The 288,358-nt window shown below is 43.1% G+C and overlaps 5 protein-coding genes across 9 annotated transcripts in view; 4 read left to right on the top strand and 1 right to left on the bottom strand.

The window, feature by feature from the left end:
• Positions 1 to 40,063, top strand: part of zgc:63587 (uncharacterized protein LOC393431 homolog) — a 192,341-nt gene extending 152,278 nt beyond the window's left edge. The window contains exons 13-14 of the mRNA XM_068055332.1: positions 31,281 to 31,391; positions 37,363 to 40,063. Coding sequence (XP_067911433.1) covers positions 31,281 to 31,361 — 81 coding nt within the window. The 3' untranslated portion in view covers positions 31,362 to 31,391; positions 37,363 to 40,063. The remainder of the gene's footprint in view (positions 1 to 31,280; positions 31,392 to 37,362) is intronic.
• Positions 40,064 to 76,593: 36,530 nt separating this feature from the next.
• On the top strand, positions 76,594 to 197,165 carry septin5a (septin 5a). Of its 2 annotated transcripts, XM_068055330.1 has the most exons (13): positions 76,594 to 76,723; positions 76,933 to 76,943; positions 98,431 to 98,520; positions 149,555 to 149,651; positions 155,568 to 155,654; positions 158,513 to 158,636; positions 166,671 to 166,805; positions 173,813 to 173,930; positions 179,957 to 180,058; positions 188,762 to 188,858; positions 193,502 to 193,637; positions 195,622 to 195,724; positions 196,762 to 197,165. In XM_068055330.1, the coding sequence occupies exons 1-13, from the start codon at positions 76,681 to 76,683 to the stop codon at positions 196,816 to 196,818; spliced, it is 1,200 nt and encodes a 399-aa protein (XP_067911431.1). In that variant the 5' UTR covers positions 76,594 to 76,680; the 3' UTR covers positions 196,819 to 197,165. The 2 variants fall into 2 exon arrangements, with proteins under 2 accessions (XP_067911431.1, XP_067911432.1); XM_068055331.1 differs by lacking the exons at positions 76,594 to 76,723; positions 76,933 to 76,943; positions 98,431 to 98,520 and adding an exon at positions 142,748 to 142,863.
• Positions 197,166 to 208,809: 11,644 nt separating this feature from the next.
• On the top strand, positions 208,810 to 220,733 carry gp1bb (glycoprotein Ib platelet subunit beta). 4 transcript variants are annotated; one of them, XM_068055325.1, is made up of 3 exons: positions 208,810 to 209,023; positions 216,842 to 216,987; positions 219,228 to 220,733. In XM_068055325.1, the coding sequence occupies exon 3, from the start codon at positions 219,254 to 219,256 to the stop codon at positions 219,839 to 219,841; it is 588 nt and encodes a 195-aa protein (XP_067911426.1). In that variant the 5' UTR covers positions 208,810 to 209,023; positions 216,842 to 216,987; positions 219,228 to 219,253; the 3' UTR covers positions 219,842 to 220,733. The 4 variants fall into 4 exon arrangements, with proteins under 4 accessions (XP_067911426.1, XP_067911427.1, XP_067911428.1 ...); XM_068055326.1 differs by lacking the exon at positions 208,810 to 209,023 and adding an exon at positions 212,514 to 212,683; XM_068055327.1 differs by lacking the exon at positions 208,810 to 209,023 and adding an exon at positions 215,912 to 216,764.
• A 34,961-nt stretch (positions 220,734 to 255,694) lies between these two features.
• LOC137382833 (immunoglobulin lambda-1 light chain-like) lies at positions 255,695 to 260,073 on the bottom strand. The gene is made up of 3 exons (XM_068055324.1): positions 259,954 to 260,073; positions 259,475 to 259,804; positions 255,695 to 256,245 (listed from the first exon to the last, which is right to left on the bottom strand). The coding sequence occupies exons 1-3, from the start codon at positions 260,000 to 260,002 to the stop codon at positions 255,923 to 255,925; spliced, it is 702 nt and encodes a 233-aa protein (XP_067911425.1). The 5' UTR covers positions 260,003 to 260,073; the 3' UTR covers positions 255,695 to 255,922.
• A 25,187-nt stretch (positions 260,074 to 285,260) lies between these two features.
• Positions 285,261 to 288,358, top strand: part of LOC137383014 (immunoglobulin lambda-1 light chain-like) — a 4,875-nt gene continuing 1,777 nt past the window's right edge. The window contains exons 1-2 of the mRNA XM_068055603.1: positions 285,261 to 285,366; positions 285,510 to 285,860. Of these exons, the coding sequence (XP_067911704.1) occupies positions 285,318 to 285,366; positions 285,510 to 285,860 (400 nt within the window). The 5' untranslated portion in view covers positions 285,261 to 285,317. The remainder of the gene's footprint in view (positions 285,367 to 285,509; positions 285,861 to 288,358) is intronic.

Genomic DNA, 288,358 nt, shown 5'->3' with positions numbered 1-288,358 from the left:
GAGCGCTGTCGTGCTGGAGAGGTAATGCGAGCGAGCGCTGTCGTACCAGCGAGAAAATGAGCAGGCGCTGTCTTACCGACGAGAGAGAGTGCTGTCTCTCTCCGGCACGACTGCAGTCGTGCTGGAGCGAGAGACAGCGCGAGTGCACGGTCGTGCTGGATGGAGAGAGAGGGAGCACCAGTGGCGCGGTCATGCTGGCGAGACAGTTGTCATACCAGAGAGAGCGAGGGTGAGAGTGCTGTCATAAGAAGAAAGACTTTCATTTACATGGTGCTTTTCATGACCACCGGGCCTCTCGACACTTTACAGCCTATTAAGTACTTATATAATGTAGTCACTGTTACATTGCAGGAAACACGGCAACCAGTTTGCATACAGTAAGCTCCCACAAACAGCAATGTGGTTATGACCAGATATTCTGTAATTCTTGTGATGTTGATTGAGGGATAAATATTGTACAAGATACAGAAGGTAATCCCCTGCTCCTCTTCAAAATAGTGCCATTGGATTTTTTACGTCCACCTGAGACGGCCGATGGGGCCTCGGTCTCATCCAAAAGACAATATGTCCGGCAGTGCCGCGCTGGAGTGTCAGCGTAGATTTTTGTGTTAAAGTCCTGGACTGGGATTTGAACCCAAAACTTTGTAACTCTGGCGAGAATGCTATCAACTGAGCCACAGCTGGCGCACAATACTGGAGAGAGAGTGAGCAGACTGTAATGTTGGAGAGAGCAGGCGTGTTGCTTAAGATTGTTGCAAATATCATTTAATCAGGATCATCGGTTTTCCTAACCAAGGAGGAAAAATGCCCACTGGTTGATTACTGCCATCCAGCCAGACAGCTAAACTTGGAGTGAATCCATTGTTTTGTGCATGCATCCATTCTAATCTAATTACTCTCTGCCCTGGGATGTGCTTATTGCTCGCATGACTTGGCATGTTGCCACATGATAGTTAGGCTTTAGCTGCAAGGCGATTGTGTGTGTGTGGCTGTGAGGAGCACTCAAATTAATCTAGTTGCATATATACAAGCTGCTGACTTCCTTAGGGAGCAGGAGCATGACATAGTTGCAGGGGTGCGGTTGATGTGCGTATCTTGATGTGGAGTTAACTCCCTCCGAACCATCCTAAGCCTGGTTTTTAGAACCCCAGTGAAATGGTTTAGACTATGATGTTCATTCAGTTGGAGAACCACAATGAGCTGTTTTTGTGGTTGTTAATTTTTGTAACCATCAATGTTGGGAAATGTGCAGGAAGTATGAATGAGGTTGCTACTGTCCTTTCAGCTCAGAAACTTGGATTCCAATCTAGTTCAGACTGAGAGACAGAATGTTTTTTCTGTGTTGGCTGTAAAGGCCTGAAGTTTAGACTTTAATGACATTTCAAAACGTTTTCTGGTGGGTCCACCAATTTAAGATTGTCAGTAGGGCTCGCAGTGGAGTATACTGGAAGCTACATCTATTAATACACAGGGCCCTGTTCTTTGCAGACAGAAAGAATATGTACAAACATTGCGTCTGTCTCAGCTAAACAAAATAAGTGACAGCCATTTGCTGGTTCATTCCTCAGGGCAATGCCTTAACCAATCAGAGTCAAGCTGCCCGGTTTAAATTTCCAACAAAACTTGGCAGTTAACTGTTCGTCACCGTAAACTGATGCATTCTCCATGGCAACACCTCTACCAGAGTTCATTTGCCAACCAATCAGCACACTCTCTTCTCATGCAGTAAAAGTTGTTTTCCCTTACATTGGTTATTCTTGCGTATTGTGCTGATGAGTGCAAGATGAAAAGTTTCAACAACATGTCTCTATTTTCAGCAATACTCAAGTGGAATGTGTTAAATTTACTGGCCTTCAGTTAGGCAGACCCAACCACCCCCCCTCCAAAACAGACCCAGCTCTCCCTCCATCCCCCCCCAATGTATGCATGCACGCACCCATTAGATATGGTATGATCATAGCTTCTGCCTTTTCCCTATTTTCGTATAAATTCCACACTATTTTGACTGGAAAAAAAAAGCTGATTGGAGCAATCAATTATGTTGAAATTTTTATTTTTACAACAACATTGTTAGCAGGCGACTAAATATTTTTCATTGAAGGGAGAGGATATTGGCGACGCCATAAAGATGGTATCTTTTTTTATTCTCCCATATTGGAACTCAGTTTATCATAAACTGCCACCCCAGTCTCACCCAAAAGAAAGAAAATAGCTGCGTTTATATAACGCATTGCCACTTTGCCTAACCGTCTTTAATTGCTCAAACTGTAAGGGCTTCTGAGTTGCATCTTTCAGCTGTTGTGGAATGTATCAGCAGTGCACTTTCTAGATGGGTTGGGAGGAAATCAGCTGACAGTCTGTGGCTTCTGGGAATTTGTTTTTTAAAAAAAAAACAAACACTTGCTTCCTTTCCTGAGCAGTTTCTGGGTCTCTGTAATAAATGTCCTGTCATGATGTGCCAGCAGCAAAGATGACTACCATCCAGCACAATTTGGACTACTTCTTACCTAATTACTCTGATGCAGTTTGCAGCTTCAGATTCTGTGAGGTAGATTTTCAACTTATGACTGGTTTCTATAACAGGCTGCTCATCTGAAACGCCAGCTTTACTCTCAGGTGGCAAGTTGAAGATCTACCCCTTTGTAGTTTTCTTCTCTGACCAACAGCTGCAATATAACACAAGCAAGTAAAAAGATTTGGCATGGGCACAGTTTATGCAGCCGTTGCTTATCACTCAGTGCCGTATGTGGCATGTACAGTGCACAGCATTTGGCACCAAAGGTGGGAATTAGCACACCAAGATCACGACACTGAGATGAAATTAGAAAAGGCGATAAGATTTATAAAACTCTCATTAAGCCATAAGTAGAATATTACGTCCAGTTCTGGTCAGTACTCTTTAGGAAGAATGTGAGGGTCCTTGAGAGGGTGCAGAGGAGATTTACCAGAATGGTTCCAGGTTTGAGGGATTTTAGCTGAGCTGGGGTTGTTCTGGTTGGAGCAAAGGAGATTGAAGGGCGATTGGATAGAGGTGTACAAGATTATGATAGGTTTAGATAAGGTAGACGAAGAAAAGCTGTTCCCATTAGCTGATGGTACAAGGACTAGGGGATGCAGATTTAAGGTTTTAGGCAAGAGATGAAGCGGGAAGTGAGGAAGAACTTTTTTACGCTGCGAATGGTAATGACCTGGAACTCGCTGCTTACGAGGGTGGTGGAAGTGGAGACAATGAATGATTTCAAAAGGAAATTGGATGGGCACTTGGAAATAAACTTGCAGGGCTATGGCGATAGAGCGGGGGAATGAGACTGATTGGATTGCTCTACAGAGAGCTGGCATGGACTCGATGGGCCGGATGGCCTCTATCTGTGCCGTAATGACTCATCACTATGACTAAGAGGCTGATGATTTTTCATTTGAGTACATTTTGGATTTCCGCTGTTGACCATACTTGATTTGTCTGAGAATTTCACTATGTATGTTAAACCTGGCGCACTTCTCCAGTAATGATCAAACGGGGCTTTTGTCACAGGTTGTGATGCAGACGCTTACTGCAACCATCTCTACAATAGAAGCATAGACTTTTACAGCACAGAAAGCCCATCGTGCCTGTGGCAACTCATTAAAAGAGCTATCCAATGTAGTCCCATACCATAGCTTTTTCTCCAGAACCCTAAAAATTAATCCTCTTCAAGCATATGTCCAGTTGCCTTTTGAAAGTTACTATGGAATCTGATTCCACCACGTTTTCAGTTGTGTTTCAGATCTTAGCCCTCTAAATGAAAAAAAATCTCCTAATTTTCCTTCTAGTTCTTTTGCCAATTACTTTAAATTCATTACCATCCCAGCTGCCAGGGGAAATGGTTTCTTTCTACTTGCTCTATCAAAATTTACAAGGATGCAACCAGAAAAGCAAGAGTATACCTATCAGGAAAAGGTGAACAAGCTTGTGTCTCTTTACTCTTGAAAAGAGGAGGCTGAGGGGTGACCTAATAGCCGTCTTTGAAATTATGAAAGGTTTTGATAGAGTAGACACAAATGAGTGTTTCCACTTCTGGGGAAGAGCAAAACTAGAAGCCATCACTGTACCCAGTGGGTGATGAGAATGTGGATCTCAGTATCACAGGGAGTGGTTAAGGTAAATAGTATAGATGCATTTAAGGGAAGGCTAGATAAGCATATCAGGGAGAAGGGAATAGAGCGTTATGCTGATAGAGGAAAAAAGACGGGAGGAGGCTCAAATGGAGCACTAGTTAAGGACTGGTTAGGCCGAATGGCCTGTTTCTGTGCTGTATATCCTTTGTAATTCTGTGTAAAGCCCCATTAAAATTTTGTCTATTTGGTCTGTAACCGTCTCTCCTTTTCCAATCTCACCACATAGCTGAACTCCCTCATCTCTGGTATCATCTTGGTAAAGCACCTCTGTACTCTTTCCACGTGCATCCTTCCTAAAGTGTGGTGCCCAGAATTGTGCACAATACTCCAGCTGAGGCTGAACCAGAGATTTGTGAAGTTTCAGCATGACTTCCTTGTTTTTGTAAACAATGCCCCTATTTACAAAGCCAGGTATCCCATATGTTTTCTTAACTGCCTTCTCAACTTGGCCTGCCACCTTCAATGATATGTGAATATGCACTCTCAGGTCCCTCTGTTATTGCAAATAAAGGCTTGCTCAGGTCTGCAAATGAAACCCGACCCGGCCCAAGTCCTTTCATTTTTTCCTGACCCGACCTCCGGAGTATAATCAACTTTATTGGGTGGCGCAGTGGTTAGCACCGCAGCCTCACAACTGCTGCGACCTGGGTTTGGTTTTGGGTACTGCCTGTGCGGAGTTTGCAAGTTCTCCCTGTGGCCGCGTGGGTTTCTGCCGGGTGCTCCGGTTTCCTCCCACCGCCAAAGACTTGCAGGTTGATAGGTAAATTGGCCATTGTAAATTGTCCCTAGTGTAGGTAGGTGGTAGAATGGTAGGGAATATGGGATTAATGTAGGAGGGGATGTGGTAGGGAATATGGGATTAATGTAGGATTAGTATAAATGGGTGGTTGATGATCGGCACAGACTCGGTGGGCCGAAGGGCCTGTTTCAGTGCTGTATCTCTCTATGACTCTAGGTTGTGCTTTACCTTAGATGGAATCGCTCACCACAGACTAGTGCGGAGTGTTAAAAACATAGAAAATAGGAGCAGGAGTAGGCCATTCGGCCCTTCGAGTCTGCTCCGCCATTCATTATGATCAGGGCTGATCGTCCAACTCAGTAACCTGTTCCTGCTTTCGCCCCATATCCTTTGATCCCTTTAAACCCAAGAGCTATATCTAACTCCTTCTTGAAAACATATAATGTTTTGGCCTCAACTGCTTTCTGTGGTAGCGAATTCCACAGGCTCTCCACTCTCTGGGTGAAGAAATTTCTCCTCATCTCAGTCCTGAATAGTTTACCCCGTATCCTTAGACTATGACCCCTGGTTCTGGACTCCCCCACCATCAGGAACATCCTTCCTGCATCTACCCTGTCAAGTCCTGTTAGAATTTTATACGTTTCTATGAGATCCCTCCTCACTCTTCTGACCTCCAGCGAATATAATCCTAACCGACTCAATCTCTCCTCATATGACAGTCCCGCCATCCCAGGAATCAGTCTGGTAAACCTTCGCTGCACTCCCGCGATAGCAAGAACATCCTTCTTAAGATAAGACCAAAACTGCACACAATGTTCCAGGTGTGCCTCACCAAGGCCCTGTATAATTGCAGCAAGACATCCCTGCTCCTTTACTCGAATCCTCTCACTATGAAGGCCAACATACCATTTGCCTTTTTTACTGCCTGTTGCACCTGCATGCTTACCTTCAGCGACTGGTGTACGAGAACACCCATGTCTCGTTGCATATTCCCCTCTCTGTTTATAGCTGTTCAGATAATCTGCCTTCCTGTTTTTACTACCAAAGTGGATAACCTCACATTTATTCATATTATACTGCATGTGCCATGCATTTTCCCACTCACTCAACCTGTCCAAATCACCCTGAAGCCTCTCTGCATCCTCCTCCCAGCGCACCCTCCCACCCAGTTTTGTGTCATCTGCAAATTTGGAGATATTACATTTAGTTCCCTCATCTAAATCATTAATATATTTTGTGAATAGCTGGAGTCCTAGCACCGATCCCTGCAGTACCCCACTAGTCACTGCCTGCCATTCGGGAAAAGACCCATTTATCCCTACTCTTTGTTTCCTGTCTGCCAACCAATTTTCCCGCCTTGACGTCCTGGCCGTCACCATGTCCAACCCGACCCGAGCCTGAATGCCAGACCTAGAAGAGCGACCCCACCCGTCGTCGGGTTCGAGTCAGGTAGCCATGCTCTAATTGCAAACTCTTCCACCCAACCCCCACCACCCCTTCAGAATATTATCATTAATATCAAACTGCCTCTCCATGTTGTTTCTCCCATGGCGCATCACTTCACACTTATCCGTATTTGTCACATGTTTGCCCATTTCACTAATCACTAAAACAGCAGTCCTGGGACCAGGACGACTTGCATTGAGAAGAGTCAGCACTAAGGATAGTGAGAATACTTCTAACCATGCCAATAGGCATCTGCACAAGTTGAGTTTGAGTACCCTGTGCGGCTTTTCACTGCACTGATTAGAATTGGAATTCTTGTGGAATGGCAAAGCAAGAATATGGCAATGATTATTTTACTGTGTGGATTCTTTATACTGTATTAGCAAGTCCATTTGAAAATACTTAAAAACAGCCTCACCTTTGTCTAGCTCAGTTGCTTCCTGCAGTGTGTGAAGCTATCCAGTGCCCACAATTGAGGTGGAGGGGAGCTTTTTGAACTAAAAGTTTTGCTGTCATTAATTTGTTTAATTATCTCAAAAATTGGAGTTAAAACTGGAACCAGATACTTCCCAACAGAAGGCATAAAGTAACAAACTTGGGTCAGTCTGCTTGTCGTCTGGCGAGGCCCAGTTCATTTTCCTGCTTTTGCACAACAACTTGTAATCATGTAGCACCTTTAAAATAATAAAATGTCCTGAGACATGTCACATGAGCATCTATCAAACAAAATTTGACACCGAACTACATGAGATGTTAGGACAGGTGACCAAAAGCACGGTCAAAGAGGTAGGTTTAAAGAAATTCTTAAAGGAGGAGAGACAGCCAGGGAGGGAATTCCAGAACTTAGGGCCTAGGAGCTGAAGGCACGACTGCATATGGTGGAAATCAGGGATGCACTAAAGGCCAGAATTAGAGGAGCACAGTGATTATCGAATAGTTACAGCACAGAAGGAGGCCATTTGGCCCGTCGTGGTCATGCGATATTGGAAGGTTGGAGGATGTTAGAGAGATGGCGGGGGGTGGGGTAAGGCCACAGAGGCATTTGAAAACAAGGATAATAATTTTAAAATTGCTAGGAACCAATGTAGGTCAGTGAGCACAGGGGTGATGGGTGAACTGAACTTGATGTGAGTTAACATATGGGCAGCAAAGTTTATGTAAGGTGGAGGTTGGGAGGTTGCCCAGGAGAGCATTGAAATAGTCAAGTCTAGAGGTAACAAAGGCATGGATGAGGGTTTCAGCAGCAGGTGAGCTGAGGCAGGGGCAGAATCGTTTGATATTTTGGAGGTGGTCATGGTTATGAAGCATTATATGTGGACAGAAGCTCATTTTGGGGTCAAAGACAACAAGTTTCCAAAAGGACTTGTTCAGCCTCACAGTTTCCAGGGAGAGGGATGGAGTCAGTGACTTATATTACTATTAACCAATATTAACTTAGAAAATTTCAGTTTATCCAGCACTGGGTACTGGACAAATAGTGTGTCAAATCAGAGACAGTGGAGGGAGTCAAAAGAGGTTGTGGTGAGGCAGAGCTGGTGGCCAAGAAAGGTTTGCAACTGGAAAGACTTAATTCTGCATGGAAGATCAGTTGTATTCCATGTGCTGGATTCACCAGCAACTAGCAAAGAAAATAAATTGATTCTGGTGAACAATACTGAGCAAATTGTTGGAGTTGCAGGCTGACAAGTCCCCGGGTCCTGATAGACTTCATCCTAGGATCTTAAAAGAAGTGGCTAGTGAGCTGGTTGATGCATTGGTTTTAATTTTCCAAAATTCCCAGGTTCGGGCAAGGTTCCATGAGATTGAAAAATAGCCAGTATAACTCCTTTATTCAAAAAGGGAGGGAGACAGAAAGCAGGAAACTACAGGCCAGTTAACTTAACATCTGTCATAGGGAAAATGTTAGAAGCTATTATTAAAGACGTTATAGCAGGGCGCTTAGAAAAATTGAAGGTAATCAGGCAAGAGTCAACATGGGTTTGTGAAAGGGAAATCTTGTCTAACCAATTTATTGGAGTTCTTTAAAGAAGTAACATGTGCTGTGGATAAAGGGGAACTGGTGGATGTATAGTACTTAGATTTCCAGAAGGCATTTGATAAGGTGCCACATCAAAGGTTATTGCAGAAAATAAAAGCTCATGGTGTGGGAGGGGGGGGTGGTGCGGTAACATATTGGCATGGATAGAAGATTGGCTAGCTAATTGGAAATAGTAGGGTCATTTTCTGGTTGGCAAGATGTAATGAGTGGTGTGCCACAGGGATCTGTGCTGGGGCCTCAACCTTTTACAATTTATATTGTTACGAACAGGTGAGAAGGGGTCTAGGGTTCCCTTTCAGCCTTTGCCTGGTTCAAACGTAACCGTTTAATTTTAGAAATACTGTGTTTTTAGCTCCCCCTTAGTGAATCCTGGTTCACTGCTCCACTTCTAAGGCAAATAAATCAAACCGGTTTCCTTAGATTTAAATAAGAAAGATAGAAGTTTATTAATCTTAAACTCTAAGCTGGTTAATGACTACAAAAATGCATCGCGATAAACACACGCAGACAGAAAAGGTAGAAGGAATAAAGGGGAAAAGTTTGAGACAATATCTGATAGTTACAGTCCTTTAAGTTAAATATAGAGTCTTTGTTGCCGGTAAGTCCTGCAATTCGTTGGGGCCCAGTTCACGCTTCAACTTTTTCTGATGTAGGAGCCTTTTCTCTCTTGAGGTTTATGTGTCTTCCATGGTTCCGGTGGCTTGGGATAAAGTGAGAGACATGGACAGCCAGACGACAGACTTGCTTGTTTCAGCGTCAGTTTCAAACTGCCTTCTGAATTCAAACTGGCCTGAGGCTAGTTCAAAAAACCTGGACCAGCCAGTTGGTCATGTGACCAGCTGGTTTAACCAATCCTGGCTCTGTGGATTGTATCATCTTAGCAGGGCCTGGAATGCGCTTCCTTGCCTTCAATATCTGGTGAGCAGAATTCATTTGGGTTAATTGGAGCAGGGAATAGTCTCCACAAGCAACCTCTCTTAGTAAATGGTCTTCCAGCCCAGTGTCTGGTGATCTTCAAGCAAGTCATTTCTTCATTCCAGCAACAGTTAAAAAATCAGTGTTCATATGATTAAATTAATATGCCTCGTTCTTGACAGGTGGGGTTCTGCATGACACCTCCATACTAAAGGCCTGATCGGCTCTGCAAATGAAACCCGACCCGAGCCCGACAGAACCACATCAAACCTGGCCCGAGTCCTTTGACTTTTTCCCGCACCCGCCCTGACCTGACCCAACCACCGGAATATAATCAACTTTATTGAAGAGGTTGTGCTCTACCTTGGATGGAATCGCTCACTGCAGACCAGTGCAGAGTCCAAATGCACGTTTCCCGCCTTGATGTCACTGTGCCCCGTTCCATTCTAACCTGTTGCCAGCCTTGTACCTGCCTGTCCCTTTTGTTCTTGGCAGGGATCCCATACAGTTTATCAGCCCTCTGCTGAAGGATCCTCCAAACACCGATACAGGACTTAGGGGTGCAGATTTCACTGTAGGTTGGGGTTTCCTCTCAACCTGGCAAACATGACAACTCCTACAGTACTCCACCATATCTTTGTGGAGTTTTGGCCAGTCAAACTGCTATCTTATGTGGGCTTTGGTTTTTTTGTATACTGACGTATACAGCAACTGTAGTCTCATTGGCCATTCTTACTATTTCTCTTTGGTACCTCTGCGGCACCACGAACTGGTGAACCACTGTCCGTTCCTTGCTCGCAGGTCTGTGAGGAGAACTCCACTTCCTCATCAGTACCTCATTCTTTAAATAGTAGCAATCAGGGACTCCCTCTGCTTCAATTTCAGATTGGGCAGCTTGTGCTAACTCTCTCAGTACTGGGTCAACTCGTTGAGCCTCAGCTAGGGAAGATCCATTTAATTCATTCCCTGGGTCTTCTAACTTTCCAAAGAAAGTCTCAGATAGACAGACCTCATGGGTATCTGCCTGCAGTGCCAATTCAGTCTCATCTGGGAGAGCTGGTTTTATCATGACCTCACTCATTACACATTCAAGGAAACTGCAGGGGACTATCTCCTGCCACTGCCCTGTCCCTCTGACTTCCTGCAGTCTCTCTTTCACTACTGGGGTAGCTACCACCTTCATCCCCGCCAGATCATTACCTAGGAACAGGTCAACCCAGTCCACAGGCAAACTAGGGACAATCCCTACGGGAGACCGGTCCCAAAACTAGGTCACACTCCAAGTGCACCTGGTGTCAAGGTACAGGTATATGCTGCCCTCCAATACCATTCACCACCATTCTGGACTTTACTGCACTCTCTGGGGGGAAAAGGTCAGGCTTTTCCCAGTAAAAGGGATCTAGTGGCCCCTGTGTCCCTGAGGATTGCTATGGGCTTGCTTGCCCCACTCGAGGGGCATGGGGTTACTCTCCTTTCAGACACAAAACCCTGATGACCTTCAGGAATCCTATTAAATTTTTCTGCACTTGCAGCCGTAAGCTTCCTAGGTGTCTCTCTTACTGCAGTTAAAGCCACAGCTCGTTATGCTGTTCTTTCCATCAGGGTCCCTGCTTCACTGAGTGGGTGTGCCCTGATTAACCCTACAGGTTTTCCCTTTAGTTTCCAGCAGTCAGCTCTTAAATGCCCTGCTTTATTACAATGGAAGCACACAGATCTCTGGGTCCCACTCCTACTTTTAGCACCTTCCTTTTTGGCTGGAAGAGGGCCCCCTGTGTCTCCTGCTTTTCCTTCCCTCCCAGGACTGCTTGGTCTTCGATCACCTTCCCACCATCTATCCTTTTCGTATTTGTGGGGGTGATCAGTAAAGGATTTCCCCTGGGAAACTGACTTGTAAATGAGAGCAAACTCATCGGCCAGGACTGCTGCCTGCCGAGCTTTGAGCCTTTTCTCTTCTACATGTGTCTCCATGGACAGTGGGAGAGAGTTTTTAAATTCCTCTAGCAAAATTACTTCTGAGATTTTCATAGCTGAGCTGTACTTTAAGAGCCCTCAGCCACTGGTCAAGAGCCGGCTGCTTATTTCTCTCAAACTCCAGGTAAGTTTGATCTGCTTGCTTCTTGAGGGTTCTAAACTTTTGGCGATAGGCTTCCGATACTAACTCATATGCCCCGAGGATGGCATTTTTTGTCAGTTCATAATTTGATAAAAACTCATCTAGCAACATGGAAAAAACCTCATGGGCTTTTCCTACTAATTTACTCTGTAAGAGCAGAGTCCAAGCCTCAGCTGGCCACTTTAACTGCCTTGCCAGTTTTTCAAAAGACACAAAAAAACACTTGGGAAAGTTTTAACAATTCTGTACCCAGCCCTGAATTACACTCCTCCATATTGGCCATGCTTTCACTGGGGTTACTCTGTTGCCTCCTTGTTAACTCAAGCCGCCTTAGTGCTCTTTCTTCACATTCTTTCTCTCTCTCTCTCTCTCTCTCTTCACGTTCCCTCTGGAAGGCTCTTTCTTTCTCCTCTAATTCAAGTTTCCTCTGTTCCAATTGTAGCTTTGCTAGCAATACCCTGTCAGGGTCTCCTTCTCATCCTGCTTCTGCTTCTTCAAATTCAAGGGAAAAATGGTTGGCCACTCGTCTTAGGATTTCAGACTTCCTAGCCTTGCCACGTACAGTGATCCCACACTGCTCAGCCATTTCCTTCAATTCCTCCATAGACAGTGCTTTTAACTTATCCCAAGTTACTTCACCCTGGCTTGGGGAACTACTAGCTTCAGTTCCAGACATGTTAGTATTCTAGCACACACAACCAAGAAAACCTGTATTGAATCTTTTCTCTTTTGTTTGGGAACAATTTGGCTTCCCACTTCCAATTTGTCGTTTATGGGTAAAATCCTGGACGAACCCCCAAATTTCTGTTACGACCAGGTGAGAAGGAGTCTAGGGTTCCCTCTCAGCCTTTGTCTGGTTTATTCGGAACAAGGTTTAATTTTAGAAACACCGTGTTTTTAGCTCTCCCTTAGTGAATCCTGGTTCGCTGCTCCAATTGTAAGACAAGGAAATCAAACAGCTTTCCTTAGATTTAAACAAGAAAGGTAGAAGTTTATTAATCTTAAACTCTAAGCCAGTTAACGACTACAAATATGCGACTGCCTGTCCAACCTTTCCTCATAAGACAACCCGCCCATTCCAGGTATTAGTCTAATAAACCATCTCTGAACTGCTTTCAACGCATTTACGTCTTTCCTTAAATAAGGAGACCAATACTGCACGCATTGGTCCAGATGTGGTCTCACCAATGCCTTGTATAACTGCAGCATAACCACCCTGTATGATAAACACACACACAGATAGAGACAGAAAAAGTAGACTGAATAAAGGGGAAACGTTTGAGGCAATATCTGATAGTTACAGTCCTTTAAGTTCAATGTAGAGTCTTTGGTTGCCGGTAAGTCTTGCAGTTTGTTGGGGCCCAGTTCACGCTTCAACTTGTTCCGATGTAGGAGCCTCTCTCTTGAGGTTTACGTGTCTTCCGCAGGAGCAGTGGCTTGGGAGAAAGAGAGCGAGAGAGAGAGAGAGACAGCCAGGCGAGAGACTTGCTTGTTTCAGCTTCAGTTTCAAACTGCCTTCTGAATTCGAACTGTCCTGTGGCTAGTCCAAAAAACATGGACCAACCAGTTAGTAATGTGACCAGCTGGTTTAACCAGTCCTGGCTCTGTGGATTGTATCATCTTAGCAGGACCTGGAATGCACTTCCTTGCCTTCAATGTCTGGTGAGCAGAATTCATTCGGGTTAATTGGAGCAGGGAATAGTCCTTTGTCTCCACAAGCAGCTTCTCTTAATATGCAAATGTCCTTCCAGCCCAGTGTCTGGTGATCTTCAAACAAGTCATTTCTTCACTCCAGCAACAGTTTAAAATCAATGTTCATATGACAAAATTAATATGCCTCATTCTTGGCAGGTGGGGATCTGCATGACGATATAAATGACTTGGATGAAGGGACCGAAGGTGCAGTTGCTAAATTTGCTGATGACACAAAGATAGATAGGAAAGTAAGTTGTGAAGAGGACATAAGGAGGCTACAAAGGGATATAGAGAGGTTAAGTGTGTGGGCTAAGATCTGGCAAATGGAGTATAACGTGGGAAAATGTGAAATTGTCCATTTTGCCAGGAAGAATGTAAAGGCATATTATCTAAATGGTGAGAGATTGCAGAGCTCTGAGATGCAGAGGGATCTGGGTGTTGTACTGCATGAATCTCACAAGGTTAGTATGCAGGTACAGTAAGTAATTAGGAAAGCTAATGGAATGTTATCATTTATTGCAAGGCAAATTGAATACCAAAGTAGGGAGGTTATGTTACAGTTATATAGGGCATTGGCGAGAGAACATCTCGAGCACTGAGTATTGGTCTGCTTATTTAAGGAAGGACATAAATGCATTGCAAGCAGTTCAGAGAAGGTTTACTAGACTAATACCTGGAATGGGCGAGTTGTCTTATGAGGAAAGGTTGGACATGCTAGGCTTGTATCCGATGGAGTTTAGAAGAGTAAGAGGCAACTTGATTGAAACAAATAGATCCTGAGGGGTCTTGACAGGGTGGATGTGGAAAGGATATTTCCACTTGTGGGAGAATCTAAAACTCAAGGTCACTGTTTAAAAATAAGGGGTCGCCCATTTAAGACAGATGAGAAACTTTTTCTTAGAGGGTGGTGAGTCTTTGGAACTCTCTTCCTCAAAAGGCAGTGGAAGCAGAGTCTTTGAATATCTTTAAGGCCGAGGTAGATAGATTCTTGATAAGGAGCAGGTGAAAAGGCTATTGGGGGAATGTGGAGTTGAGGTTAGAATCAGATCAGCCATGATCTTGTTGAATGGTGGAGTAGGCTCAAGGGGCTGAGTGGCCTACTCCTGCTCCGAATTTGTACTTTCGTATGTTAGTATTTTATAGGCGCATAGGAACAGAACCATTCAGCTGCTCATGCTTGCTGCACCATTTAACTAGATCCTGGCTGATCTGTACCTCAGTTCCATTTACCCACCTTAGTTCCATATCCCTTGATACCATTACTGAACCAAAATGTAAAGTAACAGATTACTCGCCTGAAGTATAGAATATGACAAAAGCCCTGTTACAAAGCATATGCTCTGATGAAAAGAGTAAGGGAAACAGAAAAGATAGAAAAAGTACCAGATACTTCCTTACTGGGGTGTAGCATGAACAAAAGAGACATAAATGGTGTCTCCATTTGCCGCTTTTAACTGAAAGGAAATGTACATTCCCGCCAACTGGTCAAAGTCACCAAAGTACAATTTCTTGTCATCTCCTCAACTACTCTGGTCTTTGGTCAAATGCTCTATCCTCGTCACTGCTGCTACTCTTCTATGCTACCTATATATCCCAGTGTAGCCAGCAGTCCAACCTCTCAAATTCTGTGACATCATTACATCCCAGTGTAGCCAGCAGTCAACAACTCCATCCTCTCCATTGCTTCTCTACTTCTGGTAGAACTTTGGTAAGGCCACAGCTGGAGTACTGTGTGCAATTCTGGTCGCCACATTATAGGAAGGATGTGATTGCACTGGAGGGGGTGCAGAGGTGATTCACCAGGATGTTGGCTGGGATGGAACATTTAAGCTATGAAGAGAGGTTGGATAGGCTTGGGTTGTTTTCGCTGGAGCAGAGAAGACTGAGGGGTGCCCTGATCGAGGTGTACAAGATTATGAGAGGCATGGACAGTGTGGATAGGGAGCAACTGTTCCCCTTAGTTGAAGGGTCAGTTACAAGGGGTCACAAGTTTAAGGTAAGGGGCAGGAGGTTTAAGGGGGATTTGAGGAAGAACTTTTTTACCCAGAGGGTGGTGACGGTCTGGAATGCACTGCCTGGGAGGGTGGTAGAGGCAGGTTGCCTCACATCCTTTAAGAAGTACCTGGATGAGCACTTGGCACATCATAACATTCAAGGCTATGGGCCAAGTGCTGGCAAATGGGATTAGGTAGACAGGTCAGGTGTCTTTAATGCATCGGTGCAGACTCGAGGGGCCAAAGGGCCTCTTCTGCACTGTATTATTCTCTGTGATTCTGTGGCATCTATACATTCCAGTGTAGCCAGCATGTCTACAAAATCTCCTCATCCCATACCTGCACAATCGTATGTCGTGTGCCCTAGGATCATAGGAAATAGGAGCAGGAGTAGGCCATTCAACCCATCAAGCCTGCTTCGCGCTTCAAATAGTTTAGTTTAGTTTAGAGATACAGCACTGAAACAGGCCCTTCGGCCCACCGAGTCTGTGCCGACCATCAACCACCCATTTATACTAATCCTACACTAATTCCATGTTCCTACCACATCCCCACCTGTCCCTATATTTCCCTACCACCTACCTACACTAGGGGCAATGTATAATGGCCAATTTACCTATCAATCTGCAAGTCTTTGGCGTGTGGGAGGAAACCAGAGCACCCGGAGAAAACCCACGCAGACACAGGGAGAACTTGCAAACTCCACACAGGCAGCACCTGTGAGGTGGAGCTGTGAGGCTGCGGTGCTAACCACTGTGCCGCCCCTAATAGATCATGGCTGATCATCTACCTCTACGCTATTTTTCCCCACTATCCCCGTATCCCTTGATGTCATTAGTATCCAGAAATCTATCGATTTCTGTCTTGAACATGCTCAATGGTTGAGCTTCCAGACCTCTGGGATAGAGAATTCCACAGATTCACCACCTCTGAGTAAAGAAATTCCTCCTCATCTCAGTCTTAAATGGCCGACCCCTTGTTCTGAGACTGTCCCCTGGTTCTAGACTCACCAGTTAGAGAAAACATCCTATCCCTGTCATGCCCTGTAAGGATTTTGTAAGTTTCAATGAGATCACCTCTCATTCTTCAAAACTCTAGAAAATACAGGCCCAGTTTCTGCAATCACTCCTCATAAGACAATCCCGCCATCCCAGGGATTAGTCTGGTGAACCTCCTTTGCACTCCCTCTATGGCATGTATATCCTTCCTTCGATAAGGAGGCCAAAACTGGACACAATACTCCAGGTGCAGTCTCATCAAGGCTTTATACAATTGCAGCAAGACATCTTTACTCCTGTACACTCATCCCCTTGCAATGAAGGCCAACATACCATTTGCCTTCCTAATTGCTTGCTGCACCTGCATACTAGCTGTTATTGACTCATGCACAAGGACACCCAGGTCACTTTGGACATCAAGACTTCCCAACCTCTCACCATTTAAGAAATATTCTGCCTTTCTGTTTTTTCTACCGAAGTGGATCACTTCATACTTATTCACATTATATTCCATCTGCCATGTTCTTGTCCATTCACTTAGTCTGTCCAAATCCCTTTGAAGTCTCCTTGCATCCTCCTCACAACTTGCATTCCCACCTAGTTTTGTGTCATCAGCAAATTTGGAAATATTACAGTTGGTCCCCACATCCAAATCATTTATGTATATTGTGAACAACTGTGGCCCAAGCACTGATCTTTGCGGTACCCCATTAATAACAGCCTGCCATCCTGAGAATTACCCATTTATTCCTACTCTCTACTTTCTGTCTGTTAACCAATTCTCAATCCATTGCATTATATTACCCCCAAGCCCATGTGCTCTCATTTTGTTTACTAATCTCCTATGTGGGACCTTATCAAAAGCCTTCTGAAAATCCAAATACACCACATCCACTGGTTCTCCTTTATCGATGCTACAAGTAATATCCTCAAAAAACTCCCAACAGGTTTAGAGTCATCCATGTTGATTCAACCCGATCATATCATTATTTTCCAAGTGTCCAGTTATCTCATCCTTTATAACCGATTCAATTTTTAGTACTCTCCTGTTGCTTATTAATATATTATTTGTCATCGTTGTCAAGTTATGAGTCAGGTTCCCTACATATACTTGCAATATCTATTTTTATCTCCTTGCTGCTGCTCGCAACTCTACAGCTTTCATCGTGCTATTCTCTGTGCGCCGTCATCAAGATGGAGCTCGTTTTGGGTCCTGCTCCCTTAAAATCTTTGCCCTTTAGCCTGTAACTCCATCCACTTTCCAGGCTGTTTGCTCAGACTTAACCCAATAATGCACAATCTCATCAGTATTTTCTGTCTTTTCCCCTACCTTATTCCACTGCCGCCAAAACTCTAATCCATGTCTTTGTCATTTCCCAGGTTTAGTTTCTATTAACTCTTTTCTTAATAGCATCCTTGGTCAGTGCTGTGCACAAACTCCAAGTTGCCCAGCATCATAAGCTTGTATTCTGTCCTGGCTTAATTCCATTTCACTTACCATACCTGTGTAGGAATACTGTGCTTTTTGTAAGCTTTTCTAACCTTCTGTGCTCCATCAGTGTCAGAAGAGCAGGTTTTTGTATTCACTGCTAGGACACAACCAGTAAAATATGACGAATGATTAATATCAACCCTCCCTGCTTGAGGTCACTGGTCTGCAGTGTTCCATACCTGTTTAAAGCTAGTTAGCTGAGGTCCTGTTTCAATTGTGTGAAATAAGCATTTCCAGTAAAGTCCCTCACATGCCTAGAGTTCAAATGTTTGAAAAACATAGCCTGGAACTAGTTTTAAAAATAAGCTTGAACAAAAAACAACTCCCCACAGGGTAGCTGGCTTCTGAAACAGGGCCACCATCTTCCCAGAATTTTTGAGGTGGGGACATGGAAATGTGGCCTCCATCTCAAAGCCCACTCCTCCTTTAAGTATTCCTCATTGTTTACATGATGTTTAATCTCTTGCACTTTTGTCAGGAGATGCAACATCCTAGGGGGGGTTACCATTGACCAGAAACTGAACTGGAGCAGTCATATAAATACTGTAGCTACAAGAGCAGGTCAGAGGCTGGGAATTCTGCAGTGACTAACCCATCTCCTGACTCCTCAAAGCCTGTACACCATCTACAAGGCACAAGTCAAGAGTGTGATAGAATACTCTTCACTTGCCTAGACGAGTGTGGCTCCAACAACACTTGGGAAACTCAACACCATCCAGGACAAAGCAGCCTGCTCGATCGGCACCCCATCCATAACCTTAAACATTCAGTCCTTCCGCCACCGACACACATTGGCAGCAGTGTGTACCATCTACAACATGCACTGCAGTAACTCGCCACGCCTCCTTCAGCAGCACCTTCCAAACTAGTGACCTCTTCCACCTAGAAGGATGAGGGCAGCAGACGCGTGGGAACACCACCATCTGTAAGATCCCCTCCAAGCCCCACACCTTTCTGACTTGGAAATATATCGCTATTCCTTCACTGTCGTTGGATCAAAATCCTGGAACCCCCTCCCTAACAGCACTGTGGGTGTACCTACACCAGATGGACTGCAGCTGTTCAAGAAAGCAGCTCACCACTAGCTTCTCAAGGGCAATTAGGGATGCACAACAAATGCTGGCGTTGCCAGTGACACTCACATCCCATGAAACAAATTTTTAAAAGAAGTAAAATAGTTCTAGACTCAATACTTGAGATCACTCCACTGTAGTAGTCTCCCAAAAGTTATCCATGTTTCCATGTTATCCATGTTTCAATTAATGTAGAAAGCTGATGCCTCACCTGGAGTTTTTCATGACATTGAATGCATTATTCACTTGGAGGAGAGGGGGGAAGGGAGGGAATCATAATTGCGCAGTCTTTCTCTTTGGTGATTAATGTTTCCCAATCACCTTCTGTACAGAGGTCAATATCATCTCTGCAGGAAGAGTGACTCCTGGGGACACTTGCAGAAAACACCCTGAAATGGAAAGCTTGTTTAGGATTTGCTCACAGGTGGCCCAAGGGATGGACTCACTCTCATATGTGCATTGAAATAGGAAATCCATCAAACACAGATAAATACACTGAGCTACAATTGGACATTTTTTATCAATGGACATTATTCCTTCCTTGGCTATTTATGAATTTGGAGAAATGAACACACGTCCCAAGACTGCAAAGTTACTTTAATTTCTCTGAGTTAGATTGGCTCCAGCAGCTCCCCTGAACCATTGCACTATGTCTCTCAAGACCTGGGAACAATGCAGTTCATCATATTTCTGTTTAATTTTCTTGTAAAAACGCAGCATTTTTGGACTGCAGACATTTGCATGATATTAGTCAAATCATTTTAGCGGGCTATATGTCCTACAGATGGATATTGACCATCATGCAAGTAACTTGGAAACTTTTAATAATTTGGGGCTGACTTCCTCTGGTTAGATGCCAGTTTTAGAAATGCACACTCCATTCCCTATGCACTTGTGCACCCTGATTTACCACCTCAGGAACTTGGAAATGACAACTCCCCTTATTAGGGATGCGCATTTGTTCTGAGTTTTGGCAACTCGAGGTTTTTATAATTTTTCCATAGGTAGAGCAGCTAGGCCCCTATGTGCTGAACAACTTCTTCCAAAAACAGTGGAGCAGATGTGAAGATGACATAAAATAAGGGATCCCCTTGGAGATCTTTGTGAAATGATTTGGGACTTTATTCTACATTAAAAGCACTATATTAGTGCAAGTTGTTATATATATATATATATATATATATATATATATACATAGAAAAAATAAAGATTTGCATTGATGTGACCTCGGCACTTTACAACCAATGAAGTACTTTTGAAGCGCAAGTGCTATTGTGGGAAACGCAGCAGCCAGTTTGCACCCAGCAAGCCCTAACAAGCAACAATGAGACATGACCAGAGCATCTGTTCTTTTAGATGTTTGTTGAGGGAGAGTAGCTAAAGTGGATGTTGGTCCCTTGGAGGATGAGACTGGGGAGTTAATAGAGGGAAGCACACAAATGCGGAGACACTAAATCAGTATTTTGCCTCAGTTTTCAAGGTGGAGGACACTAGTACCGTCCCAATAGTAACAGGTAATGCAGAGGTTATAGAAAGAGAGGAACTTAGAACAATCATCACCACTAGGGAAAAAGTACTGAGCAAACTGTTGGGATTGAAGGCAGACAAGTCCGCAGGACCTGAAGGCCTACATCCCAGGGTCTTCAAGGAAGTGGCAGCGGAGATGGTGGATCCATTGGTTATAATATTCCAAAATTCCCTGGATGCGGGAAAGGTCCCATTGGATTGGAAAAAAGCTAATATAACGCCCTTATTCAAAAAGGGAGGGAGGCAGAAAGTAGGAAACTATAGACCAGTTAGTTTAACATCTGTCATTGGGAAATTGTTAGAATCCAGTATTAAGGAAGTAATAACAGGACATTTAGAAAGTCAAAACACAATCCTTCAGAGTCAGCATAGTTCTATGAAGGATAAATCGTGTTTGACTAATTTGCTAGGGTTCCTCGAAGCTGTGACAAGCAAAGTGGATAATGGGGATCCTGTAGATGTAGTATATCTGGACTTCCAGAAGGCATTTGATAAGGTGCTGCACAAAAGGTTAATGCACAAGATAAGATCACATGGGGTTAGGGGCAATTTATTAGCTTAGATAGAGGATTGGCTAACCAACAGAAAACGGAGAGTCGGGATAAATGGGTCTTTTTCTGGTTGGCAAGATTTAACTAGTGGGGTACCACGGGGTTCGGTCCTTGAGCCCAACTATTTACAGTCTATATGAATGACTTGGATGCAGGGATAGAAGGTACTATAGCCAAATTTGCAGATGACACTAAAATAACTGGGACAGTAAGTTGCAACAAGGAAATAAGAAATTTACAAATGGATTTGGATAGGTTAGGTGAATGGGCCAAAATTTGGCAGATGGAGTTTAATGGGGATAAGTGTGAGGTTATCCATTTTGGTCGGAAGAATAGAAAGGCAAATTATTATCTAAATGGAGAGAAACTTCAGAGTGCTTCGGTGCAGAGGGATCTGGGTGTCCTCGTGCATGAATCGCAGAAAGCTAGTATGCAGGTACAGCAGGGAATAAGGAAGGAAAATGGCATTTATTGCTAAAGGAATAGAATATAAAAGTAGGGAAGTATTGCAACTGTAAAAGGCATTAGTGAGGCTGCACGTGGAGTATTGCGTACAGTTTTGGTCCCCTTACTTGAGGAAGGATGTAGTTGCATTGGAGGCAGTTCAGACGAGGTTCACCAGATGGATTCCAGGGATGAGGGGTTTGTCTTCTGAAGAGATTGAGCAGTTTAGGCCCTTACTCTCTAGAGTTTAGAAGAATGAGAGGAGATCTAATTGAGGTATACAAGATGATTAAGGGGATTGACAAAGTAGACGTAGGGAGGATGTTTCCTCTTGTGGGGCAATCTAGAACGAGAGTCATGGTTTTAGGATAAGGGGTAGCAGATTCAAAACCGAGATGAGGAGAAATTACTTCTCTCGAAGGGTAGTGAGTCAGTGGAATTCACTACCCAGAGTGCGGTGGATGCCGGGACATTGAGTAAATGTAAGGAGGCAATAGACAGATTTTTAATTAGTACTGGGTTGAAAGGTTATGGAGAACGGGCAGGAAAGTAGAGTTGAGGCTGAGATGAGATCAGCCATGATCGTATTGAATGGCGGGGCAGGCTCGAGGGGCTGAATTGCCGACTCCTGCTCCTAGTTCTTATGTTCTTATGTTATGTTCTTCTTTGAATAGTGTTTTGGGATTTTTTACATGCACTTGAAAGACGGCATTTCTAACAGGGCAGCACTCCCTCGCTACTGCGCTGGAGTGTCAGCCTAGATTTTGTGCTCCAGTCTCTGAAGTGGGACATGAACTGGGGTGAAACTGGTTTATGGACTTCTTCCTCATTCCCCACCCCCCTTTCCCCCTTCCCCACCCCCCTTTCCCCCTTCCAAACAAATTACTGGTCATTACTTTAACTTGAGTTGTGACAAGTTGCAGTTGTTAGTATTTTCTGATTCTTGTAAACCTTGGGTCTGCTCATATATGGGCAATCACAGCAATTACACTGTTTCTAAGGTTTTGTGTGTGAGAATTGAATTTTTATGCTCTGTTTTACATGAATTTATAAAATGTACTGCAGCATGAACATTGATGTGGCAGCTAAGTGCACTAAAATACTGACTCACAAGTGTAGAGCATGAAATGAATGGTTTAATTATTAACAAAATCAAAACCAACAGTTGTCTTGCATCTCATATGCACACACATTTCCCTTATGTAACCAGGCTTGTTTTTAGAGCGGGGATCCTTTTCGCTTAGTGTGGTTTTCTCGGCGAACGCACTAAATTTCACCTGTTCAAAACATTATCCGTTAATGAAAACCTTTAGATTCATGCCAAGAAGCTAGCAATGTATTGGGGAAATGACGATTTTTAAGAGCTGCTGGGATGCAGTCATACAGACCTGAAATGTTAACTTTGCTTCTCTCTGCACAGATGCTGCCTGACTTGCTGAGTATTTTCAGCACACTCTGTTTTTATTTCAGATTTCCAGCATCTGTAGTATTTTGCTTTTATTTTGTTGTGCCTGTTGTGTCGTTTGTAATTTAGAAATTGGATTGGTCGTTGCAGGAGGCTGACATTGTGCTATCTATCCCTTTTGAGTTTCAAGTCAGTTGTGTCCTAAATGCCACGGTGAATGAAAAATCGTGAAACAATGACCTGGTCATCACTGAGCAAACCATCAGCACCTGGTCCTTGGGGACAGTAAGTAGTGAGGTGAGTTAGAGGGGATGCTCCAACAGAAGATGATAGAAAAGGAATGATGCTTTTCTTGCTGCATGTGAGGATTCAATTCTCATCACTTTATGCTTTTATTAAAGCCTTATTCTTGCACACTGTGCGATCAATTATTTATGCTTTTACTCTTCGAAATCCTTTCTCTACAGAAAAACAGTCTCTGGTCTTTAACATATTTGAAATTATTCTATACAGGGTATTAAACTGTCAAACTACTTCCCTAGCTGCTTTTTGAGCCCAGTGATGCGCAGTTTTGGCTTCAGCCTGAATTGATCTTTCTACTTCGCATCTCCTTCCATTGCCAAAGGGCCCATTTTGCAATCGGACTGTGGCTGATTATACCTCTCCACTGGTGCAGCCTTCACCTGTATCTTCACCTCAAGGATTGACTTCTCAAATGCTTTTTGCAAAGGACTCCCCCACCGACTCTCAAAGTTCAGCAAACCCAGAAATCTGCAGCCAGATTTCTCTCCCTCTGCGAATCCCAAACTTCTGTCTCCTTTTGTCCTTGCTCAGCACCTCCAGCTACCTATCCTCTGACTTGACGACAAGGACCTCATTTTTAAATCATTGCAATACTTTCCAGCCTATTTGTGAAATCATCTGCAGCCATATATCCTAACCCAAATCCTCTATTCCTTGTTGTTGGAATACTTCCACTAACAAAAGATGATGGACACGCAACAAACAATCAAATTAGGTGGGGTGTCTTCTCTTGGTGCACCTTTGTCGATGGCTGTGAAGACAAATCTGAGAGGCAGGTTCTGCCACAAGTACTGCACGTGAAGCTGCCAAGTGATGCTGTGAGTTGTTGTTTTTGACGTCATCTGTTGCCAAGCTGCTGTAGCAACTGGTCATCATGGTAGTGCACACCAGTCCATAGGATGTGCCGCCATTTCCCTCTTTCACCAGCTAGTGACTCCCAAGCCCGATAGTCGACATATAGGGCCTTCATGTTACGCTTGCAAGCATCCTTGAAGCGGAGCTTTGGGCACCCCACTGGTCGTCTGACCCTGGCTGCCTCAACATACAGAAGGTCTTTGGGTACGCAACCATCTTCCATCCTGCGGACGTGTCCAATACACCAAAGCCGCCACTATTTGATTAGTGCCAACACACTTTGGAGCTCTGCCTTTGAGAGGACTGCCAGATTTGTGATTTTGTCCTGTCAGGATGTACCCATAATGTGCTGCAGACAGCGAAGATGGAAATTATTGAGCTGTTTTCCAGGTAGCTGTAAGTCGCCTATATTTCACAGCCATATAGCAAGGTGCTGAGAACACAGGCCTTCTTAACCATGAGCTTTGTCCTAATAGTCAGCTTGGTGTTATCCCATGCGTGTTTCACAAGTTGGCCAAAGGTAGAAGCTGCTTTCCCTGTGTGTGTATCGAGCTCTGCATTAAGGGGCAGATTGTCTGTCACCGTGGATCCAAGGTAGCAGAATTTGCTAACACTTTCAGTGCAGTGTTATTTAGTGTGATCAGGCGGAGATCCAACACCTTGTCCCATGACCACAGTTTTCTTGATGTTTATAGTTAAGGAGCACAAGTTACAGGCACAGAAGAGACAGTCCATGAATCTTTGTAGCTGAGTTTCTGTATGAGCGACCAGCGCAGCATCATCAGTGTAGATGAGTTCTCTCATCAGGACGTGATGTGTTTTTGTCTTCGCTTACAGCCTTGATAGATTTTAGAGTATGGGTCTGACCTAGTGTGCAAGTAGACTCCTTCCATATCTGCAGGGAAGGCGAAGCTCAGGAGCATGGAGAAGAAGATACCAAACAGAGTGGGAGCTAGGACACAACCCTGTTTCACTCCATTCTTCACTACGAAACTGTTGGAAGTGGAGACATCAAACTGTACAGTGCAGTGGATGTTGTGGGAGGAGCTACAGTGGACAACCAATTTTTTCCAAAATCTTGTAGAACCCTGCTCTGCTGATGGTGTCGAATGCCTTAATGAGATCTACAAAAGTAAGGTAAAGGGGTGTACTCTGTTCTGTACACTTCTCTTGTAGCTGGTGTGTGGAGAATATCCACAGTAGATCTGCTGGCACGGAAACTTTCCATGCTTGGGCAGTTCGTTTGGGATTTCATCCCTGCCTGGTACCCCTCTGTTCGCTAGGCAGTCTATGGCTGTCTCGAGCTCCAGTGGTGAGGGTTCTTCATCTAACTCATCCATAACAGGAAGTTGCGAGAGAGCATCGAGCGCAGACTGGGAGATGTTCAACTCTCAGGAGTACAGCTCACAGTAGTGTTCAACCCAGCGGGACATCTGTTTACTTCTGTTTGTGAGTACTTCACCATCTGCCGACTTCAGGGAAGTAACTTTGGTGATGGCAGGGCCATATATCCTAACTCAAATCCTCTACTCAATAGACTTGCAATTACTACTGTTCCCCCAATCCTATGATGCTGAATTGGCCTCATTTATGCTGTCGCAAATATTGCAGTAAATGCATGATTCCTGATGGGGTAAGGTTTACATAGGCCAGCATTGTGGAAAATACATTGTTGGTCAATCTGGGATGCTGAGAGGTCGCAGTCGAATAGAAAGTCGTGGACCTGACCTAATAATGGTTAATGGGTGTCCTGTAGATTTACAATCATTGGGACTTTCTGTCAAAGGCATTGTGCAAATCCCCTGCTTGAGAGGGGTTTCTGCACCTCCAGTAGCAAGTGAGTTGCCTATTGTTGCTTATGGTGCTCAGCCATAATGTAAAAGGGGAAAAAGTAATTTAAGCCTCTCATTGCTTCAAGGGCGCTGGCCAGTATATATGTATGTATAAGTGTGTGGAGTTCCACTTGTTCTATTGGTTAAGGGTTGATTACTGTGCATATTGAATTCAGTGGGTTTTTTATGATGCAGCTTTTCCTAGCAAATACCAATGATTGGAGCTCACATCATGCACTGCCAGAATCTGTCTGAGTTCTATACTGTAACATACAGTTACATCTTTTAATGCAGGCTTTCTGTAATATATTGCACAGAAATTGACATTGTCTTTATATTACGACAGTTGCTTCAAGTAGAAGCAGGAAATGTACATGCTGACCACTGGTGCTGAGGGCTGTTTATATTGCTGGAGGATTGCACAGTATAGATGGCGACAGATGAGCAATGGCATCGGAACAATTCTGCACTTTCGCATTTTTTTAAAGTTGTGATTGGAACTTTTCTTCCCCAGAGGATGGAGGAGCTTTGTACAGGCCAGCAGCATTAATGTCAAAATCCTGTCCTGTGCTGGCAATGTGTGCTGAGCCTGCAGAGGAAACCAAAAGCACTTTAAGTTTCTTGCCTCCTGCTGTTCTTTATACTAGCAGCAGCAATGTTTCTTCATCTAAATTTCAGCATTGCAGCTATTATCTGGGCTGTAAGGTAACTGTACCATTCGATCTCCTGGTGTACAGGCAGGCTCCTGCTGACTACAGGTGCAGTCTACATGTCTGGAAATGGTCCCGTTAACTCCTGTGGTATTTTTTGAAAGGTTTCTTCCACATATGCTCTGCAGGTGTATGTCTCTGTTTTACTTTCCAACCACAAGCGCTCTTTACTCTACCAGCCTCAAAGCACTGGCATTTATCGATGAAAACATAAACAAAATTCAAAATTAAATCTTGAACCCTCCCTGTGTGCAGCAATGCCCTTGATCTGTTGCAAGTTTCCACTGAACTCTATTTAATTTGCATAGAATAACTGCAGGCTTTGATCTACTCCAGTAACCCCAATACCAATGTGGACTCCAAATGTACTGTTAACTGCATCTGAACTGTTGCAAAATGGGGGTAATATTCTGTTATTTTAAGATATTTTGTCCCTGTGTAGCAAAATGTTACAAAAGTTTGTTTATAGTAAATGCTTATTCAATCATTTATTCTGGAACCCAGTCTACTGGAAAATGACAGTGTTCAGCACTAATTGTACTGTTAACTTGGGAAGCTGATCCTCCACTATCTGTACTCCTGCCTTCCTGTTAACAGTGCTGTTAAGTAGATAGTTCCAGGATTTTGACCCAGTGACGATGCAGCAACAATGATTATATGTCGAAGTCGGGATATTCTAGACTGCTATTGCACACCTTGTGGTGGCTTCACATTTACTTTCCAGAGGCCTGTGAAGTTTTGTACAATGAACAGGAATGGCCCAGGATCTAGTCTATTTGAATTCTGTATTCGGTGCAGAATTGTGCATGGATCAGATATCCATTGATTTAGAAGTAGCTTGCAATGTGTTTTTAAATCTATTATTTGGGCGGCGCAGTGGTTAGCACCGCAGCCTCACAGCTCCAGGGACCTGGGTTCAAATCTGGGTACTGCCTGTGCGGAGTTTGCAAGTTCTCCCTGTGACCGCGTGGGTTTTCGCCAGGTGCTCTGGTTTCCTCCCACAGCCAAAGACTTGCAGGTGATAGATAAATTGGCCATTGTAAATTGCCCCTAGTGTAGGTAGGTGGTAGGGAATATGGGATTACTGTAGGATTAGTATAAATGGGTGGTTGTTGGTCGGCACAGACTCGGTGGGCCGAAGGGCCTGTTTCAGTGCTGTATCTCTAAATAAAAATAAAATTTAGAAGTGGCTGGTACAGTGGGCTAAAACATTGTCCTTTTATTTCTGGGACATAAATTTGAATCCACAGAGGCAGCTGGTAGGTGAGCTGCCAACCTGGTGCAAAAGTTTTTGTTTAAGGTACCTTGAGGGTATTGTAGATTGTGCTTTATTCTAATTTTAACCCATGCTCTTCCTGACCTGAGAATAACTTTTCCACCAGATTGTTTTTAAATTGCATAAAATGAATGCAGTCTGTGATCTGCTCCAGTAACTTCAATACCAATGTGGGCTCTGAATGTACTGTTACCTGCATTTGAGCTGTTACAAAGTGAAAGTAATATTCCGTTGCACTCTATTCCAAAAATAATTTCAAGCAAGGGAAGAGAATACTTTAACTTCAGTTTAGTCAGTGTGACCCAGTGTCGGAGCAGTGCAGCTGATACAACTGTAATTGACCAATTATAGATAGGGGCTCTGAATTCAGTAGAATTTTTTTTTACCAATGTCTAAGCAGTTTCTCCTTATGCATCGTGGAGCCCCATGAGAATACAATTTGTTTATTTAAAGCAACAGTACTGTTCCCTCATTTGAGGGGCATTCTCAACCTTTCAGTGAGAACAGTTGTTTCAAAACCAACAGATCCATAAAATTTAAAACGGACAAAATTAGTGGGTAAGAAATCTAACAGTGCAAGACTGAAGTAGAAAAAATGCAAATACAAAATAAAAAGTCACTAAGGCTTTGTGCACTAGATGGTCAGACTCATGGGCTGCAAATGACTGATGGGGCATAACTTGAAGACCCAGATTCTATCGGATATTTGAATTGTAGGGTGCCAATAGCTCTTAACATTTCAACATTTCTCAGTCTAGCCATTCAAAGGGATTCCTTACAGCAACAAATCATTGAACCTCATGGAAGAAACCCTATTGAGCACTTGTGTCTCTTATACAAGCATTGCTTCTTCTTCAGATTTGATTGTAAATCAAACACCTCTTCACTGTCGTCCAGCTGGGTAGGACTGCTCTCACCTGGTTCCATTCTGATCTATCTAACTGTAGCCAGAGAATCACTTGCAATGGCTTCTCTTCCTGATCCCCTGTTACATCTGGTGTCCATCAAGAATCTATCCTTGGCCCCCTCCTATTTCACGTCTACATACTACCCCTCGGCAACAGCATCTGAAAGCACGCTGTTAGTTTTCACGTGTATGCTGACAACACTCGGCTCTATCTCACCACCACTTCTCGACGACTCCACTGTTGCTAAATTATCAGACTGCTTATCCATACTGGATGAGCAGAAATTTCCTCCAGTTAAATATTGGGAATACTGAAGCCATTGTCTTTGTTCCCCATTCCAAACTCCATTCCCTAGCTACCGACTCCATTCCTCACCCTGGCAACAGTTTGAGACTATGCCAGTCTGTTCGCAACCTTGGTGTCACACTTGACCCCAAGATGAGCTTCCGACTCATTCATGCCATCACTAAGACCATCATTTCCACCTGTGTAACATCACCCAACTTCACTCCGTCTCAGTTCATCTGCTGCTGAAGCCCTCATTCATGACTTCGTTACCTCTAGACTTGACTCTTCCAATGCACTCCTGGCTGGTCTCCCACATTCTACTCTCTGTAATTTTGAGGTTATCCAAAACTCTGTTGCCCATGTCTTAACTCATACCGAGTCCAGAGTCCTGTTCCACTATCATCCCTGTGCTCGCTGACCTATGTTGGCTTCTGGTTAAGCAACATCTTGATTTAAAAATTCTCATCCTTGTTTTCAAATCCCTTCATGGCCTCACCACTCCTGATCTCTGTAATCTCCTCCAGCTCCACAATCCTCTAATTCTGGCTTCTTTGTGCATCCCTGATAGTAATTGCTGCACCGTTGGTGGTCATGCCTTCAATTGCCTAGACCCCAAGCTCTGGAATACCCTCCCTATACCTCTCCACCTCGCTTTCCTCCTTTTAAGACACTCCTTAAACCCTACCTCTTAAGCCAAGCTTTTGGTCATATGACTTAATATCTCCTTTTGTGGCTTGGTTTGTTTCTGAATTCTCCAGTAAAGCAGCTTGTGACGTTTTATTATGTCAAAGGTGTTATATAAATATAAGTTGTTAATGTTTCTTTACACGAATGTTGCACTCCCTATGTGGTGCCAGCTCTTGCTGGTGCGTGAACACTTACTGTCTCTCTAGTAGCTGTGCTGTAATTCTGTCAATCATTCTGACTTTCCTTTTATTTGATCATTCTGTACCAATCTAATCTGCCATTCCATCTGCAACAAAATGGATCTAATCTGGCTATGTGTCTAATATCAGGCCAGATGAGCCCATGCATTCCATTATGTCTTTGTTCTGGTCTGTGCAACATGTAATTACTCAAAGCTTTTCCTGAGAATTCTGCATTTTTTTTTAACTTTTCACCGGCTGTACAGACTTGCCTGCTGAGGACAGAATTAAATATTCTCAGTCAGTGGTCTGGAATTTAATTTAATTGTGAGTGTTCAACAACTCTGCAGGAAGGGGGAGGGAGGGAGGGAACAAGTAGTTCAAGTGATTGGTAGTGCTTGCCACTGGATGGCACAGTACTGTCAGTATGAATGCTAAGGAAAGCTAGTCAGTGCATCCTTAATGATATCCAGTTACATGTGTAACGGTAGTTACCTACTCCAGCATGTTGAAATGAACTCTCAGCTTCCATTTCATCTGAATATGACTGAATGATACAGTGCTCGAGACTGCATTCTCCCACAAGCTCAGAGACACCAGTTCTATCAGCGCATTGTAATGGCCAAGGGTGCATCTCCACGCGAGCTCAATTTCACTTAGTAACAGCAATTGCATCTCCACATGGTTCCAGCTACAGCTCAATCCAACTGGGACCATGCAGGTATAATGGGCAGTTGTTTGGGTTTTAACATAAATTATTTTAAGCAGAAATTGTGACATGTTCAGAATCTCCACAGTATTTTTTAAATGTATAAGATGTTGGAATTTGTGCCCCAGAATAAGCAGTCACTGATTCACTCATCCATAAGAGGGATCAGTAATGGGCAAAAACTGAAAGCTGAACATGATGTTATAGAGAATGTCATATGAACTGTTTGAGGGGTGCCTGAAGTGGTTCTGGAAGTAAATGTTTTAACAGCATACGAGCCTCCCCTGTTAAATGGCTGAAATGCACAGGGGTCTGAGGCTGGCTGTACTGGCATTCTGTGATTGCAACCTCTGCTTGAGTCTACAGAAGCTGCTTATCCAAATCCATTAGAACTGCTAATCTCCACAGAACTATTTTGAGCCCTCTAAAAGCGTACTCTGTGTGCTGTTTACTGCACAGGATGCATCATGCACAGTTTCAGTGTAAAAGGATATTTCTCAGACCCTACACTTCCCCCCCCCCCCAACCCCCCCAACCACCATCCTTGTTATAACATGGCCTTTTCAAGCTTATCATTTTGCTTGTTTATACAGGGTATGTGCAGCAGTGAATAGCCATCAGATGGAACATAACATGTATTGTGAAAAAGTCAGGAGATACTGTTCTATTCTCACCGGAGCCATATATTGAGGATCATTTTTATCAGAGGTGGTGTTTATAACTGAGACAGACTGAAATGTACCACATTCATAGTTAATTTATTAATGTAATAACTGCCTGGTTAATGTACAACGTGTCTGTACACGGAATACAGGGCATTGCCTCATATTTTGCTGTTGGAATTTTTTTTACATGAGTAGGGTGTTTTGTATTGATACACAAGTGTTTGCATTGAGCTGCACAGTAATAATATCTTGATCTAAATAACTAATTACTTTCTCCTCACAGTTGCGTCGAATGCAGGAAATGATCGCTCAGATGCAGGCACAGATGCGAATGAAGCCTGCAGATAATGGAGACGGACACTGAGTGATGAACTAGCTCTGCTTATATTTACTGGTAAGAGTCGTTCGAGATCTCAGCTCTTCCCTATCTCTGGGATTGAAAGGGTATTGGAATTATGAAATTAAAGGCTAGCTATCAAGATTTAACAAATGGAATTGCACTTGAGTGTGACCTCTCACACACTTGAACTCAGCTTCTAGCTGTGCACACACCTAAAGAATCTCTTATATGAAGCCAGCTCCTGGATATCGACACAGCTGAACCCATCTCAGTATTTCATATGTGCAGAAACATTATTCATGATCACTCTAGCAGGAGTCCATATCCCTAAGCATCCTTAACATTTATTTCTTGGTATAAAAACAAAGGCCTGGAAAGTCCACTGGGATTCTCCTGGTCTGCCATTGTAACTTCAATACGAAATGACTAGAACCCCTAGAGAAAGGTGTAAATGGCCATCTTTAGCCATTGAAGCCAGTTCTCTGGGTTGGAGGAGGGCCGCAGCACAGAGGGTCAAGGGACTGGGGAGAAAGCATGTGAAATTTCAGAGCCTTAGTGAGACCGTTCTTGCCATTAAGGACCATCCTAATTGCCACATTATGAAAAGGCTGCTTAACAACAAAGGGTTAATGTGGGAGCTTTCTCAACCAGATCAAAAAGCACAGCTAGGTCTTCACTATGGAACATTTTGTCCTATTGGTTGAATGAAGTCCGACTGCAAAGCGCAATCAAAGAAGCAACAGCTGGATGACTGCTGCGAAAAATGATTTATTTTTTCATAAATGTTTAGGATTGTGCAGTTCTACCGCAGTGTTTCTAATTTGGGACAGGAATGTATGTGAAAATATGAGACTTTGGAGAAAATGGGGAAACTCTGTCGGCTGTATTTTAAACAATGCCCCGAAGAATCCTCCCACTGCTTCTGTTTAATTGCTTCCACCTCAGCATGTTTTTCAAGCTGTCCAATCAGGCTGTTGTGTGGTTCTGTGGAATTCGAACTGTGGGGCTGGCCAGAGGTCAAATGGACCCGCAGAAATGTCTGATTTTTTTTTTCCTTAAATTTTTTTTGTGGGGAGGAGGGGAATGTTTACATTTCAGAATGTACTAAAATTACAAACTCTTGATGGTTATATCTCTGAACAGCTTCCTTTTAGTGTGGGTGGTTTAGGTTATTTTATCTGCAGATAATGACGATGCAAGTTCGACTGACAGGACTGGCTGTCAGCTTAGTTAGTGTTACACAATTCTACTGACACTGTTGTTGTATTACTTCAGATACAAACTGCAGCAGCATTCCCATTATTCCAAGCTGTAGAATTGATATTCCCATAACTTTAGTCTTTCTTGGAAATCATTGATTCATATGGCACAAAAGGAGGCCATTCAGCTCATCATGCCCATGCTGGCTCTTTGAAAGAGCTATTTGATTAGTGCCATCCCTGCACTTTCACCACAACCCTGCCAATCTTTCCTTTTCAGATATATATCCAGTTCTCTTTTGAAAGAAATCCTGTTTCCACCATGCTTTCAGGTAGTACACTCCAGATGGCAACCACTCGCTGTGTAAAAATAAATCCTCATTTTCCCCTGGTTCTTTTGCCAATTAGCTTAAATTTGTGTCCTCTGGTTACCGACCCTCTTACCAATGGAAACAGTTTTGCCCTGCCTTCTCTAGCAGTAGCCCTCAGGATTTTGAACACCTCTATTAAATCTCCCTTTAACATTCTCTGCCTTAATGAGAACAATCCTAGTCTCTCCACTTAACTGAAGTTCCTCATCCCAGGTATGATTCTGGTAAATCTCCCCGCACCCTCTCCAAGACCTTCACAGGGTGTAGTTTTCACCTTCACTATTTGTTTGAACTAATGAAGTGGATCACATGACTGTTACAGACCCACTGGGCTGTATAATAAGCAGCCATCCACTTTCACTGGGCTGTATAATAAGCAGCCATCCACTTTGCTGACCAAGTGATAAAGACAACATTTATCCAAGCAGTTACTTTTGTGCATCATTCTCCAATTTACTGTTCGGAATAAGTTGGAGTGAGTTGAAAGGAGGTCATCATGGGAAAAGGAAAACCCTTTAAATGGAGATTTTTATGTTTTATTTAAACTTTATATTTAAGGAATTTTTTTTATTGAACTCAATATAATTCTCTTGTGTCTCACTTCATAGAAACAAAACAGCACAGAAGGCGGCCTATTGGCCCATCGTAGCTATGCCAGTTCTTTGAAAGAGCTATTCAATTGCTCCCACTCCCCTGCTCATGGCCCATATATATTTAATTCTGTTTTGAAAGTTCCTATTGAATCTGCTTACACCGCCCTTTCAAGCAACGCATCCCCGATCATAACAACTTGCTGTATTTTTTTAAAAAAAACACTCTCCCCTCTTTTTTTTTGCAAAAGATTGGGGCTCATCCAGGCTTTGCACCCTGTCCTCAGACATTTTAACCAACAACCCTAAAGTGAGAGTCATTATGTCTAACCTAACAAACCTGCTGGTTGCTGGGGTCTGGGAGTCTTGGCAGAAGGCAATGTGAAACTGAAACATCAGTGGTTCAGTCCTCACTCTGCGCTGGATTTGCAGATCTCAGCCGGGGTTGGGGAGATAATTCTTTCATGTAGCTGTCGTGTCTCTAGGGGGAAAGATAAGAAAACCAGGTGAATCTGCCTGAGGCATTCTTATGTACCATCTAGCTACCGAAATTTATTGCATCCCTGGAAGCAGGTTCCATTCCTGTTTCCTCATGGATATCCTAGAAACAAGTGAAAGTGGACAAGAATGGAGCTTCATTAAAATAGTAATCATTGAGTTCTCCCCAAGGCTCAATTGCTGAATGCACTTTTCAGTGGAGAACTGAAATATAGACATGGGAAGTTTGAGCCTCTGTTGATGTTTCAAGTTAGTCAGAGTAATGGTAGGGACACAAATATCTGGCAAAGAAGAAACAGACCAGCATGGGACCTTATAATTGATGAGTAGTGCATGGATAAAAGGTGATGATGGGATCGTACTTAATTATGATCCCCATGGATGAATAATAATGGCATTCCTTATATAGACTGAGAAAAAGAATGGCCAGAGAGAGCAGATGGAACTTATAGAACTATAGCTCAGGATGCCATACCACCTTCAGGAGAGGAAAGCAGAAATGAAATTTCTTTTTAAAATAAAATGTAGAATGGTTGCTTAGAAATGAGAATTGGATGCATCAAAACGTAAGTTGGGCATGCATATTCTGCGGGGGTGTCCCCATTTGACCCATGACAGAAAATTTAATGGTTGGGTGTGTGTGTGTGTCATGTGTGTTCAAGATTCTGCACTGTCCAATTCATAGAATCATTGAATGATACAGCACTAAAGGAGGCCATTCGGCCCATTATGTCTGTGCTGACTCTTTGAAAGTCCAATTAGTTCCACTCCCCTGTCCTTTCCCTAATGTTATGTAATTTTTTTTCCTTCAAGTATTTATCTAGTTCCTTTTTGAATGAATCCTCTTTTGCCTGTCATCTTAAATCTGTGCCCTTTGGTTACCAATCCTTCTGCTGCTATTTAAAAAGGAAAAGAGTAAGTAAAGTGAGTGTTGGTCCTCTCCCGAGTGAGTCTGGGGAGTTAACGGAAAATAAGGAAATGGCGGAGGAATTAAACAGATTTTTTGCATCTGTCTTCACTGTAGATGATGCAAATAATATCCCAGAAATAATTGTGAATCAAGAGTTGAAAGTGAGGGAGGAACTTGGTTCACTGGGAAAGGGTACTGAGAAAATTATTAGAACTAAAAGCTGACAAGTCCCAGGTCCCGATGGACTTCACCCTAGGGTCTTAAAAGAAGTGGCTGCTGAGATAGTGAATGCATTAGTTTTAATTTTCTAAACTTGCACAGATTCTGGAAAGATCCGATCAAATTGGAAGGTAGCAAATGTAACTCCGCTATTCAAGAAAGGAAGAAGACAAAAAGCAGGAAACTACAGGCCAGTTAGCTTAACATCTGTCATAGGGAAAATGCTGGAATCTATTATTTAGGAGGTTATAGCAGGTCATTTGGAAAATCTCAATGCAATCAGGCAGAGTCAACATGGTTTGGTGAAAGGAAAATCGTGTTTAACTAATTTATTAGAGTTCTTTGAGGAAGTAACCAGCAAAGTGGATAAAAGAGAACCTGTGGATGTGATGTACTTGGATTTCCAGAATAAGAGCCCATGGTATAAAGAGCAACATATTAGCATCGATACAGGATTGGTTAGCTAACAGGAAACAGAGAGTAGGCATAAATGGGTTGTTTTCAGGTTGGCAAGCTGTAACTAGTGGAATGCCATAGAGATCAGTGCTGGGGCCTCAAATATTTAAAATCTATATCAATGACTTGGATGAAGGGACAGAATGTATGGTTGCTAAATTTGCTGATGACACAAAGATAGGTAGGAGAGTAAGGTGTGAAGAGGACATAGTCTGCAAAAGGATATAGATAGGTTAAGTGAGTGGGCAAAGATTTGGCAGATGGAGTATAATGTGGGAAAGTTTGAGCTTGTTCACTTTGACTGGAAAAATAGCAAAGCAACGTATTATTTAAATAGAGAGAGATTATTGAACTCTGAGATGCAGAGGGATCTGAGTGCCTAGTACATGAAACACAAAAAGTTAGTATGCAGGTACAGCAAGTGATTAAGAAGACAAATGCAATGTTGTTGTTTATTGCAAGGGGAATGTAATACAAAAGTAGAGCTGTTTTGCTACCGTTGTACGGGGCATTGGTGAGACCACCTAGAGTATTGTGTACAGTTTTGGACTCCTTACTTAAGAAAGGATATAATTGCATTGGAAGTAGTTCAGAGGAGGTTCACTCAACTGAATCCTGGCATGAGAGGGTTATCTTATGAGGAAAGATTGAACAGGTTGGGTCTGTATTCACTAGAGTTGAGAAGGATGAGAGGTGATCTTATTGAAACATATAAGATCCTGAGGGGACTTGACAGGGTGGATGTGGAAAGGATGTTTCCCCTTGTGGGAGAGACTAAAACTAGGGAGCACTGTTTAAAAATAAGGGAGAGATGAGGAGAAATTTTTTTCTGTCATGGTCGTGAGTCTGTCTCTTCCCCGGAGAGCGGTGGAGGCCATTGAATGTGATTAAGGCAGAGGAAGACAGATTCTTGACAAACAAGAGAGTCAAAGGGTATCGGGCAGGCAGGAGAGTGGAGTTGGGTCCACAAACAGATCAGCCATGATCTTGTAGAATGATGGAGCAGGCTTGAGGGGCCAAATAGCCTGCTCCTGCTCTTAGTTCATATGTTCGTGTGTACTGGAAACAGTTTCTCCTTATTTACTTGATCAAAACCCCTCGTGATTTTGAACACTGCTATCAAATTTCCTCTTAACTTTCTCTGCTCTAAGGAGAATAATTTGAGCTCCTCCAGTCACTCCACATAACTTAAGCTCCTCATCCATGGTACTATTCCAGCATATTTCTTCTGCGCCTTCTCTAAGACCTTGATATCCTTTCTAAAGTGTGGTGTCCAGAACCAGTATGGTGAACACAAGGTTGTGGGGACTTTTGTCGATACTTTTCTCTGAACCCCATAACTTTGCTGAAAGCTTTTGTGACTTTTGTCCCTCTAGGTATTCATACTGTAATTAATTTTTCAGTAACATTTGGTCATAATATTAAAGCTAGTGACATCATAATGAACTTTCCAGCACTTACTTGCAATGGTTTAGATAATGAATAATTGCTTTTAAATGGATGTATTTTTTTAACGCATCGGTTTTCTGTAGAAAATTGTGACACATGTTAATATGGGAGTCTAGGATATAAAATGTATGGTAGCTGAGTATATCCTGAATATATAGTGAGATCTGTAGGTTGTACTAATTATAGGTCGAGAGGAGAAACTTCATCATCCACTTCCAGGGTTATCTAGTCTTTCTCAGTTATGGGATAAGTGCAATGCACAATTGTTTTCCCTGTGTAAACTCCTTTAAAGGCTTCTGTCAGTTGGTAATACCATTATGTTTTTCTCTGAAGGGATAGAGTGTGGTTCAAGTCTCGTGGTCGTGAACACTCTTGATATCTCGGATTCAATGCTGACTGTATGAGTTTATTGCAAAACAGAAGAGGAAACGATCTTCACAAACCTTGCATGGAATTTCTATATCACTCTATTGTAATCACGGATATTTTTTCTACCTTGCCTATTTGTACTGATACTTGATTACAATGGGAATCTTTTTACGGTTTTTATATAGTTTGTAAACCTTCATTTATTACTGCTGCACGTGCTCAAGCTTTTCCAGGCATGTAATCACTTTCCTCCAAAGTGGCAGATTTTGGTGGGTTTAACAAAGTCTCTGTCAACATCACAGAAGTGGCCATCAATGAGGCGAAGGTATAGCCAATAGTGCTGCCCAATGGAATAATCTATAAGCATCGAGTTAAATGCAGCAAAAACAAAGCTAGTACACCAACCTTATCTTTAATTTGCCAACTGAGCAAAAAATACTGCTGACAAAGACCCAAAATGCCAACTGAATTAAACACCATGATCATTATCCAATCCAGCTAATTGGCACAGTTGCTTTGTGTCACAAGTGGTATCCCTGCTGACAAGTTCACTGATATGTGAGCACAGTTATAGTGGTGGTAATTTGTTTCCCCATCATTTTTTTAAACCTTGATGAATGGCCAAAGTAAACTAATAGTTACCCATTTACTTGCCAATTTGCAACAGATGCAACTGAAATACATACTCCTGATCTGTGGCTGACTCGGACTATCGTCGAGTTATATTTTATCAGGTTGAAAGCCTCAAAAGTTTAGTGCCAGCAAGTGTGCTTTTTACAAAATTCTGTAGGCTGCAATGTGAAAGACTGCAGCTAAACCTCGTATTTCAGTGCATTGAAAGAATGAGATTCAGACATCCCACAGATTCCCTTAAACACATGGTGCACTGTTTCATCCAGAAGGCTAGCTCTGCCATGAGGTTATTAGCGTTTCATACATTTATTATGTGTGCACCTTTGGTCATTTACTTTGACATTTTCAATATTTTAAGCCTTGTCTTTGCCCTAAGGTTGTGAAAGGTGTATGTTCTTCTTAGTTCAGTTGATGGTAATCTTGCACAGAAGTCAGGAGGTTGTGGGTTCAAATCACATTCCAGGACGTGAGCCTGTAATCTATTGCTGATATACAAGTGCAGTACTGAGGGAAGACTGCATTGTTGGAACTGCCATTGCATGGATTACATTTTGATCTTTGGTGGCTCTGGTGAACAATCAGGAACTCTTGCCCCTTTCCAAAAGCAAGGTGTTCTCCCAGTGTCCTGGCCAATGCTATTCCCTCAATTAACATTATCAATATAAATAACCTGTTCATTTACTTCACCGCTGTTTGTACCATCTTGCAGTGTGTAAAGTGGCAGCCATGTTTCTTTACTGAGCAGGTACTGCACTTCAAACTAATTGTCTGGGAAGCACTTTGAGAGATTTGAGTGTTCCAGGTATTACATAAATGTAAATATGACTTTGTTTATATCCTAAGCCAGGCCACTGATTTGCTTTATTATAATTGGTACAGAGTATTCCAGAATTTCTTTATCTGTTTTTGAGAATCACGTCACAACCACAATTCAGTGGCTTTGATTTATTGAATTTGTTATTGAATCTACGAAATCATATAGATTATTAGTAAAGTTTGCTTTAAATGAAGCATTTGGGTGCATTCTTTGAATCTGAAACTTCATTGTTTGTACAAAGATCCCTGATAAAAAGGATAATGTAAAAATTGAAGTGTTCCAAATCTTCTGGATTTTCAGAGAAACTATAGGATATACAAGTATTACATTCTGTATTTCCACCGCCACATTAGTTTCTATTGAAACAGTTAGACCAAGTTTATTAGTGCTCTAAAGCTCCTCCAAGATGTAGCTTTATCAGTTCATAGGCTTCAGCTAGCAAGACTGTTCAACTAGTATGATAAGACTGCAGATAGCGTAACAATAATATCAGAGAAAAGTCATTCACTTGATTTGTACCTCATGCATTTTGCAACTTCTAATGCAATTATTATTTGGTTGAAGCACAGCTATAATGTGCAATTCTTTTAAATGGCTGACTTTATCATTACAAGATCTTTTCAATAGTTGAGCAGCAGTCTATAGATGGGAACTGGTGGTTTCATGCCGACCTGCCAAGCCATCTAATATGTGTCTCAGTTTTGAAAATGAAGATGCTTCAAAAACACTAAATGACTGGTATGATCTTCAAGGACCAATTGACTAAAGGGCATCACTGCCTCAGGAGTTGCCCATTTGCAGAGAACTGACCATCTGAGTATGGTCAAGATACTTTATAGCACCAACGTTTCTGACGGTGAATGTGACCACGGGTTTTACATGTATGTGTGTTCCTTGTGTCCAAGTTGTGCATACTACAGATCGAGTTGCATCCATTGGTGCTAGGGGGGAGAACCCTAGATGTTTAGTTCAGTGTTTGTCATGTCATTTTAATAACCAGGCACAGTTATGTTCACCAATTGCCTTATGATTGACAGTTACTTTACATTTTTTGCTGGGGGAAAATGGGATTGGTTTTGTTTGGTCAGATGCCAATAATCTGCCTCTAGGAGCTTTTGTTAGTAATTTCAGACATAATCATAAAAATGCTTTTATCTTTATACACTACATTTGTTTTTGTATCAAGTAGTCAATAATAAACTGTACAGGACTGAACTAACTGACTTTGATCATTTCATTACATTTAACCTGTATTTCCCTCAAAGCCTCCAGTCATCCAAGAGAAGAGGACAGTGCTGGTCACTGGCTACTGTATGACCATGCAAAAGATGGCAGGTTAGTAGAAAGAGCAAAACTGCATATGGATGTTTTTGTGAAGGAGAGCACTTAATGATAGCCATAAGCTGAAGAAACTTCTTAATGTCTGCCATTAAGGTTATCTGTTGTGAAAAAATGTGCAAAGACCACAGATCTCTCAGCTGACAAATGAAAAGTAATGAAGGATGTCTCCATTTATAAGCTTTTTGCTTGCTAACTACTAAAGCTTGGTTGCCAGAAGTACTCATTAAGATGTGTTGATATTAACTGAGTGAGTGAGATGTATGTTACAGTGTGACATGAGACTGTATAATGGCTTGAATTATGGTTTCTTGTTTGTGGACTCTGCCCATATAGTTACTCAATGATTTATTAAAGGAAGTTGTGTTGATATTTCCTCAATGGTCTTCGGGAGCTTAGCCAAAGCGAAGCTGAGGAAATAGCTTCCACTTGGTCCTCAGAAGCAGTTGGTTGGCTATGTAGTGGATGTGTAAACAATCATCCAGTAACAAGAGAATTTTAAACTGGTGGACAACAGCAGTTTCTCGCTAGTATAGCAGCTTGTCTGAACATACTTTAAGGAAGTGGGAAATTTTATCTGGTCCAATTATATGGTTTTAATTATTTTATTTTTCTGGGAATGTTCAAACAGCGACTTAGTTTTGAGGACTGTTGAGAACTATTTTAATACATCTCATTGCATCTCAATCAGCAAAGGACGTCTGATCTTTTATGCTTCATTAAAATGACTTAAAATTGCACAGTGCTGAGGGATAGTCACAAAGCAAATGCCACTTATGTACCCAGTGGGAGAGAGTAAAAAGATTGGAGGATAAGTTGCTCAGAGCATCTGTTACACACCTGATGAGGCCATTTGCAAAGTGAGATTGAGTAAGCCCTGGGAGCAGGTTGCCAGTCAGGGAGGAAGGGAAAGAAGCAGAAAATGAGGGAAAACTAACATTTTAAATGAAAAGTGTGGAGAGCTAACAAGAAAAAAAATTGGAAATAGTACTGAAAATCTTTACATGCACATATACTTTGTGTGTGTCTAGTGCAACTTTCTGTGTCAAACTCGCAAACAAGCAAAGGTGATCATTTCGAACTGCACAAACTTTTCCACCAGTAGTATGTTCTGGAGCCACGTCTGCAGCCTCTGAACTCACCTCATGTTTATTTAAATATCAGTTAGGCTTTGTAGAGGAACATACATAGACACAGGCACACACTTGAACAGAAAATAAAGTCATTTACAGCATAGAAGGAGACCATTCGGTCCATCACGTCCATGCAGCTCCATGGAACAATCCAGTCAGTCCCATTCCTCTGCTCTATCTCTGGAGCCCTGCAAGTTTATTTCCTTCAAGTGCCTATCCAATTTCCTTTTGAAATCATTGATTGTCTTCACTTCCACCACCCTCATGGGCAGCAATTTCCAGGTATTACCACTTGTTGCATTTAAAAAAAGTTCTTCCTCACATTCCCCTGCATCTCTTGCCCAAAACCTTAAATCTGTGAGCCCTAGTCCTTGCACCAACAGTTAATGAGAACAGATTTTGCTTGTCTGAACTTAGCTAAGCCTGCTGTAATCTTGTACACCTCTATCAAATCTCCCCTCAATGTCCTTTGCTTCAGGGAGAACAACCCCAGCTTTTCCAACCTAATCTTGTAACTAAAATTCCCCATCCCTGGAAGCATTCTGCTAAATCTCCTCTGTGCCCTCTCAAGGACCCTCACATCTTTCCTAAAGTGTGATGACCAGAACTGGATGCAATACCTAGGGCCTAACCAGACCTTTGTAAAGGTTCTGCATAACTCCCCTGCTTTTGTACTCTTTCCTCTATTTCGGAAGCCCAAGATCCATATGTTTTGCTGACCACTCTCTCGCCATGTTCTGCCACCTCCAAAGATCTATGCACATGCACCCCCAGGTCTTTCTGCTCCTGCACACTCTTTAGAACTGCGCCATTAAGTCTATGTTGCCTTATCCGTTCTGCCAAAATGCATCACATCACAGTTGTATTAAATTCCATCTGCCACTTGTCTGCCCATCCTGCTAGCCTATCTATGTCCTGTTGCAGGCAGTTCCTATCATCCTCACTGTCACTCCTCCAAGTTTGGTAGCATTGGCAAATACATTCTGTTTTACGTGGTATAATTCTTTTTTCCTTTTGTAAATCAGTGCGTTCTCTGAATTTGTTGCAACTGCGCCCTCCAGTTAACTGGAGAGTGTTCCATTGTACTCCTGATTTGTGTCTTGCAGTTAGTAGAGAGGCTTTGGGGAGCCGGGATTAGCCACGAAACATAGAATACCCAAGCTCTGAACTGCTCTAGTAGCCACAACGTTTGTGTCACTGGTCCTGTTGAGTTTCTTGTCACTGGCGACGCGAGGATATGAGATTCAGCAATGGTAATGCTATTTGTCATGGGGAGGTGGTTGGACTTGCCTCACAGGAGATTCAACAGTGTTATAAAAACTTAACCTATGCAGGCTTTTCTTGTCGTTCATAGTTGGGGTGTTGCTGTCTGATGCAAACTTCTGTTTAATTTTTTAAAAAATGTAACTTACTTTAAAATATAGCTGGAGACATTGTAATGTATAATGTTATGGGGAACAGTGGAAATTTTATTACTGGACTAGTGAATCAGAGGCCTGGACTAATGATCCAGAAACAGACTTCAATCCCACCATGACAATTGGGGAATTTAAATGTAGTTAATTAAATAAATCTGGAATTAAAAAGCTAGTATCAGTAATGGTGACTGTGAAATTACCAGATTGTTGTGAAGACCCATCTGATTCAGTCATGTCTTTCAGGGATTGTAACTGCTATCCTTACATGGTCTGGCCTATTTTCACTCGGTTCTCAAGAAGGCAGCTAGTCACCACGTTCTCAGTGGCAATTTGGGATGGGCAATAACTGTTGACTTTGACTGAAGAGGAATGGCGACATGAAGAACTTATTTTATGCAGCAAGTGGTTAGGATCTGGAATGCATTGCCTCTGAGTTATGGAGGCAGATTCCATCATGGCTTTCAAAGGGAATTGGATAAGTACCTGAAGAGAGAAAATTTGCAGGGCTAAGAGGAAAGGGCAGGGGAGTGGGAATAGTTGAGTTGCTCTTGCAGAGAGCTGGCACAGACATGATGGGCCAGAAGGCCGCCTCCTGTACTGTAACTGTTTTATGATTTACCAGCAATGCCCACATCCCATGAATGAATTTTTTAAAAACGCAATGAATTAAAGGCGCAACATCCACAGGCACTTGTTGAAGGACGAGATCATGTCAACATTTAAGCATCGCTTAGATAGGTGGTTGGGGGCAAGTGGAATATGGGGAATAGGGCAGATTAATTAGCCCTACTGCACATGTGAAGGATAAACGCCAGCACGGACGAGTTGGGTCAAATGGTCTGCATTGCAATTTCTATGTAATTGACCTTCCACAAACAAAACCAGGATTCTGAATGAGCCGATCTAGTATTTACATATCAATTGGACTTTGTAACCTTAAAGGAGCACGCATCTACTCTTTTAACAGCAGAATTGTGTTTTACATGGGAATAATAGTCCTTCCTTTAAAAACTATCATCTGACTTACCATTGCTCACCTATATAAAACAAACATTAAATATGGTTGAATTGCAAAATTAAAGATACATTTTAAAATGGTAGTTGTGATATGACAACTATAATTGACAACCCTGCAATGTTTATTTGAACTTCTGTAACACATTATATAATTAAACACCAGAAAAAGTCATCTTTAATAGACTTCTGTTCTAATGGATCAAAGGAAGAAAAATGACTTAAAAATCAGTAATTTTAATAATTTGCTAAGGGCTAATTCTGTTTAATTACTATTTAATGTTGCTTTTTTATTGGAATTATTAAATTGTTTTCTATAATTTGTATAATTTCTGACCAAATGGGATTTATCTTGCACAAAGACCACCTTTTATATGTTTGGAGGAGTGGGAAGTCATTTTATTTTAGAGGAAAATTTGATTAGTTTTGTCACATCTGACATTCCAATAGTTTACTCACTAACAAAGCCCTCTGGCAAGTGTCCTGATTTTCTGGAGCAGTCCAGTCTATGACATTACATACTTTTGTTACCAAGGGAATTGGCATTTCTTCACTGTGAAGTACTTTTTGAGAAGGATGGCATAGTCGAAACCAGCTTATGCTCTAAATCCTTCAAGAGAAAATCCATGTCATAACCTAGTAACTATTTTGTTCATCAGCCAAAGTTCTGTGGGAAGTTTTATTTTTACCAATGACATCTACAATGGTCACATTAGCATCATCCTACTCACCATGCACTCACTGCTTGCCAATGCAATAACCCTCCTAGTGGTGACAAAATGATATTAGGTCAACTTTCCCCCCCCCCCCCCACCCCCAAAGGGTACGTTCGTGTAATTCAGGCTGCTTAGTTGTGTATTTTGTTTGGAAAAAAGGAACAAAGGCAATTGAACTTCTGAAATTCAAGTGAGAATGGAAGAACTTGTTTTTGGTCCCTGTAATTTTCTCCCCTTCTCTCCTGGTGTGTTTCCTTTTCTACATCACCCAAGTAACTATTCTTCCTGAGACACCAGACTTGGGTGTTGGCTGACTGTTTCACCATCCAACATGCTGCCAATGTGCTCCTTCCAGCAGGACTCATGGGAAGTATTCAGGACTGGCCAATTTGTTTCCCCTTGTCCTCCTCGCGCACTGAGGCTCAATTGTTTTACTCCTATCATTGCCCTAGCTGAAGTTGGCTGGCTAAGCACTGGGCAATGACCAAACCCGGGCTCCTCTTGCTTTGTATGGGTCAGTTTCACCTTGGGCAGTGTATTCATTAACTGGTTGAGATAGCAAAGAAGATCTGTTGGTCACACAGACTGAATGATCTCCCCTTTCAAATTCCACAGGAATTCTCCCCGTTCCTCGCTGCAACTTTGCTGGGAAACTAGCGGTACCCTCAGGTAGCTTGCCCATTTCAGCTGTTGGCACCATTTCTCTGGGCTTTCCACTGGCTGTCCCACAGTAGGAGACTAGAAAGAAGTCAGCAAAATTTCAGGGGCTCCTGTGCCTACAATTTAAACTGATTCATTGCAAATTCACCAGATATCTGACAAATGTTTGTTGCCATATATGATGCAATGACATCAGAGAAATATAAAGCAGCCTTTCCACCAGCCGCCTTCACTAGCCTTCAAGCAATTGACTCGCAATCAACAAAAATAGCCTTCACAGCAAGTGTTGGCGTGCTCTTCTTGGAGGGCTAGTACAATACATAATGGGGCTTGGTAACCGAAGGCAAATAGCCAAGCAAACAAAATCAAAGTGGGATCTGGGTCAAGGACATGGGGGCATTCCATTTAATAAGTGGTCAAAAAACTGCAAGGAAAGCAAAGTGAAGGCTTGGGTAATGGCTCAAATACTGCTGTTTTTTTAAATTACTGATCTCTTTCATCATTACTGTTTCCTGACTTTGTAAATCACTGCCATTCAGAGGGACCAGCTGTCAGCAGTCCCTGATGATTTTGGTAAATGCGTATCTGTAAACTGATTTAATATTCTGCCTGATTACACCTTGTATTCATTCAAAAATTAATCCATAACATTTCCATTTAAGATTTCTGCACTTATTTTACATAGTGACTTAAATTGCAGTACAATTTTTGGGGGGGTTGGAGGAGATCAAATGCCCTTGTATCATTTTAAATAGGAACAATAATCTGCTAACTTGATCGGTTGTGCTGCTTTCCAGATAGTTTAAGATGTTGATTTATAAATTAAACTTCAAATGAGCTGTCTCTTTCAAGATCCACTAACAACATCAGACCGGCAACATTTTGTTCAATTCCTGGTGCTTTCCTTTGTGTTCAAAGTGCTCTGCACAGTTTCCCATGCTTTGTTTGTGAAGCATCAGCTGCACTTTAACATGTGGGGGGAATTGAGTTGCCATTTTCAACACAGTTTTATTCAGAAATATCAAGCAGCAATTGAATACTCAGAATTGAATTCTCAATTGAAGGAAGCATAACACTAATACCATACAAAAGCAAAATGCTGTGGATGGTGGAAATCTGCATTAAAAATAGAAAATGCTGGAAATACTCAGGTCTAACAGCACCTTTGGAGTGAGGAACAGAGTTAATGTTTCAGGTCAATGACCTTTCATCAGATGAAAGGTCATCGATCTGAAATGTTAACTCTTTCTCTCCACAGCTCTCCAGGGCTGCTGAGCATTTCCAACGCTTTGTTTTTATTACTTTAATCCCAATCATGTGTGCATTGTCATATGATTAGAACACTGGTTGAGGCACGGGTGCATTAGGTTACAGCAACTGATCATAGTACTATGAATTACACTTGCTCACGATAAATCACATCATTGGACTTTGCCAATGCAGGTAGTCACTGAGTGGAGTACAGACATTTCCCTCAGCAGGAAAGAGGGAAATCCGAGGAAAGTCTTCCTCACAACAAAGGGAGATGATAGAAAGAGGCATTCCTTTGCCAGCATGATGTCCATAACGAAGAACTTTCATTTCTCTTATGCCCTCAGAATGGCCCAATGAAATACTTTTGACGTATCAATGTTGTTGCAATGTAGTGAAACGAACAAATAATTTGTGCACAGCAAGATCCCACAACCAGCAATGCCATAATGACCAGTTAATATGTTTTAATGATGTTGGTTGTCACTCTCTGCAGTTTTCATCAACATTTATTTGTCATATTCCCCAGTCTTTTGTCACCAGCAAAGTTTGATGATCTCCAAATCCCTACGGCTGGATTATTTCTGTATAATTTTTTTTTAAATGCCAATTTTCCCCCTAACCTTTTCCACCAATTCTCCAACCAACTTTCTAGCCAATTGACCACATTCCTTTTAATTCCACGGGTCATTATCTTTTACTTTCTTTTATAGTATCTTATTAGATGCTTCTTGAAAATCCATATAAATCACTTTGAATGTAGTTTTATATATTTCCCATTAAAGACACAGGCAAGTGAGATTGCAAGGAATGATAAGGAAATGGCAGACCTGTTAAATAAATACCTCATATCTATTTTTATAGTGGAATAAAAGAGGGTAAAATACCAGTGGTACAAGGAAATCTAATAGTAAGTCCAGGTGAAGAACTTAGTGGATTTAATGCGAGTGAAGAAAATGGTAATAGCAAAAATAATGGGACTTAAGATCAACAAATCACCAGGACTTGATGCTTTCCACCACAGATTATTAAAATAATAGTGAGGAAATTGCATATTTGTTAGTTATAGTTTTCCAAAGAGCCCTAGATTCATTCTATGTATTAGAAATTTGGAAATGTCACTCCATTATTTAAGAAGTAACAAGGGTACTGCAGACTTGTCTAACGGTAGTCGTGGGGAAGTTGCTAGAATCTATCTTCAGGAACAGGGTGACTGAGCACTTGCTCAGGTATGAGTTGATCAAATAAAGTCAGCATAGATTTGTGACTGGTAGATCATATCTAAATAATCGAGTTGATTTTTTTGAGGATGTCACTCGCATGGTGGATAGGGGAGTGTCTATGGATGTTAACTATATGGACTTTCAGAGGCATTTGATTAAAATGCACAGAAGAGATTATCAAAACATGAAAGTGCATGGAATTGGAGGTAAGCTTGTGACATGAGTTGTTAATTGGATGAGAGATGGGAGGCAGAGTGGGGATTTAAAAAAAGTTCTGACTGGTGGGGCTTGACAAGTGTTATTCCCCAGGCATTTGTACTGGGGCTTCAGCTTTTCACTGTATATAATAATGACTTGGTTGAAGGAATAAAGTTGCATCTCCAAGTTTGCAGATCACACTAATTTTAAGAAATGAGTACGTTGTGTAGAAAGTAGCAGGAAGTTGCAGTGACCTACATATTAAGTGAGTGGGAAAACTGTAACAGATGACATTCCATATGGGAAGGTGTGAAATCATCCACTTTGGATCCAAGAAAGACAATTCAGATTTGTTCTGAATGCTGAGAGACTAGACAACAAAAGTATATGGCTGGCCATGTACACTTTTTTTAAAAGCCCTTCGGAAAATCCCGAATCTGTCTGAAGTTGGGAAGTGTGTTCCTGCTTCAGCAGCTGTCAGCTATGAAACTGACAGCGCAAAGTTTTTAAATAAACTGACCACCACAAAGCTGCTGTGCTGAGCGCTCCGGCTCCCTGCAACTGTCAGAGAGGGAGAGACGGGAACAGAGAGTGGGACAGAGAGAGAGAGAGACAGATAGAGGGTGGCACAGAGTGAGGATGACCAGAGAGGGGGGAAACAACAGAGAGAGAGAAAGGAGGGACAGAGGGGGGGAGACACAGAGTGAGGGGAACACGGGGAGAGAGAGAAAGAGATCAAGATCACTCCTGACAGATGGCTATCTATCCTGAATACTCCACATTGCTACAAGTGTGTGGGCAGACACTGACTACTTGTGCAATCAAAAGCATGCCAGCTATCGCACTAAATCAGTGTCCAACATAGTGATGAGAAAGTAAGTCAATAAATTAATCTTCTCATTTAAAGCTTCTTCACAAAAATGCATTTCTTGTTTTGTTTAATAGTAAGATAACTTTTTAATGCCTTTATCTTTCCAAAATTATCTCATCGGCCCGCATGTAAGACAAAAATGGTAATGCGGCCCCCCATGTGAAAAGGTTGGACAACCCTGATGTACACACATCACTAAAAGCTAGTGCACAGGTAGAAAAGGTAATCAAAAGGCTAATGGAATGTTGAAATACAAAAATATTCAGGCACCGTTGCTCAGGGAAAATATATTGGCCTTGAAGGCATTACAACGCAGATTCATCAGAACCATACCATTTTAGTTTGAGGGCCACTTGCATAAAGGTAGTTTGTTTATCCTTGAATTTCGGTTGAGGCTGATCTGATCAAGGTGCTTAAAATGATGAGAGATTCAATGAGGTAGATAGAGTTTTTTTTCCTCTGGTGGGGAAATCCTTTCTTAAAATTAGAGCTAGGCTACTTAGGTCTGAAATAAGAGGATTTCTTTTCCACAGAAATGGTAGATAAATCTGAAGAACTCTGCCCCAAAAGGCAGTGGATTTTGGGCCCATTGATGATTTATCAATCTCCATACATACTACCTCTAAGAATACTGAGACAACATGCTTTAATATTTCTGCTGTTCCTTCATTAACTGCAGCTTGCCCCTTCATCTCGTAGCACCCTACCCCTAACCTTAACCATTGTCCTGTTACTGATGAGAAATCTTTTTTTTGCTAATTTTCTCTCATAACCTGTACCAGGCATCATCATCCGATTCTCTGCTCCATCATTGATGGCTGCTCATTTAACCATTATGCTCCTGTCCTCTGGAAGTCCATGTCCCAACCCTTCATAATTATCACTTTCCTTCCTGCTTTCAAAAACTTCCTCAAAACTCTTTGACCATGCTTTTGTTCCCTTAACCTAACTCTTTCCATTTTCCCCTGTTGCACAATGTCCATTGTTTTCTGCTCTTTAACATAAAATGCCTTGAGATACCTTCCTACTTGTGAGGAGCACTATTGGAATTCATGTCGTAACTTGTAGGGAATTCCATGTAGATATCTACAAGCTAAGACTAATGATTGAAAAATGCACAGGTGTGTTTCATACATTTTTAACAGCTGAGTGTGGATTTTACAATGTCAGGAATGGATCAAAAGTCCTGTTGAGCCTTCTGACCTCCACGTCTGCATTCCTGATGTGCATTCTCCGTGTCAGAAGCTCCATGCAATGATCACAGATAAGTAAAACTTGCCCCATCTTGGCTAGTGAAGTAACTTTTTTCAGTTCTGATGAAAGATCGTTCACCTAAACATTTAACTGTTTTTCTCTCTCTGCAGATGCTGCCAGACCTGCTGAGTGTTTCCAGCATGATCTATTTTTATTTCAGATTTCCACAGTATTTTACTTTTGTCCAAGTGAAGAGTTTGTTTGATGATTAAGAGGAAAAAATTCAGATGATTTAAAATGAAGACCAAGGGTCCTTCACACCTGCATCTCTCCATCAGCCTTGCAGGTTATTGAATTTTTTTGCAGGGTGTTCAACTCCACTTGAGAATCTGCTGGTTTGGAGCAATTTCATTGTGGCGCGTCATGTTTAATGGGTTAAAAAAACAAGTAGGCATAAATCTGGAGTAAGGGGTGCAGTTTATTCATCTCGAAATGGAGCTTGTGCAGATTGAGTTAATTCCTTCACTGTCATGTTTTTAATGGCGTGCTAGAAATACAGGACAGGTATTTCTGTTTAATGAATGTTGTGCATTAAATAAAGTAGCTCAGATTCAGGTTAGTTAGTTGCCTTTTAATGGATTTTTTTGTGCATCCGCAAAACAGATGGCTCAGGCTTGCACTGTAGTGTTTCGCTAAACAAAGCTGCCCATTTGGCAGTAAATATTATTATAGCGCAATATTTTCTTGCTATGTTTTTACTTAGCATTTTAGGATAATTCTTATTCAGTCAGAATTTAATTTTTAAAAGGTCCATCAAGATTCCGATTTGCTTGTGTCAAGATGACGAGATGTAGGAGCAGGAGTAGGCCATACGTGAACTTCTACATTAACTCCATGTTCCCACAAATCCCTTGACTCCTTTCAGTGCCCAAATATCTATCAATCTCAGTCTTGAAAATATTCATTGACTGAGCATCCACAGCCCTCGGGGTAGAAAATTCCAAAGACACACAACCGTCTGCGTAAAGCAATTTCTCCTCATCTCTGTCCTAAATGGCCAACCCCTTATCCTGAGACTGTGACCTCTAATTCTAGGCTCACCACCCAGGGGAATCAGCATCTACCCTTTCAAGCCCTCTAAGAATTTTATACATTCCAATGAGGTCGCCCCTCATTTTCCTAACCTCTGGAGAAAACAAGCCCAGTCTACTTCTCATAGGACAACCCTCTCATCCCATGAATCAATCTAATGAACCTTTGCTGCACCCCCTCTTTGGCAAGTATAACCTTCCTTGGGTAAGGAGACCAAAACTATACACAGTACTCCAGGTGTGGCCTTGCCAAAGTCCTATGCCCATTACAGCAAGATGTACTTACTCTTATACACTAAACCCCTTGTAATAAAGGCTAACATATCATTTGCTTTCCTAATTGCTTGCTCTACCTGCATATTAATTTCTGTGCTTCTTGTACAAGGACACTCAAATATTACTGATTACCAACCTTTACTAGTCTCTCACCTTTTAAAGATATTCTGTTTTTCATTCTTCCTACATAGTGGATAATTTCTCACTTTCCCACATTATACTCCATCTGCCACCTTCTTGCTCAATCACTTAATCAGTTTATATCCCTTTACAGCTTTGCGTCCTTCTCATAGCTTTCTATCATCAGTCTCCTCATCTAAGTCATTGAGAAATTGTAAATAGTTGAGGCCCACGCACTGATCCTTGTGGCACTGACTAGTTGCACACTGCCATCCCAAAAATGACCTATTTATTCCTACTCTGTTTTCTTTCTGTAACCAATCCTCACTCCATACTATTACACGCCCCCCCACCCCCCATCCCCCCAAATCCTGTGACGCCTATTCTTGTGTGGCACCTTATCAAATTCCTTCTGAAAATCCAAATAAGTGATTTTCCACGTGCCCTGTTACCGCATCATTGAGGTTCAACTAAGACTTATCCAAAAAAAATTCTTCACACTAATGAACCCTTTAGGTCTAGTGAATTTATGTTATAGTGTCAAAAGAAGTATTGGGGAAAAGGCCTGATAATGCTTTGTGGCTGAAGGCAGGAGAGAAAAAGTCTCAAAAGAATTTCCAGAATAGTAGATGCCATTCTTCTGGCACCAACATGTCCTAATTGAATTTCATTCTGCTGGCTCATGTAAGGCAGTATACAGGGGATTGGTAGGAATATACACGGAATTAAGGTAGCATACAGGGTTAGAATAACAGCTGGGCTACAGAAGAGCAAATTAAATTATGTACCATACAAAGACAGTTACACATAGGGTCAGACTAAGATTCAGGAATAGAGGGATAGGGAATTAAAAGCTTTTGCAATAACTGCATCAACCCAGCAACAAAGTAGTCAACTTGTGTTTCTCAGTCCTGTGCTTCTCAGTGGACTGATCCTCTCAGCACTAAGCATAAGTTTAAAGGAGCAGAGACTTTGATGGGACATGCATTGCAGCCTCATAGAAACAGTAAAATGTTGGTATGTCTGGTGGAGCTGAGCAACTGGGTGCAAGACACTGTGGAATAGATCTTGACTTTGTGTGACAATGTAAAACATGTGATGGCGAGTCAGCAGCCCATTTTACATCTCCGATTTTTATTTCTGGAAAAAGAATCGGGAGAGATATAAAATGGGCTACCAGCTTACTATCACCCATTTTACATAATTGCACAAGGTCAAGATCTGTGCCTGTGAGTAGGCACAAAATTGGATCATGATGAATGACCATTTATATCATCAATGACAGCTATGTAGTGCTCTTTCAGTGAACTGTGCTTGGTCCTAATTCTTTACTCTTTTTAATGACCTGTTTGCTGATGGCACCATCCCATCTGATAGATAAGCAATGACCAACCGATTGTATACAGATGTACAGTAGAATTCACCAAAGACTGTCATCTTCAATCCAGAACTAAGCCAGTGCCTCAGTTGTGAAAATTGACTGTGGTGATGTCCACTAATTTCTGGAAGATTACTGAGCTCTCTTCACTTAAACGTATTTAACTCCTTGGTAAGGTATCATTTCTCAATTTACATTTGCCGGGGAGCAGTGGGGGTTGGGGGTAGACATGGTTGAAAACAATGGTAAAAGGGTGGGACTCCTCAATAGTATTCAGCTGTACTTGTCACTGGTAACAGTATTCAACAAAACCTGTAGCCATCGGTGATCGGTGTCTCTTACTTCTGGGTTCAGTTTAGTCTTGATGACAATGGTCTTACACATTTTCAGTTAACCTGTTTGTGTGTGTGAGGGGCTAAGGTAAAAGGGAATTTTCATATTTCAATCTGTGTGTTAATGCTTTGCCTCATTACTGGTTAAGTTTTGTTTTATAATAAACTGATGATTTTGTTGTTTATTAAAAAAACCTGTTGGGTGTATTTTATTCTGAGATAAAAATAGAGTCTATGATTGACCATATCAGTAACTGGGTAAACATTTAAATATATGTTGTGGCCTCTGGATTATATATAGCAGCAAATTGCATGTTCTTAAACCAATATAATGCAGTAGATTTTCAATTTCCTGTCTGGGTATAAAACTGGGGTTGCCACCATTATAGAAACCACCACATTTTCGGGTCTGTTGATTCCTAACTGCTGAGCAACAAGTTGAAATCCAAAGCTAATGCCTGAAAGTTTTCCTGTGGTCCCCAGAACCCACCAGTACCAGTTTAAATGAACAGAGCAATATGCAGAAGGTGAAATAACATGTAGAAAACAATCTAACGTATAAGGCAAATTTACAAAGGGTATTGTACGGTAGAGAGTAATTTACAGGAAATGGAGTAAGACACAGACTTTACAAAAATGTTAATGTTTCTCTAGAGGCATGGAGAGGAGAAGCAGTTCCCAGCATCTCCATTCAGAATTTCTAAGAGCTGTCTCTTTCTTTTCTCTCAATTCTGGCCTAGTCTTTTTCCCACTTTAATAATGTATCTTAAAATAAAGTATGAAGCCAAAGCTCAGTCCCAAAGAGGCAGAGGTTAATGAAACCCAGCAAATCTCACTTACAGTGTCCTTTTTTATAATTAATATTTGCAAATACTACTTTTCGCTGAGATTCTCCAGGCCTGTGCTAAGGGGGAGTGCCAAGAAAATGTATTCATCTCTATTATTAGAATTTGATTTTTGATTATTTCAGATTGTTTCCAATGTTTTTAAATGTTCTCTGGTTTAATCCAAGAAGCTGTTAGGAATCTTTGTCTGGATTAAACTGCAGGGTTGAGTGACGCAGTGGGTTAGCACAATGTTCTTTCACCATTGGATCCTGGGTTTGAAGGCTTTCTTGCTCTGTCTGTGAAGTCCTGTTGAAAAATTATTTGGAAACTCTTACTCCAGTTCAGAGTAGCCAGGTCTCTCAGTCAAAACCTGCTCCGAATTTGGCACTAAGTGGTAAAATCATTTGGGAAGACCACAAGGATGCCTGGTGTGAGTAATGGAAAAAGTCACAGTGGCGTAGTTAGGGCTGCTGTTCTGAGGAAAATTCTTAGATTAAACGAGAGCAAAGTTAACCTTGCATTTGGCTGTGTTACACATGAAAAGGGCCTGATATTGATGTTGGCCCCTGAAATTTGTGCAATTCCTCCAGCATTAACACCTATCCCCAAATGGTACAACAATTCATCCCTACAAATAAAACACACACACCCATTCCATCTATATTTTTTTCATATAAATGCATTGCATTATTTCTATTAGACCTCCTCTGTCATTACTCAGCGGTAATCTTGTGCTTGGATCCAAATTTCTTGTATTTAACATGAATTCTTTATCATCGCTGAATTAACCAGGTTATTTTTTTTAGTCACATACCTCAGATCAGCTACAAGCACCATCAGAAGACCCCCAATACCACTTCCAAATAAGTTATAGAGAAATTATATCTAAATATAATCTCCCAGTTGCTGTTTAAATAGATAAAAAGTCTCCTCAGAGAGTTCCGCACCTTCTGTATATGAAGCAGAGGGAGCTGTCCCTTAATCTTAGTTCATCCCAATTGGAAATGGTTGTTCCCTTGCATGGGCCCAGGAAGCAGAACTATCGCCAGAGAGCACGGCATGGGGCCCAGAGAGCAGAGCAACTAAGCAAGGAGCGGAGCATTGGGCCAACGGGTGGAGCTGCTGGGCAACAGGGGGTCAGGGAATTGGAAAGAATAAATTTAAATTAATTTCATCACCTCATGAGTCCGTCTGCTGATCCAACAGGCAGCACTGCTCCCTAAAGCTGATGCATTACAAGTTAAAGCTAAAGAAAATTGAACAGGTAAATACAACTCTGGAGGCTGGCCCAGCAATACACAGGGTCATAAATGACTGGAAGAGCAGCTCAGGGAGCTGATCATCAAAACATGAATTGAAGGTAAATTCAATCTATAACATTCAATCAAATGAAGAAAAGCACAAAAGCGATTGGTTCATTCAGGAAGGGCCTCACAGTTTGTGAACTGCAGCAGAAACCTGTCAGAAACTTGTTAGTCACAAGAGGTTTTGGCAGATTGTCCAAAGCTGGAAGCAACTATTTGGAGGAAATGCTTGTAAGGATAGATGGCAACCAACAAGGTCACTAGAACTGGACATCACAGCACTGCATAGGCGATCTGAAAGACAGCATTTACTCATGCATTCAGTTTTTAAAATAAAATGTAGATTGTCTTTTTCAAAAAACTTGCACACTTCCTCAGGTTAAAGTAAAAACATTGGAAACAACATATTCCTATTAATTATCAATACAATGTTACTGAAACAGTTGTCAGTATAATGATATTTGCATTTTTTATGATGCTATGATGGGTCTTCATGTTTCGTTCACTGTAATTGCTGTAGAATCCCAAAACTCTGAACTGATCATCAACTTGTGGGTGAAGCCTGGAGGTTTCAGCGTTAGTGGAGAATCTGATCGTCAGCAACTGTTTAAGCTCATGAGGTGAAGATGGAGTTCCCAAACTGAAGAAAAGGAAGACTATGTCCATCCTGTGTAATAGGAGCATTGCAATGGTGCATTCTGTGTAAACAGTCAATATTCTACATTTGATGTAGCATAGCCAGCAACATGCTCCAACCAATGTAACATGGCCACCACCCTACTGCATCCAGTTTAACATGACCAGTGTCCTGCTCCATCCAGTGTGACACAGCTAGTGCCCTGCTTCACCAAGTGTAACATGACCAGCAACTCTCTACATCCAATATATGACCATTTCCTTGCTCTAACCAGTATAGCTTAATCAGTGTCCTGCTCCATCCAGTGTGACACAGCCAGGGTCCCGCTCCACCCAGTGTGACAGGGCCAGCATCCCGCTCCACCCAGTGTGACAGGGCCAGTGTCCCACTCCACCCAGTGTGACAGGGCCAGCATCCCGCTCCACCCAGTGTGACAGGGCCAGCGTCCCGCTCCACCCAGTGTGACAGGGCCAGCGTCCCGCTCCACCCAGTGTGACAGGGCCAGGGTCCCACTCCACCCAGTGTGACAGGGCCAGGGTCCCACTCCACCCAGTGTGACAGGGCCAGCATCCCGCTCCACACAGTGTGACAGGGCCAGCGTGATGCTCCATCCAGTGTGACAGGGCCAGCGTGATGCTCCATCCAGTGTGACACGGCCAGCGTCCCGTGCCATCTAGTGTGACATGATGAGCACCCTGCTCCACCCAGTGCGACACGACCAGTGCCTTGCACCATTCAGTGCAACATAGCCACACCTGTGATTCTGTGATCTTGCCTTATTTTGAATAACATGCTTACCTTTTATGGTGAGAATATCAAAGGCAGATAATAATGTTCAAAGTTGCATCATTAGAAAATTGACTACAAAAAAGGACAATACATAGTTACACTCCATAATTATTTTTCCATGGGAAGGGAAAGGCCATTCTAAAAAGACTGATTTGATAAATCTTTGGAGGGTCGCGAATCCCACCTTTATCACATGGCACACGACGACCACCTGCATCAGGGAGACTGAGGCCCAGTTTTGTGATTGTCACAGAGGTAAACCTTCTTTACTAAATAAAAAGCACCACAGGCATGCATTCGATTCCTGTTTTGTGACGAGTTAAACTTAAAAGCCACTTGAAAACATTATGGAATGTGAGATTATTGTTTGGTTTGGCATGTTGCCTCAGTACTAATACAGCAGAGTTTCAGAACCCAGTCCAGGAAATGTGTTTGCTTCAAATACAGACATATTCACAAGAAAAAAAACGCTTGTTCTCACTCAGACAGACTTTGGAATTTGCTCTAATCCTCCCCCAGAAATAAAGGAAAAGAACTCAGCTTCCCCAGCCTTGTGTGCAAATGCTCTAGTAGTGTGGGTACCGTCTTTCAGAGGAGAGGTTAAACCGACATCTCCTCTACCATTTCTGGTGGCGTAAAATATCCCATGGCACTATTCAAAGAGCAAGGGAGTTTCCCCTGATGTACAAGCTAATAATTATCCCTCAACCAAAGCCTAATGACATTGTCTGGTCATTATCCCATTACTGTTTGTGGAACCTTGCTGTGTCAAAATTGGCTGCTGTTTTTCCTACATTACAACAGTGACTATGGCCAGAATTTTACAACCCCCACCCCCCCACCAAAACCGCCAATTGAGCAGGCTGGTGCCGGGGGAAGGGGGGGGGGGCGTGGCGGCGGGTGCCCTTCCCAATGCCTTTCCACCTCTACTGAAATTTTACGCGGGGCAGTGGCAAGAAACAACCTGCCCGCCCCAGGCCAATCAAGGCCCTTGATTGGCCAATTAACTGCCACTAAAAAGCCTCCTCCAGCCGTTGCTGGTATTTTACCCACGGTGGCTGGACAGCAAAGGCCCCAAGAAAACCACCAGGTAAAACCAGGTGGCCTTCATGCGGGCTGGGTGGGTGAGTACGGTTGCTGCCCTTCTGATCAGGGGCCCTGTGCCCCACGGAGGGCCACCCCCGAAGCCCCAACTGCCCAACACTTCCCTCCCCTCCCCCCCACCATTGCCTCGCTGGGGCCCAGCCAATTCTCCCCAGCGAGGCCCCAAAAACTTACCATCTTTCAGGGGCCGTCCTTCCTCTTTCTGCTGAAACTGGGTGTAATCCCAGCAGTGGCCACCACTCCTGGTGCCGCTGTTGGCGCTGCCAGCCCGCTGATTGGCAGGGCAGCTCCATTAGGTGGAATTTCCTGCCTCAAGGAGGTGGTAGTCCTCCCAAGGCCAATTAATGGCCTGGGGAGCGAAAAATCCCAGCGTAGCTCCCAAGGCCCAGCGAAGGTGGGCTTGCCACCGACTTTTCGACCAGTGGGCAGGGCTTCCCGCCCAACGTTAAATTCCAGCCTATACTTCAAAAGTATTTAATTCACTGCAAAGCATCTTGGAATGTCTGGCGCTCATTAAATGTGCTATATAAATGTAAGTTTTTCTTCCTTTTCTTTCTTTGTGAGCCAGAGTAGTAACATTCTATGTCTCTTTAAACTAACATGTTTACTGATCATAGTGAAAATAAACCCTTTTTAAAATCTTTAAATTGAGAGCAGAGTTCAGGTCACAAACAGTGGTATAGATACTCTAGGTGTGGTTTTAAGCTGACTGTCCAGTCCAGTGCAGTACTGAGGGAGTGCTGCACTGTTGGATGTGCCATCCTTTGGATTAAACATTAAACTGAGGCTCCCTCTTCCCTCTCAGTTGAATGTAAAAGAATCCATTGCACTATTTCAAAGAAAAATAGGGGAGTTATCCCTGGTGTCCTGCCAATATTTATCGCTAAAACCAACATCCCTAAAACAAATTATCTGGTCATTATTACATTTCTGTTTGTGGAAGGTTGCTGCATCCAAATTGATTGCTGTGTTTCCTACATTAAAACAGTGTTGACGCTTCATAAGTACTTCATTGATTGTGAAGTGCTTTGAGACATCTTGAAGTTGTGAAAGGCACTATATAAATACAAGTCTTTCTTTCAATTCTTTCTTGACAACAGAAGTGACAAAAAATAAATGACTTAAATTAACCGGTGTGAAAAAGATATTGTCGGGGATAAAGATCAGATTAGGGTCTCTTGATCAAATAAGAGTTTGCTCTGTCAACACACATAGTAGAAAATATAAATTAAGTGAATTAGAGGCTCAAATAAACTTAGAGGGTATGACATGGAGGCCATTACTGAGACTGAGCCGCAAGATGGTCATGATTGGGAGTTAAATATTCCAGGTTATATTGTCTTTAGAAATGATATAGCAACTGGAAGAGGAGGTGGGGTAGCCTTATTGATTAAATATACTTTAACAACATTGTAAGTGAGGATATAGATAAGGGAGAAGTAATCAGCGGAGACTCTGGTTCGAATTGAGGAACATGAGAGGATATAAAACAGTAATGTTGTCTACCGGCCTCATGAGAGTAGCAATATAGTGGCAGCATGTATTAATTCAGAGATTAGAGAGTCTTGTTGCAAAAGCAAAGTTGTTTTAATGGGAGATTTTAATTTTCATTTAGATTGAGAACAACGGAGTAGCTCAAGTCAGACAGGTAATGAATTTCTTGAGTGCATTCGTAATAGTTTTCTGGAGCAATATGTTCTAGAACCAACAATAGGGCAGGCCATTTTCGATTTAGTAATGAGTAATGAACCAGAAATAAAAACAGAATGTGCTGGAAACACTCAGCAGGTCAGGCAGCATCTGTGGAGAGAGAAACTGAGCCAACGTTTCAGGTCTGTGACCCTTCATCAGAACCAGTAATGAACCAGATTTACTTAATAATCTAACAGTAAGGGAACATTTACCAAATAATGATCATGTTATGATTGAATTCAATGGTAGGTTTGAAAAGGAAAAATTTAACAATTATTAAAATTCTAGATTTTGGTAAGGCTAACTTTAGGGGGATGATGCAGATACTGATGACAACAAATGGGTCAAAATTGTTATTGGGTAAAACTATGGATGATCAGTGGGAGATTTTCAAAAAAGTATTTAGCTTAATACAGGGCCAAAATATACTCCTAAGAATAAAGTGCTGTACTAAGCAAATAAAAATAGCCAAAGTCGACAAAACGATGGGAGATAACATCAAATTAAAAGCACATGAAAGTACAAAGAATAGTGTAGATCCAGGAGAGATATAAATATATCAAAGGAATAAAAAATAGATAATAAAAACTGCAAAAAGGAATACGAAAAGAAATTTATGACAGATATCAAGATTAATACAAAAAGATTTTAAAAGGGTACACAGATAAATGGGGGTAATATTACAAATTAAAATAAGGAAATTCCAGAGTTATGGAATAATTATGTTGTGTCAATCTTCACAGCAGAGGAAGAGGATAATATACCTGACATTCCAGGGAAGCTAATAATGAATCAAGGACTGGAATTCATTAAAGTTAATGTAAATAAGAAAACAGTGTAAGAAAAATAATGGCACTCAAGACTGACAGTCTCAGGACAGGATACTTCCCATCCCAGGGTTTTAAAGGAAGTAGGGGAGGAAATTGTAGGTGCTTTAGCCATAATCTTTCAAAGCACTCTCGATTCAGGAATTGTCCCTTTAGACTGTAAAGTTGCAAATGTAACTTGATTACTTAAGGAGGAGAGAGAGAGAATCCAGGAAATTATAGACCTGTTAGTCTAATACTTGTGGGGAAGTTATTGGAATCCATTATTATGGACAGAGAGACTGAACACTTAGAGAAATTTGAGCTGATTAGAAAGAGCCAACATGGATTTGTAAAAGATAGGGCATGTCTAACAAAAGTAATTGATTTTTTTGAGAAAGTAACTAAAGTAGCAAAGAGGGGAATATCTGTGGATGTAACTTATAGGGACTTCCAGACGAATTCAAGAAGGTTCAATTGGGAAATTGTTAGTTAAAATTAAAGCAAATGGATTTCTGAAAGCAGATAAGTGTGAGGTCACCAAAATTTGGACCAAAAAAGGATAGATTAGTATATTTTAAACAGTGAGAAGCTCGAAACAGTGCAGGTCTAAAGAGATTTAGGGGTCCATGTACACAGATCACGACAGTGTAGTAGACAGGTACAAAAAAAATCAAAAAGGTTAATGGAATAATAGCCTTTATAGCTAGAAGGCTAGAATATAAAGTGGAGGAAGTTTTGTTACAGCTATACAAAACCCTGGCTGGACCACATCTGGATTACTGTGTACAGTTCTGGGTACCACATCTTAGAAAAGATATACTGGGCTTGGAAGGAGTGCAGTGCAGACTCACCAGAACGTTACCAGGGCTCCAAGAGTTAGATTATCAAGGGATGTTACATCAACTAGATTTGTAGTCCCTGAAATTTAGAAGGCTTAAATCGTGACTGCATTGAAGGTTTTAGGATTTTGAAAGGAATTGATAGTGTAGATAGAGAGAAACTTTTTCCACTGGTGAGGGAATCTAGGGAAAAGAGACATCATCTTAAAATCAGAGGCAGACCATGCAGCAGAGAAGTTAGGGAACACTTCATCATGCAAAACAGAGTGCAGATTGTAAGCAGAGTGTGAAGATAAGAGTTTGGTGAGTGGGGAGTTCAGTGAAAGGGGGAAGAGGTGCTCCTTTTTTTTCTAAATTCTTATCCTGCCAATATTTAGTTCTTTCTTTGGTGCAGTGGAAAGTTGGTGAGTAACTGGTAAGCTATTCTACTTATAATAAATAATCTGTAAAGTTAAGGTATGGCAGGGCAGCTCGGCCGAGTGGAATGTGCAGTCTGTGGCATGTGGGAAGTCATGGATGCAGCATGTGTCCTAGACAAACACATCTGCAGGAAGTGTCACCGGCTGCACAGGCTTGAGCTCTGGGTTTCGGAACTCGAGCAATAGCTGGAGTCACTGTGGTGCATCCACGAGGCAGAGAGCTACAGGGATAGCAGATTTAGGGAGGTGGGCACACCCACAGGTTAGAAGCATGCAGGCAGATAAGGAATGGGTGACCACCAGACAGTCTTAAGAGAACCAGGCAGGTAGCACAGGAGTCCCTTGAGATGATCTCGCTTGCTAATTGGTGAGGGCGGTGGTTCCTCAGAGGAGTGCATTCAGAGTCAAGTTTGTAGCACCACAGGTGGCTCAGCTGCAGGAAGAAAAGTGGAAGAGCAGTAATGATACAAGATTCGTTAGGGGAACGAGCAGGCGTTTCTGTGGCCATAGACGTGATTCCAGGATGGTATGTTGCCTTCTTGGTGCCAGGGTCAAGGATGTCAAGGAGCGGCTAAAGGACATTCTTCTGGGGGAGGATGAACAGCCAAAGGTCGTGGTCTACTTAGGCACCAACGACAGAGGTAGGAAGGGGGATGAGGTCATAAAAGCAGATTTCAGGGAGCGAGGAAGGAGATTAAAAAGTAGGACCTCAATCTTAGGATTACTCCCAGTGCCACATTCTAGTGAGCATAGGAATAAGAGAATTGAGCGATTGAATATGTGGCTGGAGAACTGGATTAGGAGGGAGGGCATCAGATTTTTGAGGCATTGGGACTAGTCCTGGTACAGGTGGGACCTGTACAAGATGGACAGGTTGCATCTTAGCAGGACTGAGACTAATATCCTTGCAGGGAGATTTGCTAGTGCAGTTGGGGATGGGAACCTGAGAGGGAGCTCAAATTGGAGGGAAGTAAAACTGGTAACTTGTCAGGGGTCTGGGAACCAGGAGGAAATATAAGAGAGGAATGCCAAGGTGCACAGAATACTGAAAGAGATAAATAGCACTACTGTAGGGAATAGTAAGTTATTGGGTAGGGTCAGAGTAAGGGAGAAAGTAATAAAGTCTAAATCAGGGTTAATGTGCATGTACATGAATGCATGGAGTGTGGTTAATAAGATTGGTGAGGTACAGGCTCAGATTGCCATGTGGAAATGTGGTGTTGTGGCTATAACAGAGACCTGGCTCAAGGAAGGGCAGGACTGCGTGTTAAATATTCTTGGATACAAGGTCTTCAGGAAAGATAGGAAAGGGGGAGGGTGGCAGTATTGATTAAGGAGAGAACTGTAGTGCTGGAGAAAAAGGATGTCCCAGAGGGGTCGAGGACAGAATCAATTTGGCTAGAGATAAGGAACAAAAAAGGTGCAGTTACATTGCTCAGGATTGTCTATAGGCCACCAACGAGTGGGAGGGACATGGAGGAACAAATTTGCAAGGCAATTACAGAGAGGTGCAAAAATTATAGGGTAGTTATAATGGGGGATTTTATCTAAACACAGACTGGGGTAATAGTAGTGTAAAGGGCAGTGAGGGGCAAGAGTTCCTAGTATGTGTTCAGCAAAATTTTCGATAGCAGTATGTTTCTAATCCAACCAAAAGGAGGCACTACTAGACCTGGTTCTTGGGATTGAGGTGGGCCAAGTGGATCAAGTATCAGTAGAAGATCATTTAGGCGACAGTGATCATTGTATCATAAGGTTTAGGTTGGCTATGGAACAGGACAAGGAACAATCCAGAATAGGAACAATTAACTGGGGGAAAGCCAACTTCAATGGGTAAGAATGAAGCTGGGGCGAATAAATCGGAGTCAAAGGTTGGCAGAAGAAACAGTAGCTGAACAATGGGCTACCTTCAAAGAAGCGATAGTTCAGGCACAGTCAAGGTATGTTCCCTCTAAGAGGAAAGGTAGGGCAAACAAATCCAGAGCTCCCTGGATTACAAAAGAGGTAGAGATTAAGATAAAGAAGATAAAGTGTGCTTATGACGGATGCCAAGTAAGAAATACTACTGAGAATCTGGCTGAATATAGAAGGTCCAGAGGGGAAGTGAAAAAGCAAATGACAGAAGCAAAGAGAGAGCATAGAAAGAGACTGGCAGCTAACATTAAAGGGAATCCTAAAGTTTTTTAAGACCAAATGAATAGTGAAAGGGTGGTAAAAGAAGGAATGGGGCCGATTAGAGACCTTAAAGGGGATTTACGCATTGAGGCAGAAGGCACAGCTGAGTTATTAAATGAATACTTTGCATTGTTTTTACCAAGGAAAAAGATGCAACACAGGCCATGGTGAAAGAGGAGGTAATTCAGACACTAGAAGGGTTTAAAATTGATAAAGAGGATTTATTAGATAGGCTGTCTGTACTTAAAGCGGATAAAGCACCAGGACCGGATGAGATTTATCCAAGTATACTGAGGGAAGTGAGGGTGGAAATCACGGAGGCACTGGCCATAATTTTTTCATCTACCTTAGACATGGGGATGGTGCCAGAGGACTGGAGAATTGCAAACATCACACCCTTGTTCAAAAACGGGCGTAAAGATAAACCCAGCAACTACAGGCCAGTCAGTTTAAATTCGGTGGTGGGGAAACTTCTAGAAAGAATAATTCAGGACAAAATTAATAGTCATATGGACAAATGTGGATTAATTAAAGAAAGCCAGCATAAATTTCTGAAGGGAAAATCATGTTTAACTAACTTGGAGCTTTTTGAGGAGGTAACAGAGAGGGTTGATGAGGGCAATGTTGTTGATGTGGTGTACAAGACTTTCAAAAGGTGTTTGATACAATGCCACACAACAGACTTGTGAGCAAACTTGTAGCTCATGGAATAAAAGGGTCGGTAGCAACATGGATATGGAATTGGCTGAGTGACAGGAAACAAAGAGCAGTGATTAATGGATGTTTTTCGGGCTGGAGGAAGGTTTGTAGTGGAGTTCCCCAGGGATCAGTGTTGGGACCCTTGCTTTTCCTGATCTATATTAATGACCTAAACCTGGATGTCCAGGGCACAATTTTAAAGTTTGCGGATGATATGAAACTCGGAAGCATTGTGAACTGTGAGGAGGGTAGTGTAGAACTTCAAAAGGAACTTCAAAAGTTGGTGGAATGGGCAGACAAGTGGCAGATGAAGTTCAATGCAGAGAAATGTGAAGTGATTCATTTTGGTAGGAAGAACATGGAAAGACAATATAGAATAAAGGGTACAATTCTAAAGGGGGTGCAAGAGCAGAGGGACCTGGGTGTATATGTGCATAAGTCATTGAAGGTGGCAGGACAGGTTGAGAGAGCAGTTAACAAAGCATACAGTGTCCTGGGCTTTATTAATAGGGGCACTGAGTACAAGAGCAAGGAGGTTATGTTGAACTTATATGACACTAGTTCAGTCTCAGCTGGAGTATTTCATCCAGTTCTGGGCACTGTGCTTTAGGAAAGATGTGAGGGCATTGCAGAGAGTACAGAAAAGCTTCACGAGAATGGTTCCAGGGATGAGCAATTTCAGTTATGAAGATTAGATTGAAGAAGTTAGGACTGTTTTCCTTGGAGAAGAGAAGGCTGAGAGGAGATTTGGTAGAGGTATTCAAAATCATGAGTGGATAGAGAAACTATGCCCACTTGTGAAAGGATCAAGAATGAGAGGACACAGATTTAAAGTAATTGGTAAGAAAAGTAAAAATGACATGAGGAAAAACTTTTTCACGCAGAAAAGGTCTGAAATGCACTGTCTGAGAGTGTGGTGGAGGCAGGTTCAATTGAAACATTCAAAAGTGAATTAGACTGTTATATGAGAAGGAAGAATGTGCAGGGTTACAGGGAGAAGGAGGAGGAATGGAACTGAGTGAATTGCTTCTTATGGAGAGCCAGTGCAGACATGATGGGCCAAATGGCCTCCTTCTAGCTGTAACAATTCTGTCATTCTGAAAATGGCAGCTTGGTCAGTAGTGGTGCTATAGAACCACACTTGGTAATGGACACTGAAGTCCCTCACCCAGAGTACATTCTGTGCCCTTGCTACCCTCAGTGCTTCTTCTAAGTGGTGTTCAATGTGAAGCAGTACTCATTCATCAGCAGAGGGAGGGCGCTACGTAGTAATCAGCAGGAGGTTTCCTTGTCTGTGTTTGATACCATGAGACTTCACGGGGTCCGGAGTTAATGCTGAGGACTCCCAGGGACACTCCATCCTGACTAAACCACTGTGCCACCACCTCTGGTGGATCTGTCTTTTCAGTGGGATAGGACATATCCAGGGATGGTGATGAATACGTCTGGGACATTGGCTGTAAGGTATGATTTGGTGAGTATGACTATGTCAGGATGTTGCTTGACACATCTGTGGGACAGCTCTCCCAATTTTCAGGAGGAGGACTTTGCTGCATCAACTGAGCAGGGTGTGCCTTTGTCATGTCCGATGTGTAGGTCATTGCTGGGCAGTCCGTCCTGTTTTACTCAATTTTCCTTTTTCCTTAGTGGTTTGATGCAATGGAGTGGCTTGCTAGGCCATTTCAGAGGGCAGTTAAGTGTCAAACACATTGCTGTGGGTCTGAAGGGCAGCAGATTACCTTCCTTAAAGGACATTAGTGAACCAGATGAGTTTTTACTACAATCCAGTAGTGCCATGGCCACTATTACTGATACCAGCTTTTGACCCAGATCTATTTCATTGAATTTAAATTCCCCCAGCTGCAGTGGTGGGATTTCAACTCATTTTACTGGAGCATTAATCCATGCCTCTGGATTATTAGTCTAGTCACTTCACCACTATGCTACTGTTCCATCTAAGTGATAGGGTGGGAAAAACATTATTTTTATTCATTCATTCTTGAGATGGGGGTGTCAATGTCATCCTTAGTCGCTCTGGATACAATTAAGTGTCTAGCTGGCACACTTCAGAGGCCAGCTAAGAGTTAACCATGTTGGTGTGCGAGTGGAGTCATATGTAGGCCAGACTGGGTGAGGACAGTTGGTTTCTTTCTCCAAAGGACAGCAGTGAACTAGTAAGATTTTTATGACAATCTGGTCACTTTAATTGACACCAGATTTTTATACCAGATTTTTGAAACTGAATTCAAATTCTCAAACTGCCACAGTGGAATATGAACTCACATTCTCTAAGTAATTAGTCCAGGCCTCTGGATTACTAGTCCAGTAAAATAACCACCAAACAAGCTGTGCCGCGTGGTACACACCTCCACCTTGGGAACTACAGGGACATTAGGGTGTTGAGATAAGTAGGCACTCTCTCTTGTGGGACTGAGCAGGGTGAGCTCATTTAAGGTATTGATCCGTCATCCAAAGTAAGAAAGAACAAACTTGCATTCATACAGTGTCTTTCATAACCTCAAGATGTCCCAAAACACTTTACAACTAATGAAGTTCTTTTACTTTGAAGTGTAACCACTTTTGTAACATTGGAAAATGTATCTATAAATTGAGCACAGCAAGTGCCCGCAAAGTCTAATGAGATGTGATGAAATAATCTGTTTTTAATGGTGCTGGTTGAGGGATAAATGCTGGTCAGGACTAATAAAACAAGGTAAATGGTCACAGTTAGCAGGACACACCAGCTTTTCCCAGTAATTCATTTTCTTGGAGTTGGGAATCTTGAATAAAAATAGGGAGAAGGTTTTAACATTCATATTACAAAGTTAATTTTCTCCTGACTTTACCACTAAAAATTACTTTCCCTTCAGTTTTTTCCCTCCTCTCCTGAAGGCAAGACTCTTGCTTACTTGGATATTCAGCCTTCTGGTACCATACTGAAGTGCCCATTCTTCCTGTGAAAGCCTGGTCAGTGAATGTTGGCAGATATTTGCCCACATGCCATCATGGTAGAACCTGATTCTCCTAACTTCCAAATGAGTCACTGGGTAGCAATTGGGAGCAAATGGGGGAAATTTTAGCTCATCAACTACTGTCACAGGGGAGATTAGCTAACTCAACTCTTACATGGCGTGAAAGTTGAGATCTCCGGTTCTGTATGCCTTTAATGAAGGCACTGCCTTTTCCCACTAGTCTATCAGGAAGCGCCCACAATTCTTTAAAATCCAGATGAAGAAGTTTCCAGGATCTGGTAGGTGTGAAAGCTCCCAGCAGTATGGGTTAGAGAAAAAAACAGTCTGAATTAAAGCACATAAGTAATTCTATGAGCCTAGACAGTCAGTTTTCTAGTCTGAACCAGAATATTACCATTGTCCATATGCTGATTCAGCAATAAACCACCCCACCTCAAGCACTGTCCTGACCTGCAGCAGTTCTTCTCATATCTCTCTTGAAGCATGTCCAGGTTTTTTGAGGAACAGGAAGAAGCCCTCTGGTTGCCCAGCACAAGTACAAATCCAGGCCAGCTGAGTTGGCTATGGCACTGACACTATCTTGAGGTCCTTGATCGCTCTTGAAGAGACTGCTTTGGCCTGCTTGACCCAGAACAATGAAGTACAGGATTTCCTAGTCACCTCTCAAAAAATCTAAAAATAAGAGTTATCAGAAACAGCTTCTATTTATTTGTGCTATTTTCAATCAATTGGAACAGTAAATACTGTTTGAACTGAGATCAGGGGATAGTTAACTTAACAGCCAAGCCACTCATTGCAAATCAGGGTAGCTGGCAGTGCAATGTTGGTTACCATTTCAGCACTTAATCTGGCCTGCTTCAGCCAGGTCCACTTATTGTAGGTAGTTAAGTAAGGCTAGAATCTAATAGATATGTGAATTTAATTTCTGTTACACCATAAACTACTGGTAGTTGTGGTACTTTGTTGCCGATTGACCTAAACGGAGAGAAAAGAGAAAATGATAATGATAAGAGGAAGACCCGAACCTGGAACGAAAAGGACCATCTTTTCAAACATGTTTTTCTCTAGGTAAGTGTCAAGGGAAATTATTTATAGGTAAGAGTATCAAGGGAACAAAGTCTGGTAAATGGAGTTGATGTATACATCAGCAATTGAATGGCAAAATTCAGACTTGAGGGACTGAATGACTACTCCTGTTCCCAGTGACCTGACTAGACAGTTGAGCAAACTTCAATGATGGTCTTGTTTCTAAGCCCCACAAAGCCAATTTCCACAAATTCTATCACTATAATAATGGTGAGGGTGGGGAAGTTAAATCCATAAAGAACTTGGAGATGTAGCACTGCCACGATATTGAAATACCATTTGACATCCCAGCAATCATCAATCACACCATTATAAAGTTATCATCTATCTATACAGCACGGTAGAATGCCTGGGACTCCTCTGAGGGTTAACTCACAAACTTGCAGAAAATGTAAAATTTTGAACTACTAAATGTTCCGATCATCTATAGTCTGTCCACTGATGAGAAAAGAGAAGAAAACAGCATAAACAGTGACTTCAAAGATTTAAGCGCGGAGGGGTATTGGAATCTAACAGAAGAGGAGGATAGAAGATCAGAAAGGGAATTGAAAAAAACAGATTTAGGCCCTTAAAGATAAAAGAAGGGAGATAGAGGAAAAAGAAACAAATGGCAGACATACAATTCCTTCTAATATCTTACCTTTTATCCTGAAGGGGATTAAACCTAAAGCTTTCTTGAGCTTGATGGCTCAGTTCCATATTTGACAGTGTACTCATCAATTTATTCATTGAGGAAGAATGGTAGCAGAAATTTCAAATGATTTTTCCAATAGTTTTGACAATGGAAAACATCCTAACTCTACAACCACTGGTAAGGAGATGTCTCTAAGCTTGTAGAGAGAGTATACATTGATAGTCAATTAGTTCTTAAGAGACTGAAATGTGATAATATTTAGAACAGGGTTATAGGAAAAGTACTTCGGAAAATGAAGATGAACATTATTATAAGTCGCTGTATGCAAGAATGGTAATAGATGAATGGAAAATAATTAACATTGTTCCAATTGTTTATGGAGTTTAGGAACATGCTCCTGAAAAATACAGCTCTGTTAGCTTGATATCTGTAGTCGGAAAGATATTGGAGTCTGTTGTAAGGGAAGCAATCTAAGTTCATGAGGAATAACAATAACTCCAAAGCTATATGAGTTTATTAAAGCCAAGTTAATTATCAAGTTTAATCTAAGACTTTTCTTTAACATCAGAGATTCTGATAGGATGTAACTGGAAAGAACTGTAATAAAGGTTAATGATTCACAAAACTGACCATTATGGTTGCTGAGAACACCGAGTGATTGTACTTGGTATAAATGAACCACAGATTTCTCATAGTCCAGTGATCCTGCAAGAACCTTGATTCAGCATGTGATGATTGTATCTGTGTTTAATTTTTTGTGCAGAAGGGAGAAAGTTCTGGGGAGAAGCAGCGAGTCAACATTCTGTGCTGATTTTTTTAAAGTAATTTAAAATATTGAGCTAACAAATGGAGCCAGGTCTTCTTCAAGATTTGATGAACAAGATCAACTACTTGTCTTAATTGGAGAGTTTGCAACCTTTGTAGGCAGATGAACAAGAACATTGTCAATTCTTTCTTGATCAAATTATTGACTCAGCCATTTCAGGGCTGAAGATAACACTGTTTATCCATCCACTGTCCAATCCTGTCTGCATTGATCCAATTGCTGCTTCACCTTCAGTTGAAGAGTTAACCATTATGTAGAGGATGATGTCATCAGCAAAGATATAACATTTTGTAAACTAAACTTACCATTTCAAAATGAGAAAAAGTGTGGTTAAACAGATGCCATGGGAGGATCCTTGCTTACATGTGGTGATTAAGAAATGAATTCCCATTCATTGCCACCTGATCTTTGCATCCTTTGAAGACACTGCATACTGAGTTCTGTAGCTCACCATTTACATCTCTGGAGGTCATCTTCTCTCAGACTTTCAAGATAGAACAGAATGGAATAATAATAACAATGTGGCAGGTGTTATGGATTTTTAAAGGTTATATCAGAACTAACATCTGATAGAGTGAAAATGCTTGGGAAGAGGAAGAAGCAGTCAGAATGGACAATAAGTTGACTCAATAATAGGAAACTAAGGAGGGTTAGCAATGGTAGTGTTTCTAATTGAACGTCTGCCATCAGTAGAGTACCCTAAGGATCAAGGTTGGTACCTCTGTTGCCCATAATATTTATTGTGTCCTTGGTGAAGTTACTGAAAGTAGAAATTCTAAGTTTGCAGAGCACATATAATTGTGCAGAAGAGGTCAGCATGCAGAGAGCTCTAAACAGACTTAGCAGCTGGGTGGGAAAAATGTGTGATACTGAGAAATGCATATTGGAAAGAAAAGTAGCAATTACAATAGAAAGAATCTTCTTCTTCTTCTTCTTTGGCCTCCTTGTCTCGAGAGACAATGGGTTAGCGCCTGGAGGTGGTCAGTGGTTTGTGGAGCAGCGCCTGGAGTGGCTATAAAGGCCAATATTAGAGTGACAGACTCTTCCACAGGTGCTGCAGAAGAAATTGTTTGTCGGGGCTGTTACACAGTTGGCTCTCCCCTTGCGCTTCTGTCTTTTTTTCTGCCAACTGCTAAGTCTCTTCGACTCGCCACACTTTAGCCCCGCCTTTATGGCTGCCCGCCAGCTCTGGCGATCGCTGGCAACTGACTCCCACGACTTGTGATCAATGTCACAGGACTTCATGTCGCATTTGCAGACGTCTTTCAAGCAGAGACATGGACGGCCGGTGGGTCTGATACCAGTGACGAGCTCACTGTACAATGTGTCTTTGGGGATCCTGCCATCTTCCATGCGGCTCACATGGCCAAGCCATCTCAAGCGCCGCTGACTCAGTAGTGTGTATAAGCTGGGGATGTTGGCCGCCTCGAGGACTTCTGTGTTGGAGATACGGTCCTGCCATCTGATGCCAAGGATTCTCCGGAGGCAGCGAAGATGGAATGAATTGAGACGTCGCTCTTGGCTGACATATGTTGTCCAGGATATACCATTAAATAAGTCATGAAAATCCTGAGACATACAAATGCCATCATAGTGTATGGCAACAATTACAAAGTCAAATAAAATATAAATAGATTTATGAATATAAATCCAAAGATAGACACTCAATATCAGAGAGGCCACATGTGGAGTATTTTATTCAGTTATGATTGCTATAAAGACAAGATGTGGGGTAGTTAAAGAATTCAGAGAAAGGAAACAAAGAATTTACCACACATAAACAGGCCTTTTGACCCAACCGATCCATGCTGGTGTTTATGCTCCTTACCTTATTTCGTCTCACCCTATTAACATATCTATATATTCTTAGACTTTGTAGCGGTTGATACAACTGAGAGACTTGCTAGGCCATTTCAGAGGGCATTTAAGAGTCAACCACATTGCTGTGGATCTGGAGTCACATGTAGGCCAGACCAGGTAAGGAAGGTAGATTTCCTTCCCTAAAGGATATTAGTGAACCAGATGGTTTTTTACAATAACCAACAATGGTTTCATGGTTACCACTAGACTAGCTATTTTAATTCCAGATTTATTAATTGAATTCAAATTGCACCATCTGCTGTGGTGGGATTCGAATCCATGTCCCGAGAGAATTAACCTGGAGCTCTAGTGACATTACCACCACCTCCCTGTGAGGTAAGAGTGACTGCCCTTTACATCAAGGCATCATAAGACCGAGTATAGCATCAAAGACCCTAAACAAAACTGGAGTCAATAGGAATCGGGGGAAAACTCTGCATTGGTTGGAATCATACCTGGCACAAAGGAAGATGGTTGTGGTTGTTGCAGGTCAATCATCTCTGTTCCAGGACATCACTGCAGGAGTTCCTCAGGGTAATGTCCTAGGTCCAACCATCTTCAGCTGCTTCATCAATGTTCTTCCCTCCATCATAAGGTCAGAAGTGGGGATGTTCGCTGATGATTGTCCGATGTTCAGCACGATTCACAACTCCTCAGATACTGAAGCAGCCCGTGTCCAGATGCAGCAAGACCTGGACAACATCCGGGCTTGGGCTGATAAGTGGTAAGTAACATTCGTGCCACACGAATGCCAGACAATAACCATCTCAAACAAGAGATAATCTAACCATCTCTCCTTGAGGTTCAATGGCATTACCATTGTGGAATATCCCAATATTAACATCCTGGGAGTCACCATTGACCAGAAACTGAACTGGACCAGCCACATGAATGCTGTGGCTACAATAGCAGGTCGGAGACTGGGAATTCTGTGGTGAAAAATTCACCTCCTGTCTCCCTATTGCCTGTCCATCATCTACAAGGAACAAGTCAGGAGTGCAGTAGAATACACTTCACTTGCCTGGATGAGTGCAGCTCCACCAATACCCGAGAAGCTCGACACCATCCAGGACAAAGCAGCCCACTTGATTGGCACCCCATCCACCACCTTCAACATTCACTCCCTCCACCACTGACGCACAGTGGCAACAGTGTGGACTATATACAAGATGTACTGCAGCAACTCACCAAGGCTCCTTCGACAGCACCTTCCAAACCTGTGACCTCTACCACTTAGAAGGACAAGGGCAGCAGATGCACGGGAACACCACCAACTGCAAATTCCCCTCCAAGCCACACACCATCCTGACTTGGAACTATATCACCGTTCCTTCACTGTCACTGCATCAAAATCCTGGAACTCCCTTCCTAACAGCACTGTGGGTGTACCTACATCCCAAGGACTGCAGTGGTTCAAGAAGGCAGCTCACCACCACCTTCTCGAGGGTAATTAGGGATAGGCGATAAATGCTGGCCGAGACAGCGATGCCCACATCCCCCAAACGAATAAAAAAATTATTTCTCCCTTATATATTGTGCTAGGAGGATGCAAAGGGGTATAGATATTTAAAGTGACTGGATAAGGACAAGGCAGCTGGAACATAATATGGGGAAGTGTGAAGTTATCCACTTTGGAAGGAAAAATAAACAGGCAGATTATTGTTTAAATGATGAGAGATTGGGAAATGTTGGTAATGAAGGACCTGGATGTCCTTGTACATGAATCACAAAGTTAACATGCAAGTCGAGCAAGCAATTAGGAAAGCAAATGGTTGTTAGTCTTTATTACAAAGGGTTTAGAGTATAAGTGTGAAGACATCATCCTGCAATTATATAGAGTCTTGGTGAGAAAACACCTGGAGTATTATGTACAGTTTTGGGTCTCCTTACCTAAGGAAGTATATGCTTGCCTTGGAAAGATTGCAACAAATGTTCAGTAGACTGATTCCTGGAGTGAGGGGATTGTCCTATGGAGAAATTGATTGGAGTATGTCTATCTTCCCTAAAATTTAGAAGAGTGAGAGGTGATCTCATTGAAACATATAAAATTCTTGAGGGGGTTGATAGGGTAGACTCAGAATAAGGGGTCAGGCATTTAGAACTGAGATGAGGAGAAATTTTTTCACTCAAAGGATTGCAGATCTTTGGAAGTCTCTACCCCAGCAAGCTGTGGATGCTAAATTGTTGAGTTTATTCAAATCAGAGATCAATTGATTTTTGAATACTAAGGGGTATAGTGATTGTTTAGGTAGAAAATCAACCACGATCTTAGTGAATAGCAGAGTAGGCACAAAGGGCTGAATGGCCTACTTCTACTCCCATATTTCTTATGTTTTTATGTTCCCCTTAATGGTATCTATGCTATTCACCTCCAAAATCACCTGCTGTGTGAAAACCCTACAACTAATCAACTCCATGATCAGCAATTGACAGTTGTGTGTGCACCTTAGAGATCAAATCAGCCACCCATGCATAACCAACAACAGGTTCCCAAGGGGACCAATTATCGCACCGGCCCTCTTCATTATATATACCAGGGATCTCGCTCCCACAAAGTCACAGCTTTTCATATATGCTGACAGCTTAGCCCTGGCCATCCAGGCTAAAGAACTCAGGACATTGAGAAAACACTCACTGAAGATCTATGTTCTCTGGAAGCCTACTACAGAAAATAGAGACTCCAACCAAATGCTGCCAAGACTGTCATTTCAGCCTTCTACCTGAATAACTTGGAAGGCCAGGGAAGATTTAGACATCCAGTTTTGTGACTGACCGCTCACCGATGACCCAACACCAAAATACCTTGGCATAACTCTAGATCATACATTGACCTACCAACAACACCTCCAGAACGCCGGAGCCAAGGTCAAAATGAGAATGAATCTAATGAGGAAACTGGCAGGTACCGCTTGGGGCAGCACACAACACACTATGCATTGCTTCACTTGCTCTGGTATACTGCTGCTCAACCTGGCTCAGCAGTGATCACACAAACATGTTAGATACAAACCTCTGGGAAATCATGAGTATTATTTCTGGAACATTGAGACCAACACAGCCCGAGTGGCCTTCCTGAGCTGGTACACATTGAAACTCCTGATGTCCGCAGGGAAAACATTCTCCTCAAAGAACACTACCAGCTGACAGCTAACGAAGCACTCCCATTGATACAGGACCTCATAAAACCCCACACACTTGCCTGAAATCTCGTAGCCCCTACTGGAACACACTCCACACCTTAAAAACTGACGACAGCCCACCTCTCGATGGCACACCTCCTGGTTGACTGCTAACATCACCAACCGCAACCTGGTAACTGACCCAGGTGGTGAAGCCCCAGCTTTCAACCTCCCACAGAAAATCTGGACAACCCTCAGCCGCTTGGGGACAGACCAGGGAAGATGTGGCCACTTGCTCCACAAGTGGAACATCAGGACCGGCTCAGATTGAGACTGTGACCATCTGAGCCAGACATCGCCCACATATTGAACTGTAGCCCTGAGAGATCCATTCCTGGTGGCATCACAACCATTCACACTGCATCAGCTGAAGCTGTTGAATGAACTGTTAACCTCGACACTGCTTCCTGCTTCTCTGTCACTGCTTCCCCAACCTTATGAATATATATACCTCCAACATGCCATGTAGAAGCTGATTCCACATTCAAGCAACCAACACTCTCTTAGTATAGATAATTCTAGGTTTTAGATCACTGAGCCAAATGGAGTGATGGAAGCTGGACCTCATTGGGAAACTAAAGTGAATAATGTAGGCATAGAGAGGAGGTTTTTTTTGCAAAACAACAGAAGAAAATACAAAGAGTAAGAGCATAAAATAAGGAAGACGTGAGCAAAATTTAAGGAATAACAACTTAATGCTTAGTAATTTACTCACGCAATGCTGTTACACAGAGGTCACATTTTGCTGCTGTTTTTAAAAGGCAGAGAATAAAAATCTGCGATGGTTAGGTGACCAATATTCAGACATAGGTTGGCTCAGAACAGACCAGTTTGAATTAGATTTGTAAAGTGGGTAGACATCTCCTATTGTCTGCATCTGATTGACTGTTTCTGTTTGTGTGTCTTTCTACGTCGAATGCTTGTTTTCTCTCTGTCGTCAATAGTTGTTTTTCTCCATTTTGGATATCCGATTACAGGCGTATCTAGAGTCAGTTGGAAACTTCCTTATTTTTGTTTTAGGAATGTATTTCAGTCTGAAAAGTAAACATTAATGCATTATTTTCCTCCCCGCCCATGTGCTGACTGCATCACTGGTAACTGACATGAAGTCAGTCAAAAGGAAAATCGGGCGGGGTGTAGAATGGGCCACCAATCCGCAAGTACCAGTTTTCGGCTCACACCCAGAGTGAAAATTACCCCCTTACCTCTGAGCATGATGTCAGCCAATCCATATTTTTAATGGGTTTGCAGTCTCTCTCTTCCCTACCATAACTCTTACTCTTAACATTTCCTTGAAGTTGACAGTTGTGCTAATTGCCTCTGTGTGCTCTCTGTCTAGTTTTTTTGTGTGTGTTTGTTTTTCTTCTCGTTGTTTATCTGATATTTCCTGCCTGTGCATTTATCTGGTTGGCTCATTATGTCTGTGCTACGAATCTGATTGGTTTTCCCCGAAACTTCCTTTACACCTGATTGATTCTGCGATTAGTTTCATACTGGCCCGTTGATTGGTTTGCAAGGTTGGGATCACGCCTACGATTGGCTGACCGGGGATGTGTCATCTGCCCGATTGGCTCCTTGTATCCAGCACTTGCAAACCATTGGCTCTGTGTCAGTTTCCTGTAGGTGATTGGCTCTGTGCGCCTCCCTCCTGCCTGTGATTGGCTTCCTGCTTGCACTGGGTACCAGTTGCACTGTGTCAGTAATCCTGGCTCTCTCGGTGAATCAGGCTCCGTGTGCCCCCGTGTCGGAGGGATTTAAATCTGTCACAATGGTCAGCAACGTCAGGTTTAAAAGCCGGATGCTGAAATCGGGTAAGTCCCATTTATTGCAACAAAAAAGCACCCGGTTAACGATTACCATCGGTCTCTTGTGTTCCTCAATAAACATTTCCATTCACTGCCTCTCCTTTCTCTGCACGGAATGCCGGCTGCCGATGGGCGTCGCTGGGATACTGAACCTGCCGTATTTAACGACCTGCCCCACTTTCGTCTGATGCACTCACTGTTCTTGTGGAATCCAGAGGAGAAGGAGGTGAGTCCCACACAGTCCTGTTCTCTTTCTTAAATGGCATCGCGCCGGCTTCGGTGCATTTACGATGCGCCCTCTTTCCGCGTGTATAAACGCTCTGTGACAGTGCGCTGTGAAAATGGGTTGTGTCGGATCTGTAGGGTAATTTCAAGTTATTGCTTCCCGATTGGAAAATTTTAATTTCCATACTGATTGATCGAGCTGGGGTCTCGGGACCGCTGTCTGGCGCCGTGTCTGTCCTCACGACCCACTCGGCACCGCTGTTCCTAGAGACACTCACTCCCCTTGTTATTTTCTCTCCAGCGCATTTAAACATCTCTGTTCAATTTTGTGCAGAGATTTGCAAAGCAAATGAGGCAGAGCTGCTTGGAGCCGGCAACAGCAGATTGCAGTCAATAGTAAGGCTGGGGACTCGAGCTGGTATCGAGCTTCAACATGCAGCAATCCGGTGGGTACGATCCCATAGTAATGCCATCTCCATTATTTGGTTGGGACCATGTCTGGCTCTCAAATGCCATAGTTTGGCTGCAGTTTGAGGCAGCTTGACCGGAATTATCCTGTCCTCCCCCATGAGATGAATGTTGGATTCCGAATGTATCTTACTGTAAAGGCAATAAATACTGGCTGTTGTGCATATAGGCGTTTGGTTTGGAATCGCCCTAATCCAACACCAGATACTGTTTATTGTGCAGGGTTTAGACCGTTCCCTGTCTCTCTCTTGCTCCGTCCCTAAAATCTATTCACTTGCCACAGGCAACAACGTTGGCTGCATCGAGGTTCGAAGATGACATTTCATTGTTTTTACAAACCTCTGATTGTATTTCTCGGGTTTCTAAGGGGGTTGGAGAGGGAAGACCCTTGACACCTGAATAATACTTTGTCCTGTTTATTTAACCTGGCGCCTCATCTGCTAAGAAAGGCCTCGTTGAAAGCCCGAGAGGTGAAACCCATCATAAAAGGGAGGGGGTCCATATCCACGTGCTTTTATACTTATAACTGGAGATGGCAGCTTGAAAGACACATCGTGAAAACAAGGAACTTGTTATAAATATATACTCAAGTGCAGCACATTAGATGGAAGAGGCGGCACGTGCTTGCTACCTTTTGCAGTCGGAAATACAGAAAATAGGAGAAATACGTTTCTGGGAGTGTGCTGTTCCACCAATGCAATAGATCTGAACTGGGCCATTTGCTTGTGATTAGCCTTATCTAGTGGTTTGCCTTTCTGACTCGGTGCACTCCATGCGCTGGGCCTCGGATGTGACCTGAGCCAGAGCTTTCAAAAGCTAGAATGGGAGATTTTCAGTCAAGGTCCCAAAAGCCTCACCTTTGCTGAACATTTAACAGTGGTTAAAACCACAAGCTGTATCTATCACATGGCTGCAGGGGAAGGTCAAATGGCATTCACGTATATTCTCATTCATGTCCTCTTTTCCCTGCCTGGTGTCAACGTCTCGGCTCAGTGCGAACACTCTCGCCACTTAGAAGGTTGTGGGTTCAAGCCCCCTTGAGACTTCAGCGTCTAATCCAGGCTGCCACTCCAGTGTTGCAGTGTTAGAGGTGCCGTCTGTTGGATGAGACATTAAGTTTAGACTTAATCTTACCTCTCAGCTGGACGTAAAAGATGGCATGGCACTATTTGAAATAGAGCAGGGTAGTTCTCCCAATACCCTGGCCAACATTTAGCCCTCAATCAACATCATTAAAACAAATTATTTGGTTATTTATCTCATTGCTGTTTTTGGCACCTTACAGTGAGTGATCTGACTGCTGTGTTTCTCTATATTACAACAGCGCTTAAACTGCAAAAGCAATTTATTGGCTGTGAAGCACTTTGGGATGTTGTGAAAGGTGCTATATAAATATAAGTTCTTTATCTTTTCGATTAGAAAAATCGTACACTGGTTTGCATTTTAATGCAACCGTTGTACATTTGTTTGTACAGAATCTCCGTGTATAAATATTGATACAGTAAAGGTCAGTGTTGTATGTGTGTATGTCTGTGGGGGCAGTACTGCATGGATAAAGGAATACAGCCCTGTAACGCTCCATCTCTAGCACGTTGAGGTGAGTGAAGGAAACTCCCATCTGCAATAGGTGGGATCTCCATTAGTGAATTCAAGTGATGCAGGATCATATTATAAAACCCTGTGTCTTTATCCAGGGTTTACAGCATTTCCACATCATGTCCATAAAAGTGGGCATCCAGGATTGTTAGAGGCTGAGCTGAAATAAGTTTAAGGGGCCATGAAGAAGAGCCATTCAATAGTTTCTAGACCCTTTACTTCTTGCATTACTTTTTCTGCAGACACATACGTTCTCATGAGCCTCCGTATCAATTGTTTTAATTCTTTTATCCTCCCCAATACCATATTGGCACTGTGTCCAGGTCAGTATGCATATTTACTTGGAGTTCTTTAAATTGAATTGATTGACAATTAATTTTTTCACTCAATACAATTTTTTTAGATCTTCAGAGAGAATTTGATGAAGTTCCACATGTAAGACTCGTTTTCTTTGAAAGATTAAAGATCATAGAATTAATGGAAATTTTGCTATGTAAATTGGAAAACTGTCTTGGCAATATGAAGCTCTCTATGGTGGCAATGATGAGTGGAGTATCGCGTGGATTTGTTATGCTACGTTTGATAGTAGAGTGCTTCTAATAGCACCAATGCTCAGTTTGGTTTCCACAAGGACCACTCAGTTCCAGATCTCATTACAGTCTTGGTCCAAATATGGAGAAAAGAGCTGAATGCCAGAGGTGAGGTGAGGTGTGAGTGACTGCTCTTCACATCAACGCAGCATTCAACCAAATAGAGCCGAAGAAAAACAGTTATTGGCAATAGAGGGTTAACTCTCCAATGGCTGGAGTAATACCTGGCAAAAAGGAAGAAGGTTGTGGTTGGTGGAGGTTAATTATCTCAGCCTCAGGAAATCACTACAGGGCAGCTTCGTAGGCCCAAATATCTACAGCAGCTTCACCAATAATGGTTGGCAATTTCGTAAGGCCATAGGGATGTTCACTGATGATTGCACAATATTCAACTCCATTCATAATTCTGCAGATAATGAAGCTGTCCCATGCAGCAAGACCTGGACAAATTCCAGGCTTGGACTAATAAGTGGCAAGTACCATTCAGACCACACAAGTATCAAGCAATGTCCACCACCAGCAAGAGAGAGCCTGACTACCTCCCCTTGACAGTCAATGGCATTACCATTGTTGAGTGCCCACCATCAACAACCTGGGGGTCATCATTGAACAGAAACTCAAATGGAACAGCCATGTAAATGCCAGTGGCTATGAGAGCAGGTCAGAGAGTATTCTGTAGCAAATGGCTTACCTGCTGACTCACCAAAGCCTTTCTATCACCTACAAGGCATAAATCTGGAGTGTTGTGGAGTACTCTCCACTTGCTTGGTTGCAGCTGTAACAACATTCAAGAAACTTGACACTTTTCAGGACAAAGCTGTGTACTTGATTTGCTTCTGTATCCATTAGCTTAAGCAACTATTACCTCCACCTGCTATACTAGCTCCAGGATGCACTGCAGTGAGTTGCCAAGGCTGCTTCAGCAGCTCCTCAAAAACTTGCAACCTCTACCACATAGAAGGACAAGGGCAGCTGGTGCATGGGAACACCATCACATTCAAGTTTCCCTCCATCTTGACTTAGACATATATCACAGTTCCTTCATTGTTGCCGTGTCATAATTCTGGATCTCCTGGCCTAACTGCATTGTGGGAGCACCTTCACATCATCACATAGACTGCAGTGGTTCAAGAAGAAGACTCACCACTGCCTTCTCGAGGGCAACTAGCGATGGGCAATAAATTCAGATCTTGCCAGCTACGCCTATAACCTGAAGAATGATTAGAAAAAAGATCAGATTTGCTGAACATATCAAACTGCATGACCTTGGTAGATTGAAATGTTTCAAAGCAATCCAGGCAGGTTGAACAGATGTATAATAAATTATGGAAATGGCAGATGATAATAAGTGGGGATAATGTAAGGTCCTGAGACAAGGAGCATAAAACATATGCACACAATGAATGGGTCCTATTTTCATAAAATCATAGAAAGTTTAAGGCACAGAAAGAGGCCACTTGGCCCATCATGTTTGTGCCAGACGAAGAACGATCCACCCATTCTCATCCCACCTTCCAGCATTTGGTCCGTAGCCCTGCAGATTACGGTACTTAAAGAGCACATACCGACTCCTTTTAAATGAGTTGAGGGTTTCTGCCTCAACTACCTTTTTAGGCAGTGAGTTCCAGACCCCCACCACCCTCTGGGTGAAAACATTTTTCCTCATCTCCCCTCTAATTTTTCTAACAATCACTTTAAATCTATGCCCCCACGTCACTGACCTCTCTGCTAAGGTGAATAGACCCTTCACCTCTACTCTATCCAGGCATCTCAAAATTTTGTACATTTCAATCCGATCTCCCCTTAGCCTTCTCTGTTCCAATGAGAACAACCCCAACCTATCCTATCTTTCCTCATAGCTGCATTTTTCCAGTCCTAACAACATCCTTTGTCAGTTGTAGGAGGCTGATGAATTGTGCGATTGGGTGAATACCCATTTGACAGAATACATCATCAGTTTCCTTTATACAGGGGCAACAGCACTAGAAATTCAGCTAGTTTGATATTAGCAAACAATAAAAACAAAATATTATGTTCAAGCAGCAAAACTGGGGGAAATTGAACAAAATCATGTTGTGCCCACCACTCAAAAAGGACATCCCACTTTCCAACTCTTCCCCCTGCCCACTTCCATAGTGATAGGTTGACTACTCAGTGGTCCTGAAGTTATGCCTTTCCACCATTTCCTGGGGGAATTTCATTGATCGCCTGTCGAAGATATGGCAGGAAATCGGCAGAAACCCCACGGGATTTCTAAGTCAGATTGTTGCAACTCAGGAGTCACCCAGGTGCAAACTGATGCTGTAAGCTCATGTGGAGCAATAACAGCAGCACAGATCAGTTGGCCTGAGTGGTCTGTTTCTGTTCTGTAAATTCTATGTAAACAAAGAGATGCAATTGGAATACAATGGATGCGTTCTGTGTTCTCTTCGCTTGGTGGACTGCAAGATAGGGATAAGTCCAATGTCATTGGGAAATATCATCAGCTGCCTCCACTCACAGGGAGGGCTGGCATTAAAAATTCAGGGAGTGGAATTCACCTACACTGACTTTAATGAAATAAACTAAAATAATTGAAATGAAAGTGATAAAGTCAGGACAAATCAAACATAAGGTTTGATGCAATGTCAACCGGACATAATTAACATTCAGTGAGCTACAGCTGCTTATTAATGTTCAAAACTCATCCAAGCATAAACTGAAGCTATAAACATAAGCAAGCAGTTGGAACAAAATGTAAGGTCCCCATTTTGTGATAGGCCAGAATTTTGGGATTGACCATTCCCTGCAATTACCTTTCGATGTGAGGATGTTATCAATGGCAAAGATAATTAGTAGTGAGATGCAACTGGAGAAAATTTGATTTTAGGTTATATTAGTGTTTTGAAACTCACCAGTGAACTCATGTTTAGAATATTTGTGCAATTTTGGTCATGTGATCTTCAAAGATGGCTGATTGGAGATAGTTAACAAGAGAACAATGATGATAGACTGCCTGCTTACACTGCAGAAATGGCTATCAAGAGGGAACATAATGCAGCTCTGCAAAATATTAAAGGTGCACATAAGGAGATATTAGCACCTGTAACTCTGTCACAGGAGGACAGAAATTGCCACCAAGATTGGAAGTTAGGCGGAATGCTCTCCTCCTTTTCATCACAGTGTGGTGAGCATGTACATCAAAAGCAGCTAATACTAACAATCAACTCCTTTAAAAGAAAGCTTAACAAATAGTTCTTTGATAAAGGGATCAAAGAGCAGTTTAGGCAAAGACTTTTTGCAGTCCTGTAGTTCGTCTGGAAGGTGGCAATGCAGGTGCAACTCACACTAAAATATGGTTATAGTGTGATTGGTTCAACGCTAAGGTACTGGTCGGCACTGATACAGGGATAGTCGGTGCTAAGGTACTGGTTAGTTAAGATACAGAACAGCCCATGCCAAGGTACTGGTCAGAATTGATAAAGGGACAGCCCATGCTAAGGTACTGGTCAGAACTAATAAAGGGACAGCCCATGCTAAGGTACTGGTCAACAGGGCTACAAGGACAGCCCATGCTAAGGTACTGGCCAGAACTGATAAAGGGACAGCACATGTCAAGGTACTGGTCAACAGGACTACAAGGACAGCCCATGCTTAGGTACTGGTCAGAATTGATAAAGGGACAGCACATGCTAAGGTACTGGTCAGTTAAGATACAGGAACAGCCCATACTTATACACAAATTAGCACTGGTAAAGGGGCCAATGCTAAGGTACTAGTCCCTTTGTACAGGGACAGCACTGGTGGAATTATAGGATTGAAATCTGTAACATACAAGAAGTCTGGGTTGAGTAATGAATATTGTAATGTTAGAATGATATCTTGTAGCTCTTGCTTGATTGGCTTTGGTGTGATGGAGAAACTTCAGGTTTCTTCATCTTCTCAGAGGCTTTACTTATGTTTAATCACTTACATGATGAGATTGAATGAGCTGAGGAGAGTCCATCACTGTTATAAACAGACCTGACTGTTGGAAGAAAACATCTTCATGGTCCAAATGGATATTCCATGTTTCATACATTATTATAAGGTTAGTGTGGGCTGTATCTACATTCACACTCACTGGTACTGTGAGCAGTGCCTCTGCTAGTATGGATCAATATCTTAGAATAGCATGTGTCTGTATTGCTACCCACCAGTTACCTTAGTGTAGGCAGAGTTACTATTAATGTTAACTAGTATGTAAGTCCAGCTGCCTGGTTCAACACTGATCAATACATTAGTATAAATTATACCTGATTTGCCCTATTGCTACAATAGTCTAAGCTGTACCAGTATGTTCAAGTAAATTATGTTGGCATGGATTGAAATCATGAGGCTGGTGAGCCTGTATTGGTACCAATCTTAGCACAACATTCCTTGGACGTATTCTTGTTTAGTCATATGATAGCGATAATAATGTGTACCCACTTTTTCCTGCAGGCTTCCATTTTGATTTGGGACTTTTTCTGCTAGATTCTAATCAGATATGAGATATCCTGCTAAAATGAGGGATGATTAAGTTACATTTGAATTCAGTCCCAATTTGTTCATTCAGTCTGCTGTTTAAATGAGATTACATACCAGAAAAGGGAAAGAGTAATTTTGGACCTTATTAAAGGGCTGTTGTTTTCACATTGAGAAGATCTGAAGCACAACAAAAAAGTTAAATCCCAGTATTCCTTGGTTTTAGTGGGCTTTTCGATGGTCCAGGAGAAGTTGATGCCCGTTTCTCTACAGAGGCTTGTATTACTGAAGAGAGAAGGGCTTGCAATGTTAGATTCCATCCCCAGACAAACTGGATATTGCACCTTTTGATTTTCCATTATCTATCTATCCCCTTAAGGAACAGTGGAAAGATCTCACAGAACAATTGAAGCCAATGTCTCCTGCCTTAAAGTAGTTTTGTGAAGTCGTTTAAATAAAGCTATGAACAGCACTCATTCCAGTTCATCAGCAGGAAAAGGCTTAGGACCACAATGATGAAATCAGTTTCTAGTCAAGCTCACAACCTGAAGAAGCAGGAAATAGAATATCTTCTAGACATTTATTCAACCTTAGTTCAAAACAAATGAGTTTATTGTTGTGGTAAACTTTTTCTTGTTTCTTCACCCCTAATTTTATAATCTCCCCTTTCCTGAGGGGGTTGATTTGACGCTGGAATTGACTTGCAAGGGGACAAATCACCCTCTCAGTGCCACTCATGAGGAACAATTATGGACATGTGATTTGTGACAGTGAATCAGGAGGCAATTCAACAATGTTTGCCATCACAGCCAAGTCCAATCCTATCCTCAACCAGCATTCACACACATTGACTTCCAGCAAGGTAATTGGATTGTGATTGGGAGTGGGTATCATAACTGATTTTACGGCTCCTTAACCAAGGAGTGTTGATGCAATGACAGCAGCCTTCCTGCTGCCCGGCTGAGATCGTACAGCCCAGAGGTGAAACCTGGGACCTTTCTGATCAGTATGGCTCAGCTAACCACTTGATAAACTTGCTGAACTTTGTTTATTTCTAAAAGTGACATACCTCAGAATATTAAAGCAAAATACTGTGGGTGCTGGAAATCTAAAATCAAAACAGAAAATGCTGGAAATACTCAGCAGTCTGGCAGCATCTGTGGAGAAAGAAACAAGAGTTAACATTTCAGGTCTGACCTTTCATCAGGACTGCTTTCTTCTTCTATTGAAACTTGGTGGTCTGATGGAATTCCCGGGGAGGGGAATGAGGAGTCCAATTGCAATGAGCTGCTCTTGCAGATTACAAAAGGCCAGTGCCGGGGTGAGGCACAAAAGCAAGGGTTAATATAAATGAGGATTACAGATTAAAACACGTTATTAGAACATGAGGAATGGTTTCCGTAAAACATCTCATTTCCATGCTCAAATTCAACTCAGTTATTGAAAGCAGCATTGCCCGGGCTGACAGTCTGCAAGTCTGATTGCACATATGTGGAACAGAGGAGATTCTTAGTTATGAATAGGTTCCACCACTATCTGCCTATGTTCGCCTATACTTACACAATCAGTGGCCATGTGCTGGATGTTAGGTTGGTTACTCTGATCAATCAGTATTCGAGGTCCTGATCAAGATTGCAAGACCGGAAACTCTCTATGAGTTTGCATTCTCCAATTCAGCAGTGGTGCTTAAAACCAGCTTCATCAATAGGTTACCTGGTTATTGAGACTTGGCAACCTGACTGGAAAAGAAAATTGCAAAGATTTCTTGCTCACAACACCAGACTTTTCCTCCCAATTTTTTGAGCCTCCTCTTAAAGGTACTCACTCGCTAGTGTACAGGTCCAAGCAAACTTTTGGTCACCACATCCAAATTATGTGCCTTGTCTATGTTAGGTTAGATGGTGTATCAGTAGGCTATTTGGCCATGGTGGGGAGGGGGTAGAGCGAGTGAGCACTGTCAAGCCTGAATCTGTTCTCACATGCATACTTTCATAGAGAGATACAGCACTGAAACAGACCCTTTAACCCACTGAGTCTCTGCCAACCATCAACCACCCATTTATACTAATCCTATATGAATCCCAATTCCCTCTCACATCCCCACCCCTCAATTCTCCTACCTACACTTAGGGCAATTTACAATGGTCAAATTACCTATCAACCTGCAAGTCTTTGGCATGTGGGAGGAAACTAGAGCACCCAGAGGGGACCCACACAGTCACAGGGAGAACTTGCAAACTCTGCACAGGCAGTACCCAAAACTGAACCTGGGTCACTGGAGCTGTGAGGCTACAGTGCTAACCACTGTGCCACCCTATAGGAGACACCAATTAGTGATTACAGATATAGCTCTTGGCTTCCTAGACCAGAGGTACAGATGGCAACTATGGCACCCAAACTGTGCCACAACTCAGATCACCAAATTTGGCACAGACTGGAAATTGGACCTGGGACTGTCTGAGTGATACCTTTACACTTGGTCATTGGGGCAACTGCAGGAGACCATTTTAATAGTTATTGGGGTTAATCCAGGTTCATGAGTAATGGCACATCAGTATTTTACTGGTTAAGGTGGGTAAAACTGGCACATATTGAGTAGTTGTAATCTTACTGAGTATAATGGGATTCCCTGTACATCACACAATTTAATGTTGATTGTTAGGCGAGGACAAGGAGACAGAGACCGGGCATGTGCTGCAGGCATAGGTATCATTCTCCAGCAAAAGCAAAATATAGCGGATACTGGAAATCTAAAATAAAAACAGAAAGTGCTGGAAATACTCAGCAGGTCAGGCAGCATCTGTGAAGACAGAAATTTCTGCCAGAATTTAGAGATTAACCGTTTTTAAGTAAGTAGAGAGCCAGGGTAAAGGCTGGGGAATGGGAGAACCAAAACGGAAGTTCTGTGATCAGGTGGATGGCAGGAATGATGAAATGACAAAAAGGATGATGGTGCAAGGCAAACGGTGGGGGAGTTTCAAGCCGTTTTGACACCTCCCTGCTTTGTTTGTGCTGCAGATTGCTGAATTCTCCCTGGTAAACAGGGAGCGGAGCTTTCTCTGTGTGCTATCACTAGCACCGCCATCTCTTCTAAATGTCGCAGTTTGGTGCTGAAGATCTCCCACTGGATTCGGAGATGATTGTTTAAAAAACACAGTATGCGTTCCCTTTGGAAGAGCGGCAACTGCAGCAGTGCAACACTGACACACAAATCAAAGCCAGGCTTTCAATCTGTGCAAACAGATCGCACGTCCCCATCTCACTCTCTGCATTAACTACACGGTTCTGAAGCGAGCTGGTGACTGTAGGCGTTCAGAACCGGGACGGGCTCTCAACTCCTATCGTATTTTTCTCTCGGCACAGCAGAGATCTCACGTCTCGCTATGATCCCAATGCCCAGTCTTTGGAGAACAGACCAGTGGACCGGTTTGACAGGTTTCATTGACAGCCCGTGCAGCTACACCGTGTACCGCTGCATTCGTGTTTTCCAATATATTAACTAACGGATAAAACTGCACTGACAAAAATAAAATTCCCTTAGCTGTCACGTGTTATATCGTTGGTTGCTAAAGGGCACATTGCACCATTGACAGCGTCTGCAGCATGCATCACATGGGACTAGGCGTGGGCGCACTGAAATAACAGGATTGATCGTGGTTTACAAAGCCTGCTCTGCACTATTCCTCTGTGCTACCCCATTCATTTTTTTTCCTTGCAGAGAGGTTAGAAAACTAAAAATATAAGGATCACTCAGCTTTACTGCCTCGATCTTTTAAATTCTCATGCTCGTGTTCAAATCCTCCACCCCGTGGTCTTGGCCCTCCCTATCTCTGTGGCTTCCGCCACCCCCCACCCCCCCCCTCTCCCCCTACCCTCCAAGAACTGCATTCTGCCGACTCTGGTCTCTTGTGCTTTCCCCGATTCCTTTGCCCCACCATTGGCGACTGTGTCTTCAGCAGTCGAGACACTAAGCGCTGGAATTCCCTCCCTTAACCTTTCAACCTCTTCATCCCCCTTTAATACAATCATAGAATGGTTACAGTACAGAAGGAGGCCATTCAGCCTGTCCTTTCTGTGCCAGCTGTCTGTGAGAGCAACTCAGATAGTCCCACTCCCCCGCCTTTTCCCTATAGCCCTGCAAATGCTTTCTCTTCAGATGATTATCCAATTCCCTTTTGAAAGTCACTAAGCCCTTCCTTAAAACCTACCTCTTTGTCCAAGCTTTTAGTCACCTCTCCATATTTAGATCACTGTCAATTTTTATCTGATTACACTCCTACGAAGCACCTTGGGACATGATCCTATGTTAAAGGTACTAAATAAATGCAAGTTGGTGTTCAGCTCTCTCCTAGGTATTGGAAGTGTTTCCCCAATCTCCGAGCTACTCTTGTCCTTTCCAAAATTCACCTGCTTCTCTTTCAATTAAGTTAATAGAAAAAGAATCCAAAAAATTCTACCTTTCAACAGCTTATGGAAAAGTTTGTTCTTTCTTCTCTTCCCGCATGGACACTGTGAGTCAGTTCAATTGGGTTGCAAATACGGTACGTGCTCTGACCCGAGTGGTAATTCACGCTCTTGGTGTGCACTCTGGGTACTGTGAGGTGCCTGTTTGGGTGTGTATTGGGGGTGTGTGTTCAGTGCATGGTGCTCATGAGTACTATGGAGGTACATCTCTCTGTGGTGCTTTGGGTACAGTGGGGATGCACATTCACTCTGGGCTTTGGGTAGTGTGGAGCTACATGCTATCCTAATATCTCTTTCTTTGACTCATTGTCAATTTTAGTGTGATTGCACTCCTGTGAAAGTGTCTTGAGATGTTTAACTACATTAAAGGGTCTATATAAATGCAAGTTGATGTTTTGCACATTCTGTGAACATTAGGTGTGTTGATTTCACATTCTATGAGTATTCAGACAAAGCCCAGGGGTGTGGATATGGAATTGGCTAAGGGACAGAAAGCAGGGAGTAGTGGTAAGTGAAGGCCTGCTTGGGTCTGCAAATGAAACCCGACTCGAGCCTGACAGAACCACATCCGACCCAAGCCTGACCCGGCCCGACCACCGGAATGAAGTCCATTATATTAAAGAGGTTGTGCTCTACCTTCTCACTGCAGACCAGTGCAGAGTGTTTCCTATCTTGACGTCCTGACTGTCACTGTATCCAACCTGACCCGACCTGAGCCTGAATGCCAGACCCGGAAGAGGGACCTGACCCGACCTGACCTGAACCTGACACATGTCGTCAGGTCCTGTCGGGTTCGGGTTGGGTAGCCAAGCTCTAGTGGTAAGCAGTTGTTTTTCAAATTGAGTGGAAGTGCGGAGTGGTGTCCACCAGATGTCGGAGTTGGGACCACTGCCCTTTTTGACATAAGTTAATGATATTGACTTGGATCTACAGGGCATAATTTCAAATTTTGCACATGACACTAAACTCGGAAGTGTAGTAAACAGTGAGGAGGATAGTAATAGACTTCAGGACGACATAGACTGGGACATATGGTAGATGAAAATAAGTGCAGAGAAGTGTGAAGTGATTCATTTTGGTAGGAAGAATGAAGAGAGCCAATATAAACTAAATGGTAACATTTTAAGGGGGCTGCAGGTAAAGAGAGGCCTGGGGTAATTTGCATAAATCTTTGAAGGTGGCAGGACAATTTGGGAAGGCTTTTATAAAGGTATTATGGGTAGGCGGGGCTTTATTAAGAGGGACAGAGTACAAAAACAAGCAAGTTCTGCTAAACCTTTAAAATCACTGTATTCTGTATTCTGACAGATACTCTGTGTACAGTGGAAGATGTACACTCTTGTCAGATGCTCTATTTACAGTGGGCCAATTCTGGAAACCACACTTTATGAAGGTTTCAAGGCTTTGGAGATTCAAGGCTGGAGATGATTACATCGGATATATTGAGGGTGGAGCCTCCTACTGCATGCTTTGGGTACTTTGGAGAGTCAAACTCCTGGCATTTGCTGAAGGCATAGTTAAAAGTACACATTCCATACAGGATCAGTGTACTGTGTGTACAGGGGAGGCGGTGGTGTAGTGATAATGTCATTGAACTAGTAATGCTCTGGGGAGATGGGTTTGAATCCCACCATGGCAGATGGTGAAATTTGAATTCAATTAATAAATCTGGAATTAAAAGCTAGTCTGATGGTGACTATGAAACCATTGTCAATTGTTGTAAAAACCCATCTGGTTCACTAATGTCCTTGAGAGAAAGAAGTCTGCTGTCCTTACCTGGTCTGCCCTACATGTGACTCCAGACCCACAGCAATATGGTTGACTCTGAAATGGCCTAGCAAGCCATTCAGTTCAAGGGTAAATAAGGATGGGCAATAAATGCTGGCCTAGCCGGTGATGCCCACGTCCCACAAACAAATTAAAAGAAAATGTACTTTTGGCAGATGCTCCATATACAGTGGGGAGCATCCGCCATACAGGTACTCTGTGTAAAGTGAATGATGCACACTCTTGAGATGTTCTGTGCACAGTGGAGTGTACACTGCTGACAGACATTCTGTGTACAGTGCAATATATACACCCTTGTCAGATGCAGTGGGGGATGTACACTACACTGGGATCTTGCTGTGCACAACCTGCCATTTTGCCTACAGTGTCCGGCTAAAGTACTTAATTGGCTGTGAAGCACTTTGAGACATCCTGAGGTTGTGAGAGGCGTTAGATCAATGGAAATTCTTTCCTTTTTCTTGTGAGCAAATCAGCTCACTAGTTATTGAATACAATAAACTTGCAGAAATTAAATCGGGTGGTGCACTGGTTAGCACTGCAGCCTCACAGCTCCAGCAACTTGGGTTCAGTTTTGGGTACTGCCTGTGCAGAGTTTGCAAGTTCTCCCTGTGATCGCATGGGTTTCCACCAGGTGCCCTGGTTTCCTCCCACAGCTAAAGACTTGCAGGTTGATAGGTAAATTGGCCATTGTAAATTGCACTTAGTGTTGGTAGGAGAATTGAGAGAAGGTGGGGATGTGGTAGGGAATATGGGATTAATGTAGGATTAGTATAAATGGGTGGTTGATGGTCAGCACAGACTTGGTGGGCCAAAGGGCCTGTTTCAGTCTCTATGACTCTCAATCACAATTGTTAAATTAGTTAGTGTGAATGTCACTGAGAAACAGAGTGGACAACTTGGGCTCAAACGTGAACTGAAATTTGCGTCAAATTAATCATCTACATCACAACAATTATGTATGGTAAATGTAATTTTAAGATAGCAATTTAATCTTATGAATTTGTTGGGAATTTGGGGTGAATCTTGATTTTGTATGAGAGTGTAAACCAGCTGTTAGTGAATTGGCAACCGAATGCTTTCCCCATTTTTATTTTCACTGGAGTTAATGGGGGAGGTCTTAAAGGAGTGCCAGCTCACTATTGCCCATTTTACACTATTGCACAAAGTCAAAATTTATTCCATTGAACATATTTCTGCATTAATGGCACTATATAAAAGCACCTTTTTATTCTATTTGGATTGTGATCTTAAACTGTAGTTTGAACCCTAGATTGTATTCCAGCCTGTAACACACTCCCAGGTATTCCTGTTATTCTATGTTGGCATCATCTGGAAGCAGAGGGTTGGCTTTTTCATGTGTGCCAACAATGCCCAGCTCTATTTCTTTGCCTCTTCCCTCAAGTCAGAGCATGGGCTACACTCTCTTTGCTGCTTGACTGACATTACCATCCTGCTTAACACCAATAAAATAGAAGCCATTGTCTTTAGCCCCTTCTAGCTCTTATCTGCTTCTGACCTCAACTCCATCAACCACTCCACCTTCCGCCTCAGGCTAAGTTGGCAGAGGAATAATTTTACACTCTGAACTACCGGCAAGAAATGTCAGACTAGAGATTCTGGGGCACCGGATTAGTCAGAAGGTCATGCACAAGGTGCGTCGAGTAAGTGATTGGTACTCCAGAGGATAAGGTTGACTTAAAGCTGAGGTTCCTTTCTCACATCTGTGCTGATGCCATGACTGCCTGCACCACCTCTGCAACATTGCTCGCCACTGCCCCTATCTTTGCCCTCATTGTTGCCAAAATCCAAGCTCATGCCTTTATCACCTCAAGATTTGGCTTTGCAACCTTACCTCCCCTTCAACAATCCTTATCTTGACCCTCCATAAATCACAGCTCATTCAGACCGCAGCTGCTTATGCACTCACCCCCGCAGTCTCATCATAACTCTATGTGGTCTCACAACCTCTCCCCACGCATGGAGCTAGAAACAAATCTGGGCCCTCTGTATTGCAACAAATTGACTACACAGTCTTTATCCTCATTCTTAAATTCTCATCACACCCTTTTAGTAAATTCCTTCTGAAAAATCCCTTCATGCATGCTCTGCTCCTGCACTCTTTCCCATTCCCACTCTTTGGTGGCTGCACTATCAGTCACTACAGTCCTGCCTTCTGAACATCTCTCCCTGGTTCCCTGAACCTTGCAACCTCCTTCTTGTTTTCAAGTACCTACTCATGACTCTTCTCTTGGTCTACACCTTTACTCATAGTCCCCAACTCGTTATGTTCTCAGTTTTTCCCTCCTGCTTGAGATCTACTGTTTTCCCTCTTTAATCATACAATGGTTACAGCACAGAAGGAGGCCATTCGGCTAGTGAAAGCCATGCTGACTTTCTGCAAGAGCTACGCAGATGGTCCCATAGCCCTGCAACTTCTTTCTTTTCAGATACTTATGCAATTCCCTTTTAGAAGTCATACGTGAATCTGCCTCCACCACACTCTCAGGCAGTGCATTCCATATCCTAAATACTTGCTGAGTAAAAAGTTTTTTCTCATGTTGCTCTGGTTCTTTTGTCAAACGCCTTAAATCAATGTCCCCTATTCTCGACCCTTCCGCTAATGGGAATTATTTCTCCCTATCTGTCTGTCCAGATCCACTTGAACACTTCTACTTAATTTCCTCTCAACCTTTCCTAAATAGCCGCAGCTTCGCCAACCCATCTATGCAACTGAAGTCTCTCATTCCTGGAACCATTCTCATAAATCTTTTCTGCATTCTCTCCATTGCTTTCACATTCTCCCTAAAGTGTCGTGCCCAAAATTGGGCACAATACTCCAGTTGAGCACGAACCAATGTTTTGAAAAAGTTCACCATAACTTCCTAAAGGTAAAGCATTTTTACCTATCTTCTGAAGTGTGAGGAATACTGAAGAGATATTGTATTCTATGTATCAAGAACTTCCCCAATGGTTCAGCTGTTAAGAACAGTGTATAACTGACCCAAACAGACCAAATGGCCCAGGATTGTTTCCAGCTCCTTCCTAATTTAACTGATCTCAGATTCATGTACTCTAATTTTCAGGTGATTAAAATTAATCACAGGAGGATTGGAAGGGTTATGAGTTGGGCATTCTGGACTGTGTGATGATTTTCTGATCCACACTCCCAGCAAGTGAAGTTCTTCGCCAGGTGCAGGCTCAATACATTTACTCTTAGAAATAAATGGTTTTAACTCCTCGACTAGATTCCATACTGCATTTCACTTTGAAGTGTCCATTATAACCCATATGGGCATTCTGAGTGTGTTCTAAGCTATATTAGTTTAAGTGTCTCAGTGGTAATACTCTTGCCCCTGACTAGAAGGTTGTGTGTTCAAGTCCTACTTAAGTACATCATCTAGCCTGACACTCAGTACAGTACTGATGGAGTCTGCACTGTCAGAAGTGTGCTGTCTTTCAAAAGAAACATTAAACCAAGGCTCTGTCCACACTCTCAGGTAGACATAAAATATCCCATGGCATTATTTCAAAGAAGGTCAGGGGTGTTTTTCTTAGTGGCTTGGCCAATATTATTCCTCAAGTAACATCACTACAAAAAACATTATCTGGTCTGGTCACATTGCTGTTTGTGGGATCTTGCTTGCACAAATATATTGCCACCTTTCCTACATTACAACAGTGACTACACTTCAAAAGCACTTTCTTAACTGTAAAGCACTTTGCGATGTCCGGAGGTTGTGAAAGGCAGTATATAAAATGCAAGATTTTTATTGTGTACTTTTTTATGTTCCCTCCAGTCACCTGTCTTTCTAGGATTAAAATAATGTATTTCATTGATTAGAGTCTCAAGAGAAGAACACAACATGCATAAACCAGAGCTTGAATCAATCTTCCTAGTGTTGCTCATTGTTAGTGAGATGTGTTAATTTTGGTTTAAAAATGTATCCTATGGAAAATATACAGATTGAATGGTGGATGCCAGCAGAGTTTTTTTTCCCTACTCTGCTCCAGGTATTAACAGAGATCCAATCCCTTTTGTAGAAAAAGAAAATAGGAACTACAGAAAAGATTATAAATATGTAATGGAGCAGCTGTATAATACTTCCATTTCAGTCAGAGCTGGATTATTGCTCATTCATGTTCTTTGTGGCAGACCTGGCATTATATTAGCAAGGAAATCATGTTCAACCTTTATAAATGTCTGGCTAGACCTCAGCTGGAGTATTATGTCCAATTCTAGACACAACACTTTAAGAAAGATGTCAAGGCCTTGGAGAGGCTATGAAGGAAATTTGCTGGAATAATATTGGGGATGAGGGTCTTCAGTTATACAGAGGGACTAGTGAAACTGGAATTGTTCTACTTAGAGCAGAAAAGGTTAAGGTACGATTTAATAGAAATCAAGAGGGAGAAACTGCTTCCACTGGCAGGAGAGTTGGTAGTCAGAAGACACAGATTTAAAATAATTGGCAAAAGAACCAGAGGGGAAATGAGATTTTTTTATTTAGTGAGTTGTTATAATCTGCAATGCACTGCCTGAAAGGGTGGTGGAAGCAGGGTCAGTCGTAATTTACAAAAGGGAATTGGATAAACAATTGAAAAGGAAACACATTTCAAGGCAGTGGGGAAAGAGCAGGGGAGTGGGACTCATTGGATAGGTCTTTTAAACAGCCAGCACAGTGTGATGGGCAAAATGGCCTTCTTCTGTGCTATAAGATTCTATGATTCTCTATTATTATGCTGCCAGTGATGGTTTGCTGGTAGGTCATTAATATAGCCTCTGTCCCCTCTTTGCATAAATACCACACTGAAAATAGAAACTTGTATCATGGCAAATATTGTAGAGCATTGATATCCCACTAGTACCTGTGTGTCTGGTAATTTTCTTGGTTTCTCAAGGGTATTGACCAGTAGATGCATGTGTAGCCTGTTCCAAAGACTGATTCATATCTCTAACTGGTAGAACCGCAGTTCAATGGAATATGGTGTGCGTCCAAGCTGTGGCGAGGAGGTTGATGGTAACAGACTGATAGATTTAACAGCTGAGCCACTTACTGGGCCTCTCGTGGGGAGTTCTTGATACTCGCTGTTGACTTAATGAGGGTTAAAACTCATCCCCTTGCATTGTCTGATGACCAATTTTTGACTGCCTTCCTTGGGAAAGTCAGCAGCATCCGTTTTGGGTCAAGGTGTCTCCAAGGTAGCATTTCCAGTGAGTAAAATTTTTTAACCAAGGTTGACTTGATAATCTGGTACCTGTGCCAAATCAGTCCACTTAGCCCACGTTCCTGTAAATAATTGGCTGGCCAGCCTGCCTCACTCAGTGGAATCTGGAGGGGAGATATAGAATCATAGAATTATAGACATTTACAGCCTGGTAGGAGGCCATTCCATCCATTGTGGCTGCACCAACCAACAAGTAACTATCCAGCCTAATCCCAGTTTCCAGCTCTTGGTCCATAGCCTTGTAGGTTATGGCACTTCAAGTGCATATCCAAGTACTTTTTAAATGTTATGAGCATTTCTTCCTCTGCCACCCTTTCAGGCAGTGAGTTCCAGATCCCCACCACCCTCTGGGTAAAGGAATTTTCCCTCAGATTCCCACTAAACCTCCTACCTCTTACCCTAAATCTATGCCGCCTGGTTATGGACCCCTCAACCAAGGGAAATAGGGCCTTCCTATCCACTCTTTCTAGACCCCCCTCAAAATTTTATACACTTCAATTAGGTTTCCCCTCAGCCTCCATCGTTCCAAAGAAAACAACCTTAGTCCATCCAATCTTTCCTCAGCTAAAACTCTCGAATCCAGGCAACATCCTCCTAAATTTCCTCTGTACCTTCTCCAGTGCAATCACTTCTTTCCTATATTGCGGTGACCAGAACTGCATGCAGTACTCCAGCTGCGGCCTAACTAGTGTTTTATATAATTCCAGCATAACCTCCCAGTTCTTATGTTTTATGCCTCGGCTGAAAATGGCAAGTAGCCCTTATGCCTTCTTGACCACCTTATCTATCTGTCCGGCCACCTTCAGAGATCTGTGGGCATGCACTCCAAGTTCCCTCTGTTCCTCTTTACTTCTCAGTATCCTACCATTTATTGTGTGTTCTCTTGCCTTGTTAGCTTTCCCCAAATGCTTTACCTCACACTTCTCTGGATTAAACTCCATTTGCCACATTTCTGCCCACCTGACTAGTCCATTGATATCTTCCTGCAGCCTACAGCTTTCTTCTTCATTATCAACCACACGACTAATTTTTGTATTGACTGCAAACTCTTAATCGTGCCCCCTACATTCTAGTCCAATTCATTGATATAAACCAAAAAAATCAAGGGCCCTAGTACTGAGCCCTGCGGACCCCACTGGAAGCAGCCTTCCATCACAAAAACACCCATCGACCCTTTGTTTTATGCCTCTGAGCCAATTTTGGATCCAACTTGCCACTTTGCCTTGTATCCTTTGGGTTTTACTTTCATGACTAGTCTGCCATATGGGACCTTATCAAAAGCCTTGCTAAAATCCATATAGACTACATCAAGTGCACTACCTTCATTGACCCTCCTTGTTACCGCCTCAAAAATTCAATCATATTAGTCAGGCATGACCTTCCCTTAACAAATCCGAGCTGACTCTTTGATTAATCCGTGTCTTTCTAAATGCAGATTTATCCTGTCCCTCAGAAGTTTTTTCAAAAACTTTCCCACCGCCAAGGTTAGGTTGACTGGCCTGTAATTACTCAGTCTAATCCTTTCTCCCTTTTAAAACAATGGTACAATGTCAGCTGTCCTTCAGTCCTGTGGCACCACACTTGTAGCCAGAGAAGATTGGAAAATAATGGTCAGTGCTTCCGCAATTCTCTTGCTTCCTTTACAGTCTAGGATACATTTCAGGCATTGGGATTTATCCACTTTCAAAGGTGTTAAATCCCTTAATACGTCCTCTTACATTATGTTAATTTCATCTAATATTTCACACACCTCCTCCCTGATTGCAATGTCTGTATCGTTCCTCTCTTTTGTGAAAACAGACACAAAGTATTCATTAAGAACCATACCAATGTCCTCTGCCCCCACACACAGGTTACCCACATGGTCCCAAATAGTTCCTACTGTTTCTTTAGTTATCCTCTAGCTCTTCATGTATTTCTAAAAAAAACTTTGGATTTTCCTTGATTTTACTTGCCAGTATTTTTTCATGTTACTGGGGGCAGAGATTATTCCCATTTGTCTCCAGAGAGCATTGCAAGCCAGTGCCACAATGGGTGGAGTAATTTGGTGGCACAAGGTGAAAGCTGTTTGAGTTCTCTCTGTTGATAGGCTGCATCAACTGGGAATTCTAGTAGGGGCAGAAATTTAGGGGAGGGTGGGGTTCTCTACAGGAACCTCCAGAGCAATGGAATAAATGGCTAAAAATGTGTGCTATTTTTCCAGGGTTTCCATCTTCCATCAAAATTACAACTGGAACCTGCAGAATGTTAGGGTCCGTAGTTTTTACTTACTCTTCCAAACTAAGCTCTTTGGTCTTACATAGGTGTGATATGCCACTTAGGGGAGAGTTGTACACTCCATATTGGGTGAAGGAAATACTACCTGAGTAGATTACTCAGTAGTTTAGTTTGGAGAGTCTTAAACATGCTGATGTGTTTCTATGCATGCCAACTACTCAGCTATAAAACAGTAAACTGTACAGTAAACTGCCTTCCAGTCTAAGTGATGCGTTGAATGGCGCTGTTTTACTCTCATCTCCCATTTACTGCACCTCTGGATTCAGACCCCTGTCCGCTCCCCAGTGTTGAATGAAGGGAATTTCCTGTAGAATATCAACAGCTGTTACAAGGTCTGCTTTGGCTATCCTTTAAACCGCCACTTTAGGTGTCTGTGTCTCCAGCCTGATAGGAAGCAGATTGAATGATCCAGATAGTTAGCATGAGGGTCTGTGCAACTGTCTCCAAGACAATAGAATGATGTGCCCCAGCTTAAATTAGCATTAGAATAAGGGTGACATAGTAAGGATGCTTGGAGCTTCCCTATGTCTGTCCAAAGTATTTGTGACTACTTCATCTGGATAGCTGTCTGACTCAAAAATTATATACACACAGGTAAAGACAGGCATTTACTCGGCTGCCGAATGGACTGAGTCACTGAACAGCGAAACGAGGAGGAGTTTGGCCTGCAGCAATACAGCAAGGGTGAGACTTAGCTGACGCACAGGGAAAAATGTGGTTCAAAGCTTCTGCATGCTTCACAGAGGAGGGAATGTTTAAATATAGAATGTAATACACAAATAGCATGATGAAAAGAGAGGAGATACTTTCTTGGAATTAACTGTTAAACCTGTTTGACCTGAATAGGAGGGTGCGGAGATATTTGTATATGGAGGAATATATATTTACATTTTTCCTGTTTGATTTTCAAATTTTGTCTGATTATGCACCTGTGAAGCACCTTGGGACATTTTTACTATGTTAAAGGTGCTATATAAATGCAAGTTGTTGTTATTGCACCCACAAACTGTGCGTGAGATTTGCCCTGTCCCTGGAACAGTGACTTCTAGATGCTAAAATTCTGCTTTGGGCTCACTGGTGTCACTAGTGCATTTGCCTTGGAACATTTCATTCTGCTGCTGAACTGAGGGGACTTTCCCATGGTTCACCTCTCCCCCCCCACCCCATCAACCCCATCAACCCCATCTCCTCATTTACATAGTTGTAGCGTATTTACAATGCAGTTTGTGTTTTGCGCTGGGAGTGAAAAAGCTTTGGTTGAGGGGCGCGGGGTGGGGGGCGGTTGGTGTTGGTGTGGGGAGCGATCTCGTCGACAGAAGCATCAATTTTCGGATGCAGATGCTTTGAGTGACAACTGCATCTCATGTTGTTGGCAGCGATTGATCATGGATACCCCTCCTCAAATGAAAATACCCATGAGGCTTGTGTCACACAGCACTACCAGTCACCCATGCCCTTAATACATGCCTATCAGAAACCCTAGGGCAAGTACAGATCTGGGCATGAATCTGCATCGCTGGTGCATGGCAAGGGAGGGGAGGGTGGAATTTCAGTGTCATAGCTGTGCTCTCACTTCTCCATGACAACCTCACCGGTTTGGGTGCTTGACAGGGTCAATTCACTGAATAGAACAGGAAGATTTTTAACCTGGTACAAGTATGTGTTGCCAAAAATAATCTAACAATGAATGATTTCTGTGTTGAGTGAAAGTCCATTGTTTTGAATGAGGTTGTGGGTTTTAATTGTAAATTTGTTTTAAGGGTACAAGGTATGCACATTGAAGAGCAGAGAGCTGTATTTCTGTGTGTAAAATTTTACGTCAGGTGAGTACAGGATTGGGCTTGCGTATGATGTCATTATTGGTTGAAAAACCCTGCTGTTTCTGCCAGGCTACGAGATCGAGCCTGGCCACTTGATTGAGGGGTAGCCAGGCCCTTGAAACTCTCCTCCTGTTCTATCGGCTGTAGAACCATGAACTGGGCCTATTGAACAGTAGGGAGAAGATGGGATGGAATCAAAACTGCGCTTTTCAGTGAAAGTTAAGATATATGAACATTTTTCCCCCAAATGAGACATTTATCTGTTGTTGGAGGCAAGCATGGAATTTGCTGAGAGTGTAATATGGAAAATCAGTCTTCAAATCAAACACCAGGTCAACACTTCCTCAGCCTCCATGAATGAAGCATGCCATTTTGATACACTTCAACCACTGTATGGGCTGGAAGATTTCATTAATCCAAGTTCTGTTCCTGTAAGCCCATCCAGCTATTTGTTGAACAGCAAGATGCAATAGCATTGAATGGGTGAACAGTAAATTAGTGTGAGATGACTGATTTTGTGTTTTTCTGTGATTCAGTGTTTTAGGTTATTCTGTTTATCCCGTCATGCATTAATGGACTTGGGTTGATTGATCGATCAATCACATGACAAGAAGAGTGTATTGGTAAAATCTGTCTGGGGCAGTTAATTTGATGCAGTAATTAGGTTTGGGACGGTTAGTTGTGTGCTGGTTTGATGAGTGGTTGTGTGCGGATTTGATGGGTGTGTACAGTTGCGTGCTGCTTTGGTGTGTATGGATAGTTGTGTACTGCTTTGATGGATGTTGAAGAATTGACTGTCGGCTGGATCAATATAGATTGAGCAATTAGCTGTGAGATGATGCAGTATTGAGATAATGGGTGTGGAGTGACTGCTCATGTGGTGATATACAGTATTTGATTCATTGTGAGATGACACAGTAAAGGTGGATTTGCTCGGGGATTTTGTGTCTGTTTTCACAGTAGAAGACACTAGTTCTGTATCAGAAATAGGCAGTAACCTAGGGGCTAAAAGGAGTGAGGAAATTAAGGATATTGATATCAGCTGACAAAAAGTATTGGAGAAATTTTAGGGGCTAAAATCTGACAAGTCCCCGGGACCAGATGGCTAACATCCCAGAGTCAGAGATAGCTGCAGAGATAATGGATGGGTTCACTATGATTTTTCAGAATTCCTTAGATTCAGGAATGGTCCCGTCAGATTGGAAGTTGGTAAATACTACACCGCTTTTCAAGAAAGGAGGTAGAGAGAAAACAGGGAACATCAGTCATTGGTAAGATGCTGGAAACTATTATTAAAGAAGTCTTAACATTGCACTTGGAAATGCATAGTATGGTTAGAACACGTCAGCGTGTTTTTACTGAAGGGGGATCCTGTTTGACAAATTTATTAGCCTTCTTTGAGGATGTAACTGGTAGGGTAGATAAAGGGGAACCAGTATATCTGGATTTCCAAAAGGCATTCGATAAGGTGCCACATAAAAGATTAATAGGCAAGATAAGGGCTCGTTGTTGGGGTTAATATATTAGTGTGCATAGAGGATTGGTTAACAGGCAGGAAGCAGAGATTTGGGCATAAATGGGGCATTTTCAAGTTGGCAGGCAGTGAATAGAGGGGTGCCGCAAGGATCAGTGCTGGGGCCTCAGCTATTTACATTCTATATTAATGACTTGGGTGAAGAGACAGAGAGTAATGTATCTAAGTTTGCTGATGATACAAAGCTCGGTGGAAAGTTAAGCTGTGGGGAGGACATAGAGAGGCTGCAAAGAGATATAGACAGGCTAAGTGAGTGGGCAACAAGGTGGCAAATGGAGTATAATGTAGGAAAGTGTGAAGCTGTTCACTTTGGTCGTAAAAATAGAAAAGCAGAATATTTTTTAAAAGGTGTGAAGCTGCTATGTGTTGATGTTCAGAGAGATTTTGGGGTACTCGTACAAGGAATGCACAAAGTTAACATGCAGGTGCAGCAGGCTATTGGGAAGGCAAATGACATGTTGGCCTTTATAGCAAGGGGATTGGAGCACAGGAATAAAGAAGTCTTACTAAAATTGTACAGGGTTTTGGTGAGACCACACCTGGAATACTGTGTGCAGTTTTGGTCTCCACATTTAAGAAAGGATATACTTGCACTGGAGCCAATGCAGTGAAGATTTACTAAATTGGTCCCTGGGATGAAGGGTTGTCCTATGATGTGAAGCTGCGTAAATTGGGCCTATATTCTCTGGAGTTTAGAAGAATGAGAGGCGATCTTATTGAGACTTACAAGATTCTGAAAGGGCTTGATAGGATAGAAACTGAGAGATTGTTTCCACTGGTCAGGAAATCTAGAACATGGGGGCACAGTCTCAGAATAAGGGCCAATCATTCAGGTCTGAGATGAGGAGAAATTACTTCACTCAAAGGGTTGTGAATCTTTGGAATTCTCTACCCCAGGGGCTTAGATGGATGCTCCATCATTGAATACCGTTAAGGCTAGGATAGATAGATTTTTGGTCTCACAGGGAGTCAAGGGATGTGAGGAGAGGGCAGGAAAGTGGAATGGAAGCTCAAGATCAGCCATGTTAGTATTGACTGGTGAATCAGGCTCGATGGGCCATATGGTCTACTTTTGCTCCTATTTCTTGTGTTCTTGTGGATTATGCCTAATTCACGGAGGTAACATGAGTATAACCAACTGAAGAATGCATGGAGATCTGTTGTCCCAGTTTAACTCTCCACTGCCCAAATTACCGTTTGAGATTCTGAGGTGAAGGCAGATGTGCCATCAACTTACTGTTAATTAGATTAAAATGAATTCCCACTACTGTGATTTAACCTAACATTCAATTTCCCAGCATTAGCACTCAGTGAATTGCATTCTATATTAAATGGGCAGCCAGGATTATGGAAGTAAACTTCAAGATTTGCAGCAGTATTTCAAGTCTATTTCTGAACTTTTCTTTCTTGCGCTGCATCTTTGTTGGTCAGGTGGCTTAGTGTCAAGTTTTCTTGTATTAATATTATTCTAGTTCATGGGTTGGACGTGGGTTTCCCAATCGGAACCCCGCTATCCTGGATGAAGTAGAGGAAAAGGCATGCCAGGCCAACCAGGCTGTACCAGATGTCATCAGTGCCCACCCATTAGTACCATCCTATCCATATTTACAGGCAAACGTTCACCTACCTGCACCCAGAAGTGTTATTGCTCTGCCTTAGAATCATAGAATGATACACCACAGAAGGAGGCTATTTGGCCCATTGTGAATGTGCTGGTTCTTTGAAAGAGCTATTCAATCAGCCCCATTCCCCTGTCCTTTACCCATAGCCCTACAAACGTTTCTCTTTTGAAAGTTATATTGAAAATGCTTGCACCACCCTATCAGATCCTAACAACTCACTGTGTAAAAACAATTCTCATCTTGCCTGTGGTTCCTTGGCTAATTACTTTAAATTTGTGTTCTGTGCTTACCAACGCGTCTGCCACTGGAAACAGTTTCTCCTTATTACTCATTCAAAATCCTTCATGATTGCGACTGGTCTATTAAATCTCCCCTTGCCCTTCTCTGCTTTACTGAGAACAACTCCAGTTTCTCTAGTCTCTCCACATAGCGGAAGTCCCGCATCCCTAGTACCATTACAGGAAATCTCCTCTGCAGCCTGCCTAATGCCTTGATATCCTTCCCAAAGTGTGGTGTCCAGAGTTGGAGACAATACTGCAGCTGGGGTCTAACCAGTGATTTATAAAAGTTTAGCTATTGTACTCCATGCCTCTATTTATAAAGCAAAGATACTGGATGCTTTTTTAACAGCCTTCCAACTTGTTCTACCAATTTCAAAGATTTATGTACCTAAGCCCCCAGGTTCCTCAGTTTCTGCATCTCCTTTAAAATTGTACCATTTAGTTTCTATTGCCTCTCCTCATTCTTCCAGGTATGCTGTAATGCTGTCATACTGTGAGGAATGGAGTGGTAGGCTGGGACATACACTTTGCTACCATTTGAACCTTTCCACATTGCCAGTGATCAAACTGCAATTGAGGTGTTGTCATTCCATTGCTTTTATTTTTGCATTTATTGTGCAAAGCACTGTTGTTATTCAAGCAACATTTGCACAGCCTAAAATATGCAAGAAAGACATTAATAAGCTTTGTAAATGCTATCATCAATTTTTCTGTATTCCCATATGTGACTGCCCATGTTCAAGTGGCCACATTTCTTTAAATTTACACATCATCTTTAAGGTTACATATGATATCCCGTCTTCCACTGACGTGTGCTCACTATCAAGCCCAGTACATGGAGTTATGCAAATGGGAAGGGAGTCCAACACATGTTTTCAAATTTGTATATATTGGTTCAGTTTGTACCTGACTGCTTACTCTCATTTGCATTTGACAGGTATGATATTCCAAGTGCCAAAGTCCCATGACTCCATTTTTCAGGAAATAAAGTAGAGTGAATCTGGTCAGTAAAGGGCAGTTTTATGATCAGAGCAGACAGGCAGTGAGTTGAAGAATCTTATGAGAAGAGGCAATTTGAAAACCTCAGGAGAAAATTATAAATTGCCCCTAGTATAGGTAGATGGTAGGGGAATATAGGGAAGGTGGGGATGGGGTAGGAATATGGGATTAATGTAGGATTAGTATAAATGGGTGGTTGATGGTCGGCACAGACTTGGTGGGCCGAAGGGCCTGTTTCAGTGCTGTATCTCTAAATAAATAAATAAATATAAAAGATTATATTCTTGGAAGTTGAAGAAAAATACTATGTGTGCTTAAAAGTGATTTATGAACATTAGGTAAGTTCTTGTAGTTGCGATTTTAAAAATTATTTTGTTTATTTGAAGTTAGGAAAAGTTTTCAACTGTAAATTTATGACTGCATGATATATTTATTATAAGTAAACCTCCACTCCCTCCACCACCTGTGTACTGCACCTGCAATGTGTACTATCTAAAAGGTGCACTGCAGCAATTTACCAAGTTTCCTTGAAAGCATCTGCCAAATCTTTGACCTCCATCATCTAGAAGGACAAGGGCAGCAGGTGCATGGGAGCACTATCACTTCCAAGCGCCCCGTCAAGTCACACACTATCCTGACTTGGGTGTATATCGCCATTCCTTCCTCATTGCTTGGTCAAATTCTGGAATTCCCTACTTAAAAGCACTGTGGAAATACCTTCACCACATGGACTGTAGCAGTTTAAGAAAAAGGCCCACTACAACCGTGTCAAGGGCAATTAGGGTTGGCAATAAATGTTAGCGATGCCCAGGTCCCCAGAGTGAATAATAAAAGAATTTAAATTATTTGCTTGCTCATTGTTTGTTTAATAAATTCATTTAGTATTTTAAACATGAGGATGAAGACCATGGAGGTTCTCCCAATCTCTAGCCATTGCTTCATCGGGAGACTAGCAGAATCTCCAGGGACAGTGTAAACCCTTAAAAACAGCCGATCCCTAAGGGTTCTGCAGGCCACCAGCTGACGTTATGCCAGATATGCAGAGTGCCAGGGTCCAAATTTGCTGTGAGCTTCTGCTGTTCCTGAAGACCAGTTGTCGGATCTTATGGGGATGGAAGACAATTCAGTAGCTAAGGGCGATTAGCAACAGGGTTTGTTGTTTAGTTGCTTAGGTGTGTTACCTAGATTTCAAGGCAAAGACGGACACTGTTAAAGGTTTGGGGCTTTCAGACTCATCCAGAAGAATGAGCTAAGATGAGAGCTGAAATAATCCAGGGTAGAAGGTTTGAAAGACCCAAAGTGTAGCAGCATGGAACGGTTAATGGAATGAGTTTATAGTTTATCTGGTTAATGGCTCTGGGATGGTGATCACAAAAGTGAAGTGTGAAAAATCTTAACTCTGCTTATTTACTTTTTGTCAGTGAATTAAATGAAGTCCTGTGACTGATTTTACTGAGTTATTTGTAGCTTGAAGGGTTGGGATGCCATTGTCCTTGTCTTGGGGCATTTGCGTTTGATGAATTGGGAATTTAGCTACTTTTTGTTCAATTTTTAGAGATTGATTTTGACCAAACCTCTGGGGCCTAGAAAGGTGAGTCAGAAACTCCTGCCTCCAAAGAATAGGGAAGGTCACCCCATCCCTTACTGCATCTGTCATTCCATGATTAGTCAATTGGTGATGCAGCTGTAATAAATCCAGACAGTGCTGGAAATACTCAGTAGGTCTGGCAGCATCTGTGGAGAGAAAAACAGAGTCCATGCTTTGGGTTGATGACCTTTCATCAGAACAGCTTTTAAGCAAGTACAGAGCCAGGGAACAGGAGGAGTTGGGGGGCTGAAAGGGAAAGAGCAAAAGGGAGAGGTCTATGATGGGGTGGAAGGCAGTGGTGATTAAGTAACAAAAATGATGGTGGTGCAAGGCAAAATGAGGTGATCATAGGATAAGTGATGCACCCATCTCGGTTCAAGAGGTCAATGTTCCTCACCCCATTCTTCTCATGGAAGTAGTCGCCATCCTCCAGGTTTCCCTAGAATTTACCCCCCAGTTCAGTTAAGCATTAGAGAATGTGAATGTGGAATGGACCTATGAAGAATATGAAGGTGAGGCAGAGAGAGTGGAACCTCCACTATTTCTATTGATGGAGTACGGGGTGACTTCAATAACAGAAAGGTCAGTTCTGATATATTTTGTGACAAGGAGCCTTTGTTTTAAGGCACGAACGGGATGAAGTAGAAGTCAGCTGATAATCCATCCACCTCCACCGTAAACAGGAGTGGGAGGTAAAGACTGGAGTTCCCGCAGAAGAAACAGCACTCAGGGAATGAGGCACCTTCATTTGGCAAAGTAATCCAAATTATGGGTAAAGTGCACGAAAGGCAAAGTGGTTGTGATGACAGGAGAGAGAAAATGACAGGCCTGCATCTTTGAAATGGAATCTCAGTGCAGCTTCTTATAGTAGAGGGGATGTGACTGAGTTCTCGCTGTGTCAGTGCATCCAGATCCTAGCCAATGGAGCAGAATACCATCTCTTTGCTGTTGTTCTAAAGAAGCTAAATAAAGCCAATCCCTGAGATATGCAGCCCTCTAGTGCAATTGTGAAGGGTTAACGATATAGCACAATGGCTCCTCCTCTTAGTCATGTGGTTAAAGGGAGCATTTCGATGGCAACGTGCTCTATTTCTGTACTGTTCCAACTGGTTACTTAAATGCGGTCACGTTTCGTTTTCCTGTTGCTCCTCTTTTGGAGACATTGGCTCACACCAGGAGATGAGCTACACAGATGCCAGTCTCCTCCTCAGCTGTTTGTGTGTAGCACAGTGAGTGGCAGCAAACTATTCCAAGTAGGAGACCGTCAGAGCTGAGGCTTATCTTGTTCTCTCCCAACATTCACCTGCGACAGGAATCACCAGATGGAGATGAGGAACAGCAGTGCGGGCTAATAGGATTCCCCTCTTCTAGCCCAGCACCACTGAGGCCAAGTGTTATACCTCCAACAAAAGACTGGGGTCACACCTCGGAAACTCCTGGTGGGCAGATTCTTCTGGTCCTGCACCTGGGCATAATGAATACAGGAAAATCAGGCAAGGAACAGTGCCATTTTGGAATAAAACAAAGTCATGAAGGGAGAAATTCTGCCATTTTGGATGGAAAATTTGGTGGGATTGCTTATGGATGTGGTTCAGTTCCACACTTTATAAGAGAAAGGAAACTTGCCTTTATTTAGCACAAGTTCACAAATCCGGTTGTCCAAAAAACGTTTGATGTCCAAAGCGTAGTGTGTTTTGGTTTTTGAATTTCTCACGTTAAGTTAGATAGGAAGGAGCCAGCCCACTGAGATTACTTGTCATTGGCTTCTCAGTAAAGAAATAAACCAATCTTTAAAACGCCATCAATGTTTAGTGTTTGGAGATGCATTAAATGCAGAAAACTAGACAACTAGACAAAAACATTTGGAGGGTAAGTCTTATCCTCCTGCACTACCCCTGCTCCCACTCCCTCTGCCCAGTGGTTTCTGCTGCGATGTTCACATATTAAGATTTTGAATGAATTTTCATCAGCAACAATGCAGATCCAAAACTCAAATAGTAATGTCTGTTCTTCTGGGCCCATCCCACTATCATCTGCTTTTTGATGCTGGTACAAAGTGGGAATCCTGACATTGAGACATGGTACCTTGATACATGAATACTATTGGTAGACAGAGTAATGACTTTTTCCAATGCAGCATGTAAAATATTTACATAGAATGGTTGGTTTTTATTGTTGGATATTTTCTTTTTATTGCAGTGGGGAAGCCTTCAGCTTTCACCTGGGAATAACTCAAAGTAGGTTGATTGAGGTTGTGTGGGGGAATTGCAGGGATACACCTGGATTCCATCATTCAATGGGGTTGCAATCCTGGATGTGGCTCTCAGGCAGGAGGCCGGTGAGGGATGTAGCCCTCAGCGAAAAAGTTAGTGAACTATACCGGACTAATGACCCCTCGCTTAAATCAAATCCATGAGCTAGACCATTGTGTCCCATTTTGGGCACCACACATTAGAAAGGACATCGAGCCTTTCGGGAGGATGCAAAGGGGATTTACCAGAACGGTACCAGAAGGGATGAAGGGTTTCAGTTATATGGCAAGACTAGAGTGGCTAGGATTGTTCTGCTTAGAACATAGAAAGTTAAGGGGAGATTTAATAGAGGTGCTCAAAATTACGAGGGCTTTGATAGAGTAGATGGGGTTCCCATTTCGCAGGAGGGTTAGTAACCAGGCACAGATTTAAAATAATTGGCAAAAAACCTAGTGGGAAGATGGGGTGCAGTTCTGTTTTAGGCATTGCATTGTTGTGATCTGGAATGAACTGCCTGAAAGGGTGGAGGAAGCAGTAGTAACTTTCAACTGGGAATTGGATCTCTACTTATACAGGATAAATTTGCATGGCTATGGGGAAAGAACAGGGGAATAAAACTAATTTTATAGCTCTTTCAAAGAGCTGGCAGTAGCATGATGAGCTGCATGGTCTTAACTGTGCTGTGTGATACACTGATTTTATGCCAGTAGCAGGCACATGACTTGGCAGCCTGAAGAATGGGCCAATGTCTGGCCTGGACATGTTGGCTGGGATTGACACATTTCTTTAAATATTATTGCAGCCTGTGGTTTTCTCAGTCCACACACTCACCCGAGCAGTGAAAGGAGAACTTTGCTGAAAGCTTGGTCACTGTTAACCTCAAATGGTGCTGCCTACTGGCAGCTGGCAGTGGGGGCAAGGGGGGCGTTGCCCACAGTGGCCAGGAGACTTCAGTCACAGCTGTAAGGAATCGTGCCGGCGCCAAATCTTTGGCAGATTCCAGTTGTGTGTTTTAACAAATAGACGCAAAGGAGCTTTAAGTCTAGCTTTCGAGGGGAACCAAGCAGAGAGCCATGTTTACAGGGAGAGACGTCTTTACTTGTCAGCAAATGACAATTGAGGAAAAAGAAACCAACAATGACCACATTAACAGCTCACTGGATCAAAGCTTCATTCTCACACTCAATGCTTTCTAAAAGTGCTTGGTGTTAACCCCTTCATCACCTCAGAATCAGCTGTGCTGCAGCCTGTCTAGCAGTGGAAGTGGCAGGGTGGTGTCAGGGGTGGGGTAGGGTTTAACCCTCTAACACTCTTCTCTCCTTTTACAGTGAGACATGAGGCAGTGTTTTGCAGGTGGGGGGACTACTTGATACCGTTCAGCTGATGACAAGTATACTGTCTGCGCTATGTTGCTGTGGCTCTTGTACTGTGTGTGCTCAGTGGATGCAGCAGTGATGGGGGTGTGATATGGTGGGGAAGGGTAAATACAATGTGGAGAAGCGGTGATACAGTGTGGGTGAGGTGATTATGGTGTGGGGAGGGGTGATACAGTGGAGCAGATGTTGGGGTTGTGAAACGGTGTGTGTAGCGATGGTGTTGAGGATGTGTTACAGTGGGGGTGGGTGGTGTTGAGGTTGTGATACAGTGAAAGTTCGACTCTGGTACTCTCACTATCCTGTGTCCTGTTATCTCTGTTGGTGAGATGTTGAGTCTGATAAACATCCTTTTCTAACTATTTGCTCCACTGAGGGCATTGTCCAGTCCTTGGGCAATGACTTTACCCAATACTCAGTGATATTTTCAATCATAAGCTACATCGCAATTCCTGTTCTGATGTTGATTTTCCTAAGGAATTGATGCAGTCAATCGCTGGTATTGTTGAGTGTAAGTGCAGAATGTATACTGGTCCCTGAGGGTTGGTAGATATATCGGGTCCTGATTCAGTGGGTGGAGCCTGACTATGACGGCAGTTGGATTAACACGCACAGTGTGAAGTTAAATCTCACTGTGTCTCTTCATGAGGTCTGATTCTGTATTCTTGCTGACCTAAAATAAAATCTATGGAGAGACAAGGAGCAAGCAAAAGGTTGTTAGTGTTAATTATTTGGAACTAAATGATTATGAGAAGGATGAGAAGCTGGTTATGAAACACACTGCTCTCCTGAGAGAACTGACTCCTGAGGTTTGGCCTATGTTCTATACACGCAAACCCAACCAGTGAACATTGGCAGGGTTATGATGTTTCATGGTCCTGTATTCACCCAATGTCAAAATGGGGCAGAGTTTCCACTTAGGGTGTAATCAGGAAATTGCGAACAATATGGTCCTGAAATCGTGCTGTTTAGGTTACAGTTGAAATTTCTGTTTAAATTCATCAGCATAATCACAAACGTAAAATCTGCCATGAACCAGTGCAATTGGGCAGTGTAATAGAATGCAATTGTTGAATTACAAGGAGAGATTGCTCAAACTAGGGTTGTATTCCCTGGAATGTAGAAAGTTAAGGGGTGATATTAAGGGAATCAGAGAGAAACGATTTCTGCTGGTCGGGGACTCTAGAACTAGGAAACGTAGTCTAAAAATTAAAGCTCGACCTTTCAGGAGTGAAGTTAGGAAACACTCCTACGTGCAAAGGGTGGTAGAAGTTTGGAACTCTTCCAGAAATGGCAACTGATATTAGATCAATTGTTAATTTTAAAACTGAGATTGATAGATTTTTGTTAACCAAAGGTTGCAGATCAGTGGTGATCTCATTGAATGGTGGGACAGGCTCGGCAGGGAGGAGGGGAGGTTGGGGGGAGGTGGGGGGCGGACAGTGCTAAATGGACTCTTCCTGTTCCTATGTTTCTCGGACTGGTGATCTAGTGCAGTTTATTCATAAAGCTAAAAATGGGGTTATCACCAAAAATAGGCATTTTAAATAAGGGTGTCCAATGAGTAACCTGATTTAAAATTACTGAAAATGACTTACAAAAAAAATCTAAGCTGAAGCTTTTAATGGTTTCATTGGTGTACTCATCCATTTCTTAGTAAATTTAATATTTTTTGATACATGTCTAAGAAAATGAGCACAATTGGAAGAGCCTTTCTGAACCAGCACAATTTCGACCTGGGGGTGGGGCTAGTTTTGTGGGCAGGCCTGACTTGGGTAAATTTGAATCCTGAACTAACATGAAAGATTGTGGAAAACACAAGCGCAACTGATTTTGGATGTAACTCACGTATTTTTAAAATTCCTCGAGCTTTTGTGCTGGTTCAGCTGACTCGGCCTAGATTGCTCTAGAGTCTGGGTGCAACACTAGCGGAAACAGGCAGAAACTTCCCCTCATACTTTCCAGCAGGGGGCATTGGCTAGCGATCAGGGGAGTATATGAGTAATTTGAGACCTGACATGTGCTAAGTGTAAGTTTGGGAGGATTTTGGATTTATAGTTCCCCAAAGTTCTCCACCACTGGGAATTTCCTCCTGTCATGCTTGGGTCTGTCGTAGACTAACTTGATAGAGAATGATTGCTATAATTAGTCAATAACTCCATGATCATTGTATCATGTGCCGACCAGAATGGTAGAAGGTGAACTAAATGGACCAGGGTCTTTATTTGTCCAGCAATTTCTATGTAAGCACCTGCCTGATGTTAGCCCATTTACCCCTTACTGTCACTCATGTCAGTACTGATATTAGGCTCGCAGTGATATTAATCTCAGCGGTGACATTAATCTCCGCAGTGATAGCAATCTTAGCAGTGATGTTATCCTCAATAGTGATATCAATTTCAGGAGTGATATTATTCTTAGTAGTAACATTAATCTCCACAGCAATATTAATTTCAGCAGTGAGATGAAACTGATCAGTGATATGACCTGGAACTCGCTGCCTACGAGGATGGTGGAAGTGGAGATGATGAATGATTTCAAAAGGAAATTGGATGGGCACTTGAGGGAAATAATCTCGCAGGGCTCTGGAGATAGAGCAGGGGAATGGGACTGACTTGATTGCTCTACAAAGAGCTGACATGAACTTGATGGGATGAATGGCCTCCTTCTGTGCCGTAATGTTTCAATGACACTATGACTCCCCAGTCTCTCCAACAGTCTCCCTCATTGAAATCTGTTAACTTAACACACGGAGAGGGAGGGGGTCTACCGATCTCCTAATTAAACTGTTTCCCTATGGGGCTTAATTTACGGCAGGAGATTGGGAAAATCCCTGTGGAATTTCCAGGCTATACCATTGGGAGAAGATCACATGTCAGCCTTTTGATACTGTCAAGCAAGGATGCCCAAGCTTTGGTGCTGGGAACCTGAGACCCATGTTGGAGCTGGTGAGTGGGCTGTGTATGGTTACAGGGAAATCTGAGTCCCCATTAACAAAAGAAACAAGCCCCCTCATACTCTAAAAAGGGTGCTGCTACATTAACAAATATCCAAGGTCCGGTACACAGAAATACTGAGGTCCCTCACACAAGACTGCAAAATCACTATACACAAAACATGCAAAGATAGACCTAGGGTTTAGAGGCATATAATCAGGTGGGATGATGGTGGGGAGGGACCCCGCCACCTTCCTGCCTCTACCAAAATTAAGTCTGGGATGCGAAGGTGTGTGAACGGCCTTCCTGCCCCACCGCCAATTGAGGCCCTTAACTGGGCAATTAATAACCCTCGTTAAAAGACAATTAGTGTCTAAACGAGGGACATGGCGCCTGGCATCAGGAAGTGGGAGACTCTCTGAGAGCTACCCCCTGCCCTTGCTACCAACCCCCCTACACCCCCCCCCCCCATGACCCCCACCCAGTGAGACCCCTCCCGCCCTGACCTATCTGTGGCCTTGGCCCAGTGCCACTCCTCGGCCTTGGGTGGGTGCTGCACCAGCAGCAGCCACCTCCATTGCAGTGGCGCTGCTCAGTGAAAGAGCTGCTGGCTTCTGAATGACCAGCAGCACTGAGAAAGTGGTATTTCCATTGCTGGGGTCCTTGATCCCATGAAAGACGTGCCCCTGTCCACTTAAATGCCTAATTGGCACTAGATTCGGTGGGCCTCCCACAGAAGAGGTGACACGGGGTTCTCGGCGTTGCCTTTTACAGAAGTCTAGACCCTCGACACTAGGATAAAATTCCGACCTCAGAACATCCCAAAGCTATCACAGCCAATGAAGTACTTTTGAAATTTGATTGTTGTAATGTGGGGAAATGAGGCAGCCATTTTGTGCACAGTGAGGTCCCACAAACAGCAAAGAAATAAATGATCAGCCAGTCTGCTTTATTGTTTTTGGCTGACACATAAATGTTGGCCAGGGCGAAACAGATGTGTTCTTTATATTCTAAATGACAATAGAATAATTTAAGAGGATCAATCAAAGAATTGTTGCAGCACTGCTTTTTGGTGGTTGGTTGCTAGGGATACCATAAGTGGCAAAATAGAGGTGAGATGAGGGGTCAAAATGGGCAGGGGCAAAAATAGGGTCAGGATGGGAATATATCAGGGGCAGGATAGGCATGGGACATGGCCTGAGTTCTGAAGGTTGCTTTGTTTGTTGTGAAAGTTGATGGAATATCCCAAGAATATGGTTTATAAGCCATTGGTGAGACACTATCTGAATTGCAGTTCCAACCACCTAATTACAAGAAACATAAAACTGGCCGTGAAAGAGATGATTCCAGATGCCAGGAAATTAAGTTGTGAGGAAAGGTTAAAGAAATTGAGCTTGTTTTTTTTGGAAAAGAAACAACTTTGAAGTGACTTACTGAATTTTTCAAAAGCAGTTCAGAAAATTGATCCAGGCAAATTGTTCCCCATTAAAATACCAAGGGATCGCAAGGTTAAAAATTAAAAAGTTCGGAGTCTGAAGAGAAGTCAAGTAAGCATAATGGATTGTGGAATATATTCCAAAGGCTATTGAAGTAGAAAGTATTAAAGGGTTTGAGGGCAATTGCATGGGTTCTGGGGAGAAGGAATTGACCTATTTCTTGGTAGGTGGGGTTGAACTCTACCAACCCTGTTCTGGTTTTCCCCCCCCAATGGAATCCAGAGAAACATTGTTACTCTGCTTAGGTTTTCTACTTCAGCACAGACAAGGAATTAAATGTGGAACATTCTGACTTCATACTGCACTTGGCAGTGGCTTTACACATTCATCCACCAGGGGAGCCAAATTGCTTTGACTGGACAAGTCATACGTTTACTGTATTACAACCATGGTAAAACATTTGTTCTGTTCTCTGCCTTTCCAACAGGTTGGTAACTGCTTGTGATCAGCTGTTATGTAAATAAGGGGAATTTCTTGTGTGCTTCTTCTGTGGCTTAGCTGTTCAGTTTTCTATCCAGGGGACAGCCAGGCTGTACAACTCAGGAAGGAGCTGGGATCACGACTCAATCTGTGCTGAGTCTCACCTGGGATGGTGCAGGTGAGCTCAAAGTGGCCTTCAAGTCCCTGGGCCAGGGAGGTGAACAATCAGTTAAGGTTCCCCTCCTTGATTACTATTCAATGGCCCATGTTGGATGTGTGTATATGCACATGTGTGTGTAGACTTTGGTTGAGGGCAAGATTGGTCTCAGCTGGGAGGGCCCCCATGGTAAAATAGTCTGTTAGGCTTACACATTGAGAAGGAGGTCATTGGATGTCAGTCACTCAGCTCCAGGACATCACTGCAGGAGTTCCTCAGGGTAGTGTCCTAGGCCCAACCATCTTGAGCTGCTTCATCAATGACCTTCCCTCCATCATAAGGTCAGAAGTGGGGATGTTCGCTGATGATTACACAATGTTCAGCACCATTCGTGACTCCTCAGATACTGAAGCAGTCTGTGTAGAAATGAAGCAAGACCTGGAAAATATCCAGGCTTGGGCTGATAAGTGGCAAGTTACATTTGCGCCACACAAATTCCAGGTAATGACCATCTCCAACAAGAGAGAATATAATCATCTCCCTTGACATTCAATGGCATTACAATCACTGAATTCCCCACTATCAACATCCTGGGGGCTTACCATTGACCAGAAACTGAACTGGAGTAGCCACAGTGGCTACAGGAGCAGGAGAGAGGCTAGGAATCCTGCAGTCAGTAACTCACCTCCTGACTCACCAAAGCCTGTCCACCATCTACAAGGTACATGTCAGGAGTGTGATGGAATACTCTCCTCTTGCATGGATGAGTGCAGCTCCAACAAAACTCAAGCAGCTCAACACCATCCAGGACAAAGCAGCCCACTTGATTGGCACCCCATCCACAAAAATTCACTCCCTCCACCACCGATGCACAGTAGCAGCAGTGTGTACCATCTACAAGATGCACTGCAGCAACGCACCAAGGCTCCTTAGACAGCACCCTCCAAACCTGTGACCTCTCCCACCTAGAAGGACAAGGGCAACAGATGCATGGGAACACCATCACCTGCAGTTTCTCCTCCAAACCATACACCATCCTGAGTTGGAACAATATCACCATTCCTTCACTGTTGCTGAGTCAAAATCATAATAATAGAAGAAAAAGAAAAATGACAACTTTGAATGAAATGTGTCAGTGCTGGTGGAACCAGACACCTGTATTAGATTGGACCATGAGAAGAGGAAGGCAGAAATATGAAAGGCCAGAAACCAAAAATAATGTCTCTTGAAGCACCTCCCCCTCCTGTGTTGTGCTGTAGCTTTAATGCTGAATATTTATACAGAAAATTGAATCACTCATGAGCTTGGCCTCAGCCATTGATCCACAGTTTCCATGGTTACTGGTGAAAGCAAATGGCACTTTGAGTCACTATCTAACACATTTGTTTAATGACCAGTTGGATGAAATTCTGATGATGTCACACAATGCTATTTTACTGCTTGGAACCTATAATGGCTTCACATCTGGGAACCACTCAGCCCTTCCTGTAATTGGTTTCTCTGGATGCACATTTATCCTTCCTGGCAGAGGTTGTGGAACAGTTTAATGGCATTTCCATTAAAAAAGAAATAATTCATTTTGTGTTGTGGCTTCTTCGAGAATCTTGTGCTTCAGGTGAGGGTTGTTTGTCCAATTTGGGGCACCATCTGAAGCTTTCTGCCTATCGTGTACCTCTGTCAGCCTCGGCTCAGTGGTAGCACTCTCACCTCTGAGTCAGAGACGTCTAGGTTCAAGTCCCAATCCAAAGACTTGAGCACAACATCTACACTGAAAATCCAGTGCAGTACTGAGGAAATACTGCACTCTCAGAGCGGATGCCGTCGGATGAGATGTTAAACCAAGGTCTCATCCACTTTCACAGATAGACCAAAAAGATTCTGTAATACTATTTGAAGACGTGCAGGAGAATTATCCCAATGTTGTGGCCAATATTTATCCCTTAACCAACACCTAAAAACAGATGTTCTAGTCATTATCAAATTATTGTTTGTTGGTCCTTGCTGTGTGCAAATTGGCTGCTACTTTTCTCCATGTAACAACAGTGACAACGCTTCAAAAGTACTTCTCCAGCTGTAAAGTGCTTTGCAACATCATGAGATTGTGAAAGGTGCTATATAAATGCAAGTCTTTCTTCCTTTCTCCATTCTGTTCCAAGGTCAGAAGAACATCCCCTGATGCATCATTGATTAAGACTGAGCAAGGTAACCTGTATTTGCAGTCAACAGAGAGAGGAGACTTTTATCCCATCAATTTGTGCTGAATTTGTATTTAGGCCCCTAACATAACAGGCCTATGTCTAACCCACTTCACCACCCAGCTCCCATTAATCATTGAAAACATATTTTAATCTCTCTTTCCCTCCCCCATGTTCATACATTTAACAGGCAAAGAGGGTGAAAAGACAATCCACTCCTAGACCTCCAATCACTTGCAGTACAAGAAGCATAGATTTGACCAGTTGATTGATGTTGTTCCCTGTGTGGTAGCAGGTTCAGAATTAAAGCATCAGTGGTTTGTTGTGTAACTGTGCTGATGAGTGATATATTCAGCAGGGTGAGGGTTACTCACTGTGTAACTGTATAGAGTTGTGTTTCTTTAGCAGTGCAAGGGTTATTCATTATGTAACTGCAGAGAGGTCCTGTTTATGAGCAGGATAAAAGGCTCCCCATTTTATAACCATATCATCCACTACCCTGTACTTGCTGACCTACATTGGCTCCTGTCTGGCAACGCCTCAATTAAAAAATTCTCATCTTTTTTTCAAATTCTTTCATGGCCTTGCCCCTTATTATCTCTGTAATCTCCTCCAGCCCGACAACCCTCTGAAAACTCTATGCTCCTCCCATTCTGGACTCTTGCAGGTTCCTGATTTTCATCGCTCCACCATTGGTGACTGTGCCTTCAGCTGTTCTGGCCCCAAGCTCTGGAATTCTTTCCCTAACTCTCTCCACCTCTCTTCAACTCTGTTCTCCTTTAAGACTTTCCTTAAAACCTACCGCTTTGGTGAAGCTTTTGGTCTACTGCCCTAATGTGGCCTTATGTGGTTCAGTGCCAATTCTTTTTTGATAATGCTCTTCTGAAGTGATCTGGAATGTTTTAATACATTAAAGGCACTATATAAATGAAGGTTGTTGCTATTGTATGTTGTTCCAGTTGAGTCAGCTGAGATCATCTAACTGGAGATTAAACCTGGCACCTTGCTGGTCTGTGTGACTCAATCTCACAGCTGGTAATTCATGTATTAATTGAACAGGAGAGACCCTTGATCTGCCAATGGTTGGAGACAGCCTTTACATGTACCTGATGTTGTGGGAGCTTGGAATATCTGCTGGAACCTTTTTAATAGCTGATCGGCAGCTGTGGGTTAGCTGTGTTTACAGCTCCTGGGGTGTGTTGCTGTGAATCAACTTGTTGACTTATCGAGGCTCTGGGAGCCTGATACTGTTCCCTCTGCACATGGAGGTTTAGTGTAATGCAGGAGACAGATTTCTGATCTTTTATGACTGGCCTGGTCTACCAGTTTTACTGGAGGATGGAGCAGCTGTTTAGCACGTGTGATGTTAATGACTTGGGATTCGACGATATAAAATGTGATTTGAGTCTTTTTTCTTCTATTTACTAGTCCTTCCCTCTTCTTACCCTCCTGTCTGGGGGTCACGCATATTTCCCCATTTCTTCTCCATCTATCAGCCTGTTAAGAGATCAGTCACACTGGAGCATGGTTTCAGTTAATCCAATGCTCTCCTGGCTGGCCTCTCACCTTGCACCCTATGTAGACTTGAGCTCATCCAAAACTCTGCTGTGGGTATCCAAACTCGCACCAATTTCCATTCACCTATCACCCCTGTGCTCACTGACCAACCTTGGTTCCTGTTATGGAAACAACTACCATGGCCTCGCACTCACCACCCATCCCCCATGCCCCCCCCCCCACCTCCGTGCCAACCCCACGCCATCTCTGCAATCTCCTCCAACCATACATACCTGTGCTCCTCCAATTCTGGTCTCCAATTTTCATCGCTCCACCATTGGTAGCCATGTCGTCAGCTGTCCAGACCCTAAGCTCTGGAATTCTGTCACTAATCCTCTCTACCTCACTACCTGTCTTCCCTCCTTTAAAATGCTTCTTAAAACCTACCTCTCTGATCAAGCTTTGGTTGCCTGTCCTAATATCCCTTTTGGGCAAAAATAAAAGCAAAATACTGCAGATGCTGGAAATCTGAAATAAAAACAGGAAATGCTGGAAATACTCAGCAGGTCTGGCAGCATCTGTGGAGACAGAAGCAGAGTTAACGTTTTAGGTCAGTGACCCTTCATCAGAACTGACAAATATTAGAAATGTAAAAGATTTTAAGCAAGTAAAGTGGGGGGTGGGGGAGGCAAGAGATAACAAACCCCCGCTTTACTTGCTTAAAATCTTTTACATTTCTAATATTTGTCAGTTCTGATGAAGGGTCACTGATCTGAAACATTAACTCTGCTTCTCTCTGCACAGAGGCTGCCAGACCTGCTGAGTATTTCCAGCATTTCTTGTTTTTATCGCTTTATGGGACCTGGTGTCAAACTTTGATAACACTCCAGTGAAGCAGCTTGGGATGTTTTACTATGTTAAAGGCACTAGAAACATTGTTCTTGCAGTAGGCTTCCTGAGTGATGGTGAACTCTGTGATATTGTGCATGGTAATATCGTGATTATTGTACTAGATCCGAGAGACAGATGTCGCAAGTTCAAATCTCAAGCTGGCAGGTTGTGAAATTGAATTCAATAAGTCAAAAAATATATGTGACCAGAAAATGACTGTGAAGTCTGTTGGGTTGTCATAAAAATTATGAGTTTCAGCACCTCATGAGTGAACTTAGACAGTAAATGTTATCAGGCTGTTACCACAATTGCAGTTGCTACCAGGAGTTGCAGTGAAGTGAGGGGGAGAAGGGAGCAGTGCTGATTCAGCTGAGATCATAGAGTGAATCTGGGATCCTTCTGTTCCGAGTTATCAGTACGATGCAAGGGCAGTTCATTTACTCACTGAGTCGCATAGGGAGTGTGATCTGCTGGTAACTGATGGGGCTTAATTATTATCGTTATTGCCCCCTCAAGACTTGCTTTCTCAATGCCATCTTTCTGGCCTCTCCTCCACAAATTACAACCTGTCCCGCCCTCAGCTCCCTGAAATCTATCCTACACTAAGTCCTTCTCACCCATTGTGCTGAGTGTCACTGACCTACATTGGTCCTGTATGTCTCAATGCATAAAATCCTGATCCTCCTCTTCAACTCCCAGCTTTGCTTCACTCCATCTTATTACTGTGACATGCTTCTGCATTATATTCCCTCCCGCACCTTTTGGCTCTCCACCTCAGGCTTATCCTGCAGTCTGACCTCCTCACCCCTCCTTGGATAGCAGTGCTTTCAGCTGTCTCATGTCAACTCTTGCTCTCTAAACACCTCCCCTTCTCCACTTCTCTCTCCATGTTTAAAAGCTCTGAATGGGAACTGGAACTCTGGCTCTGAGTTCTGGGTTGACAGCCAGCGGGATACTCGTCCAATAGGTTTGGTGGCCCCACTAATCATATGGGTTGTGAGAGCTCATAAAACTCTCCCGTTATAAAGGAACGAAGTCGATGCATTGGTGGTCATCTTCCAAGATTCTATAGACTCTGGAACAGTTCCTACAGATTGGAGGGTAGCTAATGTAACCCCACTATTTAAAAAGGGAGGTAGAGAGAAAGCAGGGAACTAAAGACCAGTCAGCCTGATTTCGGTAGTGGGGAAAATTCTAGAGTCCGTTATCAAAGATTATATAGCAGAGCACTTAGAGAACAGTGGTAGAATCGGACAGAGTCAGCATGGATTTACGAAAGGGAAATCATGCTTGACAAATCTACTAGAATTCTTCGAGGATGTAACTAGTAGAGTTGATGAGGGGGAGCCAGTGGATGTGGTTTATTTGGACTTTCAGCAGGCTTTCGACAAATGCCCACATAAGAGATTAGCATGTAAAATTAAAACACGTGGGATTGGAGGTAGTGTATTGCGATGGATAGAAAATTGGTTGGCGGACACAAAACAAAGAGTCGGGATAAATGGGTCTTTTTGGATCTAAATGGATCAGCCATGATCATAATGAATGGCGGAGCAGGCTCGAAGGGCCTAATGGCCTACTCCTGCTCCTATTTTCTATGTTTCTATGTAACCCTATGGACTAGTATAAAGATGGTTATGGCCATAAAAGGAGTGTTCATGTTGTGGCCTGCCACACTGTTAATCAGCCTGCAGATCCTTCCATTGCTTTACACTATTGTCCAAGAGAAGGGGCAAAGATATGAAATCTACAGCAACAACACTTGGTACTTGTGAAACAGCTGATCAGATTTATTTCCATTTAATATGATGCATTGACTCAGAAACATGATCAAAAATACCAGCAGAACTGGTAATTTCCAATACTTACGACTGGAACAAATGTTTGAAAGAGTTCATTGGTCTTCCAAATATTCTGGGCAAGCTCTTGCAAATACCCTAGTTTCTGCTGGTAACATGCCAATCAGCTATTAAAAAGATTCCAGCAGATATTCCAAACTCCCACTGCATTAGGTACATATAAAGCCTGCCTCCAATCATCAGCAGATCAAGGGGTCTCTTCTGTTCAGTCGATAAGTGCTGCTTATGAACTTTGGTCACTGCTGACACCGGTGGAGGAATGATGAACGGAACTGACCAGTGCTAGAAAATATCACTGATTCTCAGAGTACTGGCTCAGAGGTTCCACAGGGTGTCCTCTCAGCCTTGGCGGAATCCCCCCTTGAGAAACTCTGTTAAGCACTGTTTCCAAAAGTTATAGCAGGAACCCGGGGAACCCCTGTGGAATTTTAGGGGCAGAAGGTTGTTGGATTGCTGGATGGCAGTGCATCGGTGGAGTTTGAGTTAGAAGCTGCCTTCAAATAACTTTGTGATTTGCAGCTGAGACCATTGAGAAAGACCTTGCATTTCCATAGGACCTATCACAACCTAAGGACATCCAAAAGCATTTTACATCCAAGTATGGCTGCTGTTGTAACGCAAGACATGTGGCAACCAATTCTACAGCAATGGCTGCTGATATTGGTTTGGATCCCATGGAGCACAGATACAGTAAGGTTCATGGTGTCAGGGTTGATATCAAGCAGACTGTAGGGATTCTGAAAGTATGCTTCAGGTGCCAGGATAGACCTAGGGGGTGGCAGAAAGGTCACGCTCCATACCATCTGGCTCGGAGTCTCTTGTATTGTTCTGGACTACACAGTGTTGCTGTCTGCAAATGTCGATTGATTAGAGAAAGAAAGACTTACATTTATATAACACCTTTCATGACCTCAGGACATTCCTAAGCACTTCACAGTAAAGGCCTGCACGGGTCTGCAAAAAAAAACCCGACCCGAGACCAACAGAACCACATCTGACCCCGACCCGACCTGAGTCCTTCCATTTTTTCCCGCGCCTGACACGACACAATCCGACCCGACCATCAGTTAACTTGCCTTCCGTCTTTCACTTTCTTGCTGATCTGCACAAGCTTAAAATAACTGTAACAAAAGCACCTTTCGACTCCAAACATTAAATCAACAGTGGAGCCACTAACCTGTGATAGAACGTGTCCGACCCACTGAGCCCGAATGCCGGACCCGGAAGTACAACCCGACCTGACCTAAACCCGACACATGTCGTCGGGTCCCGTCGGGTTCGGGTCGGGTAGCAGACCTTTACTTCACAGCCAATTAAGTACTTTTGAAATGTAGTCACTGTTGTAATGTTTTACACACAGCATGCTCCCACAAATGGCACTGAGGTAATCTGCTTTGATAATGTTGATTGAGTAGTTGATTATTAATATTGGCCAGGACACTGGGGATAACTTCAAAATAGTGCCATGGCACGTTTTGGTCCACCTGGGAGAGTAGACGGGACTTTGTTTGAATATCTCATCTAAAAGTCAGCACTTCCAATAGTGCAGCATTTCCTCAGTATGGCACTGGAGGGGCAGCCTTGATTTTGTGCTCTCGTGTCTGGAATTGGTGAAGAGGGGCTTTGTGTTGCTGAAGCAGAGGGGGCCTGGCTTCTCTTGCTGGTCTTCTTCTGTGGCACACCTAGGAGGGTAGAGGATGAAAAGAGGTTAGCCGGGATAGATGAGCTGCCTAATTACCATTACCCCTTCAGTATTAAGAATGAGTGAAGTACTGATAAAATATTGTGATGGCAGATTGCATTTGAATGATAGCAAGTGAAGATACATGATAACAAGGAATTTCCTCACCTAACTGACGCTGCCATATCTCCTCCTGTGTCGCCATCTCCCAATGCTCCCCCCAGCCAGGGCTTCCTCCTCATGAGGGAGGAGATGCCCGTGGCTGTATACATTTCTTTGTCTTTGGTTGTGGGCCATGCACCGCTTTACGTAGAAAGTAGAGACTGTAAAGACCCTTTGGTTACCATTATATGGAATGCAGTCTGGCATTCCTTAATGGGGGTGTAAAAAGGTGCAGGAAACAAGCTGATACATGTGTGAGTCTTTCATGCTTTTGTTCACATCAGGTTGTGAGTGAAGGAACACTTTTGGGAAAAAAAATGCTGTCGCAATATCATATAAGCCTGCTAATGTCGACCCATAGTAACTCCTGATGAATTATTAGGCAATTCACTGGCCTGTAATAGGCTGACTAAAGAATTGGCTTGTGTGTGGCAGCTATGTTGGGTCTAGATACATATGGGCAAAATTTCCAAACCAGGTTTCCCCATTAGATTCTGGATTCACAAAAGTGTGTTTGAATACAACATTATCACAGGGTACCAGCATTTTCCCAGTGAAAGGCGCCTGCTGCTGGACGATCAGAGGAGTCGCATTCAAAGCCAGTGTTGCAGCAAAGAGCAAAATCTAATGGTGCTCGTGCAGTTTTGCCACTGGGAGTTGGGCATTCCTTTTATGTAATATGGTTTTAAGACCATGTCTTTATGTCCTTATCTTAAGTTAGAGTAATGAGGTGTGGTTATAGTCCTTATGCAGTTTGAACCTTAACCAATTTCGTTACAATGTACATCCAACATCTCAAATTTAAAATTCTCCTTTTTTTTTTAATTCATTCATTCATGGGATGTGGACATCGCTGGCCAGGACAGCATTTATTACCCATCTCTAATTGCCATTGTTTCAGCACCACAAAGCCCCTCTTCACCAATTCCAGGTGGTGAGATGCCTTCTTGAACCGCTGCAGTCCATGTGGGGTAGGTACACCCACAATGCTGTTCGGAAGTTCCAGGGTTTTGACCCAGTGACAGTGAAAGAACGGAGATATAGTTCCAAGTCAGGATGGTGTGTGGCTTGGAGGGGAACTTGCAGGTGGTGGTGTTCCCATGCATCTGCTGCCCTTGCCCTTCTAGGTGGTAAAGGCCGTGGGTTTGGAAGGTGCTGTCTGAGGAGCTTTGGTGCATTGCTGCAGTGCATCTTGTAGATGGTACACACTGCTGCCATGGTGCGTCGGTGGTGGATGGAGTGAATGTTTGTGGATGGGGTGCCAATCAAGTGGGCTGCTTTGTCCTGGATGATGTCGAGCTTCTTGAGTGTTACTGAAGCTGCACACATCCAGGCAAGTGGAGAGTATTCCATCCCACTCCTGACATGTACCTTTTAGATGGTGGACAGGCTATGGGGAGTCAGGAGTAATTTACTCGCCGCAGGATTTCTAGCCTTTGACCTGCTTTTGTAGCCACTGTATTTATATGGCTACTCCAGTTTCTGGTCAATGATAACCCCTGGGATGTTGATAGTGGGGGATTCAGCGATAGTAATGCTGTTGAATGTCGAGGGGAGATGGTTAGAATGTCTCTTATTTGAGATAGTCATTTCCTGGCACTTTTTTGGCATGAATGTTACTTGCCACTTACCAGCCCAAGCCTGGATATTGTCCAGGTCATGCTCCTCCTCGTGTTTAAATCCCATCATGGCTTTCCCCCTCCCTATTTTTGTAATCTCCTCCAGCTGAACAAGCCCATCCAAGAACTCGTGGTTCTCTGCCTCTGGCCTCTTTTGCATTCTGCCCCACTATATAGGCTGGGGGCCTCCAGCTGTCTTAGGCCCACGTCTGGAATTTCATCTCTAAACCCCCTGCCTCTCCACCTTCCCATCTCCTTTAAGACTCTACTTAAAGCCCACCTATTTGACCAAGCTTTAGGTCAGCCCTCTTACTATCCCGGTATTCTTTTTTCCATAATCTGTCCTGAAGCATCTCAGTTTGGTTGTTTCTTTTTCCCATGTTAAAGGCACTATATCAATGCAAGTTGTTGCCGTTACAGTATCTAAATATTAACATTATAAAATAAAACCATTCCACCTACTTGGTACCATGGCCAGTTCTGCACAACATCTGGTGAACACTTGGTTTGAAATGTATCCCAGAGTCAAGTTGGATATTGCTGCTGCATTCTGAGTAGATGGAATCTGATATCGAGTCTCCAGCTGAATGCAAAGGAGGTGCAAATTGTAGGGTGTTGTTTGAGGGAATGGGCTAGGAGGTAGGGTTGTCAACCCTCCAGGAATTAAAGATTAATCTCACTGCTGCTAGCAACCTGGGCATTAAAAGAAACATTTGTGCATTTCTTTTAATTTTCTGTCAATACGTTTGGTTCATGAGATATAAAAATATTGGAGGTGGCGGGGGAGCGCAATAAAGGCTGTTTTGTGGGTAGTTCATGAAACCTCCAGCATCACATCCAACTGGGAGTTGGCAACATAGAAAATAGGAGCATGAGTAGGCCACCCAGCCCCTCAAGCCTGCACTGCCATTCAATACGATCATGGCTGATCGTCCAAACTCAGTAACCTGTTCCCGCTTTCTCCCCATATCCTTTGATCCCTTTAGCCCTAAGAACTATATCTAACTCTGTCTTGAATATATTTAATGATTTGGCCTCAACTGCTTTCTGTGGTAGAGAATTCCACAGGTTCACCACTCCCTGGGTGAAGAAATTCCTCCTCATCTCAGTCCTAAATGGCTTACCCCTTATCCTTAGACTGTGACCCTTGGTCCTGGACTCCCCCACCATCGGGAACATCCTTCCTGCATCTAGTCTGTCCAGTCCTGTTAGAATTTTGTAGATTTCTATAAGATCCTCTCTCATTCTTCTAAATTCTAGCAAATACAAACCTTCGCGGCCCAATCTCTCTTCATACATCAGTCCTGCCATCCCAGGAATCAGTCTGGTGAACCTTCGCTGCACTCCCTCCATAGCAAGAACATCCTTCCTCCGATAAGGAGACCACAATACTCCATATGTGGTCTCACCTAGGCCTTGTATAATTGCAGCAAGACATCCCTGCTCCTGTACTCGAATCCTCTCGCTATAATTTCATGAACACGATGAGGAAATAGGGTTACAGAGAAAGGTTGCAATGCCCGAGTTAGGATATCTCTGATTGGAGGAGATGAGTAAGTCGGGTGAGGGACTGCCTCCAGTAGCTGGGAAAAAAGGAAGCAGAGATTGACTGGGATGCTAGGAGGTTTGGGCTGCAGTCGAAATGGGTTTGGTAGTCCTGGTCGTATTTACAAGATTTATTTTGCCTGCAGTCATAAAGAAGAATGATTTTGATGAATTCATTATTCATGAAATCCTCTGAAAGATTGGAAATGCATTGCAGGCAGATGAGACCAGGTGAGTTCCAGATGATTTGACCTGAGGATATTCATTTAGATTATTATTTTCAAGCTAAGTAAGCTTAGTCAGTCTGTTATCACCATATCCTGCAGAAGGATGGGAGAGAGTGTGCCTACAGAATCCAACCCACGCACATGTCCCACAGAATTATTCAGAGTGCGTCTATCCTTGCATTGTATCTCAATGATACTGCCTGTGTGGAGTTTGCAAGTTCTCCCTGTGTCTGCGTGGGTTTCCTCCGGGTGCTCCGGTTTCCTCCCACAAGCCAAAAGACTTGCAGGTTGGTAGGTAAATTGGCCATTATAAATTGCCCCTAGTATAGGTTGGTGGTAGGGAAATATAGGGACAGGTGGGGATGTGGTAGGAATATGGGATTAGTGTAGGATTGGTATAAATGGGTGGTTGATGGTCGGCACAGACTCGGTGGGCCGAAGGGCCTGTTTCAGTGCTGTATCTCTAAACATAAAACGATACAAGCTGCTGAATTCTGGTGAAGGAAATCCGGATGCTTCTCCCATTCCTGGAGGAGAGTCTCGGAGATGATGGTGATGGGCACCACCTTGTGGCCAGAGCCTTTTACTGAAGGAGCGGTCTCCATTAATGAGGCACTGATGGTAACATTGCAATCGTATCACCATCAATCCCAGATCAAAATTATTTACAGGCTGGCTGTGCCACCCGTAAAGTCATTTTAATTTTCTATTTTTGTTTCCTGCTGAAGGGATTGAGCTAGGCCACATGGTTTTCTTTTTCCCTGGAAAAACAGTCAGTAAGGATCCCATTATCCCAAGCAATAAAAAGGAATTTAGGTTAAGCCAGTCACCCTGAATAGCAGCTCTTTTCCATGTTCTAGGCAAAGCCAGTAATTACTGGCTAATCTGTTTTCACAGATTCTCAAGACACGACAAAAAATAGTGTCAGCTGCGGCTTAGTGGTAGCAAACTCGCATGTGTGTCAGAAAAGTCATGGGTTCAATGGGTTCAAGATCCACACTGGAGGCTTGAGCGTATAATTTAGTCTGATGCTCCAGTGCAATTCTGAGGGAGTGCTGTGCTGCACTGTGAAAAGTGCCATCTTTCGAAGGAGATGTTAAACTGAGGCCCTGTCTGCCTTCTTGGAGGGATGCATAAGATCTCATGGCACTATCTTGAAGAAGAGCAGGGGAGTTTGTTCTCCCTATTAGTCTCCAGGCCAATATTTATCTTTCAACCAACATCACTAAAAATAGATTATTCATTATCACATTTCTGTCTGTGGGACCTTGCTGTGCACAAATTAGCTGCTGTGGTACTTACACTGCAACACTTCATTGGCTGTAAAATGCTTTGGGATGTCCTGTGGTTTTGAAAGATGGTATAGAATTGCAAGTTTGCTCTTTCTTTCCATAATATTTGGCTCAGGGACAGGAAACAAAGGGTAGTAGTTGATGGATGTTTTTACGATTGGAAAGCTGTTTCCAGTGACATTCCACAGGACTCAGTGTTGGGTCCCTTGCTGTTTGTGTTATATATTAATGATTTGGACTTAAATGTGGGAGGCATGATTGGGAAATTTGCTGATGACACAAAAATTAGACGTGCAGTTGATAATGAAGAGGATAGCTGTAGACTCCAGAATGATATCAATGGTTTGGTTGAGAGGGCTGGAAAGTGGCAAATGGAATTCAATCCAGATAAGTGTGAGGTAATGCATTTGGAGAGGGCAAATGAAGTGAGGGAATACACAATAAACGGGAGGATACTGAGAGAGGTAGAAGAAGTGAGAGACCATGGAGTGCATGTCCACAGGTCCCTGAAGGCAGCAGGACAGGTAGATAGAGTGGTAAAGAAGTCCTATGGCATGCTTTCCTTTATTGGCCAAGGAATATAATACACAAGCAGGGATGTGATGCTGGAACTGTATAAAATGCTGGTTAGGCCACAGCTGGAGTATTGCGTATAGTTCTGGTCACCACATTACAGAAAGGACATAATTGCTCTGGAGAGAGTACAGAGGAGATTTACAAGAATGTTGTCAGGGCTTGAAAGTTGCAGCTATGAGGAAAGATTGGATAGGCTAGGGTTGTTTTTGCTGGAACTGAGGAGGCTGAGGGGAGACTTAATTGAGGTGTACAAAATAATGAGGGGCCTAGATAGAGTGGACAGGAAGGACCTGTTTCCCCTGGTGAGGAGGTCAGTTACCAGGGCACACAGCTTTAAGGTGATTGGTAGAAGGGTTAGAGGGGACATGAGGAAAAACTTTTTCACCCAGAGGGTGGTGGGTGTCTGGAATTCACTGCCAGGAATGGTGGTGGAGGTAGAAACCCTCAATTCTTTTAAAAGGTACCTGGACATGCACCTGAGGTGCTGTAAGCTGCAAGGCTATGGACCAGGTGCTGGAATGTGGGCAGCTAGTTTTTTCGGCTAGCACTGACATGATGGACTAGATGGCCGCCTTCTGTGCTGTAATTGTTCTATGGTTCTAATCTTGTGTCATAAAGAGCAGAATGTGACCTATTCAGTGAATTTAAAACTGTGGCCTTGGTGAGGAATGATACATGGAGATGGTTCCCTCCGCATAAGCATCCTTCCAGAATCTCGCCGATGTGTGCTCTTCACAAATGATTCTGGACAATAAAGGGTTGTTATTTCCAAATTTGTACTCCTGATGTGCAGCCTTGCCTGCTGGGAGAGATTAGAGGAGTGTGCTCCCAACTATTTACTGTCCATCCATCTTAATGGATGGAAACACACTCCCATGGGTGAGGCTACGCCCAAGACTTGGGTTCAAAAAATTGGCCATTATGTGGTAGCATCCTATTTGCCATCAAAGTTGAATGTACAAAATGGCTGCTGCATTTCCTATATTATTACAGTGGATACGCTCAAAAGTACTTTATTAGCGATAATGGATGTCTGGAGGTCATGGAATGCACTATATAAATGCGCAACCTTTTTGAAAGGGCGGTTGGATTAGGCATTCCTAATTGCCTTCTGATGATTACAGGGAGAAGGGTCACAGTTGGGTTAAGAAATCGTTTTTTCAGTTATTTGAAACTTTGCCCTATCAATTAAAAACCACATCCTTCCCCCAATGCCTCAGTGAGTAATGAGTGCCCAAAATAACAGACCCACCATAGGGATCCAGCTTTCATTCTCATTTTGTGTTGACATAGCTGAATACAACCTGGACATGGTTGGGGTGGGGGGGGGGGGGAAGGAGGGGTTTCTACAATTAGTCTCAGCACCCCTTAACTAAAGGGGAGGGGCAAAATAGAGATCCTGCTCCTGATTACTGGATTACAACTATTCCTGAAACTGAACATCCATGGAAATCAGGTGAGTTCAGGGCCAGTCCTCAGCTGTGATGCCCTGTACAGTTGAATATCACGCTGAAACCCAATGACAAGGCATGAAGAGTGACACCATAGATAAGGTGGCAGAGGGCTGCTGGTGTGCATGGATTGTAGCTCAGTCAGATCCAACACCATCAGGGAAAGAGGGGTGACCACAAAAGGGGATTATTAAAAAATAAAGAGCAATGGCCCTGTAATTTTGCAGGGGATTCTCCAATTTTGCCATCATTTTGGATGTGACTCCCCACTTGCTCAGAGAAATGGTGTAAATGGCTGAAAGCGACTGTTTAAGCTGCTTCCTGGGGTTTGTGTCAGTCTCCTGCCAAAGTCAAGCTGGGTGATTGGAGGAATACCTGCTAAATGTTGCAATTTGGCCAAACTGTTGCAATGCACAGTCATGGAGTGGATGGGTATAAATACGATGTGAGGGTATTGGGGAGGGCGTGCTTATTGGAGATCAGGTAATTTTGCCCCGCCAGGAGAAGGCGGAAACCAATGCGATTTTTCTTTACTGGACTGTTCTCATCTATCTCCTGGCGGTTACCTCTTGGTAATAGCCTGGGGAGCAAGTTACATTTTGACCTATACTCTAGGCTGTAAAATAAAGAAAAATAAAGTTCTATAGTGCCTTTCACTACCTAAGGATGTCCCAAAGCACTTTACAGCCAATGAAGTACTTTTGAAGTGTAGTCACTGTTGTAATGTAGGAAACATGGCAGCCAATTTGCACACAAATTCCCACAAACAGCAATGAGATAAATGACCAAATCATGTGTTTTAGGTTGAGAGATAAATGTTTGCAAGGAGAATTCCACAGCAGTTCTTGAAGTAGTGCTGTAGGATTTTTTTTTACATAGACCTGAGAGGGCAGACCGGGTCTCGGTTTAATGTATCATCAGAAAGATGGCACCTTCAACAATTCAGCATTCTCTCAGTACTACACTGGAGTGTCAGCCTTCATTCTGTGCTCAAATCTTTGGGATGGGACTTGAACCCACAAACTTCTGATGCAGAGGTTGGGAGTTCTACCATTGAATTATGGCTGATATTAAGGGTGGGGGTGGGGGGGGGGGGTTGGCGGGGGTTGTGCAGGGGGAAGCACAATGTCCATAAATGGGAAAATAACAGTGACTTCAACGAGCACACCATTATTAATGTGTAATAACCTGCAATTTGTAGCAAGGAAGAGATATTGTGTGAGTTGCGAATTGCTACAACTTGCTGGACAATTTTTGCCACTCTACTGTTAGCCTCACAAAAATAGGGTCTCACTGTCAACCTCCGTGTGAGCTTCAAAAAATTGCTGTATTTGCACCATAAATACAAACTGAACTCGTCGCAGGAGGTTAGGGCTGATCTTTAATAACAGAAGGACACTTTAATGATGAGACTTGTGCTCCTACAATGCCAGTCAACCTCTCTGGCTCAGAAATGGAACAACTGAAACTGTGACATCTCATTCCTGTGGGAAATGAATTGTTTCTAGAGGTTTTTTAAATTTAAAGGGCACAAAATTCGGATCTGTAGCTGATTGCCCTCTGGGGGTACTGGCTGCGCCCCCAGTCTGTGCAGCACATTATGTTGAGAAGCTATCTCGTGCGGGCATCCTCTGCAAGCTCCGAAAGCAACTGAACTGATCCTATGATGATGCCATGCAGCCCTCCTGCCTGATGTGGCGCAGATTTTCTAAATTTGGTCCACGCAGATCCATTCAACTAGTATGTATGTCATTCACCAAAGATCAAACATTCAGCTGCAAGATGGGCCAGCATTAGTGTTATTTAATGGGCCAGGCACCAACTTGCAGGAAAGGCGAATTTGGAGAATTTCTGCTATTGTAAAGTACCTGGAAGTGCTGTAAAGGTTTCCAGAGGTGTTGTGGCAAATTCCTGGATTTGGCAGGGACTTTGGCTGCATCCTTACAGGGAGGGCAGAGGATTAGGTGAACTCCCATATAAAGGCTGCAATAGGTATGAAGGCTGCAGTGGCAGTGTCTGGGTCTGCAATGTGACAGAGCAATGGAGCAGACACTGCTGACAGTGCAAACTCTGAGTGATACCTTCTGCCAAGTTGGAGCTGGACTCCTCCATGTTCCTCGACAGTGACAGGAAGCTATCTGGCAGGCCAGCCAATGCACCGACATCTTGATGTGCATGCCCATCAGCGATTTCCAGTATGCTGCCCCATCAAGGTCCTCATCCAAGTCCCCAGTGGCAAACCTGCAACTCTGCCCTCCAGTAATCTGGCTTAGCTGCAGCCTACTCATGCTTGGTGACTCACCATGCGTCAATGCCAATCGCAACTCTATATCAGCCTTTAAAGTACGTGCTGTGCCAGTATCTGTGCTGGTGGCTGCGAGTGTCAGATCAAGTGACAATGGCTCTTCACCAGTGCAGTGCTGCTGCTCTCACTCCTCTTGCTGGGGCTGCTGTGCCTGGACAGAGAGCAATTCTTGGGTGACTGGAAGCAGAAAATCAGAAGGGGAAGGTTGGGGTGAGGGAAGGGGAGGTTGGGGTGAGGGAAGGGGGGGTGGTGTGGAAAGCAAGAGGTCCATGATCACACCATCTGTAGTTTGCTCATCATGCTAGATAGCAGGTGAGCTGGGGGTTGAGAAGGGACGTAAGGCAGGATCATATCGTCATCCGCAATGCTCTCAGTGTCGCCAGATGCCTCAGGCTCTGTCACAGCCGGTCGGTCCCATGATGTAGAGAACCAGCTCCTTCATAGGGCTCAGGAAATGCAGGCAGCCTAGTCTCCTGCCGGTTCTGCTCTGCTACCTTCTATTGTGTGTCACCTTGTCCTGCAAGAGAGAGGGAAGAATGTCAGTGATTGTGTTGCACTGTGTTTGGATGATGTGCCTGCCATAGCTGAATAACTGGAGGTATGTGGAGGCAGCAAGAGGTGGGTGTGCGGGGGGGTGGGGGGGGGGGGGCAGCACTGGTAGGTGTGTGAGGGTGAGATGGAGAATCTGGATGCTACGCATAAGTTCTGAGTACCGGGGCTGCTGATGGGGGTATGGTGCATTGAGCAGCCTGAGAGGCTGGTAGTGTGGTGGGTGGGACATGTTGTGTGAAAATGCGTTCATTGACCTAGACCACCCATGTGAAGTCAATGGACTTCTAGTGACACTGCTGCCAGGTCCTCAGGTCCAAATACCAGGAATTGACCTGCCTGGTCACTGGCTGCAGCTCCCTTCAGAGGGTTGTCCTTTACAGTCTCCTGGCCCCTGACAGAACTGTGACATTTCTCCTCCAGTCTGCTTCCATCGCTAAGGCATCTAGCACTGCATTCGTGATCCTGGAGCCCTCTCTCTGTCCTGATGTTCCATTTTCCTTGTTTAGAATTCCATCAAACGTATTCTGCAGCAGCCTCCTGTCATACAGTGCAGAACCCCTTTAAGAGGACAGACTGCCTTTAAGAACAGAAGGATGGCTGCATCACATGATATCAGTACATGCTGCCTGGCTCCCAGCTGAACGCTGAAGCAGTCAGCAGCTTTGCAAGTGCTTGGGCCTACTCTACAATCAGGCAGCAAATTTGCATATTGCTTAACTCACGGGCAGATTGCAAATTGCGCCCTGGTGCCTGAAAAATGGAACATGCCAATTTTTAGCCCAAAATGTTTAATTTGAAATTTTTTTTCTTACGTTTCCTTTTTGTCTCTTTTTTTTCTCTTTCTTACTCCAATGCTATTTTCTTCTCCCTTCCTCTGTTCTTTCTGTATCCTTAAATCTCATTGTTTTAGTAGATACACTGTTGGTCCCATTGGTTACTAAGGTCCCAGATGCACATTGAAGTCAACCGGCATTTCCAGCAATTTCTGGTGCTGAATCTTTTTCAGCTGAAGGATAAGGAAGAAAATCGAAGTAATGGGACTATGCTGATGCAGAAAATTCTGGGTCAATAATACAGAAAAATAGACACAACAGGAGGTGTGCAGCCTCACTGTAAATAAATAGACTTGTTCTGAAGAGGGTTGTCACAGGCTCTTGCAATCCTGTGGCTTCCTCTTGTGGAAACCATTGGACATTGCAGCCTGATGCAATCCTTTTTCTGGGATGACCCATGGATGTCATTGCTGTTTCCGCATTTTTACCTGATAATGTGTTGCCATTGACATGAGGAGGTTGAATCTGGTGTTCATGGGTAGTGCAAACTGAACTTATAGCGAATGGGCAGTGATTTCACACTGCGCCTTGTTTTTCTTTTCCAGTGACTTCAAATGGAAGACTAGTATTACTACTCAGGTTCAAGGCACACTAACACCATGGAATGGCAGGTTATTCAGGGACAAAGGTGCAAACACCTGCTTTACACTAGGGCACTGTGGATTGCCGTCGTACAATGAGTCAATTTCGTCAGGAAGTCCTGAACCTACAGCTACGAGCGTCACATTGCATCACTGGCTCAATTTAGGTTGCCCTGACGCAACATGAAAAATTGATCTACATTGGCTTCTGGTACAGGAGTGCCTCAATTTAAAATTTCCATCCTTGTGTTCAAATCTCTCGAGGGCTTTGCCCCTTCCTACCTCTAACCTCCTCCATCCCTGCAAGCCTTTGAGATTTCTGTACTCCTGCAATCTTGGCCTTTTGTGCAAATCCGATTTCCTTTGCTCCACGATTGGCATCCTGTGTCTTCAGCTGTCTAGGCGTTCAGCTCTGTAATCCCCTCCCTAAACCTCTCTGACTCTCCACTGTTCTCAATCCTCCTTTAAGTCAATCCTGAAAAGCTACCTCTTTCTCTTTATGTGGCTCGGTGTAATATTCTGTCTGATTATGCTCCTGTGAAATGCCTCAGGATATTTTACTATGTTAAAGGTGCTATATAAAAGCAGGATGTTGTTTTGCCCTCTTCTCTGCTTTCCAACACAAGAAAGTACCTGTTGTGGGGCACTAGTTGGATCATAGCTCGAGTGTTGCATCCAGTTCTGGTCGCTACACTTTGGGAGGGATATGGGCATCCTTGGGAGAGTGCAGAGGGGATTTGCTGGGGTGGTTCCAGGGATGGGGCAGTTTGGCTGCAGGGTTGGGTTGGAAGGGCTGGGGTTGTTCTCCTCAGAGCGGGGAGGTTGAGGGGAGGTTTAGTGGAGATGCGTAGAATTGTGGCGGGTTTGGATGGTGTGGACGGAGAGTGCTGTTCCCATTGGCTAATGGTGCAGGGACTGAGGGATGCAAGATGCAGGGGGGATGTGAGGAAGGGCTTTTTTAAATGCAGAGAGTGATAATGATCTGGAACCCGCTGTCTACAAGTGTGCTGGAGATGGAGACAATCGCTGGTTTTGGTGGGGGGGTGGCGGGGGGATGGAGGTGGTTGGATTGGCACTTGAGGGAGGTGGGGAGGTGGACCAGCAGGGCTGTGGGATGGAGCAGGGGAGTGGGACTGACTGGACTGCTCTACAGAGAGCTGGCATGAACTCGATGGGCTGAATGATCTCTTTCTGTGCCATTATGACCAAGACCCTTTGTACTCTCTCACTGTATCATTGTACTTCATGGTTGAGCTTCTGTCTTAGGTTTTCTTCTATGTTTTTCTACATGCTCTTTGCCTCAATTCTCCTTTTCATTTTTTATATTGTCCCCTATTTCTTAATTCTTTGCCTCTCATTCTATTTTTCTTTTGCCTCTTCCTATCACAGCTTCCTCGCACTATCAATTCTCTTGATCCCTTTCTCCCTTGTTCATATTAGACTCATAGCTGGTGATGATTTCTTTGGCTCCAGCCCTGTGTGATGTCAGAGTTTGGCACTTGCTCTGTTTCATTCAGAAGCAGTGTACAGGGGCCCTACACAAAGGAGTTGAATAACCTGTATTTATAGCAACAGGATGCCTGACAAAGCCTCCCAGCTGCAGTGAGTCTGGGATCAGGGCCCAGCCTGGGAGCCAAACTCTCTCCTGTCCAGATAGGCTGGTGGAAGATAACGTCACCAGAAATGAGAAGCTTGGAGTTTCACACCACAATGTAAATGAACAATTAACTCCTTTGTCATAAAGTCTTCAATTCAAGCTGTTCTTTTGCAAAGTTTTCCAGCCGCTGAATGTGGGCTTTATATCATATTATTGGCACTAATGATAGGTAGAAATATAGTGGTGTAACCTGATTGTCAGGGGCAATATTTCATTGGCTGATACTGATTTTGAGATCACTTTGCCTCTGTGTTCCACTCACCATGATTTGATTTCTTGGCACTGTGGCTGATTAGCCAGAAGCCTCATTGAGATAATAATGCTACTGAGGCACATGAGTCTACATTTTCAGCTTGCTGCCTGATATAACAGTAACATTTTACATAAACCATTATAATATCCACCTGATATTTATCCCCATTGATTTCAATGGAAATGGAAATTGAGCAGTTTCTGTAACAGGGATACCTGGGTGGCAAGTTGAAAATCTAGCCCTTTGAATTTTTTGGGCATTGATGAGTGAATGGTTTTAGAGCCTCTCTATCAAACAGCTGTTTAGATAACTATACGGTAGCTATACGGTAGAAGGTTGTGGATCCCAGTCTCACTCCAGAGACTTGAGTGCATCATCTGGGCTGACACACCAGTGCAGTACTGAGAGAGTACTGCACTGTCAGAGATGCAACATTATCTGATGCCCTGCCAGGTTGGCATTAAAAAATCCCATGACACTATTTCGAAAAACGTCAAGGGAATTCTCCCTCGTGTCCTTTAACCAACACCAAAAAATACCCTGCATTATCTGATCATTATTGCATTGCTATTTGTGGGATCTTGCCATTCTCAAATTGGCTGCTATCTTTCCTACATTACAACAGTGAAGTGATTCCATATCAAAAACACACCTAATTGGCTGTAAAATTCTTTGGGGGATCCTGAGATTACAGAAGGCAAGGTATAAATTTTTCTTCTTCTATCGTGGGATGTAAGCATCGTTGGCAAGGCCAGCAGTTGTTGGCCATCCCTCTTGAGGTGGGATGGGAAATAAATGCTGGCCTTGCCAGCGATGCCTACATCCCATAAAAAGAAGTCTTTTTGAACCGCTGCAGTTCAACTGGCGTAGGTACAGCCGCAATGCTGTTAGGATGGGAGTTCCAGGTTTTTGACCCAGCAACAGTGAAGCATTGGCAAGTCAGGCTGGTGTGTGATTTGGAGTGGAACTTGCAAGTGGTGGTGTTCCCATGCGTCTGCTGCCCTTCTCCTTCTAGGTGGTAGAGGTGCAGGTTTGGAAGGTGCTGTTGAAGGATCCTTGTTGAGTTGCTCCATTGCATCTTGTATATCGTACACACAGCTGCCACTGTGCGTGGGTGGTGGAGGGACTGAATGTTTAAAGTGGAGGACGGGGTGCCTTTCAAGTGGGCTGCTTTGTCCTGGATAGTGCCGAGCTTCTTGAGTGTTGTTGGAGCTGCACTCATCCAGGCAAGTAGAGTATGCCATCACTCTCCTGATTTGTGCCTTGTAGATGGTGGACATGTTTTGGGGAATCAGGAAGTGAGTTCCCAGCCTCTGACCTGCTTTTGTCACCACACTATTTACTTGGCTGCTCCAATTAGGTTTCTGGTCAATAGTAACCCCCCAGGATGTTGATAGAAGGTTTTATTTTTTCTTTACCTTACTTTATAGGACTAGTACTCCTCCAGGCACTTTTAGGAAAGTTGCAGAGTTCCCTGGCTCAGACTGCTCCCTTTGCATCCCATGAGACTCTTCCAGAAACCCCCTACCTTCCTGTCAGTGGTCCTTCCCATTTTCTGAAGGCCAGGAGCCACTTCCCACTCATTTCTTGCCTGGAAACGGGCATTAATGAACCACCAGCATGTTAATGAGGTTCTAGAGTTAAAATATCCCAGGCTTATATTCTGCTGCAGCAGGTGGACAACACCCACTCAAACCCTTCTGGTATTAAAACAAGGGCCTAGGATTGCTTTCATTAAAAGAGTGGACAGAAGAATGTCACACAAATGTGTAAAAGGCATGTCTGCTACTATCATCAATTTCTATCCTTTTAAGTCCTAATCGTGTAAGGGCATGTTCGGGTCCTAACTGAAATACCACAACTAGTTTAGGGCCTGCTTGAGGGCACTTGACCATTTGCTGTTCATTTATGATGGAAAAGCTAGTTTGATGCTTATTCATGGTGATCAGCAAATTTGGTGCTTGGTTAAGTTGGAACAACTAGTTTGGTGTGCAGTTATGGTGAAATAGCTAAAGTACCTGGTTAAGGTAGAACAGCTTTTTTGATGCTTGGTTATGGTGGAACAGCTAGTTTGGTGGGATGGCTGTCTTTGTAACTGGTTATGGTGGGTTAGCTTATTTGGATCCTGTAATACAATGGGCGCGGGTTGCTGTGAGAAGTGCTGGCGTTTAACCTAGTTTAGGATCAAGAGCAGAGAAGTTTGTGTGACTCAATGAACCATTGGTTGTAACTGGGATCTCCTTCATCAAAGTTTGTTCACTTAAACAAGAGGTTTGTGTTTGGTGATACTTATTTTTGTTACAGTGCTTTGGAAAATGTGAGTTCAAGAGTAGCATTGGTAGACGCCTTGGAAAAGGTCACCTGAAAATGCAAAAGGAGAGAAACAATAACTGTGAAGGGGTCGCTCATGATTAAAACGTGACCCAGTGTGGAAAGGAACTATGTAACAACAAAAACATCTCAGGTTTGATCCATGCTCTGCCTTAGCATGGTGGCCTTACAGTTGACTACAGTGCCCTGGGTCAGGAAGGAGGAAAAACCATTGTAGTTCATGGTTTACAGTCATTACCTGGTGTTTCCCTGATAGAAAGTGGACTTATGAGCAAAGTCAGATCAGAAGATGTTTATGGTGAGTGGTGATGCCACCCCTACACCCCCTACCCACATGGTCAAATAGTATGCCAACACTCACCATTAAAGCTCACACATGTGGAATGAGTACTTTGACAGGGAGCTCCCAGTGGAATTGTGCTGCAGATCAAGCAACAGCTCTGGGAGAAGAAAGGAGAAAACTGGAAAAAGCAAACAATAGTTTTGCCTTCAAAATTTTTTTTTCAGCCATTCAAATTGACCATTGCCTGCATGAAATCTACTTTCTTTGTTTTGCATTCTAGAGGTGGCTGCAGTGATGCTCAGGGCAGCTCCAGTTTAATACAACACTACAGTGCCCTGTTACTTGAGCCAAGTTAAACTTAATTTGTTAGACTGCTGGGCTATGTTTTTTCTTTTAAGACTCCTATATTATTCCAAAGTTGTTTTATTTACTATCTGTCCTGGCTACCACTCCAGTGAAAAGATTGCCCTGAACAAGGTGTTAGTGTTGCACTGTGAGTGCAGTCTTTCATTCACTTTCACTCGGATGTTTCTCTTTCCAGAGAATTTTTTTTGGCAGATTGTGAGTGATTCCAGACACCTGGAGTCTCCCAGCTTCAAACCGTCTATCTTTGTGAGAGTGCCATAAAACTGAATGAGGAGACGTCCGGTCAATCTATTAATAACCTCTAAACAATACTAAAGGCCGCAGATTCTTTGCTGAAAATGGTCATTTGAGCACATTCCAGTCTGAGGCCTTTTTTCCCTGTTCTGGAAAAGGAGGCCATTATATTCCATGTAAAGGGTAGGCAACGTAGGAGTGGGCAGGTCTGTTTGTGTATTTGCCTTATACAATAGACCAGTAAAAAAGAAAAGATCTTTCATGACCTTCGGACATCCCAAAGCTTTAGAACTACTGAAATACATTTGAAGTATAGCCAGTGTTGTAGGAAACATGGCAGCTGAATTACACATAGCAAAGTCCTAGAAATAGGAATTAAGACCAGATAATCTGTTTTTAGTGATGCTGGTTGAGAGAGAAATATTGGCCAGGAGAACACCCCTCCTTTTCTTCAAAATAGTGCTGTGGAATCTTTTAAGTTCACCTAAGATGGCAGATGGGACCTCAGCTTAATGCTTTCAATGTTGCATCCAAAATATGGCACCTCTGGCAGTGCAGCACTCCCTCAGTATTGCCTTGGTGTGCTGGCCTAGGTTTTGTGCTGACGTCTTTGAAGTGGGACTTGAATCCACAACCTTCTGACTCAGAGGGACAGCTGACTATGGTACAGTTTATGACCATTCAATGAATCTGAAGATAGTCTTTCTCTCCTGAGAATACGATGTGCAAGGCAAATGAGTTGGTAAAGCAGTCATGCAACAGATTCACAAATTTCTTCACTTATAGAAGTTTAAGCTTGCTGAACGGGTACAACAACCTACAAAGACTCCTGAAGGCAATGAATAGGCTGGTTTCTAAACGGACATGACAATAACAAATCTCATGCCTTAACCATGGTTAAATCTCTGTAAAATTTCTTCTGAAGGCAACCAATCAAAACTGATATTTCAAACATGATCTCACGAATGAGTCATACAGGTTAATGGGTTGTTTTCGACCCCATATTGCCTCCATCACAAAGACTGCTTACTTCCATAATATTGCCCATCTCCATAGCTGTCTCAGACTTATTCATGCTTTTGTTACATGCAGACTCAATTATTCCAATGCTCTCCACATGGCCTCCCATCTCCCTCTCTTTATAAACTTATCCTTACCCATAATACTGTTCCCCAGATCCTAACTTGCACCAAGACCCATTCATCCATCACTTTTCTGCTTGCTGACCTTGCATTGGCTCTTGGTCCAGCAATGTCTCAATTTTAAAATGCTTATCCTCGTGTTCAAATCTTTCTTTTATCTTTCCTCTCTGTATCTCTGAACCCTCCTCCAGCCCATCATGGGATAACACCAAGCTGACCCTTAGGACCAAGCTGATCTTTTATAAGGCAAGTGTTCTCAACACCTTACTGTATGGCCATGAAATATGGGCGACTTACAGCCACCAGGAAAAGAATCTCAATAATTACAATCTTCGCTGTCTGCGGCGTACTATGGGTATATCCTGACAGGACAAAATCACAAATGTGACAGTCCTCTCAAAGGCAGAGCTCCCAAATGTGTTGGCATTAATCAAACCGAGGTGGCTTTGGTGGATTGGACACGTCCACAGGATGGAAGACGGTTGCATACCCAAAGATCTTCTGTAGGATGAGGTAGCCGGGGCCAGATGACCAGTAGGGCGCCCAAAGTTCCACTTCAAGGATGTTTGCAATTGTGACATGAAGGCCCTAAGTGTTGACTATCGCACCTGGGAATCACTTTCTGGTGAAAGAGGAAAATGGCGACATATCCTTTGGACAGGTGTGCACTACCACGATGACCAGTTGCTACAGCAGCTTTGCAACAGGTGCCAACGTCAAAAACAACAACTCAAAGCATCACTTGGCAGCTTCACGTGCAGCAATTGTGGCAGAACCTGCCTCTCAAGCATTGACATTCACAGCCATCAGCAAAGGTGCACCAAGAGAAGATACCCCACTTAAATGGATTGTTTTCTGCGAATCCATCATTTTTCATAGATGGAAAGATGCCAATCAACCTCCAGCCATCCTCCAAGAACTCTACATTCCTCCATCTCTGGCCTCTTGTGCATCTCCGATTTTCATCACTCCACTATTGGCAGTCATGCGTTCAGCTGTCTAGGACACTAACCTCTGGAAATCCCTCCCCAGACCTCTTCTCCTCTCCACTCTTTCTCCTCCTTTAAAACACTGCTTAAAACCTTCCTTCCTGCCCAAGGATTTGGTCACCTGTCCTAATGCCTGCTTTTCTGGCTCAGTGTTGGTTTTTCTCTGGTTATGCTCCTGTGATTTGCCTTGGGATGTTTTACTTTTTTAAAGGTGCTATATAAATGCTTTTCTTTTTTAGTGAAGTGAGATCCCACCAGTCTCACAGTTGGGCAGTTCTCTAGATGTGCCATGGTTAATCAGGCATACCTGGATTAGGACGCAGTGGTTAATATCATTAGCATTCCAAAGCACAAATCTGGGTTGAGTGTCTTAGTATCTGAGCACTTTAGTGTTGGGTGGGTTTTCACGAATATTCAGGTTGATTTAGAGCATCGGTTTTGACAGCCCTATTTGGGCTTTTTTAATTGCTGTAAACAGTGAGAGGATCAATGCGAGTGTGGGTTCCCTCTGGAGAGAAAGCTCAGCCACAGTGGGAGGTACCAAGAGCTAGATCAATGTTGCCCTTCAGTGGAGGCCGTGCATCCCAATGACCTCATCCCATTGGGGCCTGGGTGACTTAAATTGTGAGTCTTTGAGATTAGCTGCATGAAACACAGCCAATCTGATTCAAAGCAAAGTGAAGCCTGCTTTATCGCTCAGCATTTGTGACCCTTTAGTGAATCTTATTCTAGACGGTATGCCGATATGATGACATCCAATCTCACTGCTCTTTGATGCCAAGCTTGTTGGTGTAGTAAGTGCACAGAGGAGAATAAATTGGTCTGCTGTGGCTCACCGCTAGTGCTGTCACCTGAGTCAGATGGTCATGGGCTCTAGTCCTGCTCCAGAGGTTTGAGAACAAAATCTAGGTTGACGCTCCAGTGCAGTAATGAGGGAGTGCTGCATTGTCAAAAGTACCAACTTTCAGATGAGGTATTGAACCAAGGTCCAATATTTATCGCTCAATCAAGACCTTCACAAATTGAAGTTATCTGGTCATTATCTCATTGCTGTTTGTGAGATCTTGCTGTGTACAAGTTGTCTGCAAAGTTCCCTACATTACAACAGTGACTGCACTTCAAAAAAAAAGTACTTAATTGGTTGTAAAGTGCTTTGGGATGTCCTGAGGTCGGGAATGGTATATAAATGCAAGTCTTTCTTTCTTTTCCTCTGCTGAGGACATGCCCTTCAGTGTCTCCCTGTAAGCAGAAGAATGAGGTGAAAGGCTAAGTTTTCCCTATACAGAGGCAATGTACAACTGAGAATGGGAAAAGATGGATGAAAGGGTTAATCCCATTTTCCAGCGAGGTTGGCCAGTGTCTCGTGCAAGTGGAAAGAAGTTGTTGATGGGATTAATCCGCTTGTATCTCCCTATGATAGGCAGAGATGGACGAAAGGGTTAATCCTTCTCCTGGAGAGGGATTCTCCAGTGACGTATTGTAAATGGGAAGCAGGAGTGGGTGGGGGTGAATCATTTTTCATAAGCTGACACTTTTCATTTGGAGTGACTATCCTGTCAAAGACATTTCCTGGAATTGCATGTAAATCTTCATTGTTGTGGGGGCATTTTCTGAGTTTTCAGTTTAATGTTAGAGACTTAAGATGGTTAAAAATCAAGGTTAAAAATCTCATCCTGTTACAGTGCTGTTTTTTAAGAGCCCCTGAAGCTGGGACTTAAGGAAATCTGTTTGGATGAGACTGTGGCTGTCACCCCACCCCCGCTCTTGATGCAGTACATGAAGCAGGAAATTCCAGGTTTCTGTTCCTTAGCTCAGACTTTCCTCGGCACTAAGCTGCTGTAATTCATTTGCAATCAGCAGCTCCAGCAGGAGGGTTTCATTGGAGTCCGTGAGGGTTGGGGAGGTCGCTGCTGGGTCGTAAGAAGTCCGATCTCCAACATGGATGCCATCATCATCCAGGAGCGTTTGGTGGAGCGACTCCTCTCTCCCAGGAGTGTATCGGAAAGGTGCCGGCGTGCGCGGCTGAAGGTACAGTGATGTTTGGGGTAGGACAGCGTGTGGAAAAGAGCCAGAACGAAAGGAGTGAGAGGTGCTCGCAAGGCACATAAACTTGACAGGAGAAGGGAGGGCGGACCAAAGCGGTGGAGCTGATTCATTTGTGTTTTCTCTTCAAATGACCTAAGTGACTCACCCGGTGGGAATGAGGGAACAGAGGTTTCTGCTGGGAAACAAGTCCCGCCTAATGACAATTCATCTGATCAAACAAGATACGAGGTTTCATTTGAAATCTCTGTGCAAGCCAGGCTGAATAAAAGTATCTGCAAGATGTCGCAATCGAATGCTTTGGAAAGAAGTTTCTGAAACTGTGATGCAAGGATCTATAACTGAGAACCACTTCATTCAGAAACACTGGATGTTGTTTCTGAGAATCCCCAGGATGTCTTTTCTGTGACACTAGTTGTTGTTACTAAGCACGAGCTGAGTATTTGAATTTACATCCCAGAGTGCTGTTGTTGAATCTGTCTTCCTCAATTGTATCAGAAGTGATAGAGGGCAATGCTGCTGACCGTCTCCCTCCTACGCCTACCTGTCCCCCATCTGTCCTGCTGTATCTATGACATAAGCTCTATCACTGAGCAGTTACAGAATCCAGAGAACAACTTGGACTTTTCATTGTTTTGCCTGACACAGGAGTTTATCTTTTTCTCTGTGCATATTACACACATAAGGATAAACTTAGTGATAAACTGAGTGAGCTTTTTATGCATTCTGGTATGAACAGCATGCATGGTATAGAAAGTTGCATTTTCCCTTTTATGTTTCTGGAAACATGCAGGCTGGAATTTTATGGCCCCCCCAAACGAGCGGTGGTGGGAGGGGGGGTGCTTGTGGGTGGGCGCGGGCGTAAAATTGAGTGGGAGGCAGGGGGCGCTGTTCTAGACCCCCTCCCACCCCCACTGCAATTTCATGTGGGGCGGTGCCAGCGAGAAATGGCCCCCCTGCCCCAGGCCAATCAAGGCCCTTAAGTGGCCAATTAACTGCCAATTAAGGGTCTCCTCCCACCGCTGCGGGTATTTTACCCTCGGCAGCCTGACGACAACGGCCCCAAGAACCCCGCCTGGTAAAACCAGGCGGCCTTCTTGCATGTCTGGCGGCGGCGGGGGTGGGGGGGGGATGCCCTCCTGATTGGGCACCCTGTGCCCCATGGAGGGCCGGCCCTGAAACCCCAACCGCCCCCAACGCACAACACTCTGCAAGGTGTACATTGGGCTCAGGAACGGAGGTACCTGGGTACAAATCCTGGCAGGGTTCAACTCAGCTTTTCACCAATCTGCAAGGTGTGGGTACAATAGTAAATGCGATCTCCTGAACTGTGCTTTGATCACCTGAAGGAATCTTAGTGGAATTTTCCATAGTTTCTATTTTTATGCAGCCAGTTTTCTGATTTGGACTGCACTGCCTACAAGGGTGGTGGAAGCAGGTTCAGTATTAACTTTCAAAAGGGAATTGAATAGCTACTTGAAAAGGAGAAATTTGCAGCGCGATAGAACAGGAGCAGGAGAGTGGGAGTGATCAGATAACTCCTTCAAAGAGCTGGCACAGGCACAATGGACTGAATGGCCTCCTTGTGTGCTGTATGATTCTATGACACCATTTCCTGTTACTATGGTTGTAAACTGAAATGGGGATACCCACATAAAAAAGGATGTGTGGTTGCGTTGCTATTGTTTCCCTGTGTCCCAATGCTTATGGAAAGAGCAGCATGAAAGGATTAATTCTGTCTGCTGGGAATAATCAATCTTTCATGTCTCACAGCAACAAAAGGTTTAAAAGATTCACCCCCTCAGCAAGGATCAGGGTGGTTGTGCTTTTCTACAAACCAGGAGTGAAATGGTGAAAGGGTTAATGGAAAGCCTTGTATTTATATTGTGCCTTAACATCTCTCCAACACATCTCAAAGCACTTCTCATACAACAAATTACTTGACAAGACAGCGACCTTTCTTTGAATCTCGACCAATATTGCCACCATTTTGCACACAGCAAGATTCCACAAGCAGCATTACACAGTGCATCAAATTACATTACATGGAGTTTACAGCGCAGAATCATGCCACTCAACCCAACTGGTCTGTGCCAGTGTTTATGCTCTACACGAGTCTTCTCACACCCTACTTCGTCTAACCATATCAGCATATCCTTCCTCCCTCATGCAATATTCAAGCATCCGTTTAAAGGCAGTTTATGCTATTTGCCTGAACTACTCCATGTGGTAACAAATTCCATCTTCTCATCACTCCATGGGTAAAGACGTTTCTCCTGAATTCCTTATTAGATTTATACATGACTATCTTATATTTATGACCCTTTGTTTGAACTCCCCCACAAGTAGAAACATCTTTTCTATGTCTACTTTATCAAACACCTTCAACATTTTAACAACCTCTATCAGGTCATCGATTTGCCTTCTCTTTTCTAAAGAAAAGAGCCCCACCTGTTCAGTTGTTCCTGGTTGTTATAACTTCTCAGTTCTGGTATTGACCTTGTAAATCTGATGCGGGGAATCTGTCTGGGCAGTTTGCACTGGACTTAAATGTGACCTATGTAACATCCCTGGAGATGAGATTCTCTCACTTGGTAATCCAGTTGGAGAGGGCCTGTGTATGTCAGGAGTGGTGTTTTCCTTGTGCAGGCCTCTACACCAAGGTTTGATTTGGGGCAACCACAATTTACTGAACAATGATAACCAAATATTTGCTGAATCTGGTGTCAAGTCCTCACATGTACCATTGTGAAAAGGCATGTTTTCAATGGATAATATAAAAATGATTGCGTAAATGATCAGGGATCAGCTATCACCATTGCATAGATGTCCTTTCACTAGAATCACTCAAGATCCTTGATTTGATTCAGAGTCCCTGACTGACTCTGAACCCCTGGCTAGCCCGGGGCTTGGTACAACTGTACTTGTTGTCTGTTCCTAATGCTGCCCCTGGTCCATGTTAGGGAAGTGCAATTCAGGTTGAAACCCAAGATGTTATCAAAGAGAGACCCCTCCCACCCACTAGTTGGTCTCAGGTTTTATAAATTAGGCTCTGATCTCTCTGAGCAGGAGTCCTGACACCTAATCCAGCAGTACCAATTGCTGTGTTATTGGATGTGCTGTCTTTTGTATCTGACAAACTGAAGCCCTATCCGCCTGTTCTGGGGTTCAGGCAGTGGTACTATATAAAGTACAGCCAGTATGTGTCTGATGTCTCCCATCATTCTTCCCTCAGGCAGCACCACCAAAAAGCAGACTAACAACCATTCATCTCATTGCTGTTTGTGGGAGTTAGCTGTGTGCAAAATGACTGCCCTGTTGGATTACAAACCATAGTGATTGTGCTTCATTGCACGTAAAATGATTTGGCACTTTGCTGAGAAATGATAAGGAACTTTCTTGCTCTCTATCTGTATGTACATATGTTCTTTCTACTATCTTGGATCTTTATCGCATGTAATGAAGGGACTGGAGGAAGGAAGATTTGAACTGTAGTCATTATTTTTCTGAGAATTGTACACAATTCACTTGTTTGGCAGACAGACGTATCTGGTGGTTGGCTGTTGTTACTTTATCGTTTCTCCTGGTTGTTGAGCTTTGGTAACCATCACTTTTATTTGGAATGGTGATAGCACAGAAGGAGGCCATTCAGCCTGTCGTGTCCATGCCGGCTCTCTGCAAGAGCAACTCTACTAGTCCCACATACCTGCCCTTTCCCCACAGCCCAGCAGTTTTTTTTATATTCAGGTGCTAATTCAATTCCTTTTTGAAAGCCATGATTGAATCTGCCTCCACCACACTCTCAGGCAGTGCGTTCCAGATCCGAAACACTTGCTGTGTAAAAATGTTTTTCCTTATGTCACCATTGCTTCTTTTGTCAGTGTCCTCTGGTTCTCAATCCTTTCGCCAACAGGAACTGTTTCTCCCTATCTACTCTGACAAGACCCCCTCATGATTATAAACACCTCTATCAAATCTCCTCTCCGCCTTCTCTACTTTAAGGAAAATGACCCCAGCTTCTCCAATCTATCCTCGTAATTGAAGTCTCTCATCCCTGGAACCATTCTTGTAAACATTTTCTGCACCCTCTCCAAGCTTCACATCCTTCCTAAAGGACTGTGCCCAGAATCGGACACTACTCCACTTGAGGCTCGATCAGTGTTTTATAAAAGTTCATCATAACTTCCTTGCTTTTGTATTCTATGCCTCTCTTTATAAAGACCAGGATCTCATATCTCTTTTTAACCCCTTTTTCAAACTGCACTGCCACCTACAACAATTTGTGCACATATAACCCCAGGTCCCTCTGTTCTTGTGCCCCCTTTAGAATTGTGACCTTTATTTTATATTGCCTCTCCTCGCTCTTCCTACCAAGATGTACCACTTCACACTTCTGTGCATTAAGTTTCATCTGCCACGTGCCTGCCAATTCCACCAGCCTGTCTATGTCCACTGGGAGTCTATCATTATCCTGCTCATAGTTCACAATACTTCCAATTTTTGTGCCATCTGCAAATTTTGAAATTGTGGACTATACACCCAAGTCTAGGTTATTAATAGATATCATGAAAAGCAGTGATCTTCATACCAACCCCTGGAAAACCCCACTGTTCATCTTGCTCCAGTCTGAAAAACAACCATTCACCATGACTCTCTGTTTCCTGTCACTCAACCAACTTGGTATCTATGCTGCCATTTTCTTTTTTATCCATGAGGTTTGACTTTGCTGGCAAGCCTATTATGTGGCACTTTATCAAATGCCTTTTGAAAGTCCGTGTACACCATATCAACCACATTATCCTCAGCAACTATATCTGTTACGTCAAAAAGCTCAATCAAGTTAGTTAAACAGAATTTGCATTTAACAAATACTTGCTGGCTTTCCTTAGTTAATCCACACTTGTCCAAGTGACTGTTAATTTTCTCCCAGATTATTGTTTCTAAAAGCTTTCCCACCACCGAGGTTAAACTCTATAATAAAAGCAAAATACTGCAGATGCTGGAAATCTGAAATAAAAACAAGAAATGCTGGAAATACTCAGCAGGTCTGGCAGCATCTGTGGAGAGAGAAGCAGAGTTAACATCGGAACTGATGAAAGGTCACTGCCCTGAAACATTAACTCTGCTTCTCTCTCCGCAGGTACTGTCAGAGCTGCTGAGTATTGCCAGCATTTTTTGTTTTTATAACCGAGGTTAAACTGACTGGCCTGTAGTAGCTGCATTGATCCTCATAACTTTTTGAAGAAAGACTCTTACCCTTAACTGTCAATCCGTACTTCTCAACTTCTCGATGTTGAGCATTTTCAACTGCATCACCCCATTGGTTTGACTTGTTTCAGTAATCGTAGTAACAGCTTCTCCCACTGAAAGACAATGGTATGCTGATGGAAGGCAGAGAAACAGGGACACAACACAGAGAAAAATGTGTTTAAAATTGCTGTTTGCCCTCATCTCAGTCATTTATCAGAACTCACAGCCCAATGGACCTTGGAATCTTTATCCATTCTGTACACTTCCACGGCCCTTCAAACCCCAGCCAGATGGCTGCGGATTCATTATCACCCAATTTACTCTACCATTCAAGATGAATTTATACCCTTTTAAGCTGAATTGGCAATCTTCCTGAGAAGCCTCAGAATGATTGCTGTGGAATGGGTAAAAAATGCTTTGCAGTTGCATTAGGTGGTGCTCTTCTGATGTTTTGATGGGGACACTTTGGTCAGAGTGCAGCCACATTGTACCTGATCTGAGTGTTTGAATGGAAAATGATATGTCCTCTATAACTAACATCCCTCACCTCAATCAGCAAAAAGAGTCACAAAATAAAAGGATAATTTCAACTGGGATTTACAGTTGCTTGAACATAGACATGAGTGCAACCATGCCTGGAATCTTGTCTGGGAATTTCTTCAGAGCTGCTCCCTCACTTCACTGGAAAGGCAGCAGAAGCCCTTGTTAATGTGTATGAATTGGGATGTACAAGAGGCCAGAATCACAGGAAGGCATAGTTCTTGGAGGGTTGTAGGAATTTACTGAGATTGGGGGTAGGGTGAGGCCAGGAGGGATTTGAGCACAAGGATGAGAATTTTAAATTTGAGGACCAGAAGTCAGCTTAGATCCTAAAGGCGAGTGTTTAACCCACAGCATCACAACAGTGGCCTCATAAAATAAGCAGAAACTCTAATTACAAAGAGACCCTGTATATGGTGTTCCAACAGATCTCACCTTCTGTCCCTGCAAAAACAAGCACACCCAAAGGTCCAAGTCGTCAGAATCATACAGCATCATTTTGGGCTAAATTTGCAATCCAATTAGAGAGGCCACTGAGTGGATGTTGTGGGAAATGGAGAACATCACACTGGTGCAGTAGCGGATGCTCTTCAGAGATATTGTTAATCTGTTCTATAACCTGACTGGGAGTGCAGGCTGTTGACACCGGGAAGGTGTTCCACTCTCAACATTACTGTCCCACATTGTTTTATGCTGTTGACTACAAACATTCACCCAAAAAGAACTTAAAATATGTGTTATACAAGGAGAATATGGTGGGAACTATAGTTTACTATATGTGTGTTGTAAAGGTTTCTCACTAATGCGGTAAGCCGGAGCTTCTTCTGGTCCCTGTTGTGTAGGATTTCTTTGAGGTTTTCCAATGTCTAATTTTTTTTTGTTTCAGGATGTGGAAAAGGAATACGTGGGATTCGCTACACTTCCCAACCAGGTCCATCGCAAATCAGTGAAGAAGGGCTTTGATTTTACGTTAATGGTAGCAGGTAAGATTGCTACTTGCTCACACTGTGCGAAACCCATAGAACAAAATAATTATGACAATCCAACATGGTGAGGTCGGTAAATGTAAAAGTTAATTTGTTTCAATCTGTACATTAATTTGATGCAGCCTTGAGCATGAAGGGTGAAAGAAAATTGAGAAAATGTGTTATAATGTTTGTGTAGATCCCAAGGAGCTGGTAGAGAGGAAAAAAATAGAACATTGTTGATCTAATTTTTGAAATACTCCAAAGTATACTTCCTGAGAACTGTAGCTCTTGTCAATATCTGTACCGGAAAAGTACTGGACTTTTATTTGGAAAGCAATTTGAGCACCAGATTGAGAATTTTAAATTTGAGGACCAGGAGCCAGCTTAAATTTTAAAGGCGAGTGTTTAACCCACAGCATCCTCATAAAATGAGCAGAAACTCTAATTGCAAAGAGATCTTGGCCTGCATTTGACCAGCTTCACATGCGTGAGATTTACTCTGCGGAGCCGCCGCAATATTTAACGTGGCGGCTCATTTACATGGATGGGGCGGACTGCCGCCCCCGATGATGTAGAGTGGGTGGGCGCTCAGTCCCCAGCAACGGCGTCCGGCACCACTGTGCAGGCACCAGCGCCATTTCTAAAGGGCTTCAAGCGCTTGCATTACATTTCAATTTTTAAAGTTATAGACATGTTAAAATGAAAGTGAAAAATTTGATAAAAGACACAAGCCTCTCTCCCACCCCTACCCAATGACCGAACAATTTATTAATTGCCCTCTCCCTCCAAAAAAACTTATCTTGCCAACCCAACCTTCCCCCCACCCCCCACCACCACAAAGTTTATAACTATTTACCCTCAACCCCTTCCCACCATCTCCTCCACCAATCGCAATAGCTTTTCCCACTACCCTGAAAACTTACCTGCTCCCCCCTCCCAACCAGTGTTTCGCCTTGGATCTCCAAATGGAGATCCGAAGGCGTGGGAGTTCCGGCAACTGACCGGAATATCGCAGCGGGACAGCCGGCAGCAGCAGGTGAGTGATTAATTCATTCATTTTAATGTATTATCATATTTAAATTGTGATGCCGCCACCAAGCAGTTGTGGGGGGGTGGGGGGGGGGCGGGGGCACCATGAGGCCTCGCTGCCGCCTGTAATATGGGGTGGGGCCTTCCCGATATTGAGCCCCATGGTGGGCCTCTCCTGGAGGTATTTTCCGGGCTTCCCACCCACCACGACCCCCGATGTCAGGGGACCAGCAAAATTCCGATCCCTGTATATGGTGTTCCAACACCTTCTGTCCCTGCAAAAACAAGGTGGTCCGAATGCGAATAAAAAACGTGTTTTTTAAAAAATTCATTCTCTTGGTGTGTGCATCGCTGGCAAATCAGGCATTTATTGCCTGTCCTCAGATTGCCCTTGAGAAGGTGGTGGTGAGTTGCTTTCTTGAACTTCCTGCAGTCTATGTGGTAAAGGTACTCACAAAAGGCTTTTCGGTAGGCAGTTCTAAAATTTTAACCCAGTGATGATGAAGGAATGGCAATACATGTCAGGATGGTGTGTGTCTTGAAAGAGAACTTGGAGGTGATGGTGTTCCCATGCACCTACTGCCCTTGTCTTTCTAGGTAGCGGAGCTTGTAGGTTTAGTAGGCTCTGTTGAAGAAACCTTTGCGAGTTGCTGAAGTGCATCCTGTAGATAGTCCACATTGCAGCCATGGTACACCAGTGGAGGAGGAGAGTGGATTCAAAGCAAACATGGACTTATGACTCAAATAAAAACAAGAAACGAAAAAATGAAAAGTAAAAACTTCAGCATAATTACAATTTCGACAGATTGCTAACATATAATGTTGATGGAAATACTCAGCAGGTCTGGCAGCATCTGTGGAGAGAGAAGCAGAGTTAACGTTTCAGGTCAGTGACCCTTCTTCAGAACTGGCAGATATAAGAAATGTAAAAGACTTTAAGCAAGTAAAGCGGGGCTGGGGCAAGAGATAACAAAAGAGAACACCTATCAACACCTCTTTTGTTATCTCTTGCCCCACCCCTGCTTTACTTGCTTAAAATCTTTTACATTTCTAATATTTGCTACCAGACCTGCTGAGTATTACCAGTGTTTCTTGTTTTTATTTCAGATTTCCAGCATCCGCGGTATTTTGCTTTTATATATATGGAATTATGACTCGGTGGGTAAATGTGAAAACAGGCAAGTCTTGATTATAGAACCATAAAAATCTTGTGTTCTATTCTTGGTCTGTGCTGAATTGACTGATCTCAGTTGGGGTAGCAGTAAGGATGCTACAATTAGCCTTAGCACCACAGGACTAGGCAATGCAAAAAGTCAGCCAGGGATTCTGTTCTGGGTTGCCATTCTGTGATCCTGGTGGTAAGTGCGAATTTCCTCAGGGTTTTGCCCACTGTGCCAACATACCTTTGCAGTATTGAGGGAGTGCTTCAGTGTCAGAGGGACCCATCTTTTGGATAAGTCATTAGTCAGGTAGGTATAAAAGATCCCATGATGCTATTTGAGGAAGAGCAGGAGAGTTGGGCTTGGTGTCCTGGCCAATATTTATTCCTCATCAACATTACGAAAACAGATCATCTGAACATTTATCACATTGCACTTTGTGGGACCTTGCTGTGCACAAATTCAGTGCTTTGTTTCCCACATTACAGCAGTGACTAAAAGCACTTCAGTTGCTGCTTTGGGACTTCATGAGGTCATGAAAAGTGCTTTATAAATGCGGGTTTGTTCTTTCTTTGGTGAAAACCCTATTTATGTGGATACATTGGGTGTCTGCTGAAGTTCCAGTGATGGAGTGAGAGAAGCTCTGAGGAAGTCTATCCCCTCCCATATGTTTGGATGTTGGTGGTCAGCCCCATTTGCGTTAGCCTCTACCCATAGCAAATAGCTCACCAGTTATTGCCACTCGGCAAAGTACTGAAGAGATGGATTGCATCCCCAACATGAGTGGATGTTTTCAGGAGTGGTGGGAAAGAAGGTTTGTGGGGGGCGGTTTAAAAAAAGAACATAGATGATATTGCATAACCACCTCAGACAGGAAATGATGAATACTTCAAGGTTATGTGCTTTTGAATGGTCTTGTATGAGAATATTTTATGTCACCACTTCTCCCAAAGTTGATGGTATTTTGAAACAAAGTGCTAAAAAAGAAGTGATAGCCAGTCAACACCTGGGAGTAAAAGATAAGTGAAACTTCCATGGGGTTTTCCCAGTCCCCTGCTGTAAGTTTGTTAGCTTGGTGGAATCCTCAGAGAACCAGCATGAGCGCCCAATTTCTACCCTGTCTGTGGGGATTCTGCTGACCTCCTGCCATAGCTACAGAGCCCCATGAGAGTTCAGTGCCAAGATGTTTTGAGTGGGACTTTTCACGGGGACACTCAAGTATGTTCATATGACACATTTGGTGTAACCCTAATAAAAAAGGAACATGGGGGTGAAATTGAACATTGATGGGGACGCAAAGCAGGCGGTATAGAATCGGCTCTGCCTGATGTTAAGTTCCATTGACTTCAATAGAAATTAACATGCAGAGTGTAGTATAGCAGTCATCAAAATTCCATTGTACCTGTTGTGGGTCCTGGCTCATGTCCAATTGTATGTTATCAAGTTACCATCTTCAGAAAATTTTCATATATATTGATTGATGTGCCTTTTATAAGATCCTTCAGACATGATTTATGATCAATCTGAAAGTTCATGGCAGAAAGTAGGAAGTTGTAAATCTGATCATGAGTGGACTACAGTCGATTGCTATTCATTCGAGGCTGTTTAATTTGAATTGCTAAATCATTCAATTTTGCACAAAAAATGCCCCCAGTACTGTTTGATTACTGCTTATTTGGAATTATGGCTCATTTGGACATTATTAAAATCAGAATTGACTTTAACCTACTATACTCTAATAGAATGTTACAGCAGAAAAGCAGGCCATTCAGCCCATCTTGCCATTCTGGCTCTCCTGAAAGAGCTATCCAATTAGTTCCACTCCAATGCTCCTCTTTCATAACCCTGCAATTTTTTTTGCCTATTTATTGAATTTCCCTTGAAAATTGTTGTTGAATCTGCTTCCACCATCCTTTTAGACAAAATATTACAGATCATAACTATTTGCTGTGTAAATTTTCTTTTTCTTTTTCCTCGTGTCACCTCTTTTTTTGTGCCAATTACCTTAAATCTATGTCCTTTCTGCCAATGGAAACAGTTTCTTCTTATTTACTCTTATCAAAACCCTTCATGGTTTTGAACACCTAAATCAAATCTTTCTTTAACCTTCTCTCCTCTAAGGATAAAGCACCGGTTTCTCTTTTTGGAGTAACAGCCCTGACAACCTTAACTTTACCTGCAGCGCCAGTGGAAGAGACTTCCACTCTAGAATTGGCCTTTATAGCCACTCCAGGTACTGCTCCACAAACCACTGACCACCACTAGCTGCTTACCCATTGTCTCTTGAGACAAGGAGGCCAAAAGGAAAGGAATTCTAGTAAATCTCCTCTGTACCCTTCCTAAGGCCTTGAAAGTGTGGCGTACAGAATTGGATACAATACTCCAGCTATGGTCTAACCATTGCTTTATAAAATTTAGTATCACTCTTTGCTTTTGTATTCTATGCCTCTATTTATAGAGCCGCTACCCTTATCAACCCTCTCCCTTACTTCATAGAAGAACGCAGTCAAGTTAGTCAGACACGTTTGTCTTTAACAAAAACAAAATAATGCGGAAGCTGGAAATCTGAAATAAAAAACCTGAAATACCCAGCAGGTCTGGCAGCATCTCTGGCAAGAGAAACAGAGCCAATGGCCAGGATTTTATCTGGGCGAAGGGTGTCTCAGCCACCGGCTAAAGAGCCGGCGAGAGCCGCGCATTGCCTCCACTGGGGAAGGCCTGTTCTATTATTGTCAATTAGGCACTTAGGTGGACAGCAGAGGGATTAAGGACCCCGGCAATGAAAGTCCCGCCCGCTGAGAGCTGCCGGCCAATCAGAGGATGCGCTGGACCCAGGCCACAGGTGAGTCCGGGAAGGAGGTTGCGCGAGGTGGGGGTTGTAGGGGGGTCGGCAGAAAGGGCAAGGTTTGGTTCTCAGTGGGATCCCCCCCTTCCTGAAGCTGGGTCCCTCAATCAGGCACCTAATGTCTTTTACCAGCACCAACCCCCACCCCACCTGGAGCCAGTATGTAACCCACATGGGTTTGCTTGACGTGCTCCCCGTGTGGTGACAGGCCTGCCCGCCGCTGGGCTGAGCCCTTAATTAGAAATTAATTGTCTACTTAAGGGACTCAATTGGCAGCGGGTGGGATTTGGGTGGAGGTGGGAAGGTGACGGGGTCCCCTGCCCACCACCATCCTGTCTGATTCTATACTCGCCCCGACTCCAAAGTCGCTGTGGAGAAGAGCATAAAATTCCCCTCCAACGTTTCTGACAAAAGGTCATCGACCTGAAACATTGATTCTGTTTCTCTGGCCAGAGATGCTGCCAGACTTGTTAAGTATTTCCAGCATTTCTGTTTTTATTTGACTTTAACAAATCCATGCTGGCTTTTAGGATCATTTATGCCTTCTTAAAATATTTCTCAATTTGTCCGGCCACCTTCAAAGATTTGTGCCTGTACACTTCCAGGGATCTCTGTTTCTGCACCCTTTTTAAAATTGTAACATTTAATATACGTTGCCTCTCCTCATTTTCATACCAAAATGAATCACTTCACATTTCATTGCGGTAATTTCATTTGCCATGTAACAGAACAAAATTTTAGGCAGATGAGCTACAAAGGAAGGGTTACAATGTTAAATCTGAGTGAAATGTAGAAAAACTGGTTTGCGAGCGGAATTAACAATTTTGCTGATTGTGAGGTGTATTTGTGGAAATTAGCTCATCATGTGTTTTAAATTCATTATTATTCCCTCCACAGGAGAGTCAGGGCTGGGGAAGTCCACTTTGGTCAAGAGTCTGTTCCTTACAGATCTTTACAAAGACAGGAAACTTCTCAATGCTGAAGGTAAGAGCTGAGGCATATTGCACTGATGTTAAAATAGAAATTGCTGTGGTCTGGAGGGAGGTGAAAGTATGCACTCCCATTTTGGATGAAATGTCAGGATGTGCCTACTTGGAACCGTCATCTTTGACCTCAACAGAGGATGTGGGGTTGCAGGAGGTTCTGTCTTGTGTGTGCCTGTGCCACTATTGGTGCCACCCATGATGGGGTATGGCTGGCTGATAGAAGCAACAGTGGTCTGCAGCTCCTCATTTGATTGATCACTGCCCCACTCCACAAATCTTTAATACCAATGTAAAGGGCTGATCCAGTCTGGTTGTCTTTCTTTGGGAGTCTCAGCCAGAAGCCTGGCCTTGTCCTCTAACGTGGTGCCTACTTTTGATAGCTGGGAACACCAGTACTCCTCCTTTCATCCAAAGCACTGGCTTCTTGATGGATCCCAGGCTGTGGCTGAGGAAACTATTGTCCTAGGACTGCATCCCCATCCTCCTCACTGTACCCTTTCTGAAGTAGGGCAATATTTATGAAATGGATGGAGGTTCCTGCCAATATTATGCATATTCAATAATTTGTTAGAAAAAGGTATAACGTAAGAGGACTGGCGGATAGCTAACATTATACCTACATTTAAGAAGGGAGACAGAAGATGTACAGGGAACTATAGACCAGTCACCTTATCATCGGTGGTAGGAAAAGTAATGGAATCCCTAATAAAGGAGAATATAGAAAAGCATCTAGAAACTAAAAATATAATAGTAAATAAATAGCATGATTTCAAAAGGGACTAAATTTATTGCATTCTTTGAAGAGGTGACAGAGGTAGCAATGCAATAGATGTAACTTATCTAGATTTTCAAAAGGCCTTTGATAAGGTGCCACATAATAGTCTAATGAATAAGGTCAGAGTATGCCGAGTCAGGGGACAAGTACCAGAATGGATAGTTAGTTGGTTCCAGTTGGAAAGAAGAGAGTAGAGATAAAGTACCAGAAGCTGGAAAGTGGGGTCGCACAAGCATCAGTACTGGGACCTTTGTTGTTTACAATTTTTATGAATGATTTAGACTTTGGAATGAAAAACCCAATTTCTAATTTTGCAGATCACATCAAAATAGGTGGGGGGTGGGAATAGTCAATACTGAGGAGGACTGCAACAAATTATATTAACCTACAGAATGGGTCTATAATTGACAACATAATTTCATCACAGTTAAGTATGAGGTATTACCTTTTGGTAAGAAAAATAAGGAGGTCAGATTGGAAAATAAGGGATCTAAATGGGTTAGAGGAGCAAAGAAATCTGGAGCTACAAATACACAAATCAATAAAAGTAGCAACACAAGTCAACAAGGCCATAAAAAAGCAAACCAAGCACTAGGGTTTATTTCTAGAGGGATAAATGTGAAAAGTACAGAAATTATATTAAAGTTGTATCGAACTTTGGTTAGAGCACACTTGGAGTACTGTGTACAGTTCTGGTTGCCATATTATAAAAAAGATGTAGAGGCACTGGAGAAGGTGCAAAAATGGTTTACAAGGCTGATATCAGAAATGCGAGGTTATATATATCAGGAAAGGATGAACAGGGTTTCTTTTCTCTTGAAAATAGAAGGCTGAAGGGTGACCTGATACAGGTCTTTAAAATTACGAAATGTTTTGACAGAGTAGACACAAAGAGAATGTTTCCACTTGTGGGGTAGAACAAAACTAGACGCCATCAATGTAAGATGGTCACCACAAAATCAAATAGGAAATTCCGAAGTGACTTCTATACCCAGAGTGTGAGTGAGAATGTGAAACTTGCTACCACAGGGTGTAGTTGAGGTGAATAGTATGGTTAGGAGAAGCTGGATAAGCATGTGAGGGTTACGCTGATAGATAAGGAAGGATGGGAGGAGGCTTGAGCGGAGCATAAACACTAACATGGACTGGTTGGGCCGAATGGCCTGTTACTGTGTTGTATATTCTATGTCATAGAAATCACCTAGAAAACAAAGCAAAATATTGTGGATGCTGGAAATATGAAAGAAAAACGGAAAATGCTGATCAGGCAAAATGTGTGGCGAGAGAAACAGTTAAAGTTTCACACTAATGACCCTTCATCAGAACTGTATGATGTTCAAAATGAACAGTTTTTAAGCAAGTACCTGCCTTCTGCCACATTTCTGTCCCATGGGAATCTTAGCCAGATTTTCCATGATTCACCTCCCCCCTCCCCCTCCCCCTCCCCCTCCCCACACTGCCCACCCCACCAACCACCACCTATCTGTCTCTGCTATAGCCATTTACACCTCCTGTGGACCCATCCTTTGTTTCTTTCCTTGTCTCATTAGCAGCTCATTTGCTTTGCACCATTATAACATTTGTCATTTGATCATTCGTGCTCTCCACCCTATCACAGACTTCTCCCTTTTTTGTTTCTACCCTCCCTTTTCACTGGTTATGTATTTCCTTAAAAGCTGTTCATCTCTAACAACTTCCAGTTCTGATGAAAGATCATCGACCTGAATTGAAGCTTCTTAATCTGGCGTACTTGTCTATGAAGGCAAAGTGCAACACACTCGAGTCTTGTTAGCAGTGTTTCTGTGTTGTGTCTATCCAGCATTTCCTGAGGTATACCTATACATCCCAGTGCCAATAATTTACTCTGTCCTAATACAGGAAGCTATAATTTAGCTAAGGAACAATCCTCCTTTCATGGGTTAAAGATCAATGGTGAGAACAGACAAATCCGTCATCTCTGATTTATCGAGATCACCAAATGCAGAGATCACACTTAGAAGTGGGAAGAGGTGGGGAGAGCTTTATGTATTAATTGGGTTTGAAGGAGCTTTCTGCTCATGTTTTCCCCAACCTTCTTACAGAGAGGATCAACCAAACAGTGGAGATTATAAAACACACGGTGGACATTGAAGAGAAAGGTGTCAAACTAAAATTGACGATAGTTGACACACCTGGATTTGGGGATGCGGTGAACAACATACAAAGGTGTGTACATATCCAACATTACTGAGGGTTAGGTTATCGTGGAGACAAGAACAGATAATTCCATTACTGAGGATTTGGTTACCCTGGAGATGTGAACAGATATCTGACATCTCTGAGGATACAGTTTCTATAAATAAGGCCATGACACTAATCTAGGTGACACAGTAAATAGTGTGGATGAGAGCAGAAATTTGTAAAGGGACATTTATGTTAAATGTATCATCAAATGAGGCCATATGGGCGGAGTTCAGAAATAAAAAAGGGGCAGCCACACTACTAGGAGTGTACTATAGACCCCCAGATAGTGAGAGGGAGGTCGAAGAACAAATATGTAGGCAAATTTATGAGTCCAGAAACTATAGGGCAATAATAGTTGGGGATTTCAACTACCCCAATATCAACTAGGATACAAACAGTGTGAAGGGCACAGAGGGGACAACATTCTTGAACTGTGTTCAAGAGAACTTTTTTAGCCAGCACGTAACAAGCCCAATCAGAGGGGACGCAATTCTAGATTTAGTCTTCAGTAATAAAGCTGGGCAAGTGGAGGAAGTAACAGTGGGTGACCATTTTGGAGATAGTGACCATAATACAGTAAGTGTTAGCACAATCATGGAAAAGAACAAAGATAAAACAGGAGTAAAAGTTCTAAGTTGGGGGAAGGCAAATTTTAGAAACTGAGAGGTGACCTGGCGAACGTGGACTGGGTACAACTACTTGAAGGAAAATCAGTGGCAAACTAATGGGAGGCATTCAAAAGAGAGATACTACAGGCACAGTGTAGGCATGTCCCCACAAAGATAAAGGGTGATACTGCCAAATCTAGAGCCCCCTGGTTATCTGGAAGCTTACAGGGTAAGTTCAAGCAGAAAAAGAAAGCTTATCATGATCACAAAAATCTCAATACTTTAGAAAGCCTGGAGGAGTATAGAGAGTGCAGGGGTGAAGTAAAAAAGAAAATTAGAAAAGCAAAGAGAGGACATGAAAAATTATTGGCAGGTAAAATCAAGGAAAACCCGAAGATGTTTCATCAGTACATTAAGAGCAAGAGGATAACTAAGGAAAGGGTAGCACCTATCAGAGATGTACAAGGGAACTTATGCGTAGATGCAGGAGATGTGGGCAGGGTTCTTAATGAGCTTTTTGTCTTTGTCGTCACAAAGGAGAGGGTTGATGTAGACATTGTAGTTAGAGGAGAAGTGTGAAATATTAGACACAATAAGCATAACGAGAGAGGAAGTACTAGAGGGTCTGACATCCTTGAAAGTGGATAAATCGCCAGGGCCGGATGGATTGCATCCCAGGTTGTTAAAGGAAGCCAGGGAGGAAATAACAGATGCGCCGAGGATCATCTTCAAATCCTCACTAGATACAGGAGAGGTACCAGACGATTGGAGGTCTGCAAACACTGTACCATTGTTTAAAAAGAGTGTGAGGGATAGGCCAAATAATTATAGGCCAGTCAGTCTGATCTCGATGGTGGGTAATTTGTTAGAATCTATTCTGAGGGACAGGATAAACTGCCACTTAGAAAGGCAAGGATTAATCAGGGAGAGTCAGCATGGAATTGTTAACGGAAGGTCATGTCTTACTAACTTAATTGAGTTTTTTGAGGAAGTAACAAGAAGGATTGATGAGGGAGGTGCAGTGGATGTGGTCTACATGGATTTTAGTAAGGCATTTGACAAGGTCCCACATGGCAGACTGGTCAGTAAAACGAAAGCCCGTGGGATACAGGAGAATGTGGCAGGTTGGATCCAGAATTGGCTTAGGGACAGGAAACAAAGGGTAATAGTCGACGGATATTTTTGTGAATGAAAAGCTGTTTCCAGTGGCGTTTCACCGGGCTCAGTGTCGGGTCGCTTGCTGTTTGTGGTATATATTAATGATTTGGACTTAAATGTGGGAGGCATGACTGGGAAATTTGCTTATTATACAAAAATTGGCCGTGTAGTTGATAGTGAAGACGATAGCCGTAGACTCCAGGAAGATACCAATCGTTTGGTTGAGTGGGTGGAAAAGTAGCAAATGGAATTCAATCCAGAGAAGTGAGGTAATGCATTTTGGGAAGGGCAAATAAAGCGAGGGAATACACATTAATCGGGAGGATATTGAGGGAGGGGGGGGGAGGTAGAAGAAGTGAGAGAGCTTGGAGTGCATGTCTACAGGTCCCTGAAGGTGGCAGCACAGGTAGATAGAGTGGCGAAGAAGGCATATGGAATGCTTTCCTTTATTGGCTGAGGTATAGAATACAAACGCAGGGATGCAATGCTGGAACTGTATACAACGCTGGTTAGGCCACAGCTGGAGTATTGCGTGCAGTTCCGTTCACCACATTACAGAAAGGACATAATTGCTCTGGAGAGAGTACAGATGAGATTTACAAGAATGTTGCAAGGGCTCGAAAGTTGCAGCTATGAGGAAAGATTGGATCGGCAAGGGTTGTTCTCCTTAGAACAGAGGAGGCTGAGGGGTGACTTCATAGAGGTGTACAAAATTATGAGGGGCTTAGATAGAGTAGACAGGAAGGACCTGTTTTCGCTAGTGGAGCGGTCAATTATCTGGGGGCACAGATTTAAGGTGATTGGTAGAAGAATTAGAGGGGATATGAGGAAAAACTCTTTTCATCCAGAGGGTGGTGGGTGTCTGGAATTCACTGCCAGCAATGGTGGTGGAGGCAGAAACCCTCAATTCCTTTACAAAGTACCTAGACATGCACCTGAAGTGCTGTAACTGGCAAAACTATGGACCAGGCGCTGGAAGGTGGGATTAGATTGGGAGGCTAGTTTTTTCAGCCGGCACAGACACGACGGGCTGAATGGCCTCCTTCTGTGCCGTAATTTTTCTATGGTTCTCTGTAAATTAATTTCAATTAATTGTACGCAGGTAGTGGACATTAACTGGGGGTTCACTTGTTCCCCTATAAAAAGGAACAGACTGGGTGAGGAGGTTCATGTTTGTAATGTGTATCTCTATAAATAAATGCTTATATAGAGTCTAAAGATTGGCTCCAGTTCTATCCTTCATCACCTGGCTTTCTGGATTATAACAATTGATAGATTAAGTGAGTGGGAAAAACTGTGGCAAACAGTTCAATGTAGGAAAGAAGCTAGGACCCGTGGATGAGCAGAGAATTTAGGCGTCCAAGTACAAAAATCACTAAAAGCTAGCGGACAGGTACAAAAATGATTTAAAAGGCTAATGGGATGTTGGCCTTTATCTCAAGAAGGCTGGAATACAAATGGGTTGAAGTTATGTTACAGTTGTACAGAGCTCTAGTTAGACTCAATCTACAGTACTGTGTTCGGATCTGGACACTGCAACCTCAGGAAAGGTGTATTAGTCGTGGAGAGGCCACATTGCAGATTCATCAGAATGATACCATGGCTAAAAAAGTTAAATTATGAGGACAGAATGGATAGACTAGGCTTTTATACTCCTGAATATAGAAGAGTAAGAGATGATCTAACTGAAGTGTTTAATTTGATAGGGTAGGTAAAGGATTTGATAGGGTAGGTAAAGAGAAACTATTTCCTCTGGTGGGTGAGTCCAGTACAGGGAGGCATAGACTTAAGATTAGCTAGGCTGTTCAGGAGTGATATCAGGAAGCACTTCTTCACACAAAGACTAGTGGAAATCTGGAGCTCTCTTCCCCCAAAAAGCTGTTGATGTGATGCCAATTGAAATTTTCAAAACTGAGACTGATAGATTTTTGTGAGGCAAGGATACTTAGGATTACAGTGCCAAGGCACATAGATGGACTTAAGATACAGACCAGCCATGATCTAAGTGAATGATGGAACAGACTTGAGGGGCTGAATGGCCTAATCCTGCTCCTTCCTTAGATACTATTTATAGCACATAACCAGGCCATTCAACACAAGTCTGTGCTGGTGTTTATGCTCCACATAAGCCTTCCCCCACTTACTTCATCTAACCCTATCACCATTGCCTTTTATTTCTTTCTTCCTCATGTACTTTTCTACCTTCCCCTTAAATGCATCAATGCTATTTGCCTCAACTACTTCATATGGTAGCAGGTTTCACATTCTAACCACTCTCTAAAGAAGTTTCTCCTGAGTTCCTTTGTAGATCTATTAATCATTAGAATTAATCATTTAGAATAGATACAATGTTACATGTGTATGGTTACTATAGAGATATCTTTGGCAGTACATAAACCAGGCCTCAATATTTATATCAGGATTTACACAAGGAGTGCTGCAGATGTATATCAGCATTCTGTATTTGAAATTTCCACACAGAATGTGAGCTGTAAAACTCAGTGTACAGCTTGTTCTGTTTATGGAACTCTTTCCCAGAAAATGTCAGCACCCCAATTTCTGTGCTATAAATAGTATCTAACATTCACTTACATAAAAAGGAGCAGGGGAAGGCCATTCAGCCTTGTTTGCAGGGACAGCTGAATTATCACTTTTCAAACTAGGAGTTCTGAAGCATGAATCAACCCTTTGTATTCTCTGGCAACTCCAGAGACTTTATGGCTCCTCTCAGTTTGCTATTATAAAACTTTTTGGACTCATATAATGTGATGCTGATACACATACCAAAATTGTTCGGAGTCAAGTTGTTATTGTACAATTAAAATAGGCACACATTTTTTAAAAACTGTAAATGTTTTGCTTTTGTGTCTCATGGGGAAGGTTTCCTCTGCATTAGGTGGAGCCTGTTCTTTATGAACAAGTTTAAGACCAGAGCTGAATTGATAATTCTTGAGACCCTAGGAACCAGGAACACTCCAGCTCCTTTGTCCCTCCTGCACAGCCCCCACATTAGGTTGGGGGATACATTAGAACCTACCCCAATGCTGGGCTGCTGCTCTCATGGGCTGGAACTTGCGGCCGAGATTCTCAGTTTGTAACAGGTTGCTGCTTATTGGCCACTGCTTGCTGTCCTGGGGCGGGCCTCATGTTTGGCTCAGGACCTGCGGAACAGACTCCGCAGGTCTGTGCATGAATGTACTTTTGTTTAATGCAGAAAATACTTGCATTTATATAGCACCATTCACATGTTCAGGATGTCTCAAAGTGCTCTATAACCAATTAATTACTTTTTATTTCTCACTGTACAACAGTAGAAACCTTCAGAGAAACAATGAAAAATGTTAATTCCTTTATGGAAACTGATGCTTTCCTGCCAAAAATTACAGCAGAATTTGCAGGGCACCATTGTTTTATGTGCAAATGCAGCAACCAATTTACTCACATTGAGGTCTTACAAAGACTTGAGATAAATGACCAGATAATCTGTTTTTAGGGGTGTTATTAAGGCATAAATGTTGGTCAGAACCATGTCCCCGGATCACCCTGACCTACTTAATTCAAATAGTTTATCCACATAAACACAGATTAGTCCCTTCATTAGTCTATGCTTTTCGACAAAAAAACCCCAGCTCTCCAAGTCGATCACGAAAACTAAGGCCTTTTAAACTATGTTATCATTCTTCTCTGAATCTTTCCCAGGGCATCTAATGCCTCATTAAGATAATGGACCCAAGTTTATCGTGCGGCTTCAACTATAAAGCTCTGACTCAGAGGCAAGAGTGCCTGTTGATTGATACTTGAGTGTGCAAATTATCCACACCTATCACACAGCAGAAATCATGCCCCTTTGTTTTGTTTTCCCCCAACTCTTTCTTGCTTTCTCTTTTTTATTTCAACTGCTTCTCATTTCTTACAAACTAATAAAGCCATTCTATGTCTTTCTCTCATTTTTAAAAATCCTTCAAAATATTTCACAAATCAATTCCTCTACTTCTTGGATGTTCCCTGCCCCACCGCAATGCTATTGCAGATGGAACCCAAATGAAAAAAAGACCTGATTGGCTGGAAATGAACTTCAGATGGTAATGTTCTCGCCAATGGCAAATCATCATGGTTGTGCCATGCTTACCAGCCCTGAAATTCTTGGGCAGGGGGCTTGGGGTGGGGGGGGGGTGGGTGGGGTGGGGTGCGTTCTACCAGTCTCAATGCAGCTTTGATTGGAACCTGAGGGGAACTTGTGTAAATAGCTAAAACTGTCCCTATGTCATTTCCTTTGGGGTTTCACTGATCTTCTGCAGAAGTTATGGTTGGAAACCGAGAGAAGCCGTGTGGGATTTAGGGAAATTTGTCACTGGAATCAGCAACTCGATCACATCTAGTCCAGATATCTCAACCACACACTCCACGATTTGAAGTGGAGGAAAACCAACCGCTCCTTGCACCTCCTGCCACTTCAATGGAGATTAGCTAACTCAACATGGGCTGGAATAGAACTTAAGGCCTTTCTGACCTCAATATCTCAGTCTTACGTTTGGGAGGTGGGTGGGTTGGGGGCAGGGGAGCGGGGCTAGTTTTGGTTAGGCCGGTGTAGATAATGGGATGAATATTCCCGGTTGGTTTGCGATCCTGACATCGACTTCAATTCTGGGTTGGGAATGTAAAACTGTCGATGGCGGGATGTCAGCTGTGATCTTCCTGGAGGCAGCCAATTAATAGCCGCCTCTGGGAGCCCCGTCTAGGTAAGGATGGTGTGCGGAAAAGGGAACCGGGAGACCCAATCAGAGGGGTTGTCATGATGTCTGTCTGGCAGTCCCACCTGAAGAGGTGGGCACTGCTGATGTAGGTAGCAGAATGCGAGGACACCGCAAGATGGTGACACCCGCTGAAGCGTTATAAAATAGCAAAAAGAAAGTGTGGCCACAGCTTCCAAACCATCACTGTGGAGGAGGAATCCCTCCACAGGATGGCCTGATGGCCTGCAGCCACAGCAATGGCCCTCTGATACCCATGACTCCAGGAGGGGGTGGGAAAGGCATCGATGCCCCCCACCTCCCACCCCCCAGCCTACTGTTGGGATGTCGCCTCCAGGCAACCGCTGGGCTTCGGCCTCAACAGAGGCCAGTGCGCCTTCGGGAAGATCCTGGTGGCATCGCCAATTTGCCCCTCAAGTGGGCATTTAATTGAGCCTAATTAGCTACCTGCCACTGCTGGATGGGTAGCCACATGGTCACACCCTGTTTCTGGCAAGATCGCTCAGAGGCTGATTGCAGCAGGGAGCTGAACCAACATGAAATCTCTAATTTTGCTCCCCGTACTGTCTCCAAACTTGTCACCGCGGGACAGGGAAAATTCAGCCCAATGTGTCTACTGTTTTCATTGAAACCCTTAAGGAGACACTGGAATACCCCAGTGTCATCAAACAAAAGCTCTAACAAAAGTGCACTCATTTTGGAGGGGCATAACTAATAAAACTCAAATCATAAAAAAAAACTTTCCAATTTAACTAACATTATTACTTCCTGTGTCAGTCGCACTTGGGGTGTCTACCGGTTACAGTGGGCCTCAGCATACCAAAGGCTAGTCCGTGCTCCCTCTCCAGGGCTATCGGGTGCTGTGTCTAAAGTGCACATACAATGACAATCTACATTTCATTTCTTTCCATTGACAGACGGCATACGGTATAATGCTTGTCTGTTGTACTCATTTGAGACATGTACTGGATATGTTGTCTGGTTGCTGTAACCCTGCCAGGGGCACAGAGTATCTGGGTTAGTTCTGTAGACTGAAGAGCTGGAAGGTAGGACAATGTGCAAGGCAGAAACTCAAGCAGAACAGCAGTCCTGGAGGATAGAAGATGAAGGATGAGGGGAGTCATGATAGAATAATCATTCATATGCACTAGACAGAGCAGGCTTAATGGAACAGATGGTCTAGACCCACCCTCTACTCCCTTAGATTCCTAAAAACTGCTACATGGACTGTAATGCTACCTGTGAGAACACAAACAATAACAAACACTGCTGAAAGACGTGGATGGCAGGACAAGCTTGGAAGGAATGGGCACTGTGGGCTGAATGGCCTTGCCTTGTTCCTGTGCTTTTGTATGTTCTTAAAGCAATCTCTGATTAACCAAGTGCAGAGTACCATACAGCTGTGATGCTGCTTTGCTGACTATTGCGGGTCCATATTGCAATAAAGGACCCGCAGCATGTGATCTCTTTGATTCGAGCCTCTCCCTCTTCTGTTGCAGTTGGAAGCCCATAGCTGATTACATTGACCAACAGTTTGAACAGTATTTCCGAGATGAGAGTGGCCTGAACAGGAAGAACATTCAGGATAACCGGGTGCACTGCTGCCTGTATTTTATCTCTCCTTACGGACACGGGTAAGAGACAGAGTTGGGCTGAAGGGTAGAATTGATTTGTTTTTCTATTGGTTCTCACAGTTTATAAATAATTGAGGCAGAGACTGCAGCATAACAATGCGGTTGGTGGGAGGGTAGGGGGAGAGATAGAAGTATCAATGTGACAGGAGGACAAACAGAGACTGACTGAGATATTGCTGGATATTTACACTGCAGGACAGGGTGATGCCTGGACCTGTTGTTAATTTAGGGGTTTATACTCCTCCAGGGAGGAGCTGTGATGAGTTGAACTGTAGGACTTTGTTGAGCTCTGTGTTCACTTTAGAACATAGAACATAGAAAATACAGCACAGAACAGGCCCTTCGGCCCACGATGTTGTGCCGATCCTTTGTCCTCTGTCAAGGACAATTTAATCTATACCCCATCATTCTCCTTTATCCATATACCTATCTAAAAGCCGTTTGAAAGTCCCTAAAGTTTCTGACTCAACAACTTCCCCAGGCAAGGCATTCCATGCCCCGACCACTCTCTGGGTAAAGAACCTTCCCCTGACATCCCCCTTATATCTCCCACCCTTCACCTTAAATTTATGACCCCTTGTAACGCTTTGCTCCACCCGGGGAAAAAGTTTCTGACTGTCTACCCTATCTATTCCCCTGATCATCTTATAAACCTCTATCATGTCACCCCTCATCCTTCTCCGTTCTAATGAGAAGAGGCCTAGAATGTTCAGCCTTTCCTCGTAAGACTTATTCTCCATTCCAGGCAACATCCTGGTAAATCTCCTCTGCACCCTCTCCAAGGCTTCCACATCCTTCCTAAAATGAGGCGACCAGAACTGCACACAGTACTCCAAATGAGGCCTTACCAAGGTCCTGTACAGCTGCATCATCACCTCACGGCTCTTAAATTCAATCCCTCTGCTAATGAACGCTAACACCCCATATGCCTTCTTCACAGCCCTATCCACTTGAGTTGCAACTTTCAACGATCTATGCACATAGACCCCAAGGTCTCTCTGCTCCTCCACATGCCCAAGAACCCTACCGTTAACCCAGTATTTTGCATTCGTGTTTGTCCTTCCAAAATGGACGACCTCACACTTTTCAGGGTTAAACTCCATCTGCCACTTTTCAGCCCAGCACTGCAACCTATCCAAGTCCCTTTGCAGACGACAATAGCCCTCCTCGGTATCCACAACTCCACCAACCTTTGTATCATTTGCAAATTTACTGACCCACCCTTCGACTTCCTCATCCAAGTCGTTAATAAAAATCACAAACAGGAGAGGACCCAGAACTGATCCCTGTGGCACGCCACTGGTAACTGGGCTCCAGGCTGAGTATTTACCATCTAAGACCACTCTCTGCCTTCTATCAGTTAGCCAATTCTTAATCCAACTGGCCACATTCCCCACTATCCCATGCCTCCTGACTTTCTCCATAAGTCTACCATGGGGGACCTTATCAAATGCCTTACTAAAATCCATGTACACCACATCCACTGGTTTACCCTCATCCACTTGCTTGGTCACCTGCTCAAAGAATTCAATCAGGCTTGTGAGGCAAGACCTACCCCTCACAAAACCGTGCTGACTGTCCCGAATCAAGCAGTGTCTTTCCAGATGCTCAGAAATCCTATCCCTCAGCACCTTTTCCATCAACTTGCCTACCACCGAAGTAAGACTAACTGGCCTGTAATTCCCAGGGTTGTTCCTATTCCCTTTCTTGAACAGGGGCACAACATTTGCCACCCTCCAATCACCTGGTACCACCCCCGTCAACAGAGAAGATGAAAAGATCATTGCCAGCGGCTCTGCAATTTCATCCCTTGCTTCCCATAACATCCTTGGATATACCCCGTCAGGCCCGGGAGACTTGTCTATCTTCAAGTTATTCAAAAACCCCAACACATCTTCCCTCCTAACGAGCACTTCCTCGAGCTTACCAGTCTGTTTCACACCGTCCTCTTCAGTAATACACCCCTTCTCATTCGTAAATACCGAAGAGAAGTACTCATTCAAAACCTCACTTATCTCTTCCGGCTCAACACACAGTCTCCCGCTATTGTCCTTGACCGGACCTACGGTCCCCCTAGTCATCCTCATATTTCTGACATACGCGTAAAAGGCCTTGGGGTTTTCTTTTATCCTACCCGCCAAGCATTTTTCATGCCCTCTCTTAGCTCTCCTAATCCCTTTCTTCAGATCCTTCCTGGCCATCTTGTATCCCTCCAGAGCTATGCCTGTGCCCTTTTTCCTCAACCTTATATACGCATCCTTCTTCTTCCTAACAAGACTCTCAACCTCTCTTGTCAACCACGGTTCCCTCACATGACCATCCCTTCCCTGTCTGACAGGGACATGCTTATCAATGGCCCCTACTATCTGCTCCTTGAAAAAGTTCCACATTTCGACCGTGCCCTTCCCTGCCAGCATATGCTCCCAACTTATGCTCCTCAGTTCCTGCCTGACAGCATCATATCTACCCTTCCCCCAATTGTAAACCTTGCCCTGTTGCACATACCTATCCCTCTCCATTACCACAGTGAATGCTACAGAATTGTGATCACTATCTCCAAAGTGCTCGCCCACCAACAGCTCTATCACTTGCCCTGGTTCATTACCTAGTACCAAATCCAATATTGCCTCCCCTCTGGTCGGGCAGTCTACATACTGAGTCAGAAAAGCTTCCTGGACATACTGCACAAACACTACCCCATCCAAACTATTCGATCTAAAGAGTTGCCAATCAATATTTGGGAAGTTGAAATCCCCCATAATTATTACCCTGTGACTTCTGCTCCTTTCCAAAATCTGTTTCCCAATCTGCTCTTCCACCTCCCTGCTGCTATTGGGGGGCCGATAGAAAACTCCCATCAAGGTGACTGCTCCTTTCCTGTTCCTGACCTCAACCCACAGTGCCTCAGTCGGCAGATCCTCCTCGAAAATTCTTTCAGCAGTTGTTACACTATTTCTAACTAACAATGCCACCCCCCCACCTCTTTTACCACCATTCCTAATCTTATGAAAACATCTATAACCAGGTACCTCCAAGAACCATTCCTCCCCCTCACCTATCCACTGAGTGGTGTCTCTCAGTCCCTGTCTCTCAGGGAGATATATGTACACTGACTGGTGTCTCAGTCCCTCTCTCTCAGGGAGGTATCTGTACACTGACTGGTGTCTCTCAGTCCCTGTCTCTCAGGGAGATATCTGTACACTGACTGGTGTCTCTCAGTCCCTCTCTCTCAGGGAGATATCTGAACACTGAGTGGTGTCTCTCAGTCCCTGTGTCTCAGGGAGATATATGTACACTGACTGGTGTCTCTCAGTCCCTCTCTCTCAGGGAGGTATCTGTACACTGAGTGGTGTCTCTCAGTCCCTGTCTCTCAGGGAGATATATGTACACTGATTGGTGTCTCTCAGTCCCTCTCTCTCAGGGAGATATCTGTACACTGACTGGTGTCTCTCAGTTCCTCTCTCTCAGGGAGATATCTGTACACTGAGTGGTGTCTCTCAGTCCCTGTCTCTCAGGGAGATATCTGTACACTGAGTGGTGTCTCTCAGTCCCTCTCTCTCAGGGAGATATCTGAACACTGAGTGGTGTCTCTCAGTCCCTGTCTCTCAGGGAGATATATGTACACTGACTGGTGTCTCTCAGTCCCTCTCTCTCAGGGAGGTATCTGTACACTGAGTGGTGTCTCTCAGTCCCTGTCTCTCGGGGAGATATATGTACACTGACTGGTATCTCTCAGTCCCTCTCTCTCAGGGAGATATCTGTACACTGAGTTGTGTCTCTCAGTCCCTCTCTCTCAGGGAGATATCTGTACACTGAGTGGTGTCTGTCAGTCCCTGTCTCTCAGGGAGATATCTGTACACTGAGTGGTGTCTCTCAGTCCCTGTCTCTCAGGGAGATATCTGTACACTGAGTGGTGTCTCTCAGTACCTCTCTCTCAGGGAGATATCTGTACACTGACTGGTGTCTCTCAGTCCCTCTCTCTCAGGGAGATATCTGTACACTGACTGGTGTCTCTCAGTCCCTCTCTCTCAGGGAGATATCTGTACACTGAGTGGTGTCTCTCAGTCCCTCTCTCTCAGGGAGATATCTGTACACTGAGTGGTGTCTCTCAGTCCCTGTCTCTCAGGGAGATATATGTACACTGACTGGTGTCTCTCAGTCCCTCTCTCTCAGGGAGGTATCTGTACACTGACTGGTGTCTCTCAGTCCCTGTCTCTCAGGGAGATATCTGTACACTGAGTGGTGTCTCAGAGTCCCTCTCTCTCAGGGAGATATCTGAACACTGAGTGGCGTCTCTCAGTCCCTGTGTCTCAGGGAGATATATGTACACTGACTGGTGTCTCTCAGTCCCTCTCTCTCAGGGAGGTATCTGTACACTGAGTGCTGTCTCTCAGTCCCTGTCTCTCAGGGAGATATCTGTCCATTGACTGGTGTCTCTCAGTCCCTCTCTCTCAGGGAGATATCTGTACACTGAGTGGTGTCTCTCAGTCCCTCTCTCTCAGGGAGATATCTGTACACTGAGTGGTGTCTCTCAGTCCCTGTCTCGCAGGGAGATATATGTACACTGACTGGTGTCTCACAGTCCCTCTCTCTCAGGGAGGTATCTGTACACTGACTGGTGTCTCTCAGTCCCTGTCTCTCAGGGAGATATCTGTACACTGACTGGTGTCTCTCAGTCCCTCTCTCTCAGGGAGATATCTGAACACTGAGTGGTGTCTCTCAGTCCCTGTGTCTCAGGGAGATATATGTACACTGACTGGTGTCTCTCAGTCCCTCTCTCTCAGGGAGGTATCTGTACACTGAGTGGTGTCTCTCAGTCCCTGTCTCTCAGGGAGATATATGTACACTGATTGGTGTCTCTCAGTCCCTCTCTCTCAGGGAGATATCTGGACACTGACTGGTGTCTCTCAGTCACTCTCTCTCAGGGAGATATCTGTACACTGAGTGGTGTCTCTCAGTCCCTGTCTCTCAGGGAGATATCTGTACACTGAGTGGTGTCTCTCAGTCCCTCTCTCTCAGGGAGATATCTGAACACTGAGTGGTGTCTCTCAGTCCCTGTGTCTCAGGGAGATATATGTACACTGACTGGTGTCTCTCAGTCCCTCTCTCTCAGGGAGATATCTGTACACTGAGTGGTGTCTCTCAGTCCCTGACTCTCAGGGAGATATCTGTACACTGACTGGTGTCCCTCAGTCCCTCTCTCTCAGGGAGATATCTGTACGCTGACTAGTGTCTCTCAGTCCCTCTCTCTCAGGGAGATATCTGTACACTGAGTGGTGTCTCTCATTCCTCTCTCTCAGGGAGATATCTGTACACTGACTGGTGTCTCTCAGTCCCTGTCTCTCAGGGAGATGTATGTACACTGACTGGTGTCTCTCAGTCCCTCTCTCAGGAAGGTATCTGTACACTGAGTGGTGTCTCTCAGTCCCTGTCTCTCAGGGAGATATATGTACACTGACTGGTGTCTCTCAGTCCTTGTCTCTCAGGGAGATATATGTACACTGACTGGTGTCTCTCAGTCCCTCTCTCTCAGGGAGATATCTGTACACTGACTGGTGTCTCTCAGTCCCTGTCTCTCAGGGAGATATATGTACACTGACTGGTGTCTCTCAGTCCCTCTCTCTCAGGGAGATATCTGTACACTGACTGGTGTCTCTCAGTCCCTCTCTCTCAGGGAGATATATGTACACTGACTGGTGTCTCACAGCCCCTGTCTCTCAGGGAGATATCTGTACACTGACTAGTGTCTCTCAGTCCCTGTCTCTCAGGGAGAAATCTGTACACTGAGTGGTGTCTCTCAGTCCCTCTCTCTCAGGGAGATATCTGTACAGTGACTGGTGTCTCTCAGTCCCTGTCTCTCAGGGAGATATCTGTACACTGAGTGGTGTCTCACAGTCCCTCTCTCTCAGGGAGATATCTGTACACTGACTGGTGTCTCTCAGTCCCTGTCTCTCAGGGAGATATCTGTACACTGACTGGAGTCTCTCAGTCCCTCTCTCTCAGGGAGATATCTGTACACTGACTGGAGTCTCTCAGTCCCTCTCTCTCAGGGAGATATCTGTACACTGACTGGTGTCTCTCAGTCCCTGTCTCTCAGGGAGATATCTGTACACTGAGTGGTGTCTCACAGCCCCTCTCTCTCAGGGAGATATCTGTACGCTGACTGGTGTCTCTCAGTCCCTCTCTCTCAGGGAGATATCTGTACGCTGACTGGTGTCTCTCAGTCCCTCTCTCTTTAAGAGTGAAGGGGTGTGGGAGAAGGCTGTGTATCTTTTGGGGAATTATGTTAATAGGATGTCATTGAGCTTTGTGTTTGATTTGTTTGTGAATCTTGGGGAAGGGATCCTCTTAAAATTTCAAGGTCTCTGTTTATCGGTGTTGAGTTTTGTGTTTGTTCTGCTCCATCTGTTAGGGCACATTTAGGCTCTGTGGGCAGGGTTGGGGGTTCTGTGCTTAATTTGTTCTGCCGGGGGAGAGAAATTGGATGGCGCTGTGCTCGTTTTACAGGTGTAAAGTGGGGGCCTAGAGGTCCATTATGGCAAGTGGCACGCACGCACTTATTCTGCGCTGGAAGTGCCCGACCATCATATTTGTAAAGCCATCCAGTGCACACACGTGAAACAGGCATTTAGTTCAATGCATATGGCAATGGGGAGGGGTGTCTGACGCCTATTTGAAGCCCCCTTAATTGTGTGGGAATTTGGCAGACAAACCATTGTTCCTTAAAGGGGCCGCTGCCACTGGAAAGCTGTTTAAATATTTTATTGTGGAGCCACGAGGAACAGCAGTGCTCCCCCAGCTCCACATTAAATCTGCAAGCTGACCACTGCTCACCTGCACCAGGGTGTGATGTAACTATGTCTGGGTGCATTTTGTCTTTGTATGTGGGGAGGGGTGATTTGTCTCAGGGGGAGATCTTTTTCTCTGTGTGGTGGTGGTGGGGTGGTGGGGGTTTGCTGGTGATTTGTCTGTCATGGTTGTAATTTATTCCATCTGTTTGGGTTAAGGTTACGGCCGCTGGACACAGAGTTCATGAAGGCATTACACCAGAAAGTGAACATTGTGCCAGTGATTGCGAAAGCCGACTCACTCACACCCATTGAGGTGAAGAAACTCAAGGAGAGGGTGAGAAACATCATTCATAAAATAACAGTGTTAAATTCAGCTCCTCCAGATGGAAACCACAGCCTCAATATTATTGCTCCATTTAATAACCCGGGAAGTATGCCAGGAACCATGAGACACATTTAACTTTAAACCTAAATAGTATTATTAACGGCCCAGACCTGGTCTAAAATTTGCACCCGTTCTTGAGTAGGTGCAAATCTGCAGTGCAGCCTGTATTAGTGCTGATGGAGAATGGAATATTGGACTGTGATCTGTCCTAATCTTTCCTGAATTCACTCTGTATAAACTCAACAGTGCATCATCTGCAATGGTTTCCTTTTTGTGCCAGCATGGTCACCCATGAAGTTCCAGTGTTCCATTCTTCACCCCTCTTTTTTTCTTGATTACACACAGCATCTTGATCTTATCCTTCAGCATGAGGTCAATATCTAAATGCAGGCCAATGACAACCAGCATTGCCTCTGTTGCCACTGTCCTGAACTCCATGACTGTTGCTGTACAACTTGACTGCCTGTCCAGCATCCCGGCTGTGGAGAGTGCAGAAATGTTTTCATCTTAACATCGATGAGATCAGAACCATCTTTTATTTTAATTCATTCTCAAGATGTGGGCATCACAGACAAGGCTGTCATCTATCGTCCAGCTCTAGTTTCCCTGAGGTTTGATACAACTGAGTTTCTTTCGAGAACAGTTAATAGTTAACCATATTGGTGCAGTTCTGGAATCTCATACGAACCAGACCTCCCTAAAGGACAGTGAACCAGTTGGGTTTCTACACAATCTGGCAATTTCCTTTTACTGATACCAACCTTTTGTTTCTAGAGTTATTTCTGAAGTGCATTCACGGTGGGACTTCGACTCACATTCTCTGGATTATTAGTCCAGACCTCTAACATTAAAAACATAAGAACAGAAAAAATAGGAGCAGGAGTAGGCCATTCAGCCCTTCGAGCCCACTCTGCCAGTCAATGAGATCATGGCTGATCTTCTACTTCAACACTATTTTCCTGCACTATCCCCGTATCCCTTTGATGTTTTTAATATGTAGAAATCCATCGATTTCAGTCTTGAACATATTCAAAAACTGAGCCTCCACAGCCCTCTGGGGCAGAGAATTCCAAAGATTCGCCACCCTCTGAGTGAATAAATTCCTCCTCCTCTCAGTCATAAATGGCCTGCCCCTTCCTGCATCAGCCCTGTTGAGCTCTGTAAGAATTTTATATGTTTGAATGAGATCACTTCTCATTCTTCTAAACTCCAGAGTATAAAGGCCCAATCTATTCAATGTTTCCTCATAGGACAATCCCTCCTACCCAGAAATTAGTTTGGTGAACCTTCATTGCACTTCCTCTATGGCAAGTATATCTTTCCTTAGATAAGGAGACCAAAACTGCACACAATACTCCAGGTGCGGGCTCACCAAGGCTCGATATAATTGCAGTAGGACATCTTTCCTCCTATACTCAAATCCTCTTGTAATGAAGGCCAGCATACCATTTGCCTTCTTAATTGCCTGCTGTGCTTGCATGTTAGCTTTCAGAGACTCATGAACAAGGACGCCCAAGTCCCTTTGAAATTGAACACTTCCCAGCCTCTCATCGTTTAAGAAATACACTGTATTTCTGTTTTTCCTACCAAAGTGATAACCTCACATTTTTCCACATTATATTCCATCAGTCAAATTTTTGCCCACTCGCTTAGCCTCTCCAAATCCCCTTGAAGCGTCTTTACATCCTCTTCACAACTCACACTTCCACCTAGTTTTGTGTCATCTTCAAATTTTGAAATATTACATTTAATCCCCACATCCAAATCATTGATATAGATTGTTAATAGCTGGGGCCCAATCACTGATCCTTGCGGTACCCCACCAGTCAGAGCCATTTATTCCTGCTGTTTGTTTTCTATCAGTTAACCAGTTCTCAATCCATGCCAGTATATTCCCCCCAAATCCCACGTGCTCTAATTTTGTTTACTAACCTCTTGTGTGGGACCTTATCAAAAGCTTTCTGAAAATCTAAATATACCACATCTACTTCTTTGGCCTCCTTATCTCGAGAGACAATGGGTAAGCGCCTGGAGGTGGTCAGTGGTTTGTGGAGCAGCGCCTGGAGTGGCTATAAAGGCCAATTGTAGAGTGACAGGCTCTTTCACAGGTGCTGCAGAAAAATTTGTTTGTCGGGGCTGTTACACAGTTGGCTCTCCCCTTGCACCTCTGTCTTTTTTCCTGCCAACTGCTAAGTCTCTTCGACTCGCCACACTTTAGCCCCACCTTTATGGCTGCCCGCCAGCTCTGGCGAATGCTGGCAACTGACTCCCACGACTTGTGATCAATGTCACAGGATTTCATGTCGCGTTTGTTGACGTCTTTAAAGTGGAGACATGGACGGCCGGTGGGTCTGATACCAGTGGCGAGCTCGCTGTACAATGTGTCTTTGGGGATCCTGCCATCTTCCATGCGGCTTACATGGCCAAGCCATCTCAAGCGCTGCTGACTCAGTAGTGTGTATAAGCTGGGGATGTTGGCCGTCTCGAGGACTTCTGTGTTGGAGATACGGTCCTGCCACCTGATGCCAAGTATTCTCCGGAGGCAGCGAAGAAGGAATGAATTGAGACGTTGCTCTTGGCTGACATACATTGTCCAGGCCTCGCTGCTGTAGAGCAAGGTACTGAGGACACAGGCTTGATACACTCGGACTTTTGTGTTCCGTGTCAGTGCGCCATTTTCCCACACTCTCTTGGCCAGTCTGGACATAGCAGTGGAAGCCTTTCCCATGCGCTTGTTGATTTCTGCATCTAGGGACAGGTTACTGGTGATAGTTGAGCCTAGGTAGGTGAACTCTTGAACCACTTCCAGAGCGTGGTCGCCAATATTGATGGATGGAGCATTTCTGACCTCCTGCCCCATGATCTTCGTTTTCTTGAAGCTGATGGTTAGGCCAAATTCGTTGCAGGCAGCCGCAAACCTGTCGATGAAACTCTGCAGACACTCTTCAGTGTGAGATGTTAAAGCAGCATCGTCAGCAAAGAGGAGTTCCCTGATGAGGACTTTCCGTACTTTGGTCTTCGCTCTTAGACGGGCAAGGTTGAACAACCTGCCCCCTGATCTTGTGTGGAGGAAAATTCCTTCTTCTGAGGACTTGAACGCATGTGAGAGCAGCAGGGAGAAAAAAATCCCAAAACGTGTGGGTGCGAGAACACAGCCCTGTTTCACGTCACTCAGGATAGGAAAGGGCTCTGATGAGGTGCCGCTATGTTGAATTGTGCCTTTCATATTGTCATGGAATGAGGTGATGATACTTAGTAGCTTTGGTGGACATCCAACCTTTTCTAGTAGTCTGAAGAGACCACGTCTGCTGACAAGGTCAAATGCTTTGGTGAGATCAATGAAAGCAATGTAGAGGGGCATCTGCTGTTCGCGGCATTTCTCCTGTATCTGACGAAGGGAGAACAGCATGTCAATGGTCGATCTCTCTGCTCGAAAGCCACACTGTGCCTCAGGGTAGACGCGCTCGGCCAGCTTCTGGAGCCTGTTTAAAGCGACTCGAGCAAAGACTTTCCCCACTATGCTGAGCAGGGAGATTCCACGGTAGTTGTTGCAGTCACCGTGGTCACCTTTGTTTTTATAGAGGGTGATGATATTGGCATCGCGCATGTCCTGAGGTACTGCTCCCTCATCCCAGCACAGGCAAAGCAGTTCATGTAGTGCTGAGAGTATAGCAGGCTTGGCACTCTTGATTATTTCAGGGGTAATGCTGTCCTTCCCAGGGGCTTTTCCGCTGGCTAGAGAATCAATGGCATCACTGACTTCCGATTCTGTTGGCTGTACGTCCAGCTCATCCATAACTGGTAGAGGCTGGGCTGCATTGAGGGCAGTCTCAGTGACAACATTCTCCCTGGGTACAGTTCTAGGTAGTGCTCAACCCAGCGGTCCATTTGCTTGCGTTGGTCAGTGATTCTGTCCCCTGATTTAGATTTGAGGGGGGCGATCTTCTTGATGGTTGGCCCAAAAGCTCTCTTAATGCCATCATACATTCTTTATTTTTTTATTTTTATTTTTATTTAGAGATACAGCCCTGAAACAGGCCCTTCAGCCCACCGAGTCTGTGCTGACCATCAACCACCCATTTATATTAATCCTACACTAATCCCATATTCCTACCACATCCCCACCTGTCCCTATATTCCCCCACCACCTACCTATACTAGGGGCAATTTATAATGGCCAATTTACCTATCAACCTGCAGGTCTTTCGCTGTGGGAGGAAACCGGAGCACCCGGCGAAAACCCAGGCAGACACTGGGAGAATTTGCAAACTCCACACAGACAGTACCCAGAATTGAACCCGGGTCGCTGGAGCTGTGAGGCTGCGGTGCTAACTACTGCGCCGCCCCCTCTGATGTTTCTGGTGTCTGAGGCCAGCTGAATGTGACTGCATAGGTGTTGCCAGTAGTCATTTGCGCAGCGCCTGGCTGTTCTTTGTGCAGTGCTTCTGGCTGCTTTAAGTGCTACGGATGTACCACATCTACTGGTTCCCCCTTATCTATTCTGCTAGATATATCCTCAAAAACTCCAACATGTTGGTTAAACATTATTTTACCTTTCATAAATCCATGAGTCTGCCTAATCCTACCATTATTTTCTAAGTGTCCTGTTATCACATCCTTTATTACAGATTCTAGCATTTTCCCTGTGACTGATGTTAGGCTAACAGATCTGTAGTTCCCTGTTTTCTCTCTCCCTCCTTTCTTAAATAGTGGGGTTACATTTGTCACCTTCTAATCTGCAGGAACCATTCCACAGTTTATAGACTTTTAAAAGATGACCACCAATGCATCAACTATGCAGCCACCTTTTTCAACACTCTGGGATGTAGATCATCAGGTCAAAGGATTTATCTACTTTCAGTCCTATTAATTTCTCTAGTACTTTTCTTTTTACCAGTATTGCAATTCCTCGTTTAAACTAGTCCCTTGGTTCTCCATTATTTCTGGGAGGTTTTTAGTATTTTCCTCTGTGAAGATAGACACCGAGTATTTGTTTAGTTTCTCTACCATTTCCTTATTCTCCACTATAAATTCTCATGACTCCACTTGTAATGGACCCACGTTTGTCTTTGCTAATCTTTTAATTTTTACATAACTAATAGTCCAATAACATAACCACTATGCTACCATATCCTTTTTTCTTAGTTGAAAAACTTTACTCCCTAGCCTTCAATTCCTTTGGCTGTTCACTTGGGGTTGAACCTAGTGGTGCACAGACTTGGTGTCCTGTTTGACCCTGAACAGATCATCAACCTCCACATCCTATCCATCACCAAGGTCGACTGTTTCTACCATTTGTCTCGGCCTGCACCTGTCCCTACCTCACACTCAATATCATCTCCAAACTCCAAATTCTCCAATGTTCTCCTGCTCAGCCTCCCTAGCTCCACCCTGCACAAATTCCAACTCTTCCAGAACTCCTGCTGGCATAGTACATTGTACCAGCCTGGCACTCCAAGACTTACCAACAGCTATGCACTCTCTGTCCCCCAACAATTATTCTGAAACCCTCATTCTTCTGTAGGAATCCCTTCATGTACTATCCCCCCACCACAACCCACCTATCCCCTCCACCACCTTTACAACATTTTCAATCCCTGTTTCATAGTTGAGATTCTCTGAATCTGTGTGCATTAGGTTGGTCCCTCCCCCATCTCACAATCGGCGACAGGGCATTCAGTCATCAAGCTTCCAGACTCTGGAATTCTCTTCCTCCACTCCTTTGTCTTCTTCCATCTCTTCCCACCTTCAAATAACCTCATCAAAGACAATCACCCTGATCACACCTTTGTTTGACTTTCTACCTTTGTTGAAACCCTTACTTGGTGTCTGTTTCCTCCCCTCCCCTGAAGCTCATTGGCATGCCTAACTTTGCCAAACATGTTTGTTGTTATTGTCATCATAAACAATTTTTCAGTACGTTCTACTTTTTTATTGACACTAACTATGCCATGTTCATTCTTGTGCCAATGTAGATTAGAGATGAAATTGAACAGTACGGAATTAAAATATATCAATTTCCAGAGTGTGACTCAGATGAGGATGACGAGTTTAAACAACAAGACAAAGAGCTGAAGGTAAGATGGAATTCCAGGGATCTAGGATGCAAGAGGAGCATAGCAGTGGAAGGAAGGAGTAGAGAGAGATTAGACTGTTGGAAATAATCAGGATTGGGTTGCAGGGGAAGCAGCTCCTTTGGATGGATAAAGTTGAACTAAATATAACTGAGCTAACTCCAACATCAGCACTATTTCTGACAACTGCCTTGATGGACTGTGATCTGATTCTAATCCTGCCAGAAACAATGGGATCCTCCCAATTCTAGCATCAAAATGAGTTGAATAGGACCTCAATTCAGATCTTTAGTAGATGGACCAGGACCCAGAATAAAAATTAATGGAATGTAACCTGATCCCAGCTATATTGAAGTATCGCAATATAAGGAAAGATCACAACATTACAAGATAGATACTGTTATGTCTTCTGGTTCCCATATGTTAGAAATAATCACACTTCAGACCTAGAAATGCTGGAACTCATTGTAATGCATTCAGCTATTCATGCTGCTTGGTGAAACTGCTCTAGAGCAGTGTAGTGTTACATATCACATGACTGCAGTGCAGCAGTGAAATGTGGCCCTGGAACACATGACAATTAGTTCCGAGCTCTTTATGATTAATATAACAATATATAACATCCCTCTTAAAAAAACATAATGCCTCTATATCGACATAGCTGTTCCAATCATTAACTTTTCTTTCTAAACTAAACATTAACAATTGACTTTTAGGAATAAACTGAACCCCTTTTAGAGTCTTTAATAACTTGTTTTCTTTTCCAAAAATATTATTCATGGTATTACTTAGGTGGTAAGATGTTGTGCCTCCATGTTGTAGGCTTGGCATTCATTCCTTTCAGTGGTGAGTTGGTACGCTGCACAGGCGATGTTGTGCTTGTTGCTCCTGGTGTTGTAGGAGTTGTGCTTGTTGTTGCTAATGTTGTGTCACTTACTGGTGATGTTGTTAATGTTGTCTGTCTGGGTAGTGATGTTTCCGGTGTTGTTGATGATCTTTTCTGCTTTTCCAGCTCAGGTGTAGATCGAATATGGACCTTGTTCCTTCTCATTTGCTTACCGGTTTTGGTCTCAATGATGTAAGACCTTGGAGTTTCAGCTTCACCAGCAACTTTTGCTGGGCTCCAGGTTTTCATGATTGGATCCTGTACATGTGCAATTTGTCCTTTCAATAGTTTTGGGAATTGAATATCCAAGGGTACTCAGTATTTTGGAAGGATAGACAGGAAGGAAAAGGAGGTGGTGTAGCTTTGTTAGTGAAGGAAGAGATCAGTGCTGTAGTGAGAAACAATATAGGCACTGGAGATCAAGGTGTAGAATCAGTCTGGGTGGAAATAAGAAAAAGCAAGGGAAAGAAGTCACTGGTGGGAGTAATCTATAGGTCCCCAAACAGTAGTTCCGCAGTGGGGCACAGTATAAACCAAGAAATACTGGGAGCTTGTAAGAGAGGTATGGCAATAATCATGGGTGATTTTAATATGCATATAGACTGGATTAGTCAAATTGGCAAGGGTAGCCTCGAGGGAGAGTTCATTGAATGTATTAGAGATTGTTTTTTGGAGCAATATGTCGTGGAACCAATCAGGGAGCAGGCTATTCTAGATTTGGTCTTGTGTAATCAGGTGGGATTAATAAATGATCTCATTGTTAAGGATCCTCTAGGGAAAAGTGATCATAGCATGCTAGAATTTCAAATTCAGTTTTAGGGTGAGAAGCTGGAGTCCCACATGAGCGTTCTGGAGTTAAAGGTAATTATATAGGCATGAGGACAGATTTGGCCCTAGTGGACTGGGCAGGAAGACTACAAGGTAGGACAGTTGACGAGCAGTGGCAGATGTTTAAGGAGATATTCAATTTATCCCAACTAAAATATATTTCAGAGAGGAAGAAAGATTCTAGGAGGGGGAAAAACATCCATGGCTAAGCAAGGAAGTTGAGGATAACATAAAGACAAAAACTAAGGCATACCATATTGCAAAGGCCAGTGGCAGGCTGGAAGATTGGGAAACTTTTAAAGATCAACAAAGGGTTACTAAAAAGTAATAAAACGAGCAAAGGTAAATTATGAAAGAAAACTAGCGCAAAATATAAAAACGGATAGCAAAAGCTTCTATAAGTATTTAAAAGGTAAGAGAGTAGCTAAAGTGAATGTTGGTTCATTGGAGGATGAGACTGAGGAGTTAATAAAAAGGGAACACAGAAATGGCAGAGACACTAAATCAGTATTTTGCTTCAGTTTTCACGATGGAGGACACCAGTACCATCCCAATAGTACCAGGTAATGCAGAGGTTATAGAAAGGGAGTAACTTAGAACAATCATCATCACGAGGGAAAAAGTACTGAGCAAACTATTGGGGGTGAAGGCAGACAAGTTCCCAGGGCCTGATGGCCTACATCCTAGGGTCTTAAAGGAAGTGGCAGTGGAGATAGTGGATCCATTGGTTATAATATTCCAAAATTCTCTTGATACGGGAAAGGTTCCAGTGGATTGGAAAAAAGCTGATGTAACGCCCTTATTCAAAAAGGGAGGGAGGCAGAAAGTAGGAAACTATAGACCAGTTAGTTTAACATCTGTCGTTGGGAAATTGTTAGAATCCATTATTAAGGAAGTAATAACAGGACACTAGAAAGTCAAAACACAATCCATCAGAGTCAGCATGGTTTTATGAAGGGTAAATCGTGTTTGACTAAATTTCCAGAGTTCTTCGAAGCTGTAATAAGCAAAGTAGATAATGGGGATCCTGTAGATGTAGTTAATCTGGACTTCCAGAAGGCATTTGATAAGGTGCCACACAAAAGGTTAATACACAAGGTAAGTTCACATGGAGTTAGGGGCAATTTATTAGCTTGGATAGAGGATTGGCTAACCAACAGAAAACAGAGAGTCGGGATAAATGGGTCTTTTTCTGGTTGGCAAGAGGTAACTAGTGGGATGCCGCAGGGTTCGGTCTACGGGCCCCAATTATTTACAATCTATATTAATGACTTGAATGCAGGGATAGAAGGTACTATAGCCAAATTTGCAGATGACACTAAAATAGGTGGGATAGTAAGTTGCAATAAAAAAATAAGAAATCTACAAATGGATATGGATAGATTAGATAAATGGGCCAAAATTTGGCAGCTGGATTTTAACGTGGATAAGTGTGAGGTTATCCATTTTGGTCAGAAGAATAGAAAGGCAAATTGTTATCTAAATGGAGAGAAACTTCAGAGTGCTTTGTTGCAGAGGGATCTGGGTGTCCTCGTACATGAATTGCAGAAAACTAGTTTGCAGGTACAGCAGGTGATAAGGAAGGCAAATGGAATTTTGGCATTTATTGCTAAAGGAATAAAGTATAAAGGTAGGGAAGTGTTGCTGCAACTGTACAAGGCATTGGTGAGACTGCACCTGGAGTATTGCGTACAGTTTTGATCCCCTGACTTGAGAAAGAATGTAATTGCATTGGAGGCAGTTCAGAGGAGGTTCACTAGATTGATTCCAGAGATGTGGGTTTGTCTTATGAATAGAGATTGAGCAGTTTAGGCCTTTACTCTCTGGAGTTTAGAAGAATGAGAGGAGATTTAATTGAGGTATATAAGATGATTAGAGGATTGACAAAGTAGACATAGAGAGTGTTTCCTCTTGTGGGGCAATCTAGAATGAGAGGTCACAGTTTTAGGATAAGGGGTAGCAGATTTAAAACAGAGATGAGGAGAAATTACTTCTCTCAAAGGTTCGTGAGTCTGTGGAATTCACTGCCCCAGAGTGCGGTGGATGCCGGGACATTGGGTAAATTAAAGGAGGAGATAGACAGATTTTTAATTAGAAATGGGTTGAAGGGTTATGGAGAACGGACAGTAAAGTGGAGTTGAGGCCAGGATGAGATCAGCCATGATCGTATTGAATGGCGGAGCAAGCTCGAGGGGCTGAATTGCCTACTCCTGCTCTTAGTTCTTATGTTCTATTAGCTCAGGTACAGATTTAGCATGCTTGAAGTGTTGACCTCCTTCTACTTGTGCTTCAATGAGGTGTTGTCTCACTTCCTGCTGGTCACTTGGAGGATGTATTTTGCTTGGCAGTATTGTCTTCTACTTTCTTCCATTCAACAGCTCTGCAGGTGCTTTCAGGTTCTTTTGACCATTTGGACATATCTTTCTATAAACCCGTGTCCCCATGGGTAATGTGGTGATGAGGTGATGGTATTGAACCCATACTGTTTAAAAAATTCCGTAAATTCTCTGGAGGTGAATATTGTGCTATTGTCACATGTTAATCTTTCAGGAAGCCCTTGCTCAGCAAGATCAACTCGTACTGCTCAAATGATTGTTGTGACTCTCAAAGCTTTCACCTTCCAGATAAAAGTGAATTTTAAGTAGTAGGCTGCAACTATGAGATAACACTCTTAATTGTATTTGAATGAATCAGCTCCTACAGTGTGTCATAATCTGAGTGGTAGTTCAGTTGCTATCATTTCCTCTTTCTATGTGTGTTTCTGTACTTCTGGCATATACATTGTATGTAGACACAATATTTTTTGATGTCTTTGTACATGCCTATCCAATACACAACTGATCTAGCTCTGAGCTTGCACTTCTCCATTCCCACGTGGTCTTCATTTATCTTCTGGAGAAGTTCTTCCTGCATTGGTTTGGGTATGATTATTCAGGATCCGGCTAGCAGAACACCATCTTCCAGTGAGATGTCATCTCTGATAGGCCAGTACTGCTGTATTGCTGGCTGTGTTTGCTGTATCTTACCAGGCCATCCCAGGATCACTTGCTGAGAGAACATTTGTAACTCCTCGTCTTTGCTGTTCTCATCTCTAATTTGACTCAGTTTTGGTGTTGTTATATTCGCTTGGTGATGAATATTTATACCTAGATCTTCCATCTTATGTTTCTCTTGTGGCGACAACTGAGATAGGGTATCTGCCAGCACCATTTCTCTTCCTGGCTTGTTTTTCAGAGTGAAATTGTAACTTGGTAGCCTCAAGACTAACCTCTGCAGTCTTGCTGGTGCTTTACATAGATTTTTTTTGTAGATTTGCTCCAGTGGGCGATAATCACTCTCCAATGTGACTTTTCTCCCATCCATACACGACTGCCAACAGCTCTCTTTCTATGTTGGTATATCTGGTCTCAGCTGGTGTTGGAGCTTTGGATGCAAATGCTGTTGAAATTTCCCTCTTGTACCAGGGCTGCTCCCAGTCCTTTTGCATAGGCATCTACTTACAGAGTAACAGGTTTCTTTCTGTTGTAGTATGACAGACATATGTCCTTGCATACTACCTTTTTGAGTTTGTTTAAACTCCATCTTCTTTCATCAGCTCCCGCAGGTTTGTTGTGTGTTCCTACATGTGCGGTATGAAGGAGTTCATGTATTAGAACAAGGCAATGAAACTTCACAACTCTCTCTTGTCTCTTGGGATTTCCATCCCAGGGATAGCCGAGATTCTTTCAGGACTCGGCTTGACTCTGTCAAGTGTGTACACCATTCTGAAGAACTAGCATTCTGTCATTTTCATAATGCATTTGTCTGTGTTTAGCTTGATCCCAGCTTTCCTGGTTCTCTCAATGGCTTTATGTAGATGGTAGTGATGATCTTTTCCATCTACACCATATATCTGGATATCATCAGCTATGCGGACTGCTCCTTTACATCCTTGTTATGTCTTGTCCACTTTCTGCTGGAACGCATCCTGGCTCACTTTAAGGCCAAAGAGTAGATGCAGGAATATGGACTGTCCAAAGGATGTTGAATGTTGTCAACAGCGAAGATTCCTTGTCTAGCTTCTTGTGCCAGTAGCCATTTCTGGCATCAAGCTTGTTGAAAAGTTTTGGCCCTGACACTGCTGGTATGATCTCTTACATAGGGTAGTGATTTCTCTTTATTACTTGATTAAGATCTTTGACATCTAGGCAAATTCTTAGCTGTCCATTTGGCTTCTCTCTCACCACAATGGAATTTACCCAATATGTAAGCTCTGTGACACTGGCGATCACCTTTTCTTCCCTCTCTTGGAGCTCTCTTTCAAGCTTTCCTTTTAGTTCTTTTGATACTTTACTTGGGGGATGAATCACGGATTTAATCGCTCAGTCAATAGTGATGTGATACTCAAAATCTTCAAAGCATCCAACTGTCAAATCAAAACACTCTGGGTACATTTGTACCAGATCTTCTTTGCTTCTGATTGGGGGGCGCTTTTCAATGGGTGTACTATCTTCAACCCTCAGTGTCACTTCTTTCATCTCCTGGTTCATTGAGATAATCTGCAGCTCTTCCCAACTGCTCAACCCCAGGATAGCAGGACCATCTGTTTCAGTAATGTCGAATGTACAGTTAACATCTTTTCCTTTGTGTGTCCCTCTGATTTGGGTTGTTTCTAGCTGTTGAATCTCAGTTCCCACGTATGCCGTTAGCATGATGTTGTTTAGTTTCAGAGCACCTTTCCTTGGAAAACCATTTTCATCCAAATTTTCAGGAAAGATCTTCTGGTATAGTCTGAGTGGGATGATGTTACTCTGTGCTCCGGTATCAAGCTTCACCTTCCGGTTTATCATTGTGGGCTTACTTCTAACCCTCCTCCTGATCTGAATGGCTGTATGAATTTCTTTTCTCTGGGAACTTTTGCATCCAGACATTTCATGCAGTTGTATGGTTCCTACGTCTACCGTGTTGTCAAACCCATCGTCATCTTCCAGGGTATGGACGTATTGGTTTCTTTTCATACTTGCTCTCCCTTTTGCGCTGTCTCTAGTGACTCATTTACCACCTTCTTCCTTTGTTCTGCACATCTTTTCCCAGTGATTGGCCTTTCTGCCAGCTCTGCAGATTGATCGATATGTGGGACATTTCCTTCTGTCTGTGAATTCATGTGGTTGTCCGCAACTCCCTCATGTCTTTCGCTCTGTCTAGCGTGCATTCTTTTGTTGCTGTTTCACTGCATCAACCCTGCTGTCTTTCTCTTGGCTTAACTGAAGGCTAGCAGTGTCATCATCTGTCTGCTTGTGGCTTCATGTGCTTTGGCAGTGTCTGTAGCCTGCAATATTATTAACTTGTCCTTCCCAATTAGAGCTATTTGCATGTCAGGGTGTGCAAAACCCCAAATTTGCTATTCTATCATCTTTTCATGTGTGTCCTTAAATTTACATTTTCTAGCTGCATTTTTCAATCTTGTTACGAAATTGTCAATAGGCTCACCTAATTCCTGTCTGAGGCCTTGAAATTCATATCAACATATCCAATGATTTGATTTTGGCTGGAGATGGGTCCTGAATTTCTCAAATTTTGTCTGGGTTTCTGCTGTCCTCTTCACTCAGCACCCAGCTATTAAACAAATTTAATCCTTTATCTTGTGCCCACAGAAGGATATAGCTGACCCTCTCCTTTTCGCTAGTGCATTTTAGAAAACTATTGAATGTCAATTTGTACTTTTGTTTAAACTTCTCAAATGGCTCAATGACATCATCATCTTCCCAATTCATTATGGGCTGTAGTTGTGCATTTATTGCTGTGACAGTGGCCTTTTTGCAGTTTTTTCTCTCTCTTTGGCACTAATTTGGGTCAATTTTCTGTTTCCCCAATCTAATTAAGCCTTCATTTGCAACGTTTTAGGCTGACCTGCTGCCACCATATTATGTCTTCTGGTTCCTTTATGTTAGAAATAATCACACTTTGGACAGAAATGCTGGAGCTCATGGTATTCCATTCAGTTGTCCATGCTGTTTTTATGAAACTACCCTAGAGTGGTATAGTGTTACATATCACATGACTGTAGTGCAGCAGTGAAATGTGGCCCCTTGGAACACTCTTACATGACAATTAGTTCCTGGTTAATTAGTTCCTAGCTCTTTATGACTAATATAACAATATATAACAGATACAGATGAGGAAGGCCATTTGGTCTAAAACTCTGCATTTTGTGTTGGCTCACATTTTAATATTATTGGGAAAGGTAATGGTCTAAGACTGAAGCCTCTAACTGTGGCACAGAGTGGTAGAGTGGGGCATTAAACCCAAGATCATCATCCTTTATTTTTTTTTCTGTTCCTGTTATCTTTATTAATTAATCCTCATTGGAGGGGCTTTATTTTTAAATTTCATCTGCTGATTTTGGAGCAAGTAAACCAGCAGAGTAAGACACTTTTTGAGTGGGTGTTATTTAGATATTATGAGACAAATCCTTTAGTAAAGAGTTCCACTGCCTGCCTTTAGCCTTTCAGTTCTATAGATCCTGCTTAATGCCAATTCTGCCTTTAACTGATGACAGGAGCCAACTGTCAGCTGTGGCTCAGCTGGTAGCACTCTTGCCTCCGAGTCAGCAAAGTGTGGGTTTAAGTCCCACTCCAGGGCTTGAGCAGAAATATTCAAAGCTAACTCTCCAGTCTAGTCCTGAGGGAGTTCTGCACAAAAGTATTGTCTTTTGGATGAGACATTTAAACTGAGGCCCCGCCTGTCCTCTCAGGTGAATGAAAAAATCCCATGGTACCTATTTGAAGAAGAGTAGGGGAGCTCTCCCCAGTGTCCTGGCCAATATATATCCCTCAATCAACATCACAAAAACAGATTATTTGCTCATTTTCACATTGCTGTTTGCGGGAGCTTGCTGTGTGGAAATTGGCTGCCACATTTCTTATATTACAAGAGTGACTGTAGTTCAAAAGTACTTTATCCTGTGGTTGTGAAAGGTGCTATATAAATGCAAATCTTTCTTTTCTTTTTAGGAGAGCATTCCCTTTGCAGTCATTGGCAGCAACACTGTGGTGGAAGCACGAGGTCAGAGGGTGCGTGGACGACTGTATCCCTGGGGGATTGTAGAAGGTGAGCCTGCTGCCGGAGGGGAAGTGAACCTGCCTCCAAGTGACTATATTCACAAAGGGCTGTGATGTGTGAGGCAACTTTTATTCGGATTTAAACCTGCGAGGAGAGGAGTGTTTTAGCAAGAACTCCATTCTCTCCTTGAACAGAATTCTGTAAAAACACAAAATTGAGTATTCTAGAAATGAACAAAAATATAGACATCAGTGTGCTTGGCTCTGAATGTAATGATAGATGAAAGGAAACTTTCCAGTTAATCTATACCTTACCAGATCAGGCCACTTCATGATGATGAAATAAGATATACAAATGAAAAGATCCCAAGTTGAGTCTAGGATCTGAGCTCAGTTAGCTGATTTCATCTGGGACAACTGTACTGTGGCATAATTGGTCTTAATGCAAACCATGCTTGGGAAGGGATACAAGGAAGCCAATATTCCTATTCCTTATTGATATCCAGTGACTCCTGCTGATAGATACCCAATGTGTGGATGTTGGCTGAAGATAAGCTCAAGGTCTGTGGTGATGATCCCATGACCAAATAGCTTGTTGACACTCTATATATAGGCTTGCACATTACGTTTAATTACTTGAGTGGGTTACTGAAGGGCTGCTGGTGATTGTGGAACCATACCTTAACAAGAACCATCAGGAGAGGATGGAGAAAGTTGAAAATGGCCAACTAACTCTATGCCCCTTTAAGTTATGCAATAGTCATCTCCTAATAACATTGTATTGCTGCTTCCTAATATAAATAAGAGAAAAATGGGTAAAAGCATCAAATCCAACACCAGTAACATCACACTGGTGGTCCGTGAAGAGACAGACATACATAGATGAGCTGCAATTTTGCTGATTGCTGCAGGTGGAGGGTGATTGGCCATATGTGCTCCCAAGGCTGTATTATGAGTCCCATTGATCACTAACTGTACTACTCAGTGACAATGGTAAACATTATTGAGTAGAATTTCCACTTTGGGTGCAAGCAAAAAGTTGCACTCAAATTGCACTTGAAATCATGCTGTTAAGTTAAAGTTCAAGGGATAGAGTTTCCACTTTGGGCACAATGCAGCTGTTTCATAAAGGTTTCTTTTCCTCTTGAGTTTTTGCTCAACTCATTTGCATATTGCTGAACACAAAATCTTCCACGAACTAGTGCAATTGGGCAAATTTTATGAAATTTAAAAATTATTCCTTGATACGATTAAGAGTGGTAACTTGGTGCCTTTTGATTAATACAGCTGAAAGTGGGTTTGTCACAAAAAAGAAGCAATTTCAATCACAGTGTCAACCTGCTGTGAGCAACCTGATTTTAAATTGCTGAAAATGACCTAAAAATGTACAGAACCATTTGCTAGTTATGTTGTGGTACACTAGTCAGTTTCTGATTAAATTAGAAAGAAAATACATTCAACAGCTTTTAAATCATGCCTATTAGTATCCTTGTGCCCAAAAGAAGCAGCTTAATTTTTAGAGTCTCCTCAAAAACCTGCAAACAAATGCAATTAGTGGAAACTCCCAAGGGAGTGTGGGGGGGAGGGGTCGTGGCCACTTCAGTTGACAAGGCAGGTTTCTAGCGTGATGTTTTTTAAAAACTAGCACAATGTTTGTGGAAATTCTTTGTACTAAATGTAATTTTAAATTCTGTAGTCTTTTGCACAGGTTATGCTGATTTCAGGTGAGTTGTGCCTAAGAAACTAGTAAAACTGAGAAGAAACTGCTTCCAAGTTTCCACTAATTTCATTGCATAATTGCAAATGTAAAATGTGCAATGAACAGTGCAATTGGGCAGATAATAGAATGGAATTTCTTTTTTCCCTTCTTTCCATTAAAATGTATTCCTTGATGTATTTAAGAGTGGTAAAAGTTTTATTAATACAACTGAACCTGGGTTTATCAGCAAATAGAAGCTTTTCTTGGGCTGAATCTTATTCTGCTGATGGAAGTCCCTGCAGTGGGCCAGAAGGTTGGAGGGGGTCGGGGGGGGAGACCCCACCTCGGCCCTCCATTGGACCCCTGTTGCAATTCCACAGGGGCAGGTAATTGCCCACTGTTCCAATAAGCGACAAGCTCCCGCCTCCAAAGCTGCTAGCCAATCGGAAGGCCGGCAGCTCTGCAGTACTGGCAGCGTCACTGGGAGCAGTGGCTACTGCCAGTACTGCAGGAAGCCCTGGGGTGGTGCAGGAGGGGGAAGCGATTGCCTCCCAGAGCCCTGGGTTTCCCCCAAAGGAGGGACAATTCCCGACCCCACTTGGAGACTGCCAGGTTTTACCTGGTGGCGTCTCCATGCCATTAATTGACCACTTAAGGGCCTCAATTTGCCTGGAGTGAGAAGGCCATCCTTGGGAAGGCGACGGGCACTCCAAACCCCTGCCTACCCATGCATCTTAATAGGCACCCCTGCCTCTGTTCCTGTCCCTAGGTGGCCCATAAAATTCAATCCAAGGTGTCTAGTCCTCCAATTCTGAGTAATTTAAAATGACTTAAAAAAATATTGTTCCATTTAATAGTTTCATTGGTTTACACTGGTCAGTTTCTTTGGAAGTTAAGAGGTTTTTAATGTGAATTTAAAAAAACCGTGCCTACTCCTGCGCCTAAAGAAATGGACAGGATTTGAAGAAATTTCCCAGTGGAATCTTGCCGGTTAAACCTGGAGACATGGTCCGTTTTATGGGTGAGGCTTGATTTGAGAGAATTGAATCTTGAACCAGCATGAAAGATTGCGGAAAACATGAACATATGAACATACGAATTAGGAGCAGAAGTAGGCCATTCGGCCCCTTGAGCCTGCTGCGCCATTCAATAAGATCATGGCTGATCTGTTTGTGTCTCGAATTCTACACTCCCATCTACCCCCGACAGCCTTTGGTTCCCTTGCCTAAAAAGAATCTATCAACCCCTGCCTTAAAAATATTCAATGACTCTGCCTCCACCACCTTCTGAGGCAGAGAGTTCCAAAGTCGCACAATCCTCAGAGAAAATAATTTTCCTCATCTCTCTCCCAAAAGGGTGACCCCTAATTTTAAACAGTGCCCTCTAGTTCTGGACTCACCCACAAGAGGAAACATCCTCTCCACATCCACCTTGTCAAGACCGTTCAGGATCTTATATACTTCAATCAAGTCTCCCCTCACTCTTCTAAACTCCAGTGAAAACAAGCCCAGTCTGTCCAACCTTTCCTTATAAGACAACCCGCTTATTCCAGGTATCAACCTAGTAAACCTCCTCTGAACCGCCTCCAACACATTTACCTCCTTCCTTAAATAAGGAGACCAAAACTGCACACAGCATTCGAGATGTGGTCTCACCAATGCCCTGTATAACTGAAGCATCACATCTTAACTTTTATTTTCAATTCCTCTCATAATAAAGGATAGCATTCCATTAGCCTTTTTTATGACTTGCTGTACCTGCATACTAACTTTTTGTGACTCATGCACGAGAACACCTAGATCCCTCTGCACCTCGGAATTCTGCAGTCATTCTCCGTTTAAGTAATAACTCACTTGTGTTTAAAATTCTCTGATTTTTTGCATTAGTTCAGTCAGTTCTGCTGGACTGTGCAGATATAACAAGCGGAATAAAGTAGAAACTCAACCTAAATACTCACTTCATGATTTCATCACCTACCACAAGGAGGGACGTGCATGATCCAGACACTATTTGGGGCATAGAGTGGCATGGACCCATGCAATATAGCCTTATATTATGCACCTTGTACAGAAATAAGAGGATAAATAAAGTTAACTATTGTCATCCTGTTAGAAAGGGCCCTTCACCTGTAACTGGAATTCTCCTCAATTAAAGTGTGTTAGGTCTTAAATCTCTGCAGGAGAATCAACTGATCGTCCAGCTTAACTTTGGCGGGAGATCCATGGAAACCTGAAGAAATAGTATAAGTGACATTGATTCTGTTTCTCTGGGATTTCCGCAAAGATTCCACTGAAATTATGCCAGACAAATGGGAGAACTCCCAGTAAGTTTAACCCCTTAATGTCTGAAATCAATGCAATAGCACCACATGAAACTTGGCCGTCATTGGTTTTGACAGTGTTAAAAAGTATATGTGACATCCATGTGACTTTTACAATCTAAAGTAAGAGAGATTCTGGTGAAATCAATGGCATTTACCTGTTGGTTTTTTAATTTAAACTGAGGAAAAATGACTAGATAATGTTACATTTTTGGATGAACAGGGTTCTTCCAGAGCCAGTGATGGGACTGTGTGGCAGTCACTTCTTTACACTGAATTGATTGGACCAAGCCTTTGGTTCAGAGTAACATGCCTGCCTCTGAGTCAGGAAGTATAAGGTTTGGACCCCACTCCAGACAGTCCTGGCACGAGAGACTGGAGCTTCAGCTCTGAATTCTGCATTGATGTCCATTGGTATACTTGAACCCAATGGGTTGTGAGGGCCATAAAAACTACCCCCCCACCCCACCCCACCCAGGCATAGGACTAAGCACTCCATCAGCTCGTATAAAAATGGCTGTGTCCATGAATGATGCATTGATATTGTGGTGTGCTAATCCTCCCACAACTTTACAAATGTTCTCCAAGGGAAGAGTACAAACATATAGATACAACAACTACTTTGGGAATGCAGCCAATCAGTGAAGGTTTAATTTTCGTTTTATTTTCATAGTGGAGAATCAGGCACACTGTGACTTCGTAAAACTGAGAAATATGCTGATCCGGACGCACATGCAGGACCTGAAGGATGTGACCTGGGACATTCACTACGAGAATTTCAGAGCTAGGTGCATCCAGGAGATGACCAGGTCTGTTTTTTAATCTCTCTTGTGCTTATCCTCCTGCGGGGAACTAGATCTGTCAGACAACTAAGTTTTATTCATTTGAATGGATGCTATGTAGCACTGTGGTGGCAAAGTATATTCAACCATTAGCACTCAGGTCTGATGGAAGGATGCAGGCAACCCACCTCAACTGCTGACACCACTCTGCTGTGTTGTAGATCTCAGAAGCATTTCTGTGTGGAGATGTCAAATGAAGACCATTATGAGGGAAGGAAAAACTGAGTGAGGTTTGTTGCTGGACAGCTGTGTGTCCCTGCTAACAGCTGGCTCTTGAGCAGCAATTGGCCAAAGCCTTTCAGCTCTCATCTCTGTTGATATAGTAACAGGGTGGCAATGGTGCTGTGGTCTGTGTACTGAAATGGATCAGTGATGCATTTATGCAAATCATGTCCATCATTACAAATTTATTACTTATAGTGGCCATGAAATTTCACAGTAATTTAATCTGTGAAGGGAACAAATTCTAATGGTGCAATTGATATCATTTGTAATTACACCATATATTAGAAAAATCAAAATGAGTAATGATCATTCAGCTCCATTAAAACCCATCATTCCAGTATTCCAACTCTCCCAGCCTAGCACCCAATGTGTGTACGAACTGTGGCCCTGAAATTCCAAGGGGGTTCTCCTGAGCTCCTATCTTAACATAGGCAGGAGCCTGAAGAAATGAGCGAACATGGTCATCGACACTGTTTCTCCAGGGGTTCCACCCATTTCCCATAAAAGTTGTGGCAGATCAGGAGAACCCCCATGTAATTTCCAGGCCTGTGTCTTTACTACCCATTCTGGCACATTATTCTGATGATCTTGCTTGCTTTGTTCGCAGAACTTCCTAGTTTATGTCATTTGATTCACTCTTCACTAAATAATACTTGTACCTTCTCAAGGGCAGGTAGGGATGGGCAATAAATTGCCAGTCATGCTCACATCTCAAGAACAGATATAAATCTCTGGGCCCATTAATCTGCCTAATTATACAGTCATATTCAGTATTTATCATACCTAAGGTATTTAATAGTTTATACACCCTACAGGGCTCACTTTAACCATCTTCTTTGCAGACAGAAGAAGGTTACACTGTCAACTGTTCTTGTGGCTGAACACTCTAAATGCCAATAGTTGCATATCGCTTTTGCGGTGTGGCAACCAGAACTGTGTGATCTGGCCAGTACATTGTACAACCTGAGCCTCACCTCAATAAATTTACCTTCCACCATTCTGTCTATGTATCCTAACCTTTTGTCAGCTTTTTCAATGGTCTCATTGCACAGTCTAGGCAGAGGCAGTGACCCAGTGCAGAATGCCGTAATTCTATTCCATTCATGTTTTACTTTGCTTCATCCAACGGAAAATCATTTTACATTCATTTGCAACTGATTTCATCTATTAAATCAGATCAAATTCTATGTCACATTGTTGCGATTCCATCAATATGAAGTCAGTTGCAGAACTATTCAGATCACTTCATTCACTGCATTGAACATAAGCAAAAGCTGTTTAAAGCATGCACCCTACTAACAGCATTAGCAGTGTTAGGCACTGGATGAATAGATTCTCCATGAAGGTTCATACCACCATGCAACATAATAGCCATTTATGCCATTTCTCCTGGGTTTCCATTGATCTTTTGCCAAAATTGCACCACACCAGGAATAAATGCGGGGGTTTCTCCTGCACCCTTGTTGTAACTCTGGTGGGAGACTGGTGGAGCCCGAGCAAAACAACCTCAGCAGACATTTTAAGCTGTTTGCAATGTTTCTCTAGGGTTTCATTTGTCTCATGCTGAGTTTATGACTGGAGCTTGGGAAAACCACCCTGCAGTATTTCAAGGCCTGAGTTTCTTTATTCATCTTGATTTGATGTTTTGAAATTGGGCCCTAGTCAATATCAAAAGTATCAACAGGAGAATAAAGCCACTGAATTTTTCTTTCTTTAACTTTCACAGTAAATTGACCAAGGACAACCGAGCAGAAAGTCCGCTCCCCTTACTACCTGTGCCAACTCCAGATGCAGAGACAGAGAAACTGATCAAAATGAAGGATGAGGAGGTGAGTATCTGGGGTGATATAAAAACAAGAAATGCTGGAACCACTCAGCAGGTCTGGCAGCATCTGTGAAAAGAGAAGCAGAGTTAACGTTTCGGGTCAGTGACCCTTCTGGAGTGTCTGGGGTGTGCAGGTCATGCTGTCTGGTTGAATATTCTGTAACTATATGAAGTCTAGTAATGCTGACCATTATTGTGAATGAGCTAAGCTGACCATCTGTGGGAATGAAGTAAATGTTTACTTCATTGTTGTGACTTTCAACATCTAATCTTTTTGCTGTCCTTTTTGTCGATATTTTTGCAATGAATTGTTTCTGAAAGATGTCATGAAGTGCCATGTTTCAAATTATGCCAGGTGGAACATTTCATCACTTTAATGATGGGCAATACAATTATGAATTCCTAGATGGTAGGTAGTGCCAGTCAATTGTGATCATTAGCACAGTTTTATCCATTCTTAGGACATGACCAATGCTGACAATGCCACATTTATTGTCCATCCCAAGTTCCCCAGTGATGGTTTGTTGAAATACCAAAGGACTACACTTTCAACCTGCTGCCTGGATGTGAAATTGGCATTGCAAATTTGCTGTGCATTGTAGATGCCACCCGAGTTTGTTTTCCATTCAAATCATTAGAAAGTTAAATTGGATAGCCGATCTGCAACGTCAATTTTACATCTGGGCGGTAAGTCGAAAATCCACGCCGAAATCTCTGAATTGACCAAGTAGTCAAATTGCTCGCACCTCTCTGTCATTGATATAGAGAGGTTTCATTGTAGCAAGTGCCAGATTTCCTAGTAAATGAATATCATTTAATGTCATGTAACATTCAATTAATATGCAGTCAACTATCTGCATTATTCATTATCTAAATGTGGGTGTTCCCAAACTCTTTAGAGAAATATTGGCCTACTGTAGGGGCGGGATGAATATTGAGTAGGTGTACCTTGACCAGTAGTGTCGAGAGCGTAGCTGCTGTTTCTCGCTGATATGTAGCAGTAGCTGACAGTGCCCAGTAATTTGGACTTTCGTTCTGCAGCTGCGGCGAATGCAAGAAATGTTGCAACGAATGCAACAGCAAATGCAAGACCAGTGAGTGACGGATCGACACTGAGTGAAGAACAAAGACTCACCTCTTCAGCCAAATCCAATAGGAATGAAGAAGGCTGGACAAGAAACAGGCCATGCCTCTGGGGGAAATGCACTGTACAGAATCATGTCCCGTGTTTCCTGTTATACTCCAGAGACAGCTCAGAGGCGATCATGTGTCTGGCCTACTCTGTCTAGTGCCACCATATCATTTACATATCCTGCTTGTTTGTTTGGGTTTGTATTTAATATCTTGTCAGTACAATTGAAAACCATTCAGAGAAGTATCGACATCGGAATGCTTATGTGAAAATACTCTTTACTAATAAATGTTTTCAAATTGGTCTGACTTCAGACAGTGGGCTTTATTTAAAGGCGAGGAGTGCTGGTCATTTTTCCATTTTGGTCCCAGTGACATATGCCTGGATTTTCCATGACGGGGGGAGTGGGGTTCCTCTGGCGAATTCCCGGAGAAAAGGCAGAAGTTTATGTTTTTTGTCTGAATTCTGCCCGATCTCCTACCAAAGTTATAGTAGGAGATCGGGAGAATCCCGGGGACATTAAGGGCGATAATGCTGGACAGGGACAGAATTGGACAAAGCTCGGGTACGGCTCAGAACATACCCCTGGACTTATGCCAGTGAACTCTGACCGTGACTGCGCCAGAGTTGAGCATGATAATGAACGCTTTATTTGCGTTCACTCTCGGTTCTCAGGTTGACGCCAAGTGAATGTTTCTCTGCTCTGCACTGTGATCTCTAGTCCATTGAGATGTTTCTCAAGATGAACCCAATTTGTGTTTCACGAGACACATGGGCCTGAAATTCTGCAGGGCTTCTCCAGATTTCCCCTTTACACTTCAGCAGAACTCCGGGGAAATGGTCTAAACGGTCCATTTGCTCAATTTCCCCTAGGGTTCCAACGATAGCCTTGCCGAAGCTACGGCAACAGACCAGAGGAAACTACAGAATTTCAGTACCATTCAAGTCACATTTCGGATTGGAAATGCTGCACAGAGGCTTCCCTTCAAAAATACTTCATTGGATGGAAAGGGCTTTAGGACATCTTGAGGTTATGATAGGCGTTATATAAATGCAAGTTCTTCATTTTACACAAGTTCAACATTTGAAAAGTGTATTGGGCGTTTAGGCCCAGACTAACTTTAAAGTGAGACAATCGCCTGCAGTTCGGGTCCTGACACTGGATTCAGGCAGCATATACGCTATCTACTGCAAAGCGAAACACTCTCAGTCGCAGCGTGAACGCACCGTAAAGATACAGCAAAACGATTCTCCTGTTTTAGAATGTATCAGCCATTACCCCTTCCCGCAGTGCTCAGAGATACCATCCTCCTGTTCTATATGTGGTCTCAATTTATTTTTTCCCCCAAAATATACTTTATTCATAAAAATCTGTAAAAAAAATACATTGCAAAACAGTTCCAAGTTGACATTCCAGAAAGTGCAAAAGAAATCAGTTTCCTTCCATACAGAACGTGAGCTGCCTCACAACCCTTCCATATATTGGTGCATACAGCCCGAAGGGTTTTACACAGGTTCCAGACCCTCAATATACCCTTAATTACGATGAAAGTATTCATTGCAGATTCCATCATATCCAGCAACATATGATGACATAATGCTGGGATGGTCCTGGTAGATTTCACTCCAGTTTTAGATCAAATTAATGGCCTTGGAATTCAGCAAGATGGGAGATGGGCAGAGCCTCTATTGAAATAGTATGAACAGTTGAATTTATACCATTTACCTTGCGATTCTGCTGGCCTCCCACTGAAGTTATAGAAGAGGCATTTTGAGAAGCACTACAGATTTTAAGGCCCATATGTGTTGCCCATAACCCCTTGAATTTACAGACCCTGAGGTCACTCTTATGAAGTTTTAGAGCTGGTGATTTGTGCTGTATAGAATAGGAGCCATTAACCTGTTTCCACACAATTTCACTTCAGCGTCACCTTGATCACTGCCCCCGATATACCCACTAAGCAAGCTGTAATGTGAGGTTCGATTTCACTTTGACATGTTCTCCCAAGGGAAAAACTAGAATGTAGGATAAGATAGGGGGTAGGGTATGACTTGAATTTTGATGTGTGATGTGGTGGTAATAAATGAAACTGAAATACATGATAGAGCTTTAAACACAGAGCTTGGTGAGTGTTGGGTGAATTTGCGAACTGGAATGGCTTGCCAAACAGAATGACAGTGGTATGTAGTGGGTGACCAGTTGTACAGAAAGTGTGTTTTCAAACGGAAATCTAATTTAGTTTCCTAACTTTAAAAACATCACAGGTCAGTGGAATTACTGTCAATCAGCTGCAGGAAATGTCGTTGCCTTGAGATACTCCAGCTCAGAGCCCTTTGCAGGATTTTGCCCTTTAGGTTGGGACCCTAATGTCGGGATCAAATAGGGGTCCGAACTCCACAGTGTGTGGGGAACAGTCACCTAGCAGTGATTTTCCCTGAATTGGCCTATTAGTGGCCAGAGGGCAGGCTTTCCATCCAATTAAAGATAGTGGCTGTGTTGTCGAAGCTGGAGGGCAAATAGGAGGCCCTGTAGTACAGAAGGAGAAGCAGCTTGCAGTTCAGGTAAGGAATAGAGGGCACCTCCATTTTGAGGCACACTCATTCCAACTTTTTACACTTTTAAATTAAAAAATGTCTTCAACAGCTGGGTCACCATTGTGGAGGTGAAACGCCTCCTCAGAGGCCCTGTGGCCACAGCTGGGGCCAGGCAGGTGGGAAGCGCCTTAAAACACACGTAGAGCACTGACCCCCACCCGAGTGTATTGTCGGGAGGCCACCTCCAGGCAGATGATCTAGTCCCCAAGACGTCAGGGGACCCGGAGTCTGCCTGGATAATTCCAGTCAGCCTCTGACATTGGGCTTTAATAGGCCTTTAACTAGCTCAATTGTCTACCTGCTGCTTGCAGGCGGGTAGCCCTGTCGTCCCCCCATCTCACTTCCAGGAAAATAACCTGGGGACGGGATAGTGCTGGCAAACTGGCACCATGGCTGGTGGCATGAATTTTTGTGCCCAAACACCTCTGCACTCACTCCCATTGGGGCCTAAAAATCCTGCCCCTTGAGTTGGCAGTGAGCTAGAGACAGTCCGAAACATAAGGGAAGGAGAGGAATAGATTTCTCCAGCAGACAGTCATGCTTCAGGGAAAAGCACAGATTCAGAAAGGGAAGAGTGTGACTCTTAGTCAGCAGGATAGGGGGAACTGAGGAGGAAGAGGAGGACCCACAGGCTCTGGTCCTAATCAACAAGCACAATGTACTTGATACCTGTGAGTCAGAAACAATAGCAAAAATGATAGCTTAAGCATGAAGGAAAGTTTCAACAATGTCAGTTCACAAACAATGATATCGATACATCAGTTGAAGGAAATAATAAAATAACTAAAGCAGTTACAGCAGCAATGACAATAAGCAACATGTTCAGCTAAGTGGTGTGACACAGATAGCACAAAGCAGAATGGTAGATTAGAGTCTTTTGTCCAAATAAGAGTTTAAAATACTAATTCACAGAGTTCAAGAAATAAAATGAGTGAATTACAGGCTCAAATAGAGAGCATGACATTGAGGCCTTTGCTGAGGCATGCCTGCAAGCATGGTCATGATTGGAAATTAAATATTCTAGGCTATACGGTGTTTAGAAAGGATAGGAAAACCAGAAGAGGAGGAAGGGTAGTAGCCTTAGGGATTAAAGATACCATTACAACATTAGTAACAATGGATATAGGTAGGGGAAAGCAATCAGTGCAGACTATGGTTATAATTTTGGAATAAAAGAGAGCTTAAAACTGTAATGGGAGCTGTTCACATGCCTCTTGATAGCACTGATGAAGGGGAAGAATGCATTAATTCAGAGATTATAGAGGTTTGTAGCAAAAGCAAACTTGTTGCAATGAAAGATCTTGAATTTATATAGTGCCTTTCATGACCCCAGAATATCCAAAAGTGCTTTACAGCCAATTAACTACTTTTGAAGTGTACTTACTGTGTAATGTAGGAATTTTCTTGTAATGGGAGACTTTACTTTTCATATATTTTGGGAAGAACAAGTCGAGAATCTCAAGTCACAAAGATAGTGCATTTCTTGAGTGCATGCAACATAGTTTTCTGGAGCAGTATGTTGTAGAACTAACAAGACGGCAGGCGATAATAGATTTAGTAATGAATAATGAGCCAGACTTAGATAGCTATTCCTTTACTGTTAGATTATTAAGTAACGATGATCATAATACAATCAAATTGTTGGGTTTGAAAAAGAGAATCTTAACAGTTACCAAGATTCTAGATTTTGGTAAAGCTAACTTTAATGCAGAGACTGATGACGGCAAACTTGTCAAAACTGTTATTGGGTACGACTACAGATGAACAATGGAAGATGCTCAAAACAAATTAGTTTAATTAATGTCCAATATATAGCCCAAAGAATAAAGACCTCTACTCATCAAATAAAATAACAATGGTTGACAATGAGTTGAGAGATAACAAAACTAAAGGAAAGAGCATACAAAAGTGCAAAGAATAGTATAGATCCAGGGAACTGGGAGAGATATAAAGAACAGCAAAATAAGACAAAAAAAAATGCTGCAAAAAGGAATACAAAAAGAAACTTGCAAGGGATATCAAAATTAACAAAGAAACTTTGCATGATTATATGAGAAAAAAGGGTATTCAAGGGCCATTTAAAACAGATGCAGTTAATATTACAAATGAATATCAGGAAATAACAGACTTGTTGACTAATTACTTTGTGTCATTCTTCATAGTAGAGGAAAAGGATAATATCTGACATTCCAAGAAAACTAATAATGAACAAGGATTAGAACTCACTAAAGTTAATGAAAGCAAGACAAAATTATGGTACGAAAGACTTCAAATCCCCAGAACTTGATAGTTTCCATCCCAGGATTTTAAAGGGAGTAGCCATAACTTTCCAAAGCTCTCTTAATTCAGGAATTGTCCTTTTAGTTTGAAAAATTGCAAATCTAGTACAATTCTTTAAGAATGATGAAAGTGAGAAACCAGGAAATTATAGATCTGTAAGTCTAACATCTGTTGTGGTGAAGTTATTGGAATCTATAATTAACAACAGAGTGACTGAGTACTCAGAGCAGTTTGAGCTGATTAGAGAAACCAAAAATGAATTTATAAAGGGTAGTCAGGTACAAAAAATAATCAAAAAAGGCAAATGAAATGTTAGCCTTTATAATTAGTGGGCTAGAATATAAAATGGAGGAAATTTTGTTTCAACTGTACAGCACTCCAGTTAGACCACATCAGGAGTACTGCGTACAACTCTGGCCATCATACCTTAGAAAGGATTTATTAGCCTTGGAAGGAGAGCAGCACAGATTCACCAGAGTTTTGCATGCTCCAAGGATTAGTTTATGAGGTCAGATTACGTAAACTAGGTTTGCATTCCCTGGAATATAGAAGGTTAAAGAGGTAATTTAATTGAAGATTTTAAGATTTTGAAAGGAATTGATAGGGTAGAGAGATGCTTTTTCTGCTGGTGGTAGAAGTGTGAAACCCTCTTGCATAAAAAGCAGTAGCTGCTAGCTTGGTTAATAATTTTAAACCTGAGATTGATAGATTTTTGCTATTGAAGGATTTTAAGTGTTTTGGAACCAAATTGGGTGGATGGAGTTAGGATACAGATGATCCATAATCGCGCCAAATGGAAGAACAGGCTCCAGGGGCCGGATGACCTATTCGTGTTATCATGTTCATGCCACACAAAGGTAAACCTAAAAAGAATTAATTTTCATTCATGTACTGCTTTTCATGACATCAAGACATCCCAGAGCACTTCACATTTGATGAACTACTTTTGACGTGTAGTCACTGTTACAATGTAAGGAAACGTGGCAGCCAATGCGCACACAACATGGTCCCTCAAATCTTCTTCTTCTTTGGCCTCCTTATCTCGAGAGACAATGGATAAGTGCCTGGAGGTGGTCAGTGGTTTGTGAAGCAGCGCCTGGAGTGGCTATAAAGGCCAATTCTAGAGTGACAGGCTCTTCCACAGGTGCTGCAGAGAAATTTGTTTGTCGGGGCTGTTACACAGTTGGCTCTCCCCTTGCACCTCTGTCTTTTTTCCTGCCAACTACTAAGTCTCTTTGACTCGCCACACTTTAGCCCCGTCTTTATGGCTGCCTGCCAGCTCTGGCGAACGCTGGCAACTGACTCCCACGATTTGTGATCAATGTCACAGGATTTCATGTCGCCTTTGCAGATGTCTTTAAAGCAGAGACATGGACGGCCGGTGGGTCTGATACCAGTGGCGAGCTCGCTGTACAATGTGCCTTTGGGGATCCTGCCATCTTCCATGCGGCTCACATGGCCAAACCATCTCAAGCGCCGCTGACTCAGTAGTGTGTATAAGCTGGGATGTTGGCCGCCTCGAGGACTTCTGTGTTGGAGATACGGTCCTGCCACCTGATGCCAAGTATTCTCCGGAGGCAGCGAAGATGGAATGAATTGAGACGTCACTCTTGGCTGACATACATTGTCCAGGCCTCGCTGCCATAGAGCAAGGTACTGAGGACACAGGCCTGATACATTCGGACTCAAATACCAATGAGATAAATGATCTTATATAAAAACAGAAAGTGCTGGAAATACTCAGCAGGTCTGGCAGCATCTGTGGTGAGTGGAACAGAGTTAATGTTTCAGGTTGATGACCTGACCGTAAAGTTCATCGACCTGAAATGTTAACTCTATTTCTAGCTCCACAGATGCTGTCAGACCTGTTGAGTATTTCCAGCACTTTGCTTTTAATTCAGACATCAAGCATTAGAAGAAAACAGTATTGAAGCCTTCACCTGAATCATTTCTTGTCAGGAAAAAAGTATGGTATAGAATTAAACTTCTAAAGAAATGCAGTAATTCTGTACAGAATAATATTATCTTTGGAATCTGCACATATCCCCTCAATCATAACACAAAACATTATTTAAAGTGATTAATTTCCAAACATTGTTCACAAAAAATGCTGAATACAAGCTGGAACAAAGTTTTGGTATGGAATTTTTGTTAACTATGTATTTGGGAAACTTTTCACAATTTTCTGAAAGCCTTCACTCATCAAAACTGTTACTGAAATTTGGCCAGAGGGTATAAACAATGGTACAATATGAAACGTTAATAATACAACTAAGAAGCAGTGCAATAGGCAACAAAGGGGCGGATGTGGCAAGAAGAATGATGGATTCGAGATAGAGGAACAAACCCACTGATGTTAGCTGTAAACACGTGAGTTTGCTGTGTCAGCCCTGGCTCAGTGATATGCACTCTCCCCTGGTTTACAAGGTTCGAGGTTCAGCGTTAAAAACAAGAAATGCTGGAAATACTCAGCAGGTCTGGCAGCATCTGTGGAGAGAGAAATAGAGTCACCATTTCAGGTCAGTGACCCTTCATCAGAACCAGCTTCAGGGTTTGAGCACAAAAATCAAGGCTAATACTCGTGCTGTCCGGTATGAGGTGCTGTCCTTTGGTCAAGATGTTAAACCGAAGCTCTGTTTGCCAGCTGGGATGGATGTAAAAGATCCCATGGCAATATTTCGAAGAAGAGCAGGCGAGTTATACCTGGTGTCCTGGTCAATATTTGTCCCTCAATCAACATCACAAAAACAGACGATCTGGTCATTATCACATTGGTGTTTGTTGGAGTTTGCTGTGGGTAAATTGGCTGCTGCATTTCCTACCTTCCAACAGCGACTACACTTCAGAAGTACTTTGTTGGCTGTGAAGCACTTTGAGACATCTAGCGGGCGTGAAAGGCGCTATATAAATATAAATATTCCTTTTTGTTTTGTAGATCAGAACCTAAGAGCCATTGTGATCGTTACAGTATATGAGCGTTCAGTTCCGCATCTATCACTGTAGCTTTCAGTCAAACATATTCTTCTGGCTCGTTAAAAGAAATAATCAACATAAGATGAAGTAGTTTTGATGGCGCCTTTACTTTTCTGATGGCCAAAATGTCATAATACTGATTGTCGATTGTGTGTGTCTTACTCTGTGATCGGCGATTAAAATTAAATAACTCACTTGAGTGCTTTTCGATTTTAATATCCTCGATATTGACCACTCAATGTTCCTCCTCCAACGGGGACAAATGCAGTTCTGCCAAATCATTATTATATTTTGCTCTTTTGTACGCGTTAATATAATTTTCATAAGTCCGTGCACGTTGTTGGGCGGAGTAGAAATACATTTGCTCTGCATCTGTCGATTCTATATCTAAGCTGACAGTGTTTGACGGTGCAGTGTAGAAAGAGTATTACCTGCATCTGACCTGGCAATGCTTTGTGTTGACATTTGGCTCCCCAAGCGGAAAATGCTCGGTTCTCCAGCACTGACATTTTTCACTTTGATTTTTTTTTTAGCAAATGATAGAGGGTCTGAAATTATGTCATATTTCAATGTAGCAAAAAAAAAACGCATTCGTCTGAAATTCCGACCGTTATTTTAGTGAGGGGGTAATCAAAGTATTTCAGGCAATGGGCAAGCGTTAATTTGATACCATTACACAGTGTCATTTCGGGGCTATAAATATATAAAGATAAGATGCTCACACGTAGTATCCAGATAGCGGCTTACCTAGATTGGCAAGAGGCTACACTAGGTTTCGTCAAATGTCCCTTATCTACACCTTAGTACTAATGAGTTGACCACAATCATATAAATGTCTGAATACTGTAAATAAATGGTTAGCCATGTGAGCCGCATGGAAGATGGCAGGATCCCCAAAGACACATTGTACAGCGAGCTCGCCACTGGTATCAGACCCACCGGCCGTCCATGTCTCCGTTATAAAGACGTCAACAAACGCGACATGAAATCGTGTGACATTGATCACAAGTCGTGGGAGTCAGTTGCCAGCATTCGCCAGAGCTGGCGGGCAGCCATAAAGACAGGGCTAAATTGTGGCGAGTCGAAGAGACTTAGTAGTTGGCAGGAAAAAAGACAGAGGCGCAAGGGGAGAGCCAACTGTGCAACAGCCCCAACAAACAAATTTCTCTGCAGCACCTGTGGAAGAGCCTGTCACTCCAGAATTGGCCTTTATAGCCACTCCAGGCGCTGCTTCACAAACCACTGACCACCTCCAGGCGCGTATCCATTGTCTCTCGAGATAAGGAGGCCCAAAAGAAAAGAAATTTCACTCAAACGCATTAGCTTGATTTATCACCTCCGTCCATGGACAGATAATGATTATATGTAAATTTTAGTGCTTCGTGTATTATTTTGTATTTCCTTATATTGAAATGCATCGTCGCCTATTTTCTAGATGGACTTGAATGCTGCCAATTTTCTCACCAGATAGTACCATGTCACATACCTTTCTTGTCATCGGCAGTGATGTGAATTCTGTCAATTTGAAAAAAACATTCATTATAATCTCAATTTTTACATAAATTCCGATGCAGTTTATACATGCCCAGCTAGATTGAGATTTGTATCATTATAAAGGGGACACTTAATATTTCGACCTCACAATTAATATGATTAAAAAACCCTTTGTTGTTCTATTTGTATAGCTACACCTAGGTTATTGGTATCATAAACTACGTGAATAGGATCTATGGAATCTATTGTTTGATTTTCCTAACGTTATTCGCATCTGACGAAGATGATTGATGAAGGAAGGGCAGTGGATGTTGTCTATATGGACTTCAGTAAAGCCTTTGAGCAGGTTCCTCGTGGCAGACTGGTACAAAAGGTGAAGTCACACAGGATCAGAGGTGAGCTGGCAAGATGGATACAGAACTGGCTCAGTCATAGAAGACAGAGGGTAGCAGTGGAAGGGTGCTTTTCTGAATGGAGGGCTGTGACTAGTGGTGTTCCGCAGGGATCTGTGCTGGGACCTTTGCTGTTTGTAGTATACATAAATGATTTGGAGGAAAATGTAGCTGATCTGATTAGCAAGTTTGCGGATGACACAAAGGTTGGTGGAGTTGTGGATAGTGATGAGGATTGTCAGAGGATACAGCAGGATATAGATCGGTTGGAGACTTGGGCGGAGAAATGGCAGATGGAGTTTAATCCAGACAAATGTGAGGTAATGCATTTTGGAAGGTCTAATGCAGGTATACAGTAAATGGCAGAACCCTTAGGAGTATTGACAGGCAGAGAAATCTGGGAGTACAGGTCCACAGGTCACTGAAAGTGGCAACGCAGGTGGGTAAGGTAGTCAAGAAGGCATACGGCATGCTTGCCTTCATCGGTCGGGGCATAGAGTATAAAAATTGGCAAGTCATGCTGCAGCTATACAGAACTTTAGTTAGGCCACACTTAGAATATTGCGTGCAATTCTGGTTGCCACACTACCAGAAGGACGTGGAGGCTTTGGAGAGGGTACAGAAGATGTTTACCAGGATGTTGCCTGGTCTGGAGGGCATTAGCTATGAGGAGAGGTTGGATAATCTCGGATTGTTTTCACTGGAACGACGGAGGTGGAGGGGCGACATGATAGAGGTTTACAAAGTTATGAGCGGCATGGACAGAGTGGATAGTCAGAAGCTTTTTCCCCGGGTGGAAGAGTGCAGAAGGTTTTAGTTACTAGGGGACATAGGTTTAAGGTGCGAGGGGCAAAGTTTAGAGGGGATGTGCAAGGCAAGTTCTTTACACAGAGGGTGGTAAGTGCCTGGAACTTGCTGCCGGGGGAGGTGGTGGAAGCAGGTATGATAGCGACGTTTAAGAGGCATCATGACAAATACATGAATAGGATGGGAATAGAAGGATGCGGTCCCCGGAAGTGCAGAAGGTTTTAGTTTAGGCAGGCATCAAGATCAGTGCAGGCTTGGAGGGCTGAATGGCCTGTTCCTGTGCTGTACTGTTCTTTGTTCTTTGTTCTCCTAATATCAAAAGCCCATCTGGTTCACTAATGTCCTTTAGGGAAGGAAATCTGCTGTCCTCACCTGGTCTGTCCTACATGTGACTCAAGACCCACAGCAATGTGGTTGACTCTTAACTGCCCTGTGAAATGGCCTAGCAAGCCACTCAGTTGCACCAAACCACTACAGAAAAGTCAATGGACTGCAGTGGTTCTGGAAGGCGGCTCACCATAACCTTCATAAGGCAATTAGGGATGGACAACAAATGGTGGCCTTGCGAGCGATGCCCACATCCCATGAAAGAATAAAAAAAGTTATGGTGTTCCCAATAATTCCAGCCTTCTACAATCTACTCTTACGAGGAATTCAATTTATATAGTGTTACAGTCATTGCATGAGTTATCACAAGGAGTCATGTTTGGATGAGACTTCTCACCCCATTTGATCATTGATACACCCCATTGTATTGTATTAGCCAACTTCTATAGTTCACTGTTTTCTGATTTCATCTTCCTGTAACTCTTGTTTCTTACTTACTTTACTGCTAAAATACTGTTCACATTCCAATTTATATATATATGTGTTCCTTCATGGGATGTGGGCATTGCTGGCAAGGCGAGCATCCCGAATTGCCCTTGAGAAGGTGATGGTGAGCTGCCTCCTTGAACTGTTGCAGTCCATGCGGTGTAGGTACACTAACAGTGCTGTTTGGGAGGAAATTCTTATTCGAGTTTTCTGTAGCTGTTTGATACAACTGAATGGCTTGCTAGGCCATTTCCGAGGCCTGTTAAGTTGCGTTAGGCCAGAATAAGGACGGCAGATTTCCTTCCCTGAAGAACATTAGTGAACCATTGGTGGTAGTTTTGATGATCATCATTACTGATATTAGCTTTTTATTTCAGATGTATTAATTAATTGAATTTAAATTCCCCATCAGCAGTGGTGGGATCATCTGGGCCTCTGGATTATTAATCGAGTAACATTACCGCTATGCTACTGGGTGCACTTTAAAGGCAGAAGTAAGCAATGACAGTGACAACAGCTGCCAGCTTTTGCAAAGATGTGAAATCTATTTGACACGCTTCCTTGTCATGCTGAGATAATATGCAGCTCCAAGAGGCTGTCAGATATAAAGTGGCAAAAAAGATGCCAACTCATCAACGCCACTACAGTGGCCGGACATATTTAAACATCCAACAAAGCTGATAAACTTGTTTTGAAGAAAGAACAGCAACTGCCTGCAAGAGCAATACAACGATTGCTGAAGCCCATTGTGTATAGAAGCACCAAGCTTGAAACGACTAGAAAGAAAGAAAAATCAAGAAGTTGACGTCCAGTATAGGTAGGAAGAAAGTATTACTAAAGGCGGTAAAGAGTTTCATAAATAAATAGAGAAAATGTCGGTAATACTCAGCAGGTCAGGCAGTATTTGTGGAGAGGGAAACAGTTGACGTTTCAATTCATGATCTTTCATTATCTACCCGAAACGGTAACTCTACTTCTGTCTCCACAGATGCTACGTGGCCTACTGCGTACTTCCAGCATTTTCTGTTTTTAGTTTGAGATTTCCAGCATGCGCAGTTCTTTACTTTTATTAAAGAGATTCCGTTTTGGAGTCGGAAGAGAGAACGAATTTGCGTGCGAGACAGTGTGTAAGGGGATAAAGGAATATATCTTCCGAACTAAGAAGCAATATTGGGGACAAGTTCAAAGAAAGAAAGGCTTGTATAGTATTAAGATAATAAAACAAGAAAGTCACATAGAAAGTTGCTGGAGGTTAGAGGTGACATTTTCTTCTTTCACTTTACTCCTGAATTGCAGATCTGTGCTATAATTTGGGATGTTGCCCAATTCTTCCGTTTTGGAATCACATTGGAAAGGTTTCTATGACAGGCTGGCATTCCTATGATTCAAACTCTGCAGTCTTATGTGCAAAGTTGGGCACCCAGATATAACAATTGCCCACTATTTACTGCAAGTAGTTCAACGCAGATCTTATGAGTTGCCCACTGCGTTCGCCTGTTTCCTTAGAAAAATTGAGGTCTTCAGACCAATGAATGCATCCTAAAACTAATAATGATTGTTTATAGCTGAATATTACATGAACACGGAGAGACACAGCAAGATATGGAGAGTGTGATACTTAAAAAACCCCCAATAAAAGTAGTATCAGTCCATAAGAAGTTCAAATAGAATATATTTCTTAAACAACTTGCTACATAACAAGAAGTTTGGACAAAACCTTTTGTTTTACCCTTCGCTGTGTAATGTATTTGAATGATATGGAGCTCCTGGGGAAATTTTCCAGGTGGGTTCTCCCACTGTAACTTCAGTGGAAACTGTGCAGAAATTGCATACGCTGCTATTCGAGCTATTCATTGAGGTTTCTGCCGATTTTCCACAGTGGAAACTGTGCAGAAATTGCATACGCTGCTATTCGAGCTATTCATTGAGGTTTCTGCCGATTTTCCACTGAAGTTGTGACCAGAAATTCGGATAAACCCCGCAGAAATATTACCTCCAGACGTCCAATGAAAGCTAAATAAATGAGTAAGATACACTGTAACTTATACCAGAAGAATTATTTAATTCTCCTTCAAGCCACACACCATCCTGACTTGCAACTATATCGCCGTTTTTTCACTGTGGCTGGATCAAAATCCTGGAACTCCCTTCCAAACAGCACTGTAGGTGTACTTAGCCCACATGGACTGCAGCGGTTCAAGAAGGCAGCTCACCACCACCTTCTCAAGGGCAATTAGGAATGGGCAATAAATGCTGGCATAGCCAACGACACCCACATCCCAGGAACGAAGATTAAAAAAATAATAATGTTGTAGTCATTCTGTTAAAGTCAACTCTCAGAACTAGTAGGCTGGGGTTTGATGCCCATGCATTATTGCCACCCTGCAGACCTTTATCTTTAATAATTCAGGAATCAGAGAAACTAAGTTTGTCTGGTTTAATGTCTGTAAATCTACATATGTTAACATTTTAAAAAGTCTATTTCGTATCGAATATAAACTCATATCCTAATTTCCCCCTACTGTTATAAGACAGTGAGCGTGCAAAATACCACTGTCCTCTAAGGAAGTAACAACTTCATCAATTTGTTCTCGAAGGCAAGAGGAGCTTTGGCATAGACACACAATCTATGGTCCTCCATGCTATATTTCAGAAAAGGACGACAACTTTAATTTTAAATGTAGTACGTTGAAAATTGTATGAGATAAGTACATAGATTTCCAAAATAAAAACAAACCGTGCTTTCACTGCAAGGTGCATGAAGGGCAAAACCTCACTCCCTTACCTTGAGGTTTGGCTTCAGGGAAGTGAGGCATTTTCACTTTACAGAACTCACTTTGCTACACATGGCCTTCAAAACAAAGGGGGAAAGAGCCTCAGAACTATCTAAGACTTATTCTAGGGTCGTTCAGAGTTTGTAAAAGTTATGTTTGTTTTGTTTCAAAACGAACAATTACATTTAAATAGCGCCTTAATCATAAATAAAGAAGAAATTTAACAGGAAGGTAATGAGCTAAAATTGACACTGAGCCAAAGGAGAGATTTGGATCGGTGATTAAAAGCTTGGTCAAATAGGTAAGTCTTAACAAAATGTTAAAGGAGGAGAAGTGGAGAAGTTTAGGGTGAGAATCCCAGAGATTAAGGTTTATACCGCTGAGGCGGTGCAGTTAGTTGCATCAGTTGGTAACACTCTTTCCTCTGGGACAGGGGATCGTGAGATCAAGTCCCACTCCAGAGACTTGTGTGCAGTGCTGAGGGAAAGCTGCACTGTGGGAAGTTCTGGCTTTCGGATAAGATGTTAGACCAAACAATTCGAAAAATATCTGCCCTTCCGGGTGGATGTAAAAGATCCCATGGGCAATATTTCGAAAAAGAGCAGTGGAGTTTTCCCTAGCATCCTGGTCAACATTTATCCCTGAACCAGCATCCCAAAAATAGTGTCGGTCATTATCTCATTGCTGTGAGGGACCTTGACCTGTACAAACTGGGAGCTGTGTTTCCTGCCTTACAACAGTGACGACATGTCTGTAAAGGCATTTGGGACATGCTGAGGTCGGAAAGGGGCTCAATATAAATACAGGACGAGTTGGATGAATTTGAAGAGACAGGGTCTACAAAAAAAAGTTTCGACAGGACTTAATTTGTTTGCAAATGGTAGTCAATGAGGCGGATCACACTGAAACATTTTTCGGGATTGCACATAGGGAATGCCCATTTAACATGTGGCAGGTGAATCCGCTCTATGTAAACAATAGTATTCAGCGCGTTGCTGAACATTTTAAAGCAAATCTTAAAGGAAACATCTTTACTAGAAGGAGCGATAAACAACTAGAATAAGCTACCCTGCCAGGTAGTCGAGTCAAAGGCACGAGTTCAAGGTGCAGTTCGACGATAAGCTGGCTGAAGTGAAGCACTGACAGGATCTGCTAAATGAAGCTAATGATTATCTTCTAACTCTTGACCTTTTTCCTCGAGTTCTTATGCATATCAAAATGCTTTACACATTTTTAAGGCAGTACAGGTCAGTATCTGGTATGCCTATTATGCATTAATACGCAACAATACCCTTTAGTCTCGAGTTACTGTGAATTATAATCGGGAAAAATGAACCCATTCATTTTAATCAACCAAACCAATAAAACTTAAATTGCTAATGACTACAGAACTCGAAGACCTGTTGGTGAGTTCGTATTGTGACATGTTGTTCTGATGCAGCGTACACTCGGTGTACGTCTTAACACGATAAGGCTGTTTATTTCAGCCAACGAGTTGTTTGTGGTTACTTCGCCTCCTTTATCAGCGAGAGCAGAGAACCCTCTCTGGAACGGGCAGGGCGCCCGACATGGTCACTCAAGATTAAAAAGAGATGAAGGGTTTTTATTCAAAGAACAAAGAACAGCACAGCATAGGAACAGGCCATTTGGTCCTCCAAGCCTGCGCCGATCTTGATGCCTGTCGAAAACGAGACTCCCGAATGGTATGTTGCCTCCCAGGTGCACGGGTCAGGGATGTCTCAGATCGGCTGCAGAACATTCTGAAGGGGGAGGGTGAACAGCCAGTTGTCGTTGTGCACATAGGCACCAATGATATAGGTAAAAAACGGGATGAGGTCCTACAAGCAGAATTTAGGGAGTTAGGAGCCAAGTTAAAAAGTAGGACCTCAGAGGTAGTAATCTCAGGATTGCGACCAGTGCCACGTGCTAGTCAGAGTAGAAATGAAAAAATAGTCAGGATGAATGCGTGGCTTGAGAGATGGTGCAGGAGGGAGGGGTTCAGATTTTTGGGACATTGGGACCGGTTCTGGGGGAGGTGGGACTATTACAAATTGGACGGTCTACACCTGGGCTGGACTGGAACCAATGTCCTTGGGGGTGCTTTTGCTAACGCTGTTGGGGAGGGTTTAAACTAATGTGGCAGGGGGATGGGAACCAAATGAAGAGGACAGTGGACAGTAAGGATGCAGTAACTAAAGCCTGTAAGGAGCTAGATAATGAAGTCAGCATGACTAAGGGGAAGAGTAGGCAGGGAGCAGATGATGAACGCAAAGGGACTGGTGGTCTGAGGTGCATTTGTTTTAATGCAAGAAGTGTAGTAGGTAAGGCAGATGAACTTAGGGCTTGGATTAGTACCTGGGAGTATGATGTTATTGCTATTACTGAGACTTGGTTGAAGGAAGGGCACGGTTGGCAACTAAATATCCCAGGATATCGATGCTTCAGGTGGGATAGAGAGGGAGGTAAAAGGGGTGAAGGAGTTGCATTACTGGTCAAAGAGGATATCACAGCTGTGCTGAAGGAGGGCACTATGGAGGACTCGAGCAGTGAGGCAATATGGGCAGAACTCAGAAATAGGAAGGGTGCGGTAGCAATGTTGGGGCTGTACTACAGGCGTCTCAACAGTGAGCGTAAGATAGAGGTACAAATATGTAAACAGATTATGGAAAGATATAGGAGCAACAGGGTGGTGGTGATAGGAGATTTTAATTTTCCCAACATTGACTGGGATTCACGTAGTGTTAGAGGACAAGATGGAGCAGAATTTGTAACGAGCATCCAGGAGGGTTTTCTAGAGCAGTATGTAAATAGTTCAACTCGGGAAGGGGCCATACTGGACCTGGTGTTGGGGAATGAGCCCGGCCAAGTGGTTGATGTTTCAGTAGGGGACTACTTTGGGAATAGTGATCACAATTCCGTAAGTTTTAGAATACTCATGGACAAAGACGAGAGTGGTCCTAAAGGAAGAGTGCTAAATTGGGGGAAGGCCAACTATACCAAAATTCGGCAGGAGCTGGGGAATGTAGATTGGGAGCAGCTGTTTGAAGATAAATCCACATTTGATATGTGGGAGGCTTTTAAAGAGAGGTTGGTTAGCGTGCAGGAGAGACATGTTCCTGTGAAAATGAAGGATAGAAATGGCAAGATTAGGGAACCATGGATGACAGGTGAAATTGTGAAACTAGCTGAGAGGAAAAAGGAAGCATACATAAGGTCTAGGCGGCTGAAGAAAGACGAAGCTTTGGAAGAATATCGGGAGTGTAAGACCAATCTGAAACGAGGAATTAAGAGGGCTAAAAGGGGTCATGAAATATCTTTAGCAAACAGGGTTAAGGAAAATCCCAAAGCCTTTTATTCATATATAAGGAGCAAGAGGGTAACTAGAGAAAGGATTGGCCCACTCAAGGACAAAGGAGGAAAATTATGCGTGGAGTCAGAGAAAATGGGTGAGATTCTAAACGAGTACTTTGCATCGGTATTCACCGAGGAGAGGGACATGACGGATGTTGAGGTTAGGGATAGATGTTTGATTACTCCAGGTCAAGTCGGCATAAGGAGGGAGGAAGTGTTGGGTATTCTAAAAGGCATTAAGGTGGACAAGTCCCCAGGTCCGGATGGGATCTATCCCAGGTTACTGAGGGAAGCGAGAGAGGAAATAGCTGGGGCCTTAACAGATATCTTTGCAGCATCCTTAAACACGGGTGAGGTCCCGGAGGACTGGAGAATTGCTAATGTTGTGCCCTTGTTTAAGAAGGGTAGCAGGGATAATCCAGGTAATTATAGACCGGTGAGCCTGACGTCAGTGGTAGGGAAGCTGCTGGAGAAGATACTGAGGGATAGGATCTATTCCCATTTGGAAGAAAATGGGCTTATCAGTGATAGGCAACATGGTTTGTGCAGGGAAGGTCATGTCTTAGCAACTTAATAGAATTCTTTGAGGAAGTGACAAAGTTGATTGATGAGGGAAGGGCTGTAGATGTCATATACATGGACTTCAGTAAGGCGTTTGATAAGGTTCCCCATGGTAGGTAGATGGAGAAAATGAAGTCGCATGGGATCCAGGGTGTACTAGCTAGATGGATAAAGAACTGGCTGGGCAACAGGAGACAGAGAGTAGCAGTGGAAGGGAGTTTCTCAAAATGGAGACGTGTGACCAGTGGTGTTCCACAGGGATCCGTGCTGGGACCACTGTTGTTTGTGATATACATAAATGATTTGGAGGAAAGTATAGGTGGTCTGATTAGCAAGTTTGCAGACGACACTAAGATTGGTGGAGTAGCAGATAGTGAAGGGGACTGTCAGAGAATACAGCAGAATAGAGATAGATTGGAGAGTTGGGCAGAGAAATGGCAGATGGAGTTCAATCCGGGCAAATGTGAGGTGATGCATTTTGGAAGATCCAATTCAAGAGTGAACTATACAATAAATGGAAAAGTCCTGGGGAAAATTGATGTACAGAGAGATTTGGGTGTTCAGGTCCATTGTTCCCTGAAGGTGGCAACGCAGGTCAATAGAGTGGTCAAGAAGGCATACGGCATGCTTTCCTTCATCGGACGGGGTATTGAGTACAAGAGTTGGCAGGTCATGTTACAGTTGTATAAGACTTTGGTTCGGCCACATTTGGAATACTGCGTGCAGTTCTGGTCGCCACATTACCAAAAGGATGTAGATGCTTTGGAGAGGGTGCAGAGGAGGTTCACCAGGATGTTGCCTGGTATGGAGGGCGCTAGCTATGAAGAGAGGTTGAGTAGATTAGGATTATTTTCATTAGAAAGACGGAGGTTGAGGGGGGACCTGATTGAGGTGTACAAAATCATGAGAGGTATAGACAGGGTGGATAGCAAGAAGCTTTTTCCCAGAGTGGGGGATTCAATTACTAGAGGTCACGAGTTCAAAGTGAGAGGGGAAAAGTTTAGGGGGGATATGCGTGGAAAGTTCTTTACGCAGAGGGTGGTGGGTGCCTAGAACACGTTGCCAGTGGAGGTGGTAGACGCGGGCATGATAGCGTCTTTTAAGATGTATCTAGACAGATACATGAATGGGCTGGAAGCAAAGAGATACAGACCCTTAGAAAATAGGTGACAGGTTTAGATCGAGGATCTGGATCGGCGCAGGCTTGGAGGGCCGAAGGGCCTGTTCCTGTGCTGTAATTTTCTTTGTTCTTTGTTCTTGTTCTTAAACTAAAACCTTCTGCACTTCCGGGGACCGCATCCTTCTATTCCCATCCTATACATGTATTTGTCAAGATGCCTCTTCAACGTCGCTATCGTACCTGCTTCCACCACCTCCCCCGGCAGCAAGTTCCAGGCACTCACCACCCTCTGTGTAAAGAACTTGCCTCGCACATCCCCTCTAAACTTTGCCCCTCGCACTTTAAACCTATGTCCCCTAGTAACTAAAACCTTCTGCACTCTTCCACCCTGGGAAAAAGCTTCTGACTATCCACTCTGTCCATGCCGCTCATAACTTTGTAAACCTCTATCATGTTGCCCCTCCACCTCCGTCGTTCCAGTGAAAACAATCCGAGTTTAACCAACCTCTCCTCATAGCAAATGCCCTCCAGACCAGGCAACATCCTGGTAAACCTCTTCTGTACCCTCTCCAAAGCCTCCACGTCCTTCTGGTAGTGTGGCGACCAGAATTGCACGCAATATTCTAAATTCGAATTACATCAGTGTAAATATTTGTGCACATGTGGAGAATATGAATTTGATTTCCCGTAATTTAGCTGATAAGAATGAGGTATTATTGTGGAAGGCGATACATATTGGAAGACACTAAAAGGTAATTGAGGCATTTAATGTAATCAGTGCGATCGCGTGCGACATTCAGTCGATCTAATATGTCATATTTTATGGCAGGTTTTTTTTCAAAAAATATATATTCTTGGTTTTTGGTAACCAGTGGGCATGCATAACTGCCAAGGACATATAAATATGGAATGAAGTGTTGAATGAAGAGGATTTCTCCTGGTTATATTCCGAACGTGGTGTCTCTGAGATTTAAGGTTAGTAAAACGGATTATTATTTTCGAATCAATGCAGCCATAACGGATAATAAAGCAATTTTCCTGCAAGTGGTCCCAGAAATTTCTCGGTCTGTTGGTAATTTATACGGGAGTGCGATGGACACCCCCACCCCATAAATGGCATGGAAAACTACCTTTTTTTCTTTTCTCCCGGTTTGTACCACTTTCCAGACAAATCAAACACATGAGGGCGGGTGGCAGCGCCGCAAAATTTCTGTGCATTTTTTATGCAATTCTTTTCATGCAGAAAAATGTCCCAAAACGACTTACAGGGTTGTAATAGAAGGAGATAGAAGACACCGCAGCAGGGAATTTTAGGGAAGAGTGAGCAATCCAAGATATATGTCCAGAGCGATGGGTTATGAAAAAAAAAAAGCTGGGGAAGCATTACAACGAAGTATCGCATCAGTACTATGCCTAATGCCACCCTAATTCTGGCTCTGACTGGTGGCTACAAATGTAAAACTCTGCCCCCTAATGTGATTGGCTTATTCTATTTCTCTGAAATTGTGGTATTTTCATTTTATTGATGCATTTCTCCCATATTTGGCAGGTCGCCAATTATTGGGTGGTTGAAAAGTGAGTCCCAGTCTCCCAGTAATGATTTCACCTTCTGTTCATTTGCATGTTCCTTTAATTTTCGCCACTTTTCTCGGCTGTAAATAATAAATGAGTAGACGAATAATTACGCAGCGACTGATTATTTGGAATGCACGGCCTGGAAACAGACTCAATAGTAACTTTCAAAGTGGAATTCGATATATACTTGAATAGGAAAGGAACCGCATGTATCTGGGGAAAGATCCGAGGAGTGGGAGTTGTTGGGCAGCTCTTGCAAAGAGCGGACACCAGCACGGTGGCTGAATGGCTACCTTTTGTATTGCATGCCTATGACTGGGTGGCCTTTCAAAATGGTTTGCCATCTTGACTACGCGATTATTCCTCATGTATAACTCTCAAAATTCATAACTGGGAAACGTATTGGAGCCCAGGGAGGAGCAAATGCAGCCCAAACCCATTTCCACATGAAGTCGCTCAATAGATGCACTTCTCAATATACTGGAGAGACGAGACCATACACTGGCTCACTCGTATCTGTCCTCCGCCTAAACGCTGTGAACAGCTCCCCAGCACAGATGTAAGTCCCAATCCAGGAAGTATCAGCTCTGCCTGGCTTGATAACATGTGTGGCGCATTTAACCAATGAGACTCAAATGACATCATTTTCCAAGGAGGGTTGAGCTGCCAAAACTCACGTTTCATTTATATTATCCTCCCATTTATTGTTTTAGCAAAACCAGAGAAGAGCAGTGAGATAAATTTGTAGACAGTCCGATAGGCAATACATCAGAAATCGCAACTAAAAACGTAACTATGTTGTAACTGTTCGATAAAGGCTGTTGGGGTTGGAGCTCTCCGAGAAGAAACAAGGTTTGCGATAGTTGGAATATATCTCAGTTTTGTATTTAAATGTTTTTCTTGAAGCCATTTTGATGAAAATTTAATCTTCGTGTCCTTTACGATATTTTGAAATAAAGTAATGAAACATTCGTGCAATTGTACTTGAAGGAATGAAACTTAGTATAACCTTTGTGGCTGGGTCCTATCCCTTTGTGGCATTGAGCACTTGTGCTCCATGCGAGGTTTCTGCCCCCCCCCCCCCCCTGAGCTCGCATTGGGATATCTGCGTTACAGTTTGACTTGCATTATGTCTGGGTATTACGTCTCATTACTTTGACTATAATGGGGAAATGCTGGTGTAGTGGAAATGTCATTTGAATAATAATCCAAAGGCCCAGGCTAATGGCGTGGGGACATGGTTTCAAATCCCATCACCGCAGCTAGTCTCAGTAATGGTTCCATGAAACTATCAATTGTTGTAAAAAGCCATTTGGTTCAGTAATGCCCTTTAGAGATGGAAATCTGTTGTCCTTACCTGGTCTGGCCGACATCTGACTGCAGACCCACAGCAATGCCCTCTGAAGCGGCCTAACTCAGGTGTCAAGGACAATTAGGGATGTGCAACAAATGCTGGCCTTGCCAGCAATGCCCACATCCCATAAAATAATTTTAAAAAGTTCAGATAAGATTCTAAATTTCATTTTTACAAGTGTCATGGGCTATATTTTTACTAGGCATTGTATTTTCCATTTATTGTCTTTTGTGCATGTTTTTGTACTTCTCACAATCAGTGGCTTTTTAATGCCTTATTTTTTCAGCTAACCCGTGAATTTTGATCCAAACAATGCAAATAGCGAGACAGCAAGATGTTTTCCTTGTGTTTCTCTCTTTGGTTCCCGTGGCGGTCTTCCAGTGTCCTGTAACGTGTCTCTGTTCCGGGACGTCAATGGACTGCAGCAGTCGGGAGCTGAATGTGAGCACAATTCCCATGCACTTTGCGGCCACCGTCACTGAGATCAAATTGAACAACAACAAACTATCTTCCATCCCCAATGGCCTCTTTGACCCTCTGCAGTACCTGAGATTAGTTTCATTGGACAATAACCCATGGATCTGTGATTGTAACATTTTATACCTGAGATCCTGGCTTCTCAAACAGGAAGACCGAACTCAATATAAGAACATAAAATGTTCCTCGCCGGCGGAGTTCCAGGGCAGACTGATCTTATATCTAACGGAGGATGAAGTTGTTTCCACCTGTCAGGACTGGTACTGTAGCCTTGCTGTGATGTGGCAGATCGGGCTTTTCATCTTCATTGTCATTCAGGCAATTCTTCTGATATTTGTAATAATATTTCTGAGAAGATTTGAGGCTTTTTCGAAGGAGGCGATCCGAGCACCGAAAGAAGAACATTTTCGGAATGCAATGTGAAGAGGACTGCTTACTGGCCCAACACCGTCCAAGTAGAGTCCAGTTGAAACTTCAACAAACTTGAACGTTTATTAGTGACATAAATAATGGCAAGGCTTCTGTTTTAAACACACCGCGCTGAAATTCCGCGCTGCTACTACCATTTCTCCAGAAGCTCCACTGATCTCTTACGGGGGGAAGCCCGCGGAAAGTTCAACCGCCTGTCTTTATTTGCCCAACATCTATGCAAATGTAAGGTTACCTGGAATTGTCTAGAGAGTCTGTGTACACTCCCTGACGTTTCCATTGCCAGTTTTAATTGGAATTCTATCTTGATTAATGGCGAGACTGCCTGAAGTTATGATTTAATAGTTAAGAAAAAAAGTATTTAAGGCCGAACCTCATTTCAGTAATTCGACGGTTTGGGAAGATTAAATGGAAGCTGGGACTACGTTTAGTATAAATGATACAAATACATCGAGATACTGCAAATGCATAGGATCACGGACAATACACCAGAAAGGCAGACAACTGATGATGCCTGGCAGAAAATGAATCCAGAAATGGAACTCGCACTGCAGGAATGAAGACCTTTGATAAAGCAGGCAAAATATTCCTAACGAACGAGGTTGTCAATAACGTCACCCAAAACACTGAAATCTTTTTAGTGTTATTTTAAACATGGATAATAAAGTTAACCTTCTGGACTGTACATGGTAATGTAGGATAACGATTGTTTTCTGTTATGCTCGTTAACCCAGCAAAAGCTCTGCCAATGTTGTACTGAAATCATGATGTTCTGCTTTTACTAATGTAGATTCTGTTGAGCAATGCTAAATATCGGTCATTTCGTAGCAGCTGATGGTAACAATTGCAGTGTGCGAAAATAATAAAAGTTAATGAAATATCTGTTGACCGTGTCCAGCCTTTTGATGTTGTAATGTCAATGGTAAAGAATGTAAGGCAATCCAAATTAGACAAAATAATCCATTGCACCTAGAAGCGATTATCAACCCTGTTTCATTCCTTAGATTTTGGTGGAGGAGGAAGCCTGTCCGTGTCTCTCCAGCTGAAATGGATACATATTAAAATTGTGACTTCCATCTTTCCTACATGGCAGTTTTCCTATGTCTCTTGAAAACTTCACTATGAAATGTAATCACCCCACTATAAATCGATCAGGACTTAGCAGAGTAGAGACAACACTTTAATGATTTTTATGCTCTTTCGCTGCACGTTATATTCCCATAGCCAAGCTGTTCCAGTATAGCTACAACACTGGCATCTACCCGGTAACGTGGAAAATTGCCCGGGTATGTCCTGTACACAAAAAGCAGGTCAAGTCCAACCTGACCAATTACTGCTTCATCAGTCTACTCTCAATCATCAGTAAAATGATGGAAGGTGTCATTGACAGTGCTATCAAGCAATACTTGCTTAGCAATAACCTGCTCAGTGATACCCAGTTTGGGTTCCAACAGGGCCACTCAGCTCCTGACCTCATTACAGCCTTGGTTCAAACAGGGACAAAAGAGCTGAACTCAAGAGGTGAGGTGAGAGTGACTGCCCTTGACATCAAGGCAGCATTTGACCGAGTATGGCATCAAGGAGCCCTAGCAAAACTGGAGTCAATGGAAATCAGGGGGGAAACTCTCTGCTGGTTGGAATTGTACCTAGCAGAAAGGAAGATGATTGTGGTTGTTGGAGGTCAATCATCTCAGCTCCAGGACATCACTGCAGGTATACTTCAGGGTAGTGTCCTAGGCCCAACCATCTTCAGCTGCTTCATCAATGACCTTCTTCAATCATAAGGTCAGGAGTGGGGATGTTCGCTAATGATTGCACAATGTTCAGCACCATTTGCGACTCCTCAGATACTGAAGCAGTCCATGTAGAAATGCAACAAGTCCTGGACAATATCCAGGCTTGGGCTGATAAGTGGCAAGTAACATTCGCACCACACAAGTGCCAGGCAATGACCATCTCCAACAAGAGAGAATCTGAGCATCTCTCCTTGCAATGGCATTACGATGGGTTTGTTTTCCCGTTTATACGTTGAGTTTAGTTTAACCAGCGTTACCTTGGTTCATTTCGATGTTATTTGGGAGACAGATTGCAGTTTCGCGAAATCTGCTCCACAGCGATGCTGCTGGTCAGTGAGGGAATTATTTTTTCAATTCGACCTCCCAACAGTGGTGATGCGAAACAAAATCGTTCGCTGTTTTCCTGCACTTGGGGAGTGCAGCTAACTGAATGGAAAAAAAATCTAACGCAGACATTATGGGTTTATCGTAGGTGGAGACAAAATAACCACGTATTATGATTGAAAACAACTCTCACATTTCGAGATCTCGGCGCATTTGAAGTCAGATCAATATCAGTTATTGGCGCTGAATACAATGTGATGCTATTCGGTTATTTAAATAGTTTATCATTGCATGTAATTGCAGAGAATCTACAGCAGAGCAACAGGCCATTTCAGCCCCTTGACCTTGTTCAGGCATTTAACTAGATCATGGTTAAGAATATAAGATATAGGATCACCAGTGGGCCGTTTCAGTCCTTCGCGCCTGCGCCGCCATCCAATAAGATAATGTCTGATCTTCTACCTGAACTTCAATTTCCCGCCCAATTTCCATAACTCTTGATTCCTTCAGTATCCAAAAATCTATGATCTCTGTCTTGAATAGAATCAACGTCTGAGCATTCACAGCCTTCTATGATAGAGAATTCCGAAGATTCACAACCCTTTGAGTGAAGAAATTTCTCCCCATCTAAATAGCTGACCCCTTATTCTGAGACTGGCCACTGATGTGATTGATCTGTGCCTCAATTCCATTTCTCCACCTTTGTTCCATATCACTTGATGCTTTGATCGAACAACAATCTAACTAGACAGTGAGAGATTGTTTCCGCTGGTAGAGGAACCTGATACACATGGGCACAGTCTCAGAATAAGGGGCCGATCAGTTAGGACGGAGACCAGGAGAAATTACTTCACTTAAAGCGTTGTGGATGCTCCATTGTTGAATACATTTAAGGCTGGGGTAGACAGTTTTTTGGTCTCTCAGGGAATCAAGGGATATGGTGAGTGGGCGGGAAAGTGGAGTTGAAGCCTAAACTCAGCCATGATTGTTTTGAATAGTGGAGCAGGCTCGATGGGCCATATGGTCTACTCCATCTCCTATTTCTTATGTTCTTGTGTTCTCGATTGTTAAAACTCAAGGGGTTAAATTTTGTGGTGTCTGTAATAGTGACTTTAAAGAGGAGATAGTTCAGGTATAGTCAAGGTACATTCCCATGAGGGGGAAAGATAGGACAAACAGATACTGAGCTCCCCGGATGACAAAAGAGATAGAGAGTAGGATGAAAAAGAAAATGGTGCATATGACAAATATCAGATGGATAATACAATTAAGAACCAGGCTGAATATCAAAGGTTCAGCGGGGAACTGAAAAACAAATAAGAGAAGTAAAGACAGATTATGAGAAGAGACTAGCAGTAACATAAAAGGGAATCTAAAAGTCTTCTACAAGCATGTAAACAGTAATAGGGTAGCAAAAAGAGTAGGGCCGATTAGGGACCAGTAAGGGGATTTATGCATGGAGACAGGGGCATGGCTGAGGTACTAAATGATACTTTCCATCTGTCTTTACCAAGGAAGAAGATGCTACCCAATCATGGTGAAAGAGGAGGTAGTTGAGACACAGAATGGGCTAAAAATCGATAAACAGGAGATATCAGAAAGGCTGGTTGTACTTAAAGATGATAAGTCTTCAGGACCGGATGAGATGTATCCAAGGATACTGAGGGAAGTAAGTGTGGAGATGCTGGAGGCACTGGCCATAATCTTCCAATCCTCCTTAGATACAGGGATTGTGCCAGAGAACTGGAGAATTGCAAATGTTACACCCTTGTTCAAAAAAGGTGTATGCATGAGCCCAGTAACTATAAGCCAGTCAGTTTAATGTTGGTGGTGGGAAAGCTTCTTGAATGATAAATCAGAACAAAAATTAACAGTCACTTGGCCAAATGTGGATTAAGTAAGGAAAGCCAGCATGGATTTCTTAATGGCAAATCATGTTTAATGAATTTACTTGAGTTTTTTGATGATGTAACAGAGAGGGTTGATGAGGGTAATGCAGTTGGTGTGGTGCATATGGGCTTCCAAAAGGCATTTCATAAAGGCACATAACAGGCTTGTCAGCAAATTAGTGCCTATGGAATAAAAGGGACAGTAGCAGCATGAATTCAAAATTGGCTGAGTGACAGGAAGCAGTAGTGGTGAATGGTTGTTTTTTGGGCTTGAGGAAGGTATATACTGGGGTTCCTCAGGGGTTAGCGTTAGGATTCCTGCTTTTCTTGACATATATTAATGACCTAGACTTGGGTGTACAGGCACTATTTCAAAATCTGCTGATGACACAAAAGTTGGAAGTATTGTGAACTGTGAGGAGGAGAGTGATAAACTTCAAGAGGACATAGACAGGCTGGTGGAATGGGTGGACTATCTACTCTTTCCAGACCCTTCATGATTTTGTACACCTCAATCAAATCTCCTCTTAATCGTCTCTTCCTCAAGAACAACAGCCCCAGCTTCTCCAACATATCCATGCAACTGAAGTTCCACATCCCTGGAACCATCCTTGTGAATCTTTTCTGCACCCTCTCGAATGCCTTAACACTCTTTCTAAAGTGTGGTGTCCAGAATTGGACACAGTACTCCTGTTGAGGCCGAACAAGTGTTTTATACAGGTTTATCACAACTTCCTTGTTCTTGTACTCTATGTCCCTATTTATAAAGGCTGGGATCCTGTACATTTCATTAGCTACTTTCTCAACCTGCCCTGCAACATTCAATGATTTGTGCACAAATAGCCTCAGGTGCCCCTACTCCTGTATCTCCTTTAGAATTGTACTCTTTAATTTATATTGCCTCTCCTCATTATTCCTATCACAATGAATCACTTCACATTGTTCTGTATTAAATTTCATTTGCCAGGTAATGAGTGGTTAGGATCTGGAATGCACTGGCTGAGAGTGTGATGAACACAGATTCAATTGAAGACTTAGAAATCAAAGAAAGTTTAAGACACAGAAAGAGGCCACTTGGCCCATCATGTCTGTGCCAGCTGAAAAACGATCCACCTATTCAAATCCCACCTTGCAGTATTTAGTCCATAGCCCTGCAGATTATGGCATTTGAGGTGCATATCTAGACTCCTTTTAAATGAGTTGAGGGTCTCTGCCTCAGCTACCCTTTCAAGCAGTGAGTTCCAAACCCCCAACACCCTCTGGGGGAAAACGTTTTCCTTATCTCCCCTCTAATTTTTCTACCAATCACTTTAAATCTATGCCCCCATGCCACTGACTTCTCTGCTAAGGTGAATAGACCCTTCACCTTTATTCTATCCAGGCCCCTCAAAACTTTGTACATTTCAATCAGATTTCCCCTCAGCTTTCTCTGTTCCAAGGAGAACAACCCCAGCCGATCCAATCTTTCCTCATAGATGCAATTTTCCAGCCCTGGCAACATCCTCGGAAATCTCCTCTGTACCCTATCCAGTGCAATTACTACCTTTCTGTAATGAGGTGACCAGAACTGCACACAGTACTCAAGTTGTTGCTGAACCAATGAGTTATACAGTTCCAGCATAACCTCCCTGCTCTTATATTCTATACCATGGCTAATAAAGGAAAGGATTCCATATGCCTTCTTAACCACTTTAACGACCTGTCCTGCTACCTTCAGGGATCTGTGGACATTCACTCCAAGGTCCCTTACTTCCTCTACACTTCTCAGTATTTTCCCATTAATCATGTATTTCTTTGCCTTGTTTGACCTCCCCAAATGCATCACCTTACACTTCTCCAAACTGAATTCCATTTGCCACTTTTCTGCCCATCTGACCAGACCATCAATATCTTCCTGCAGCCTACAGCTATCCTCCTCGCTATCTACCACAAGGCCAATCTTTGTATTGTCTGCAAACTTCTTGATCACGCCCCCTACATTTATGTCCAAATCGTTAATATATACTATAAAAGAAGGGGATCCAGTACTGAGCCCTGCAGAACACCACTGGAAACAGCCCTCCAGTCGCTAAAACAGCCGTCAAAAATTACCCTTTGTTTCCTGCCACAGAGCCAATTTTGTATCCACATTGCTGCATTTCCTTGGATCCCATAGGATTTTATTTTTTTAACCAGTTTGCCAGTTTGACCTTGTCAAAAGCCTTGCTAAAATCCATGTAGACCACATCAACTGCACTACCCTCATCTATCTTCCCTGTTACTTCACAAAATTCGATCAAGTTGGTCAAACAAGATCTTCCCTTAACAAATCCATGCTGACTATCCTTGATTAACTTGTGCCTATCTAAGTGACATTTATCCTGTCTCTCAGAATAAATTCCAATAATTTTCCCACTACTGAGGTTAGACTGAGGTCTGTAATTATTCGGACTATCGTTTGCTCCCTTTTTAAACAGAGGTACAACATTAGCAGTTCTCCAGTCCTCCGGCACCACACCTGTGTCCAGTGATGACTGGAAAATGATGGTCAGACCTTCTGATATTTGCTCTCTTGCTTCTTTTAGCAGCCTACAGTACATTTCATCTGGCCCTGGTGATTTATCAACTTTCAAGGATGCTAATCCCATTAATACTTCCTCTCTCCCTATGCTTATCACATCCAATACGTCACACTCCTCTTCCTTAACTACAACATCTGTATTGTTCCCCTCTTTTGTGAAGACAGACACAAAGTATTCATTAAGAACCACACCAACATCTTCTATCCCTACACATAGGTTACCTTTTTCATCTTTTATGGGCCCTACTTTCTCCTCAGTTATCCTCTTACTCTTAATCTATTGATAAAACACCTTTGGGTTCACCTTGATTTTGCTTGCCAATATTCTTTCATGCCCTCTCTTTGCTTTCCTACTTTCCTTTATGATTTCATCCCTCCACTTTCTATAGCCCTCTCAGCTTTCTGTAGTATTGAGTTCTCAGTGTCGGACATCAGCTTTCCTTTTCTGCCTTATCTTACCCAATAGGTTCCTTGACATCCATGGGGCTCTAGATTTGGCCGTCTCACCCTTTTTCTTTGTGGGAACATGCTTACTCTGAATACCTTGAATCTCCCCTTTGAATGCATCCCACTGTTTTGACACTGATTTACCTTCAAATAGCTGTTTCCAGTCCACTTTTGCGAAATCACTCCTCAGTTTAGTAAAATTGGCCTTGCCCCATTTGAGAACTCTAACTCCTGTTCTATCTCTGTCCTTCTCCATAAGTATGTTAAAACTGACTGAATTATGATCACTGCCACCATTGCCACTCCTTCCACCTGCCCATCTTCATTTCCTAAAACTAAGTCTAAAACTGCGCCTCCTCTTGTTGGACTTGCCATATCCTGGGAAAAAAGTTCTCCTGAATGCACCTCAAGAATTCTGCTCCTTCAATTCCTTTCACACTAAAACTATCCCAGGTAATATTGGGGTAGTTAAAATCACCTGCTATTACTTCCTTATTGTTCTTACACTTCTCAGAGATTTGCCTGCATATCTGCTCTTCTATTTCCCTTTAACTGTTTGGGGGTCTATAGTACACTCCCAGCAGTGTGATTACCCTTTTTTTTGTTCCTTAGCCAATCCATATAGTCTCATTTGATGAAACTTCCAACATATCGTTCCTCCTCACAGCTGTAATAGTTCCCTTGACCAAAATTGTCACTCCTCCTTTCTTATCCCCCTCCCTATCACGTCTGTAAACCCTGTAGCCAGGAACATTGAGCTGCCATTCCTTTCCCTCCTTAAGCCATGTTTCTGTAATAGCTATTATATCATATTGCCACGTATCTATCTGTGCCCTCAGCTCATCTGTTTTATTTGCTATAATCCTTGCATTGAAATAGATACTCTTGAGCACTGCCAAACTCTCTTTTTTATTTTCTAACCTTTGTTTCCTCTGCCTTCCAGACTCATCCATTAAGTTACTGCCTTTCATTTTCACTTCTGACTTTGTCCCACCTGAGCCTATCTTCAGGTCCCCATCCCCCTGCCAAATTAGTTTAAACCCTCCCCAACAGCACTAGCAAAACATCCCACGAGGAATTCAGTCCCGGCTCTGTTCAGGTGTAATCCATCTGTCCTGCACAGGTCTCATCTCCCCGAGAGCTGGTCCCAATGTTCCAGGAATCTAAAGCCCTCCCTCCTGAACCATCTTTCCAGCCATGCATTCATCTGTCTTATCCTTCGATTTCTATGCTCACTTGCATGTGGCACTGGGAGTAATCTGGAGATGACTACTTTTGAGGTCCTGCTTCCTAATTTCTTACCTAGCTCCCTAAATTCTGACTGCAGGACCACATCCCTCTTTCTAGCTATGTTGTTGGTTCTGATGTAGACCACGACTGCCGGCTGTTCATCCTTCCCCTTCAGGATGCTCTGCAGCTGCTCAGTGACATCTTTGACCCTAGCACCAGGGAGGCAACACACGATCCTTGATTCACATCTGCGGCCACAGAAACGCCTGTCTGTTCCCCTGACTATTGAATCACCTATCACTATGGCTCTTCCAGTCTTCTCTGTACCCAGCTGTGCAGCTGAGCTACCCATGGTGCCATGAACTTGGCTCTGGCTGCACTCCCCAGGTGAAGCATCACTTTCCTCAGTATTCAGAACTGAATACCTGTTGGAGAGTGAGATGCACTCAGGGGTCTCCTGCACTACCTGCCTGATTCTTTTTGACTGTATGGTGGTCACCCATTCCCTCCCTCCCTGCATACTCTTAAGCTGTGTGATGACCACATCTATAAACATGCCATCCACATTGCTCTCATCCTCATGAATGCATTCTTCAAAGAAGGGTCACTGACCCGAAACGTTAACTCTGCTTCTCTTTCCACAGATGCTGCCAGACCTGCTGAGTATTTCCAGCATTTCTTGTTTTTATTTCAGATTTCCAGCATCTGCAGTATTTTGCTCTTATTTTATAATTGATTGATTGAGATTAAGTTAAATTAAAAGCTTACCTGTATACAAAACCCGGCTGCTTTCTGTTTCCCTGCTCGCTCATCGACTATGACATCACTCTAATGGCACTTTTGGATTTTTCCCCAGTTCTGCTCCTGCTGTTTTCTCTCTCTCTCTGACTTCAAAAGAGAACTGGATCTGAAGAGGAAAAAAAATGCAGGGCTAGGGGAAAAGGCAGGGGAGTGGGACTTGATGAGTTGCTCTTGGAAAGAGTTAGCACAGTCACGACTGGCCGAATGCCCTCCTTCTGTGCTGTAACTATTTTATGATTCTATGATTGGCTAATGGACATCAGAGAGGCCTCACAATTTCTGGAGTGTACATATGCTAATCTGAAAATACTGTGGGCTAACCAATGCTACTCTCAAGGGTTCGCCACTTCAAGTATCAACGAAGGAACCAGCATGATTTTGGGCTAATTGCCTTCTAATTTTGAATTAATTACACTTTTAAATTTTACATTTGCATTTTCAGGCATAAGGGGACTCCTCTCAATTCATGAATACTTAATAAGGAGGCCCACACCATTTTAAAAGTGAAAATGGCTTGATTTCTTTAAAAACAATTATTAACATGAAACTTTTTAAAATCTGTTAAATCATGTTAAAAATGAAATCTATGTCTCTTTAAGCATGATTTATCAGCCTTTTTAAAATAAATCAATGTTTACGTTTTAATTTTGTAAAGTTTTGTCTACTAAAATGTTATTTTCCAATGCCTCTTTATTTCCAACGCCTTTTTGCTGCAGCAACACTCTTTGTGGTGTAGTGGCTATAAGCTATGCCCACAACTTCCTGCCTTTATTACCTGAATTGGCCGGCGCTGCTGGGCTCACCGCAACCCACGCAGGGACGGAATCCTCCCTTGAAGGCAGTGGAAATTCTCACCACGGTGATCACAATTGGTTCCTGCGGTGATTTATTCAATATCAGTCGTGAGCACCCGCCACTGACAGCAATGGTAATACAAATCACGTTTCTGCAATCTGTCGTCATAATTGAACCATTAATGGAACCCTGGTACCATTATGATGAATCTGCACTCTACCCCTTCAACGGCCAATATATCTTTCTTGGGGTTCAGTGTCCAAAGCTGAAAGCAATACTTCAAATGGGGTCTGACCAAGGCTGTGTACAACGGAAGCACATTTCTTCCTGTTTTAATTTCAATCCCTTTGTGATAAAGCCCAAAATTCCATTCATCTTTTTGATCACCTTTTGCACTTGTTCACTGTTTTTTAGTAATTTGTACACGCGAGCACCGGAATTCATTTTCTCACTCATAGCTTCTGGTCCCTCGGCATTAAATAAATATTCTGATTTGTCATTCACAGGTCTAAAATGGATCACCTCATGCTTTCCGACATTGACATAATTTTGTCCATTCACTTAGTCTATATAACTTCCATCACAGATTTAAACAACGTACTGTGTCTCCCAAATTAGTGTGATCTGCAAACTTGTACATACAATTCGCTATGCCTTCGTCCAAGTCATTAAAACGAAAAGCTGAGGTCCCGGGACCACTAAGGAAGGTCGATTTTCACATCAAGCCATTTATCCCTATGCTCCATTTCCTACCTCCCAACCAATTACCAATCAATATCTTCAAAAACACTATTCATTTGATCTATAGACGACTATCTCATAAACTTCCCTGTTCTGGCCTCACTCTTTGTCAAAACTCATTAGTCTTTTCTTTTCCAGAGAAAAGAGTCCAACCTGATAATTGTATCATCCCATTTCTAGGAACAACTGTGTAAATATTGTCTGCACTTCAGTTCTTCAATATAACACCTGTGGTATGGTGACCAAAACTGAGCACAGTTCTGTACAAATCTAGCACTAATCCTCTGTTTTTGAATACTATAATTGGCATCCTTCCATCTTTGAATCCATTTAAGTGGGGCGTCTTCTCTTGGTGCACCTGTGCTGATGTCTGTGAAGGTCAATCCTTGAGAGGCAGGTTTTGCCACAAGTACTGCACGTGAAGTTGCCAAGTGACGCTGTGAGTTGTTGTTTTTGACGTTGGTGCCATTGCCAAGCTGCTGTAGCAATGGGTCATCGTGGTAGTGCACACCAGTCCACAGGATGTGTCGCCATTTCCCTCTTTCACCAGCTAGTGACTATCAGTTGTGACAGTTGACATTTAGGGCCTTCATGTCACACATGCAACCATCCTTGAAGCGGATCTTTGGATGTTCCACTGGTCACCTGGCCCCAGCTACCTCACCATACAGAAGGTCCTTGGGTCCTTCCATCATGCAGATGTGTCCGATTCGCCGAAGCCACCTCTGTTTGATTAGTGCCAACACACATAGGAGCTCTGCCTTTAAGAGGACTACCACATTTGTGATTTTGTCCTGCTAGGATATACCCAATATGTGCTGCAGACAGCAAAGATAGAAACTATTTCGCCTCTTTTCCTGGTAGCTGTAAGTTGCCCATATTTCAGAGCCATGTAGCAAGGTGCTGAGAACACAGGCCTTATAAATCATCAACTAGGTCCGAAGGGTCAGCTTGGTGTCATTACAGCAGCGTTTTGCAAGTCAGCCAAAGGTGGTAGCTACTTTCCCTATGTGTGAATCAAGCTCCGCAGATTGTCTGTCACCATGGACTCAAAGTAGCAGAATTTGCTAACCACTTCCAGTGGGGTATTATTTAGTGTGATCAGGGGAGGAGATGCAACACCTTGTCCCATGACCATGATTTTCTTGATGCTTATAGTCAGGGTGAACAAATTACAGGCATGAGCAACTAGCACAGCAGCATCAGCCTAGAGGAGTTCTCTGATCAGGATGTCATATGTTTTTGCCTTCGCTTTCAACTGTGATAGATTGTAGAGCTTGCCATCTGACCTAGTGTGCAAGTCAACTCCTTCCATATCTGTAGAGAAGGCAAAGGTCAAGAGCATGGAGAAGAAGATGTCAGATTGGGGGTTCAGACAGAATCCTGCTTCACTCCATTCTTCACTACAAAGCCGTCGCAAGTTGAGCCATCAAACTGTGAAGTGCAGTGCATGTTGTCATGGAAGGAGCAGATGAAACTGAGGAGCTTCGGTAGACAGCCAATTTTTCCCATAATCTTGTAAAGCCCTGCTCTGCTGATGGTGCTAAATGCCTTAGTGAGATCTACGAAAGTAAGGTAACGGGATATACCCTGTTCCCTACAATTCTCTTGCAGCTGCCTTATGGAGAAGGTCACATCCACGGCAGATCGCCTGCCACGGAAACCACACTGCATTTCTGGGCACACTCAGTCTGCAAGGAGAGGTGGTGGCGTAGTGGTAATATCACTGGACTAGTAATCCAGAGCCCAGGTTAATGCTCTGGGGGCATGGATTCAAATCCAACCTTGGCAGATGGTGAAATTTGAATTCAACTAGTAAATCTGAAATTAAAAGTTAATCTAATGGTGACCATGAAACCATTGTCAATTGTTGTAAAAACCAAACTGGTTCACTTATGTCCTTTAGGGAAGAAATCTGTTGTCCTTACCTGGTCTAGCCTACATGTGACTCCAGGCCCACAGCAATGTGGTTGACTCTGAAATGGCCTAGCAAGTCATTCAGTTCAAGGGCAAATAGGGATGGGCAATAAATGCTGGCCTAGTCAGTAGTCACATCCTACAACTGAATTATAAAAATGGAGTCTTTTAAAAATGACCCTAGCACGGGCCTTCCCTGTGATGCTAAGGAGTGAGATGCCTGTGTAATTGTTGCAGTCTCCTCTGTCACCTTTGTTCTTGTATAATGTAATGATTTTGGCATCACACATCTCCTGTGGAACAGAGTCTACTTTTCAGCAGAGGAGGTCATAAAGTTGTGGCAATAACAGGGACTTTCCATACTTGAGCAGTTCAGCGGAGATTCCATCCTTGATGGATGCCCTTCTCTTCACTAGGTAGTCTATGGCCTTCTCAAGCTCCAGTGATCAGTGTTCTTCATCTAACTTATCCATGACAGAAAGTTACGGGACAGCGTTGAGCACGGACTGGGAGATGTCTGACTTTCATGAGTACAGCTCACAGTAGTGTTCAGCCTGGTGGAACATCTGTTTATTTTGGCTGGTGAGTACTTCACCATCTGCCGACTTGAGGAGAGCAACTTCAGTGATGGCAGGACCAAGCACCCTCTTGATCCTTTCGCATATAGCTATAGTTTTTCTTTGTCACATACAGTTTGGATTTCTTGACATAAGCAGATGCAGTGCTTGTTTGTGCAGTATCTCCCCTCTCCTTTGCGCAGCTGTCTTAGCTACTTTCAGGTCATGCAGTGTCTTAGTTGTTGGCTTTATTTTGTGCATCATGTTGGCTTTGTTATATACATCAATGATAGTATCATCTCAGCTGAGTAGGCCTCAAACCAGCGCTTGTTGAGGGTTCCTCCATTACCAAATGATGCTTCTGTTGCTTCATAGATGATTGAGCTTAGTGACTTCCAAGCTTCATCGATGCCAGCATTGGTGCTTCCTGTTAAAGCTTTGGGGGGTAGCAAGCATTCTAGCTACAGTGAGAAGTGCTGGTTATTTGGCATCATTGCTTGTGCAAGGGCTGTTGGTGCGTGGCGGGCTCTCTTATTTGGAGTTATGGAACTTTTGCGGGGTGCGCCTTCACAATACTGGTGATAAGAGACTGGTCAGTGACGCAAACTGCTCTATGGTAGGTGCGGATGCAGGAAATGTATACTATTTCTCCAGAAATAAAAGAACACTTTCCTTGCACTCTTTATGGCCCTTAACAACTTGTGTTAATACTTGTAGAAATTTATGAATTGTAGTCCTAAATCAGTCTGAAGAAGAAGACTATGTGCTAAAGTGTTACCTTACCGGGTCTGTGATTAATGTGAAGCTGCATTTGAAAAGCTCGACTCTTCTCTGAGTTGTTTTCAGTCAAAGGCCTCACAAAATCTAGAGGTATGGCCTTTTGAGTTGATACTAATAGTACTTGTTTTAAATTAACCATTATTGACCAATGATTAACGTAATCGATAGCTTTGAAAAAATCATGCAATATTAGAGATTGCACCACATTAGGTCCAGGTATCGAAAGGGAGGCGGTTACAAGGGTTTCACCTGAATTTGTGTAACCTGATGATTAGTAAGTACTTACACCTCGTGCTTTGAATTCTTGTGATAAACATGGGCATATAGTTCAGCTCCTCCTCTACACAGACAAAAGTTCAGCCAGGTTTATTTTTAAAATTATGTTGTAAAATTACTTTCACGGAATGTTGAATTAACCTTATCCATCGTGTACCTAATCTATTCCGATTGATGTCACAGACTACATAAAATGTGTAGAATGCCACAAAGAATAATTTGTCACTACCTAGTCACATTTAAGCAGTTACTATCAATTGTTTCCGGGGTAATGGGCAGAAGAGATGCCAACACCTGAGATGACGGAATAGTAATTTTATTACACTGCATTATTTCTAACATTACACTGAAACTTTAATCACTTAAGGTGAACACACTGTAAAATATAGATAGCGGAATCCAGCCGACAAACTGCACGACTGTTGTTCTGCTTAGAAATGTTCCACTTAAAATCAAACGTAATAGCTGATCACGCAATTCATTTTTAAAGTAACTTTACTAATGGTATAAAAGCAAAATACTGCAGCTGCTGGTAATCTGACATAAAAATAGAAAGTGCTGGAACTACTCAGCAGGTCGGGCAGCATCTGTGGGGAGAGAAGCACGGTTAACATTTCAGCTCTATGACCTTTCATTAGAACTGGCAAAGGTTAGAAAATAATTAGCAAGTGAAGAGCGGGTGGGGGCAGGGGGAGGTGGTGGTGTTGGTGGTGTTGGTGGTGAAGAGAACAAAAGGGAAGGTGTGTGATAGGGCAAAGGGTAGGAGAGATTAAATAACACAGCTGTCATGGGATCTCGCCTAACCTGCAGTGAGGGGATGCAGTTGAAAAGAGACATTTGCCAGAATGAAGTTGGAAATTTGGTGCACGTGGGAATTCGGTGCAGAGGGGGAAAGAGGGGTTCATTTTCCTATTGTTTTCATCCTCCAGTAGTTGGTGAGTCTTCTTCCTTTGACTCCAAGGTAGGTGTGTGCAACTTCCCATTACTTCAGCTTGAATTATTAACTAATTGACTAATTTTAAAAAATGGTTGTACAGAAATGGCAGGGTTGGTGGTGTGCTGCAACTGCATCATGTGGCAATCTGTGGAATGCACTGCAATCCCAGACAACCATGTCTGCAGTAAGTGTCTGCAACTTGAGCAACTTCATCTCAGAATTGCTGAGCTGGAGACTGAGTTGCAGACGTTGCGTAGCATCAGGTAGAGGGAGAGTTATCTGGACACTGTGTTCCTGGAGGCAGTCACACCCCTTAGAGCAGAGAGGCCATTAGAGATGGCTAATGGTCAGGGACAGGAGGCTGTGACTATGAGTGAGACAGATAGAGGGAATCAGCATGTAGGATGGAGGAGCCTCAGCCTCTGACCTTGTCCAACAGATACCAGGTCCTTGCTACCTGTGTGGATGAAGAGAAGGACTGCAAGGTGGATGAGCGGACTGACCATGGCACCATGGTGAAAGATGCCATTCCAGTGGGGGAGTGAAGAGAAATGTAGTAGTGATAGGATACAGTATAGTCAAGGGGATAGATACTGTTCATTGTAACCGTGACTGGGAGCTCCGACGGCCGTGTTGACTGCCCAATACTAGGGTTAAAGAGATCTCCTCGCAGCTGGAGAGGAACCTGAAGTGGGAGGGGGAGGATCCAGTTGTCATGGTCCATATAGGAACCAATGACACAGGTAGAACCAGGAATGATGTTCTGCTTAGAGAATTTGAGGAGTTAAGCTCCAAACTAAAATGCAGAACATCTAAGGTAATCGTCTCTGGATTGTTAACTAACAAATTGACACAGGGTCAAGCAGATTAGAGACCTAAATGCGTGACTCAAAGAGTGGTGTGGCAAGAAGGGGTTTCGATTCTTGGGGCACTGGCATCAATACTCAGGGAAAAGGGAGCTATTCTGTTGGGATGGGCTTCACTTGAACCTGGCTGGAACCAGTATCCTGGCCAATTGCATAACTAGGGCTGTGGACAGGGCTTTAAACTAATGGGGGGCGGTAGTGGGGGGGGGGGCGGGGGCGGTGGTGAGGGAGCGGGGGCGGTGGGGGGGGGAGTGGCGGGTGGTGGTAGAGGGTTTGGGTAAAGGGAAATTTAGAAATCCATAGAGAGAGGGCAGGGCATCAGAGCACGATAGTGATGTGGGTAACTCCCAACAGAATGGGACAGGAAGGGACAGAGAGTTTACTAAAAATTGTACATTGGCAAATAAGGTCATTGCAGCGAATAGAGGGGAAAAATGAAAATTAAAGTTCCTTTATCTGAATGCATGAAGCATCTGTAATAAGATAAATGAACTAATGCTGTGAATAGAGGTAAATGATCTAGATCTAATTGCCATTAACGAGATGTGATTACAAGGAGATCAAGGTTGGGAAATGAATATTCCAGGGTACACAATATTTAGAGAGACAGACAAAATGGCAAAGGAGGAGGGGCAGCCCTGATAGTAAAGGATGCCATAAGGACAATAATAAGAAGGATCTGGCCTCAGAAGATCATGAACTAGAATCAGTTTGGGTGGAAATTAGGAACAGCAGGAGTCAGAAAACACAGGTGTGGGTAGTTTACAGGCCCCCTAACAGTAGTTTTGTTATTGGACAGAACATTAAATGGGAAATTATTGGAGCATGTAAAAAAGGTAATGTATTATTTGTGGGGGGCTTTAATTTGCATATAGACTGGGAAAATCAAATTGGCAACAGTGGTCTAGAAGATGAATTTGTATAATCCTTTCATGACAGTTTCTTGGAGCAATATGTTGTAGAACTGACTAGGGATAAAGCTATCTTAGATCTCATATTCTATAATGATAAGCAATGTCATAGTAAAAGATCCACTGGGAAATAGTAATCATAATACCATTGAATTTCATGTTAAGTTTGAAAGTGACACATTTTAATCACAAACAAGAATCGTAAACTTAAACAAAGCCAATTACAAAGGTATGAGGGGAGAACTGGCTATGGCTAATTGGGTAAATAGACTGGAAGGTATGGCAGTAAATGGACAGTGGGAAACATTTAAAGAAATAATTCAAAGGGTTCAACAAAAGTACATTCCCTTCAAAAACAAAAACTCCTTAAAAAAGAACCTTCCGTGACTCACTCAGGAAGTTAAGGAGAGTATTAGATTAAATGAAGAAGCTGACAATGTTGCAAAAAATAGTAGCAAGTTTGAGGATTGGGTATGTTTTAGAAATCAGCAAAAGGCCAACATAAAAGTTGATAAAAAAGGAAAAATAAAATGAGTAAACTAGCCAGCAATATAAAAACAGATTGTAAGAGCTTTTATAAGTACATAAAATGTAAGTGAGTAGCTAAAGTAGATGTTGGTCCCGTAGAGGCAGAGACAGGAGAAATCATCACGGGGGATGAGGAAATGGCAGAGGCATTGAACAAGTATTTTGCATCTGTCTTCACAATAGAAGACACAAGTGCCATATCAGAAATAGGCAGTAACCTAGAGGTTAAAAAGAGTGAGGAAATTAAGGATATTGATATCAGCCGAGACTACGTATTGGAGAAACTTGATGGACTAAAATCTGACAAGTTCCTGGGACCAGATGGCCTACATCCTAGGGTTCTAAAAGAGATAGCTGCAGAGATAGTGGATGCACTAGCCACGATTTTCCAGAATTCCTTAGATTCAGGAATGGTCCTGTCAGATTGGAAATTGGCAAATGTTACATCGCTTTTCAAGAAAGGAGATAGCGAGAAAACAAGGAACTACAGGCCAGTTAGCCTAACATCAGTCCTTGGGAAGATGCTGGAAACTATTATTAAAGAAGTCTTAAGATTGCACTTGGAAAAACATTGTATGACTAGAACACGTCAGCATGGTTTTATTAAAGGGATATCCTGTTTGACACATTTATTAGCTAGTAGGGTAGATAAAGTGGAACCAGTAGATGCAGTACACCTGGATTTTCAAAAGGCATTCGATAAGGTGCTACATAAAAGATTAATAGGCAAGATAAGGGCTCATGGTGTTGGGGGTAATATATTAGAGTGGATAGAGGATTGGTTAACAGACAGAAAGCAGAGATTGGGCATACATGGGGCATTTTCAAGTTGGCAGGCAGGGAATAGTGGGGTGCCGCAAGGATCAGTGCTGGGGCTTCAGCTATTTACACTCTATATTAATGACTTAGATGAAGAGACAGAGAGTAACATATCTAAGTTTGCTGATGATACAAAGCTCGGTGGACAGGTAAGCTGTGGGGAGGACATCGAGAGGCTGCAAAGATATATAGACAGGTTAAGTGAGTGGGCAACAAGTTGGCAAATGGAGCAAAATGTAGGGAAGTGTGAGGTTGTTCACTTAGGTCGTAAAAATAGAAAAACAGAATATTTTTAAAAGGTGTGAAACTGGTAAGTGTTGATATTCAGAGAGACTTGGGAGTACTTGGACAAGGAATGCACAAAGTTAACATGCAGCGCAGCAGGCTATTGGGAAGGCAAATGGCATGTTGGCCTTTATTGCAAGGAGATTGGTGTACAGGAATAAAAAAGTCTTACTAAAATTGTACAGGGCTTTGGTGAGACCCCACCTGGAATACTATGTGCAGTTTTGGTCACCACGTTTCAGAAAGGATATGCTTGCACTGGAGCCAATGCAACGAAGATTTACTAAATTGGTCTCTGGGATGAAGGGTTGTCCTATGATGAAAGGCTGAGTAAATTGGGCCTATATTCTCTGGAGTATAGAAGAATGAGAGGTGATCTAATTGAGATATACAAGATTCTGAAAGGGCTTGATAGGATAGAAGATTGTTTCCACTGGTCTGGGAATCTAGAACATGGGGACACAGTCTCAGGATAAGGGGTCAATCATTCAGGACTGAGATGAAGAGAAATTACTATACTCAAAGGATTGTGAATCTTAGGAATTCTCTACCCTAGAGGGTGGTGGATGCTCCGTCATTGAATACATTTAAGGCTCGGATAGACAGATTTTTGGTGTCACAGGGAATCAAGGGATATGGTCAGGAAAGTGGAATTGAAGCCCAAGATCAGCCATGATCGTATTGAATGGCAGAGCAAGCTCGATGAGCTATATGGTCTACTTCTGCTCCTATTTCTTGTTTCTGGTGAAAGGTCACAGACCTGAAACTCTGCTTCTCTCTCCCCATATGCTGCCTGACAAGCTGAGTATTTCCAGCACTTTCTGTTTTTATTTACCGGTGGTATAACAGATCATTACATAATGGTCTTGTATCCGATACAGGTGGATCTCGCAATGCTTGTTTGAAGCACACAGGTGTAAAGCTCGTGTGAGTTCCACTCTGAGGCTGGCAGAGTCAGATAACTGCTCATTTTGAACATGTTGTCCGTCTCCTGCTGGATCCGACTGGTCTCAACACCATTCCCACTCACGCTCCCATCTACAGTCTACTCAATCTCCACAGCTCCCGGGTTAGAACTGCTCACCAAACATAGCAAGGTCGCCGTGTTCTTTTCTGTGGTTTGATCCGATGAAGGCAAAAGGATAGGCACCAAGGGAACTAGTAGGTCTGACAAAGCAGAAACAAATGAAAGATTTAATCTCAACTATAATAAAAGTGTGTATAGCTATCTTACTTTTTTCAAATTTTTTAGAATTTGGTGTCACTTTAGAAAGCTATGAGGAATTTAGCATAATTGATGGGATTACCTGAGGATCTTCTTGTTTGTTAATTGCTTAATAAGATTAAATGTTTAATCGAAACATGTATATGCTATAGTGCCTTACACCATTGCTAACTTTTACTGCTGGTCAGGAAGCAAACTTGACAGGGTTAGAAAGCGCAGCAAGGCAAATAAAGAAAACTATTCTGAGTAACCTGACTAAAATTGTTGAAAGTACACTACTAGCAGAAGAAAGAATAGGATAGCTCGCAGAGGCAGCAATGTTCCTATGGGAACCAAGAATCGGCAGGTAACCTAACCAATTTGATTGTGATCAAGGACGTCAAATCTCGTCAGTGTGGAGGTATGTTCAGTTGTGTCACGGCAACTGCACTGATAACAGCCCAACAGTCAAAATGAGTGATGTCAGAGAGACATAAACTCGAAACCTGACCAAATAGGGACGTGGTGTGGGTGACATTTCTTTAATTCAACAATGAAAAGATGGGTGCGAACCAATGATTGGAAATGACTAAATGTCACTCATTCAATTATAGCAAAGGGTATTTTGGGGGGTGGGGGGATGTTGGTGGGCGAAGGAGGCGAGGTCGGAGGAGGGCGGGCGGTTTGCTCTGAACGTACAAGAGGTGTAGAGGACTTCCGAGAAAATTGAGGCAATTCAAGAGACCATCAGGACAAGCATTTTTCGTCGGGGCCTCTAACCAAGGCATAAACCGAGTAATGTAGCTCTGAATTATACTTTGAAAACTACTGTTCAGATATTGTAATGTGTCAAATCTTGCTTGTGTCGAATAAAGTTAGCCACCAACACGGGTCAACGTTGAAACATTGGATATCAGTTTTTAAGGAAACCGAACAGAACGGAACCTGATTAGATTTCCTACATTACAACAGTGAGTACTCTTCAAAAAGTACCTCATTGGCTGTAAAGCACTTTGAGACGTCCAGTGGCCTCAAAAAGCGTTATATAAATGTCGATTTTTTTTTATTAGTGCCAGTTGTACAATGAATGAGGCCCAAGTTTCCAGAAATGTATAAGTTAGGATGTTCCTACTTTTCCCCCATAGAAGGGAACAGATAAAAATTCTTCAAAGGGAAGTTTAATTCTTAAAATGAAGTTCAATCTAAAGGAAATAATAGGATCAGAAAATAATAAAAACAAAACAAAAAAAATGTCATGGACATAGCATTATGTTCAAATATGCCGGCTTGACGCAGTCTGTCGTGGACAATGTCCCAGGAACTGAGGATTTAAAATAAACGTAAAAAGCATTAAATCAGAATTTAGATAAACATTGGAACAAATGCGGACAGCAACGATTATGTAATATTTAAAGTATTCTAATCAAGTCATTGTTAATCTCGGTTGTTTGCTCCTGTCTCCAATTTTGCACGGAAGTGGTAAATATTGAATTGTTATTTGGATTTACAATCACAGCCACAGCCGCTCTTCTCGCGTCCTCTTTGGCACAGGATTTCCCGCCATGACTGACGGTGACTACATTGTTTAAAATTTGAGAAGACTATTCTATCATATTCGAAATACGCTGTTGGAGAAATCTCTGTGGTCAGCGTGTCACAAGTGATACATCCTCGCTGAAGAGAAACCGCTTCCAACAAATAACGTCTGTTATTGTAAACAATTATATTTAGATCGTATAATATCTCAATAATAACCTCAATATGCAAGTAACAAAGCCAAAAATGTCCTGACCAATATTTATCCCTCACCAACGTCGCTAAAACTGATCATTATCCCTTTGCTGCTGCTTCAATAGGCTGCTGCGTTTCTTACATTACAAGGGTTGTTATACTTTAAAAGTACTGAATTGGCTGTGAAGAGTGTTGAGATGGCCTGAGATCGTGGGTGGCTCAAATCAATGTAAATTCGTACTTTTTCTTATAAAATAGACAATTTCCCATGATAGTAACAACAATATGCAACACGGTATAAGAAGATTGAAATAAAAACAAGAAATGCTGGAAATACTCAGCAGGTCTGGCAGCTTCTGTGCAGAGACAAGCAGAGTTAACATTTCAGGTCAGTGACCCTTCTTCAGATTAAGAAGATTGAAACCGGACTCTCACAATCGCCTGTCTTTTAAATGACCAATTACAAGCATCAGCTGTTAATGCAATCCCTTGGTATAATGGTTTATGTATTGTAAAGCACCGAAGAAAGGGCTGAAGCATTATTTTTTCAGTCATGGGAGTGGAGGCTGTGCCACTACCATTGTTCCTGGCATCGAGGCATGGTTTCATCTACATCGGCGCGTCTCACAGGTTATTCCCGGGTCGGTTGAACAATCTATTGCAATTCTGAAAGGTTTGCCTTGGAACTTACAACTTCGCCTTGCTTTCTTTACATTATAATTTGGAGGCTGAAACTGCGAGTAGTCAGACAAGTGACGTGGCCAACCTCAATTATCACAGTTTGTATAGTCTCTCTGCATCATCCCGAGTTTAGCTGTACATTCTGACATTGAAATATCTGGAGTCTGGTGGGATTATTGAGCAGATTTTACTATCAGTTGATATTATGTTCCAAACACAAGAGTTCTACAGTGGTACTACATTTGTAACAGATTTGTTTTTAAAGGGACAACTAATAATAATATAGAACGTTATTTTCGTTCTAAGTCGTATGTTGGCCCAGTTCGGTGTGATGTGACCGAATAACCAAGCTAAAATAGTGAATATTGAGCATTCGCGTTTTTTTAAAACATGAGATAGTTTGGTAAATTGAGGTGCATTCCTACGAAGGGGGAAACTAAGACAACCAAAGCCAGAATAAAAGCAAAGTACTGCAGATGCTGGAGATCTGAAATAAAATCAGAAAGTGCTGGAAATACTCAGCAGGTCTGGCAGCATCTGTGGAGAGAAAAGCAGAGTTACCATTTCAGGTCTGCCCTTTCATCAGAACTTATGATCACAATGTTGGGATTAGACTTGAGAGAACGGAGTGCAGCAAGTTCTGAGGGAGACAGGTTAGAGTGAACGAGGGGAACCGAGAAATTGAGACGGCCGATGTCACGCCGACAGTTCTTAATGAAAAGATGAAGAGTGGGTGACAGGCCAGAGGGAGGGGTCCGGGTGGAGGGAGAATACTGGAGGCGAGTGAAAGTGTCCGCTGGTCAGGGCGGGGGTGAGGACTCCTGGCCAAAGGAGTGAGCCTGGAGGTGAAGACGATGGAAGAACAGCTCAACGTCATGCCAAGAGTGAAATTCATTGAGGTGGGGGCATAAGGGAATAAAACTGAATCCTTTGTTAAGTACAGATCATTCAGCATTGGAGATAGGAAGGTCAGAGGGTATTGTGAATACAGGGCAAGGGGGAAGATTAGGAGAAGGGATGGGGTTAGAGGGAAGTGAAGGGGAAGAATGATCTGGAGGAGCATTAGTCCCCATGAGCTGCTGGAGCTTGCATTCCTTCACACCTGAAAGAAGGAGAAAGAGTTTTGTGTTAATGTGTCAGATAAGACGAAGAATGAAATGAAACAGTGGAGCAGAACAGCTTTGAGATAAGGTGAGGTGGTGCTTCTGGAGAGAGATGTCTAGTGTGTACATATGGCAGCACATGGCACTGAGTGTTGATCTCAGGATGCGGTGAGAGTAATAGACCCAGGAAAGTTGTATTTCTTGGAGATATCTGTAATCCTGGGTGGATTCAAAACATGAAGGACGGAATTTCAGTTGGAATCCACGTGGAATAAGTTGGAGCCAGAGACAGTTGCTGAGGAAGGAGATGTGGTTGCAGAAACAAGTTTTGGTAGACATCTTATCATACACCAGTAGGAAAATAGAAAGCAATGAAGATGAACAAGGTAAAAGAGACAAATAGAAATTCTGTTGAAGGGAAGAGCAGAACTTCTTCATGGTAGGCATTCCTGGAAGAGAAATGGCAGCGAATTAAACACTAAACTGAAAGCAAAATACTGCAGATGTTGGAAATCTGAAATAAAAACAGGAAGTGCTGGAAATACTCAGCAGGTCAGGCAGCATCTGTGGAGAGAGAAGCAGAGTTAACGTTTCAGGTCTGTGTCCTTTCATCAGAACTAGCAATGGTTAGAAAAGAATTAGGTTTTAAGCAAGTGAGTGGGGCGGGGGTGGGGGAGGGGTGAGTGTAGTTCGGGAAGAGAACAAAAGTGAAGGTGTGTGATAGGGCAGAGGGCTGGAGAGATTAAATAACAAAGCTGTCATGGGAGAAAGACAAAGAGCATATTAATACTTGTGAGAAAGACAAAGCATTAGTCGAGAGAGTGTTAATGGAAGACTACTGAGAAGCTCTGTCCACATGAAAAAACAGGCAAATGGTTAAAAATAAAATAAAATAATAATAAAAAGAAAAGTATAAAGAAAAGGCCAGTCATGCTCTGGAATTGCTGAACTCAGGGTTGAGTCCGCAAGGCTGTAGAGTGCCTAATTGAATGATCAGGTGTTGCCCATTGAGCTTGCATTGATGTTCACTTGAACACTGGAGCAGGCCAAAGACAGAAATGTGGGCATGAGAGCAGGGAGGGGTGTTGAAATGGCAAGCAACTGGAAGCTCGGGGTCATGCTTTCAGACTGAGTGGAAGTGTTCTGCAAATTGAAGGAAGTACAAGTAAATCGCTGCTTCACCTGGAAGGAGTGTTTGGGGCCTTGAATAGTGAGGAGATAGGAGGTAAAAGGGCAAGTATTACACCTCCTGCGATTGCATGGGAAGGTGCTGTGGAAAAGGGATGAGGTGTCAGGGGTGATGGAGGAGTGGACCAGAGTGTCGTAGAGCAAATAGTCCCTTTAAAGTGCTGACAGGGGAGGGGAGGGGAGGGGAAGATGTGTTTGGTGGTGGCATCAAGCTGGAAGTGTCGAAAATGGCAGAGGATGATCATTTGGATGTAGAGGCTGGTGGGGTGGAAAGTGAGGACAAGGGAACCCTATTGCAGTTCTGGGAGGGAGGGGAAGGGGTGAAGGGCAGAAGTGCAGGAAATAGGTCGGACATGGTTGAGGGGCCTGTCGACCACAGTTGGGGGGTGGGTGGGTGTTGGGGGGTATGTGGAGTGGGGGGGGGGGTGTGGTGATGTGGAGCGTGGGGTGAAGGGGGGGGGGGGGGGAAATCCTCGGTTGAGGAAAAAGGAAGACATGTCAGAAGCGCTGTTGTGGAAGGTTGCATCATCACAACAGATGCGTTGGAGATGGAGAAACTGGGAGAATGGGATGAAGACCATACAGGAAACAGGGCGTGAGGAAGGCTAGTCAAGGCAGCCACGGGAGTCGGTGGGCTTATAATGAATATTAGTAGACAGGTCTATGACTGTTCAGATTAAAGGTCACGGACCTGAAATGTTAACTCTGATTCTCTCTCCACAGATGCTGCCTGACCTGCTGAGTATTTCCAGCACTTTCTATTTTTATTTCAACCAAAGCTGGAACTCCCTGGATGATGAAAGAGATAGAGAGTAAGATGAAACAGAAAAAGGTAGCATATGATAGATGTCAGGTTGATAATGCAAGTGAGAACCGGGCTGAATATAGAAAGATCAAGGGGAAGTGCAAAAGGAAATAAGAGAGGCAAAAGGAGAGTATGAGAAGAGATTCGCAGCCAACAGAAAAGGGAACCCAAAAGTCTTCTATAGACATATAAATAGAAAAAGGTAAGAGGAGGGGTGGGGCTGACAAGTGACAAAAAAGGGGATGTACGCATTGAGGAAGAGGGCAAGGCTGAGGTACTAAATTAATGCTTTACCAAGGAAGAAGATGCTGCTGCAGTCATTGTGAAAGAAGAGTAGTGGAGACTCTGGAGGGCTAAAAATTGTTAAAGATGAGGTAGTCAAAAGGCTAGAAAGGCTAAAGTTGATAAGTCACCAGGACTGGATGGCATCGATCTGAGGATACTGAGGAAAGTAAGGGTGGAAATTGCAAAGGCAGTAGCCATAAACTTGCAATCCTCCTTAGATACAGGGGTGATGCCAGAGGACTGGAGAATTGCAAATACTACACCCTTGTTTTAAAAAGGATGTAAGGACAGCAACTACAGGTCAGTCAGTTTAATCTCACTGGTGGGAAAGATTTTAGAGGATTTCAATCTGGGACAAAATTAATAGTCTTTTGGACAAGTGTGGAGTAATTAAGGAAAACCAGCACAGGTTTTTTTAAAAAGGCAAATCATGTTTAACTAACGTAATTGAGTTATTTGATGAAGTAAGGGAAAAGGTTGATGGGCGTAACGTGTTTAATATGGTGTACATAAACTCCCCAAAGGGGTTGATAAAGTGCCACATAATAGGCTTGCCAGAAAATTTGCCCATGGAATAAAAGGGACAGTAGCAGCATGGATACAAAGATGGCTGAATGGCAGGAAACAGAGAGTGGTGGTAACCAGTTGTTTTTCAGATTGGAAGAATGTATACAGTTGAGTTCCCAGGGACCATGCTACCACTACTGCTTTTCTTGATATACATCAATGACTGAGACTTGGGTGTACAAGGCACAACTTCAAAATTTGTAGATTACACAAAAATTGGAAGTATTGTGAACAGTGAGGAGGATAGTGACAGACTTCAAAAAATACATGCTGCAATGGTGCAATGAGCAGACACGTGGAAATGAAATTTAATGCAGAGAAGTATGAAGTGATACATTTTGGTAGAAGGAATGAGGAAAGGCAATATAAAATAAATGGTACAATTTTAAAGGGGATGCAGGAGCAGAAAGACCTGGGGGTAACAAATTGTTGAAGATGGCAGGGCGGGATATGAAAGTAGTTAAAAATGCATACAGGACAACAGAGACACATGGGGAGGGGGAGGGAATGCAGGCCAGAGCAACAGGGCTAGTGTCATCTGGAGAGAAAGCAGAAGCGAGCATGGTGCACCATCACACGAATCAAGCACACCCTCCACCAGCACAGACACAATCACCTCAGTAGAACCTCAAGTGCACAAAGAATGGGTGGCACAGGGTGAGTGTCAAATCACAGAGGAGGTGAAGGAGGCAAAGGCAGCTGTGGGAATTCCCCCTTGAAGGATGGAGGACAGACACAACTATGCTCAGATAGACAGAGATGACGAGCCTTGGCTGTCTTACACAAAGCGTCTCTTCCTTGAGCAAGAGTGGGACATGTGTGCTCAAATGTTAGAATTCCAAGAGGCTTTGTGGAGTCATCGGCAGAGAATGAAGGAGTCCATGTCTCAGGCTTATTAGTGTATGTGCACATCCACTGAGAGAGTGGACAAACTCTTGGAAAGCCATATGCCGCATCACACTGAGTGGATGCATGAGCAGCACACTGACCGGCAGGCAATGAATGTGATTTTATGTATCATTGATTGATCATTGCAGTACATTGGATCAGTCTAACATCTTAAAAGTATAATAAGTGTCACCCAAGTGAGCCAAACTGTAAGATTACTGATGTGGAGGCCTCCATTCCTGGCCACGCCTATGGGGTTCTCCCCCTGTAAAAGAGTCTGAGGCGGAGGCAGGCAGCTCACTTGTGTGTGGATGAGGCTGAGCTGCCTGTGGTGATTGCCCTCAGTACTGCAGTGCCAGTGGGGGCACCTCAACAGGGTGCCCCAACTGCGACAGTGCAGGGGCAGCAGATCAGCCATGATATCATTGAAAAATGAAGCAATCTCGAGGGGTTAAATGGCGTAATTGTGTTCCTTCATTCCTATGTACCTATGTTCCTATAATCTACTAAACTCAGTAGCTTGCTAAACAGAGTGGTAATGTGAATTTCAGAAGTGTGATAAATAGTGGGTTAACAGACAGAGAGTGAGTTTTATCGAGCTCAAATTTCAAATACTTACTTTAAAGTTTGACTTTAAAACTGAAATTCAGTGGCAGTTAACAGTTAACAGTCAATCAGCTGTATGTGGGTACCTGGCTAGGTGTTAATTGTTGTGGCTATTGACTGACCAGTTAAAACTAGGCTGTTTTTAAAAGATATATATGCGAAGAATATCTGCTGCACACAGAGTTGTGGGCACAGAGCTGGGAGAAACCATTAAATGAAATGGCTTGTTATACAGAGAAGCAATGGAAATTTGGCGAGAGTGGGAATTTATTTGCAGAGGGGATGGAGGTCCAATGTGATTAAACCAAGGGGCAAATGTAAGAATATAAATATTCTGGGCAATTAATTAGATCTAAAACGATTTTAAAGTTAAATATTTAGACAACTGAGATTCATTTCTTGCAATCTGCATGCCATTTATGGGAACAGTAGCATCGTGGTTATGTTAGTAGACTAGTAATCCTGAAGTTTGGACTAAGGATCCTGTAACATAAATTCAACAGCCCATCACCCCGCGACCCCCTACAGCAGCTGGGGAATTTAAATTCAATTCAATAAATACATTAAGAATACAAAACTAGTATCAGTAATGGTAACTATGAAACTATTGGAATGTTGTAAAAATTCATTTGGTTCATTAATGCATTTTAGGGAAGAAAATCTGTTGAACTTACTGGGGCTAGTCTATATGTTAGTCCAGACCCACTGCAGTGGTGTTGATTCTTAACTGCCCACTGAAATGGTCCAGGAAGCCACAGTTATAATGATTACTGCACAGTCCTTGTGGAGACGAAGTCCCGCCTTCGCATTGAGGACACCCTCCATCATGTTGTGTGGCACTGCCACTGTGTGAAATCCAATAGGTTCTGAACCGACCTAGCAGCATTATTTGGGCCTCCATGGACCGCTGCACCAACAGCACCAACCTTTGTGTCATCCGGAAACTTACTAATCAGATCAGCTACATTTTCCTCCAACTCATTTATATATGCTACAAACAGCAAAGGTCCCAGCACTGATCCCTGTGGAACACCACTAGTCATAGCCCTCCATTCAGAAAAACACCCATCCACTGATACCCTCTGTCTTCTATGACCGAGCCAGTTCTGCATCCATCTTGCCAGCTCACCTCTGATCCCATGTGACTTCACCTTTTGTACCAGTCTGCCATGCGGGACCTTGTCAAAGGCTTTACTAAAGTCCATATAGATAACATCCACTGCCCTTCCTTCATAATCATCTTCGTCACTTCCTCAAAAAGCTCAATCAAATTAGTGAGACACGATGTCCCCTTTACAAAACCATGCTGTCTCTCGCTAATAAGTTTGTTTGTTTTCAAATGGGAGTACGCCCCACCAGGACGGTTTGAGGGCTCCCCGCTTCTTCCTGGAACAGAGGCCCAACAAGTCCCCATCCACCACCACCCTCCTCCACCTGGCTGAACTTGTTCTCACATTGAACAACTGCTCCTTCAACTCCATGCTCTTCCTTCAAGTAAAAGGTGTTGCTATGGGTACCCGCATGGGTCCTAGTTATGCCTGCCTTTTTGTGGGATATGTCGAGCATTCTTTGTTCCAGTCCTACTCAGGCCCCCTCCCCCAACTCTTTTTCAGGTACATTGATGACTGTATCGGTGCCGTTTCCTGCTCCCGCCCCGAACTGGAAAACTTTATCAACTTTGCTTCCAATTTCCACCCTTCTCTCACCTTTACATGGTCCAAATCTGACACTTCCCTTCCCTTCCTCGACTTCTCTGTCTCCATCTCTGGGGATAGGTTGTCTACTAATATCCATTATAAGCCCACCGACTCCCACAGCTATCTCGACTACACTTCTTCATACTCTACCTCCAGTAAGGACTCCATTCCATTCTCCCAGTTTCTCTGTCTCCGACGCATCTGCTCTGATGATGCTACCTTCCATGGCGGTGCTTCTGATATGACCTCCTTTTACCTCAACCGAGGATTTCCCCCCACTGTGGTTGACAGGGCCCTCAACCGTGTCCAACCCATTCCCCGCACCTCTACCCTCACCCCTTCCCCACCCTCCCAGAACTGTGACAGGGTTCCCCTTGTCCTCACTTTTCACCCCACCAGCCTCCATATCCAAAGGATCATACTCCGCCATTTCCGCCACCTCCAGCGTGATGCCACTACCAGTTGCATCCTCCCCTCCCTTCCCCTGTCAGCATTCCGAAGGGATTGTTCCCTCCGCGACACCCTGGTCCACTCCTCCATTACCCCCACCACCTCGTCCCCGTCCCAGGGCACCTTCCCCTGCAATCGCAGGAGGTGTAATACCTGCCCATTTACCTCCTCTCTCCTCACTATCCCAGGCCCCAAACACTCCTTTCAGGTGAAGCAGCAATTTACTTGTACTTCTTTCAATGTAGTATACTGTATTCGCTGCTCACAGTGTGGTCTCCTCTACATTGGGGAGACTAAGCACAGACTGGGTGACCGCTTTGCGGAACATCTCCGCTCAGTCCAAAAGCAGGACCCTGAGCTTCCGGTTGCTTGCCATTTCAACACTCCCCCCTGCTCTCATGCTCACATCTCTGTCCTGGGATTGCTGCAGTGTTCCAGTGAACATCAACGCAAGCTCGAGGAACAGCATTTCATTTACCGATTAGACACACTACAGCCTGCCGGACTAAACATTGAGTTCAATAATTTCAGATCATGACAGCCCCCCATTTTACTTTCATTTTTAGTTATTTTTTCTTCCTTTTTTTAACATTCTTTTTTTACATTTTTTACAATCTTTTTTGCATTTATTTCATTTCATCTTAATTTGTTCAGTTTGCTTACCCACTGTTTTTTTTCAGGTTTGCACTTGCTGCTGTTCAATATTCAGTGTATTTACACCTAATCTGTACTAATGCTTTGTCTTTCAACACACCATTAACATATTGTTTGCCTTTTCTCCGTGACCTTTTGGTCAGCTATGTGGCCTGGTCCAATCTGGACCTCCTTTGTTATCTCTTGCCCCACCCCCACCTCACTTGCTTATAACCTGTGACTTTTCTAATATTTGTCAGTTCTGATGAAGGGTCACTGACCCGAAACGTTAACTCTGTTTCTCTTTCCACAGATGCTGCCAGACCTGCTGAGTGGTTCCAGCATTTCTTGTTTTTATCTCTCCCTAACTACTCTGTCCAGACTCCTCATGATTTTGAATACCTCTATCGAAATCTCCTCTCAGCCTTCTCTTCTCCAAGGAAAACAGTCCCAACTTCGCCAATCTAACTTCAGAACAGAAGTTCCTCATCCCTGGAATCTGTATTCTCTCCAATGCCTTCACATCTTTCCTAAAGTGCTGTACCCAAAACTGGATGCAATACTCCAACTGAGGCTGAACTAGTGTCTTATACAAGTTCAACATAACCTTCTTGCTCTTGTACACTATGCCCCTAATAATAAAGCCTAGGGCTGGAATTTTACGTTGGGCGGGAGGCTCCACCCACTGGCTGAAAAGTTGGGGGTGAGTCTGCCTCTGCTGGGCCTGTGGAGCCAGGCTGGTATTTCTCACTCCCCAGGCCCTTAGGTGGCTTGAGTGGGACTTCCACCTCCTTGAGACAGGAGGCCCAGCCTAATGAAGCTGCTGGCCAATCAGCGAGCTGGCAGCTCTTCAACCCTGCAGTACCGCTGGGAGTGCTGGCCACTGCTGGGACTGCACCCAACCATCAGAGACAAGAGGAACTCAGATAAGCTTTTAGGGCCTCGCTGGAGATAATTGGCTGGGCCCTGGTGAGGCAAGGGAGGGGGCCGGTTTGGGGAAGAGTGTTGTGCGTTGGAGCCATTGGGCCTTCGGGGGCATCCCTCTCTGGGGCACAGGGTGCCCAATCAGAAAGGCACCTCCCAACCTGCGGGACGGCCGCCTGATTTTACCAGGCGGTAATCTTGAGGCCTTTGCCTTCTGGCCACCAAGGGTAAAATACATGTGGTAGCGGGAGGAGGCCCTTAAGTGGCAGTTAATTGGCCACTTAAGGGCCTTGATTGGCCTGGGATGGGCGGGCCATTTCTTGCCGCCGCCACCCTGTGTCAAATTGCAGCAGGGGTGGGAGGTGTTCGGGATTGGCCCCCTGCCTCCCACTCAATTTTACTCAGACCCCTCCCCCCCCGCCCGCCACCAGCCCACTCGTTGGAGGGCTGTACAATTCCGGCCAAGGATACTGTATGCTTTGTTAATTGCACTGAGCCTATCCTGCCATCTTCAATGACTTATGCACTCAGGTCCCTCTGCTCTCGCACCCCCTTTAGAGTTGTACCCTTTATGTTATATTGCTTCACTATGTTGTTCTTACCAAGATGAATCACTTCACATTTCTCCGCATTGAAGCTCATCTGTCCCTTATCTGCCATTGCACCAAATGGTCTATGTCCTTTTGAAGTTCTACACTATCCCCCTCACAGTTCACAATGCTTCGAAGTTTCGTATCATCCGAAAATTTTGAATATGTACCCTGTACCCCAAGGTCTAGGTCATTAATGTATATCAGGAAGAGCATGGGTCCCAACACTGACTCCTGGGACCTCCACGACAAACCTTCCCCCAGCCCAAAAAACATCATTAACCACAACTATCACTCAGTAGTTTGCTGTCACTCAGCCAATTTCATATCCATGTTGCTACCATCCCTTTTATTCCCTGAGCTATAACTTTGCTCACAAGTCTGTTGTGCGGCACTTTGTCAAATGCCTTTTGGAAATCCGTGTACACCACATCAACAGCATTGCCCTCTTCATCCCTCTCTGTTACCTCTTCAAAAACCTCCAGCAAGTTATTTAACCATGATTTTCCCTTAACAAATCCATGCTGGCTTTCCTTAATTAACCTGCATTTGTCCATCTGACAATTTGGTCCATAATTACTGTTTCTAGATGTTTCCCCACCACCGAAGCTAAACTGATTGGTCCATAGTTGCTGGGCTTACCTTTACATCCTTTTTTGAACAAGGGTGTAACATTTGCAACTCTCCAGTCCTCTGGCACCACCCCTGAGTCTAAGGAAGACTGGAAAATTATGGCCAATTCCTCCACACGTTCACTTCCCTCAATATCTCGCTTGGTCCAGGTGACTTATCAACTTTAAGTATGGACAGCCTATCTAATATCACCTCCTTATCAATTTTAAATCCTTCTAGTTTATTAATTACATCCTGTTTCACTGTGGCCTATGTAGCATCTTCTTCCTTGGATGCAAAATATTCATTTAATACCTCAGCTATTCCCCTGCCTCCATGTGTAAAACTCCTTTTTGGTCCCTATTCGGCCCCACACCTCCTTTTACCACCTTTTGACTGTTTATATGCCGATAGAAGACTTTGGGATTCCCTTTTATGTTAACTGCCAGTCTCTTTTCAGATTCTCTCGTTGCTTCTCTTCGTTGCTTTTTCACTTCCCCTCTGAATATTCAGCCTGGTTCTCTATTGTATTACCTACTTGACATCTGTCATAAGCACACTTTTTCTTCTTATCTTCATCTCTATCACTTTTGTGATCCAGGAAACTCTGGAATTGTTTGCCCTACCTGTCCCTTTCAAGGGAATATACCTTGACTGTGCCTGAACCATCTCTCCTTTGAAGGTGGCCCATTGCTCAGCTATTGTTTTTCCTGACAACCTTAGATTCCAATTTATTCATCCCAGATCCATTCTTATCCCATTGAACTTAGCTTCCCCCAGTTACTTGTTCTTACTCTAGATTGTTCTTTGTCCTTTTCCATAACCAACCTAAACCTTATGGTACGATGATTACTGTCCCTTAAATGTTCTTTACTGATATTTGATCCACTTGGCCCACCTCATTCCCAAGAACCAAGTCCAGCAGTGCATCTCCTTTCATTGGACTGGAAACATACGGCCAAAAATTTTCCTGAGCACAATCTAGGACCTCTTGCCCCTTTCTGAAATTTAAACTGTTACTATCCAAGTCTATATTTGGATAATTAAAGTCCCCCATTATATCTCTGTAATTTCCTTACAAATTTGTTCCTCCACATCCTTTCTACTATTCAGTGGCCTATAGACTACACCAAGCAATGTAATTGCACCTTTTTGTTCCTTAGCTCTAGCTAAATAGATCCCATCCTTGACCCTCTGGGATGTCCTCTCTCTCTGGCACTGCAATATTCTCCTTACTCAATGCAACCACTCCTCTCCACTTCCTTCCTTTTCTATCTTTCCTGAACATCTTGCATCCAGGAACATTTAACACCCAGTCCTGCTCTTCTTTGAGCCAGGTCTCTGCTATAGCCATAACATCATTTCCCACATGTCAATCTGCACCTGTAATTCACCAATCGTATTAACCACACTCCGTACATTTGCATACATGCACATTAACCCTGATTTAGGCCTTATTACTTTCTCCCTTACTCTGACTCCACCTAATAACTTATTATTCCCACTCTAGTGCTATCTATCTCTCCCAGTATTCTGAACACCTTGGTATTCCTCTCTGATATTTCCTCCTGGTTCCCACACCCCTGCCAATTTAGTTTAAATCCTTCCCAGTAGCGTGAGCAAACTGCCCTGCAAGGAGCTCAGTCCCAGCTCTATTTAGGTGCAATCCTGTACGGGTCCCATCTCCCCCAGAGCCTGTCCCATTGTCCCAAGAGTCTAAATCCTTCCCTCCTGCACCATTCTTCCAGCCACACTTTCATTTGCTTTATCCTCTTATTTTGATACCCACTTGCACACGGATGCTGGGAGTAATCTAGAGATTGCTACTTTTGAGGTCCTGCTTGCTAATTACCTACCTAGGTGCCTAAATTCTGACTACAGGACCACATTCCTCTTTCGGTCTATGTCATTCATACCAATGTGTACCATGACTGCTGGCTGTTTACTGTCTCCCCTCAGGGTGCTCTGCAGCTGCTTAAGGACATCCTTGACCCTGGCACCAGGGAGGCAATGTACCATCCTGGATTCACTGTGCAGCCACAGAAACACGTGTCTAACTATTGAACACGTGTCCCCTAACTATCGAATCACCTATCACTAGTGCTCTTCCAGTCTTCTTTGTACCAACCTGTACATCTGAGCTATCTGTGGTGCCATTGACCTGGCTCTGGCTGCACTCTCCAGATGAAACATCACTTTCATCTGTATTCAGGACTGAATACCGATTGGAGAGTGGGATGCATTCGGGGGACTCCTGCACTACCTGCCTATTTCTACTTGATTTTCTGGTGTTCATCCATTCCCTTTCTCCCTGCATACTGTTAAACTGCGGGGTGACCACATCTATAAACATGCTCTCAACCTAAAGAATACACTGCAGTGATGCCAGCTGCTGCTCAAGTTCCGAAACCCTGAGCTTAAGCTGCTGCAACTGAAGACACTTCCTATACATGGGAAGTGTCCTTGAGTTCCCACATAGCACAGGATGTGCACTCCAGAAGAATATTGAAGACTGTGACAAAATACATGAAACCATCAATAAACATGTAAAAGACGAAGGATTTTCCATATAATAAGTGAGATGGTGCCTTTTGATAGGAGAAATCCAGAAGCCACATACTCCTCGGAAAATAAGAGATTAAATGGTGCAAAAGAACAAAGGGATCGAGGGGTACATATTCACAAATCATAAAAAGTAACAACGCAAGTTAACAAGAACATAAAATGCAAACTATGCACTGGGGTTCATTTTTAGAGGAATATAATTGAAATGCAGGGAAGCTAAGTTAAACTTGTGCAGAATCTTGGTTAGCCAGCATTTTAGAGAACTGCGTACAGTTCTGGTCTTCAAATTACAAAAAGGATATAGAGGCACTGAAGACCGGGCAAAAGGGATTTGCGATAACAATATCACAATTGAGAGGGTATGACTATCAGGAAATACTGAATAGCCTGGGGCTCTTTTCTTTTGACGCATGACCTAGTACGAATGTGTTTGATATGGTATTTTTAGAAAAGCCGGCTGCACTTGTGGGGAATACAATACCAGGGCCATAAACATGAAAGTCGCTAATAAATCCAATAAAAAATGCAGGAAAAGCGTGTTTCTCCAGTGAGTGGTTAATATCCTGAACTTGATACCAAATGGCATAGACCAGTTCGGCCGAATGGCCTCTTTCTGTGCTGTAAATTCAGTGTTACACTATGAATTTAAACAAATTTGCATTTAAATATATATTGTAAGATTTTTCCCCGAAATGTCAAACTAATAGTCATCGTCGTGTCTCTAAAGTCACTGTTCTGACTGATTCCACTAAATGTCCATACAATCACAAAGAATAAAACCTCACCCTTTAGTTACAATTAGAAGATGGCTACGAATTGGTGCAGAGGTATCGGATAGAAAAGACTAACTGCACATGAGTTAATGCAAAAGTAATTTTATTACTCTGCAGTATTTGTACCGTTACATTGAAGCTTCGACCAGTTCAGATTGAACACGCTGTTATAGTCAGCGGGATCTTTTCAAACTGAACATCTGTTATGATTTGAAGTGTTACTCTTAAAATCAAACATGTAATATCTGAAGAAGGACTTTATTTAAAAATAAACATTTGCTACGAGTATAACAGGTCAATAAAAGAGTCTCGAATCAGATACAACTGGACCTAGCAATACTTGTTTTAAGCGGGTTTGCCTGAGTCTCGTGTTTAACCACACAGGAGTAAAGCTCGTGTGAGTTCCACTCTGAGGCTGGCAGAGTCAGATAACTGCTCACGCTGAACGTGTTGTCCGTCTCCTGCTGGATCCGACTGGTCTCAACACCATTCCCTCTCACACTGCCATCTACAGTCCACTCAATCTCCACAGCTCCCGGGTTAAAACCGCTCACCAAACACACCAGGGTCGCCGTGTTCTTTGCTGCAATTTGATCCGATGCAGGCGGAAGAACGGACACCGAGGGGCCTCTCGGATCTGGAAAATAGAAAAGAATGTAAGAGTGAGCGAAGAGTCGCTCAGAGTCGCATGTTGGCTGTCGAAAACCAAAGTCTTGCCTTTTTGTTACCTTTTAACATTCAATTGTACACACGGATTAGAAATACTTCACAATGATGGCTTAAGAACATTCAGCAAACACGTATGGGACTCGCAGTTTCGAAAGTTAAAAATATAACTTGGAAAAATATCTGTAAGGACCTAACTGATGGTAAAATATTTATTTGCAGGAATATTGCACAGGCTGAGAGTAAACATTTTTGTGTTTTAATGACGTTTCTTAAAGACTTGTGAATATTGCACGATGTCATAGTCCAATTCAAATAACCATACTTTGAACTATACCAAAAAACTGTTAGCAGACGCATCCGTTTCACAGTGGTATCTCTCAGGAACGGGCATAATTTCGAGGCTCAATAAAGTAATGAATAGCCGCCCTACGTAATTTAGCAAGTGTATATTCTAATTGATCGGTTGGTGGAATTCCTATAGAGCTCTTGTAATTTCATTGAATATCGGGGACAACTTAAAACTGTTTCCCTGGAGAAACTGCCGAGCTGCCACCAATGAGATCGGATAAACTCTCACGGAAACTGTGCCCAGTAAGTATGGAACCTGACGGGATTACGATCGGGTTGACTTACTGGCCACTCAATGCTTCAGTATTAAGAATCACGGAATCTATCACTCTATGACTGAGGATTAAAACCGCTGATTAAGAAAATGTAGGTCTCGAATTTAATCAGACTTAATAATCACATTAGCAAAGGACAATCATTTGATGCGAGGTACCACCAGACTCAGAATGCATCTAATTTAGGTTCAGTCGTAGATTTATAGACATTACATCACCCAAGGATGCCATTGTGCCAATAGTGCTTGTATCAATGCTAGTTTTTTGGCTACATCAGTTCATTATAATCTATTTAACCCTGATTTTCTCCTTATTCCACAAGTATTAACGCATGATCATTTTGGCGAAGCTTCTTCGAAAGGACAAATACTCGGATCATGAGAATAAAAATATTATTCCCACAAAAAAAATACCAGCCTGTTTAATTCATTACGCGTCTGGATTGGCCGCCTCTGTGAGCAATTTTCACAATATTCCTCAATCAAGTTGGAAAACTTTAACCAAGATTTTATGTTCGGAATTATTATTGCTCTTGGCCGCTGTGCTTGAACCGCCCTTTCTACAATTTTCTGTCCCTTCTGACTGTGACTAAGCGGCGTTAAGAACTTGAAAACACTGTCGGAATAAGATTTCATGCTCAAAATATGGTAATCAACATGTTCTCCAGTGTCAATATTTAAAGTCATTTATAGCAAAAATAAATAAGGATCGCTATGGAAAAATAATTCTTAAAGTTATGATTTCCCAATAACATCATTCAAAGCAATTACGATAATAATTTCAGTCATATTTAAAATAAACCTTCCTAGGATTCTAATTCTAAAATATAACCGATGTCAAAGAATGAAGATGAACTGCCACAAAAATGAGCTCTAAAAGAAGGACTACTTGTATCAACATGTTTACATCCCCTAGAAGCTGTCGATCAAGCACGGAAGTAATAACAAAATAGGTTTATTATAATGAAAAGGACTTAAAAGCTGGGGCATTCACTCTTCGGTATAATGAATGTCTCGCGCTCTGTGGAAGCAGTTGTTCCTTTCACACTGTATTTATTACTTTCACTTCATGATCAGCACCAATAAATATTTGGGAAGGATAATTTACGCAGCGGCAGTCTTTCAGGCAGACTGCAAATTGACACCAGGTACTGCGTTAGTTATAATAGTGGCATCACCAAAATAAGCTTGTCAAGAAGAAGAACTTGTTCGAAATCTAGTGTATTGGCTATGAGACCGTCATCTTGATGCGTCCCCCTTGAATTATAACTTAAATGCTAAAAGAACTTTATAAAAGTGTCACAAGTGGTGTAAAGACCAGGCAGTAACACGGATTTATCAACCTTGACACAGAGCAGTTTGGGACAGAAATCTCTGGAATCCCGTAGGTTTATTGAGCAAATGCTGCTAGCAGCTCATATATATATATATTAAGTTCGAATCTGAAGCCCCCCAATCTATTTACACTATTACGCTATGATTGGATCTAATTTCCAGTGGATTTAATGGTGGGACCGCTGCAAATGGTGGAGTCTCTGCTTTATTCCTTGGGTTCTAGACGACTGGACCGTAATACAGCAGAATGACTGATTTAAAATGCCGACCGAACATCTGCAGTTATCTGTATTGGTAGTTTTCCGAATGAGCACATTTAGTTAGCAGAAATGCAGAATAAACAACATAAAAACTGAAAATGTATTTCAAAGCATTATTTACTAAAATATATCGATTTGATGGCACGGAAAAAGGTTAAGTTTAAAAAAAATTATATACATACATATATATATAAAATCCTTCATCAGAAACCTAGCGAATATTTATGTATAAAACCTTAGCAATCCGGACCCGCTGAGCGTTTCCAGCATTTTCTGCTTTTATTTCATATTTCTAGCATCTGCACTATTTTATTTTTCGGATTTGATTGTAAAGTTCTGTGAGTTTTTACAATATCGGCATCGTGTCAAACAGTGTGAGTTATTTCACTGTATATACAATCCATATGTACTATAAATACTCGTTAAAACTGCTACAAGTGCCTGGTTACTACAGAAATAATGGATTCATGTGAAATATAGGGCTGAGAACATCTTATTACTGTGTGGCTCCGCTTAATTCAGAGACTTTGACGATAGTTGCAGTAATTTTCCCTTCACAGACTGGGCGGTAATCTAGTGGAGTTAATTGCCCCTCAGTTGCAGAACAGACTCGATTTTCATCCCAGTAATTCAGTTGGGATTTTGCCCTTTACATCTTAAACCTTCTCTAACGCTTGACAGTAGTGGGGCGATAGACACTGGAGTAAGTCAATTCAAACGGGCTACCCGTCTCTTTGTGGCTGATGCTGCGTTATTGTATTTTAAGTAAATACACTTATTTAGGCTTAACTTGACGAAAATCAATACAATCTACCAAAAAGTATAGTTTTCAAGTTACGTTTCGTATAAATCATTCGACGGACATTTCGCAAATGGAACAAAATGCTTGGACACAAATGCCTTTACGCCAGACCTTGAAAGAAGAATCGAAACCGGATAATTGAAGATCACAAGGTGTACAGCGTAACTAAATTACTTACTGCTCAGATTCAGCTTGGTTCCTTTACCAAAGATACTAGCTGCATAACAGTAATAATCAGCCGCATCCTCCGATTGTACTTTTGTGATGGTTAAATGCATCTTGTTGCTCGATGCGTCCACAGAACCCATGAATCGACCAGGGATATTCGAAGGTTTGCCATCTCTCTCACTCCAAATAAGCACAGGGGCACTGCCGGGCTTCTGCCAGTACCAGCTGGTGTAGTAGCTTCCGATGTTGGCTCCGGACATGGTGCAGGTGATCTTTACGGTTTCCCCCGGGGAAGTTGAGATGGATGTTGGCTGTGTCAAGACAGCATCCGCGTTCGAACCTGGCGAAATAACAAATTTTTTTGTTCAATCACACTCGATGCAACAGTGAGAACTGAGTGCAATTCGGATCCATCCAACTTAAGTAAACAATAAATCAGTGGAACATCAGAAGCTGAAATATGGACGGTTTGAACAGCCCTGTACTTACTGTGGAGACAGAGAACCAGCACGGCAAGAACTCCAACCCACGCAGTCATTGTGGAAATCTTGGCGAAGATCAGAAAGAAAATGTTTCCTGGCTGCAACCTACCTCGGCTGTTTCTGAACTTCGCTTTAAGAGGTTTCGGGCATTGCAACGTCATTTTACAATCATTATTTATGCAAATATAATTCACGTGTCAACCGACCATTGGTGATATGATGACTGACATTTCAGCAAGGCACATTCCAGTCAATATTTCAATCTGGGAAAGCAAGATATCAGAAAACTGAAATAGGATAGCGGCAGGGCAGAACAGGGGCAAAATAAAAGAGTTGAACTAATAATTAGTTGTCAGGTGAATAAAACAGAAAATGCGGGAAATACTGTCCTGCCGAAAAGTCCTCGACCTGAAACGTTAACTCTGTTTCTCCACAGATACTGCCAGACCCGCTGAGGATTTCCAACATTTTCTGCGGTTATTTCAGATTTTCAGTATTAGGTGATGCTCGTTCTATGGTTCAATAGGCTGAAGATTGCAAGTGGGAAGAAAGATTGAGGCAAAAATTGAGTTCCACAGTTCCAAGATTAGTACAAAAATGAACTGGAAAAGGAGACTGTACACAACGAGATTCACGGACGCAAAAGAAGGGTTATATTCAGGACTTAGGAGAAACAGGAGAGGAAAGTTCAGAGGAACAATGGTCCGATCCCCATTAAGACGAGAAAGCTCGCTAAGGACTGAGAAGTCGAAAGAAGTTAGGAATAGGAGCAGGCCATTCCGCCCCTTGAGCCAACTCCGGCCTTCAAATAGGACACGGTTTATCTGTACCTAAACTCTATTTACCTTCCTTATATGGGTAGGAGACCGAAGTTAAAGAACATAGAAACTAGGAGCAGGAGTGGACCATTGAGCTTTTCGAGCCTGCTCCGCCATTCATTATGCTCATGATTGATCGTCCAACTCAGTAGCCTATTCCGGCTTTCGCCCCATACCCTTTGATCCCTTTAGACCCAAGAGCTATATCTAACTCATTTTTGAAAACATACAGTGTTTTGGCCTCAACTGCTTTCTGTGGTAGCGCATTCCACAGGCTCACCACTCTCTGGATGAAGAAACAGGCAGCAGGACTTTTGTTGTATTGTCGAGGAGTAGGGATGAGGGGTCAGAATTGCTTCTACTTATTGAAACGGACAAAGACGTTCACTAGGACTGTGGAATATATGGAACCTTCACCCTCGCATCAACAATGCTACTATACATTTTGAGGCTCCGCAGCGAAGGTTTATTCTGAATCTCATTTGTCGCTTTTTTGGGAGCCCTTGATATTGACACCGTATAGTGAAAGATCAGTATTCCTCTCAGGGGACATCCCAAATTGTATTTCATAACAATTAAAAAAAACTTGTATGATGTTTAAAGAATCCCAGCGACATGTAGGAAAATTACTTGAAGGGTATTAGAAGGAATATAGTGGCAGATTTCTCCTGTAATGAAATCGTGAGCTTCCTAAGTAACTGTCTACATAGCGCCGAGAGAAAATCTCCCCTCCTCCACCTTCACTAACGTTAATTCAATGTGATGAGATCAAAGTAATTTAACAGACTCTAACATGCTTTGATTTCTCAGGAGAAAGTTACACATTTTTACAAGTAGCTGTCGGCTTGAACGGCTTTGATTCGAAGTGCAAAATAGAATGGGGAAATGACATATATAGGGTAGCCTAGTTGTTCAAACATGATACACTCAGCTTTACTGAAAGCTATGTTCATTCTTCTTAACTAAATCTATGCGCAGTTTTCCCTCAGCGTAACTTCGATGCTCTCGCCATGACATTGAATTGCATTACAGCGTGTATTAACCACACCGTTTAGTTACTCGTTTCACGTGATGTTGATATATTTTTCAGATTTTTTTGATTAACCGAAAATAAAAATGAAGTCGGTAAAATATTGACGCGAACATGGATCTAAAAGAGGAAGTTGCGGTCCGCTCATGCACGGAGTGCTTTGTCTGTTGTCACCTCCAACATTGCATTGCAGCTGGTACTAAATGTACAACTTGCAATACAGGAGCCAGGAAAGATACAATCCGAATTATTAATAGTCAAGGCAGATAAGAGACATAAGAAATAGGAGGAAGAGTAGGCCATACGACTCTTCGAGCCTGTTCCATCACTCAATAAGATCATGGCTGATCTGCTCTTGGCCTCAACTGCACTTTCCTGCCTTTTCCCCATAACACTTGACTTTCCTAGGTTTCAAAAATCTGTCTCTTTCAGCCTTGGTTATACTCTATGAGTCAGCTTCCCTAGCTCTCTGGAGTAGAGAATTCCAAAGATTCATGAACCTCTGAAAGAAGAAATTGCTTCTTATCTCCGTTTTAAACGGGCGAGCCCTTATTGTGAAACTATGCCCCCTAGTTATAGATTCCCTCACGTGGGAGAACACCCTCGCAGCATCTACCTTGCCAAGACTCCTCAGAACCATATATGTTTCAATAACATCACTTCTATTTCTTCTATATTCCAATGAGTATTGGCCCAACCTGCTCAAATTTTCTTCCTAAGAAATCCCTTCATTCAAGGAATCATCCTTGTGAACCTTCTCTGAACTGCTCCCCAATGCAAGTATATTCCTCCTTAAATAAGGAGACCATAACTGTCTGCAGTACTCTAGATATGGTCTCACAAAGGCCCCGTACAGTTGTGGCAAGACTCCATCTCCCTTACAGTAATGATCAGCATCATTTGCCTTCCTAATTACTTGCTGTACCTGCATGCTAACCTTTTGCATTTCATGTATGAGGACACCCAGATCCCTCTGTACCACAGTATTCTGAAGTCTTTCTCCATTTAAGTAATATTTTGTTGTCCTATTCTTACCAAAGTGGAATAACTCACATTTTATGACATTATACTCCATCTGCTAAATTCTGTCGACTCACTTAACCTATCTGTATCCTCTTGAAGACACTTTGTGTCCTGCTTCGAACTTGCTTTCCAACCTATCTTTGTATCATCAGCAAACCTGGCTACAGTGCACTCGGTCCCTTAATTCAAGTCATTAATGTAGTTTGTAAATAATTGAAGCCCCACCACGGATCCCTGTGACACCTCACTAGTTACAGTTTGCCAACCTGAAATTGAGCCATTTATCCCAACCTTCTGTTTCCTGTTAGTTAGTTAATCAGAGTCTGATCCTATAACTTATATAAGAAAACAGAACAGGAAGGTAGAGAGAGTATAATTAGCACATGCCAAGTTCGATTCCCAGTTTTGTGCATGTTAATTTATTCACAGTCGAGGCCACAGAATGATCGCTTGAACCACCGGATATTTTTGCTGTAGCGACAGAATAATCGGTCAGAGTTCCAGCTGCGCTCTGTTAGAGATGCCCACAAATACATAGATGCCCCATGAGGATAACATCAAGTTTAGATGCAATGACTTCATCTTCAGCAGCTGGAATGGACAAGTGAATGTTTCCAGCATTTTTCTGCGTTTATTTCAGACTTTCAGCATGCGCAGTATTTTACTTTTATATTAGTTGCTAGGTGACAATCATTCTAGGATTCAATAGCCTGAAGATTATAAGCGAGAAGAAAGATTGAGACAACAATTGAGTTTCACAGTTCCAAAATCAATACAAAAAGTGAACTGGAAAAGGGGACTGTACGATAGGTTTTGATTTTAACACAGCGATTATTCATGAACGTAAGAGGAGTGTGTTCACGACTTAGGAGAAACAAGACAGGAAAATTGCGAGGAGCGTTTGTTCTATCCTATTAAGACGAGAAAGCTCGCTAAGGACTGAGAAATAGAAAGAAGGTCGGAACATTCGCCATTCTGCACCTTGAACCAACTCCGCCCTTCAAATAGGACATGGTTGTTCTGTACCTCCTATTTACCTCCTTACGAGGTCTGAGTGAAAGAAAAGACTGCATGCTTTTTGTTGTGTTCTGTCGAGGAGTAGGAATGAAGGGCCAGAATTGCTTCTACATATTGAAACGGACAGAAAAGTCCAATAGGACTGTGGAATAGATGGAACCTTCACCCACACGTTAACAATGGCAATATACATTTTTAGACTCCGCAGAGAAGGTTTATTCTGAATCGAATTTATTTCTTATTTGGGAACCCTTGGTGTTGACACCCGTAGTGAAAGATCAGTATTCTTCCCAGGGGACATCCCGCAATATATCTACTAAGAAAAAAAACTTGTATGAAATGTAATGAATCCCAGCGACCTGTATGAAAATTACTTGAAGGGTATTACAAGAAATATAGTGGCAGATTTCTCCAGTATAATATGTGTAACGAAATCACGAACCTGTTCTTCCTAAGTGCCGAAAGGAAATTTCCCCTCCTCCACCTTCACTAACGTTAATTTACCGTGATGAGCGCAAAGTATTTTAACGGACTTTAACGTGCTTTGCCATGTACTATCTTTAAAGTGACTTCTCAGGAGAAAGTTACACATTTCTACAGGTAGTTGTCGAGTTAAACGGCTTAGATCCAAAATACAAAGTGCAAAATGACATGGGGAAATGACATATATAGCGGTAGTCCAGTTGTCCAAACACGATACACGATAGCTTTACTGAAAGTTATGCTCATTCTGCTTAACGAAATCTATGCCGAGTTTTCGCTCACTCGGATGCTCTCACCACGATACTGTATTGCATTACAACATGTATTAACCACGCCGTTCAGTTGCTCGTTTCACCTGATGTTGATACATTTTTAGATTTCTTTGATTAATCGAAAATAAAAATTAAGTCAGTAAAATCTTGACGTTCAAATGGATCTAAAAGAGGAAGTTGCGGTCCGCTCATGGCGGTTATTGTTATCTGCGATAAGTGCTTTGTCTGTTGTCACCTACAATATTGCATTGCAGCGTATACTAAATGTACCACTTCAATACAGGAAGGATAAAATCCGAATTATTAACAGTCCGAATTCTAATAATCAATCAACCTCCACCACTAGGGCCTCAGTACAAACCCCGTATGCATTTGTGGAAAGACACAAACAATGCTGCACATTACCAAGGAATGCCCCCTTACAGACTAAGAGGTGGACGAACCACCTTAAACTCAGCAAATGAGGTTATCACTTGGCTCCTGGGATTTGCATTCGCTAAATAAATACAAACATGCACAAAACTGGGAAGCAAACTTGGCACTTCTAATTACAGCGTCTCTCTTCCCTCTTCTGTTTTCTTATATATGTTTTATGATCAGACTGTGACTGACAACCAGGAAACAAAAAGTCGTGATAAGTGGCTCATTTTCAGGTTGGCAAACTGTAACTTGTTTGTCCTGAACCTGTTTAGCAAGAACCATTCTTGCCATGGTAGTTCGAAACCTGCCATTCAATAGATTCACAAGGAACTTGTTAGTGACTTCCTGTGTTTCCCACTTCTTGATCCAAAGGATGTCTGCTGGTAGACCTTGCTCAGAAAGGTTGCTCATATGGAGCGTCAAGATGGAAGGCAGGCAGTACGTAGATTGAACCTGTCATTATGGAGTGGTAAGTGAAGTGCAGCATGGATGGTTTCATCACTCGGCTGATGTGTGGGGGAGTGATGTTTGCAAGGACAGGATGCCAGGGGAGGGGCATTGAATGGAGGGTTCCAGTTATGATGTATATTGTTGCATTCAATTAAGTATCAAAAAGGTATGTGTGTGTGTGTATATGTGTATGTGTGGGTGTGATGACCTATGCTAGACAGGTGCACAGTACTCTGCTGCTGAGTATGATGGGGCAGGGGTGGAGGTCAGAAGTGTTATGGCAGCAGTGCTCCACATAGATCCAGCAAGTTTGGTTAATAGGTTGTTTCTGGTTTTGACCTTTGCTGCTGTTTTCTTCAGATGTTCCCAGAAGGAAAAAGTCCTATCCAGAGTCACTAGCAAGTATGTTGGGTTGGGATCTGACCATCCATGTAGACACGCAATTCTTTTTTGGCACTGGCATTGTGGAGGTGGAATACACTGGATATGGTTTTAAGAGGGATTCAATGTGCGATGCCATGTGCTGCAGTAGTCCGTCAGCTTTGTAACATCTTCATTCAGGATCTGGTCCAGGATGCAGAAGGGTGGAGCTTAGGTGGCACAGTGGCGCAGTGGTTAGCACCGCAGCCTCACAGCTCCAGCGACCCGGGGTGCTGCCTGTGTGGAGTTTGCAAGTTCTCCCTGTGTCTGCGTGGGTTTCCTCCGGGTGCTCCGGTTTCCTCCCACAGCCAAAAGACTTGCAGGTTGATAGGTAAATTGGCCATTATAAATTGCCCCTAGCATAGGTAGGTGGTAGGGGAATATAGGGACAGGTGAGGATGTGGTAGAAATATGGGATTAGTGTCGGATTAGTATAAATGGGTGGTTAATGGTCGGCACAGACTCGGTGGGCCGAAGGGCCTGTTTCAGTGCTGTATCTCTAAATCTAAAAAAAATCATGTCATCAGCTTAGATGAACTTGCGAGATGTGGTTTTTGGCAGGTATATATGTTGAACAGCGTGGGGGATAGCACTGAGCCTTGTGGTAGTCCGTTGGCTGGTGTTCTCTATGCACTTCTCCCTTGTCCAAGGTGGATTTTAGATCGTCTGTTGTGAAGGACTGTTTCAACAGCTGTCCCGACCCAGGTTGGAAGCACTCTGGACAGCTTCAGGAGCAGGTCAATGTGCCACACTGTATCATCGGTAGCTGTGAGGTCCAGTAGCACTATGCCAGTCTTCAGGTTCGTTTGGAAGCCATTTTCGATGTAGGTGGTGAGTGCCAGAACGTGATCATGTTGGGCATGTTAATTTAATCACAGTCAAGGCGTGGAATGATCGCTTAAACCATCCGATGTTTTTGTGATAGCCAGGCAATAATTGGTCAGAGTTCCAGCTTCTGGTCGCTGTGCTCTCTTAGAGATGCCCATGCATGGATATCCCGTGAGGATAAAATCAAGTTTATGTGCAACAACCCCATCTTCAGCAGCTGGAATGGACAGGGAGCACTTTGAGGTCAATTTGAAATTGCCGTCCTGGCTCAAAATTGGCGTTGCGGATGGGCACCCGTTAAAGAAAGAGCCTCTTTATCATTTCCATTGAAATCAAAGAAATATTGTTGTGGGATTTCTTTTGGTTGATTTCAACAGTTAAAGGGCTCGTGATTTAACCAATAAAGTGAAAGAAGGCACCTCTGACAATGCATCACCCCCTCGGCACTGCACTGAAACATCAGTCTGCATTATAAGGTCAAGTCTTGCAGCAGAGTTTGAATCCATACCTTGTGGGGCAGAGAATTATCATTGAACAAATATGAAACTTGAACTCCCCCTTTGCCTAAGTGGCCTGAATTTGCGGTTTCAATAAAGGCGAATGTTGAGACGTTCGCCGTAATTGAGAGTTGGAACAGGACCGCAATTTCTGGTGATCGCACCTGCGCTGAAAAGCAGAAGTTGCAGTGCACCTGAATAGACTCCGGAGAAGCCTCCGATGATAGTCCCATCGGGCCGCTTTGTAAAGTGGCAGGGACCTGTGCTGTGGGAATTTGGGCTGATTGCCCCCAAGCAATGCTGGACTTAGCACTATTTAAATTGAAACTGGTACAAGCCAGCATAAAGCCTGCTGATGAATGGATGCTATAAATCTCTTTACTGCATTACACATCTCTGTTATCTGTCCCCTCCAGCTGTTAATGATGCCATTTCCGAAACATTTTCTGTTTTCTTTTCAATTTCATATTAATTTGGCTTTGACTTGAGCCTTTAAAATGCATGTTTGTACAATATTGAGATACTTATGTGTGTGTTTGTGTTTTATTTCTGACCTACTTGCACACTCAGACTCTGCTTGTTCAACCCCCAGATGACGTCCTCGCTGTACAGGTTACACCGGCTGGGCTGAGTCTGGGTACAGGGGCTGAAGTCATGCTCTTCACCCGGTTTCTCGGTCAGTCTTGGGTCCTGGTCGTTGTTCCATGGTCAACAGTAACAGTTTTTTCTTTTATGCTTTTCTCAAGTATACAAGTGTAGTATTTTTTATAACCAAAGCCTTGATTGATGAATGAGTATAAAAACTAAAAACGGCAGCCAATTTGATCATTTATCATAAAATTACAATCAATGCTCAATTAATTAATTAGATCCAGGAAATAAAGTTAAAACTAAAGAAGAGATAGGAACACTAAAGAGTTATGGAATTTTTACTAAATTCAAATCTAACTTTGTTAGATAATCAGTTAGGTGAAACATTTCATTTATCCTCCCTATAAAATAAAGCGACATCAGCACAAAGAGAAGCAGCTGGTTAGTCAGTAGCTGCTGAGTCTTTATTTAAGTAATAAATTTAAGGTCAGCTTGGTCCCATGGAAGCACATCTTGTTCCATGTGGGAACTCCAGGATTTCCCTCGTGTCCTAGACAACCATGCGTGCAGGAAATATCGTCAGCTGCAGCAGCTGGCATCTCTGCGGCACATCTGTGAGGCTGTGAGTTTCGTGGATAGCATGCTTATAGATGTAGTCATCCCGCAGTTTAAGAGTATGCAGGCAGAGAGGGAATGGGTGACCGCCAGGTAGGCAAGAAGGACCTGGCAGGTAGTGCAGGAGTACCATGATGCATCTCAATCCCCAACCAGTATTCCGTTCTGAATGCTGATGACAGTGTGATTCCTATGAGGAGCACATCCAGAGCCAAGTCCACGTCACCACGGCTGGCTCATCTGTATAATGGGGGCAGGAGCAAGATTGGAAAACCAATAGTGATAGAGGATTCAATAGTCTGCAGACCAGACAGGTGTTTCTGCGGCCGCAGACGTGAATCCAGGATGGTATGTTGCCTCCCTGGTGCTCGGGTCAAGGAAGTCACTGGGTGGCTGCAGAGCACTCTGAGGGGGGAGGGTGTACAGCCAGCAGTCGTGGCCCATAGTGGCACCAACGGCTTATGTGGAAAAGGAGATGAGATCCTGCAGGTAGAGTTTAGGAAGCTGGGAAAGAAACTGGTAAGCAAGACCTCAATGGTAGCAATGTTTGGATTACTCCCAGTACCATGCACAAGTGAGTATAGAAATAGGAGAATGGAGATGAAGAATAGATGGCTGGAGAGATGGTTCAGAAGGGAGGGTTTTGGATTCCTGGGACATTGAGAGAGGTTTTGGGGGAGTTGGGACCTGTACAGGGTTGCACCTGAACAGAGCCAGGACCAATGTCCTTGTGCGGCGATTAGCTCGTGCTATTGGGGAGGGTTTAAATTAACTTGGCAGGGGTGCAGGAACCAGGAGATCATATCAGAGAGGATAACTAAGGGGCACAGAGAATTGGGAGAGACAGTTAACAGTAGAGAAGGAAACAGTAAAGTATTAGGTGGGGTCAGTGTAACAGGGGATGTAATAAGATCTAAATTAGGTTTACGGTGCACGTTTGTGAAGGTACAGAGTGTGGTAAATAAGGTGGTGAGCTGCAGGTAACCACATGGCAATATGATGTCCTGGCGATAATAGAGACGTGGCTCAAAAAAAGATAGGCCTGTGCACTAAATATTGCTGGATACAAGGTGTTCACGAAAGACAAGGAAAGAAAGGAGTATTGATTAAGGAGAACGTTGCAGTGCTTGAGAAAGAGGATGTCCTAGAGGTGTCAAGGACATATTCTATTTGGTTGGAGCAAAACTGTAAATAGTTCAATTACATTCAAAGTACGTTCCCACGAGGGTAAAAGGCAGGGCAAACAAATCCAGAGTGCCCTGGATGATGAGAGAGAGAAAGATGAAGCAGAAAAAGTGTGCATACAATAGATGCCACGTGGATAATACAACTAAGAAACAACAGAGAAACTATCACATTGCTGGAAGTATTCTATAGGCCAACAATTAGTGGAAAAGATATTGCACAAATTTGCAAGGAAACTACAGAGAAGTGCAAGAATTATAGAGTAGTGATAATTGACTTTAATTGTTCTAATATAGACTGGGATAGTAATAGTCTAAAGGGCCGAGGGCGGTAAGAGTTTCTAGAGTGTGTTCAGGAGAATTTTCTACATCAGTATGTTACTAGTCTAACAAGGAAGCAGGCATTGCTGGATCTGGTTCTGGGAATGAGGTGGGTCAAATGGCTCAAGTGTCAGTCTGGGAACATTTAGGGGACAGTTATCATAAAATCATAAGGTTTAGGTTTGCTAGGAAAAAGGACAAGAAGTAGTCCAGAGTAAAAATTGTTCAATGGGTGAGGGCCAACCTCAATGTGGTGTGAACAGATCTGGCTCGGGTAAATTGGAATCAAAAATTGGCAGGCAAAACTGTAAATGATCAAAGAGCTTCCTTTAAAGAGGAAATAGTTCAGATACATTCAAGGTACGTTCCCACAAGGGTGAAATGTAGGGCAAACAAATCCGGAGTGCCCTGGATGATGAAAGAGAGAGAGAGAGTAAGATGAAGCAGAAAAAGTGTGCATACAATAGATACCATGTAGATAATACAACTGACAACCAGGCTGAATATAGAAGGTTCAGAAGGGAAATGAAAAAACAAATAACAAAAGCAAGGAGACAGTATGAGAAGAGACAGGCAGCTAGCATAAAATAATTCAAACGTCTTTTATACGCATGTAAACAGTATAAGGGTGGTAAATGGAGGAGTGGGACCGTTTAGGGACCTAAAAGGGATTTATGCACGGAGGCAGGGTGCATGACTGAGGTACAAAATCAGTATTTTGTACCTGTCTTTACCAAGAAGAAGATGCTGCCCAAATCATAGTGAAAGATGAGGTAATTGAGACACTGGATGGGCTCACAATTGATAAAGCCAAAGAACAAAGAACAAAGAACAGTACAGCACAGGAACAGGCCATTCGGCCCTCCAAGCCTGCGCCGATCTTGATGCCAGCCTAAACTAACACCCTCTGCACTTCCGGGGCCCATATCCCTCTATTCCCTTCCTATTCATGTATTTGTCAAGATGTCTCTTAAACGTCGCTATCATATCTGCTTCCACCACCTCCCCTGGCAGCAGGTTCCAGATACTCACCACCCTCTGTGTAAAAAACTTGCCTCGCAAATCCCCTCTAAACGTTGCCCCTCGCACCTTAAACCTATGTCCCCTAGTAACTGACTCTTCCACCCTGGGAAAAAGCTTCTGACTATCCACTCTGTCCATGCCACTCATAACTGTGTAAACCTCTATCATGTCGCCCCTCCACCTCCGTCGTTCGAGTGAAAACAATCCGAGTTTTTCCAACCTCTCCTCATAGCTAATGCCCTCCAGACCAGCCAACATCCTGGCAAACCTCTTCTGTACCCTCTCCAAAGCCTCCACGTCCTTCTGGTAGTGTGGCGACAAGAATTGCACACTATATTCTAAGTGTGGCCTAACTAAGGTTCTGTACAGCTGCAACACGACTTGCCAATTTTTATACTCTATGCCCCGACCGATGAAGGCAAGCATGCCGTATGCATTCTTGACTACCTTATCCACCTGCGTTGCACTTTCAGTGACCTGTGGCCCTGTACGCCCAGATCTCTCTGCCTGTCAATACTCCTAAAGGTTCTGCCATTTACTGTATACCTCCCACCTGCATTAGACCTTCCAAAATGCATTACCTCACATTTGTCTGGATTAAACTCCATCTGCCATTTCTCCGCCCAAGTCTCCAACTGATCTATATCCTGCTGTATCCTCTGACAATCCTCATCATTATCCGCAACTCCACCAACCTTTGTGTCGTCCGCAAACTTACTAATCAGACCAGCTACATTTTCCTCCAAATCATTTATATATACTATAAACAGCAAAGGTCCCAGCACTGATCCCTGTGGAACACCACTAGTCACAGCCCTCCATTCAGAAAAACACCCATCCACTGCTACCCTCTGTCTTCTGTGACCGAGCTAGTTCTGTATCCATCTTGCCAGCTCACCTCTGATCCTATGTGACTTCACCTTTTGTACCAGTCTGCCATGCGGGACCTTGTCAAAGGCTTTACTAAAGTCCATATAGATAACATCCACTGCCCTTCCTTCATCAATCATCTTCATCACTTCCTCAAAAAACTCAATCAAATTAGTAGGACACGACCTCCCCTTCACAAAATCATGCTGTCTCACGCTAATAAGTTCGTTTGTTTCCAAATGGGAGTAAATCCTGTCCCGAATAATCCTCTCTAATAGTTTCCCTACCACTGACGTAAGGCTCACCGGCCTATAATTTCCTGGATTATCCTTGCCACCCTTCTTAAAAAAAGGAACAACTTTGACTATTCTCCAGTCCTCTGGGACCTCACCAGTAGCCAATGAGGATGGAAAGATTTCTGTCAAGGCCCCAGCAATTTCTTCCCTTGCCTCCCTCAGTATTCTAGGGTAGATCCCATCAGGCCCTGGGGACTTATCTACCTTAATGCTTTGCAAGACACCCAACACCGCCTCCTTTTTGATAATGAGATGACTGAGACTATCTGCACTCCCTTCAAGTCCACCAAGTCCTTCTCTTTGGTGAATACTGATGCAAAGGACTCATTTAGCACTTCGCCCATTTCCTCTGGCTCCACACATAGATTCCCATCTCTGTCCTTGAGTGGGCCAACCCTTTCCCTGGTTACCCTCTTGCTCTTTATATATGTATAAAAAGCCTTGGGATTTTCCTTAATCCTGTTTGCCAATGATTTTTCATGACCCCTTTTAGCCCTCCTAACTCCTTGCTTAAGTTCCTTCCTACTGTCTTTATATTCCTTAAGTGCTTTATATTCCTCAAGACGAGGTACAAGATAGGATGGTTGGATACTGAGGGAAGTAGGGTAGAATTTACTGAGGCAGTGGCCATACGAGGGTGGTGTCAGAGGACTGGAGAATTGCAAGTGTTACACTCTTGTTGAAAAGGGATATAATGAGAAGCACAGCAACTACAGGCCAGTCAGTTTAACCTCGGTGGTGGGAAAGCTTTTAGAAATGATAATTCTGGACAAATTTAGCATTCACCTGGACAAATGTGGATCTATTAAGAAAGCCAGCATGGACTGTTAAGTGCAAATTGTGCTTTGATAACTTGTTTGAGCTTTTTGATGAAGTAACAGAGGGTTGATGAGGGTAATGCAGTTGATGTGGACTTCCAAAAGGCATTTGCTAAAGGGCCACATAATAGGCTTGTCAGCATAGTTAGAGCCCATGGAATAAAAGGGTCAGAGTGAACAGTTGTTTTTTCGGACTCGAGGAAGGTATATAGAAGGAAATCCCCAGGGGTGGTGTTAGTACCTGATTTTATTGATATTTATTGATGGCCTAGACTTGGGTGTAGAGGGCGCATTTTGAAAATTTGCGGCTAACACAAAACATGGAAGCACTTTGAACTGTGTGGAGGATAGTGATAAACCTCAAGAGGACATAGATGGGCTGATGGATTAGGTGGTCAGGTGGCAGATGAAATTTAATGCAGAGAAGTGTGAAGTGATTCATTTTGGTAGCAACATCAAGGGAGGCATATAAAGGGTACAATTCTAAAGTGGGTGCAGGAGCAGAGGTCCCTGGTGTGGGTTGGGGGTGGGTGGTGTATGTGCAATTTTAATTACTTTCAAACAATCTTAAAGCTTTTTAAAACTTTTAAATGCTTTTAAACACTTTAACAAACTTTCATTGCTCAGAACATTTCAGCGTGACTTACAATTTATTTTCTCCTCTGGCTTCTGCAGTTTTAACAGCTCGGTTTAATTTCATTTGTGTTTTTTGCCTGTGAGATTCATATATAAATTATGATATTTTTTCTCATAGAGTCATTTACATCATAGAAAGAGGTCATTCGTCCCATCGAGTCCATGCCGCATCTCTTTTATCTGAACTACAGCCCAATTATCACTTGCTGTTCCCCCAGGGAGTTTAAACTCTCTACCTCCCTCCTTCTCCTAACCTCTTGCCCCTTTCCCCATGACGGAGCTGATCGAGCTGCGGGGTCTGAGAGATGACAGGCGGTCAAGTGGGGTCCTGAGACACAGCAGCAGCAAGCCAGTCTACCTCTCCTCGGGCTTGAAGAGGACCAACGCCATGAGGATCAGCCCCAAAAGTCAGGTATTGCGTGTTCAGGGTTGGGGTAAAGCCACCAGACACGAGCGGAAGAACCAACTGTTGCTGCTGTTAGAACAGGAGGCGAGACTGACTCGGAGACTGAGAGAAGGACACATCTTCAGCCCCTGCACTCAGACCTAGCCCAGGAGGCAGTTGCAGTTTCCTTCTGATTCTCAATAGCGATGGACATCCCAGCGTTCGGTGCTATTGGGACCGCAAAATACGGGCCAATACTCTCAGTCACTTGCTCATCACCGTCTCACTTAGGAATGTCCTCTTCAGCCTACTGACAATTGGACATTTCGGCATTTTGATAGTTACATAACACATAAATTCATAACTAATGTCCAACCATCAACACTGCATATTCTGAAATACAGCATTTCACCGACGGTGTTTAATTAATCATATGTTACTTTGAATTGTTCAGATTTATCACGTCAATGCACAGGAGTGTAAAAGGCAGAAAATATAGGTCAAAGTATAAGTCTGAAAATCAACTACATATGCTTGTCAAACAGTAATCAAGTGGTAAGCTACAGAGGAAATTTATGAGGATGTTGCCAGGAATTAAGAAATTTAGCTATGAGAAAAGATTGGATAGACTGGGATTGTTTTCCTTGGAACGGAGGAGGCAGAGGGGAAATGTAATTGACATGTATAAAATAGAGGGGCCTAGATAGAGTGGATAGGAAGGACCTATTTTCCTTCGCTGAGAGGTCAATAACTAGGGGGCTTGGATTAAAATTAATTGGCAGAAGGTTGAGGGGGGAGTTGAGGAGAATTTTTTCACCCAGAGGGTGGTGGTCTGGGACTCACAGACTGAAAGGGTGGTAGGGACAGAAACCATCATATTAACAAAAATTTGGATATGATCTTGAAATGTTATAACCTACAGGGTTACAGAACAAGAGCTAGAAAGTGATATTAGGATGAATAGCTTTTTTACGGCAGGCTAAGACGCAATGGGCTGAATGGACTCCTTCTGTGTCATAAAGTTTCCTTACTTCTATGCTCTCTTTGTCAGAAAATCTAACTTATCCATCATAAAAGGCACAAGAAAGCTTGGATCGTGACAGTACTTAATTTCAACAGTTTCATAAATTCAACAGAATGGTCAAGATTGTCATAAATATGTCAATGACCTCAAGAAAAGCTCTATGAAAACCAAATGCAATAACAATAATCATCAGGCTATAGGGGAAAAACGGATTTAGTTGTCCAATTTACTCAATTTGGAGATAACATCTCTTCAGAGTCTAAACAGCTTGGTAAATGTATTTTTAAAAATTGATCCAGCAGTTTTCTGGTTTTCTTGATGTGGTTTTAATGGCCGTTAATGACTTTATTGTCCACTGTCTGCATTTATGTAGATGTCGTTCTATTAAAGATGAGCATGGAAAAGAAGTCTTTTAAAGTATTTAACATGAGAAATTAAGTTCTTTACTCTGTATGTTCCAAGTCTCAATGATGCCAGATCCTTCACTATATACTATAGATAGAAAAGGATTGATCTTTATATTAATACACAGAGGACAAACTTTTGACCAACTATGGCCAGAAAATAAAAAAAAATAGGGATAAAAGCAAAATATTGCAGATGTTAGAAATCTGAAATTAAAACTGAAAGTGCTGGAAATACTCAGCAGGTCAGGCAGCATCTGTGGCTAGAGAAACAGAGTTAACATTTCAGATCAATGACCTTTCATCAGAACTGACTAAGGTTCGAAATGTAATAGGCTTTGAGCAAGTGAAAGGAGGGAGGAGGGGGAAGAACAAAAGGGAAGTTCTGTGATGGGGCAGAGGGCGGGAGAGGTTATGACAAAGATGTCATAGAATAAAAAGCAGAGAGTGGTAATTGTAGTAAAATACAAAGCATTTGTCCAGAGAGAGTGTTAATGGCAAAATAGTAAATTGCTCTGGCCGAAAGTAAAAACATGAAAAACAAGTTTAAGTTCCAGTTCTGGTCTGAAATTGTTCAATTCAATGTTGACTCAAGAAGGCTCTAAAGTGCCTATGATGAGGTGCTGTTCATCCAGCTTACGTTGAGCTTCGCTGGAACACTGCGGCAGGCTGACGACAGAAATGTGGGCGTGAGAGCAGGGGGTTGAATTAAAGTGGCAAACAACTAGAAGAAGCACAGGGTCATGCTTGCGGCTGAGCAGAGGTGTTCTCCAAAGTGGTCACCCAATCTGCGTTTGGTCTCCACAATGTAGAGGAGACCACATTGTGAGCAGCGACGAAAGTGTACTAAATTTACTATTTATTATTTATTATTAATTATGGGCGGCACAGTGGCGCAGTGGTTAGCACCGCAGCCTCACAGCTCCAGGGACCCGGGTTCGATTCTGGGTGCTGCCTGTGTGGAGTTTGCAAGTTCTCCCTGTGTCTGCGTGGGTTTCCTCCGGGTGCTCCGGTTTCCTCCCACATGCCAAAGACTTGCAGGTTGATAGGTTAATTGGCCATTATAAATTGCCCCTAGTACAGGTAGGTGGTAGGGAAATATATAGGGACAGTTGGGGATGTGACAGGAATATGGGATTAGTGTAGGATTCGTATAAATGGGTGGTTAATGGTCGGCACAGACTCGGTGGGCCGAAGGGCCTGTTTCAGTGCTGTATCTCTAAACTAAACTAAACTAAACTAAATTGAACTAAGTACAAGTAAATCGCTGCTTCACCTAGAAGGAGTGTTTGGAGCCTTGAATGGTGAGGAGAGAGGATGTAAAAGGGCAGGTGTTGCACATCCTGCAAATGCATGGGAAGGCACTACTGGAAGGGGACGAGGTGTCGGGGGTGTTGGAGGAGTGGACCAGAATGTCGTGGAGGGAACAGTCGCTTCAGAATGCTGATAGGAGAGGGGAGGGGACGATGTGTTTGGTGGTGACTTCACGCTGGAGATGGTGGAAATGGCAGAGGATGATCCTTTGGATGTGGAGGCTGGCGAGGTGTAAAGTGAGGGCAAGGGAAATCTTGTCACGGTTCTGGGAGGGAAGGGAAGGGCTGAGGGCAGAAGTGTGGGAAATGGGTCAGACACTGTCGACTGAGACCATCTGCCTGGATAGGCACATGCCTCCTAAGGCACTGGTGCTCTGTTTTTTGTAAGCAGTTGACTCTTGGGCTGTGCATCCGATGTCTTGGGGTGGCACGTTCCTCCCCTTACAGCCTCACAGATCTGAAACGTTAAGCCTGTTTCTCTCTCCACAGATGCTGCCAGACTTGCTGTGCATTCCAGCACTTTCTGTTTCTATTTCAGATTTCCAGCATCCGCAATATTTTGCTTTTTCTTTCCTTTGAAGTCTGTGTAGTTCTTGTTTTTGCCCCCTACCTTCTAATAAGATGAAGATATTTGTTTACTCTTTATAACTAGGTTTATTTATTCTTCCTCAGTTTTGTGAATTCCACATTTTGAAAAACCCAATCACCCAAACAGAAGAGGTAAGACACAGATCATTAAATTTGGAACTGGTGCCGTGGCCAGTTTTGTGGGCCGGGCTTGATTTCTGATTTCTGAGCCCATGTGTAAGACCGCAGAAAACAGCAGCGCAAGTGGTTTGTGCGAAACTCACATGAGTTTTACATTTCACAATATTTTGTGCTGATTTGAGCAATTCCGCCTAGATGGTGCTGATACATCTAGCAGAAACAGGTGAAACTCGAGCCTAAAATATTTACAAGCTGTAACAGACCACAGTCTATCATGTAACATAACAGAAGAAACCCCCACAAGACGGGAGGGGAAAAAAACCTGTCCTTTGCAAATGCCAAAATCGGTTCCCAGTTTTGTACGTTAAGTTAAACACAGTCAAGGCCGCAGAAGGATCGCTTGAACCACCGGATTTTTTTTTAATAGGTAGGGAATAATCGGTCAAAGTGCCAGCTTCCGGTCGCTGTGCTTTGTTGGAAGTTCCCCCGTACTGATAGTCTATGAGGATAGAATCAAATTTGAATGCCACGTCCTCTCCTTCGACAGTTGGAATAGGTCAGGGCACTTAGGAGCAGATGGAAAAAAAAACAGTAATGGCTGGAAATACTCAGCAGGTCAGGCAGCATCTGTGGAAAGACAAATTGGCGTTGCGGATGGGCCGACCGGTATCAAATTGGCTCCATTTTCAATTCCATTGAAATCTAAGAAACATTGCTGTGGGATTTTTAAGTTGATCTGAACAGTTAAAGCGGCCGTGGTTTAACCTCTCAACCAAAAGGGGCACCTCTGACTTTGCACCACCCCCTCAGTACTGCACGGAAGTGTCAGCCTGTGTTATATGGTCAAAATCATGGAGCGGCCCTCGAATCCATAACCTTTAGAGGTAAAGTCACCTGAAACTTGAACTCTTGCCTCGAGTTTGCTGTGTCTTCCACGTATATCAAAGGCTGCAGGAATATTTAAGCATTTGAAATGAGAAATTGGAGAAAGAGAAAAGGAAGCAACGACATGTGGAATTAAGGTTTTCCTGGATGAAAACTAATTCTTCTCAGGTAACACAAACAATTATAAGGAATTTTAATAAACTATTCCATCTTGTACAGTGTTACAGCATTTTCCACAAATAAACCTAAGGTCCCAAACAAACCACATGATCTTACACCCTCGAGGACTCAAAGAATCATTGGTGGATGGTGGCCTTTGCATTTTAAGATATAATATTTGTCCTGAAGGTCACACCTAATCGAGGGAAAAATCAATTATTCGATCTAAAATATTTGCGCGTGGCATCCCCAGCTGCAGGCATGTAAAGGTGGCTGTTGATGGTGTAGTAAAGGGGAATGAGGAGACTGATCGACATCAACGAGAACATCAGCGTGCTTGTCGGCCTGCTGTCACATTCTGCAGTGGAGATCTGCAGCAGCATCACACAGGCGACGGTACAACGTCAGGAATTCATGCAGCAGTTAATTGCTACTTTGACATATCTGACATATCATCTGCAAGGGATCGACAAAGAAGAAACCAGTAACCCAAACTTAATGCAGCCTCAGATTTCTCCCCTTCAGTCTTTGGGAGAGTGGCTGGAGGGGTGGAGGATGCACTAGGCAGCCCAGGATCTCAGTCCTGGGATGCAGGCAGCAACATCCCTGTTCCCGGACCCTTCGAGGACTGCGTCGGAGGCGGGAATGCTGGCAAAATGGCATGGGATGCAGGCAGCAACATCCCTGTTCCCGGACCCTTCGAGGACTGGGTCAGAGGTGGCAATGCTGGCAAAATGGCATGGGAAGGCGTGGCCAATTAAGGGCCTCTTCCCGCCTCCGCTTGCTTTGTACCAGGAGTGGGGAGGCCCCTCTGGCACGGGAAGAGCAACAGGCAGCCTCCGAGCCGGCTCCAGGGAGGGAGCTCTCCTGTTTGGGCAATCTTAATCCTTAATTGGACGGCAGGCCACGTGGCAGCCCCGCCCCCACTGGCACCTGTGCCGCCTCCGAAAAATCCAAGGCAAAATTGCTTCACAAGCCATTAGTTTAGTTTAGTTTTAGTTTGGTTTTAGAGATACAGCACTGAAACAGGCCCTTCGGCCCACCGAGTCTGTGCCGACCATCAACCACCCATTTATACTGATCCTACACTAATCCCATATTCATACCACATCCCCACCTGTCCCTATATTTCCCTACCACCTACCTATACTAGGGGCAATTTATAATGGCCAATTTACCTACCAATCTGCAAGTCTTTTGGCTTTGTCTGACAGCGCTGCCTCTTGTAAACGGGCTCTGTCGGGATCTCGTGATAGTACATTTGCCGTCTCGATCGGCTCCTTTACCAGGCTGTCAAAGTCGCGACCTTCTGCAGATGCAAAGTTGGGAAGGCAGCAACTCTGTAGAAGGCCAATGGCCTCCACTTTGCTCCGACGGTGATATATCAAATGCAACGAACTTGCTAGTCCTGCGGAATGGTGCACCTGTCACTTTCCAGATGTTGACTTTCAGTGCCCCTTGACTGATACACTGCAGGTCTCCAGTGAATGCCTGGAACGAACTGCATACAGAGCTGTGATGACCTTTATCTGAACCATAATGGCCCAAGGCTTCAGATCGCTCTGCAGTAATTCGCACATTCAACCAATTGTATCCTTAGTGAGTCTTAGATAGTGTGCCGCCGTTTTATCGTATCTCGTGGGGTGCGTGTACACTCCGTGGGTACCTGTGAGTGAGGAGCAAGCTTTGCCTGTAGTTCCTTATTCTTTGTGCTTAAGTCTCTGGACCTCTGGTCTCTGGAACTCACTGCTCTACCTTCTCTTGCAGTATTGCAAAACCCAGTAACATGGGCAGGAAATGAACCATTCTTCAATTGTTTTTTACGAATGGTTAGTTTCTGCAATAACAGGGCATGTTTGTGGTTTCAAATCACTGCTGATCAGCTGAGTAACACTACATTCATGTGACCATGAGTACATTATGCCTGAGAATCTGGCCGCAATTCAATGAACAACCGCCGTCGCCTCCTCCCCCCCCCCCCCCACCCCCGTCCAAGTAAAAAAGGAACAATTAGTTTATGGCGGCGGCACCAATTTTATGGGCAGGGATTCATTCGCAAGCTGGGTTCAATGAACGCATATATACAGCAGCCCATACTTAGGTGAAATACAATTACAAGCGTAACTAACTTCCGCCCAAATTTCCACGCTATTCTCTGAGTGGGTTTGCATCCAAATCAACCATTTATTTGTACGTAAATCAGATGGAAATTCTAGCTCGTGCTATTACGATTTGCAAACTATTTCGCTGTAAACTTATATATTTTTTTGTATCTCGAGTCATATTCCTTCAGTTTTCCACATTTCTGTTTCCATATCCCGGTGGTCAATCGATGTTTGTTTGTCAGCCTTCATCGGATGAATTTAGCATTTTGTGAATGATTTTAACCCAGGTGATGTGACCATTGAGCGGATTGTGGATAACAGTTGGTGGTATTACTTGAGAATCCTCCAGGTTTATTAATGGCTTAATAAGAATAAATGTTTCATTGAAGTATGCATATTCCACCGTTTCAATATATAACTGCCATCTCAGACCAGCAGATGACAGTTATAGGGCGTGATGCAAGCTGACAAAAATAGAAGGAGAAACAAGACAATTAAAAGACACGTGTAAGAAATCTGGCTAGAATTACGTGAAAAAGTCTGCTATCAAAGTAAGAAAGAGAGAATAGGACAGTAAGCAGAGGCAACTATGATCGAATAGGCGGGTTAATTAATCAATTTTGTGTGTGATCAAAAGAGCCAAATTCCTCAACGTGAGCGACACGTTCTCTGTATGACAATAGTTGTACTCATCTAAAAACTGATCTGATCAATTCGGATATGATCAGAACAATCCAAATTCTCCAGTATAGAACTCTCCATTGTAGAGGCAGGTTTCTTCTTCTACAACAGCTGTACTGATAACAGTCCCAGCAGGGAAAATAAGCGATCGAAATTTGAACAAGCAGAGATAGTTTGTACTTGCATTTCTTTAATTAGACAATGAGATTCTGGGCGTAAACCAATGATTGATTCAGTGGTTCTGAATTGTAGGAAGATATTTAAGATGGGGTTCGGATGAACCTTAGATGTCCAAGACTTCAGAAAGACGGAGCAGGGGCATTGGCCAAAGGGTGCAGTCAGGAGAAGCTCAGAGGACAGAGCGGGGTCCTGGTCCAGAGGACGAAGACCTTTGTCATTAAAATTTCTACCTCGATCACAACGGAGGAATATAATTCGGTTTCTGAAAACTGCTGCTCAGATGTTCTAATGCATCACGTCTCACTTGTGCTGATTAAATGTCAGTTACAAAACCAATACGAGTGAACATGGAATCGTTTAGATATTAGGGTTTATCAAAACCAAGTCAGTAGGCGACTCTTATGTGAATCTTCCAGCCCCAGAGTGGAGTTCATACGATCTTTACACTTGTATGGTTAAAGCGGATGCTCAGAAACAACGACATTTAAACAAATACTCTATCATGAATCCAGATGTCTAATGATTTAGGAATCTCGAGTATTGGTCAATTATACCAAATGGAAACATTGTAGAAACTTCATGGCTCGTTACCGCTAATTAGCACTGATTCACCCCGTTTAACCAGGCTCTTAAAATTCAGCTTTTTTAGGCACAAGGGCGCTATAGACACATTTAACAAGCTTTTAAATATTGAAAACGTTTTATTTACGAAGAAACTGACTAGTATACATCAATGGAACTAACACATAATACTGTATATTTTTAAGTTATTTTTATTTAAAATCAGGTTACTCACAGGAATGGAGTAGCCATTCTTATTAATAATGCTTACTTTAATGCACCCATTTTCAGCTGCATTAATAAATGTGTACAGGAGTACCACCATTAAATGTATCAAGGAATATTTTTTAATGCAAGAGAAAAAGGGAAGAAAATGAGCATTTGTGTTCTAAAACTTTGCTCGATTGTGCTCCAATAATCTCATCAGAAGTTGTTTTTTAAGTTCTTTCAAGCGATGTGAGTGTCACTGGCAAGGCCAGCCTTTGTAGCCCATTCCTAATTGCCTTTGAAAATGTGATGGAGACCCACCTTCTTGAACTGCTGCAGTCTGTGTGTGGTAGGCACTGTTTGGAAGCGAGTTCCGGATTTTGACCCATCGGCAGTGAGGAACGGCGATATAGTTCCAAGTCAGGATGATGCGTATCTTGGAGGTGGCGGCGTTCCCACGCGTCTCCTGCCCTGGTCTTTCTCGGTGAAAGTGTTTGCCGGTTTGGAAGGTGCTGTCGAAGGAGGCTTGGCGAGATGCTGCAGTGCATCTTGCATATCGTACACACTGCTGCCACTGTGTGCCGGTGGCGGAACGAGTGAATGTTTGAGGTGGCAGAGGGGGTGCCGATCAAGCGGGCTGCTTTGTCCTGTATGCTGTCGAGCTTTTTGAGTATTGTTGGAGCTGCAGTCAATCAGGCAGTTACTTTGAGTGTACAGTGCAAAACAGAGCATTTAGCTTAAATGGTCTCTGCCGCCGTTTTTACTCCCATCAGCCTCCATCAACCCTACTTCATCTATCTCTCTGCACATTCTTCTATTCCCTGCTATCTCAGATGCTTACTTAGCTCACCTGTAAATGCATCTCTGCTATTCGTGGGCACTCATATAAAGCCGTGAAAAATAATGAAATTGCATTTTTGACAAGGATATTGGACATGAACGTACTAGATTCTGTACCTATGGTCACCATTTCTGTTTCTGAAGGTGTTATTAATGGGGTTGCCTGCATGACCACGTTCGTGAGATCAATAACTTCTGCACACTACAGAAATCAGACGGTTAGGAAAAGTTCACGATTCTTTTCATTATTTCAGGGTATCTACATATTCAGGCTACTGTTCGTTGAAATTTGTTGACACATAAAATATTTTAATGAGTTCTACAAGGCAAAAAGAATAGAATAAAGCGTCAAGACACCGAACATGTGTACAGCTGTGTGTTGGGAGGTTGGGGAGGTGTCAGTGTTTTAGGTAGGTGCGGGGTATTTGTGTGTGGGGGCGGGGTACATGAGTGTGGGGGAGGGGTGGTTTCTCTGTGTGTGGTGGTGTATGTATATGTGTGGGGGGGGGGGTGAGAAATGGGTGGTGTGCATGGTGTATTTGGGGGGAGTAGCTTGTGTGGGTGAGTGCGTATGTGGGATGGTGTATATGTGTGTCTGTATGTGTGTGAGATGATTTGGTGGGGGCGGTGCGGAATCGAGTAGCGATGGTGGTGCGAGCCGGGTATGTATGCGTGTGGGGAGTGGAGTGTGTCCGGGTGAAGTGTGTATGGAAAGAGTGGCATATGTGCGCGGATGGGGGCGTGGTCTATGGAGTGTGCGGTCGTGTGGTGTGTGTGGGGAGACTTTGTATGGGACTTGATATGCGTGGGCGACAGTGTGTCTCGGGGTGTGCAGTGTGTGTGTGTGTGCTGATGTGTGTGGGGAAAGTGTGGGTGGAGGGATGGTGGGTGGGTGTGTATGTGAGAGGAGTGTTGCTTGTGTGGGACAGTGTGTGTGTGTGGACGGGAATGTGTGTGTGAGGTGGTGTGGGATTTGTGTACGTGTGCGCGGGGTGTGTGTGGTATGTGGGGTGCGTGGGGGAGCGTACGGTATGGTGGGGATGTGGTGGGGGTGGTTGTCTGGTTGGATATGGTGGATGACGGAATGTTCATTGGATGCAATTGTCCTGAGTATCAAACACTGGAAACTCTTGTGTGGACAGCCAAAGGGAGAGGAAATGAAATATTTAACACTTGACACATGATTGAGAAATGTTGCCGTGAACTGTTTGTGCAGTTCGTTGATGAAATTATTTCCTGTTTGAAAGAGTCGCTCTCATTTGGAGATCTTACCATTCTGTTTGCTGTGCAGCTTAAAAGTCAGAATGGAATGTTCATCTCTGCGTAACTGCCCTAATTAGCAGTGCCTTAGTTCAACATCATTCCTTGTGACCAAAGTAAACGAAATGTGTCGGCTCACACAGTTCACGCTCTTCCACGCAATGACACAAATGAATTCGCAATGCACCTCTACAGCATGTACCAGTTCGCAGTCCCAGATGATCGCCTGCCGGGAGCACGAGTAGCACAATCTGCACTCTGACGATTCCAAGATCTCGTTAATGAACAAAGCATCACCCCCTTTGTTTTGACTGAAATTGACGTCATTCTAGCTCTAAAGAAAAACTCCCCTATAAAACACAAATCTGCAGTTTTAAAGCTTTTTTGGGAGAACCAATTTACCGGAAATTGCCATCGACTTTGCAGATTAAAAAAAAATGTTGCTTCTTCGTGGCGATGAATCCTAAAATTGAAGGAAATCGGAAAATCGGCTCGTTTTGGTGGAAGAATAAGGAGATAAGCGACGTGCAACGCTCTGCTGGCAGCCTCCAATTGTCTTGCTGCAGTGGCTGAACATTGTCGCTTGGTCTTTCTTTCGTTTGAACAGTGTTCAATTCTTCAAAGACAAGTTGGGCCAAATTTCACTGTATAGTTTTTCCTTTCAAATTTGAACGAATTTCAATTGACAGCCATTTTACAGAATTTAAATAATGCAATATCTCAGTTAAATAGAAACCAATCGAATTTCATATGAACTCATTTAGCGTCCTCATGGGAAGACGGATACGCAATTTCAGTTCAACTGTTTTTGTATGTCGTGGATGAGTCTAGCATTAGAAAATGGCTAAAAGTCGCTTTAACAAACGTCAATCAGAACAATTCCAAGGATCCAATAAACGGCCAGCACGTGATAGAAATTTGCATAAATAATAAATGTGACGTGTATCCTCCAGTTTAAATGTTGTTAAGAAGCGGGTTCGAAGGTGTCGAATCATTAGGCTCGTGTAGGGAAACATTTGGCCCCGATCTTGATAAAAAATCTACAAAATGAATGAGTGGCTTCATGTTCTCGCAGCCCTGACGCTCTGTTTGCAATGTAAGTATGGAACTCACTTATTTTTGTATTTACGCTGATCGGGTGCAGTATTTGAGTTGGGCGAATATGGATTGCAACTACCTTACATGGTTTTACTGAAGTGTCACTAATCTCTCATTTTAATCACTCTTTTATTTCACCAGGTACCATTGCGGGTACTGTGCTAACTCAGCCAGAGTCCATCTCAACTTCACAGGGAAAAACCGTCAAAATCACTTGCACTATGTCCGGAGGCAGCATGGGCATCTACCATACGAGCTGGTACTGGCAGAAACCCGGCAGTGCCCCTGTCTTTGTTTGGCGAGACTATGATTCTACCAGGGGTTCGGGGATTCCTGATCGATTCACTGGGTCCAGGGACACGTCGAGGAACGTTATGCATTTAACCGTCACCGATGTACAATCTGAGGATGCCGCTGATTATTATTGTGGTGGCTGGGATTCCAGGGCTGGTGGATTCATTTTCGGGGAAGGAACGAAACTGAATCTGGGCAGTAAGTACAATTTTCGCTATGCAGATCTGAGATTTCAAGTTTTAGCTTAAGCCAATTGTAGTGATATACAGAACATACATTGATAATTCCCCATTCTCTCCTGGTGCTTGGAGGAAAGTGCATTTCTATTTTGCTTTTGCCAAATGCTCATGAAACTGCCACCCTCAAATAGCAAGATTATGGATGATGTTCCAAAATCTTCCGAATATTTTTGGTAAGGGCAATTGAGCCTGCAGCAATCTAATTGTTATGCCTTGATGTTTTGAAGCGTATTCGTAAAGCATTAGTTGATCTGTCTGAAACGGCGTTGATAAACAGGTGGATACTTGTGATCGGCTTTTATTGTATTCCCACTGTGATTAGCGCCTCGTGTAGATGTTTAAAAAAGCAAACATTAAGAGAAAACTTTAACATGAAATCTTTTATAATTCCTCGACACGATGCTATTAAAGATTCCGAATCAGAGAGTTGGAGCGGGTGTGCTTTCCAGGAGGATCTTTACACTCTGTGGAAATGATTTAGATAGTGTGACATTCTCAATTTTGCGCTTCATGGTAGTCATCAATTCATAACTTCACTAATATGTAACGAATAACTATATTGCATAGTGATTAGCTTAGAAATGTTAAGATAAGTTACACATTTTAAGAAGTTGATGTTCGTTTTGCGGACAGGGATATTGAGGTTACCAGAGGGAAACTGGGATTACTGGTTTGTTGTCTTTGGAAAGACTTTATGGATGAAGACGGTCATTTCCTGTCTTGTATAGCTCTATGTTTTTAAATAAACTAGGACATACTGGCTGGAGAGAGATTAGTTTGATTCGATCAAATGATGCGTCCTGGGTGACTATGAGCTCCGGGAGCTTGATTGATCGCCTTCAAGGGCTCCGGAAAAAAAATCCCAGAACTTTTCTGGAATTTGCCACATGTATTTCGTTTTTTTTTTATCTATCAAGAAGACAACAGTACAGAAGGGTGCAGGGGTGGATCTCCTCAGCAACTATGGGACTGACGCACTTTTCCCATCTTTCGTTTGGCATGCTTATCGCATTGTAATAAACATCAGTGGTAGATCCCGCGTGGAGGGACCTTCGAATCAGATTCATTTTGCATGAATACTACCCGGGATCAGTATTCGAATTTTTGCTCCTGTTTGAAAAAAATTATTTATTTCTGTCAGAAACCCCCCCAGAAACCTTCAAATAATCAGACTCAAACGGCACTTTTCCTCGAACACTTAGTTACATGCTACAGAAAGGGCGAAGCCTGTATTATAAATTGCTCCATTCAAATCACCTCTGTTGCAAGTTAAATTTCAAAAACCATTTTAACAGAATAAGAGATTACACCTTCAAAATATTTACACGTCTGGCTGTTGGTTTGTCTCAGTTAGTTTCTTTCTTAGGCTTGGATCAGAACATTTCGGATTTAAGCTCCTTTCCAGAAGTTACATTGAAACATTGGAACAAGAACCCATTGAGCCTGTTCCATCTTTCTATTGGATCATTCCGAATATGTCCCGAGATTCCATTGCGCCACTTTCTGCTCCCTAACTCTTGATATATTTACGCTACAAAAATCTATCGATTTCATTTCTCAAAACTTAAATTTACCGAACAGCCACAACATTTTTAGGGAATAAGGGCAAAACACTGCGGACGCTGGAACTCTGAAATGAGAACAGAAAGTGCCGGAAATACTCAGCAGGTCTGGCAGCATCTGTGAAGTGAGAAACAGAGTTAACGTTTCAGGTCTGTGACCCTTCATCAGAACTGGCAAAAGCTAGAAATGTAAGTCTTTGAACAAGAGAAAGGCGGGGGTGAGGGGGTGGGAGGTGGGGGGTGGGGAAGTGGGGAGTGGGGAAGTGGGGAAGAAGAACAAGAAGGAAGGACTGTGATAGGATGGAGGGGGAGAGATTAAATGATAGATGTCATGGAATAGAATGAAAATGGAGTGCCAACTAGTTGCAGCAGAGGGAGTCCAGAGGGAGTGGTGTTGGCAGAATAATGAACAGCTCTGCACGAAAGCAAGAACATGAAAAATAAGTTTAACTAGCACATGGTTAAAATAAATAAATATAAAGAGAAAAATATATACAATATAAAATTGAAATAATAAATAAACAAAAAAATGGGGCTCATGGTCTGAAATTATTGAACTCAATATTGAGTCCAGAAGGCTGTAGAGTGCCTAATCTGAAGATGAGGTGCTGTTCTCGAGCTAGCGTTGATGTTCACTGGAACACTGCAGCAGGCTGAGGACAGAAATATGGGCATGGGAATAAGGTGGCGAATTAAAATAGCAAGAAACCGGAAGCTCACGATCACGCTTGCTGACTGAGCAGAGGCATTTTGCAAAGCGGTCACTTCCATCACGCTTGGTATGAAAACCTGCTTCTGATTTCGCTCCTTCATGGCCTCGCTGTAATTTTAAGATCATTCGTACTTGTTCTAAATTGTCCCAGTAGAGGAAATAGTGATATGGAAGGAGTACAGC

Source organism: Heterodontus francisci, chromosome 23 (genome assembly GCF_036365525.1).
Source record: "Heterodontus francisci isolate sHetFra1 chromosome 23, sHetFra1.hap1, whole genome shotgun sequence".
NCBI lineage: Eukaryota > Metazoa > Chordata > Chondrichthyes > Heterodontiformes > Heterodontidae > Heterodontus > Heterodontus francisci.
The sequence above is the reverse complement of the archived record's forward strand: the minus strand, read 5'-3'. Positions and strand labels throughout refer to the sequence as shown.

Coding starts and splice junctions, on each gene's coding strand:
- septin5a (XM_068055330.1), top strand. CDS start 76,681: ATGGTCAGCAACGTCAGGTTTAAAAGCCGGATGCTGAAATCGG. Junction 98,521..149,554: donor CCTGCAGCAATACAGCAAGG/GTGAGACTTAGC, acceptor TTTTTGTTTCAG/GATGTGGAAAAGGAATACGT. Junction 188,859..193,501: donor TCCCTGGGGGATTGTAGAAG/GTGAGCCTGCTG, acceptor TTATTTTCATAG/TGGAGAATCAGGCACACTGT.
- gp1bb (XM_068055325.1), top strand. CDS start 219,254: ATGCAAATAGCGAGACAGCAAGATGTTTTCCTTGTGTTTCTCTCTTTG.
- LOC137382833 (XM_068055324.1), bottom strand. CDS start 260,002: ATGACTGCGTGGGTTGGAGTTCTTGCCGTGCTGGTTCTCTGTCTCCAC. Junction 259,805..259,953: donor GCTGGTTCTCTGTCTCCACA/GTAAGTACAGGG, acceptor TTATTTCGCCAG/GTTCGAACGCGGATGCTGTC. Junction 256,246..259,474: donor AACCAAGCTGAATCTGAGCA/GTAAGTAATTTA, acceptor TCTATTTTCCAG/ATCCGAGAGGCCCCTCGGTG.